This window comes from Lepidochelys olivacea (assembly GCF_965140295.1).
Source record: "Lepidochelys olivacea isolate rLepOli2 genome assembly, chromosome: 4".
Classification (NCBI taxonomy): domain Eukaryota; kingdom Metazoa; phylum Chordata; order Testudines; family Cheloniidae; genus Lepidochelys; species Lepidochelys olivacea.
In genome coordinates this window covers 86677119-86965476 of record NC_140414.1, presented here as the reverse complement: position 1 = coordinate 86965476, position 288358 = coordinate 86677119, and the positions used below count along the sequence as shown (strand labels likewise).

At 43.1% G+C, this 288358-nt stretch overlaps 4 protein-coding genes across 13 annotated transcripts; 3 read left to right on the top strand and 1 right to left on the bottom strand.

The window, feature by feature from the left end:
• The first annotated feature begins 103942 nt into the window (after positions 1 to 103942).
• On the top strand, positions 103943 to 169306 carry ACSL1 (acyl-CoA synthetase long chain family member 1). 3 transcript variants are annotated; one of them, XM_084626852.1, is made up of 21 exons: positions 103943 to 104083; positions 119415 to 119643; positions 128332 to 128446; positions 128894 to 128958; positions 130689 to 130790; positions 135177 to 135276; positions 135434 to 135612; positions 140101 to 140133; positions 140320 to 140371; positions 141098 to 141171; positions 144676 to 144753; positions 148824 to 148958; positions 149723 to 149857; positions 152917 to 153012; positions 160957 to 161029; positions 162060 to 162148; positions 162669 to 162785; positions 165638 to 165781; positions 167209 to 167310; positions 167406 to 167477; positions 167729 to 169306. In XM_084626852.1, the coding sequence occupies exons 2-21, from the start codon at positions 119449 to 119451 to the stop codon at positions 167867 to 167869; spliced, it is 2097 nt and encodes a 698-aa protein (XP_084482978.1). In that variant the 5' UTR covers positions 103943 to 104083; positions 119415 to 119448; the 3' UTR covers positions 167870 to 169306. The 3 variants fall into 3 exon arrangements, with proteins under 3 accessions (XP_084482978.1, XP_084482979.1, XP_084482980.1); XM_084626853.1 differs by lacking the exon at positions 144676 to 144753 and adding an exon at positions 144538 to 144615; XM_084626854.1 differs by lacking the exon at positions 103943 to 104083 and adding an exon at positions 115209 to 115360.
• A 6142-nt stretch (positions 169307 to 175448) lies between these two features.
• CENPU (centromere protein U) lies at positions 175449 to 200099 on the top strand. 5 transcript variants are annotated; one of them, XM_084626135.1, is made up of 15 exons: positions 175949 to 176156; positions 180086 to 180220; positions 180309 to 180390; positions 182228 to 182270; positions 184122 to 184275; positions 185030 to 185153; positions 186207 to 186303; positions 187352 to 187483; positions 191054 to 191126; positions 192123 to 192243; positions 193488 to 193566; positions 194600 to 194647; positions 197831 to 197892; positions 198911 to 199067; positions 199757 to 200099. In XM_084626135.1, exons 3-15 carry the CDS (start codon positions 180344 to 180346, stop codon positions 199892 to 199894), a joined length of 1275 nt encoding a protein of 424 aa, XP_084482261.1. In that variant the 5' UTR covers positions 175949 to 176156; positions 180086 to 180220; positions 180309 to 180343; the 3' UTR covers positions 199895 to 200099. The 5 variants fall into 5 exon arrangements, with proteins under 5 accessions (XP_084482263.1, XP_084482261.1, XP_084482262.1 ...); XM_084626136.1 differs by lacking the exon at positions 180086 to 180220 and adding an exon at positions 177035 to 177085; XM_084626137.1 differs by lacking the exons at positions 175949 to 176156; positions 180086 to 180220 and adding an exon at positions 175449 to 175569.
• Positions 200100 to 200293: 194 nt separating this feature from the next.
• Positions 200294 to 234945, bottom strand: PRIMPOL (primase and DNA directed polymerase). 4 transcript variants are annotated; one of them, XM_084626130.1, is made up of 14 exons: positions 234863 to 234945; positions 225218 to 225309; positions 224286 to 224470; positions 216252 to 216343; positions 215311 to 215452; positions 213513 to 213660; positions 209443 to 209736; positions 207109 to 207271; positions 205573 to 205670; positions 204645 to 204731; positions 204440 to 204548; positions 203279 to 203361; positions 203146 to 203192; positions 200294 to 201702 (listed from the first exon to the last, which is right to left on the bottom strand). In XM_084626130.1, the coding sequence occupies exons 2-14, from the start codon at positions 225234 to 225236 to the stop codon at positions 201388 to 201390; spliced, it is 1782 nt and encodes a 593-aa protein (XP_084482256.1). In that variant the 5' UTR covers positions 225237 to 225309; positions 234863 to 234945; the 3' UTR covers positions 200294 to 201387. The 4 variants fall into 4 exon arrangements, with proteins under 4 accessions (XP_084482256.1, XP_084482257.1, XP_084482258.1 ...); XM_084626131.1 differs by having other exon boundaries at positions 204645 to 204668; XM_084626132.1 differs by lacking the exon at positions 216252 to 216343 and having other exon boundaries at positions 200986 to 201702; positions 224286 to 224379.
• CASP3 (caspase 3) lies at positions 234939 to 255760 on the top strand. Its single transcript, XM_084626140.1, has 7 exons — positions 234939 to 235078; positions 246398 to 246490; positions 248152 to 248276; positions 248820 to 248948; positions 252292 to 252467; positions 252989 to 253106; positions 254148 to 255760. Exons 2-7 carry the CDS (start codon positions 246417 to 246419, stop codon positions 254372 to 254374), a joined length of 849 nt encoding a protein of 282 aa, XP_084482266.1. The 5' UTR covers positions 234939 to 235078; positions 246398 to 246416; the 3' UTR covers positions 254375 to 255760.
• The last annotated feature ends 32598 nt before the right edge of the window (positions 255761 to 288358 follow it).

Sequence of the window (288358 nt, the reverse complement as noted above, 5' to 3'; positions counted from 1 at the left end):
GAATGTTTTCAAATGTTGTCCTCCTTTCCCATAGCAAGCAATGCTGGTTGTGTTTGTCATTTAAAAGGATGGGCTGCGGTTTTCGGGTAGATGTGCAGCACACACCTCCCTCCACCCTTCCGCGTGGCTATTTGGGATGATCCCTTCACCCCTCCCCCCGCCGCATGGCTATGGGATGATCCCTTTTAGCCGAGCACAAACAGCCCAGCATGAACGGGGTCCTTTTACTGTTCCCTTACAAAAATTCCCCTATTTCAACCAGGTGACCATAAATGATATCACTCTCCTGAGGCTAACACAGAAAGATAAAGATCGAATGTTGCTTGAATGTGATCAAAACCCAGGACAATTCACTGCCATGCTTTGTGCTGCAATGATTCCAGACTACTTGCTACTGGCTTGGCGTAGTAAAGTGTCCTACCGTGGAGGACGAAATAAGGCAGCCCTCCCCAGAAACCTTCTGCAAAGGCTTTCAGAGTACCTCCAGGAGAGCTTCATGGAGATGTCCCTGGAGGATTCCTGCTTCATCCCCAGACTCGTTAACAGACTTTTCCAATAGCTATACTGGCCGCGAATGCATCCCAAGTCTTCAGGGCAAACCAAACATTAAACACTGCTGCTTTTAAACCCTGTACTGTAGTTACAAATGTGCACTCACCAGAGGTGCCTTCTCTGCCTTAAGGGTTGGGGATCCCACCTTGGGAGGGTATTGGCTCCAGGGTGACGAAAAGATCCTGGCTGCTGGGGAGAACGGATTCACCACTTGCCTGCTGCACATTCTCTTCCTCCTCCTCCTCCTCTTCCTCATCCACAAAATCCTCCTCCATGTTGTGTGAGGCTTCCCCCTTTCAGGTGTTTATGGACAGTGGTGGGGTAGTGATAGGGTCCCCCCTTAGAATGTCATGCAGCTGATCATAGAAGCTGCATGTATGGGGCTCTGACCCAGAGCAACCATTTGCCTCCTTTGTCTTTTGATAGGCTTGCCTGAGCTCCTTGACTTTCACGTGACACTACTGTGTGTTCCTGTTGTAGCCTCTCTCCACCATGCCCTGTGCAATTTTGGCATATATATTAGCATTTCTTCTTTTTGATGGGAGTTCTGCCTGCACAGATTCTTCTCTCCATACAGCAATCAGATCCAGTGTCTCCCTTTCGCTCCATGCTGGAGCTTGTTTGTGATGCTGGGGGGACTGCGTGGTCACCTGTGCTACTGAGCTCGCCACGCTGACAAAACAGGAAAATGAAATTCAAAAGTTCCCAGGGCTTTTCCTGTGTACCTGGCTAGTGCATTGGAGTTGAAAGTGCTGTCCAGAGCGGTCACATTGGAGCACTCTGAGATAAATCTGGAGGCCAATAACATCGATTTGCATCCGCACTACCCCAAATTCGACCCAGCAAGGTTGATTTTAGCACTACTCCCCTTGCCGGGGAGGAGTACAGAAGTCAATTTTAAGAGTCCTTTAAGTCAACGGAACGGGGTTGCTTGTGTAGACGCATTCATTATAAAATCGACTTAACGTGGCTAAATTCAACCTAACCCTGTAGTGTATACCAGGGCCCAGTTGCATAATTATTTCTCTAATACTTTTCTATATAAGCAATTGCCATAGGGATGTTAAGGAAGAAAGCCATCAGACTTTCTCTACTAAACTGGGGTCCTCTTTGCTCTATGGAGAATTCTGAGACTCCTGAACCCAGGTACAGGCACAGCTGTGCAACTCCACTTTTCTCAGAGACCTCTCTGTAAGTTAAGGGACACACCCAATGTCACTATAAATGTTTAGTCTTTCTGCTTTACACAAGGCCACAAGCTCAGGAAAATGCATTTTTATGACCTTTATCCTTGTTCAGAAAATCTATGTTTTCACTTAATATTGCCCTAACTAATCATCATTGTAGTTCATAAATTCCTTGCTTCACTAAATGTGCATTTTCATACATTGTCATTGTGTTATCAAACAGCTAAGGAAGAGAAATTAAGCATGGCCCAAGGCAGCATACCTAGGAGGAGAAATGGGGAAAACAAGAAATTTAGCCAGAATAGCACAACAATTCTCTTGATCTATTGGACTAGGAAGTAATCTGCCAAGGGACATGGAAGCACCATTTCCTGAATGATTTAAAAATTAGTTGGATAGGGCACTGCAAAGCAGGCTACAAAAGACCATCAGAAACGGGTGAAAGGGGGAACTAAATGATGACTTAGGCCTATTCCAGCTGTAATTTTTTATTAATGGTTCTGAATTGGCAGCAATAGCTGTAATAGCAGAGGTCATACTTTATTTTAGGACAGACAGGTCTTTTTTCATTGTACTTAATAATTCGATGCTATTTTGGGTCCCGATGCTTTGTTAGCGATGTAGATTTTAGACTCCAGACACACACAGGTGAATTCTGTAACTAGCAATTTATCTTTAAACAAGCTTATGTTGCATATCCCCAAGGAGAGCTCCCAGAATATGTAGAATTTGGGGAAATACGAAGTCAATGGGAATGAAGTACCTGCTTAAATACTTCAGCACATGCTTAAGGGGGGAGATGCTCAATGTGATTTGTGATCCTAAATCTTATGTGCTCTTAGAGAATCTCAGAAATGTAGGGATGGAAGGTAACTCAAAAGGTCATAGAGTCCAGCCCCCAGCACTGAGGCAGGACCAAGTAAATCTAGACTATATCTGACAGGTTTGTTTTTTGTCCAACTTGTTCTTATCTTCCAATGACAGATTCAATAACCGTCCTTGGAAGCCTATTCCAGATCTTAACTATCTTGAAAGTTGGAAAGTTTTTCCTAGTACCTAACCTAAATTTCCTTTGCTGCAGATTAAGCCCATTACTACTTGTCCTACCTTCAGTGGACATGGAGAACAATTGATCACTGTCCTCTTTATAACATCCCTTGACATATTTTTAAGACTGTTTTCAGGTCCCTTTCAGTTGTCTTTTCTCAGATTAAACATACCCAGTTTTTAAACTTTTCCTCATAGGTCAGGTTTTTATAAACCTGTTATTGGTTGCTCTCTTCTGGACTCTCTCGCCAATTTGTCCACATCTTTCCTAAAGTGTGGTGCCCAGAACTGAGGCCTCACCAGTGTAGTGGAGCAGGACAATTACCTCTGGTGTCTGTCTTACAACACTCCTGTTAATACAACCCAGAATATTAGACTTTTTTGCAACTGCATCACATTGCTGATTTGTATTCAGTTTTGTGATGCCTATAACCCCAACCCTTTTCAGCAGTCCTACCACCTAGCTAGTTATTCCCCACTTTGCATTTGACTTTCCTAAGTAAAAAGTACTTTGCACTTGTCTTTACTGAATTTCATCTTGTTGGGGTTTTTTTTTTTTTTTTGACCAATACTTTAATTTGTCAAGGTTGTTTTGAAGTCTCATCCTGTCCTCCAAAGCACTAGCAACCCCTGGCAGTAGGGTGTCATTGACAAATTTTATAAGCATACTCTCCACTCCATTATCCAAGTCATTAATAAAAATAGTGAATAGTATCAGACCCTGGGCTGACTCCTGGGGGACCCTGCTAGATATGTCTCCTGCATTTGACAATGAACCATTGATAGTTACTCTTTGAGTACAGTCTTTCAACCATTTGTGCACTGCCTTGCAGTTATTTCATCTAATCACATTTCCCTAGTTTGCTTATGGGAATGTCATGTGAGACTGTCTCAAAACCCTTCCTAAAATAGATATTTCTCATCTACTGTTTTCCCTCGTCTACTAGGCTAGTAACACTGTCAAAGAAGGAAATTAGGTTTGCTTTGGTATGATTTGTTCTTGACAAATTCATGCTGGCTATTTCTTATAATCCTATTATCTTCTAGGTGCTTACAAATTGATTGTTTAATAATTTGTTCCACTATTGTTCCCAGTATGGAATCTAGGCTGACTGGTCTATAATTTCCCAGGTTCTCTTTGTTCCCCTTTCTGAAGATAGGTACTATGTTTGCCCTTCTCCAGACCTCTGGGACCTCACCTGTCTTTTATGACTTCTTGAAAATAATTCTCAGTGGGTCCAAGATTGCTTCAGCTAGTTTAAGTGCCCTTGGATTAATTTGATCACATTCTGCTGCCTTGAACACATCTAATTTATCTAAATGTTCTTTAATCTGTTTGTGACAGGTTGGATCACAGAAACCCCCTTGGGGGTGCAAACAGATGCGCCAAGACTATTTCTGTCCCTGATTTGCCTGCCAGCTTGGGACTCCAGCACCCTGTCTTGTTGAGCCAGACATGCCAGTCTGCACCAACACAGACCCAGGGTTTGAACCATGTACCCCAAAGCTGCAGACTTAACTGAAAGCATCTTAAGAAATGTTCCTGTCTTTAACACTCAGATGTCCAATTCCCAATGGGGTCCAAACCCCAAATAAATCTGTAAACTCATAAATTGTTCACCCTCTATAACACTGATCGAGAGATATGCACAGCTGTCCACCCCCCCCTCCCCCGCCAGGTATTAATACATACTCTGGATTAATTAGTAAGAAAAAAGTGATTTTATTAAATACAGAAAGTAGGATTTAAGTGGTTCCAGATAGTAACAGACAGAATAAAGTGAATTACCAAGCAAAATAAAATAGAACATGCAAGTCTAAATCTAGTACAGTAATAAAACTGAATACAGATAAAATCTCACCCTCAGAGATGTTTCAATAAGTTTTTTTCACAGACTGGACGCCTTCCTAGTCTGGGCACAATCCTTTCCCCTGGTACAGCCCTTGTTCTAGCTCAGGTGGTAGCTAGGCGATTTCTCATGATGGCCGCCTTTGTTCTGTTCCATCCACTTATATATCTTTTGCATAAGGCGGGAATCCTTTGTCCTTCTCTGGGTTCCCACTCCTCCTTCTCAATGGAAAAACACCAGGTTAAAGATGGATTCCAGTTCAGGTGACATGATCACATGTCACTGTAAGATTTCATTACCCACGTGCCAGCACACATGTATACAGGAAGACTTACAAATAAAACAGAGCCATCTACAGTCAATTGTCCTGGTTAATGGGAGCCATGAAGATTCCAAACCACCATTAATGGCCCACACTTTGCATAATTACAATAGGCCCTCAGAGTTATATTTCCTATTTCTAGTTTCAGATACAAGAATGATACATTTATACAAATAGGATGAACACATTCAGTAGATTATAAGCTTTGTAATGATACCTTACAAGAGATCTTTTGCATGAAGCCTACCCCAGTTACATTATATACACACTCATTAGGATATTTATATAATATCATATAGAGTGCAATGTCACACTGTTCTTTCCCTATTTTGGCTTGCATTCCTTCCCCCTTGTTTATATTAATCATGTTGAGTATCTGGTCACCATTAACCTTTTTTAGTGAAGACTGAAGTAAAATCGGCATTACACATCTCAGCCTTCTTGATGTCATTTGCTAGCTTTCCTTCCCTGTGTGAAAGTAGAATAAATTATATTGAAATTATAATTCATTAAAGAAATGCTGCTTGAAGGGTTTGTTGAAATATAGTTGTCAGGAAGAGAAACATTAAGGAGTGTGAGACAATGGGTCCTCAAACTAATTAACTTGGAGCTCCTACTGAGTTGGAGATTGGTAAATGTTAGTATGCGAATAAGATATGTATGTATATTTGTCAGTTTCTGCCTCCTTTTGTCTCTTATGTTAAATTGGCTTTCCCTTATCTGTTTAAATAAGTTAGCTTGAGCTTTTGCAGAAGGCTCACAATCACATGGGTGCATTGGCATACCGCTTTGCTAATAAACAGAGTGGTCTGACAAATTCAGTGAGTCTTGAATCTGACTTTGACACCTGCTAACTAGAGGACCTACTTTTATTTATTTTTCTTGCTCCTAATATATTTCAAGAACCTGTTCTTACTGCCTTTTTATGTCCCTTAGTAGATGTGACTCATTTTACGCTTTAGCCTTTCTGACTGTCCCTACATGCTTCTGCTATTCTTTTCGACTCCTCCTTAGCAATTCATCCATGTTTCCACTTTTTGTAGGATTCCTTTTTGATTTTAAGTCATCAAAGAGCGACTGATGGAGCCATACTGGCATCTTACTATTCTTCCTATCTTTCCTTTGCATCAGGCTAGTTTGCAGTTGTGACTCTAATACTACTTCATTGAGAAACTGGCAGCTCTCCAGGATAACTTCTTTATCCTTTAGAACAGTAGTTCCCAAACTTGCCCCGCCACTTGTGCAGGGAAAGCCCCTGCCAGGCTGGGCCGGTTTGTTTACCTGCCGCATCCGCAGGTTCGGCAGATTGCGAACGTCTTTTCGTTATGTGGTGTGTGGTTGCTAGTGAGTATTTGCTTCAGGTTGGGGGGCTGTCTGTAAGCAAGGACTGGCCTGTCTCCCAAGATCTGTGAGAGTCATGGGTCGTCCTTCAGGAAAGGTTGAAGATCCTTGATGACGCATTGGAGAGGTTTTAGTTGGGGGCTGAAGGTGATGGCTAGTGGCGTTCTGTTATTTTCTTTGTTGGGCCTGTCCTGTAGTAGGTAACTTCTGGGTTCTCTTCTGGCTCTGTCAATCTGTGTCTTCACTTCAGTAGGTGGGTATTGTACTTGTAAGAACACTTGATAGAGATCTTGTAGGTGTTTGTCTGAGGGGTTGGAACAAACATGGTTGTATTCTAGAGCTTGGCTGTAAATGATGGATCATATGGTGTGGTCTGGATGAAACTACTAACCCAGGAACCTAACCTTGCAACAAAGCCCGTTGCCAACTGTGTCCACATATCTGTTCAGGGGACACCATCATAGGGCCTAATCACATCAGCCACACTATCAGAGGCTCGTTCACCTGCGCATCTACCAATGTGATATATGCCATCGTGTGCCAGCAATGCCCCTCTGCCATGTACATTGACCAAACTGGACAGTCTCTACATAAAAGAATAAATGGACAGAAATCAGACGTCAAGAATTATAACATTCAAAAACCAGTCGGAGAACACTTCAATCTCTTTGGTCACTCAATTACAGACCTAAAAGTGGCAATTCTTCAACAAAAAAAAACTTCAAAAACAGACTCCAACAAGAGACTGCTGAATTGGAATTAATTTGCAAACTGGATACAATTAACTTAGGCTTGAATAGAGACTGGGAGTGGATGTGTCATTACACAAAGTAAAACTATTTCCTCATGTTTATTTCCCCTCTACTGTTCCCCACAGGTTCTTGTCAACTGTTGGAAATGGCCCACCTTGATTATCACTACCAAAGGTTCCTCCCCCCACCGCCTCCTGGCTCTCCTGCTGGTAATAGCTCACCTTAGCTGATCACTCTTGTTACAGTGTGTATGGTTACACCCATTGTTTCATGTTCTCTTTGCTTATAAATCTCCCCACTGTATTTTCCACTGCATGCCTCCGATGAAATGAGCTGTAGCTCACAAAAGCTTATGCTCAAAAAAATGTGTTAGTCTCTAAGGTGCCACAAGTCCTCCTTTTCTTTTTTCTAAAATGGTTGTTTGCCTGGTTTATTTCTTTCACTTTCTGAAACAAAAAGTTGTCTCCAATACATTTGAATAATTATTAGAAACTTTGTTTTTGCTGTATTACTTTTCAAGCAGAAGTCTAGAATCTCTCATTATTGCCAGGCCTTGTGTTTTGGATATTTATTTGTTCTAGAAATGCCTCACATGTCTCCTCTTTCTGATTTGTTGGTCTATAGTAGACCCCTACCATGAAGTCACCCCTATTACTGCTCCTCACCTCCTCATAGACCTCAGAATAAGTGTACACATTCTTGATGTATACTGCAATACCCAGGGGTGAAAGTAACTTAAAGGACTTACCGGTACTCAGGAATCCTGAGCCGGGAGGCCTGGCCTCAACTGGAAGAGGCAGAGCCTTTAAATACCCAGTTCCTTTAAATCAAGATTTAAAGGCCCCGGGGCTCCAGCTGTGGCTGGGAGCCCCAGTGCCTTTAAATCAGCCCCGGAGCTACCAGCTGCAGAGGTGGCTGGGAGCCCCGGGGCTCAGGGGCGATTTAAAGGGCCCGGGGCACCGGCTGCCACTACCGCAGCGGAGCTCCGGGCTCGTTAAATCACCACCAGAGCCCTGCCACCGCTACCCCAGGGCTCCAGCAGCCGGGCTTGGGGGCAATTTAAAGGGCCCGGAGCTCTGGCTGCTGCAGGGAGACCCGGGTCCTTTAAATCGCCAGCCTGGGGAAGCCGGTCCTGTCCGGCACGGCGTACTGGCTCTTGCCGGTATGCCATACTGGACCGGACCGGCTTACTTTCACCTCTGGCAATACCTCCTCCCTTATACCTCTCTCAAACAATATTCCAGTCATGACTTATTCCAGCTTATGTACTAATACTTCCATTCCTTAATGTTTGTTTCCCAACTCCTTGCATTTGTGTATAGACATGTAAGATGTTGAGAAGATTCCCCCACTGACTTCCTTCTTGTTGCTTCTATCAACTTACGTTGAAAATATCTACCTGAACTGCGTTATTTTTTTTTCCTCCTTTGATAAATTCTTGAAAAAGAATGTGTGCAAAAGGTCACACAACAGGCTCTGCAAACATAATGCTTGCATTTATTTGTCTTTTGGCAGACACTAAAAGATTTTAACCCCCTCTGCCCAAGAATTAGAAAGGACCTTGACATAACCATAACTTTGTCACAGTGCTGATAGTAGGGTCGGAATAAACAGTGACTTTTGAATTTTTTGGCCATTAGCCTTAGTTCTTGCAGTTGCCTTAGCAGACATCAGAATATCAGTCTGAGTTCTTGGAGCCTGATCCTGAACCCCCTGAAGTCAGTGACAAAGCTCCTTCTGACTTTAGTGGCACAGAATCAGTTAGCGTCAGATGCACAAAGGGGATTTCCAGTATGTCTACACTTGGAGCTGGAAGGCTTAATTTCCAGCTTGAGCAGACATACCCATGCTAGCTCTATCTGAGCTAGTTTGTTAAAAACTGCAGTGTAGCTGCAGCAGTGGAAAGGGCTAGCTGCCCAGAGCACTGTCTGTTCAAGACACTAGGTGTACATAGTTGGGTGTCTAGCCCTTCCCCGCCACTTTGGTCACTCTCTCTATTTTAGCACACTAGCTCTGAGTTAGTGCAGGTGTCTCCCCTCAAGCTGGAAACTATACCTTCAGCTCAGTGTTGACATACCCTTATGGGAAGTTGCCTAAACTAGGCATAAGGAAATTTTTAGGACTTAGGTGCCTATCTCCACTTGGGATTGATAGTTGTGAACTAACTCCTGACATTAAGGACCTAAACTTGGTCAGTCCTTTCTTGTGCCAAAACAAATCTGGAGACAGTCTAGCCCACTGGTTAGAGCACACTCTCCCAGAATGTGGGAGACCTGGGTACATTTCCCCACTCTGATTCAGAGCAGGGACTTGAATTCACAATCAAGGAAGAAGGCCATATTGGCTTAAATTACCTGGTTTAGAAGGGAAATGAGGGCAGCTATAAAAAATGGAAGAAAGGGGAAGTCCACAGTAAAGAATATAAATCAGAAGCTAGGAATTATAGAAAATTGATAAGAGAAGCAAACAGACACAACAAGAAATTCAGGATAATAAGAGGTGTTTAAAGTGTCATAAGAACAAAAAGAATCGTAACGGTGGTATTGGTTAACTACTGGATGGAAACGGCAGAATTATCAAAAATGCAGAAAAGGCAGAAGTGTTAAGTAAATTATCTATCTGAGGGGAAAAAGTCATCTGTTTTTGTGACTGTCATGTGATAACACTTTCAGTTCCACTAGTATCTCAGGAAGATGTTAAACAGCAGCTACTAAAGTAAGATTTTTAAATCAGAAGGTCCAGATAACTTGCACAAGGTGGTAGTGGTTTTATTTTTATTTTTTAAAGCTGGCTGAGTAGCTTGCTGGACTGTTATGAAAGATCAACATTAAGTATTGGAACACTGGGGAAGTTCCAGAAGAAAGCTAATGTTGTACCAATCTTAGAGAGTAAATGGATGACCTGGGTAATTAGAGGCCTGTCAGTCTGACATCAATCCTAGGCAAGATAATGGAGCAGCCGATACAGGACTCTACTTCTTAATCAACATGAGTTTCTAATCAACTTGAGTTTGTTAAATGGAGAGTTGAGAGAGAGAGTGAGATTTTTTACAAGCGTGGCTGACAAAGGTAATGTTGATGTAATAAACTTAGACTTCTGTAAGACTCTTGACTTGGTATCATGTGATATTTTGATTTAAACCTAAAATAATATAAAATGGCACAAGTTAAATGGATTAAAAACTGGCTAACTCATTGTAAACAGGGACTATTACATTGAGACCTATTAAGCTGGGTGTATTTCTAGAGTGGTCCCACAGGGTTTGGTTCTTGGCCCTATGCTAACCATTTTTATCAGTGATCTGGAAGAAAACATAAAATCTTCACTGAAATTTTGCAGATGACCCAAAAATTGGGGGAGTGGTAATGAGGACAGTTCATTGACAGCGATCTGGATCACTCGGTCCACTGGGTGAAAGCAAACAATGTTTTAGTATGACTAAATGTAAATACGTTTAGTAACAAAGAATGTAAGCCATACTTACAGGATAGGAGACTCTATCCTGGAAATCAGTGACTCTGAAAAAGATTTGGGGGCCATGGTGGATAATCAGCTGAACATCAGCTCCCAGAGCCATGCCATGGCCAAAAGGCTAATGCAATCCTTGGATGATAATCAGGGGGATCTTGAGTAAGAGTCAAGAGGTTATTTAACCTCTGTATTTGGCACTGGTGTGACTGCTGCTGGAACATTTTGTCCAGTTCTGCTGCCCACAATTCAAGAAGGATGTTGATAAATTGGAGAGGGTTCAGAGAAAAGCCACAGGAACAATTAAAGGATTAGAAAACATCTTATAGTGGTAGGCTGAGCTTCTTGAATCTATTTAGTTTAACAAAGAGTGTTAAGAGGTGACTTGATTAGTCTAGAATTACCTACATGAGGAACAAATATTTAATAATGGACTCTTCAATCTAGCAGAGAAAGGTATAACATGATCCAATAGTTGGAAATTGAAGCTAGAAAAATTCCTACTGGAAATTAGGTGTACATTTTTAAGTGAGGGTAACTAATAATTGAACCAATTTACCAAGGGTCATAGTGGATTCTTCATCACTGGCTGCTTTTAAATCAAGATTAATCTTTTTCTAAAAGAGATATGCTCAAGGAATTACTTTGGAGAAATTCTGTTTGTACAGGAGGTCAGACTAGATGATTGCAATGGTCCCTTCTGACCTTGGAATCTATGAACCCAGATCTCCTACCTCCCAGATGAACACCCTAACCACTGGGTAGCCGGTATTCAGGGGCCGGCCTCTCAGTCTCCACCATTGAAGCTGTTCCACTTTGTATAAAAGACTTAAGTAGTCATTGGAGCAGGGACTTGACCCTGGATTTCCCAGGTGAGTGGCCTAAACACTGAGCTATAGTCACTTTCTCTGGTCCAATGTATATTTAAATATTTCTCTCTCCTTGCCTTGATGGCGTTCTGTAGTCACACTTGCTAATAGAGCCTGTTTTGCAGGGGGAGTACAGCACTTTTGGTGGAGAGCCCAGAAGCTGCAGAACTTGCAGCTGTTCAGTGGACAGAGGTCCAGTAGCCAGGGCACTAGTCTAAGGTTTGGAGGCCCAGGTTTGATTCCCTACTCTGTTACAGACTTCTTGTGTGACTATAGGGTAAGTCACTTAGCCTTTCTCATGAGCCTTTCTCGTGTGAAATGGGGATAATAGCACTTCCCTATCTCTCGGATGTAGTGAGGCACTCTATTATGATAATAGGGAGCTGTATAAATACTTTATGGAGCATAGCAGAGGCATCACTCTATGCAGATGTTCCCTAATGTACGGGTAGGGTCATCTTGATACCATTTGGAGTCTGAAAGAGGAATAAATAGGGGATAGTACTCCATCAGTCTGGGGCATTCCTTGGACATCAATCTTTACATAAAAAGCATCCTGCTGCTACAGTCTTGAGTGACTTAATGCATATAACAATGACCCTGAACTGGCAAGGTTTCCTGGAGGCTCATTGGAGCCCGTAATTAACATAGCTGAAGCAAAGTCTGGACTTTTTGTTTTTTAAAAAAAGTCTAACCTTTTCCTTGTGATGAGACTTGGAAATTCGAACCAATTGCTGGTAGAGCAGCTGGTCTCTACTTCTGCAAGCGAAGGCTGGAGGGTCCTTCAGATCCCTCGTTTACAGCTATAGATGTTCATTTAGTCAGTTTATTCTTTGGGATATACCTCAAATTTACCTTGCTAACCCTCCAAGCCCTTAGGCAGGTACAGAGCAATGTGATAATGAACAGGAATTGGCTTCATTTAGAGGTGTTCTTCAGGTCTGTCCAAAAATGCTAACGCTAGCTCTGCTTATTAACGTTTAACTCATTTTAACAGAAGGAGCAGCTGCAGTGCTGTCTCATCAGCTCATATGGCCTCGATTGCTAGAACAGCTGAGCATTTCTCAGTTTTTAAGAACAAATGCACTAGTAATAATTTCTTTGTCTTTCCCAGCCTGTAGATGAGAGAGTTTGATTATTGTGTCTTGTGCTTCAGATTGAATCCAAATCTCCTGAATCACAATTTCCAGCTCTGTGACAACATTCTATACGACTTGGGCAAGACTCTTGTGCTCAGCATCTCAGTTCCCTATAGTACTTCCTCTGTCTTGCCTGCCTATTTAGATTGTAAGTGTAATCCCGACGGACCCCTGTCATCAGCAGGCGGGATTGAACCTGGGACCTCTGGAGCTTAGTATATGAGCCTCTAGTGCATGAGCTAGTCTCATGAGCTAAAAGCCAACTGGCCCTTAGTTAAGGCTATAGAGCACACTCATTAATCTCTAAGTGGTCTTGGTGCCACTAGAGGGGACAGAACACCATACTCAGGAGGTGTGTGGGTTACATAAGCTCTTTGGGGCAGCAACTGTCTCATACTCATTTGTACAACACCTAGCACAATGGGGCCCTGACATAAGCTGGGGCCCTCTAAATACAACTAGAATAAGCATGTGTGTCTGAAATACTGTAGGAAAGGAAAGTCAAAGATGAGACTCATTTACTTCTAAACATGGTACCACACAAATTGTAGTCTGACTTGCTGGCTCCAGTGCTGACTGTGGCAGCTGCAAAACAACCAGCTGCTGCTATTAGGAGCAGCCTCTATAAGCTGGTAGGGTAGGAGAAAGGGAGGGAAGCATGATGGATCAAGAGGCACAGAGACCTGGGAAGAGTAGATGGACTGATGGATTTAGGTTGTTAAGAAGGGTCAGTCCTTCAGCCCAAGTTGTGGGAAAGAGTATGGAATTGATGGCTTTCATATCTTACATGGGTAATTTCACCTTTGTGGAACTAAGGTGGGATATCTTTGAGAGAATCCCTTAACTTTGGCATCACATGACTTCAAAATGTTAATCTCTTATGATACTTTCTCATTCCGTTTCTTTCATACTTATAGTTGTTCCTTTTGCTTTTTGGACATGACAACAAAAGTGGTATCCCAAAATGTGAGAGCCTCCTCACAGCTGGTAAAAGGAGTATTTCATGGATTATGTAAAGTGGACAGGTTTCAGAGTAACAGCCGTGTTAGTCTGTATTCGCAAAAAGAAAAGGAGTACTTGTGGCACCTTAGAGACTAACCAATTTATTAGAGCATAAGCTTATGCTCTAATAAATTGGTTAGTCTCTAAGGTGCCACAAGTACTCCTTTTCTTTTTATGTAAAGTGGAATACCTCATGCAGAACTAATGCCATTTTGGAGTTCTTTTCGGTGTGTTTCTCTGTGCATTGTAACTTGGTGTTTCTTAATTAGAGGTGTGGTGACTAAACGATTCTTGGTTTGGTTTCTCTGTTTTGCCATGACCTAATTTTTTAGACCATGCCCAACCCTCCAGTTCTCCTAATTGGGAAAAATCTCTCAGTGAAGTCAGGAGTTCAAGCTGGATAAAGATTGCTAGGACTGATTTTTGTTACTGTCCAGGCCACTGTACCTCAAGCTTCATCTCCTTTATTTAAGGAAGAAAACAAAAGGCATTTTTAAGTTCTAGACTTTCTGGCAAAGACTAAACTCTTTAAACCAATTATTTAAAATTGGCTTGCAATGGTGGTGTTGCACCTTGGATAACACTGAGAGCCCTTGTTCAGATTCCTGTTGCAACAGCACAAACCTACTTTTTTCATATAGTGCTAAAATAGCATCTTCTACAGCCTTCACAGATAATGAGCCATTAACATTTGTTTTAACTTGCATAAATCCTGGACAATGCGCTTGACTTTCCTCAGTGATATGTTTAGAATACTGTGGCTTGCAGTAAAGCTTGTTAAAGAGAAGTCTGGGGGAATCAATCAGTGGCTGTATTTGCCAAACAGTTGCATATGACATTTTAAAAGCATTACACTGATTCTGCAAACCCATACTCACGTATACAAAGCTTTTATTTCAGTTGGATTACTCAGATGAGTAAATGTTTGCAGGATCAGGCCCTGCTGCCACACAGTCTGGGAAAGGTCACATTTAGAAATGTAGCCTTCCCTCTGTGGTTTAGTTATACAAATAAGGGAGATGAATATTAATATGCAGTGAAGCTAAAGTCCTTGGGTGTATTCTATGAAATGCTGTCTGTGGTGTCCCCCAAAAACCTTGATGTACTGCTTTTTTAAATACATTGCTTTTAGAGCCAACTCACAGCAACCCAGTGAACTGTTGTACAATGATTATGAAAACTGGAGAGGCAACTTTGTAATCTAAAACGTTTCTTTATTAGGTTATCTTTCTCCTGGTATTCTAACCTCTAATTATCTCCACCAATCAGAATGGAGCAAATTCTGTTTTACCCCCTCAAGGCACATCAGCATTTGTGACTGGTTAACTTTGATCCCAGGTAACTATTAACATTCTTTCAGGAAACCCAAGCACATGACATTATTTTAACCTTTCACCTAGTTACTGTAGCTGTTGTTGAAAAAGTTATTATTAAACCCTGTCACACATTCTACACTCCACACACTGAAGAGGAGTACTCTGACCTTTAAGATCGAAGGGCACATGACTTGCAAAAGATTTTCCTCATAATGTTGTAGCTGTTTGAGGTCTGCAAATATAAGCACTTAGAATCATTTTTCATCTTGTCTGAGTTTTCATTACACCACAATGTACTGTCAGAATATTAGCAAAGAAGTAAACACTGAAACTACACATAGATCAAGAGGGCTCAGTTCCCCAAAACAAGGTGACAACGCTGTTGAATGATGAAGTCTGTAAGTCAGACTTGGGAGTTATTCTCTGCCACCATGCTGAGAGTGTAAAGAGGATGCAACTGGAGCCAATGAAATTTGATCTGGTGGAGCATCTAGAAGTATGAATGTTACCGAAACTTCTCCGAAGCATGAAGGGCAGATTGTGCCACTCTTTCTTATGTGGAGTAGCACCTTACTCTGCACCCACAGGGTGACGTATTACTCAGTATGAGTGACACAATCTGGCCCTAAGGGTTTAAGATGATTTGAGAAGTCTAGACATCTCAGATAAGGTTTTTCTGAATAGTACACAAACACGACAATGAGGGTTATGCAGGGAGAGGGCATCGTTCAATGACAAAGGTCCATTTCAGTTTTCAAATGCTGTGGTTCCGACATTGCCTAATGGCAGCTCAGCTATGTGATCTGAGTTTTCAAGAACTTCTTACACACAGCTGAAGACAATTGTTTTATCCATTTAGAGAACTCCAGCTTCATATATTCATGTCCCTTCCATAAGTTTGGTGTTTTCAAGCTTTCATAGCGCATGTTACAGGAGTGCTTGATAAGAGATGTCTGTACGTAGCTACATAGCTAGTTAATAGATAAAATGCCAGTAGATGGCATTCAAGAACATGCCATGTAGTTACTGGGTATAGTAGAACTACTCCAAGGTCTTGTGCACTGCAAATGGCTTCCTTTTGTACTGCTGTTCATGTCAACTTTTAATAGTGTGGACCACAAGTTAGTTGAGAGAGTCTCATGTACTCCTCCAATTCAGTTAGATGAGCCATTGTTCCCCATTTGTGATCCTATAACACCCCCATGGCAAACTGACCAATGGTACACATAGAAAATTAACTTTAAGATAGTGTTTATGTATATCTCCCTTCAGTGTGTTGTTTTTAAATGCAGCAAAGGTGAGCTAGCACAATGTGACTGATGATCCAGAGGTCATGGTTTGGAAATCTGGGTCAGTGAACCAGAAGTTTAAGCACCATTTTTTTTTTCATTTCACCATAGAAGCGACTGTTGCCTTCTTGGAATGCTTTTTTCTAAGTTAAATATTTCTCAACTCTGCTTACACAACAGATGACTTCTCTACTTTTTCCCTTGAAGTTAATGGAAGAGAATAATATAAACTGATCAGTCCTTCCACTTTACCCAGAGAGCCAAAGGGACATTTGATTAAAGGGTCACTAATTTAGAGCAAATAGAAAAGGAAATACTCCCTTATATAGCATAGTCAATGTCTAAAATTTATTACCACAGGTGACTGAGCCACACTGGCTCGATTTTTAAAGTGTTGGGTAGCATTATGGCTATTAGCATCCATAACTATACAAGTAAAGACAATGGTAAGAAATGGCTAATCAAATCTTGCATTTTAAGGCATAAATTGAGATTTGATTACCTGTCCCTTTCCTTAGCTCTAAGTCCAGACATAATATTTAAGTTATAACATTTGGTGGTGGTTTTCATTTTGGCAGTACCTCAGACACTGTGGGATGTTTTTTGAAATACTAGTTAAAACTGCAAATCAAACTACATCTGGTTTTATACTTGAAGTTATGATCTATAGCAGGGGTGGGCAAACTTTTTGGCCCGAGGGCCACATCTGGGTTTGGAAATTGTATGGTGGGCCATGAATGCTCACAAAATTGGGGGTGGGGGAGTGAGGGCTCCGCCTGGGGCTGGGGATAAGGGGTTGGGGGTGCAGGAGGGTGCTCAGGTCTGGGACCGAGGGGTTGGGAGGGAGGGAGGGGGATTGGAGCTGGGACAAGGAGTTGGGGTGCAGGATGGGAGCAGGCTCTGGATGCTTACCTCAAGCAGCTCCCAGAAGCAGCAGCATGTCCCCCCTCCAGCTTCTACACAGAGGCATGGCCAGGCGGCTCTGCGCTCTGTCCTGTCCGCAGGTGCTGCCCCTGCAGATCCCATGGGTCACGGTTCCCGGCCAATGGGAGCTGTGGGGGCAGTGTTCGAAGCCCCTTGGCTGTCCCTATGCGTAGGAGCCAGAGGGGGACATGCCACTGCTTCTGGAGCTCTGCAGAGTGGGGCAAGCCCTGGACCCCACTCCCCAGTTGGAGCTCGAAGGCCGGATTAAAACATGTGGAGGGCAGGATGCGGCCCCCCAGGCTGTAGTTTGCCCACCCCGGATCTATAGGAATATGGAGAATGTTACACCAAGCTTCTCCTACCCACTTGTGATTGAATTACTTTTCTCCTTTTTAAACCATTCTTTCACTGCTTCTTGGACTATGAAACATGCAAAATCCAGGTTTTAAGAATGCAGTTATACCAGTAACACTTGAAGTAAACTTGGTGTTGCAGACATATATGGACATAATACATCCCTCCCTTCAGTAACTCAATTATACATATAAAAGTGTGTAGTAAATCAAATCAAATTTGCAGGAATACATATATGAGCATGCCATAAACAAAGCCTCAACCTTACAAAGGTAGGTATCTGCAGCGATAACCCAGCCCCATCCACCCCTTCTCAAAGCTGACTTCCCCCTGCCTATCCCTGCAGCCTCTTCCCTCTTCTTTATTTAGCCTTTGCTGTCTTTGGGAAGCGATCTTGGCTGCCCTTATCTACTCTCCTCTCAGATTCTTCAGAGGGTGGCATAGGAGTTCTTACTGTTAGCTTTGTCTTTCCTATTATCCTCCTCCTCTCATTATTACTCATGATTTATTTCAAATTAGCTTGTAAGATCTTTAGGATAAGGAACATGACATCCTGTGTTTGTACAGCCCTTAGAACAGGCCTGTGTTTATTATAAGAGGGTGTGGAAGAAGATCAGATTTCAGGAGAGGCCTACTTTGGTGAGGTCTCAAGAGTTTAGGAATGCAATTTAATGGCCAGGCTGCTACAGGACAAAACACTGACCTCTTTGCTTAATAAAGATGGTTTTCCTACAGTTCTGCCTCTACCTGTGGCATCTCTTACTGCTAACAAAACAGGGCCTTGATCTTGACTGGAACATCTGCCATTACCACAATACAAATGCTATTTTTAATTATTTCCTGATTTGTAACCCCAGAATGAAGGGGAGAAGCAGCCAATAACAGAAGATAAGAAGGCAAGGAAGAAGAGAAGAGCAACTAGTTCTACAAGAAGCAGGGAAGAGACAATGGAGGTAGCCAGAGATTAAAGCCCCAGGGGGGTAGATGATTTGCAGAAGATTACAAGTGAAAACGGAAGACAAGACTTGCAGACAGAAAGAATAGAAGGAGGAAGGCCTGAGATTTGCATCAACACCATGAAGAGGCAGTTCTACATAATTCGGGAAGTCCTACTAAGATGATCAGCCAGGTCTGTCACTGGAGCTGATCCAGAGAATAGAAGTGTGCTGTCTTCCTGGAGCTAAGATGCAGGATGTGAACTTGAGTCTGAAGAAGATCCTAATAGAAGCAGGAAAGAATCAGATTGCTCTTCATGTGGGAACAAATGCTGCTGCTAAAGTCTCACTGGGACACATCAAGGATGACACTTAAAGAAATGGAGGCTCAAGTGATCTTCAGTGGGAGTCTGTGTCCCTGGAGGACAGTGAAAGTAAGACAAGATTATGATGGTCATCAGATGGCTCAGGCAATGGTGCTCTTAGGAGGGCTTTGGGATGTTCAACCACGAGAAGGCATTCCTTGTTCTCATGGGATGGCCTCCACCTGAGTAGGGAGGGTAATAGACTTCTGGGATGCAAGCGGAGCTGGACTTTGCAAAGGCTATCAAAATCAACAATAAAAGCCTCTTTAGCCATATAAATAGAAAACAAAGAACTAGGACTGCAAGGTGCGGAGGATGGGGTGAAGATTAGATCATCTAGATATGGCCCAATATAAAGAAACATTTTACCTTGGTTTTTAATAAGGGTAATGAGGAGCTTGTTGGTAGTGGCAGGGTGGCTACTGGGAACAAGGGTATGTGTAAGCAGTGTCAGGAGAGCTCCACCCTGACATCTGGTGGTGAGGTATGGCAAGTTGTGGAAAAGAACTTCAGGGGCAGATCTCATTTGCATAGGCACACCCACCCTGCCTAGAATGAGGCCATAGCTGCCCAAATGGTCACTTTGGCTGCTGTGGGATCCCCAGTGTCTCTGTTATTGGGGCAGGAAGAATAAACTGTTATTACCCTGTTTATGGGAACTGTGCTTGGAACTGCACTTGGCCTTTTGTTATGATGGAGGGACTCACCATCAACTAAGTAGCACTCGCTAGGCAAGGGTCATGTTATGAATCCTGGTGGTGGTGTTTCCCCAACATAATGCCACATTGTTTCTCTCTGTTATTAAAAGGCTTTCTGCTACACTCACACTATGTGCTTGCGAGAGGGGAAGTATTGCCTCTTGGAGGCGGGGGTGGTATATATTTGTCCCAGGTCACTGGGTTGGGGCTCGAGCCGGTTTGCATTGTGTTATTGGAATGGATCCCCTAGATATTGAACCCGGCCCTTGTTGCTGCCAACTCTGACGGGCAGAAGGGTTACATATGGAATTAGTAATTACTACATCTGAGGTGGAAGCCAAACTCAAACAGCTTAATGGTGCGAATAAGGGGGCCTGAATAATCTCTATCCAAGAATATTAAAGGAATGACACATGACACTGCAAGCCAATAGCAAGGATTTTTAATGACTTTGTAAACTTCAGGGTTGTACTCTGACTGGAGCATTGAAAATACAGTACCTATATCTAAGAAATGAGAAAAAAGTTATCTGGGAAATTACAGGCCCATTAGTTTGATTTCTGTTGCATGCAAGATTTTAAAACAAATTTTGAGAGAGATTAATTAAAGATATACAGGTAAATGGTAATTTGGGCTAAAATACCACGTTTTTTTTTCAAAAGGTAGGTGTCTGACCAACCTGAGTGTTTTCTTGAGGTAAGTGATTTTCTAGGTCAGAGGTTCTCAAACTGTGATCCGCAGACCAGCAGTGGTACACAAGCTCTATTCAGGTGGTCCGTGGAAAGTTCCCTCTAAGGTGCATGCCTGGGCGGCCACACACAAGAGAATGAAGGGCCACCCACCTAATTAGTGGAGCTGCGCAGGCGTGGCTCCACTAATTAGGTGCCTGGACATATAAGGTGAGGTGGTGGCTTGGAGGGGAATAGGAGGTAGGTGGGAGTGGGCAATGGGGTGAGAAGAGGGGGTGGGGGGGAATTTGGGATGTACAGGGCTGTGGCGGCCAGAGGAAGAGGTGACTTTCCCCAACTCCAGGGCTGCGGCTGCTGGGGAGAGTCAGCCCTCCTTCCCAGCCTTAGCTCTGTGGCTGCTGTGGAGGGGGAGAGACACCCCTCCCCGCCCCCACATCCCAGCGTCAGCTTGGGGACTGCCGTGGTGGGGGAGAGAGGGGCACATCCATTGCATTAGAAAGGTAAGACTACTGATATTAAAATATGAGTTGTGTACCTTTATTTGTAGAACAAAAAAAGTTTTATTATTGATTTTTTTTTAATATAGCACATTTATCCAAAGTGCTTTACAATAGTTAGCTAATGGTACAAACAACATTTGGAAAGATCATTAAGTGGTCTGCCAAGACCCTCAGCAATTTTCAAGTGGTCCACGGAAAAAAAGTTTGAGAACCACTGTTCTAGGCCAAGGAAATGCAGTAGATCTACTCTACCTGGATTTCAGAATAGCATTTGATACAGTAACACATGAGAAACGATTTGTTAAATTGCAGAAGATGAGGATTAGTATAAGAATTGAAAGGTGGGTGAAGAACTAGTTAAAGGGGAGACTAACACTGGTCATTCTGAAAGGTGAACTGGAGTGAGGTTACTAGTGGAGCTCCTCAAAGAATGGTCTTGGGGCCAATCTTATTTAACGTTTTCATTAAGGACTTTGCTCCTACTTCTTGTGCCATGCTAATAACTTATCTGCAAATTTTGGGAGGTATTGCCAGTATGGAGGAGGACCAGAATAGCCTACAAGAAGATCTGGATGACCTTAAATTCAGTAATAGAAATATGTTGAAATTTAATAGTGCACAGTGCAAGGTCATGCACTTAAGGACTAATGAGTTTAGTATAAACTGGGGACCTACCAGCTGGAAGTGACAATGGAGGAGAAAGACCTGGGTGTATTGTTTGATCACAGCATGACTATGAGCTGCCAGTGGGATGTGGCTGTGAAAAAGGCTAATTAGGTTAAGAGAGAGGGAAATGTTATCTTTGTACAAGGCACTGGTGAGACCTCATCTAGAATACTGTGTGTACTTCTCGTCTCCCATTTTTGAGAGATGAATTCAAACTGGAACAGATGCAGAGAAGGACTATTTGGATGATCAGAGGAATGGAGAAACTGACCTTGTGAGGAGGAGATATAAGGTGCTTGGCTTGTTTAGCCTAACAATGGAGGCTGAGAGGAGATATGATTGCCCTCTATAAATAAGTCAGAGGGATAAGTTGCATGGAGGGAGAAGTTTATTTAAGTTAAGCGCCAATGTTGGCACAAAACAAATGCAAGTGCCTACTTTGCATGTGTGACTCAGTGAGTGACATTGCTCTCTAGTTACTGTCCCACAGAGGATGTAGGACCTACCACTGCTGCTACATAAGCAAGTTCTCTTAGTTCAAGTGGCAGAGGCCTACGTCGTTTGAGCTGAAGAACAAGGATTTTAGCCCCATTCCCAAAGGTAGATGTGGTGTCTATACACCAGGATTCAGCCCACTATGACCACTAAACCTTAGGCCCAACAGAAATTCCTTATGTGGACACTCTTAAATCAATTTGAATGTTTAATATTAGCTTAATAAATTGAACTAAAATTAGCTTAATAAATAACTAATTTAGCTTAATAAATTGAACCAAGATATCCTGTCTCAGGCTTGAGCTGTAACCACTGGATCAATATAGCACATCAAACTCACTGACCTTCCAAAGGACTCAGCTATCTGTTTGGTTAGCAGAAACGGGCATACAAGAGTAAAGTCAAAGTTTAAATCGATTACTAATAAAACCCCTTGGACTTTCAACACTTTTAACACTACTTGCTCAGTGGTAAGAGTTAAAGTGCAAACTGAAAAGTGCAGACAGAATAGCCAACTTTGAGACAACCTCAGTGTATGTCAAGAGAAACAAAATCTTCGGAGGCTTCCGATCTGGGACTCTATTAAGTTATTCCAAATATATCACCAGGAAAAGAAAACCTTAAGAGGGAATACTTGTTTTCCAAAGATATCTTGGGTCCAAAAGTAAAGATGTAACATAAATATTTAACATTGCAGTAAGGTAATGACATTTAAGCTAGGTTCCCTGGAAACATACTCTACCTAGGCATCTCTAGAATAAAATGTGCTGCAATTATGCCCCTCCTACAACTCCCGCTTCAGCGGGGGTGGGGGGATTGGAAAAGGGCTGGGTTTGCTAGCTGAGAATTCCCCCCCATGCTCACATAAAGCAAAAGAGCAAGAATCTGGCCCAGTGCAGTGTACCTTAGCATGATGCTTGGATCAGTAGAAACAATTCCAACAGCTGAGATGTCAAAACTTTCTGCAGCCCCTGGGTTTTGCTTGGTGGTCTGGTTTAGGTATATACATCTTAACTTAAAAGACCAGTTAACGTCACTGTGGTGCTAGGGCAGCAGCATGATGCAATGTATGGCCACTGAAATCAACCAGGGTCATGTATAGTCTTAGTGCATCTGAATATGTTTATGGACTCCTAAATAGAAACAGCTGACATTAAGGAACTTATAAAAAGAGCATCGTTCACAATACCACTGAAGATGACAGAATTTTGTCCGTGCACCAAGACACACTATAGCCTTTCAGACAATAGAAGGTGAACCAGAGCAAGGAATAACATTCACGATTGTAAATCCTCAACTATAGCAACGGCTTCCACTGAGTACTTAATAAAATCTTTCCAAAAAGTTGTCCAGCTGCCAGAGTCTGAGCCTTGCCAGCCTGAGTCAACTGAGCTGGAGCAGTTGTGGGTTTTTTATTTCCATTTAGATGTAGCCAGTATCCCTGGTCTGGGGGACGCCTCCAGCAGCTAGGGACAGCCCAGGGACTTCCCAAGCTACCCCTGACTCCTTGGGAGCAGCACAGAGAATTCCCCAGGAATTGGGGGCAGCCCAGGAAGCCAGCTGCTCTGTTTCCTTGTGGAAAAAAAATGTAACGGGAACAGGATGTGTTTTTCTTGGTTGCTTTTTTCAGAATTAAAGCACTTTGTAATATCCTTTCCTGGGGGAATTTTTTTAAATGTTGGAATTTCCCACAGCACAGAAACTGAGGCTTTGACTAGCTCTGGTTAAGAGAGTCATGACATCATAGCCCCTGCTTCCCAACACAATATTAAAGTAACATAATACTTGAGTTAAAAACCTGCTTGAAAGTGGGATATGTAAACACTGGCTGATACATACAGAGGACTATAAGTTGAATGTGCATCCAAGTTCAAGTTGCACAGAGCGAGGCTCAGCTGCCTCCACAGCACCGACCCTTTCCCCATGTCAGACCCTATAGAGTGTATCATACAAGTCTGGGATCTGTGCTTGGGGAGCAGGTGAAGACTGGATGGGTCAGAGACAGGGAGCACACATCATTTCCCGCATTCAGCTCCAGGGGGCTTATCAGAAAAGAGGCTACAGCTTCAATCTGTGTTACCAGTTCCCTGGAGCCGTCCTGGAGGTTGTGAAGACAGCTGTGAGCAAGCGCAGTCTCGAACTGTGTGGAGAAACTTACGGTCCATCAGGGTCTAGAGCTGATGCAGAAGTATGTACAGCCTTTGCCTCCCACTGATTCCTGAGTATCTGCTAGGTGAGATGACCTGGTCCTTCAGAGGGGCCTAGTGACCGACCATTAGTCAACTTTCAAAATTGGGAAGGATTGCATGATTGCATCAATTTTGGACTAGTGGCTGTAAGCACTGTTGCAATAGAATTCCTCTAAGCTGTCATACAAAACCTGTAATTATGAAATTGTCAATATGGTGAAAAATCAGAGGCTAGACAAGGGACTTTAAAGAGTTTCTCAATGTATTGGTAAAGGAAGCTAATTCAATCAAATGTGAATTAATCCAGCAATAACTAAAACATCTGACCTTTGTATGCATAAAAGTTTCACACACACTCAACTTCATAACAAAAATAACTCAAAATAACCTGTTGCTACATGTTCATTTTAAATTATTCCCTTTATCACGGCACAGCCTAGAAACCATCGGAACATTATGCACTAGTCATGTAGGAGTACAGCTAGGGAGTTTCTCCGGTACAGTTATTTTCCTAATGAATAATCACTGAATAGACCAAAAAGTCTTTGTGAAAGACTATGCTATCATATCTGAACTGTAGATTAAGATCCAGTATAAATTGCCAATGATGAGGAAGGTGCTGCTGGGGATACCTAGAACTGCGAGCCACTGTTACCATTCTGTCTCAGTAAGAGGAAGTTTTGAACAAATAGATTGTCAGCTCCCTGTCACACCAGTCTGTCTTCCTCACCAGCAAACTCCTCAAGTCTCTCCAGACCCAGACCATGCCTACCAGATAACAATCAGTTAACTCCAGCCCCTGAGCTCTTCAGAAACGTTTCTCTGCAATGCACAGCCCTAACCACTGTGCATTCACAGAAGATATTAAGTTTGCTGCTTTGTTAGTCAGCATGTCACAGCTTATCAGTCTAACTGGGGTAAATATACCCTTCCCTTTCAACATAGCATGGAATTGGTTTATAGTAAAACAAGTTTAATAAAAGCATGGATTAAGTGATACCACGTAAAAGAGAGACAGGCAGAGATGGTTACAAGCAAATAAAAGTGAAAATGTGCATCTAAAAGGCTAAAATTTAGTCTAGCAAGATAGTCTTTGTTCAAGGTGGGTTCTCTCACCTCCAGTCTCCTTTCCGGATTTTTACAGGCACAGAGATTTTATTGCTTGGTTTCTTTGCCTTGGTCTCCTAAGCCCTGGTCTACGCTAGGACTTAAGGTCGAATTTAGCAGCGTTAAATCGATGTAAACCTGCACCCGTCCACACAATGAAGCCCTTTATTTCGACTTAAAGGGCTCTTAAAATCGATTTCCTTACTCCACCCCTGACAAGTGGATTAGCACTTAAATCGACGTTGCCGGCTCGAATTTGGGGTACTGTGGACACAATTAGATGGTATTGGCCTCCGGGAGCTATCCCAGAGTGCTCCATTCTGACCGCTCTGGACAGCACTCTCAACTCAGATGCACTGGCCAGGTAAACAGGAAAAGAACCGCAAACTTTTGAATCTCATTTCCTGTTTGGCCAGCGTGGCAAGCTGCAGGTGACCATGCAGAGCTCATCAGCACAGGTGACCATGATGGAGTCCCAGAATCGCAAAAGAGCTCCAGCATGGACCGAACGGGAGGTACGGGATCTGATCGCTGTTTGGGGAGAGGAATCCGTGCTATCAGAACTCCGTTCCAGTTTTCGAAATGCCAAAACCTTTGTGAAAATCTCCCAGGGCATGAAGGACAGAGGCCATAACAGGGACCCGAAGCAGTGCCGCGTGAAACTGAAGGAGCTGAGGCAAGCCTACCAGAAAACCAGAGAGGCGAACAGCCGCTCCGGGTCAGAGCCCCAAACATGCCGCTTCTATGATGAGCTGCATGCCATTTTAGGGGGTTCAGCCACCACTACCCCAGTCGTGTTGTTTGACTCCTTCAATGGAGATGGAGGCAATACGGAAGCAGGTTTTGGGGACGAAGAAGATGATGATGAGGAGGAGGTTGTAGATAGCTCACAGCAAGCAAGCGGAGAAACCGGTTTTCCCGACAGCCAGGAACTGTTTCTCACCCTAGACCTGGAGCCAGTACCCCCCGAACCCACCCAAGGCTGCCTCCTGGACCCAGCAGGCGGAGAAGGGACCTCTGGTGAGTGTACCTTTTAAAATACTATACATGGTTTAAAAGCAAGCATGTGAAAGGATTACTTTGCCCTGGCATTTGCGGTTCTCCTAGATGTAGTCCTAAAGCCTTTGCAAAAGGTTTCTGGGGAGGGCAGCCTTATTGCGTCCTTCATGGTAGGACACTTTACCACTCCAGGCCAGTAACACGTACTCGGGAATCATTGTAGAACAAAGCATTGCAGTGTATGTTTGCTGGCATTCAACCAAAATCCGTTCTTTATCTCTCTGTGTTATCCTCAGGAGAGTGAGATATAATTCATGGTCACCTGGTTGAAATAGAGTGCTTTTCTTCAGGGGACACTCAGAGGAGCCCATTCCTGCTGGGCTGTTTGCCTGTGGCTAAACAGAAATGTTCCCCGCTGTTAGCCACAGGGAGGGGGGAAGGTTGAGGGGGTAGTCACACGGTGGGAGGAGGCAAAATGCGACCTTGTAACGAAAGCACATGTGCTATGTATGTAATGTTAACAGCAAGGTTTACCCTGAAAGAGTGTAGCGACTGTTTTATAAAATGTGTCTTTTTAAATACCGCTGTCCCTTTTTTTTTCTCCACCAGCTGCATGTGTTTCAATGATCACAGGATCGTCTCCTTCCCAGAGGCTAGTGAAGCTTAGAAAGAAAAAAAACCGCACTCGCGATGAAATGTTTTCCGAGCTCATGCTGTCCTCCCACACTGACAGAGCACAGACGAATGCGTGGAGGCAAATAATGTCAGAGTGCAGGAAAGCACAAAATGACCGGGAGGAGAGGTGGCGGGCTGAAGAGAGTAAGTGGTGGGCTGAAGACAGGGCTGAAGCTCAAATGTGGCGGCAGCGTGATGAGAGGAGGCAGGATTCAATGCTGAGGCTGCTGCAGGACCAAACCAGTATGCTCCAGTGTATGGTTGAGCTGCAGCAAAGGCAGCTGGAGCACAGACTGCCACTGCAGCTCCTCTGTAACCAACCGCCCTCCTCCCCAAGTTCCATAGCCTCCACACCCAGACGCCCAAGAACGCGGTGGGGGGGCCACCGGCCAACCAGCCACTCCACCACAGAGGATTGCCCAAAAAAAAGAAGGCTGGCATTCAATAAATTTTAAAGTTGTAAACTTTTAAAGTGCTGTGCTTAAAGTGCTGTGTAGCATTTTCCTTCCCTCCTCCACCACCCCTCCTGGGCTACCTTGGTAGTCATCCCCCTATTTGTGTGATGAATGAATAAAGAATGCATGAATGTGAAGCAACAATGACTTTATTGCCTCTGCAAGCGGTGATTGAAGGGAGGAGGGACGGGTGGTTAGCTTACAGGGAAGTAGAGTGAACCAAGGGGCGGGGGGTTTCATCAAGGAGAAACAAACAGAACTTTCACACCGTAGCCTGGCCAGTCATGAAACTGGTTTTCAAAGCTTCTCTGATGCGCACCGCGCCCTCCTGTGCTCTTCTAACCGCCCTGGTGTCTGGCTGCGCGTAACCAGCAGCCAGGAGATTTGCCTCAACCTCCCACCCCGCCATAAACGTCTCCCCCTTACTCTCACAGATATTGTGGAGCACACAGCAAGAAGTAATAACAGTGGGAATATTGGTTTCGTTGAGGTCTAAGCGAGTCAGTAAACTGCGCCAGCGCGCCTTTAAACGTCCAAATGCACATTCTACCACCATTCTGCACTTGCTCAGCCTGTAGTTGAACAGCTCCTGACTACTGTCCAGGCTGCCTGTGTACGGCTTCATGAGCCATGGCATTAAGGGGTAGGCTGGGTCCCCAAGGATACATATAGGCATTTCAACATCCCCAACAGTTATTTTCTGGTCTGGGAATAAAGTCCCTTCCTGCAGCTTTTGAAACAGACCAGAGTTCCTGAAGATGCGAGCATCATGCACCTTTCCCGGCCATCCCACGTTGATGTTGGTGAAACGTCCCTTGTGATCCACCAGAGCTTGCAGCACTATCGAAAAGTACCCGTTGCGGTTTATGTACTCGGCGGCTTGGTGCTCCAGTGCCAAGATAGGGATATGGGTTCCGTCTATAGCCCCACCACAGTTAGGGAATCCCATTGCAGCAAAGCCATCCACTATGACCTGCACATTTCCCAGGGTCACTACCCTTGATATCAGCAGATCTTTGATTGCGTGGGCTACTTGCATCACAGCAGCCCCCACAGTAGGTTTGCCCACTCCAAATTGATTCCCAACTGACCGGTAGCTGTCTGGCGTTGCAAGCTTCCACAGGGCTATCGCCACTCGCTTCTCAACTGTGAGGGCTGCTCTCATCTTGGTATTCATGCGCTTTAGGGCAGGGGAAAGCAAGTCACAAAGTTCCATGAAAGTGCCCTTACGCATGCGAAAGTTTCGCAGCCACTGGGAATCGTCCCAGACCTGCAACACTATGCGGTCCCACCAGTCTGTGCTTGTTTCCCGAGCCCAGAATCGGCGTTCCACAGCATGAACCTGCCCCATTAGCACCATGATGCATGCATTGGCAGGGCCCATGCTTTCAGAGAAATCTGTGTCCATGTCCTGATCACTCACGTGACCGCGCTGACGTCGCCTCCTCGCCCGGTATCACTTTGCCAGGTTCTGGTGCTGCATATACTGCTGGATAATGCGTGTGGTGTTTAATGTGCTCCTAATTGCCAAAGTGAGCTGAGTGGCCTCCAAGCTTGCCTTGGTATAGCGTCCGCACAGAAAAAAGGCGCGGAACGATTGTCTGCCGTTGCTCTGACGGAGGGAGGGGCGACTGACGACACGGCTTACAGGGTTGGCTTCAGGGAGCTAAAATCAACAAAGGGGGTGCCTGTACATCAAGGAGTATTTCAGGCAGGACTTCACGGAGGGTTCCAATAAGAAATGGTGCACCTAAGTTATCGTTGTTATTGGAACAAGGAGGTTAGCCTGGCCTCTGATTGATACATGGCTAGATTTACCTCGCTGCACCTTCTCTGTGAGTGACTGCAGTGTGACCTAGAGGAATGAGTCCCCTAGACAGGGGAGGAGGCAAATGAGTACAAAACAAATCTGGTCTATTTCTTGTTTTGACCCACTCCATCTATCTTTTACATCTTTGGCTGGCAGCAGACGGTGCAGAAAGACTGCATGCCATCCACATCTCATGGCTGCTCGGCAGAAGATGGTACAGTACGACTGCTAGCCATCCTCATCTCTTGCCTGCCTGGCAGAAGATGGTACAATACGACTACTAACAATCCTCATCTCTTGCCTGCCTGGCAGAAGATGGTACAGTACGACTGCTAGCAGTTCGTATCGCCTGCCCGCTCACCATAAGACGGTTCAATAGGACTGCAGGACTAAAGAGAATGACCTGGTCAAGTCACTCCAAATTTAGTCCCTGCGCCCATGTCTGCCCAGGCGCTCCCAGCCGACGTGGCCAGGAGCACCTCGGACACGACGAGGACGACTACCAATCGTATTGCACCGTCTGCTGCCAGAAGGCAATGGGTTGCTGCTACTGTGCAGCAAAGCCGTACCGCGTCTGCCAGCACCCAGGAGACATAGGGTGACGGTTACCTGAGCAGGCTCCATGCTTGCCGTGGTATGGCGTTTGCACAGGTAACTCAGGAAAAAAGGCGCGAAATGATTGTCTGCCCTTGCTTTCACGGAGGGAGGGAGGGAATGGGGGCCTGACAATATGTACCCAGAACCACCCGGGACAATGTTTTAGCCCCATCAGGCATTGGGATCTCAACCCAGAATTCCAATGGGCAGTGGAGACTGCGGGAACTGTGGGATAGCTACCCACAGTGCAACGCTCCGGAAGTCGACTCTAGCCTCGGTACTGTGGAAGCGCTCCGCCGAGTTAATTCACTTAATGCACTTAGAGCATTTTCTGTGGGGACACACACACTCGAATATATAAAACCGATTTCTAAAAAACCGACTTCTATAAATTCAACCTTATTCCGTAGTGTAGACATACCCAAAGGGAAGTTGTTTCTTACAAGTCAGGAAGGCCTCTTGGGGATTCTCTGTTTCTCTGAGGTGGAGGAGCCAGGTTAATTCTCTGTCTCTCGAGTTCACCAACAGAATAGCCCTTCCAGTTTAGCTTGATGAATTTGTTTATAGCTAATATGTAAATTAAGATAAGCCCACATTCCTAGAACTAGGTCAGACCTGTTTATCACCTTTAGAGTGGACAGCCTTGCCTAGGTAAACATGTTCTAGTCAGAGGGAATTTATAACTTCACATATAAGGGTAACATGCATTTTACAATTATATTAATAACCAGCATGTTGTTATCTTTCATGTGATACCTCACAAGGTACATTTTATATAAATATTGTTGCAGTTGTGTGTAGGGTTTGAATACAGAGGTGCCTCGGGTCACAGCCACTGTATGAATCTAAATAGATCAGTCTTCTTGGTTCTGATTCAGGCTCTGATATGTTTCCCCCGAATTCCTGACCCCAAATCAGATACAGGTCTAGATATAAAAAGAACAAGGAGTACTTGTGGCACCTTAGAGACTAACAAATTTATTTGGGCATAAGCTTTTGTGGGCTAAAACCCACTTCATCAGATGCATGCAGTGGAAAATACAGTAGGAAGATCTATATACACAGAGAACATGAAAACATGGGGCCTCTACGTAGACTCTCTCCTCTCTTGGGAGACAGGCCGGTCCTTGATTACAGAAAGCCCTCCAACCTTAAGCAAATACTCACCTGCAACCATACACCATGCAACAAAAACACTAACTCAGGAACCTATCCTTACAACAAAGCCCGTTGCCAACTGTGTCCACATTTCTATTCAGGGGACACCATCATAGGGCCTAATCACATCAGCCACACTATCAGAGGCTCATTCACCTGCACATCTACCAATGTGATATATGCCATCATGTGCCAGCAATGCCCCTCTGCCATGTACATTGGCCAAACCGGACAGTCTCTACGTAAAAGAATAAATGGACACAAATCAGACGTCAAGAATTATAACATTCAAAAAGCAGTCGGAGAACACTTCAATCTCTCTGGTCACTCAATTACAGACCTAAAAGTTGCAATACTTCAAAAACAGACTCTAACGAGAAACTGCAGAATTAGAATTAATTGGCAAACTGGACACCATTAAATTAGTCTTAAATAAAGACTGGGAGTGGATGGATCATTACACAAAGTAAAAACTATTTCCCCATGCTAATTTTTCCCCTACTGTTACTCACACCTTCTTGTCAACTGTTGGAAATGGGCCATCCTGATTATCACTACAAAAGATTTTTTTTCTCCTGCTGATAATAGCCCACCATAATTGATTAGTCTCGTTATAGTTGATATGGGAACTCCCATTTTTTCATGTTCTCTGTGTATATCTATCTTCCTACTGTATTTTCCACTGCATGCATCTGATGAAGTGGGTTTTAGCCCACGAAGCTTATGCCCAAATAAATGTGTTAGTCTCTAAGGTGCCACAAGTACTTCTAGTTCTTTTTGCTGATACAGACGACCATGGCTACCACGCTGAAACCTGTCACCATGCAAGGTATAGAAATGTTTTCCATGGTCATGTCAGGAAGTGATATGTGGTATTGTCAAAATGGAAGAGTGTCTCAACAAGATTGTCCGATGATGATGATCATCAACCTTCGGGAAACATTGTAAGCAATGTTTCAGATTAAATAAAATGAGGTCAATATGCAATGGCTGCATTTTTAGATGCTGGGACTGACTATGTTGTAGCCAGTGCCTGTTGGGTATAGCAGAAAGGTAGGGCATGGCCCCCCCAAATCTGTCTGGCACTGGCCCTAGGTACAACTTAAACCAGCTGGTGGGGTTGCTGTAACATGTATCAGCTGACAATGGTCCCAAGCGAATGTTCACGGTCTACAGCTGGAGAACAGTGTGCTTTGGTCACGCCTCTTCCATGCCCCTCCGTGTCTCCTTTTGCCAGAGCATGTACATAGGGTGCTGAATGAGACAGCTGTGCTGGTTCTGTCTGTAAACCTCTGTGGACTGTTGCATACTAGGGGGCATACATGGCTAGGGAACATAGTCAATCTTTCCTTCTCTGAGCTGTCTGGATGACATAAAAGGAATAGAGTGGGACAGAATCTGCTCCCCTGAGTAGCTGTTGTGTGTACATAAGAATGGCCATACTGGGTCAGACCAAAGGTCCATCCAGCCCATATCCTGTCTACTGACAGTGGCCAATGCCAGGTGCTCCAGAGGGAGTGAACCTAACAGGTAATGACCAAGTGATCTCTCTCCTGTCATCTATCTTCACCCTCTGACAAACAGAGGCTAGGGACACCATTCTTTACCTATCCTGGCTAATAGCCATTAATGGACTTAACCTCCATGAATGTATCCAGTTCTCTTTTAAACCCTGTTATAGTCCTAGTCTTCACAACCTCCTCAGGCAAGGAGTTCCACAGGTTGACTGTGCGCTGCATGAAGAAGAACTTCCTTTTATTTGTTTTAAACCTGCTACCCATTAATTTCATTTGGTGGCCCCTCGTTCTTATATTATGGGAACAAGTAAATAATTTTTGCTTATTCACTTTCTCCACACCACTTTTATATACCTCTATTGTATCCCCCCTTAGTCTCCTCTTTTCTAAGCCGAAAAGTCCTAGCCTCATATGGGACCCGTTCCAAACCCCTAATCATTTTAGTTGCCCTTTTCTGACCTTTTCTAATGACAGTATATCTTTTTTGAGATGAGGGGACCACATCTGTACGCAGTATTCAAGATGTGGGTGTACCATAGATTTATATAAGGGCAATAAGATATTCTCCGTCTTATTCTCTATCCCTTTTTAAATGATTCCTAACATCCTGTTTGCTTTTTTGACTGCTGCTGCCCACTGCGTGGACGTCTTCAGAGAACTATCCAAGATGACTCCAATATCTTTCTCTTGATTAGGTGTAGCTAAATTAGCCCCCATCATATTGTATGTATAGTTGGACTTATTTTTTCCAATGTGCATTACTTTACATTTATCCACATTAAATTTCATTTGCCATTTTATTGTCCAATCACTTAGTTTTGTGAGATCTTTTTGAAGTTCTTCACAGTCTGTTTTGGTCTTAACTATCTTGAGCAATTTAGTATCATCTGCAAACTTTGCCACCTCACAGTTTACCCCTTTCTCCAGATCATTGTACTTTGTTTTTAAATCACCTTTAACCATTGATCTGCTTCAACTGAAATCAGGGGCCAACATTTTCCAACGGAGGCAGAATCAGGTCCTCTCTCTAGAAATAATATCAGTAGAAAAAATTCCCTGGAGAATAATAATGGCAATACATTTGTGGTGTATTTTGGCCAATGAACCTATATATAAGACTAACTTGGAGTATAAAGAATACAGCAAGTACTGTACTGAATATACACAAGACCATCTCAATGGTTAAGACCAAACTTTTGTAACCTTTCTGGCAAGTGGAGTCAGGAGCAACAAGGATCGGGTTCAATAGCGAGGGGTTTCTCTCAACAATGCAAAACAACTGATTTGAGCCCCCACTCCTGCCATACCAGGATTCAATTCAGACCAGTGTGGGGTCTCACCCCTGCCCTGCAACCTGGGGTGTCTTACAGTGCCTTGCTGAAGTAGCTCCTACCTGGCCACTTAAACAGCCTTCCAGCGTGCAAGTCACACCCTGAGTGTCTGTGTGTCTTACTGCGGCCCACCTAGTTATACCCTGACTCTCACCAGCCTTGATTATACTGCATGGTGACCCCAACAAACCCCCAATGCTGGATTTTCCATCTGAAATGTATGTCCTCTACCGCCCAGCCCTCTCCTGGACAGTACAAATACACTAAGTCCGTTATTCCTTTAAGGCAATAATATGCCAGCTAATTATCTTAAATAGTTACTTAAGGCTTGTCTACACTGCCAAGTTGTCAATAAAACTTTTGTCTTTCACTGGTACTTAAAAAAGTCCCCCCCCCCCAAAAAAAAAAAAAGATAAAAGTTTTTCCACAGCAAGTGGCAGTGTAACAAAGCAAACACTGCTCGCGGGACTGGAAGTATTTTTTCGGCAAAAGTGCCGACAAGGAGTGTTTACACACGCAGACATTTAGCGACAAGGCTGTGTCAACGCAGCCTTGTTGCTAAAAGCTGTGTGGTGTAGACAAGCCCCCAGACCCTTCCATTTAAACACACTGGATTAGATAAAACATGTTTATTAACTACTGTGGAAGTATAACATTGTATAAGGGGACATGCTGGATACATTGTATATGAGAGGGCATGCCAAAACATGTTACAAAGTATCTGAGGGAGCACACGTAGGGACAGTTAGCTTTTTGAATGGAGAAGCAATTAAGATAGAGCCAGCACGTCTAAGAAGCAGGCATCAGAATGGAAGGTGTGAAGGGCAATTAGTTAAGTTAACTGGAAGCTGTTAAAGGAGATTGTTAAGGGTGGCAGGTAATTGAAGATACGTGACTGATCTCAGGGATCTCGAAGGGTGGTGACTAAAATCTTTTTCTTCTTTTGTCTGTAACTTTTCTGTAACTTGTTCTCCAAAAAACTGTATAAATTAAAAGACACAAGCCCCACTCGGGGGGCTCACTTCTAAATGTATTAGCAGAGCAGCTTTGCTAATAAAACAGAGTGGTCTGATAAATTGTGAGTCTGAGTCAAACTTTAACACTACAAAAAGAGAGACTTAAAGTGACTACAAATAATGCAGCATAAAAGTCAGAAATAGTTACAAGAAAAATAAAGATAAGAAGCTTACTAGTGCCTAATTTAACAAACTATATTAGATTCAAGCAAAATTTCTTACCACATGCTTCCAGCAAGGTTACTGACCAAACTCTTCAGGTCAGGACCTCTCCCTCCCTCCTCCTCACCCAGTAGTCCCACGGCTGTTTTCCTTTGTTGTCTTAGGTGCAATGCCAGAGACAGACAGGAAGAAAAAGGAGGTGTGTGTGTCTTGGAGCATTTACTCCTTTTTATAGTTTCAATCCCCCTTTTGAAAAACATTTCCAGCTGGGAACTCAGAGACATAGAGTCTGTGTGGAAGGATGTTTTCTGTGTTTCTTTTTCACCTGTTTGAGCTTTGTTTGTTTTCCCTATCTAATAATGACTCTATTTGCTGCTTACATGCAAACAAAGGCAAACATACACTCCTTTGTTCAAGACAGGCCTGTTGACCAATTTGGTGCTAAGTGAGTTTTGAATGTGATTTTTTTAACATCATAGAGGGGAATCTTAAAACTTCATATTATACAATGTTGCTACACATATTTTATCAGGACAATACTGACCAGAAAATTATGAGTTTTGAAATGATACCTTAAAAGGCATAACGTGTACAAATATTATTACCATACTGTGTAGAGTCTGAACAGAGAGGTGTATTCTGCCACATCACCCAATAATCTGGGGAAATTTACCACCACCCTGGGAACCTTTAAGAGGCAATACTTACCTGTTCATAAGCACAGAGTCTGTGTATAACAAAAGACAGTTTCTATTAAAAAGAAAAGGGAAACCAAGAATTAGCTTGGGAAAATGCCAGAACCACATTCAAAAGAATGTGACCATAAGCAAACCCAACCTCTGAGTGCACTTTGCCTCAGTTTCCCACCTTGTGGTGGGAAAGTCTGACAAATGAATGTCCCTTTAACACATCACTCCCTCACCCTTCACTGCACCCCACCCCAGTTGGCTGTCCTTGGTTAGCCAAGACCCAGAGTTCAGAGGTGTGTTCACAGGGTTCATCTCCTATCCCAGGGTGGGGGGCACTGAGCAATACCTCTGCTGCTGCCTCTGCACCTGGCTCACAGCTACTGCTGCTGGCCACTGTCTGCTTCTGCTGCCACTTCTGCAATGCATTGTTCTGAGCTTCCACTGCTTCACTCAGCTCTCAGTGATTTCAGTCAGTAGTGAGGAACCTCCCAGCCAGTGCAGCCCCTGTGTTGTCTTTCACTGTCCCAGCACAAGGCCTACGGTCCTAGACCTGCTCAGCAGTGACACTGGCTCTAGGAATCATAAAGTGGAAACAAGGACTCCCAATTGAGTCTAATCAGCTCTGTCATTAAATGCTGGAGAGGAGCAGGCGAGGTAGTATCTAGGACTCTTTAGGCAATATCCACACTGCCAGCTGAAAACATCTGTCCCCACCCATTCTTATCTTCACTGAGATTTGGCATTTCTGTCCCCTGCTTCGCAAGTGAGGTTCAGTTTAGGGTGACCCCCTCAATCAGAGCATGCTAATCACAGTTCTGTTGCCCTTTACTTGTACAATAAAGATAACATTTCGTTACCCCTGTATTCAAATACTAGGGTGATTTGTAACCCAAAACCAGCCAAAAGTCATCATTTTGGTAAAGAAGCTCTGCCTGCTGCAGGGCCACGCCAGGTTGTTTGGGGAGGCACAGCCTCCCCCAGCCTATGATACCCGCCACCCATGCTGTATAGGTGGGATCTCAATCTCAGATCACCACAAGGGCCACATGAGGACTAGTACATTGGCCTGAGGGCCACATCACTGAAACCTTTCCATACAACGATACAAAAGTATAGTCAAAAATGAAAAAAATTGAAGAATAATATAGGTGCCTGCTGCACACCTAGGCAGAGTAGACGTATCTATTCAAACATGGTCTGTCCTGAAGTCTTTTTCCCCAGCTCATCACTTGATGTCAGGGGAAAGCTCATTCAGACTCTGCTTCTGAGACCCAACTGGAGTCTAAGAGATCAGTCTGGCTGGCCCCTGCTCTTACTGTATGGCATGGGCGGAGGGTGAATGAGCTGTGGGGAGGCTAGTCCCCGGCCCCTCTACCCAAGTCTCTGCCCCTCCCCATCACCTTCTCCCCCACCTCTCCACTGGAGTGCAGAGCACCCCCCCCCACAGCTGCCAGCCACCCTGCGTGCCCCCAACCTTGGGCAAGTGAGTTGGCCCCAGTACCCCCAGCTCCAGCGTGCCGGGCCGGTGGTGCGATTGGAGCACCCCAGCCCTGGGCAGGCAGGCAACATGGTTCCAGCACCCCCAACCCCAGTGCCAGGCGGGCAGCACAGTGTGGCCCCAGCCTTAGCGCCCCAGCCCCAGGCCTTGTGAGCACAGGCCCCATCTTGCCTGCCCCAGCCTCTCAGTCACAGAAGAGTGGAAAGGGGAACTAGAAGCAGGCAGGAGGGGGTCTGGCGGTGGCGCATAGGCGGTGCCACTCCAGGTTGTTTGGGGAGGCACAGCCTCCCCCAGCCTATGATACCCACCACCCGTGCTGTATAGGTGGGATCTCAAACTCAAATCACCACAAGGGACACATGAGGACTAGTACATTGGCCTGAGGGCCACATCACTGAAACCTTTCCATACAATGATACAAAAGTATAGTCAAAAATGAAAAAAAGAAGAATAATATAGTATGCTATTAAAAGTCAATGTAATAACTTTTTAAAAACTGTAATGCAAAGAGGGGTTTTAATAAAATATAAACACTCAGTAATGCACCTCACTCAAATGACAAAACATGTATTTACTTTTAGAATTACTTTGGTTAAAGCCTCCCTCCTCTGCCCCCGGCCCTGCCCCCCACTCCACCTCTTCCATGAGGCCCTGCCCCTGCCCCGTCTCTTCCCACCCCTTCCCCGCTCCCATTCCAACCCCTTCCCCAAAGTCCCCGCCCCAAATCTGCCCCTTCCCTGCCCCTATTCCAACCTCTTCCACAAATCCCCGCCCTGGCCCCCTCTCTTCTCTGCCTCCTCCCCTGAGCACTCCGCCTCCCCGCTCCTCCCTCCCCTCCCTCCTGGAAAGTCCTAAGCACCACCAAACAGCTGTTTGGCGGCGGGAAGCACTGGGAGGTAGGCGGAGGAGCAGGGACACGGCGCGCTTGGGGGCGGAGGGAGGGGAACTTTGCTCCGGTGGAGTCGGCACCTATGGTGTGCTGCAGGAAGGCCCGCGGGCCACATGTTTGAGACCCCTGCTTTATAGTCTAGTTCAGGGGTTGGCAACCTTTCAGAAGTGGTGTGCCGAGTCTTCATTTATTCAATCTAATTTAAGGTTTCGCATGCCAGTAATACATTTTAATGTTTTTAGAAGGTCTCTCTCTATAAGTCTATATTATATAACTAAACTATGGTTGTATGTAAAGTAAATAAGGTTTTTAAAATGTTTAAGAAGCTTCATTTAAAATTAAATTAAAATGCCGAGCCCCCTGGATCGGTGGCCAGGGCCCGGGCAGTGTGAGTGCCACTGAAAATCAGCTTGCGTACCGCCCTTGCCTACCCCTGATCTAGTTACTATCTGTTATGCATGTGTTATTCTTACTCTATTTGGAAGTTTCAGCATGTTCCCAGTGAGAGATGAATTTTTCATATCAGGTTTTTAAAAAGAACAGACAGACATCTATATAACTTACAAATTGTGAATGAGGCCTAGTTTAATGAACGAGCAAAGCAGGAATGTAATCCTGAATTAAACACTGAGCAGCTGAGTGGAAACAATTTCCAAAGGGATTCGGGGGGAGAGAAGGGCTTGATTTTCAAGCTTTTCATCAAGAAATCCCTTTCAGCTATTAGTCAGTCAAATGTTCCTGTTGCTTGCCTGCTCTTTTCCTGTCCAAAAAAGCAGATTTCATGGCAAAACAATTCCAAGACTTTGGATCTCGTCCAGACATACTTTGAGCTGCAGTGTCCTAGCCAATCAGCAAACTCGTTTAACATTGCCATCATGTAGCCAGTTTTAACTGCTATAGAGATTTCTGTAGGAACATCGTCCACACGTCAGCCTTACAGTCTAAAGGGAATTTTTCCTTAGGAAACAAAAAGTGCTGAGCTGTATGGAATGAGTGCTTTGGCCTTTTGGTGAATATGGAGGTTTTGTCGGCTACTTAAAGCAGTGATAGGAATTACAATATCTTAGGAACTTGTTTCATCAGACTAAGACTTTGTCTCATTTGAAGTCTTACAAATTGGTAATTAAGTTCTGCCTAAAAATGCTGACTGGCTGATTTTATGTACGTTTCTTTAGGTTTTGCATATCTAAGAGTATAGCACAGGTAAACTTCATGCTTAAGGGCCTGATCCAGCAACCCGTACTCATATGAGCTATCCCGCTGACATCAACAGAACTACCCACATTGAGACTATTTGCAAGAGTAGCAGTCGCAGATGGACCCCCAACACTGCAGAATAATATTTTTTTAAGTCCTTTTTTCTAGCAAAGTAGATCAATTTGGCTATACATTCGCAAGTGCATTTTGAAATTCATCAGATCCTTTTCAGTTTGTTTCCAAAACAAAGCAAGTAACCCCTCACTTGCAACAACGAGTGAGGTTGTGCCTGGGAGATACAACCCTTCAATACCAGATTACTTCAATGTGGCTGCACCTGTATAACAGAACAAAATTTGGCCCAGCAGTTTTCTTTTGTCACTATATTTACATGATGATGAACAGATGTTACACATGTGGAGGGAAAATTGAAAAATGTCCACTCTAGATGCTTTTGAGAACGTAAAAATACAAAAACCAAAACGCACACAACTTTAAACTATTACTAAATCATGTTTTTATCATTGTCTATTTTTATCCAGGACCACTTCTGAAGTTCTATTTTCTAGTGAATATGGATCTGTGTCTTACTTGGTGTAACTGTAACACTCAAAATCTTAGTCCTTGCTCTCTCTTTGTACCACTGGTTATTTTGCTCACCCTTAGATTATTAATGTCAACAAATGAACCATTTCCAAAAATTATTAAGAGTTTAACTTTAGCATTAACAATGCAAAACAAAGCTGTTTGTAGTTCTTCTTATCCAGAAGAAATTCTGTTGTCTATTGTGTGAGTTTGCATGAAGCTTGTGTCTTAGAAAAAACTGATTGTAGGTCAGACTACCATGTCATATGCATAAGGATTTTTACATTTTGCAGAGAGACAACGTCAAAGTGCATCTGCACCCAAAACTTCTGTACCCAAATTCAGTTACCCCACTGTAAATCTACAATTATTACACACTTTCATTTTCCAGACACAAGGCCTTATCTGCACCCAAAGGGTCTTGATTTGTGACTTTGGGAAAACTTAACCATTTAGCATGACCATAATAACTTCAGCACACTTGAAAGGATATCCCAGAATGCACAATAACCTATGTGAACTTTTTGTATTTCATTTTGACCATGACTGTCACATTGCAGATGTGTGAAAATCACAGTGAATGTCAAGCATTTGAGGAGCAGGCAGGAGCCTCCTTACTAAAGTTGTCTTATGCTAGTATTTTACCATCCTAGAGGAAGTATGGATTTTCTCCTCTATATGCGCTCTTTGTTTGTGATGATAAATCTCCCTTCTTTCTCCCCCTTAAAAAGTATGTGGTTTGTGTAAAAATTGGCATTCTAGATGAAACAAATATGACATTTGTATTCTACTACTTGAGGAAAAATCAGTTGTGGAGGCAGTGTTTCATGCGTAAATTAAATTTAAGTGTAAATGAATACTTCAGAAGGAAAAACTTGCTGTCTTAAGGCAGTATTATCTAGATGTGATTTTTTTTGTACACACTTTTTTCAAGTAAATCACAAATCTAAATACAAAATCTAGCATATTTGGCAAGTCTCATTGTTCCTGGAACAGTTGTCTCAGGTTTCTGTCTTGTGTTCAGAGTATCTCTGGACCAAGGAGAACAATGGTGTGAAGTTCCCCCTTCAAGCCACTGCTCCAGCTGAAGTTTTCCCAAGGTTTTGCTAAGGGCAGCCATCAGTCCCTCCCTTTCTTCATGAGGAGATGATCCATAAAAACAGCAGAAAAGAGAGCAGACTTACTTCCTATTCCATAAAATGTCCTGGAAGGGATAGAGGCCACTAGCCCTACTTCCAAGAGCAGCAGGATCCTGAACATGTTTAAGGATAGGATGCCTGTGTACTGAATGGCCATGCGAGTTAGTGGAGCCTCCATAGGTCCACATAAGCCTCCAATCTTTAGAATATTTATCAAAACCCTGACATTTTGTGGGTTCTCTATCACTGATTTCATATGGATTTTGCACTGCTGATGGGAGAAGTTTTATACAGTACCAGGACTCAAGCAATTTTTTTTTACTTTCATAACTAACACGACAAGCCCAGCGGCACCAGGGCTATGAACTGCTTAGCCTAGAGGCACCAGGGCTCAGCCCTGGCAAGCCTCAGCATAAACTAAGCACTGGATACTGGCTATCCAGTGATGGTGTTGGTGGCCACTATTCATTCAGCAATTAGCCTCACATCTTTAAATATTAGATTCTGTTTTACTGGAAGTGTCAATGTCAGACAAAATACAATGGTTATCACCTAACTGCTCAAAAAATGCTGTCAAGTCATGAGATTCCTCTTGAACAGATGCCATAGGGTGGGTTGTTTGGTTTTTTTGACAATTACAAGAAATAACTTTTTTTCCCTTTTAACTACCACCACCACCACCACCACCATCACCATCACCATCACCACCACCACATAGGGGTGGATGAGTAGATTTTGTTCGTTGGCTGGTAAAATTGTCATGACAATCTTGAGACGCTGCTGGAGGCACATAGATGGTTGAATGTAGTTTTAGAAGTATGTGGCACCTTTGGGCAGCACTACATTAGTAATATGCTGTAATGCATCAGCAAGGGGTATAAGTTTATGTTTTTGCTGTGGCAGTTGAACCCATGAAACACTAAACTTTACCTCGAGGCAACAATGCTACTAGCCAAGTCATGCTGACTCCTGCATCAGTGTTCTTATTAACTGAGGACATATGGTGAATCAGTGACTCCAAATCACAATAAAGAAAACTCAACCATGTGCCATTCTGCAGCCAACTGCATAGTAAAAAGGTCATAAGTGTAACTACCGTACATACAGTAATACATTTAAACGGGATGAGGAAGGCTGAGGAAGTGAGACTAGGCATGTCCATCTCTTTACAGTACACAGTAGTATTGCAGTGTTGCAGCACTTCCGTTTACCTCAGAGAGTGAAATGGAATGGGTTGAAAACTTTGAAGGGAAGTATTTAAAGTGTGTTAGATCCGGTGTGAATTTGTTTGGGAAGAAAAAGTAAATGCTTATTTTTTTAAAGGGAAACTATCATTTTATGGGAGTTTAACAATATTCAGTTAACTTTGCTGATATGTATGAAATGAAAACTGAGAAGGAAGAATGAGAGAAATTAAGTGACTGAGACAAAGAAAAAGAAAATAAGAGGAGAATGAGTCAGAGGGAGAGGATGCAAAGTTAGGATCCACTAACGGGTGAGATGTGGACCTTGCTCTAATTGTAGCTGGATAGAGAAAAGGGATATTGGTTTAAGATCACAACAGAAGGATGGCACCTTTAACAGTCTATTCCTGTAGATGCTGTTTTCCCCCCCTCCTTTTCTACAGCTGCATGAGAGCTCTTGCTCAGTGTGAAACAGCTACCATGCTTGTTGACGTGGCCACTAGACTACCTGGTTTTATCAAAATAGACATTGGTTTGCAAAGTGCTTTGAAAGGGTATGAAAAAGGCTATACAAAATTAATTAATACTATGTGAAAGTTAAAATATGTTTGCAGTTGTTGAAATCCCTCTCATCTTTTGCAACTTCCCTGAACTGTGACTCTGAGAAATCTCCACTGACAGCATGTGATTGACAGTTCTGTCTTAAGGAAGTTTCCTAATATATCAAACTCAGCTGGTCAGTGTTGATGCAGTGCAGATCATAACTTCCCCTTTCTGTCAGTAAGTCACATTTGGGAAATGATGATGATCCACTGTACAGCTTTCAGAGGAAGCTCATCATTTGTAGGTCAGGAAGGTGGACTTTCCAGTTCAAGGGCCTGTTTCTGATCTGATAAGCAAGTCCTGAGTAACTCTGCTGACTTCAAAAAAGTTATTCCAGATTTATACTAGTGTAACTGAGCAGAACTTGGCTTAATCCATCCATCCTTGAAGAAACTGCAGGACTCTATTTAGTGGGTTAGGAAGCTTGATTGACTCACTTTTAAAGGGAACAGGGTCAGATCCTGCTCCCTCCACCTCACTTCTAACTAGTTACCAATGATGCTTGAAGAGCTACATTTTATGGTACTACAATGTGATCAACATTCAGTAACCATTTTTCATCAGTTACACCTCTCCAACTTTCATTAACAGTGTTCACTGAGCTCCTCCAGTTCTATGGAATATCCCCCGCAAAAGGATGTGATAATTTTATATAATAATAAAAGACAAAAAATAACTTTTTGAATAAAAATGCTCTTTTTAAACTCCCTGTATAAACGTATATCAGTACACGACACTAATAGTGCCATCTGTCTTACGCTTTTAGTCTACAATAGCATTAGCTCAAAAACAAACACAGGCTTCTGTAACCCCTACTCATGGGAGTAATCCTTACCAGTTTGAGGAATCTAACTGAAAGCAAATAAGGATTACTCCTGTGAGTAGGGGTTGCAGCATACGGCCCATAACTTATACTTCCCTCACTGTATGACAGTGAGTTGAAGATTGTGAATGTGATTGTGAACTACAGACCTGAACTGTTCTCATGGCATGATCCAAGTGAATAGAAAGATTCTGAATTACTTTCCTGGGCCCTGGATCAGGGCTAAGAGTATTAGAAATCTTACGTGGAAGGTGTTCAGATACTATGGTCATGGCTGGCAGGATAAAACTTTTAAGATAGATTTTATTTTTTTTAAATATTGGTGCTTCAGTTATGGTTTTGGAATATTGGTAAATTATATATAGTATGAAAAATCATTGAAATATTGAACTGAATTACAAGCACAGGCAGTTTGAGATGACCTTGATAACCTACTTCTAATTCATGTGCGCGGAGACCTTCTTTGCTTAGAGGTTACTGTTCTGTAATCTTGAATTGCATTTCTGCTATGTACTTTCAGCTGATGTACATATAAACTAGAATATTTCCTACTCTGTGCAGAGGGTGGACAAACACAGCAATTGTCTGAGCATGTTTTTCATTCCGTTTAACACAACTATTATCTTACCATTGTAATATAATGCATGCACTCAACCATTTACTGACTGCAAATATTGTGCTAAAATATTCAATTTCAAATGGATGCATACCATATAAATAAATACAATGTAGTAAAAAGACTTACAAATCCTAGCTGGCAGGACTGCTTTGAAAAAGGAAATGTTTTATGACACCACTGAATTAGTATAAATGTGTGACCAGTATAATTTGTAATAAAAAAAGTGTGAGAAATGCAACACAGTTTACCTAGCAACATATTTCCCCAGCAAATGTTTCTCTATCATCTGAAGAATTGCAATAAAATCTTTACCTGAAGAATTAAAAAGCCACATAAACATACATTGGCTCGTATTCCCTGCTCCAACGATGCTGTGTTCAGTGCAAAACTGGAAGGTGCAACTCTGAAGCAAAAGATTCCCAGCCACCTTTATGGTCCCCTACTCCTAGGGCAGGCCAGGGATTGCTCAAATGGTATAAATTAAAGCAGTTCTCCCCTCCCGGTGCATTTACACACAGGTAAAAAATAATCTGGCCTTTAATTGTAGGCATCTTTGACTAGGTAACAATGTTGCCAACCCTAACCATTTAAAAATCACGAGTTAGGCCCCCTAAATTCATCAGATTGGTTTAAAAAGCATGAGATTATTTTTTTAAAAATGTTTTCTTTAAGGCTGGCTGAAGTAGAAAGAAGAATAGAAGTAAATAGAACACAAGGTTGACACAGGGTGGGGGGGAAGGGGGAAGAGGAGAGGAGGGGAGGGGAGAAAGATACCTCATAGTGCTGCAAAAATAAAATAGAAACAGATTATAGTAATTCAGAGGTTCTTGTGAAGGAAAATGTTTCCCTTAATAGGAAATTGGAACACTTTAAGAGTTATTGAAAGGGGTGGCCAATTATGATCAAGAAAAGAAACTGAAAAATTGCTTAGTAGGGCTTTGGATCTAGATTTGAAGTTACCTGCTCAAAGAGGAAAAGTTAATCCAGTTCTGTGCTAGCTAGGGGATTCCTTTAGTTTGGCCCAATCCTACCTCTGTTGAGGTCTATGGAAATTTTGACATAGATTTCAATAGGAGAAGGAATGGACCCATCAACTATTTTTTTATCCAGATCCTGAGAGGTGATGAGCACCAGCTTTTTGATTTGGTGCTATGTTATTGACAATGTTGTAAAAAGAATCTTTGGCACAATTAGATCATTAAATCTTGAATGACTCAAAAGAGTCTTAATGCTAGGGAAAAGGAATATAACAGAGACTAAAATACAGGATGCTTCAAGGTGACAAAATGTAACACTTTTCTTTGATTTTAATGGATATGTATTTGATATATATATATTATAGGTATTTGCTGTGTGATTTTATTATACAGGGTTTTTTAAAATTTCAATAAATGTTTTGGAACAAGAAAACTATAGAAGATAATAGAAAATATAAGGATACATAAAAGACCTGCCAATATTCTAAGAGTGAAATGTGCTCCTCTTTGACCAGCTAATTTGACTTTGTGCAATGAACTCAGAAGGGGTGAAGAAATGGAACTCAAACCCCTTCTTAATTTCTGGGAAAGTCATGGTGTCATAAATATAAAGGGAAGGGTAAACCCCTTTGAAATCCTTCCTGGCCAGGGGAAAGCTCCTCTCACCTGTAAAGGGTTAAGAAGCTAAAGGTAACCTCGCTGGCACCTGACCAAAATGACCAATGAGGAGACAAGATACTTTCAAAAGCTGGGAGGAGGGAGAGAAACAAAGGGTCTGTGTGTCTGTCTATATGCTGGTCTTTGTCGGGGATAGATCAGGAATGGAGTCTTAGAACTTTTAGTAAGTAATCTAGCTAGGTATGTGTTAGATTATGATTTCTTTAAATGGCTGAGAAAAGAATTGTGCTGAATAGAATAACTATTTCTGTCTGTGTATCTTTTTTGTAACTTAAGGTTTTGCCTAGAGGGGTTCTCTATGTTTTTGAATCTAATTACCCTGTAAGATATCTACCATCCTGATTTTACAGGGGGGATTTCTTCATTTCTATTTACTTCTATTTTTATTAAAAGTCTTCTTGTAAGAAACTGAATGCTTTTCATTGTTCTCAGATCCAAGGGTTTGGGTCTGTGGTCACCTATGCAAATTGGTGAGGCTTTTTATCCAACATTTCCCAGGAAAGGGGGGGGTGCAAGTGTTGGGAGGATTATTCATTGTTCTTAAGATCCAAGGGTCTGGGTCTGTAGTCACCTAGGCAAATTGGTGAGGCTTTTTACCAAACCTTGTCCAGGAAGTGGGGTGCAAGGTTTTGGGAAGTATTTTGGGGGGAAGGACGCGTCCAAACAGCTCTTCCCCAGTAACCAGTATTAGTTTGGTGGTGGTAGCGGCCAGTCCAAGGACAACGGGTGGAATATTTTGTACCTTGGGGAAGTTTTGACCTAAGCTGGTAAAGATAAGCTTAGGAGGTTTTTCATGCAGGTCCCCACATCTGTACCCTAGAGTTCAGAGTGGGGGAGGAACCTTGACACATGGGTATGTAGCTCTGCCCATGTATAGCTGCTATAGGCTGAAATAGTGGCCACGACCCCTCCACATCTCTTGCACAATGGTTTTGGAGCAGTGTAAACATTTCCAGTATCACTTCCCTGGAACCACCACACCACTCCTTTGCACTGATCTCATCAAAGCTGGAAGAAAGCCCTTCCTGCATCATATAGGGGGGTTGGAGGAGCCCCTTGCAGGGCTATTCAGCCCACCCACCTCCTTCCCACAGCGAGGGGCACCACAGAGTGTAAGCGGTGTAAAGGGCCTGCACAGGCTTTCTGCACTTTGTGAATTGAACCCTCCAAGAATTTACTCTGATCTCAGGAATCGTAATATAGCCCTAAAAATAAAGTAGCATTGAGCAACATTTCTCTTTCACCTCATTCCAAATGCATGTTATACTTCAGGAAAATATGATTTATTTGAAACATGTCCCAAGAATTATAAATACAGTGTACTATTTTCAGAGACAGAAAGAAAACAATGAAAATTTAACCTAAGAGAAATGTCTTCACGAGATTGTTATATATATAAAAATGTTGAGCTTGTTCTTTATAAAACTCTAAAATACTTAATACTGAACATATATTATACAGGTAGTTCAGTGATACTCAGATTGAGGCTTGCTAGCCACAAGTGGCTCTTTAATGTGTCTTCCGGGGCTCTTTGCCGCATATGCTATTAAAACACTGTGTGATTTAATTATTAACCAATCTAAGTTATTAACCAGTCAGGATGCTTTTATTATGTTATTAACCAATTAAGTTATCAACTTGCACAAAGTTATTAAATTATTTGCTGTGAGAATAAAATAGATAGATAGATAGATAGTACTACAGTAAATGAAACAATGAAGTCACACTACTGTGGCTCCTTTGGGCAATGTTGATTGCTAATTTGGCTCCTGAACCACTGAGGTCTGAGTATCACTGATCTAGAACATATTTCTTAAGAATTACATAATTCCACCTGCTGCAGATAAGGGTCCAATTCTGCAAGCTCTCCCCCATTACAGTTATAGAACCCCATGAAGGTCTATGGGAGTTCAGAGCATAGAGAGCTAGTAGCGTCTGTGATGTTCCCCTCTGGTGTTATCTGGACCGATGATCTGCTAGGCCACTCCAATCCTTGACTCTGGAAGCCAGCCTTACCCTGCAGTGCTGTGAGAACCCCCACTCCTGGGCTGTTCACACACAGCGTCTGGCAGGTAAGCTGCTTTCAGCTACTTGCAAGCGCATGACACTAGCCAATATCTCCAGTCCCAGACACAACCCTAGGAACCTCCATCTTGCAGTGTCCAGTTGTGCCCGCTGGACGTTGCAAGCTTATATGAGTTCATCAATTTAACAAAGAAATTGATAGGTACCAGGCTTGTTATCTCAAAGGGAGCCTCTGACACACTTCAAACCAAACACATTGCTTCAGGTAGAATAAACAAACAGATTTATTAACTATAAAGATAGATTTTAAGTGATTATAAGTCAAAGCATAACAAGTCAGAGTGGTTACCAAAATAAAATAAAATATAAGCATGCAGTCTAAACTCTCAACCCTATTAGACTGGGCAGCAACAAGATTAAGCTGTTTTTCTAACCCCACTGGATATTGCAATCCTTTATATACAGGTTTGTTCCTTAAACCTGGGCCAATCTCCTGTGTTGGAGTCTTGTCTTCTTCTCAGGGTCTTGGTTGCTTGCAGCACAGGTGGGGGCAGGAGAAGGGCCCTGTATGTGTCCACTCTGCCTGTTTTACACTCTCAGTCCATGTACTTGTAGAACACAAGTCCAGACATGTCTGTGGGGCATTGCTGAGTCTCTCCAAGCAAGGTTGAGCAATTCCCTGGTGTGTCCTCATGCAGGTGAGTCATTGCATTGTAGTTCCCTTGCTGGACAATGGCTGTTGATGGGTTGATTGACATCCCGCCCAGGTGTTGGCTACTTTCCTTGCTGTTGCCTCTGGGGAGCTAATACCTGGCTGATCCCCCAATTTACAGCATGTTTTAGTGACCCCATACAACACAATTCTCATAACTTCATATTCATTAATGATATACATATATGGATAGAGAAATGACTTTCAGCAGATCGTGACCTTTCCCCTGATACCTTACAAGGCATGCTTTATATGTAAGATCATGGTTATATGAAAATGAGGAATATGGGGGTTACAGTACGCTCCCCCAAGGTATAGAATGTCACAGCATCATTCTCAGGATCACTGTCTAAGGATGGCAATTAAAGTGCATTGTATTTATGATGTGGCACTCAACTCCGTGGTGATATAATAAAAGATCTATCAAATGTAGTAACATGGGACTATAAAAATAGATTTAATGTATATAGAAATTCAAACACTTTATTGATTTTGAAAAAACAATATAAAAACATGGGGGGAATAGAAAGGCAGCATTGTAGAACAGAAACAAGCATCGTCTTTACATTTTCTAAAGCATGACAAAATAAATGTAAAGATGACAAATTACAGTGGTCACCCAGTTTTTCTACCATTTAAAGAGACATCACTAGTTGTATTGGCATTCCCCATTTGAAGTATAGGGAATACCTCTCAAACCAGCAAAATCTTTCCAAACAGCAGAATTTTTCTAAATGCATAAGACCCAAATGTGGTATATACAAGGAGAGTGTAATTGGTGAAGATCTATGATAACACTAAAACAATCTACTACCTTTTCAGTTTTGATAATTTATGCTGAGAACTGGTGACTGCATTGATCACAAATTTCTTTGAGATGGGGTGTGAACACACTCTTCAGTAACATAACTATCAGGATGAGTTAATCAGAAGCTCCCCTTCACCTATGACAAAATGGGGTGGTGAACCTGCCCAGGAGGAAGGCTGAGTGGGCAGAGTGATTTTGGTGCATATTGTTTGGGGTGGGGGTAGAAGGGTTGATGGGAGTGGGAAGGCAAAGCACACAGAACAGAGAGAGAGGCAGAGGCAAAAAGAAAGCCAAGCAGTAGCCTTGCCTATGAGCACAGTGTGACTTTGGGAAAAGCTAGAGAGAGCTTTGGGGTCTGGGGTTGGCTAAAAGGGTTTGGGGGCTAAAAGCTAAGAAACTGCCCCTTTTGTTCTTGAGTCCTCCTCAGAGAAGCAGGACTTTGTCATTCCTTGTAAATTTTTAAGAGAGCATCAAGGAAAATACAAGACTCCAGACATTTATACTTCCAGATGGAACATCCTGAATGCCCTGCAATTTGACTAGCTGCTTGGGCTTAAAAGGGGCAACAATAACCACATTCAACCATTCTGAGATTGAGACTTGCAGATGTTATTTCCCATTGTATATAATTGCTGACATGAACCTGCTCCCATTGAAGTCAGCAGGGGTTTGCAGCTGTAATCAGTGGGAGCAGGATGAGGACCTAATTTAGGTCCCAGTTTTCAAATTTGTGAGCCTTCTATTAGGTACCTAAATAGATAAGGATTTAGGGCCATAATTTTCAAATCTGTATACCTAAAGCTCCCTTCCACTGAGATAGGAGCTGTGGGTGCTCAGCACCTCTAAAACTCAAGCCCGTTATTTAGGTTACTTTAGGCACCCAAATGTGAAAATTGGACTCTTACTTGCCAGTATTATCCATTTTCCTTCCTCATGTTCTATAGCCAAATCATCGGTAATCTACAAAGCCCTGGCTGGGATCATCTAGTTGGGGATTGGTCCTGCTTTGAGCAGGGGGTTGGACTAGATGACTTCCTGAGGTCCCTTCAAACCCTGATATTCTAGGATTCTACATCTAAAATATTATAGAGGGTGAAATGCAAAATCTGAGTGTACAGGCTGCTGGATGAGCTGTTCAATTTGATATAACAGCTGACTTATTAGATGTTCAAACCATAGATGCCGACTTCTGCTGGCGCCGGTGGGTGCTCGACACACCCTGCTCCAGCCCCGCCCTGACTCCACCCCTGCCCCGCCCTGCCCCACCCCTTCCTGCTCCTATTCCAACCCCTTCCCCAAATCCCCGCTCCAGCCCCGCCTCTTCCCCACCTCCTCCCCTGAGCGCACCACATTCCTGCTCCTCCCCCCTCCCTCCCAGAGCTTGTTATGTGGTGAAACAGCTGTTTTGTGGCAGCAAGTGCTGGGAGGAGAAGCTGGGATGCAGCATGCTCAGGGGAGGAGGCGGAGGTGGAAGTGAAGTGGGCTGGGGCGTGGGGGCGGGGCAGGGAGCTTGGCTGCCAGTGGGTGCAGAGTAGCACCCACCAATTTTTCCCCATGGGTGCTCCAGTCCCGGAGCACCCACAGAGGTGGCGCCTATGGTTCAAACTGCATTTGTATATTGTTTCTATGTCAACTTCATGAAACCAACAAACATTTGATTGCCTGACGTCAGCTCTATTCATTCTCCCTGGAGTCCAGAGTTGGGCAGTCTGTGCAGGATAAAATAAAAGGGAAATGTTAATGCAGCTGACTTTAAAACCTATTGGATTTCTCCTCTCTGTTATTATTTAACACAAATATAACCTGCCTTCCAGTTACTATTCTAATTATCTTCAGTTAAGGGACTGCAGTAATAAAAAGGATTATTGGACTTCATTACCTGTGACCCACTGGAATTTGAAATTCTTTATGAAACACAAAACAGGGGCCACACTGTGACTGTGCCATCTCAAAAGTGCAAGGAGACTTCCCCTCCCTTTGCATGGGAGCTATCCACAATCCCAATCCTGGTCCATCCTGAACCTCATCCAGCTCCCATTTGAAGTCAATACAGTCCCTATTTACGCATATTTCTACCACTCCACAGTTCACATTTCAATACACAAGTCCTTTCTGTAACTTTTTCTGCTCTCATTTACTTTTAGGAATTTCCAAATTCATACTGCATTGGGTTATATTGTTACCAGCATTGGGGAGTGATGAAAGATACTCTGCAGCATTGTCTGATATGATCAGAATTCTCTCAGTAGGGTGTGGGTGTTCCACTGAGACACGCTTAAACAGTATATTGTGCTTGGTCCCACCTCTGAGCCAGCTCAACTCTCCTAAGCAATGGAGAAGGGGTTCAAGGTCATGACCCCACCCCTGACTGGACAGCCAATGTTGCCAGGTGTGCTCAACTCTTTCAGTTTTGGTAGTGAGAAGGCCTCTTCCAACTTCTATTAGTCTCGAAAAAAAGTTGGAGAAAATACATGTTTGTGGAAATGTAAGCAGTGGGCAACCAAAGGGTGGTCGTTTTTTCCAATCTAACTGCTAGTCTTCTCAATCTATTGAGCAGTTCTGTGGTATCTCAAAGATAGAATGGCAATGTTTATTGATTTAAAGTTTTTGTGTGGGTCTGTAGCCCTACTATAATTGATCTCCCTGGCATGTTCTTTAAAGTCTTTAGGTATTTTAGAGAGCTGTATAAAATACCAGTCTTACACTTACCATGTGTGCAGTCTTCTTCTTTCATAGGGCTGGTGTAGAGCAGCAACTACAATTTCATGTGAAGTTGATAGAGCCAAATGGCTACATGAAGCGTAGCAGAATTTATTCCAGTGATGCCTCCTTCATATTTTATAAATTGGGCAGTAGGTAGTTGTCAAGGTTCCTCCCCCACTCTGAACTCTAGGGTACAGATGTGGGGACCTGCATGAAAAACCTCCTAAGCTTATCTTTACCAGCTTAGGTCAAAACTTCCCCAAGGTAACAAATATTACCCCCGTTATCCTTGGAATGGCCGCTACCACCACCAAACTAATACTGGTTACTGGGGAAGAGCTGTTTGGACGCGTCCTTCCCCCCAAAATACTTCACAAAACCTTGCACCCCACTTCCTGGACAAGGTTTGGTAAAAAGCCTCACCAATTTGCATAGGTGACCACAGACCCAGACCCTTGGATCTTAAGAACAATGAACAATCCTCCCAACACTTGCACCCCCCCCTTTCCTGGGAAATGTTGGATAAAAAGCCTCACCAATTTACATAGGTGACCACAAACCCAAACCCTTGGATCTGAGAACAATGAAAAAGCATTCAGTGTTTTACAAGAAGACTTTTAATAAAAAAATAGAAGTAAATAGAAATAAAGAAATCCCCCCTGTAAAATCAGGATGGTAGATATCTTACAGGGTAATTAGATTCAAAAACATAGAGAACCCCTCTAGGCAAAACCTTAAGTTACAAAAAAGATACACAGACAGAAATAGTTATTCTATTCAGCACAATTCTTTTCTCAGCCATTTAAAGAAATCATAATCTAACACATACCTAGCTAGATTACTTACTAAAAGTTCTAAGACTCCATTCCTGTTCTGTCCCTGGCCAAGATGACTACAGACAGACACAGAAACCCTTTGTTTCTCTCCCTCCTCCCAGCTTTTGAAAGTATCTTGTCTCCTCATTGGTCATTTTGGTCAGGTGCCAGCGAGGTTACCTTTAGCTTCTTAACCCTTTACAGGTGAGAGGAGCTTTCCCCTGGCCAGGAGGGATTTCAAAGGGGTTTACCCTTCCCTTTATATTTATGACACGCCCCCCAAATCTCAGCTAGGGTGAAACACTGGCTGGGATTTCTTCCTGGAGCTCTAGGAAAACAGAGTTAATAAGACACATGCATCTCTAAATATACTACCAAGTACATAAAGACTAACAATATTTTCCACATCTCAAGGACGATTTTAACTAGTTGATTCTGGGAAACTTTCACGGGAGAGTGCATCAGCCACTTTGTTAGAAGCTCCTGAGATGTGTTGGATGTCGAAATCAAAATCTTGGAGAGCTAAACTCCACCGAAGAAGTTTTCTGTTAGTTTCTTTGACGGTGTGAAGCCACTTTAGTGCAGCATGGTCGGTTTGCAGGTGGAAACGCCGTCCCCAAACATATGGGCGTAGCTTTTCCAGAGCGTAGACAATGGCATAACATTCTTTTTCAGTGACTGACCAGTTGCTTTCCCTCTCAGACAGTTTTTTGCTGAGAAACACTACAGGGTGGAATTCTTGATCAGGTCCTTTCTGCATTAAAACTGCTCCCACACCACGCTCGGATGCATCTGTGGTTACTAGGAACGGTTTGTCAAAGTCTGGGGCCCTTAGTACAGGGTCAGACATGAGTGTCGCTTTAAGCTTGTTAAAGGCCTTCTGACACTTTCCGGTCCACTGAACAGCATTTGGCTGTTTCTTTTTGGTTAGGTCTGTCAGTGGGGCAGCGATTTGGCTGTAGTGCGGTACAAATCGTCTGTAATAACCGGCCAAGCCTAAGAAGGATTGAACCTGTTTCTTTGACTTTGGGACAGGCCACTTTTGGATAGCATCCACTTTGGCCTGTAGGGGGCTGATAGTTCCTTGACCCACCTGGTGTCCAAGGTAAGTCACTCTGTTTAGGCCTATTTGACACTTCTTAGCCTTAACAGTTAGTCCTGCCTCCCTTATGCGCTCAAGGACTTTTTGTAGATGTTCCAGGTGGTCTGCCCAGGAATCCGAAAATATGGCCACATCGTCAAGGTAGGCGACTGCATATTCTCCTAATCCCGCTAGGAGACCATCTACAAGTCTTTGGAAAGTGGCGGGTGCATTTCGCAGCCCGAAAGGGAGTACATTAAATTCATACAGCCCGAGATGTGTGATGAAGGCTGACCTTTCCTTGGCAGATTCATCTAGCGGTACCTGCCAGTACCCCTTGGTTAAGTCCAAGGTAGAGATGAACTGGGCCCTTCCCAGTTTCTCTAATAGTTCATCTGTGCGTGGCATGGGATAGTTGTCTGGGCGAGTTACAGCATTTAGCTTACGGTAGTCCACGCAAAAACGTATTTCCCCATCTGGTTTGGGAACTAGAACCACTGGAGATGCCCATGCACTTTCAGAGGGGCGGATTACCCCCATCTGTAACATATCCTGGATCTCCCGTTCTATAGCAGTTTTAGCTTGAGGAGACACCCGGTAAGGTTGGACCCTAATTGGGTGAGCATTACCTGTGTCAATGGAGTGGTATGCCCGTTCAGTCAGTCCTGGGGTGGCTGAGAACGTTGGCGCGTAGCTAGTGCACAGCTCCTGGATCTGCTGTCGCTGCATACGCCCAAGGGTCATGGAGAGGTTCACCTCTTCCACACCACCAGCACATTTCCCTTCGTAGTAGACACCTTCAGGCCACTCAGCGTCGTCTCCTCCCTGGGCTGTAAACTGACAAACCTTTAATTCTCTGGAATAAAAGGGCTTTAGAGAATTAATATGATACACCTTAGGCTTTCGGTTGGAGGTGGGGAATGCTATGAGATAATTAACAGCTCCCAGGCGCTCCTGGACCACGAATGGCCCTTCCCACGATGCTTCCATTTTATGGGCCTGGAGCGCCTTTAAGACCATGACCTGGTCTCCTACTTTGAAGGAACGCTCTCTGGCATGTTTATCATACCAGGCTTTTTGCTCTTTTTGAGCATCCTGTAAGTTTTCTCTAGCAAGGGCTAAAGAGGTTCGGAGGGTGTTTTGTAGGTTGGTTACAAAGTCCAGAATGTTAGTTCCTGGAGAAGGTGTAAATCCCTCCCATTGCTGCTTCACCAACTGCAATGGCCTCTTAACCTCACGGCCATATACAAGTTCAAATGGGGAAAACCCTAAACTGGGATGTGGTACAGCTCTGTAGGCAAAGAGCAACTGCTGCAATACTAGGTCCCAATCATTGGAGTGCTCATTTACGAATTTACGTATCATGGCCCCCAAAGTTCCATTAAACCTCTCCACCATGCCATTTGTTTGATGATGGTAAGGAGTGGCAACCAAGTGATTTACCCCATGAGCTTCCCAAAGGTTTTTCATAGTTCCTGCCAGGAAATTAGTCCCTGCATCTGTGAGGATGTCGGAGGGCCAACCTACCCTGGCAAAAATGTCTGCTAGTGCCTGGCACACACTTTTAGCCCTGGTGTTGCTTAGAGCTACTGCTTCCGGCCATCGGGTGGCAAAATCCATGAAAGTCAGTATGTACTGCTTTCCTCTGGGTGTCTTTTTCGGAAAAGGACCCAGAATATCCACAGCTACTCGCTGAAATGGAACTTTAATGATGGGGAGTGGCTGGAGAGGAGCTTTGACCTGGTCTTGGGGTTTTCCCACTCTTTGGCACACCTCACAAGACTGGACATAGGTAGAAACATCCTTGCCCATTCCCTCCCAGTGGAATGACCCCCCCAAACGGTCTTTGGTCCTGTTCACCCCAGCATGGCCACTAGGGTGATCATGGGCTAAGCTCAAGAGCTTGGCCCGGTATTTAGTTGGAACTACCAACTGTCTCTGAGGATGCCAGTCTTCCTGGTGTCCCCCAGAAAGAGTTTCCTTGTATAAAAGTCCTCTTTCTACAACAAACCTGGATCGATTAGAAGAGCTGAGAGGCGGTGGGTTGCTCCGTGCCGCCGTCCAAGCTCTCTGGAGGCTTTCATCTGCTTCCTGTTCGGTCTGGAACTGTTCCCTTGATGCTGGAGACATCAGTTCCTCATGGGATTGTGGACCTAGGCTTGGTCCCTCTGGAAGCGATATAGGGGATGGAGCTGTTTCTGTTGACTGTGAACCGCTCTCCGCTGGTGCACTATGTTGGGATTCAGGCTCCGGCTGAGCCTCTTGTGTAGGGTTATCGGCTGCTGCCAGTTCAGGTTCGGTGGGGCCCTCTGGTGTTGAGGTTGCAAGTACTGGATTCAGTGCTGACACGGGGTCTGGTGTTGGTTGTTCGGCTGGTTCCGGTTCTGGGACTGGTTCCGTCTGGGTCTCTGGGACTGGATCCACTACTGCTGTTGCAGACATTGGCCTGGGGTCCAGGTCCATCACCTCTGACTGGGTCCTGATAGAAGTTTCCGGAACAGAGCTAGGCCTCACGGCTTGTTTAGCCTGGTTGCGGGTGACCATTCCCACCCTCTTGGCCTGCTTCACATGATTGGCCAAGTCTTCCCCCAACAGCATGGGGATGGGATAATCATCATAGACTGCAAAAGTCCACATTCCTGACCAGCCCTTGTACTGGACAGGCAACTTGGCTGTAGGCAAATTGAAAGAGTTGGACTTGAAGGGTTGAATCGTCACTTGGATCTCTGGGTTGATTAAATTGGGGTCCACTAAGGAAGCATGGATAGCTGACACTTGTGCTCCGGTGTCCCTCCACGCGGTGACCTTCTTCCCACCCACACTCACAGTTTCCCTCCGCTCCAAGGGTATCTGGGAGGTATCTGGGCCTGTGGACCTCTGGTGTGATTCCGGTGCAATGAACTGTAATCTGTTGGGGTTCTTGGGGCAGTTGGCCTTTACATGCCCCAGCTCGTTACACTTAAAACATCGTCCAGCTGACGGGTCACTGGGGCGAGGAGGGTTGCTGGAGAACGGGGTGGTGGGACGATAAGGGGTCTGGAAGGTTCTTTGGGAGGTAGGTGGGGCTTTGGGCGGCCCCCGGTAATAGGGTGTGGTCTGGGGTGGTCCCTTCTGGTCTCCGCTCCAACTGCGACCAGTTTTCTTCTTCTCTGCCACCTCCACCCATCTGGCTCCAATCTCTCCTGCCTCAATTACAGTTTTGGGTTTCCCATCTAGGATGTATCTTTCTATTTCCTCAGGAACACCCTCTAAGAATTGTTCCATTTGCATTAGGAAGGGCAAATTTACTGGAGATTCAACACTTGCTCCTGATATCCAGGCATCCCAATGTTTTACAATGTGGTAGGCATGTCGGGTAAATGACATGTCTGGTTTCCACCTTAGGGCTCTGAACCTCCGACGAGACTGCTCGGGTGTTATCCCCATTCTGACTCTCGCCTTGGATTTAAACAGTTCATACTTGTTCATGTGTTCTTTAGGCATTTCAGCTGCCACCTCAGCTAAGGGTCCACTGAGCTGCGGCCTCAGCTCTACCATGTATTGGTCAGTAGAGATGTTGTACCCAAGGCAGGCCCTTTCGAAGTTTTCTAAGAAGGCCTCAGTATCATCACCTGCCTTGTAGGTGGGGAACCTTCTGGGATGGGAAGTGGTACCTGGAGAAGGATTGCTAGGGTTTGTTGGTATATTCTGCTGGGCCTTTATCCTCTCCATCTCCTCCACATGCTTCCTCTCTTTTTCCTTCTCCTCCTCCTTCAGCCGCATGAGTTCTATCTGTCTTTCATGTTCCCTTTGTTTTTCCTCAGCCTGAAATTTGGCTAATTCCAGCTGTAGTCGAGCTGAGGATTTGGCCATTCTAACCTCTCTGTTTTTAACTAACTTTACACCCGAGGTTTAGAAATAAACAAACAAAACTTGGCTGTAAAATTTTGCTGTGCTGGAATAGAATACCTATTCTCTGATAGTGATTGTCAGCCTACAGAAAAAGACAATTCCCTTGTCTCTGCTCTGGGCCCAAATTAAAGCAAAAAACCTCCAACTACTTGGAAAACTGCTTACCCAGCCCAAAGAAAAAAAAAATTTCTTTTCAAACCTGTGCTCCTTGTAAAACAAAAAAAAATCAAAATCCTAAAAAAACCCTGCCACTTTTGTCTCCAGGCAAATGGGTAGAGCACACACCCCCTATTTACTTTTAGGAAGAAAAGAAAAAAAAACCTCTGGGTTGGAAGACTGTGAATTTCCCTGCAGGAGTTAAGTACCCAGGCAAAGAAAACCTGCAATTCACAAGATAATCCCCTTTTGTCTCTGCTTGGCCACAAAGCAGAGAGAAACCAAGCTGCTTTCAGTTTCAAAGCTGCTTCTGGACTTCCTAAAAATTCCTTTTTAAAATCTGTATTTCTAGTTCAAAAAATCTCAACTGGATCTCAAAATGATTTCAGGTTAATCCCACCGCTGCCACCATGTCAAGGTTCCTCCCCCACTCTGAACTCTAGGGTACAGATGTGGGGACCTGCATGAAAAACCTCCTAAGCTTATCTTTACCAGCTTAGGTCAAAACTTCCCCAAGGTAACAAATATTACCCCCGTTATCCTTGGAATGGCCGCTACCACCACCAAACTAATACTGGTTACTGGGGAAGAGCTGTTTGGACGCGTCCTTCCCCCCAAAATACTTCACAAAACCTTGCACCCCACTTCCTGGACAAGGTTTGGTAAAAAGCCTCACCAATTTGCATAGGTGACCACAGACCCAGACCCTTGGATCTTAAGAACAATGAACAATCCTCCCAACACTTGCACCCCCCCCTTTCCTGGGAAATGTTGGATAAAAAGCCTCACCAATTTACATAGGTGACCACAAACCCAAACCCTTGGATCTGAGAACAATGAAAAAGCATTCAGTGTTTTACAAGAAGACTTTTAATAAAAAAATAGAAGTAAATAGAAATAAAGAAATCCCCCCTGTAAAATCAGGATGGTAGATATCTTACAGGGTAATTAGATTCAAAAACATAGAGAACCCCTCTAGGCAAAACCTTAAGTTACAAAAAAGATACACAGACAGAAATAGTTATTCTATTCAGCACAATTCTTTTCTCAGCCATTTAAAGAAATCATAATCTAACACATACCTAGCTAGATTACTTACTAAAAGTTCTAAGACTCCATTCCTGTTCTGTCCCTGGCCAAGATGACTACAGACAGACACAGAAACCCTTTGTTTCTCTCCCTCCTCCCAGCTTTTGAAAGTATCTTGTCTCCTCATTGGTCATTTTGGTCAGGTGCCAGCGAGGTTACCTTTAGCTTCTTAACCCTTTACAGGTGAGAGGAGCTTTCCCCTGGCCAGGAGGGATTTCAAAGGGGTTTACCCTTCCCTTTATATTTATGACAGTAGTGATATGTTCAATGATCTGTCATGGGGAACCATGCTTGCACACCGGTGAGTCCTTGATTTTCCATTTGTGCATTAGATATCCACATCAACCATGGTTGGTTTGAATTTGGTTCAGAGTTGACCAAGATGACCGTGGAAGGTCAAACCCAGGAACTTTCTGCTTGGGATCTGGCACAAGGTGCTTATTTTTTAAGTTTTATTTAGCCTAATCTGTTTTCCAAGCCTCCTTCTCATCATAGCCTGATTGCATGAGGCTAAACGAGTGTTCCCAGAAAGGTTTGCGGGACTTAAGACATTGCAGGGGGGGCGTTATCAAGGTCTTGGTGAATAGGAAAACAACTGTTTTTCTGGATTCACTGAGCTTTGCAGAATGTTGCAGCAGTTTGGCGTATCGGCGAGGGAGCAGTGTTAGAGAGGACAGGTAGCCATGGTGTTGGAGTCAACTTAAGGATTCCCATGATGCACGGCATCACTGTATTTAGCTGGGTATCCACAACTCGTGTATGGCTGCATCTGCTCCATACTGGTGCACAATATTCAGCTACTGAATATACAAGTGCTATTGCAGTGATGCTGATGCACCCCAGGTTGTACCTGCAAGTTTCTGGATTATGTTGACTCTCGTTTTTATCTTTGCAGATACCTTCTCAAGATGATCATGGAAGGAGAGGGTGCGGTTGAGTTTCACTCTGAGATATGTTGGAGTATAATCGTGTTGCAATGTTTGCAGTGCAGATAAGTAAGATCACCTTTTTTTTATATTGAGCCTTCATCCACAATGCACCCTCTATGTTTCCTCTTTACATTCACTAGCTACACAGTTAACACACTGCTAGGTTTGCACCTGCACTGGCGCTATCCTCTGAACCCTGGAGTCTTGGTTTTAAGTTTCTGTTACACCACTGCAGTGTTCTTGAGTGAAATACTTACGTGCCTCATTATTGATGCAATTATGGTTTAAATCCTGTTTGATCAATTGGTCATTTTCTTTTGTACAATTAATAGATATATCTGAACTCAAAACTGAGGAACGATCTTTGTCTTTCAAGTTTCTCTATATTTCTTCCTTTTATTTACTGTACAGTAGACCCTCAGAGTTATGAACCCCTTGGGGATGGAGGTTGTTCATAACTCTGAAATGTTCATAACTCTGAATAAAATGTTATGGTTGTTCTTCCAAAAGTTTACAACTGAACATTGACTTCATACAGCTTAGAAACTTTATTATGCAGAAGAAAAATGCTGCTTTCCCTTTTTTTTTTTTTTTTTTTTTGGTTTCTGATGCTGCCTGATTGCATACTTCCGGTTCCAAATGAGGTATGTGGTTGACTGGTCAGTTCATAACTCTGGTGTCCGTAACTCTGAGGTTCTACTATATCTACTATATTCTGAAGAGTGATCAGATACATTTTTCAAAAGCCCCTAAGGGTATGTCTACAGTCAAAAAACCAAAAAAAAAACCAAACCAAAAAACGCACAGCAGCGAGTCTAAGAGCCCAGGTCTACAGACTCAAGCTTGTGCTATAGTGCTAAAAATAGCCGAGTAGATGTTCTGGTTCAGGTTCTGAAGCCCACTCCTTTCCCCAGGCTTAGACTTAGCCCTGGTCTACACTAGGACTTTAGGTCGAATTTAGCAACGTTAAATCGATTTAAACCTGCACCCGTCCACACAGTGAAGCCCTTTATTTCGACTTAAAGGGCTCTTAAAATCGATTTCCTTACTCCACCCCTGACAAGTGGATTAGCGCTTAAATCGACGTTCCCGGCTCGAATTTGGGGTACTGTGGACACAATTAGATGGTATTGGCCTCCGGGAGCTATCCCAGAGTGCTCCATTCTGACCGCTCTGGACAGCACTCTCAACTCAGATGCACTGGCCAGGTAGACAGGAAAAGAATCGCAAACTTTTGAATCTCATTTCCTGTTTGGCCAGCGTGGCAAGCTGCAGGTGACCATGCAGAGCTCATCAGCACAGGTGACCATGATGGAGTCCCAGAATCGCAAAAGAGCTCCAGCATGGACCGAACGGGAGGTACGGGATCTGATCGCTGTTTGGGGAGAGGAATCCGTGCTATCAGAACTCCGTTCCAGTTTTCGAAATGCCAAAACCTTTGTGAAAATCTCCCAGGGCATGAAGGACAGAGGCCATAACAGGGACCCGAAGCAGTGCCGCGTGAAACTGAAGGAGCTGAGGCAAGCCTACCAGAAAACCAGAGAGGCGAACAGCCGCTCTGGGTCAGAGCCCCAAACATGCCGCTTCTATGATGAGCTGCATGCCATTTTAGGGGGTTCAGCCACCACTACCCCAGCCGTGTTGTTTGACTCCTTCAATGGAGATGGAGGCAATACGGAAGCAGGTTTTGGGGACGAAGAAGATGATGATGAGGAGGAGGTTGTAGATAGCTCACAGCAAGTAAGCGGAGAAACCGGTTTTCCCGACAGCCAGGAACTGTTTCTCACCCTAGACCTGGAGCCAGTACCCCCCGAACCCACCCAAGGCTGCCTCCTGGACCCAGCAGGCGGAGAAGGGACCTCTGGTGAGTGTACCTTTTAAAATGCTATACATGGTTTAAAAGCAAGCATGTGAAAGGATTACTTTGCCCTGGCATTTGCAGTTCTCCTAGATGTAGTCCTAAAGCCTTTGCAAAAGGTTTCTGGGGAGGGCAGCCTTATTTCGTCCTTCATGGTAGGACACTTTACCACTCCAGGCCAGTAACACGTACTCGGGAATCACTGTAGAACAAAGCATTGCAGTGTATGTTTGCTGGCATTCAACCAAAATCCGTTCTTTATCTCTCTGTGTTATCCTCAGGAGAGTGAGATATAATTCATGGTCACCTGGTTGAAATAGAGTGCTTTTCTTCAGGGACACTCAGAGGTGCCCGTTCCTGCTGGGCTGTTTGCCTGTGGCTGAACAGAAATGTTCCCCGCTGTTAGCCACAGGGAGGGGGGAAGGTTGAGGGGGTAGTCACGCGGTGGGAGGAGGCAAAATGCGACCTTGTAACGAAAGCACATGTGCTATGTATGTAATGTTAACAGCAAGGTTTACCCTGAAAGAGTGTAGCGACTGTTTTATAAAATGTGTCTTTTTAAATACCGCTGTCCCTTTTTTTTTCTCCACCAGCTGCATGTGTTTCAATGATCACAGGATCTTCTCCTTCCCAGAGGCTAGTGAAGCTTAGAAAGAAAAAAAAACGCACTCGCGATGAAATGTTCTCCGAGCTCATGCTGTCCTCCCACACTGACAGAGCACAGACGAATGCGTGGAGGCAAATAATGTCAGAGTGCAGGAAAGCACAAAATGACCGGGAGGAGAGGTGGAGGGCTGAAGAGAGTAAGTGGCGGGCTGAAGAGAGTAAGTGGCGGGCTGAAGACAGGGCTGAAGCTCAAATGTGGCGGCAGCGTGATGAGAGGAGGCAGGATTCAATGCTGAGGCTGCTGCAGGACCAAACCAGAATGCTCCAGTGTATGGTTGAGCTGCAGCAAAGGCAGCTGGAGCACAGACTGCCACTGCTGCCCCTCTGTAACCAACCACCCTCCTCCCCAAGTTCCATAGCCTCCACACCCAGACGCCCAAGAACGCGGTGGGGGGGCCTCCGGCCAACCAGCCACTCCACCACAGAGGATTGCCCAAAAAAAAGAAGGCTGTCATTCAATAAATTTTAAAGTTGTAAACTTTTAAAGTGCTGTGCTTAAAGTGCTGTGTGGCATTTTCCTTCCCTCCTCCACCACCCCTCCTGGGATACCTTGGTAGTCATCTCCCTATTTGTGTGATGAATGAATAACGAATGCATGACTGTGAAGCAGCAATGACTTTATTGCCTCTGCAAGCGGTAATTAAAGGGAGGAGGGGAGGGTGGTTAGCTTACAGGGAAGTAGAGTGAACCAAGGGGCGGGGGGTTTCATCAAGGAGAAACAAACAGAACTTTCACACCGTAGCCTGGCCAGTCATGAAACTGGTTTTCAAAGCTTCTCTGATGCGTACCGCGCCCTCCTGTGCTCTTCTAACCGCCCTGGTGTCTGGCTGCGCGTAACCAGCAGCTAGGCGATTTGCCTCAGCCTCCCACCCCACCATAAACGTCTCCCCCTTACTCTCACAGATATTGTGGAGCACACAGCAAGCAGTAATAACAGTGGGAATATTGGTTTCGCTGAGGTCTAAGCGAGTCAGTAAACTGCGCCAGCGCGCCTTTAAACGTCCAAATGCACATTCTACCACCATTCTGCACTTGCTCAGCCTGTAGTTGAACAGCTCCTGACTACTGTCCAGGCTGCCTGTGTACGGCTTCATGAGCCATGGCATTAAGGGGTAGGCTGGGTCCCCAAGGATACATATAGGCATTTCAACATCCCCAACAGTTATTTTCTGGTCTGGGAATAAAGTCCCTTCCTGCAGCTTTTGAAACAGACCAGAGTTCCTGAAGATGCGAGCATCATGCACCTTTCCCGGCCATCCCACGTTGATGTTGGTGAAACGTCCCTTGTGATCCACCAGAGCTTGCAGCACTATCGAAAAGTACCCCTTGCGGTTTATGTACTCGGCGGCTTGGTGCTCCGGTGCCAAGATAGGGATATGGGTTCCGTCTATAGCCCCACCACAGTTAGGGAATCCCATTGCAGCAAAGCCATCCACTATGACCTGCACATTTCCCAGGGTCACTACCCTTGATATCAGCAGATCTTTGATTGCGTGAGCTACTTGCATCACAGCAGACCCCACAGTAGATTTGCCCACTCCAAATTGATTCCCAACTGACCGGTAGCTGTCTGGCGTTGCAAGCTTCCACAGGGCTATCGCCACTCGCTTCTCAACTGTGAGGGCTGCTCTCATCCTGGTATTCATGCGCTTCAGGGCAGGGGAAAGCAAGTCACAAAGTTCCATGAAAGTGCCCTTACACATGCGAAAGTTTCGCAGCCACTGGGAATCGTCCCAGACCTGCAACACTATGCGGTCCCACCAGTCTGTGCTTGTTTCCCGAGCCCAGAATCGGCGTTCCACAGCATGAACCTGCCCCATTAGCACCACGATGCATGCATTGTCAGGGCCCACGCTTTCAGAGAAATCTGTGTCCATGTCCTGATCACTCACGGGACCGCGCTGACGTCGCCTCCTCGCCCGGTATCGCGTTGCCATGTTCTGGTGCTGCATATACTGCTGGATAATGCGTGTGGTGGTTGATGTGCTCCTAATTGCCAAAATGAGCTCAGCGGCCTCCATGCTTGCCTTGGTATGGCGTCCGCACAGAAAAAAGGCGCGGAACGATTGTCTGCCATTGCTCTGACGGAGGGAGGGGCGACTGATGACACGGCTTACAGGGTTGGCTTCAGGGAGCTAAAATCAACAAAGGGTGTGCCTGTACATCAAGGAGTATTTCAGGCAGGACTGCACGGAGGGTTCCAATAAGAAATGGTGCACCTAAGTTATCGTTGTTATTGGAACAAGGAGGTTAGCCTGGCCTCTGATTGATACATGGCTAGATTTACCTCGCTGCACCTTCTCTGTGAGTGACTGCAGTGTGATCTAGACAGGGGAGGAGGAAAATGAGTACAAAACAAATCTGGTCTATTTCTTGTTCTGACCCACTCCATCTATCTTTTACATCTTTGGCTGGCAGCAGACGGTGCAGAAGGACTGCATGCCATCCACATCTCATGGCTGCTTGGCAGAAGATGGTACAGTACGACTGCTAGCCATCTTCATCTCTTGCCTGCCTGGCATAAGATGGTACAATACGACTGCTAGCAATCCTCATCTCTTGCCTGCCTGGCAGAAGATGGTACAGTACGACTGCTAGCAGTCCGTATCGCCTGCCCGCTCACCATAAGACGGTTCAATAGGACTGCAGGACTAAAGAGAATGACCTGGTCAAGTCACTCCAAATTTAGTCCCTGCGCCCATGTCTGCCCAGGCGCTCCCAGCCGACGTGGCCAGGAGCACCTCGGACACGACGAGGACGACTACCAATCGTATTGCACCGTCTGCTGCCAGAAGGCAATGGGTTGCTGCTACTGTGCAGCAAAGCCGTACCGCGTCTGCCAGCACCCAGGAGACATAGGGTGACGGTTACCTGAGCTGGCTCCATGCTTGCCGTGGTATGGTGTCTGCACAGGTAACTCATGAAAAAAGGCGCGAAATGATTGTCTGCCCTTGCTTTCACGGAGGGAGGTTGGGAACGGGGGCCTGACGACACGTACCCAGAACCACCCGCGACAATGTTTTAGCCCCATCAGAGTGCTCCATTGTGAGTGCTCTGGACAGCACTCTCAGATGCCCGATTGTTTGCCATTGCTCTGACGCTGGGAGGGGCGCTTACAGGGTTGGCTTCAGGGAGCTAAAATCAACAAAGGGGGTGGCTTTACATCAAGGAGTATTTCAGGCAGGACTTCACGGAGGGTTCCAATAAGAAATGGTGCACCTAAGTTATTGTCGTTATTGGAACAAGAAGGTTAGCCTGGCCTCTGATTGATACATGGCTAGATTTACCTCGCTGCACCTTCTCTGTAAGTGACTGCAGTGTGATCTAGAAGAATGAGTCCCCTAGACAGGGGACGGGGGGAAGCAAATCTGGTCTATTTCTTGTTTTGATCCACTCCATCTATCTTTTACATCTTTGGCTGGCAGCAGACGGTGCAGAAGGACTGCATGCCATCCACATCTCATGGCTGCTCGGCAGAAGATGGTACAGTACGACTGCTAGCAGTCCGTATCGCCTGCCCGCTCACCATAAGACGGTTCAATAGGACTGACTGCAGGACTAAAGAGAATGACCTGCTCAAGTCACTCCAAATTTAGTCCCTGCGCCCATGTCTGCCCAGGCGCTCCTGATCAACCTCACAGAGGCGACCAGGAGCACCTCAGACATGACGATGACGGCTACCAGTCGTACTGTACCGTCTGCTGCCACAAGGCAAGGGGTTGCTGCTCCTGTGTAGCAATGCCGTACCGCGTCTGCCAGCACCCAGGAGACATAGGGTGACGGTTACCTGAGCGGGCTCCATGCTTGCCGTGGTATGGCGTCTGCACAGGTAACTCAGGAAAAAAGGCGCGAAATGATTGTCTGCCCTTGCTTTCACGGGGGGAGGGCGGGAACGGGGGCCTGACGATATGTACCCAGAACCACCCACGACAATGTTTTAGCCCCATCAGGCATTGGGATATCAACCCAGAATTCCAATGGGCAGCGGAGACTGCGGGAACTGTGGGATAGCTACCCACAGTGCAACGCTCCGGAAGTCGACGCTTGCCTCGGTACTGTGGAAGCGCTCCGCCGAGTTAATGCACTTAATGCACTTAGAGCATTTTCTGTGGGGACACACACACTCGAATATATAAAAGCGATTTCTAAAAAACCGACTTCTATAAATTCGACCTAATTTCGTAGTGTAGACATACCCTTAGTGATTTAGACTCCTAAGTCACTTAGGGGCTTTTGAAAATGTTACCCATGATGTCCTGCCAATCTTGCCTGCTGATTTAGTTACAATGGTGTTGTCCTCATGTAAAGCCTACAGTACTTTCTCATTTACATTCTAATAAGAACTTCTTAATTTAGAATGGTATCACTTGGTTACATCCTTTCCCATATGTTTTCTATAAATCTCAATAATATGCTAGGCAGCATTAAGAAAAAAACTATTTTCAGTTTGAATGATTTTTTCCAATTCATTTGATAGTTCTGGAGTTTTGTATCCCAAGATTGAGACTGCTGTTTGTCTCACTAGATATATTACCCAATTTAATGCTAAGAAATCCTTTAATAATCCTACACATTCTAAATAAGTCATTCTTTAGCTCCTTCCTTTATCTCTTCCGAGAATCTGTTTTCTTTTTTATCCTGTGCAATTGTTCCTTTACAGCTAAACTAATTTAAATTTTGTAGTCTGTTCCTTGATTACAACTAGAAACAAATGTAGGGAGCAGTTATTTAAAACATAGCACCAGATTTTCTCTTCATTTTTCTTGAACTGGTTTTGAGTTGGATTTTTTTACTTCATACATTATTATGCAAAAACATTAAAATAAAGCAGGAGCATAAACATGGATGGGAATCTGGGAGGCAGTGACCATGAGTTGGTTGAGTTCAGGATCCTGACGCAGGGAAGAAAGGTAAGCAGCAGGATACGGACCCTGGACTTCAGGAAAGCAGACTTCGACTCCCTCAGGGAACGGATGGCCAGGATCCCCTGGGGGACTAACTTGAAGGGGAAAGGAGTCCAGGAGAGCTGGCTGTATTTCAAGGAATCCCTGTTGAGGTTACAGGGACAAACCATCCCGATGAGTCGAAAGAATAGTAAATATGGCAGGCGACCAGCTTGGCTTAATGGTGAAATCCTAGCGGATCTTAAACATAAAAAAGAAGCTTACAAGAAGTGGAAGGTTGGACATATGACCAGGGAAGAGTATAAAAATATTGCTCGGGCATGTAGGAATGATATCAGGAGGGCCAAATCGCACCTGGAGCTGCAGCTAGCAAGAGATGTCAAGAGTAACAAGAAGGGTTTCTTCAGGTATGTTGGCAACAAGAAGAAAGCCAAGGAAAGTGTGGGCCCCTTACTGAATGAGGGAGGCAACCTAGTGACAGAGGATGTGGAAAAAGCTAATGTACTCAATGCTTTTTTTGCCTCTGTCTTCACTAACAAGGTCAGCTCCCAGACTGCTGCGCTGGGCATCACAAAATGGGGAAGAGATGGCCAGCCCTCTGTGGAGATAGAGGTGGTTAGGGACTATTTAGAAAAGCTGGACATGCACAAGTCCATGGGGCCGGACGAGTTGCATCCGAGAGTGCTGAAGGAATTGGCGGCTGTGACTGCAGAGCCATTGGCCATTATCTTTGAAAACTCGTGGCGAACCGGGGAAGTCCCGGATGACTGGAAAAAGGCTAATGTAGTGCCAATCTTTAAAAAAGGGAAGAAGGAGGATCCTGGGAACTACAGGCCAGTCAGTCTCACCTCAGTCCCTGGAAAAATCATGGAGCAGGTCCTCAAAGAATCAATCCTGAAGCACTTGCATGAGAGGAAAGTGATCAGGAACAGCCAGCATGGATTCACCAAGGGAAGGTCATGCCTGACTAATCTAATCGCCTTTTATGATGAGATTACTGGTTCTGTGGATGAAGGGAAAGCAGTGGATGTATTGTTTCTTGACTTTAGCAAAGCTTTTGACATGGTCTCCCACAGTATTCTTGTCAGCAAGTTAAGGAAGTATGGGCTGGATGAATGCACTATAAGGTGGGTAGAAAGCTGGCTAGATTGTCGGGCTCAACGGGTAGTGATCAATGGCTCCATGTCTAGTTGGCAGCCGGTATCAAGTGGAGTGCCCCAAGGGTCAGTCCTGGGGCCGGTTTTGTTCAATATCTTCATAAATGATCTGGAGGATGGTGTGGATTGCACTCTCAGCAAATTTGCGGATGATACTAAACTGGGAGGAGTGGTAGATACGCTGGAGGGGAGGGATAGGATACAGAAGGACCTAGACAAATTGGAGGATTGGGCCAAAAGAAATCTGATGAGGTTCAATAAGGATAAGTGCAGGGTCCTGCACTTAGGATGGAAGAATCCAATGCACCGCTACAGACGAGGGACCGAATGGCTAGGCAGCAGTTCTGCGGAAAAGGACCTAGGGGTGACAGTGGACGAGAAGCTGGATATGAGTCAGCAGTGTGCCCTTGTTGCCAAGAAGGCCAATGGCATTTTGGGATGTATAAGTAGGGGCATAGCGAGCAGATCGAGGGACGTGATCGTCCCCCTCTATTCGACATTAGTGAGGCCTCATCTGGAGTACTGTGTCCAGTTTTGGGCCCCACACTACAAGAAGGATGTGGATAAATTGGAGAGAGTCCAGCGAAGGGCAACAAAAATGATTAGGGGTCTGGAACACATGAGTTATGAGGAGAGGCTGAGGGAGCTGGGATTGTTTAGCCTGCAGAAGAGAAGAATGAGGGGGGATTTGATAGCTGCTTTCAACTACCTGAAAGGGGGTTCCAAAGAGGATGGCTCTAGACTGTTCTCAATTGTAGCAAATGACAGAACGAGGAGTAATGGTCTCAAGTTGCAGTGGGGGAGGTTTAGATTGGATATTAGGAAAAACTTTTTCACTAAGAGGGTGGTGAAACACTGGAATGCGTTACCTAGGGAGGTGGTAGAATCTCCTTCCTTAGAGGTTTTTAAGGTCAGGCTTGACAAAGCCCTGGCTGGGATGATTTAACTGGGAATTGGTCCTGCTTTGAGCAGGGGGTTGGACTAGATGACCTTCTGGGGTCCCTTCCAACCCTGATATTCTATGATTCTATGTAAATAACTGCCATATAACTGGGTTTCTTTAAATTCATCAGCAGTGCTCCAAAGCTCTGGAATTTAAATATATTTTATAAGTATAGTAGACCAGAGACGAGTATTATCAATATACTTATGGCCAGATTGTTAGCTGGTATAAATTAGCATAGCTTCATTTACTTCTGGCCTGTTATATCACCAATAACAATAAAACTCTCTAATAGTTGATTTTTTTCCAAAATACATATCTGCATACTAACACCTGGACAGGATTGGCTGACATGCAATGTAAGAGTGGACTGCAGATATAGACAGAGACTGAATTCTTCTTTTCTTGACTATGATAGAAAAACAACCGTCTTAAAGTTGACTGTGCATTTTTCCTGCATTCAGCAACAAAGAAGGAGCCTCTGTTAGAACACACAGCATAGAAGCTGGTTGTTTTCTAATGCCTGCTTCAAAAACCATGGTAGTACCATGCTAGGAGCTCTCACTGCCGTTAACATGTCTATTCAGATTGAGCTGGCTCCAGAGAGCAATGCTGCTGCTAGCAGAACTGACCTACATTTTCAATTCCACCTGCTGCACACATTTTCTCTCAGGGCCCATTCTAGTGCCCAGTGAAGTCAATAGAAGCTGTTCCACTCACTTCAATTGGCATTTGAGCAGACTCAGAGGAGAGGAAGGATAATACAGAGCTGGGCATCAATATAAGCATGTAATTAGCGAGGATGGTCTTGTGGTTAAGGCATGGGACTGGGATGCAGGATCCCTCGGTTCAATTCCTGGTTCTGTCACAAACTTTCTGTATGACCTGAAATAAGTCACTTAATCTCTGTGTTGTGGTTCCTGCTCTATAAGGTGTGGATAATAATGCTTCCCTACGCCCCAGGGGTTTCTGAGGATAGGGGTTATTTAAGTCTGTGAGCAGCTCAGATACTAAAGGTACTGGAAGTTTCATTCGCAAAGAGTGAAGCTGAATGCAAGTTAAGCTGAACAAGTAGAACTTTATTAAGCCCTGTGCATTGATTTGTCCATGTGGCTGCGTTGGTTCCAGCCTAACACTCCCCCCGACCCGTTTTCCTGGGCTATGTCTACACTGGCAATTGAATGACAAAACTTTTCTTTTTCACAGGTGTTGAAACACTCCCCACCCCCTGAAAGACAAAAGTTTTGGCGACAACAAGCACCAGTTTGAACAGCGCATTGTTGGCAGGAGCACTCTGCTGCCGACAACATAAACGTCGCTGATTGGGGGTGGAAGTTTTTGTCGGCAACAGAGCTTACAAACAGCAGCTACACTGCTCGACTTTTACCGGCACAGCTGTAGCAACACAGTTACTGGTGTTAATTCCTTGATGAGAGGGTGAGGGGACTCTCTCAAGACCTCTCTATGAAAGAATAGGGAAATCTGTTTCAAAACCTGGCAAACCTAACAATGGATGCAGAAAGGTCACCACAGTTTGCAAGTGAACACCACAAGAAGCCATAGTTATGGAAAAGATCTTCACTCCATATATACCTTCTAGATGAGACAACCTAAGAAGAACACAATCTAAGGCCTTGTCTACACTGAAGGCGAAAGTCAATCTAAGCTATGCAGCCTCTCCCGTGTCAATGTGGAGCGTAGAAGTGTTTTTATTAACTTCAGCTTGGAGAAGCTGAGTTCTCCACTGGCAACTGTTACAGGAAGCATTAGAGGTATGCGCAGAGCAACAAAAGCATTTGGAAAGAGGGTGGTCATCTTATTTGTGCACGTATATTCCAGAACAGCTTTTGGAGTTGATCCTGCTGAAATGTATCTTGAAAGGGCTTTCAGTTCATTACCTAAATTGCTTGCATCAATATCGCGCATGTCATCATGTGTCAACACTGTCTCTAGTGCCCTGCATTGCTGGTGTAGGTCTTCTTCAGGCATAGTGAGAGTTTTGGAATATCATACAACATCCCAAATATACTGCTGTGTTCCTTGAGTAGCATGAAACGTTCTTCAACTTACTGTATTGCACAATCTAGCACCTGGTTAAAGAATTCAACTTTGAATTGTTGTTTGGGGTCTCTTATGGGATTATCCCATGCCTCATAATCAAAATGTCTTCTTCTGCGGTGACTCTTGTATTTTTGAATGGGTGGGGAAATAACTTCAGTATGAAGTTCCTCTGCCAACTTCTGTGCATGCTTCAGAATGTTTTGAAATCCCTCATCTGACTGGTAAGACTGTAGCTATGACTTTGCTTTGTCCAGTTGTTCCATTGTTCCAGATATATCAAGGTCAACACCTTGGAGTCTCTTGCTTACAACATTTATTTCAAACAGTATGTCTTGCCACAACACTAAGCCACACAGAAATTTGAAGTTATGTATGTTTCTGGTGATTCCATTTCCCTCTGCCACTGTTCTCCCAAGAAAGCTCATGCTCAAATAAATTGGTTAGTCTCTAAGGTGCCACAAGTACTCCTTTTCTTTTTGTCATAGCATTATACTTCATAATGGCAACTATGGCATCATCTATCTTCCCAATTTGGTGTTTGATAGGCTTTATCGCCTCCACTCAACTTTCCCATTGTGTGGCACTCAGTGGTTTCAGTGTCAGAGAGTATGTTCCCAGATGTTGCTTCAAAATTTGCCATCGATGAGTTGATGCAGAGAAAAATACATAGATGCTTTGAATTACATTAAAAAATTCAGCAGCCTCACTAGAAGCTGATGCTGCATCACTGACCACCAAGTTCAATGAATGAGAACTGCATGGGACAACAAAAACTCAAGGGTTTAACTCTCGGATCCGTGTCTGCATTCTTCTGTTCTTTCCTCTCATGTTGGCACCATTATCATAGCCCTGACCTCGCATGTCACCTATCACAATTCCTGTATCTTCCAGCTTTTTAAGAAGCACATTTGTCATACCAGCTCCTGTAGTATCATCAATGTCAATAAATTCTATAAAATGCCCTCTCCACAGTCACCATTGCAGGGACATTTTCACTAGGTTCTGTTGTTGTTACAAAATGCACCATTAAAGTCATTTGTTCCATATGGCTGATGTCAGGTGTGCAGTCCAGCATAACAGAGTAACATCTTGCTGACTTCAGATCTGCCACAATCTTCTGTTTGACTTTTGTTGCCAGTAACTGTATGATCTCATTTTCAATTGTTTTTCCAAGGTAGTGGTGTGTGTACATTTCTTGGGTGGTGACTCTTCTTAAATGCTCCTGGAGTACAGCATCAAACTCAGCCATCAGCTCCACAATTTTAAGGAAGTTTCCATTGTTTGGCGCATACAGCTGATCTGAAGTGCCAGGCAGTGCTAGGTTTTGGGTAGCAAGCATTCTCACAATGGCAACGAGCCTTTTCAGAACATTTTGCCAGTAAAGACACTCTTATGCAATCTTCTCTTGATGCTGATCATCTATGGTGGCCTTTAACCTCAGTTCCGTCTCAAGCTCTTTCCTCCTATGGAATGCTCTCTGGTGATTTGCTGCCTTCTCATGGCATGCCAGATTTCTAGACCGATTCTTCCAGTCTTTTGTTCCTGTAGAACCCAATGTGGCTGGAACATTAGACTGGAAGAGTTTGCAACAAAAACAGTAGGCAGCATTCTGGGTTTTTGAGTACATAAGCCACTGTGTCACCATTGGGGATTTCATGCCAGTAATGTGTTGGATGGAAACTTCTATTTTCATTGTCTTTGGGGAACATGAAGTTTTTCACTTGCTGCGGCCCATGCAGTACAAGGAAGTCCCTCAGGCTACTGCTCAAGTGGGTCCACAGTCCTGGATCATGTAGACTTAAGGAACTAAACTCATCAGCAGCAGTTTCTTGTGCCTCCACCACACTCTTCTCTGATCTACACTTTTCTTCAGGAATGTGCATGGTTACATCCATTTGAGATGGAGATATGGATGCTGCAGTAGCTGCCAGGTCACCTGCACTCTGACTAACTGGAAGATCAGGCATCTCCTCACCATTCACATCCTCACTGGGGCCGGATGGCTCACGGTGAACATTTGTGTCTATGTATTTCAGGAGAGCTCCTTCCTGCTTAGATAGAAAAGCTTCCTTTGCTTTCTTTCTTTTTCTGAATGCTGCCCCAGAGGGGCGTTTTCTTCTTTCACTCATGACTGCTGTTCTGTGCCAGCTATAGTGGCTCTCAACACTCAATTGAAGGGGCCAAATAAGTAGGCTGGTAGCAGGGCCTGAGTGAGGGAGATATCAGCGTCTTAAGGGCCTAACTGGCTCCTACTACTTCAGTTGACTGCCTGTTCTCCTCAAGTGGGTTCAGGGAAGCAGCAGGAAACAGGAAGCTCCCTGAAAGCTGGTGTTAATCAGCCCAGGCTCCTGGGGATGCTAGAGAGGCACATAAGAGGCTCCTCCTCCTCTCTCCCTGCAGCTCCTGCTGCTTTCTGTTATTCCCTCTCGCCTTTTCTCCTGCCTGCCTGTTATGTCGCTTGTGTCCTCCTTCCTCCAGCACAGCGATCCACCCTCTCTGTGCATCTAGAGCAGAGAGAATACATATGCACCAGCAGCAGACACAATTTTCTACACGCTGGGTCCTAGTGGCACCCCACCCCCCCACAGTCTGGCACCTGAGGCAGCCTCCTCAGTTTGCCTCATGGTAAGGCCAACCCTGGAGTACTGGAGTTGACATCCGAGCGATCGGCAGTCCATTTAGTGAGTCTTCAGTAGACCTGCTAAATCGACCCCCAGTGGATCGATCACCGCAGCGTCGATCCCAGCTGTAGTGTAGACAAACCCTTAGAGTGGAATTCAAACATACTGTCATAGCAGTGTTTGACTGTGCTGACATCAGGAAATATATGTATATATTTCACAGATGGAACAGTGAAACATACATGCTTAATGTGGAAGGAAAGTCTTGGTATTCCTATTGCACTGAAGAAAGTGTTCAGTAACAATCCATCCTTCAGAAAATATTATTACTTTAATGATGCCGTTAAAAGAGTCAATAAAGCTCTAAGGCATCTTTAGAGTATTAATGAAGTTCAGTCAAACAATTGCATTGACATTGCAACAGTTCCGTGGGAGCCATTTACAGAAATTATTAGAGGAGTTTAAAAGTTTTTTAACATGATTTCTTTTGAAAACGTGTATATAAGAGAAGTGTATAGTAGGGATATGGAAAACCTCTGCTACTGTACTAAATAGACATTACTAAATAATAATAGCTCTTCTGGAGTAAAATATGCTGTACTTATTTGTAATTTATTTATATCCCCTCCCTGATCCAACTTGTACTGAAGTCAATTGGAGTTTTTCTATTGACTTTAATGGAAGTTGGATCAGGCCTTTAGCTAACATCAATATTTTCATGCATTATTATAAACCTAAAAGAATATTAAGAATTAAGTCCTATATTCTTATTGGTTACTGCACTGATAAGAAAAGAGCATTACTGTCAACAGACAGGGAAGTGTCTTGAGCCTGTCAACTTTTAGCTTTTCAACATAAAAAGTAAATTAATTTTATTTTTCTCTTTACATTTTCTATTTCATTGTGTATACAAAATAATGACCTCTGGTCAGGTATTTCCTAGCAATTAGCAATGGGCTGGTTAATGATCCAAGACTGGGTGAACTATAGTAGCTGATGATGAATTGGATAAATTCTGCCAGCAGGTAATGACATTTTGCCTAGCTAGATTTCCCCTGAAGTTTGTATTGGATATGGTGTTCTTCACTTTGTGTCCTAAACTGTTGTTTGACATTTCTAGGTGCTATTAAATAGCTGCTGCGTTCCACCCAAGAAGTGGTTGTATTATATTGGTGGAAAAATAATCCCTCTATTTTGGCAAAATTCTGACTTCTGCTGTATCAGTGCAAAATGGGGGAATGGGGTAAGGAGCTTCTTCTCCTGGTGAAAGCAGCAAGGCAGGATCTCTCCATAGTGCTCAAGGCAGTGCTAGGGGTTTGAGCCTGGCTAGTGTTGGCCCATACATTACAGCTCCAAGGGGTATGGTCTGAGGTTTAAGTGTTTCGTCTGGACCTAGCTAGCTAGGGATACCATTCATTTTTTATAGGAAGAATAGTTATAGACCATTCAGGTGGTCTTTGGTTCTATAAGCCTCTAAATAGAAGAAGAGAATACTTAATACACTAACTGAAAATTAAATCAGTTCATCTCATATTTCAGAGTTAGAAGTTATAACTGGCAATTATTATAGGAGACCAAGGGTGTATTATATAAGATGGGCATAACAGGATTCACTTAGTATAATATTACTTTCTTCTCCACCTCTGTTCAAACAGCAAGCACAATGTTTTGGGTCTGCCTTCTTACCGTGAACAGGGATAGTGACGAGAGTCAGACGTATTAGAAAGTTATGTAACAATTGAGGGGGCAGCTTGAGAAACTAGGGCAATAGTCATGAGGGGAAAAGTTTTAAAAAATGGATAAAAGTCCATATAAAAGGAACTGAAGTCCTAGAGTTGGTTCACATCTTAATGAATGGCATGTCTGTCATACCAATTCTAGTAATTGCTATCCAGGGATTACCTCTGTATAGTGTTGCCCATCATGTTAGCATTTAGTCAAAAAGAGCAGAGTTAAGGTTGATATTCAACCTTATTCATGCCTTCAGCCTTGTGAACATTTCCCCTAGTCTAAAGGGGCATCTTGGTGAGAAAATCCATAGGAGATGAAGTAGGACATGAATCCTTTTACCAGCTCCAAGATTTTCCTAAACAGTTGGAAAGTTTTCCAGGCCAGTTTGAATCCATTCTGGAGACTAGTCAGTTCATTGTGAAGCAAGGTTAGCTACACATGCATGTGCAGCCATCATTTCTTAGGTGTGCACTTAACAATTTCAGCAAAAAATTCTGCTGTGCATGTTCAGTAGGTACTTTTCAGACACCCATAACTCAGTCAAGCCAAACCATCTTCCTCTGGAATAAGGCCTAATTTCTATGCTAAATTGTATCTTTAAAGCTTTTGCCATTTCAGCTCCAGATCTATTTAAAAACAGTCACATGATTTTTTCTAATAAGAGATAAACCTCAAAACCTGCTGAGCCATTCTTCCCCAAGCTTATCTATTTACTCAGCCTCCCTCCAGGGCTGGCTCCAGGCCCCAGCGTTCCAAGTGAGTGCTTGGGGCGGCAGTTAGAAAGGGGCGGCAGTTCCTCCGGCCGCGGCGGCAATTTGGCAGCAGGTTTTCTGTTCCACCCGCAGCGGCGGCAGCTTCTCCCCTTTGCCAGCCATGGCGGCAAATCGGCGGCAGCTTCTTCCTTTTGCTGTCCGCGGTGGCAGTTTTTTTCTCTGCTTGGGGCGGCAAAAACTGTAGAGCCAGCCCTGCTGCCCTCCCTCTCCCCCCCCCACACAGTGAAAATCACTTTTGGGCAGACACCAGGCCTGGAAACTGCCAGCTCCAAATGTGAATGTTATAAAGTTAGGACTGTCTGCAAATAGGTTTTTACTATGGGAGCCATTTTGCAGCCCTAGCTATAGCAACATTTGCTGTCAAAGAAATGAACTGGAAGTCTGAATATGATTTTTGTCCTCCCATCACCTAAATCAGTGGTTTTCAAACTGTGAGTCACGACCCAATATTGGGTCGTGGAATGTAAGGCACTGGGTCACGGCGGCTCTGGTCAGCACCACTGACTGGGCCATTAAACGTCCTGTTAGTGGTGCTGCCTGGCTAAGGCAGGCTAGTCCCTACCTGTTCTGACACTGTGTTGCGCCCCAGAAGCAGCCAGCAGCAGGTCCGGCTCCTAGGCGGGGGGTGGGGGGGGAGGGAGGGGAGGAATGTCGGGGGTTCGCACACTGCCCCTGCCCCAAGCACTGGCTCTGCACTCCCATTGTCTGGTTCCTGACCAATGTGACCTGTGGGGGCCGTTGCCTGCGACCGAGAGGCACATGGAGCTGCTTGCATGCCTTCGCCTAGGAGCTGGACCTGCTGCTGACTGCTTTCGAGGCACAGCGCGGTCCCTGCTGTGCTGCTGACCGGGAACCGCCCGAGGTAAGTCCATGCCCCAACCCTGTGCCCCAATCCCCTGCCCCAGCCCTGAGCCCCTCCCAAACCCGGAGCCCCCTCCTGCACCACAAACCCCTCATCCCCAGCCCCACCCCAGAGCCTGCATCCCAGCCCAGAGCCCTGATCCCCTCCTGCATCCCAACTCCCTACCCAGCCCAGAGCCCCCTCCCACACCTTGAACCCCTCATTCCTGCCCCCCCGCAGCCCTCCGCCCCGCACCCCAACCCTCTGCCCCATCCCTGAGCCCCTCCCATGCCCCAAACCCCTCATCCCCAACTCTGTTGGGTTGTGGGCATCAACAATCTTTTTCAACTGGGTCGCCAGAAAAAAAGTTTGAAAACCACTGACCTAAATGACCAGACAAGTAGAATATAGTGCTCTGTGACCTTGCACTAAAACCACCTCTCGTTACACTGTAAGCAACATGTGTCAGCAAGCAACAGCAAGAACTGGCAAGCTGCTTCTGCTCAGAGGAGAAGCAGACAATGCCTGGCACTGCATTTAGGTGTCCCAGCTAGAGTCACCTTTCTCCACAGGCTATTGCGCCAAACACACAAAGCTGCCTACCTGGCACTCTGCGTCCCATGGGGTTGCTTTAGGTAAGGCCATCCGATTGATACATTGGTTTGTTTAGTACACCCTGAGAAGACTATATACACACAGAATATTATCATGATCTGTTACTGGGGCAGGGAGTTGCAAATGGTACAGCCCAATGTGTTAATTTAAATGCCTAAAATTATTTTAATCGTGTTTATAGCATGAAATACTTTTGAAAGCTAACAAGTACCTTAATGGAAAACAAAAACTAACAGAAAAAGAAATATCTCAAACATGATAGATTAGCAGAAGCAAGTTAGCACAAAACCAACAGAAATACATTAAATATCATCACTTCCTTCTCACCTCTCGTTCTGCGTCACTCCCTTCTAGCATCCCCTATCCTAGCACTCAATAGTCCTCTGTCACATTATCCCTTTCTTAAGGCTGCAGGGAGCCCACATACATTCTGCTGTCCCCCACATTAGCCCCTGGGAGAAGCATGGCTTTGTAGTGCCCTTGATATCTGGTGTTCTGACAGATGCACCTTTTAGAGGTGCTGTATAGTTTTTTTTTCTGAACAAGAGCTGACAACAGGAAAACAGAATGTGTGGAGGACAATGCAAGGATATTCATTGTAGGTTGAAGATACTAGATTCTGTTAATTGGTCCCAATCCTGCTGCCATTTGTGTGGCCAGGGTTATTGTACAGAGACGGGAGCCATGATCATTACTATTAGGAAATGCCAGACCTATTAGTTAACTATAAATAAGTTGCATTGTGGAAGCATCTAGAGACCACAGTCAGGATGTCCTGAAATTCCACTGTGGTAGAAACGCCTTAAAACTCCCCGGGCATGCCTACACAGCATGCATCCCAGCCCAGAGCAGCAGTGAGCACCAAAGTTCTTACGGAGCACCAAAGTTCTGTATGTGACAGTCACTGTCCACAGAAACTTGCCACCTGGCTCACAAACAGATAGAACAGTTTGGTCACACATGATACATCAGGTGCTGGTACAAAGAAAGACAGGCAGTGAAAGAATCTGACAGTAATCATCTGGGTTGAATATCATTACTATCTCCAGTGTTGCCAGCTCTTACAATTTCATCACGAGTCTCAGGATATTTGGTGTTTTGCTTAAAGCACCAGCCTTTCGAGGCATGTGATTAGATGAGAGTCTCAGCTTTCACTTTTTAAAAAAAGTAAGTTTCTAGCAATCATGGTGGAGAAAAGCTTGAAAATGTGACCCACGTGTCCCCTAAAGGCTCAAACAGAAACCAAATATAAAGAGCCCCACATTTATTGTTTACAGAAATTTCATGCATCCGACGAAGTGGGTATTCACCCACGAAAGCTTATGCTCCAATACGTTGGTTAGTCTACAAGTTGCCACGGGACTCTTTGCCGCTTTTACAGATCCAGACTAACACGGCTACTCCTCTGATACTTGACATCATTTCTGAGTGAGCGTCATGATTTTTGAATGCTTGGGGTTGCCAGTACAACATCTGACAGCCTATTTATTATATCAGCTTACATATAATGAGCTGGAGCCTGTGATCTCATGCCAGGCTGAGAGGACATATGCCATAGTTGCAAACATTCCCAATTTTCTTGGCACAGTCCTTGGTTTCTGCCTTGTCTCCGTCTCCATGATCCCCTGTTTGGTTCATGCAATGGTAACTGGGAAACATTGGCTGAAGATCTCTCCTCCTGTTACTAGGGGTCACTGTCCCTGTCGGAGCCTCCAGAAGCTGCCTGTCCTTCTCCTTCTGCTCTCCTTTCCTGCCACCCTTCTGGTTTGCCAGGAAGGAAGGAAGGCCTGTCTAAGTGGTGGTTGTCTACTGATGCCCCTGCCTGTGCCTGGGACAGCAGTGACAGCCCCTCAGGAAGATGGAGAACCAGGACACTGGCAGGTGGGGGAAAGGAGCCAGGGGAATCCTCATGGGGGCAAGAGGAAATGCAGCCCGTGGGGGTTGGAAGCATTACGCAGGAGTGGGCAGACCACAAGGGGAGAGGAAGGGGGAACCCCATGGGGATGAGGAAAAGGAGACAACCCAGGGCAAACAGAGGCAACTAAGGGAAAGTGGAAGGGGACCCAACAAAGAGAAGCCATGGAAGCATGGTGAGAGATGGGGGGAAAGAGATAATCCATGAAGACACTGTAAGAAGGCGCATGCCTACTTTCTTCCTCTCAACCACATTGGAGTGGAGAAAGCCATCTTGTTTTCCTGTAAGGCCACCTGTGCTTGCTGGGAAACAGAACCTGTTTAGGGAAAGGGTGTCTGTGGGTGAGAGTTACAGAGCCGGGCAGGAGCCTCCCTGTAATCCAGACTTCAGGATGTTTATCCAGATTTCAGACCTGTTGGGAATTTCCTTCGGGGGGAGTGTCCATAAAGCTGATCACAATGTCCTTAGAGTTATTCACTTTTGAAATATCCTTGCCATTTTTTGGGTCAGTGTGAATGGTTTTACTACATGGATTGATTGTGAACAGTTCATTGTATTTCATGTTGGACACGCTATATTTGAAATTTGATCTGTGTTGCTCAACTGTGATTTGTTTTTGTTTTGTTCCTTGCTTGGATGAGTGCACTTCTTATAACCAGGGAGGGCCTAAAGAAGCCACTGGAAATGGGAATCTCTCAGGGAGGGAGAGAGCAATTTAGGTAATGAGAGCAAATAATCAGAGGATTTAATAAAAGAAAAGAAGTACTTGTGCACCTTAGAGACTAACAAATTTATTTGAGCATAAACTTTTGTGAGCTACAGCTCACTTCATCGGATGCATGCAGTGGAAAATACAGTGGGGAGATTTATATGCACAGAGATCATGAAACAATGGCTGTTACCATACACACTGTAACGAGAGTGACCAGGTAAGGTGAGCTACTACCAGCAGGAGAGCAGGCGGGGGGGAGGGGAGAGAACCATTTTTTGTAGTGATAATCAAGGTGGGCCATTTCCAGCAGTTGACAAGAACATGTGAGGAACAGTGGAGGGGAAGGGGGAAATAAACATGGAGAAATAGTTTTACTTTGTGTAATGACACATCCACTCCCAGTCTTTATACAAGCCTAAATTAATTGTATCCAGTTTGCAAATTAATTCCAATTCAGCAGTCTCTTGGAATCTGTTTTTGATGTTTTTTTGTTGAAGAATTGCCACTTTTAGGTCTGTAATCGAATGACCAAAGAGAATGAAGTGTTCTCCGACTGGTTTTTGAATGTTATAATTCTTGATGTCTGATTTGTGTCCATTTATTCTTTTACGTAGAGACTGTCCAGTTTGACCAATGTACATGGCAGAGGAGCATTGCTGGCACATGATGGCATATATCACATTGCTAGGCTGGCTCACCTGCACCTCTCTGATAGTGTGGCTGATGTTATTAGGCCTTATGATGGTGTCCCCGAATAGCTATCCGGGCACAGTTGGCAATGGGCTTTGTTGCAAGGATAGGTTCCTGGATTAGTGTTTTTGTTGTGTGGTGTGTGGTTGCTGGTGAGTATTTGCTTCAGGTTGGGGGGCCTGTCTGTAAGCAAGGACTGGCCTGTCTCCCAAAATCTGTGAGAGTGATGGGTCGTCCTTCAGGATAGGTTGTAGATCCTTGATGATGCATTGGAGAGGTTTTAGTTGGGGGCTGAAGGTGATGGCTAGTAGCGTTCTGTTATTTTCTTTGTTGGGCCTGTCCTATAGTAGGTAACTTCTGGGTACTCTTCTGGCTCTGTCAATCTGTTTCTTCACTTCAGCAGGTGGGTATTGTAGTTGTAAGAACGCTTGATAGAGATCTTGTAGGTGTTTGTCTCTGTCTGAGGGGTTGGAGCAAATGTGAAATAGTTATGGGTCAGGACAAAGTCACAAAGTTCAGCCACCAGGTTTGCTGTGACATTATCGGGGATACTGTTCTTGATGGCTTGTAGTCCATCTTTGTGTGGAATTTTGGTGTAGAGGGCTTCTACATCCATAGTGGCTAGGATGATGTTTTCAGGAAGATCACCGATGGATTGTAGTTTCCTCAGGAAGTCAGTGATGTCTCAAAGATAGCTGGGAGTGCTGGTAGCGTAGGGCCTGAGGAGAGAGTCTACATAGCCAGACAATCCTGCTGTCAGGGTGCCAATGCCTGAGATGATGGGGCATCCAGGATTTCCAGGTTTATGGATCTTGGGTAGCAGATAGAATACCCCTGGTTGGAGTTCCAGGGGTGTGTCTGTGTGGATTTGTTCTTGTGCTTTTTCAGGGAGTTTCTTGAGCAGATGGTGTAGTTTCTTTTGGTAACCCTCAGTGGGATCAGAGGGTAATGGCTTGTAGAAAGTGGTGTTAGAGAGCTGCCTAGCAGCCTCTTGTTCATATTCCAACCTATTCATGATGACAACAGCACCTCTTTGTCAGTCTTTTTGATTATGATGTCAGAGTTGTTTCTGAGGCTCTGGATGGCATTGTGTTCTGCATGGCTGAGGTTATGGGGCAAGTGATGCTGCTTTTCCACAATTTCAGCCCGTGCGTGTCGGTGGAAGCACTCTAGAAGTCCAGTCTGGTGTTTCGACCTTCAGGAGGAGTCCACCCAGAATCCTTCTTTTTGTAGTCTTGGTAGGAAGGTCTCTGTGGGTTAGTATGCTGTTCAGAGGTGTGTTGGAAATATTCCTTGATTCGGAGACGTTGAAACTAAGATTCTAGGTCACCACAAAACTGTATCATGTTTGTGGGGGTGGAGGAGCAGAAGGAGAGGCCCTGAGATAGCCCAGAAGAAGAATATGTCCTAAGAATATAGCTGGATAGATTTACAATATTGCTGGGTGGGTTAAGGGAACCACTGTTGTGGCCCCTTGTGGCATGTAGTAGTTTAGATAGTTTAGTGTCCTTTTTCCTTTGTAGAGAAGTAACGTGAGTGTTGTAAATGGCTTGTCTAGTTTTTGTAAAGTCCAGCCACAAGGAAGTTTGTGTGGAAGGTTGAATGGCATCTTGCTATTATCTATAATGAAGTTATAATTGGTTATGCCCCCAAGTTTTAGTGAGGTTTAACTCAGCCCATGTGACACTAGTTTATGAGGTAGATTCAAGTAAACAGCCTAACATCATCATCATTTTGCTTTTAGCATACATTTTAAAAGCACCTTTATCACTGAGTATATCCTCAACTGTTAGGTGGATTTTTCAAGTAAATACTGTCTTTTGTCAATTTCTGACCATCTGTCTATATTTACTGACCTTTTAAAAAGGGGGAATATTATGAAAGCCAAGAAACAACGAGTGTTGATTTTTCTTTTTATAAAATACTTTTTCAAACACTGGGTGCTGCCAGGAATGTCTAGTTTGCTCATAGTGTTTGATTGTTTTGCTGAGCTCAGGGTATTTCACTGACAAAACCAACTGCAAAACTTCCTTGTTATGTTCACTATTTAGTTGGTTAGTTAACTTTTGAATTTGAAAAAAGCAGAATTGAAGTATTCAGATGAAGTGAGCAGTAATCTAGTCCCCAGTAGTTGATTTCCATTTCACTTAAAGTATTTGAGAAATATCTTTATTTAGTGGGTTTATACTAAGGCTATGTTACACTACAGCATAAGTCGACAAATTATGTCGCTCAGGGGTGTGAATTAGCCACCCCTTGTGTAATATAACTTATGCTGATTTAAGCACTGGTGTGGACAGTGCTGTCGGTGGGAGAGCTGCCATCGCTCGCGGGGCCTGGAATAGTTAAGGCGTCAGAAGAGCACCACTGCAAGTTCTGTAGTTAAGCCACAGCCTAAACCTCAAAAGGAGAAAGAGGCATTTGGTAAACAGAAATAAGATACCTCAGTAGCTGCAAGTGAACTGGTTTCGGTCAATACAACTGTGAAACAAAATAGGAGGAACATACAGAGATTGCCCCAAAATGTTTTCCCTATCAAAAAGCCTCTAGTATCTTCTAAAGATCAACTCTCTTCCTGGATAGGGGTCCTGTTTTTAAAAAAATCCATGTTTCATGGCTCTCATCAAGTTTGTGACTTTTGTTTCTTTTCTTTATAAGTTTAGCTAATGAAAGTGATGAAATGATTAAATGAGCCAGGCATAGTTTGGATTGGCACCGTGCCAACCTTGGCACATAGCTCTGCCAGTACAGTTCACTTTTTCCCTCCAACCCCTGTACTGTGAAAGGCTGCCCATCATACCAAGTTGCATGTTGGTTTTGTGATATGGCCAAACAGCTGTTAGCATTTAGGAATTCCCCAAAATTCATTTTCGCTTTTACAGGTTTAAATTTTGGAATGTGCAGGGGTCTTAGTTCACCATTTCTCACCTGTTTTCCCCATTCAGCAAAATCTCGCCATGCATACAAACAGACAACACTAAGATTTCTCATATATTTTCACTTGACAAATATATTGCAAGTAGTAGAACAATTGTATCATTATTCGGACTTGTAGCCCTCTCCCAAGGTTATAAAGTAGATTTTTACAAACACAGTTTCAAATATTACTTTTACAGATGCCCATCGAGAAAGAAAAAAATCCACAACTTAAATAACCAGGCTTCATCCATGGACCAATCCATTTAAGTGGTTTTTAAGACATCAAGTAAATGTTTTAACAGCAAGCAAGTGCTTCCTTACAAAACACTCCCTTGTTTATTTTCTGTCTGTGGATTCCCTCTAAATGCAAATAGAGGCAAATACTTTGAAACAAAGGAATAGACCAACCTGCCTATCAGGATGGATCTTCAGTTGGTGAAGGAGACAAACTTTTGAGCTACACAGAGCTCTTCTTCAGATATTCTTCTTCTTCTTCTTCAATATTCTGCCAAACACCATTGCACTGGAAATCCACTTTGGGTAATCTGTTCATTGGTATCCATATTATTGCTGGATAATGTACCAGCAGGGCAGGATCTCATTTCAAATCCTCCTTTGTCTGTCCACTATAGCAGACCATGGCATCTTATAGTGAAATGGGTTTCAAGAACTGCATGCCCCCTGCATATGGGCAGCATTAGTTAGTTTCAAGTCTGGAATATGCTTATGCATGCCTTCTTAATTAAAGGTTCCCAGCTCAAGCTGGCTCACAGTGATCAAACTCCTTAGCTTCCGCTCTGTGGGAGAATACAAAGAATGCTATGATCATATGTTCTGCTTCCTGTATTTACAGCAGGAAGAATCTCCTTCCTTTCTGTTTCCACCTATTTTATCTCCACCACATTATTTTAGTACAACAAAGCCAGTTATGTTCCCCTTCTCCTAGGTACCCAATCCCCTGATCAAGGCCAACTTCAGAGAGCAAACACAATTCATGGATTTAAGTAAGGGAATATTGAGTAGAAGTAGGGTGGGATTACCACTGTTTAGTGCATTAGTGAGATGACTATTGGAATTCTGTATCCAATTCTGATGTCCATACTTCAAAAAGAGATGTTGTCAAACTGGAAGGCGTTCAGAAAAGTGATGATTGATTTGAGATTTTGAGATTTGAGATTTCAAAAACCTACTTTGTAGTGGGAGATTAAAGAAGCTTAATCTATTTGGTTTATCAAAGATAAGGTTAAGAGTTGAATTGATCATGGCCTGTAAGTACCTATATGTGGAGAAGATTTCTGATAGTAGAGGGCTCTTTAATTCAGCAGACAAAAGTATAACAAGTTCCAATGGCTGGAAGATGAAGTTAGATAAATTCAGACTAGGAATAAAGCACAAATTTATGTGATGGAGTAATTCTCTGTCACTTAAAGTCTTTAAATTGAGATTGGATGTTTTTTTCTGAAAGATAGGTTCTAGCTCATCCAGAAGTTATAGGCTTGATGCAGGAATCACTTGGTGAATTCTGTATCCTCTGTTATACAGTAGGTCACACTAGATGAACCTAATGGTCCCTTCTGGCCATAAAAATCTATAAACCACATAACATGAAAGTCAGTGAAGTGACAAGGTAACATACAGAAGAGCTATCTATTTGTTATGCTATAGAAGTAATTCCTAGGAACTATTTTTCAACTCACCACACATCCTCATATGCCCTATTATTATAAGGTACCACCTGAGCAGAATCCTCCATGAATTCATTTTCTTCATCAGCAATAGCTGAGGACCAAAACTTCATAATACAAGTTTAACCCTCAAAATAGATTGGTGGTCTCTACAAAGAGAAGTCCTTCCAGCATCTTGTAAAAGATTACAGATATGTATGTAAGGAAAACATTTAAGATGGTCCTTAACCCTAAACCAGTCACAGGTAAAAACCCTGACAATAGCCACGAAACACAAGGCATAGAAGACTAGAAAAGCCATGGCAATCTGGAATATATATATATATATATAGTATGACTTCATAAAATTTAGGCTGAAGTTTCCCAAATTCAGTGGACTGCTCAAGTATGCAGATAAAGCAAAGCAAGCTGTAACAATGATCATTAAAATAACTCTGGCTCACTCACAGTTCCTCCAGCTATCACATACTTTCCATACTGCACCAGAATGCAGACAGACCATGTAATGTTTAGCATTGGGAATGGTCATTAATTATGGTTCCTTCACAAAGTTTGACAGTAAGTAACAGACGATTCTCCTCCACAAAATTTGCATTTTCAAAGGATGATGCTAAATTATTTTATCCCCTCTCTTGTTTGTAGCAAGGTCCACAAATCTTTGACATTGGGTATCTGCTCTAGTAACCTTGGAGGCAGACCAAACCTGTCTGTCAGATACTGGCAGGAGAGGTAAGAGGTATTTCTTTGAGAAACTGCCAGTTTTTCATTTCCTCATCTTCAGGCTGGCAGACCAGTTTCTGCCTGCTGCAGAGCAAACTTAAGAAAAAAAACTGTCTTAAAATTATTAGGCTGTCAGGGTCTGTCTTTGTCAGAAGTGGGGAGAAAGGGAATCTCTTCTGTCACTGGGACTCTCTGTGCCCCCTGCTCACCCATACAGAGTGCAGTTTGGTGGAGAAGACTAAGAAGAAGGAAAGCCAGATGCTGCATTTCCTGCACCTCCCTGTGAATTGAGTGGCTGGCTCACTGGAGATCTGCACCTGTTCTTCTGGGGAGACCCAGGCCACCTCAAATGCTCGGCCGGGGCAGTGTTTCCTCCACTTCCCTTCCAGAACAAGAGAGCTCCCACGAAGCAGTTGGCAGCACCTTAGCACCCATGGGCTGGCACAAGAGGCAGTCCTGAGAGTAGTGGTTCCCCCATGCAGGGGTGTGTGGGGTGAAGCACAGTATCAAAAGGCCAGGGAAGCTTCCTGCCCAGCTGCTAATGCCTGTGCTTACAGCACCAACTGTTGACTGCAGAGCAGCTCCCCAGCCCCTCTTCTGCAGCTGCTGCAGTGATAGGGAGCTACGGACAGGGACCTAGAGTAAACTAAGGAGAGTCTGGTAAGGGACCTTTGTGCACAACCTCTCCCTCCATTCCACAGCAAATGCCCCTTCCTTCTGCCCCCCCGCAACTAGTCTTTCAGTGGCTCAGGGCTACTCCCTGAGCCAGTGAATGCTAGCACTGCCAGCTAAGTGTTGTCTCCCAGTGCAGTAAGTGGGCTAAAGACTCCTGTTGAACTTCTAGGGTTGGAGCCTTGGTGCTCCTGGGATCGGGTCAGCCGTGGAATCTTCCTTGAAGAAAGTGTGGGAGCCTGGAAAGCCCATTTCAGACCCAGTCCAACACAAGCTCCAGTATGACCCCCCCTCCCTCTTTCTCAGGGTGAGAAAGCTGCTTGAAAGAGTAACCACAAAGTTCCCTTCACCTCCCCAGAGAACTCTTCAGTCTGAAATTTCTCTTCCCATCTGAGGAGGAGAAGGAAGATGGTCAATGAAGAGTTAAGAAACGGACTTTCAGACCCCTGTGACACCCCAATAAAAAGCTCTAAGGAAACAAAAAGAGCTCTCTCTGATCCCATTCATCTTTTTGAAGAGTGATTCAGGGGCGTCCTCTAGGAGGTGCTCTCAGAGGAACAGAGGGAAGTTGTTTCCCTCAAGTCACAGAAATCTGCAGATTGCAGCTGCATGGTTCCCGATTCACCCTCATAGTGTGCACATGGGAGATAATCCTCAGTGCCAGGTTCCTTCTCATGAAGTACAACATGACAACAGCCTGGGGTACAACATGACAAATTAAGTGTTGCTCTTTGAGGAACAGGAGGAGTCTGGCCCTGCAGACAGCCACCCTAGATCTCCTGAAAATGAGAGCAATATGGAGGAAATGAGGCGGACACTCCATATTGTTCCTAGTTCCTCCTGCTCCCAGCTCCCCAAAAAAAGCCATAAGGTAGTTCTCTACTTCAAAAATCCATGAAGAAATCAAAATTCAAGACAGAGACCTTAATATCCTCATTAGCTGCCATCATCAAAGGGGACTGTATGACATCAATAGATTTGAAGGATGCCTCTTTCCATATCCTAATTTGACAGTCTCACAAATGCTTCCTGTGCTTTGTTCTTGAAACACTGCCAGTGCAGGTCCTTACCCTTTGGTTTAGTAACCGCACCACAAGTACTGATAGTAATAATAGCTGCTTTCAGACAGGAAAGAGCCACGTCTACCATTACCTGAGTAATCTCCTTATCGAGCCTCATCCAGGATCAAAATCATAGATGGTACCATTCAGGTGATAAGGATGCTGCCAAGCCATGGTTTTGTGACAGAGTCAGTTAGCAACATCTCAGCAGATTCCCCATCTCAAAGTGGAGATGGGCACTGTCCTCTACAAAGTTTTGTTTTTTTTCCCCCCCTCCAGGAAAAACAGAAGAAGCTGAGGAATCTTACTCAAACAGTCCTCCTCTCAAGGGAGGTACCCATTATTCACTTGTGTCACTTCTGGGGTCAGTGTCCTCTTGTGTGAGCCTGTGCTTGCATGAGGTTGCTACAGAGCTTCCTTGTGTCTCTCCCCAGGAGGATTCTCAAGTCATTCAGACAGTGGATGAGTCCAAGGAGATTCAAGTCAGGCTTTCCAATAGGTGAACCAGACAGGACAGTTATCACTTCAGATGCAAGCATGGAGATATGGGTGTTCATGTGGGATTGAATACTGTCCAAGGGATCTGATCCAAACAAGGTGAACAAACACAGCATAAACTGGAGAGAGGTCAGGGCAATCCAATATGGTGTCAAGGATCTTCTCCCATATCTGGACTCTTCTCATGTGCTGATCATGCCAGACAAATCCTCAGTCAGGTCATATGTGCATACACAAAGGGGGAACAAGATCTATAGTTCAAGGAGAAGCTCGCCTCCTGACGACTTGGGCAGCGGAAAATGTGCAGTTAAATTCACTCCATTCACATCCAAGGGAAAAATGAAAGTTACAGTTGACTGGCTCAGCAGGCAAAAAGTAGATCATCCAGAATGGGAATCTACACTGGGATATGTTACATCTCCTGATAAAGGAATTCAGTCTCCTAATGATAGATCTGTTTGCCTTCCACCTGAATCACAGGGTTTCAATGTTCACTTACCAGTGGGATCAGAAGTCTTAGGCAGGGCTCCTCTTCATCACTCTCCTACATCAACTAAACCAGATATGAATCCAAGCCTCTAGGCTGATCTATTTACATAGTGACATGAGCCTCCAAACCAATGCCTTGCCATATTAATCTGAAGTGCATGGTCATCACAACCATATTTAATAGTGTAGTTCAACAGCTATGTGTCATCAGTATGTTGATGCTGTATAAGTAACAGTAAATAGTATCCTTATCAGTTCCTTTCTATAACTTGTCCTGTATGATATTGTGAGGTTTACATTGTGGTGTTGTGACTTGGCATCATTATGACAGATTACAATGCTTAAAATGCCATAACTGCATACAAATGTTATCACATTATGATTCTTTATTGTGTGGCAAATTGCCGGCTCTACTTTGATGGGTCTCACGCTTTCTCTTCTTGGGGAGGGTTCAGGGCACATTTCTCACCCCTGAACTGGGGTATTAATTGCTCAACTAGTGTCCTAGAGGAGGAGAGTGGAGAGGGAGGGAGCCGGGCCCTCCCTCTACTCTGGGTCCCAGCCCAGGGCCCTAGGGATAGCGGTAAACCGCTTGAACTAGTGGTTCCTTCCCCTGGGCTACTTCTCTCTACTGTCCTTCAGCTTGTGGGGCTTCCTGCCCTCCCTCTGCACAAACCGGGTGTCCCTTTACCTAAGGTCTTGGCCTTCTTAGCCCACCGCAGCACTTCTCCAAACTCTCCTCTGCTCCCTTCTAGACTGCTCTCTGCTCCAACACCAATCCATTCCGCTTCAGCTCCTTAGAATCATAGAATCATAGAATATCAGGGTTGGAAGGGACCCCAGAAGGTCATCTAGTCCAACCCCCTGCTCAAAGCAGGACCAATTCCCAGTTAAATCATCCCAGCCAGGGCTTTGTCAAGCCTGACCTTAAAAACCTCTAAGGAAGGAGATTCTACCACCTCCCTAGGTAACGCATTCCAGTGTTTCACCACCCTCTTAGTGAAAAAGTTTTTCCTAATATCCAATCTAAACCTCCCCCACTGCAACTTGAGACCATTACTCCTCGTTCTGTCATCTGCTACCATTGAGAACAGTCTAGAGCCATCCTCTTTGGAACCCCCTTTCAGGTAGTTGAAAGCAGCTATCAAATCCCCCCTCATTCTTCTCTTCTGCAGGCTAAACAATCCCAGCTCCCTCAGCCTCTCCTCATAACTCATGTGTTCCAGTCCCCTAATCATTTTTGTTGCCCTTCGCTGGACTCTCTCCAATTTATCCACATCCTTCTTGAAGTGTGGGGCCCAAAACTGGACACAGTACTCCAGATGAGGCCTCACCAATGTCGAATAGAGGGGAACGATCACGTCCCTCGATCTGCTCGCTATGCCCCTACTTATACATCCCAAAATGCCATTGGCCTTCTTGGCAACAAGGGCACACTGCTGACTCATATCCAGCTTCTCGTCCACTGTCACCCCTAGGTCCTTTTCTGCAGAACTGCTGCCTAGCCATTCGGTCCCTAGTCTGTAGCTGTGCATTGGGTTCTTCCGTCCTAAGTGCAGGACCCTGCACTTATCCTTATTGAACCTCATCAGATTCCTTTTGGCCCAATCTTCCAATTGGTCTAGGTCCTTCTGTATCCTATCCCTCCCCTCCAGCGTATCTACCACTCCTCCCAGTTTAGTATCATCCGCAAATTTGCTGAGAGTGCAATCCACACCATCCTCCAGATCATTTATGAAGATATTGAATAAAACCGGCCCCAGGACCGACCCTTGGGGCACTCCACTTGATACCGGCTGCCAACTAGACATGGAGCCATTGATCACTACCCGTTGAGCCCGACAATTTAGCCAGCTTTCTACCCACCTTATAGTGCATTCATCCAGCCCATACTTCCTTAACTTGCTGACAAGAATACTATGGGAGACCGTGTCAAAAGCTTTGCTAAAGTCAAGAAACAATACATCCACTGCTTTCCCTTCATCCACAGAACCAGTAATCTCATCATAAAAGGCGATTAGATTAGTCAGGCATGACCTTCCCTTGGTGAATCCATGCTGGCTGTTCCTGATCACTTTCCTCTCATGCAAGTGCTTCAGGATTGATTCTTTGAGGACCTGCTCCATGATTTTACCAGGGACTGAGGTGAGGCTGACTGGCCTGTAGTTCCCAGGATCTTCCTTCTTCCCTTTTTTAAAGATTGGCACTACATTAGCCTTTTTCCAGTCATCCGGGACTTCCCCGGTTCGCCACGAGTTTTCAAAGATAATGGCCAGTGGCTCTGCAATCACAGCCGCCAATTCCTTCAGCACTCTCGGATGCAACTCGTCCGGCCCCATGGACTTGTGAACGTCCAGCTTTTCTAAATAGTCCCTAACCGCCTCTATCTCCACAGAGGGCTGGCCATCTCTTCCGCATTTTGTGATGCCCAGCGCAGCAGTCTGGGAGCTGACCTTGTTAGTGAAAACAGAGGCAAAAAAAGCATTGAGTACATTAGCTTTTTCCACATCCTCTGTCACTAGGTTGCCTCCCTCATTCAGTAAGGGGCCCACACATTCCTTGGCTTTCTTCTTGTTGCCAACATACCTGAAGAAACCCTTCTTGTTACTCTTGACATCTCTGGCTAGCTGCAGCTCCAGGTGCGATTTGGCCCTCCTGATAACATTCCTACATGCCCGAGCAATATTTTTATACTCTTCCCTGGTCATATGTCCAACCTTCCACTTCTTGTAAGCTTCTTTTTTATGTTTAAGATCCGCTAGGATTTCACCATTAAGCCAAGTTGGTCGCCTGCCATATTTACTATTCTTTCGACTCATCGGGATGGTTTGTCCCTGTAACCTCAACAGGGATTCCTTGAAATACAGCCAGCTCTCCTGGACTCCTTTCCCCTTCAAGTTAGTCCCCCAGGGGATCCTGGCCATCCGTTCCCTGAGGGAGTCGAAGTCTGCTTTCCTGAAGTCCAGGGTCCGTATCCTGCTGCTTACCTTTGTTCCCTGCGTCAGGATCCTGAACTCAACCAACTCATGGTCACTGCCTCCCAGATTCCCATCCACTTTTGCTTCCCCCACTAATTCTACCCGGTTTGTGAGCAGCAGGTCAAGAAAAGCACCCCCCCTAGTTGGCTCCTCTAGCACTTGCGCCAGGAAATTGTCCCCTACGCTTTCCAAAAACTTCCTGGATTGTCTATGCACCGCTGTATTGCTCTCCCAGCAGATATCAGGAAAATTAAAGTCACCCATGAGAATCAGGGCATGCGATCTAGTAGCTTCCGTGAGCTGCCGGAAGAAAGCCTCATCCACCTCATCCCCCTGGTCCGGTGGTCTATAGCAGACTCCCACCACTACATCACTCTTGTTGCACACACTTCTAAACTTAATCCAGAGACACTCAGGTTTTTCTGCAGTTTCGTACCGGAGCTCTGAGCAGTCATACTGCTCCCTTACATACAGTGCTACTCCCCCACCTTTTCTGCCCTGCCTGTCCTTCCTGAACAGTTTATAACCATCCATGACAGTACTCCAGTCATATGAGTTATCCCACCAAGTCTCTGTTATTCCGATCACGTCATAGTTCCTTGACATCACCAGGACCTCCAGTTCTCCCTGCTTGTTTCCAAGGCTTTGTGCATTTGTATATAAGCACTTGAGATAACCTGTTGATCGCCCCTCATTGCCAGTATGAGGCAGGAGCCCTCCCCTCACAGACATTCCTGCCTGTGCTTCCTCCCGGTATCCCGCTTTCCCACTTACCTCAGGGCTTTGGTCTCCTTCCCCCGGTGAACCTAGTTTAAAGCCCTCCTCACTAGGTTAGCCAGCCTGCTGGCAAAGATGCTCTTCCCTCTCTTCGTAAGATGGAGCCCGTCTCTACCCAGCACTCCTCCTTCATGGAACACCATCCCATGGTCAAAGAAACCAAAGCCTTCTCTCCGACACCATCTGCGTAGCCATTCGTTGACTTCCACGATTCGACGCTCCCTACCTAGGCCTTTTCCTTCCACGGGGAGGATGGACGAGAACACCACTTGCGCCTCCAACTCCTTTATTCTTCTTCCTAGAGCCACATAGTCCGCAGTGATCCGCTCAAGGTCATTCTTGGCAGTATCATTGGTGCCCACGTGGAGAAGCAGGAAGGGGTAGTGATCCGAGGGCTTGATGAATCTCGGCAGTCTCTCCGTCACATCACGAATCTTAGCCCCTGGCAAGCAGCAGACTTCTCGGTTTTCCCGGTCAGGGCGGCAGATAGATGACTCAGTCCCCCGGAGGAGAGAGTCCCCGACCACCACCACCCGCCTTCTCCTCTTGGGGGTGGTGGTCGTGGAACCCCCAACCTCAGGACAGCGCATCTCATGCCTTCCAACCAGCGGAGTCTCCTTCTGCTTTCTCGCCCCAGACATATCATCTGGTCCACTCTCCGCAACGATACCTGTGGAGAGAACATGAAAGCGGTTAGTTACCTGTGTCTGTGTTACTGGAACCCAGACATTCCGCTTACCTCTTCTGGAGGTCACATGTTGCCAAGCTTCTTCACTGGTCTCTTGGCTCCTCTGTGCAACCTGCTCTATATCTGTAGAGCTTTGTGCCCCTAGAAGCCTATCCTGAGTTTCGTCCAGGAAATCCTCAGTTTCCCGTATGCAACGCAGGGTTGTTATCTGTTGCTCCAGACCTTCAATCTTCTCTTCCAATATGGAGACCAGCTTGCACTTTGTACAGACAAAGTCGCTTCTGTCCTGTGGAAGAAAGACAAACATGGCACATCCAGTGCAGGTCACAACAGCTGAACCCCCCCCTTCCATATCACCTTCCTACTACGAGCTTCCTCAGAGCAGTTTGCAAGACGTAAGCCTCACTGGGCTCCCTCCAGGCGAACTCCCAGGCAAACTCCTGCTGTGTGCTGCTCTGCTGTCCCCGCTGCTCAGCTGGTTCTCCGCCACTCAGCTGGTTCGCGAAGCTCTGGCTATTTTTAAACAGCCAGGCTTCCCTGTCGCAAACAAACAGACACCCTACTGCCCGCCCCCTGCAGGCTAGCAGCCAATCAGACACTCACTCAGGCTCTCACACTGCCCCCCCCAGCAAACACACGCTCGGATACTTCCTCAGCAAGCAAACAAACACAGACTCGGATACTTACCAGTCCCAGGCAAACTCCTGCTGTGTGCTGCTCTGCTGTCCCCGCTGGTTCTCCGCCGCTCAGCTGGTTCGCGAAGCTCTGGCTATTTTTAAACAGCCAGGCTTCCCTGTCGCAAACAAACAGACACCCTACTGCCCGCCCCCTTTGTCTAATTGTCCTTCCTTTGTCTAATTGAAGCGGGGGGGGGGGTTTATTAGGTGACTGGCTTCAGGTGCTTTAATTAATCTATAGCAAACTTTCTACCCTCTACAGGGAAGAAGGCTCCCTTCTCACACTCTCCTGCTGCCCTCTGGCCTGGGCTTTCCTTGCTTTTTGCCCCTGCTTTAGTTCCCCCCCCCCCGCCCCCAACTGGGCCAGACGCTTTTTCTTCGTTTTTTTTTTTTTTGCTGTTTTTTTTTGCTGCTGTTCAAGTGCTGGTCGGCTACCAGCTTGCCTGTCAGCCCCCCCATGCCTGCCCTCTGACACTGCTATTGCTTCAGCTGCAACCCCCGGAGGAGGGGGGAGGACTGCCGACCCGCTCCCCGGAGGAGGGGAGTGGATGCCCCCAGACCCAACTGTTTTGCTGTTTGTTTGTGGACCCGTGATTAATCATCTTCTTATCTTTGCTTGCCATTTTTGGAATGCTCCACAAAGACCGGGAGAGAAGACAGCTGACAGAGACATTGCCCAAGGAAGCTACAAATCATCGTGGAGGGGGCCATAAGACTGAGTAACTTTTGAACTGTACTCTCGTGTGGGGGGAGTTTGACTGCATCTTAACTGCATTTGTAGGGGCACAGGGGGTGTGACACGGAGCTGCCCCCCGATCCATTGGTGCCCCCCCCAACACTTCTGCAACCTTCACGGCCCCCCCGCCATCCATCCCTGCTGGCAACCTGCTGTCTGCCTCTAGCCTCAACTGCTTGCTTTGAATTCCATCACCCGGACCAGACACAACAGCCGACCAAACGAGATTCTTTGGATAAACACGCGTGGGTCCGCGTTCCCCCCTCCACCCCCGGACTGCCCACCCCACAGTTTGCCCCTGTTACCTGACCCCAACTCCTGTTTCCTTCCCCTGTCCAGTCCAACCCATTTGGCCTCCCCCCTGCCTGCAGCCCAACAGGGAGAAGTGGTTAATCTGCTTCCCCCTCCCCCTTCTGGTGTCTCCCCATCTCTCCCTGCTCACGATGGCGGGGAATGAGAGGGGTGAGGCCCCTCTAACAACCTCAGTTGCCCCTCCCCCACCTACCCCCCTGCCCAACCCCCAAGCCTCCCCCCGCACCACTGCTGCCAAAACACCTGCCACCGCCCCCGCTGGGGCATCGGCAGCCGGAGGCACCGGGGCGACTATTACCGCTGCTACGCCCACCGCCCCCCCAGATTCTAGGAAAGCCCCCCAGGTTAGCCGGAAAGGCCAGGGTGCAAAGAAGGGGAAGGACCCCGCCACAACCACCAAGCCCTCCATGGCAGAGGCTGCCCCCAAGGCTGTTGCCTCATCATTGACCATGGCGTCCCCCCCCCGCTGTTCCCTCCACCAGCTCTGCGAGCGTCCCTCCCCTGGCCCCCAGGGCGTATGCCCGGGCGGTGGCAGCCCCCCACCCACCTCCCCATCTCGCCCACCCACCGCCTCTGCTACCATCAATAGTGGCTGAGGCCCCTTTTCCACCATGACCTGGAAGCATGGCATCTGTTGCCTCCTGGTGCCCGCCTTGCCCCACGTGGAGACATACGTGCAGGCGTTGGCGAGGGTGGTAGGACCCACGGCCATTGTGGCGGCCTCCAAAATGTACGGGAAGGTCGTCTTTTTCTTAGCATCGGAGGCTGCCACCCAGGAGGCGGTGGAGAAGGGCCTGGTGGTGGGGGGGGTGTTTGTCCCCCTGGAGCCGCTAGAAGACCTGGGCGTCTGCCTAGTCCTGACCTCCATCCCTCCTTTTCTACCCAAAGCCATCCTGTTACCCGCTCTCTCCACCCTGGGGAAACCTGTTTCTGTCATCAGCCCTCTCCCGTTGGGCTTCAAGGACCCCACCCTCTGTCACGTCCTTTCGTTCCGCCGGCAAGTGCAGCTTTTACCACCGGCGGCGGCACGTGACGGAGAGGCGCTCGACGGGTCCTTCCTAGACCCCTACCAGGGAGTATCGGGTCTACTATTCCACAGGAGAGGCCCGGTGCTACGTCTGCCGATTGGTGGGGCATGTCCGAAGAGACTGCCCCTTGGCCCAGCAGGGAGGGGCACCCAAGACCACCGAGACCTGGCAGGACATCGGCTCCGTCGTTGCCGACGCCCCTGGCCGCCCGACATTTGAAACCACCTCTCCTCCTGCTCTATCCACCGCTGCTCCTGCCCGGGCCCAGGAGACACCTCCCCTACAATGCCCAGACGAGTGAGGGAGCCCCGCCCTTGCTGTTAACAATCCAGCAAAGCCTATGGAGGAGGGTGCAGCAAAGATATTACTGGGCATAGGAGAGAGCCCGCCCCAAGGAGAACCGCCCCCCCCTCATGTTGCCTCACCGTTAGCCCCCCGAGCCCATGAACCATCGCCTCTGCCCCCCGACATGACCCCTGCTAACCAGCCCCCAGACGATGCTATGGAGGGCTGGACCCTAGTCCAGGGAAAGCGAGGCAAGCGGAAGGCTCGAGCTCCGCTGCACCCATCTGACGCGGAGGCCCCCCGGAAGACCAGGAAGGGAAGCACTGACACTGAGCCTTCCGCTATGCCCACGAGCGAGATCCATCTGCCGGTGTCAGGAGGGGAAGACAAAATAGCACTGGAAGGTAGAATCTCCCCTCCACGGGAGACCCTCCCCTCCGAGACCCCTGAGGAAGCCGCTTTTGCCTGAATATCACCCGAACCCCCCGCGAACCCCGAAGTGACCGTCGTAGCGGGCGCCAGAGGGGAGTCCCCCGGGGTGGTAGAAGACGACCTTTCCTCCATGTATGAGGAGATCGAGGCCCTAGGTTTGACCCCGGTCACCCAGGGAGAGAATGACCTACTGCCAGCTGGCCTCGATCTGGGCAACCTTACCCCAGTCCCCCTTTCCCCATGCTCCCTCCCCCTAACCGCCTTCCCGGGCAAGCACCCTGCAGACCTAAAGCCATGGCTGCCAAATCCACCACAGAGCCTGCACCTAGCATCACTGGGAGCCCCCTCCACACCCCCTTAACCCTCGAATCTGTTCGGGAGGCACTACCTCTTAGCTGCTTAGCTGCCTCCCGAAGCCCAGAGCCTCGCCTCTGCCCCCGCCCCCACCCCCACCCCGTCCCTGCCCAATCCACCTCCTCCTGCAATGCTATTGCCACCCCTGGGGTTATTTCTTTCCCGTTTTTTGCGGATCCGCCCCAAGGAGCATCTTTGCATTTTCCTGCCGCAACCCATTAGGAGCTGCAATTTTCCCTCCGCCATCCTCTTCTACCCCAAGGCTTGAGATGGACCTAATAACTTTAGCCTGTCAGATGCCCGATTGGTGGTCTGCACCCTGCCTGCCCGCCTCAGCAGACCATGAGGCTGCACCAAGAGCCCCACCAGGGAATAACCCAGAAATCGCAACCCCACCCCCCCCATGACCTGCGAAAAGCGTTGTGACAGTTTTTAGAAGACATCTGTGGCTCCCGCAACAGGGTACAGCTAGCTCTCCAGCTATGGGGGGACTTTGATCACATCCTTCAGGCCACAAGGGCCCTTATAAAGGAGGGTAAAGGGAAAGGAAGGCACGGCGCCATGGCCTATGGGCGGGCCCGCAGCTTCCGTGACGATTTACTCACGGGATGGGTCACTGATTGTTGTGCGACCCGCCGGGGGCTGCAAACACCCCCGCCAACAGGGAACCCCCACCACCCCAGCCCTCCGCATGACGCCCCTCATTATTGCAACTTTGAACACCAGGAGCTGTAGGATGGCTCTCTGCAGGTCCCAGGTGCTCTCTTACCTTTGGGAAGGGGGGTACTCTGTGGTTTTCCTGCAGGAGACCCATACGATCCGACTGCCGAGGACAGCTGGCGGCTGGAGTGGGGGGACGGGGTCTACTTCAGCCGCTTCACGATCCAACAAGCTGGAGTGGCAACCCTGTTCTCCCCCAACCTACGGCTCGAGGTGCTAGGGGTCACTGAGGCCGTGCCGGGCCACCTGCTGCATCTCCGAGTCCGTATGGAGGGGCTCGTGGTCAACCTCATTAACATCTGTGCCCCGACAACGAGCCCGAAGTGGCAGCAATTCTATCAGCAGGTGTCCGACTTCCTCAGCACCCTAGATTCTCACGAATGCTTAGTCCTGGGAGGGGACTTTAACACCACCCTCGAGGAACAGGACCGCTCAGGGGCCGAGCTGAGCCCAGCCGCTGCGAACATTCTCCTAGAAATAGTTGAACATCACTCTCTAGTAGACATCTGGCGTGACCACCACCCAGATGACACTTCCGCGTTCACCTTTGTCTGGGTGGAGGCCCACCGGTCACACCACTCTCAGTTGGACTGTATTTATTTATCCCGTTTCCATCTTTCACAGGCCCACTCCTCCAACATTCGGCCGGCCCCATTTTCCGACCATCATTTAGCTACCATAACGGCCTCCCTTTGTGCAGAGAGGCTGGGGCTGGCCTATTGGCACTTTAACAACAGCCTGTTGGAGGATGAGGGCTTCGTGACGTCCTTCCGGGAGTTTTGGCTGGCCTGGCGAGAGTAGCGGTGTGCCTTTCCCTCGGCGCGGCGATGGTGGGATCTAGGGAAGGTGCGCGCCAAGCTCTTCTGCCATGACTACACCCGGGGCACCAGCCGACGGAGAAATGCAGCGATAGAGCAGTTGGAATGGATCCGACCAATCCTGGCGCTTGCAGGGTGCTCTGGGAGGAACTCCCCACAGTCAGCGTGGGCGACCGAGACCGACTAGAGCTGCCTCTCACCCTGGCCGAGTTCTCGGAAGCCCTCCATCGCATGCCCACCAATAAATCTCCGGGCATGGACGAGCTGACCGTGGAGTTCTACCGCGCGTTCTGGGACATCCTTGGCCCAGACCTAGCCACTGTCTGGGCTGAGTCTTTGCAGGGCGGGGTCCTCCCCCTTTCGTGCAGGCGAGCAGTGCTCGCCTTGTTGCTGAAGAAGGGGGACCTCTGCGATTTACGAAACTGGCGTCCCGTCTCGCTCCTTAGCACGGACTACAAAATCGTAGCGAAAGCAATCTCGCTGCGGCTAGGGTCCATGATGGCGGACGTGATCCACCCAGACCAGACCTATACTATCCCGGGTCGCAGCATTTTTGACAACCTATTTCTAGTCCGAGATCTTTTGGAACTCAGGCGTAGAGACGGTCTGTTGTTCGCCCTCCTGTCTCTTGATCAAGAGAAGGCATTTGATAGAGTGGACCATGGGTATCTCCTGGGCACTCTGCAGGCGTTTGGACTCGGACCTCAGTTTGTGAGTTTCCTCCAGGTGCTGTATGCTTCCGCAGAGTGTCTGGTTAGGCTCAACTGGACCCTGACCGAACCGGTCAGCTTTGGGCGAGGAGTACGGCAGGGGTGCCCCCTCTTGGGCCAGCTGTACGCTCTGGTGATCGAGCCCTTCCTCTGTCTCCTCCGCAGGAGGTTGACGGGGTTGGTGCTGCGGGAGCCGGAGCTGCGGCTGGTCCTGTTGGCGTACGCCAATGACGTGCTCCTCGTGGTCCAGGACCTGGGGGACTTGGCGCGGGTGGAGGCTTGCCAGGCCATCTATTCGGCAGCTTCCTCCGCCCGAGTCAACTGGGTCAAGAGCTCTGGCTTGGCGGTGGGGGACTGGCAGCAGGTGAGCTCCCTCCCACCTGCGCTTCAGACCATCTGGTGGAGCGCGGGCCCACTGCTGTACCTAGGCGTTTACCTTTCTGCCACGCACCCTTCTCCGCCGGAGAACTGGCAAAATTTAGAAGGCGGGGTGATAGAGCGGCTCCGGAAATGGCCTGGGCTACTCTGATATCTCTCCCTCCGAGGGAGAGCACTGGTGCTTAACCAACTAGTCCTGTCCACTCTCTGGTACCGGCTCAACACACTGGTCCCGGCCCTGGGTTTCCTGACGACCTCCGGACATCGATTCTACAGTTCTTTTGGTCAGGAATGCACGGGGCCCCTGTTGGGGTTCTTCATCTACCCTTGAAGGAAGGAGGGCAGGGCCTGAAGTGTCTGCACACTCAGGTCCATGTCTTCCGCTTCCAGGCCCTGCAGAGGCTCCTTTATAGTGTGGGTAGTTCGACGTGAAGCATATTGGCACACGCCTTCCTGCGCCGCTTCCAAGGGTTCCAATACGACCGGCAGCTCTTTTATCTTTGTCCGAGAGGTTTTCTGCGAGACCTCTCTGGGCTGCCGGTCTTCTACCAGGACCTCCTCCGGACCTGGAAACTGTTTTCAACGGCCAGGTCCATGGCGGCCACTGTGGGAGCAGATCTCCTCACGGAGCCCCTGCTACACAACCCCCAGCTCCGTGTGCAGGTGGTGGAGTCCCGCTCGGTGCGCCAGAGTTTGGTCCTGGCGGAAGTCATGAGAGTCGGAGACCTCCTGGACTACGACTGGGGAGACTGGCTGGATCCCGTGACGCTCGCTCGGCGCATGGGGCTCTCCAGACCTCGTACCCCCCCCCCCGCGCGTACTTCAGGAGGTGAAGGCCGCCTTGACGCCCGCTGCTCGGGCTTATCTCAACCGAGCCCTGCGCGAGGGCGCACCCCGCCCACCCTCTACCCCAGGCCCGCCGGACCTTTCAATTGGGCCCCTACCCCGTAGATCCTCACAAACCCCTCACCCTTTCACTGCGAGCCGGCTGCATGAACTGCAGCCAGTCAGCTTCCAAATCGCGCCACGGAAATATCTATACACTCACGCTTCACACCCTTCATGCCCACACCCTGGTGTCCCGCCCTGATACAAAGTGGTGGGACTTCCTGCTACCTTTAGAGGGTGAGTAACCCTGGTGGGCCAGCCTGTATTCCACCTTGGTCCTGAGGCCCGTCGGGGACATTAGTTGGCAGTTCCTTCATGGAGCTGTGAGCATGGGCGTGTTTTTGAAACGGTTCACCCCCATCCCGGATACTTGCCCTTTTTGCAATGTGAGGGAAACCCTGGCGCACGTATATCTGGAGTGTGCCAGGCAGCAGCCCCTTTTCCGGCTCCTCACAAATATTTTATTATGCTTTTGGCTATATTTTTCCCCTCACCTTTTTATCTACACATCCGTGGCCCCACAAAATCGCGGGATCTCCTAGTTAACCTCCTCCTAGCCCTAGCTAAAACAGCCATTTATAAAACCAGAGAGAGGAGGTTGGCTAATGAAGCGTCCTGCGATTGTGGGGCCGTTTTCCGATCCTCAGTACATTCACGTATCTGGGCGGAGTTCCTCTGGGCCGCGTCCACCGACTCCCTTGACACCTTCAAGGAGCAGTGGGCGCTGTCCGAGGTTCTCTGCTCGGTGACCCCATCCGGTTCCCTCCGTCTGACCCTTTGATTGAGGGGAAGAGCAAGAGACCCGAGCCCCAGCCGTTGCCGCTGTGGATACCATCATCACTGTCACCTAGGAGGGGTCCTATCACACGTGGTGTACGTCCCTCCCACCCCCAAACTGCCCACCCCGCAGCCATGCCCATCTTGTCAGGCACTCTCAGGAGAGGGATAATCGGTGACACTGTGCGTGGCACTAGGTAACTCGAGGGGGTTAAAGACCATGAGTGTCGAGGAAGCCCCCCCGCTCTAGGACACCAGGTAACTCAGGAGGGTGGAAGACCACGAGTGTCAAGGAAGCCCCCCCGCTCTGGGCCCAGGCTAGCCTGAACACTTCTGCCTCCTGAAGGCTGCTATGTTATACCTTGTGTTTGCTTTTGTTTTGTTGCATAGTTTTGCTTTATCCTTTTTGGTGACTCTGTAAGTGTTACACAAATCAAACTTTTTTCTGCTTCAAAAAGAAAACAACAACAAAAAACAAACACTCTCCTGCTGCCCTCTGGCCGTGCTGTATCACAATTGCAAGATGATGAAGTTTTGCAGGCTGTGAAAGTAAATTTGGAATCCATGAACGTCCTGTAATCACTGGCATGTGTTTGTCCTCAGGAAGTCAGGATAATACAAGAAAATCCACCATGGATGGCAACTTTATGGACTCCTCCAGAAACAAATCTAGATGTCTGAAAACTCCTTTATATTCTTTACTTCAATTTCTTTATCTGTGAGATGCTGAGTGTTTCCTGTGTGGTTGATCTCTTTCAGCTTCCACAGAGGACACTTTGAGTACTTTGCAAAACCAGGCCCTTATTTTTCAACCACTCTGACTAAAGACGTGGATGAAACTATGGTGGATTTTTACAGCTGTCTTACAATTGCACAGCTAGGGAACAATGTATGTACTAATTACTTGATGCTTGTTTGTAAAATCTAACAATGGAGAAAAATGCATGACATTGGTCACTATGGTTTCAGTTTTTAATCCCATGTTTGACCTTCTGAATAGCCACTACCACATTTCTCTTCTTTCCATGTAAATTTGACTGGATTTTCAAAAAATCCTTTCTGCTCACTAAAGTGTGACCTGCTTCTGTATTTTTTATTTTCCTAGACATCTTCCTTTGGGGGGGGGGAAGGTTGTTATATAAATATTAGTCTGTTTACTATACTAATGTAACATAGATTATACTGACCTAAAAGTGTCTATAAAGTTACAGAGGTGAGAAGGAAAGTGAATCAATGTTTGGGGGAAGTACGGTGCTGTTAGTCGTAGAAACAAACCTCCCCAGCTATGGTCCAGTTAGGAGCTGTGAAACTGTGAACCCACATTTGTGGATATGATGTGCACTTAGGCAGAGTAGAAGAAACCTCAGAGACAGGTATAAAGAACGTGGAGTATTTGTGGCACCTTAGAGACTAACAAATGTATTTGAGCATAAGCTTTCGTGGGCTAAAGCTCACTTCAGGACTGATGACGAGGGACACTGATTTGTTCCGGTGAGATCTCTTTACCCAGTTTCCCCCTAGTTGGAACAAGAGCCTACTTTACAACTCCCTGTTTCGGAAATAGTTTTTTGTCTTGTCTTCTCCACCCTCCATTTTCAAAGCTTCAGCTGCACATATGCATTCTCTCCCTCCCCCGTACCTCTTCCATTTTCTCCCTCCCTGCCATTTAACTCTGGACCTGAGCAAACAGCTCTTGGCTCGTCTCTAACGCCGCCTGGGGTCACGTTTGATCCCGGGAAGCACTGGGAGCTGGGCTCGGTCTGTGCAGCACGCTGCTGGGCCCGCCAATGGATCTGGCTCTTTCGGCCGCCCCCAGCCCGGACCCCTCTCTCCCCGGCCCTGTCCCCCACCCGGCCGCGGCGCTCCGGCCGCGCGCCCTGCTCTCGCTGGTTACTTGTCTTCGCCCAGGCCCTGCTGCCTCGCTCCTGGCCCGCGGCGGCTCGGCTACCCCGCCGGCCCTAGCGCCCGCCGGCTCCGGGGGCAGAGAGGGGCGGGCGCGGCGCACACGCAACACGCCGCTCCGGCGGCGGCTTGTGGGGGCGGCTTAAATAGGACGGGCCGGGGGCCGGCGTTGCACTGTCAGGGCGGAGGGCGCTGGTTGACAGCCCTGTAGCTGCTACGCCGGGCGGTGAGTGAGTGAGGCAGGCGGTGCCGCCGCCCGGGCGCGTTGCTCCCAGCGGGGGGTTCGGGGAGGGGGCTCCGCTCGGTGCGAGCTGCCGCCTGGGCTCTTCCCGGGCCGCGGAGGCGCCGCGAGGCGATGCCGGCTCCTTCCCCTTCCCCTGCCGCAGCCCGCCGGCGAGAGAGCGCGAGGGGCCGGCGGAGCCCCTGGCGCTGCGGTTGTTCTGCCGCCTGCCCGGGCCTCTTGGGCGCTCCGCGGCTGATCGCTCTGGCTGACACGACGCTGTCTGTCTCCGGCGCGCCGGGAAGCTGGGGCTCTGGCAGGGGCCTCAGCCCGAAGCTGATCAGATGGCTTGAAAGCCTCCTCTCCATTTCCGTGTGTTAGGGAAGCGCCGGTGCAGCTAGTGGGCTGGCAGACCCCCCTCCCCGTCTCTGCGTGGTGACTGTGGAAACCGGCTCTGTGCTCTTGGTTTCACTGCAGGACCGTTCATGTGGTGCTATGCCGCACAAGAGCTTGCACTCCACAAGCAAAGCCTGCACTAGTGCGAACAAAAGAGCACAAGTCTTGTGGGAGGGGACTTGGTTCTAGTTTTCTAGAGCAGTGTTTCTCAACAATGGGTACTCCTTTTCTTTTTGCAAATACAGACTAACACGGCTGTTACTCTGAAACCTGTAACAATGGGTCTGTGGACCAGTGCAAGTCCCTGGGATCTCCTGGACACAGTTTAGGAAGGCAGCAAGCCAGTCCCTGGTATCAAAAAGGTTGAGAAATGGTGTTCTAGAGGGTGTACTGCTGAACTTCTAAAATAGAAGTTACAGATATAGGGCCATGTGTGGTGGTTGAGTTTCAGTGAAAACTGCCTAGTGACCCTCCTGTATTGGATCTCAGAAGTCACTCTGAAAGTGACTCTGTCCTATCTAATTAAACAACCTCTGCTTAGTGCTAAGAAATGGTAGACTTGTACAGATCAGTGCTATGCTGTATTGTGCTACTGGGGTTATAGGTATGTGAGACTTCCCTTGGTATGAGTTAGCTTTCCCTTGTTTAAAGGGACACTAGAATTAACCCTCTAAGCATTGTAACATTGTTGCTTTTTAATATGTTACTGAAATGTGCTCCTCAGGCATCTGTTCCTCTTCAGTTAAGTGAAAACTGGACTGGTCAGTGTTGTTTCTCTGGGTCTTGCATATAACAGTGATACATGATCAGAGGTCCCATGCAGGGTTTCAAATCCAATCTGAGGCTGTTCTTGTGTTAAAGCTAAGGAAAGCATTAGATCTAAACTGTGTAAACTGAAGCTAGTTTGGTGAAAAAGTGGCATTTGTTTCTGCAGGTCTAGTTCTCCCTACTTTCAATGACTGAGTAGAAACTCTACTCCAAAGGGATGCTGTCAGGTCAAACTGGCTTGAAGTTTTATATTTAAAGCCAAAAGCTCTTAGACTAATTCCTTTCTTCGTTAAATGTTGGTTGAGCAACACTGTTTAAACACACCTTTTTCTGAAGGGTCTATAGTCCAAACATTGTGGTGTTACTGTAATGTAGTGGTTCTCAACCTGCAGCCTGCATGTGGCCCAATTAACACACAGCTGTGGCCCAGCTGTGCGCTGAAGGCTGCCTGGCAGGTTTGGGGTCTGGGACTGCTGGCCACACTGAGGGTCTAGCAGTGTCCAGTGTCCCTGCTGCCCAGAGCTCCACTCCTGGCCTCACTTTGTGGAGGGGTCTATGGGCGGGAGGCACTGGACAAGGGGGGTGCTGTGGTTCTCAACCTGTGGCCCAGGTAATACATTATGGGCTGCATATACGGCCCACAGTGATAAATAGATTTATCCACTGCTGTAATGTATTAGAGCCAGAAAGTGAAAATGATACTCTACTCTAATACAGGACCTGACTCTGATTCATCTCTGAACTGATGTAACTCTCAGGACTCTGTGTGCAAGCTAAAACAACTGATACCTTTATCATGCTACTTTCTTAAATATAACTGGATGCCTTTTTAAAATGGTTTTAATAACTAGTAATACAGCTAAGAATTGAACACTTGAACCAGAGGGTCCCTTATGTGTGGTATATGAACTTGTACAGCATTCATTATAAACCGTCAAAGGTAGACAGGTTTCAGAGTGGTAGAGTCTCTTAATACAGAATAAGGAAAATTAGCTTTTTAAGGGCTTCCTATTAAGTTGAAGCCACTAGTTTTTAAACATTCTACCCTTTTCAAAAATCTCTCATTCTGGTTTATTAATTCTTTAGTGATACTAAGTTGGGTTAATGTAGAATAACTTCTTTGTAGGACTAGGACTGTGTTTTAAGGGCAAACATAGTATCTTCAGATGTCAGTGTTCAACAAGAATGTGTAATCTCAGCACTCAAAGCTGTAGTTCCTAAGTTTCAAAGGAGAACCTATGGACGATCAGGCATATTTGGAGAATTGGGTTCAAAGGGGTGTCTGCAACATAGGTGTCTGGTGTGGGGTAGAGTCCAGGATGCCCTGGTTGGATCCTATGATAGGGCTTGATAAGGCAGTTACTTTAGACATTAACCTTTCCTATCTACTTTTCCGTACCTAGTTGGGAAAACTGTTCGAAAATGGCTTTAGCAAGCTTTTCTCTGGCTTACACTGTTCAGGCAAAGCAGTCTCTAACCCTGTTCTTAACCAGTTAACTAATGTTAATATATTTGTAATCTGGCTGGGGGCATACTCTTGGAGTGGCTTGGCAAGAAATTTTGGACATTGATACGCTTAAGTTTCCACAGGAGTGCATTAAGCACACGGGCACACTTAAAGACCTCTCCTTGCAAACAATAATAGTACAGGTTGTCCAAATAGCTTATTTTAATGTTCCAATTAAGCATATGATATGGCTCTGTCTGGAGCTGTGCTGTTGGCCTTGCCAGTGTCAACTGCCAGAGTTGTCATGACTTTTCACTCTCTGAAAAGCAGCACTTCCTTATTCTCAATTAAGGAAATGTTCAGACCTTGATTGGTTGGGGAAAAATAAAGCTTACTATTTAATTCGTAACAGTACACACTCAAGAGTATGAGCAAACAACATGAGCCTTCCTTGACAACTGCAGTGAATAAACGAAATCTAAAAATGTTAAACTTGTACATTTTGGAACTTATTTTGCAACTTTAAGCAACAAATGTTAGGTTGGATTTGGGTCATCAATTTCATAAAGCAAAAAGTTTCTGGGTTTTTTCTGTCCTGGAAGCAAGGTTGATATTACTGCAAAACAAAACCACTCCTTCAAAAGGGAAGGAATGAAATGACTTTCTAGTCATCTTAGGCAAATTTTCCTGCTTTTGAATAAACTTACAAGTCTATCTGGTTGCATCACAAGATATGAATTACTAAATGTAAAAACTTTCACTTTGAAACTCTGCTCCTAGGGAATGAGTGTGCTGTTGTTGGGGGCACCTTGGTCTCCTTTGTATACTACTTCCAGCATTGGAAAACCACAAACTTTGCCATGTGGCTTTTGGTTTGGTTTTTGGGGTTGGGTTTTGTGGGAATAGACTTTTTTAATATTATAAACTATTTGGAGTGTTAATGACTAACAATCAGTGGACACCCTGATGAGATTGCTGTGGATAGTAGATAACCAATATCAAGAGAGGATGATAGTATTGGGCTAAAATCGGTGCTAGCACTTAATGGATTTTTCTATCCCTGCTCATAAGTACGCTTCAATGAAGAATGTGGTTGGCTCTACTAACTCTTCACTAGTCTGTTTCTTAAACTTTTATTTTCTCTGCCTGTGTTCTACAAGCAAGCATTCTGGCCAATAAAGCTGTATTGTTTGAGACTCTAGATCCGTGGGCCTCTGGCTGGCTGCCATGTCTGTTTTCTAAAATGTAGTCAAAACACATGAAATACTTTCTTGATATATTGCATGTAACTGACCACATAACATGCTTGTGGGAGCTATAGCAATCTCAAATGGGAGAGGAAGTGGTGGTATGCCTAGTTATGAATGGGAGAGGTGTTCCATGAGAATTTCCCTAAGACATGGCCCATACTGTGAGGAAAAACGTATGCTCTGCTGCATTGCCTTGATCACTTAAGACTACAACTCTGAGGCATGGAGGGGGAGGGGCTTGCAGTTTTCCAACCCAGCCTGACCTGTCAAAATTGGGACACTTCAAAGCACTAACTACTCTAGCCTTAGTTTCTACATTAAATTATGGGTGTCAGTTTGTCTTCAGATGACAAGCTATGGTCCATTTGAAGAAGAAAAAAAACCCCTTCAATTAAAAGCCTACTAGATATTTTTCTCGTAAGCCACCTGTACTAGAAGCTTGTCTATCGCTGGCTGAAAATAGCTTCCTTACCAGAAAGCAAAAAAATTATACTTGGAGCCAAGACACTCTTGGTGACTGATTTTTCCCAATGGTGATCACTTCTGATGGCTTAAGGCCCTGTTCTGCAAACACTTCCACGCAGTCCTGTGGAGGAGAGAGAAGGGCTTGTGGGACAAGGCATTTAGGCTCTTTCTGCATGATGTACAATCCTTAAATCCAGAATCCTTAATATAAGAATGACCATGAGGGGTCAGACCAATGGTCCATCTAGCCCACTATCTGGTGTTCTGATAGTGACCAATGCTGGGTGCTTTGGAGGAAATGAATAGAATGGGCAATTATTGAATGATCATCCCCTCTTCTCCACTCCCAGCTTCTGACAGAGGCTAGGGACACTCAGAACATTGGGTTGCATCCTTGACCATCTTAGCTAATAGTGTGGTGTGTAGTTTTTTTTGTTCCCCCTTTCTTATATCACATTGCTCCCACCAATAAGTTTTTGGCATGTTAAGTTGTAGCAATCGACTAGTGGAAAGGAATTTCTTCTCACTTAATGCAAACTACTTGCTGCAGGTGACTAAAAAGGAACTGCAGTATAGTGTATTAGGGCTTGTCTACACTGGCAGTTTACAGTGCTGCAGCTTTCTCACTTGGGGTGTGAAAAAACACCCCTTGAGCGCTGTAAGTTTCAGCTCTGTAAAGTGCCAGTGTAGACAGTGCATCAGCACTGGGAACTATTCCCCTTGTGGAGGTGGGTGGTTTTTTATAGTGCTGGGAGAGCTCTCCACGTTGGTGCCACGACTACACAGCCATGTTAAAGTGCTGACGCAGCAGAGCTTTAACATGTCTAGTGAAGACATGCCCTTAGTCCTGGGACAAGGAATCATTGAGAACTCTTTTACATAAAGGGGGAATCAGTAGACCTGATTCTTGTAATACTATTTGAGGAGTGAGTAAGGGTTGTGAACCCAATCACTTCCAGTAAGGTACTTATTGAGCTCCTTGTTCTAGTCTTGAATGCTTTAGCAGTATCTATTTATCTGTGTTGTGACTTTAGTCTAAAGGATTGGAGTTTAAATGCCTGAACACTAGTTCCTTGTGACATGATCTAAATTAAACTTGCCTGACTCTTACTTAACCTTTCTGAGATTGCAGGTGACTAAGTGTGTATAAGAAGCTAATTCTTGCACTCTGTCTCATTCATCATTCAGAAGGTATATGATGACTTTACATGTGTGCTGAGCTGTATTTTCCTGGAACTATCAGAATGAGTAAAATACAATGATTTTTGTCGGTTATGCTGCTGGTGACTCCACGAAAGTGCTTCTGTGTCTGACCAGCAATAAGCTTTTGCAGAACAATGCCCATCTTGGGTGCCTTTTGTGAATGAACCTACTGCAAACAGAGAAGCTGGGGTGTTGCTGCACACGTCAGTAGAAAGTTGTAGATGTGTTCATTCTAATTGGAATGATAGGCTTAAACATCACTTCTGAGACAGTGCAAGCACTCATAATTAGCTTCCTATTAATTATGGAGGTGAGAACAATTTTAGTGTTCAGTGGTCCAACATATCCAGAAGTGGATCAGCCTCAGTCTAAATATTAGGGCAACTGGTTATAATTTATACAATCTTAATTTGTGGTGCTACCAGCTTCACCTACAATAATCTAACTCTTAAAAGATGGTTGGGTACAGTCTTGTCATGTAGTGCTATACTGTCAGACTTGAGAACTTAATGTCCAGTTCAGCATGCCCTCAAGTTACCTTTTGGACACTATTCTGACTCTAAAATACAGCTGCTGTTCCCCTGAATATCTAAAGGAGTTAGCCATACATTTGAGGGCAGAATTGAGTGCCCACTTCAAATGTATTTCCTAGACATGCTGCTGTGTAAAGACTGCTGAGAAATGCTCTAATCCTCAGTGTGCTTGCAGTTTGCAGGGTAGAAAGAGAAAATTATCTTAAGTGCTAGATCAAATTCACACTGCTGCAAGGGCAGGTTATAGACTTTATTAGGAATACTCAGGGCTTGCCTACATGTATGGGAGGACTGATGCTGTGGCGATTGATGCATCAGCCGTTGATTTTAGTGGGTCTAGTGAAGACCCACTAAATTGACCGCCAATCACTCTCCCGTTGACTCCTGTACTCTAGCGGATCAAGAAGAGTAAGGGGAGTCTGTGGGAGGATGTCTCCTATTGACATCGCACAGTGTGGACCCTGTGGTAAGTAGATCTAAGCTACATCAATTTGAGTTACGCTTTTCACGTCACTCGAATGGCATAGCTTAGATTGACTTTTCCATTTAGTGTAGACAAGGCCTCAGAAGGCCATATGAGACTGATGGACCAGATTTTCAGGGGCAGTGTCACAACCCTATAATCACTAGAATAATCTGGCTGTAGAATCAATCTAACTAGTGTTGGGAGGTTTACACTAGCACAACAGGTTTCAATGCTTTTTCATTTGCAGACCCCTAAAAATTTTCAAATGAAGGTGCCAGACCTTTCTGGAAACTCAACCTGTGGTCCATGGACCCCGATCATAGCAGTCTTAGACTGAAAGCTGAATTCTGTTCAGTCAGTTAATGTGTTCAGCTTGGCATTTGACACAGTGAGCGAGAGGTTAGTCTGTATTCGCAAAAAGAAAAGGAGGACTTGTGGCACCTTAGACTAACCAATTTATTTGCGCATAAGCGTTCATGAGCTACAGCACTAAACTGTGGGCTTCTATGGTAACTATAACACTTCTGGGTTTTGACCTGTAGGTGGGGGTACTTGCATATTATTGCTTGATCAGAAAAACAGAATGCCCTTTTCTGGGATCTGAAACTTTATTTTCTATGCCCTGCAACTGAAAGCTCTTTCTACCTCTGTGGACCAAAAGGTGAGAGGCAGGTTGAAAACTACTGCACTAGCTCTAGTGGCATAGATCACTACAGCAGCTTCTATGCCTTCTGCTTTCCCTGTTGCTTGTGTGAGGGTGACTGGGCTTCCTTTTAGAGTAGCAGCCGTGTTAGTCTGTATTCACAAAAAGAAAAGGAGTACTTGTGGCACCTTAGAGACTAACCAATTTATTTGAGCATAAGCTTTCATGAGCTACAGATCACTTCATCAGATGTATTCAGTGGAAAATACAGTGAGGAGATTTATATACACACAGAACACGAAACAATGTGTGTTACCATACACGCTGTAAGGAGAGTGATCACTTAAGATAAGCTATTACCAGCAAGGGGGGGGGGAACCTTTTGTAGTGATGATCAAGATGGGCCATTTCCAGCAGTTAACAGGAACGTCTGAGGAACAGTGGGGGGCGGAGGGGGGAATAAACATGGGGAAATAGTTATACTTCATGTAATGACCCATCCACTCCCAGTCTCTATTCAAGCTTAAGTTAATTGTATCCAGTTTGCAAATTAATTCCAATTCAGCAGTCTCTCTTTTGGAGTCTGTTTTTTGAAGTCTTTTTGTTGTGACCTTTAGGTCCTCAATTGAGTGACCAGAGAGATTGAAGTGTTCTCCGACTGGTTTATGAATGTCAAGAATTATAACATCTGATTTCTGTCCATTTATTCTTTTACGTAGACTGTCCGGTTTGGCCAATGTACATGGCAGAGGGGCATTGCTGGCACATGATGGCATATATTACATTGGCAAATGTGCAGGTGAACGAGCCTCTGATAGTGTGGCTGATGTGATTAGGCCCTATGATGGTGTCCCCTGAATAGATATGTGGACATGGTTGGCAACGGGCTTTGTTGCAAGGATAGGTTCCTGGGTTAGTGGTTCTGTTGTGTGGTGTGTAGTTGCTGGTGAGTATTTGCTTCAGCTTGGGGGGCTGTCTGTAGGCAAGGACTGGCCCGTCTCCCAAGATTTGTGAGAGTGATGGGTCGTCCTTCAGATGATGCGTTGGAGAGGTTTTAGTTGGGGGCTGAAGGTGATGGCTAGTGGCGTTCTGTTTTCTTTGTTGGGCCTGTCTTGTAGTAGGTGACTTCTGGTTACTCTTCTGGCTCTGTCAATCTGTTTCTTCACTTCAGCAGGTGGGTATTGTAGTTGTAAGAATGCTTGATAGAGATCTTGTAGGTGTTTGTCTCTGTCTGAGGGGTTGGAGCAAATGCGGTTGTATTGTAGAGCTTGGCTGTGGACGATGGATCATGTGGTGTGGTCTGCGTGAAAGCTGGAGGCATGTAGGTAGGAATAGCGGTCAGTAGGTTTCCAGTATAGGATGGTGGTTATGTGACCATCACTTATTAGCACCGTAGTGTCCAGGTAGTAGATCTCTTGTGTGGACTGGTCCAGGCTGAGGTTGATGGTGGGATGGGAATTGTTGAAATCATGGTGGGATTCCTCAAGGGCTTCTTTTCCATGGGTCCAGATGATGATGTCATCAATGTAGCTCAAGTAGAGTAGGGGCATTAGGGGATGAGAGCTGAGGAAGCATTGTTCTAAGTCAGCCATAAAAATGTTGGCATACTGTGGGGCCATGCAGGTACCCATAGCAGTGCCACTGATTTGAAGGTATACCTTGTCCCTATATGTGAAATAGTTATGGGTGAGGACAAAGTCACATAGTTCAGCCACCAGGTTAGCCGTGACATTATCGGGGATACTGTTCCTGACAGCTTGTAGTCCATCTTCGTGTGGAATGTTGATGTAGAGGGCTTCTACATCCATAGTGGCCAGGATGGCGTTTTCAGGAAGATCACTGACTTCCTGAGGAAACTACAATCCATCGGTGGTGTCTCAAATAGCTGGGAGATAGCTGGTAGCGTAGGGCCTGAGGAGGGAGTCTACATAGCCAGACAATCCTGCTGTCAGGGTGCCAATGCCTGAGATGATGGGGCGTCCAGGACTTCCAGGTTTATGGATCTTGGGTAGCAGATAGAATACCCCAGGTTGGGGTTCCAGGGGTGTGTCTGTGCAGATTTGTTCTTGTGCTTTTTCAGGGAGTTTCTTGAGCAAATGGTGAAATTTCTTTTGATAACCCTCTGTGGGATCAGAGGGTAATGGCTTGTAGAAAGTGGTGTTGGAGAGCTGCCTAGCAGCCTCTTGTTCATATTCCAACCTATTCATGATGACGAGAGCACCTCCTTTGTCAGCCTCTTTGATTATGATGTCAGAGTTGTTTCTGAGACTGTGGATGGCATTGTGTTCTGTACAGCTGAGGTTATGGGGCAAGTGATGCTGCTTTTCCACAATTTCAGCCCGTGCACGTCGGCAGAAGCACTCTATGTAGAAGTCCAGTCTGTTTCGACCTTCTGGAGGAGTCCACCTAGAATCCTTCTTTTTGTAATGTTGGTAGGAAGGTCTCTGTGGATTAATATGTTCTGAGGCGTGTTGGAAATATTCCTTGAGTCGGAGACGTCAAAGCTCTTGTTGTGTGGTTTTTTTTTTTTTTTTTGTTTAAGCCCTTTGAGGCCACTGGCTACTAATGTAAGTTGATCAGTCTTTACTAGGGGTATGTCTAAACTATGAAGACTATACCAGCATAGCTACGTTGCAGGAGCTCTGGCTGGCAGCATCCTGTAGACACAGCCTACAGCAATGGAAGGGGTTTTCATGTTGGTGTGGGAACACTGCCTTCCCAAACAGCGGTAGGTACGTGAATGGAAGCACTCTTCCATTGGCATAGATGCATCTATACTGGGGGCTAGGTTATTATAGCTATGTCAGATGGTGTGGATTTTTTCATACACCTGACTAATGTTAGCTGGTAACTTTTCAGTATAGGCCAGACCTCTGCCTGGGTGGGAGGAGAAGTTCAGGAGAACTTGCTTTCATAAGTGCTAGATTAATTTCCTAGACTAAACTTAAGTCTGTATGCATCATATTAAAAGGACCATCTCTTGAGGTGGGTATCGGTTCCTGCAGCAGCACCCTCTCCTGTGCTGTGGTTTCATACGTGGCTGGAATGAGGTTCTAGACTGGGTCTCTTCCTCATTCAGGCTTTTAGACTTGGGTACTACAAGAACATCCCCTGCTAACTATGTACAGCAACATGCAGCAGTAAAAGGGGGAGAGGGGGAATGTAATGAATTGATGGCAATCCAGGTGCATTGCAGTACACTTAATGTAATAGCAATGGCCCACTTAGACATAAGTATAGTCTGGTAACTTTTAGAGGGACACTTTCCAAATGATGGGAGGAGGGGAAATCTTAGCAGATATCACTCAATTTGTAGGAGGCAGCAGTGGCAATCAACTAGAGCAAGTTTCCATAGTACTAGTCACTAAACCTTTCTTTAGTGCAAGACTCACAACCCCTTTGCTAGCCATTTTGCCAAATCTAAATGTTTGGCTATGTACACACTACAGCTTACATAGGTGTAAGTTATGTTGCTCAGGTGTGAATAAGCTTCACCCCCCCCAAGTGACATAAGTTACACTGACCGAAGTGCTTGAGTGTATATCGCTATGTCAGTGGGAAAGCTTCTCCCACCGACATAGCTACCCCTGCTGGTGGGGCTGGAGAACTAAGTCAACAGGAGAGCTCTCTTCCATCAGCTGAGTGTCTGCACTAACAGGACTACAGTGGTGCTGCTGTAAGCTCGCATAATGTAGCCATAGCCTTTGGGTGGAGAGAAACTATTGGTTCTTAAGTTTTCTCTCTGCAATACAGAAGCTGACTGCTACTCTCCTGTTTTCTTCCGTTGCACTGGAATGATGTCTGGTTACTGATAGACAATAGGGGAGTGCTTAGCCCTCTGTAAATAGATCATTGTACACCATGAGTGGGAGGAGCAAAGACTAGCAGTATCTTGCCAATTTTGCTTACTGCCTCAAATGATTCTGTCCTTGCTGTGAAGATCAGTCTTGGATGCTGTGCTCGTTACTTATGTGTCAGAAGGAAGCTTTCTTTGCCTGGGTGGCACAAAAGATTTTAACAGAACTGATCTGAAGAGCTCAGAAGGATTCTTTCTCAAGTGGAAAGTCGACTCTGCATGTCAGTATTTGGAAATTGATGCTGTTTCCCTAAAGGTAGGTATATTACAGAGTCTCTTTCAATAGAGTAACTTGAGAAAAGATCTAACCTATTTTCTTTCTGCCAAAACCCACTGCAAAACTAGCTGCTAATCTTGGTCATGGTACAGTAAAAGCTTCTTAATACAGTCTACTTTATATGTGAAAACTTTAAACTCTCTTGCATAATATGTCTTCAGGTGCATCTCTGTGCGTATCAGTTTGAGCATCACAAGCTTTTATGCTCCACAGAGTGAGTCTGCTTCCTTTAGGGCAGAGATTCTCAACCTTTTTCTTTCCGAGGTCCCCACAACATGCTATAAAAACTCCATGGCCCATCTGTGCCACAATAACTGATTTTCTGTATACAAAAGCTGGGGCCAGAGTTAGGGGGTATCAAGCAGGGCAATTGCCTGGGGCTGCCATGCCACAGGTGGCCCACATGAAGCTACATGGCTCAGGCTTCAGCTTCAGCCCCAGGTGGTAGGGCTCAGGGACCTGGGCTTCAGCCCCATGTGGTGGGACTTTGGCTTTCTGTCCTGGGCCCCAGTGTGTCTAATGCTGGCCCTGCTTGGACGCCCCCATGAAACCTGCTTGAGGCCCCCTATGGGGCCCTGGACCCCTGGCTGAGAACCACTGCTTTAGGGTGTACTGCTATGTCTTCCATTCTACAAGGAATGGTGCCACTTGCTACTCCTGTCATGTTTGACTAGGGTCCTGCATGTCACATTACATTCTCTGCCATTCAGATATCAGGATAACAAGCAAACAGCTTACTCAAAGGTCTCCAGCTTGCTAAAAGAGCAGTAATTAAAGATAATGTTGAAGTAAAAAGAAAACAGTACAGAGTTTAGGCATAGAAGTTTTTGGTTATCAGGGAATAAGGTACAGATTATCAAGGGGTGCAAAATTTGGTTTAGGAGCGGGTGGCGTAAGGAATACAAAACCTGCAATTTCCCCGATTGGGGGTAAAAGTTTAACAGCTCAATGTCTGTACTTTGACCCATGGGGGTATGTTGTCCATATAATGGCTATATTCAGGTGAGGAGTACAATGAGTGGATACGATGATGAGAATGGATCTACTCTCATTTGGTGGGATTTAATGTTCAATGAGTTTATGGTTCCAGTTCATATGGTCCAATGGAAAGTCTCTCAGTCCCTTTCCCATAGTTGATGCACGATGCTGTACCGGCTCTCACCTCCTGGTACTGTCGGTGGCCGGTGATGTGTTCGATGTAGATGTCCCTGGACCATCGGATGGTGTCCAAGACCATGAGGTTCCGCATGAGCCGTGCGTAGCATCGACCGATCCCACAGGTCTGCAGCACACGCTCGTTGCAGGGGTCCCAAGCGCCCAGGGCTCCAAATGAGTCACCTGCTCTTGCTGACTTTCCAGCACTATTTAACCTTGATAGCAGTGTGCTAGACCTGCCAATGACCAATAGATAGGATTGCTCATCTCTAAGAAAACAGATGAAGGATTGAGGTTGGCATGCAACAAAAGCAAGTGATCAGCCAGCTTTTGTCTTGCCTGTTTAAGGGCTGGGAAAAAATTGATTCGATTTCTTAAGGAGGCACTTGGAGATGAGGATCAAGCCTGCCCTGTAAGGGATGGGTGTGGGGTCTAGACCCATGAGTGGATTGTATGGGAGGTATCACAACAAAAGGGGGAGACCTTTCATCTTATGCAGATGCTGACTAGCTCATCTCAGATGAGCTAAGTTTGGCTGACATAGGGCCTTGAAGAAAAGGACCAGGTGCTAAAGTGTGTCTACTCTGGGTTGGGGGCAGGGAGACCTTTCAGCACCAAGTATGTGCCTAGGCCAACTAAGTTGAGCTCATGGGCCTTGCATTATGGGGCTAAAAATAGCAGTGTAGATGTTCCCCCTTGGGTGGCTCTGGGGGCTCTGAGGCCTCCCCCACACCCTCTTGCTGAGTTTCAGTGCTCAAGCTGAGTCGGTTGACCCAGGCTCTGAGACCTGTGTGCACATCCTTAATCTGCCTCTGCAGTGAAGACAAGGCAATCAGAGCTGCTGGGCATTGTCAGAGTGAAGTAGGTGAAAGGTCCTGCATCTTTGTGTTTTACTTAGTGTTTGGCATTTGTGAGTTATACACTGGTCAATCTGTTCTTCCTGTGCCTGTGTGGCCTTACCTTCATTACAAAAAGTATTCACTAGGGGCTTGTCTACACTGGCAATTAACAGTGCTGCAACTTTCTCACTCAGGGATGTGAAAAAACACCCCAGTCAGCACAGGGCACTGGAGGCACAGTGAGGAAACCAGCTAAGTGACTTCCCATAAGTCACAGTCCTTCCAGAGCCACGAATTGAACTGAGCCCTAGACTAGTGCCCTAGTTACAAGACCATCCTTCTCTGCTCTCCTACTGGTGTTGTGAAACCCTGAACTATTTCTATGACTATTTGCAGTCTCTGGCAACCTAATTCTTCTCCAAACACTTGTGTAGACCTCTTTTGAGCTAGACTGCTCTCCTATTGCCTAGTTGAGTAACTCATTGCAGTAACAGATTTTAAGATTGTAAACTGAGACCATTCTGTAGCAGTAACATTTTAAAGGGAACCATATCGTGCTAGCATACAGCTAACTAGCATCCTGAATTTAAGTGTAATTTTCATATCTATTTTTACACTAGTAAACACCTACTTTATCTGGTGTTCAGTCTTTTTACAACATACTATATTAAAGTCAAATATGTTCACATTCTTTAGTTTTGCTTTGATCTAACTTCACAATATTCAATAAGGTTTAACAGCTTAAGCATCTGAGTAAATAACTACCAGCTTCCAAAAACAGTATTTGTTCCACATAACATCAAAATATCCACTGCATTTTTTTCCCTCTAAAAGCCTATTGACTCTTCCTCTTGTGGTAGGAGGCGTGAGCTGGCAACAGACGTTTATGAATGTCACGGCCAGTTGTGAGTTTCTGAGACAAACATTGTGTTCTTGTCTGTTGCCCTTTTGTGCAGTGGTGTGACTCCAGACTCTCTTGCCATTGGCCTGCCCTCCCTCCCCTGAATAACTTGTCTGCTAGTTACCTTTAGCCTAGTGGGCAGGAGCTGTAGGGCTCAGCATGTGACTAATGGCCTGAGAGACCTTGGCTGAGAAGAAAGCACCAGCTGAGCTGACAGCAACACTCCCCTTCCCGACCGACCCTCCCCCCTTCCTCCCCCGCCCCCCCCCCCCCATGGTCTGTTCTTGCTGCTTTATGTTGTCTGTTAGTATTTGAAGGCAGAGAGAGAGAAAGAGAAGGCTCTCCTGTGCTTTCTCCTGTACATAAGCAGCAGATAAAATCTACTTCCTATGCTTATTTACATTGCCTTGCACTACTACGTAAAACCTTGAAATGTCAGTTTGTCCTGCTGGGTGAACAAAGATACACTGATGTCATGATGGGAAATGGGATGCCTCTAACATGTCTGGTGGCTCTTCACAACTGACCTATGACGACAACTCACTTCAATTAGCTATGGAAAGTTCAGCATAAAGGCTTATCTTGCTGGACTTGCAAGGTGGAAAATGCTGCTGTTGCCGTGCTACCATGGCATTAAGGTGCTCTGCCACTAACGTTCTGGCACTCCAAGGCATAATGTTCAAATGCAGGCAAAAAAACAAGAAAGCAGATGCTGCCACCTCTGATTTCTTGATATAACCCCCAGATTAGATTCCTAATGTTGTAAGACTGCTTCAGCAAAGCTGTTCTGTAGATAATTATTTTGTGTGCCAAAGGCACAGTCTACTGTAAACAACTCTCCTTTTGAGAGGTAGAGTAGCAGTTCAGTTAAAATGTGGCACATGCCAACAATTGGTTTAGAATTAGGATATTTTAAGCTCTGATCCATCCACTTTTATTTAATAAACTAGTCCTATTATTATCCAGAACTGTTATTGGATTGACTAATAGTTGCTTATCTGAAATTACTGATTTAGTGCTGAGAAAAGTATTGTTCAGTAACTGAAATTGTAAGACCATGTATATCCCTCTCCTGTTGGGGAGGGGCAAGTGGAAAGGGATTATCATATTATGTAAAAGGTATTTCTCGTATCAACAGCCGCCAGCATAAGGAACAACTGCAACCGACCACGATGCAAGCACATGAATTGTTTCGACATCTGCGAATGCCAGAACTTGATGATGTCAGACAGTATATACGCACTCTTCCAACAAACACATTGATGGGGTTTGGTGCATTTGCAGCTCTTACAACATACTGGTATGCAACCAGACCCAAAGCTCTGAAACCACCATGTGACTTAGCCATGCAGTCTGTGGAAGTAGAGGTAAGTGCATTTCTGTCTAGCCATGCCTGTAGTGGGCAGCTTTAAAACCTGGGGATACTACAGTGGGAAGGTTACACACACTAACCTCTGTGTGGAGTATCTATACCTGGAATGTGCTCTCTTCCTGCATGGGGCAGGGGAAAAACTTTTTACATGAATCAATTTCTTTAGGCTGCGGAATTCTTTCCACTCTTAGTAGAATAACTTGAGTTCCTTGATGCTAATTGATATTAGGCTTCATTCTAAATTATTTCCCTAATATTTTGGTTTAATGATTAGCACAGAAGCTTTGTCAGAATAGATAAACATGAAACCACTTTTCTTCCTTAACCACCTGGTTAAGCAGATGTCCATCTAAAGAACTATTGTTCTTGGTCAGTAGGATTCAGTTGCAATAGGTCTCTTCTCCAGGTTAGTGTTACGTAAGTATATAGACCGAACACTTGAATATTCCTGCTGTTGGAGTTAGTTTTAACAGTTAGAAAAAGATGTAAGATTTATTGGCTTTGGAAAATGGCAGACTAAAAGCGATCTGTTCTCTTCCCCCCACCCCCCTTAAGTTGATCAGTAATAAAAGATGTGTTCTGGGCTTCTTGGCAAGACTATCTGATATAGGTGTGCCCTTAAAGGTCTGAATTAAGTAACTGTCAGATGTACCTTTTATGTGCGCACAAGTCAGCAATCTGTTAAAACATTTGCCTGGATTTTGTTCTGTGGTGCTAGATAGTACTCCTGCCCCTTGCCAACAGCATGTATTAGCAAACCGTGTCATAGCTCAGTATTGCTTTCTTAGTAATGGATAAAGATACTTGTCCACAGTTCATGTGTGGACAAGAATATCACACTGGGTTAACTAGTTAAACTTCAGCATTTGGTATGCATCAACTGAGTATGTGGATAGACTTGTTTAAGCAGTAGCTTATAATTGGGGGGCTTTCAATAGCTGAGCTAAGAAGACTTTAGGACAGAGATTGGCAATTAGTATTCTGGAAGGATACTTCTGATCTCTCCTCCACAATCTTGGTTATAGTCTTCTCAGTCCCAGGATCTTCTTGGGGGGAGGTTTCTGGTGAGCTGTAGGGATACACTGGTGGTGGTTCCTCCTTCCTTGTCTCTTATAGAAAAACCTGGGATTCAACTGCCAGAATAGTGAAAAGAGTCTGAGTTTCAACTTCCCTTGATAGCCAAGACAGTCAATACTGTTGGACTGTAAAAGCACTCAAAATATGTTAACAGCAAATGTGAAGCCTCCTATTCTAACTGGACTTCTATCTGTCCATAACTAGTCATTATGTACTACTGAAGTTGATCTAGGAATACTAATGTGGAATCCTGTTAATACAAGTTACCTTTAACTTAGTAACTTGTCTTAAGCTTCATAAAACTGAAGTAAGAGCAGAACCAATAACTAAACTAACACAAACTAATGTGTAAAGTTGCTAAAACTTAAGAATTGTAAGAAAGCAGACTCCAGCCATACAATCCTCCTGAAAGATGGACATCTTGTCTGCAATATTCCTGGGTGTGATTTTTTTAAAAAAATCATACTCTTGAATTTTGTTTGCTGGCTTCTCCATTCAAAAGGAACTACAATGGCCCAGTAAAAGTAACAAAACAAGTCTTTATGTTCAAGAGAAGCTTCAATAGCATGAATTGAAAACAAGAACCATTTTCTACTGATAGGTATCTGTAATGTACCCATTGTACTGGTATGAAACTAGTAGTATGTACTCCTATACTGGGAGTAGTAGTCAAAGCAGGAGTATTAATGTACTTTTTTTCAGTGAAGTAATTACACAGTTTAACTTAGTGGTGAAACAATTTGTCACAAGCGGCAAAATCCCACCAGCTGCTTTCAGATGGCTTTCAGCACTAGTTAGTGGTATCTGTCATGATTGACAGAGCTCTAAAAGTGGAGCTGGAAGAAGTGGTGTAGAGCAGTGGCATTCAACCTTTCCAAACTACTGTACCCCTTTCAGGAGTCTGATTTGTCTTGTGTACCTCAAGTTTCACCTCACTTAAAGACCACTTACAAAATCAGACCTAAAAAGACAAAAGTGTCAGCACATATTACTGAAATTGCTTACTGTCTCACTTGTACCATATAATTAATTGGAATATAAATACTGTACTTACATTTCAGTGTATAGTATATAGAGCAGTATAAAGTCATTGTATGAAGTTTTAGTTTGTACTGACTTCACTAGTGCATTTTATGTAGCCTGTTCTAAAACTAGTATCTAGATGAGTTGAGGTACCTCCTGGAAGACCTCTGCATACCCACAGGGGTACATGTACCACTGGTGTAGAGCAGTGGCATGCAACAGGCTGTTCTGGTAGCTGAGCAAAGAGCTAATGTCTCCAAGTTACAGGACTGGCAGTGAGAGCTTATAAAACTAGAAAGCTCTCGCCCTTTAGGGATCTGAATTGTCACTGGTTCCTTGAGCTCCCGGCTGGGGAGGCTAGCCCCTGGCCCCTCCCCCACTGTCCCCCTTCCCCCACAGCCTCCGCTCGCTGTGCCACCAGTGCTCTGGGCAGCAGGGCTGTGAGCTCCTGCCCAGCAGTGTGGCAGCATGGCTGGCTCCAGCTGGGTGGCATGACTGCAAACATGCTGCTCTGGGTGGCATGGTAAGGGGGCAGGAAGTGGTGGGGGGGTTGGATAAGGGGCAGGGGTTCCTGGGGGGGCGGACAGGGGGCGGTTAGATGGGATGGAGGTTTGGGGAGGGAGCTGTCGGGGTAGGGAATGGTGGGGATGGATAGGGGTGGGAGTCCCAGTGGGCCTGTCAGGAGGCTGGGGTGTGGATAGAAGTTGGGGCAGTCAGGGGGTGGGAAGTGGGAGGGGGCAGGGGCACAGCCTTCCCTACCTGGCCCTCCATACAGTTTTGGAACCCCGATGTGGCCCTCAGGCCAAAAAGTTTGCCCATCCAGTCCTAGACCATAGACAAGTACATAAAATGCAGTCTCTGAGCAACTTATTGCTTCTCAAGCATAATCTAAATTGGCTCCCATCTCAAATGGATTCTATAGTTGGAATCATGAGTCCAAAATATTATAACCCTTTAAACAACCCCAGTATAGGAACAACTGAGATCTGTATTGTACTGCCTAATGCCAGACTTGCTGGATTACAAATAAGGTAACACTGCACTGGAATGACTCAGTAAAAATTAATCTAACAAATTACAGTAGTGGTTGAAGAAATTTCATTTTGGAGGACTCATTGGAAACCTACAGAACTTGTGAATTGCCAAGTAAACTGTACAAGTCAATATTCTTAATTTTATCCAAAAGACCTTACCACAGTACCACAAGACTAGACTGTTGTATGAAAGTAAATGACAATGATAGGGAACTATGTCTTAGAAGTCAATTCCAAGTATTCTGTAGTAAAGTTTGTGAAACTAGCATTCTAGTAATAGTAACATGAAATCTCATTACAGTATTTCTAAATCTCAGCTGAGAAAGAGACAGAGTTAACAGTTCTGTGGACCACTTGGTTTCTGGATTAGTGAGGTGAAGTTCTAGAATGCATATTTTAAAACTTGTACATTAATAGTAACCTCTACTCTAGAGTTATCAAACTTTCAGTGGTTGTTTTTTTTTAACCCAAATGATCACATACATAGCACAGTAATCGCCTTAACTTCACTTAACCTAAATCCTGACTTCTAAAAATAACCCAGACTAAACTAATCTTATCCAGTCTAGCCTGAAAATCAGGAGTTTACGTGCATTTCTTGCACAGATATTCTGCCTCTAAAGAACAGTTGGTGTATTACAGGTATTACAATAACTATTCACAAGTAGTTTGAGTGGTGAAGTTGCCAAATTCTAAGTGCTAGAGCCAACTACTCACATTGTGCTCTGCGTTTTTAAGGAAGGACGCTGACCCTCTGATGGCTGGTTTTACTTTAGAAAGATATCATTGCTATCACTCATTTCCAGCTATGCCCCCAGCAATCATATAGGCATTATTGTAAAAGCTTGTCCCTGACACTCTGATCCTATTTGCAATCCAGAAATCTTATTTAAGTCACACTTTATGTATAGCTGAACATAAAGCTTTTTGTAAAATTCCAAAGGCATGTAGCTAGAATGATACTGTGCTATCCTGGCTGTAACCTGTCTCAGGAGCATTATCCAGTGATAACCACGTCCCTAACTGCATGTATGTGCAGGCACACTTGAAACTGCCTAGTCAAACCTGTATCATTCTAGCTACATGACCTGTTACCCGTATTGAAGGATGTCTGAACAATAATAGCTGTTAGCTTGATAGCCACACGCCTTGCCCAAGTAACTGTGTAGAACTCAGAGTAACAGCCATGTTAGTCTGTATTTGCAAAAAGAAAAGGAGTACTTGTGGCACCTGAGAGACTAACCAATTTATTTGAGCATAAGCTTTCGTGAGCTACAGCTCACTTCATTCCACAGTATGCATCCGATGTATGCACAGTATGCATCCGAAAGCTTATGCTCAAATAAATTGGTTAGTCTCTAAGGTGCCACAAGTACTCCTTTTCTTTTTGTGTAGAACTCCACATTAAAATCTGAATGCACAAAAACAGGACAGGGAAGGAAAGGAATATCTTCAAAATGACAATGCACATTATGCTATTTTGTGGCTTTCTCTCCAGGCCTCAAACTGTTTGTGGTAAATTCTCAAATTGCTGCACTTCGAATGTATGTAAGTTATGTCAAGGGCCTAATTCAGAATATATGGACAGGTGCCTTCTCTAGCACTTTTTATAAATCCAGATAAACATTAGGGCATGCTAGTGACCTTTAGTGTCTCTACAGATGTCTAACTCTTCCAGTTGTTGTATGGCCCATATCATGCATGCAACATTTGAGAGCTCAGTGGGCTATATTTCTGGAAGACCCCTTCATGGTTGCTAGGTGCATTGCAAGGATTGCCACTTGCCCTAATGGTTTTTCAAGGATGTAGCTGCAGCCAAGAGGCTCTGTTGCAGGGGATGGGGGTTGTTCTTCATCAGTGAAGAGATACACAGATAGCTTATTGCCAATAAACTGCAATACTAGAGGGATTTCTGACCTGCAGGCGGTCCTATTTTTCTAGATCAGGTGGAGGATTGGGGGGGCAGAAATCAGATGAAAGGTGTCCCACCTTGAAGGACTTTAGGGCAAACATTTTTAAATGTGGATGACTAACTTTAAGGGTCTCGAAGGGTGGTGTGTGCTCAGAACTGAGCTGTTAACATGCCTATCTATGAATAGTCGTCAAGTTATACACCTAGTTTGAAATTTACTTAACAAGTACATTCTGGGCAGTTGAAATCACTACTGCTGCTGAGAATCACCTGCCAGTGTGCTTCCCTCTTAAGCAAACTGAAGGTGAACAGTTCCTTGGCTCTTGAGGATGCAGACTCAAGCATCTCTTGGTGTAGATACAATCTTGTTTCATGGTGACCACGCTAATCTTAAATACAACCCTAGTCAACAGGAAATAAACCAGTGATTTTAAGTGGGAGCATCTCTCTTGCTGTGTCAAATGACAAATCTGAGTTTTGATCCATAGATCAAAAGTATGCGTGGCTCCTGTAGGTATTCAGTAAGGGCACACATATCCAGGGGCCATGTAGTACCACTTCACCTGTGAGTCGGTATTCTAAATGCCTGTGTTTTTAAGCAGAATAGAAGCCAATGCTTTGACTTCACGACACAACATTTTCAGGCCTTAAAACTTCCACTGCATGTCACTATGGTGAGTCCTTCTCAAACACTGAGTGGAGTTGGCCATTCTGCAGGATTTTTATCTCCCCATCTTGTATTTGCTGTAAGAAATTGCTACACTTAATCTGAAGGCTTGTCTACATACAGCTAGCTCCCAGCAAGCTGGGATGTGAATCTACACCACACACTAGCCAGCTGTGGACAGCCTATGTGTACCCTGCTGACGTGTAGTTCATTGGGAGTAGCTCAAACTTTGATCTACTCTAGGCAGTCCATGGCTAAAGTTTGAGCTACTTCCAATGAACTACACGTCAGCAGGGTACACACAGGCAGTCCATGGCTGGCTAGAGTGTGAGGTAGATTCACACCCCAGCTTGCTGCAAACTGCCTGTGTAGACAAGATTTAAGACGAAATAGAGATCTGTGCCTAAATCAACTTCAGTAATATAACCTTTAGAACTCTAGCTTAGCTTCCAGTTCAACTTAGTTCAGGTCATGTTCCACAAATAACCTGTAGCAGACTGATTAGGTAACACAGGACTTTCTACTGGGTCCCATGAAAACAAATTTGGCTCTTGTGTTTCGAATAGGAGTGTGCACAAATTCATGAGTTCCATTTTCTGTGTCTGAAGCCTATTGCATAAGCTATTCAATTCCTAAAACTAGAAACTGTGAAATAGCTGAAAAGAAAAAGCTTTAAGGTTTTCAGTGAACATGAATAAGAGTCTCAAGTACACAGCACTCCATTTGAAATGGAATACAGTACAGTGAGCCGCCTTCTTATGCTTGTACAGAGGAAAGGAAATCTTAGTGATGTGTACTTTTTGTGGCATAAGTAAAGGGCTTAAGTATGCCAGTATGCTTCTGAACTTAGGTACTATAGGAATACTAAGTGTCTGGAAGGGGCAAGTCAAGTGAAGAGACTTTATTCTTCAGAAACTTGTTTTCAGTCTAACAGTGAAGGAGCGTCACTGAAACTGTACAGTAAACATACAGAGTTTGACTTAAACCAGTGTAACTTGTTCTGCCATTAACTCTCCCTGATGAATTGCTAGTATATCTAATAAATTTTATTTTCCTCTTCCTTGAACTGCCAAAGTGTACATAATTAGGTAATTGACTGTCTCCTAGTGCTCAGTTGAGAATACCATAGACCTTGAGGAAAAGCCTAGACTAATACGTGAACAATTCCATGTGTAGAAGTCCAAATGCAATGTATACCACACAGGCACTGATTCAACTAGGCCAAAATTTGGCTAGGCAATAAAGCCTAGGTGTCAGCTCTGAACACTGCTACTATTTAAGAGCTTACTTGAAATCCTGTGCTGATCTAAGTAGATCAGAGGCTTTCAGACTTTTTTTTCTGGCCACCCAGTTGAAGAAAATTGATGCCCGCAACTCAACAGAGCTGGGGATGAGGGGTTTGGGGTGTGGGAGGGGTCCAGGGCAGAGGGTTGGGCTGCAGGGGTGAGGGGTTTGGAGTGCAAGAGGGGGCTCTGGGTTTGGGGGGGGCTCAGGCTGGGGAAGGGGATTGGGGTGCAGGAGTGGGTCAGGGCTCTGGGCTGAGGGTGCAGGCTCTGGGGTGGGGCTGGGGATGAGAGGTTTGGGGTACAGGAGGGGGTCTACTATGGGGGGGCTCAGGGCTGGGGCAGAGGATTGGGGCATGGGGTTGGGGACCTGGAAGCAGCCAACAGCAGGTCTGCCTCCTAGGCAGAGGTGCGCGAGCAGCTCCACATGGCTCTCCCACAGGCACCACCCTCTCCCAGCTCTCATTGGTTGGGACCTGGCTAACGGGAGTATGGAGTCCGTGCTTGGGACAGGGGCAGCACATGGAGCCCCATGGCCCCCCACCTAGGAGCTGGACCTGGTGCTGGCCATTTCTGGGGTGCAGCAGAGTGTCAGAACAGGTAGGGACTAGTCTGCTTTAGCCGGGCAGCACCACCAAAAGGACTTTTAATGGTCTGGTAGACAGTGCTGACCAGAGCCTCCACAACCCAGTGCCTTATATTCCATGACCCAGTACTGGGTTGTGACCCGCGGTTTTAAAACACTAAAGACAGTCTAGTTCAGTGAACAACTTGGTAGTTGGGGTCTTTCAGATAGAGATGAGTTGCACTGATGGTGAGAGCAACATGCATAATTCTCATATGTAGAACTTGAATTTCTTAAATAGGCATTCTCAATCAATAAAAGTACTGTAGGATTTTTTTTAAGTGGTAGAATGAATCTAGAGAATAAGCTATGAACTTGAACTCTCAAGTTAATTGCTAGCTTCTCCTCTCAGCAGACACTAGCATATTTGAAAAAAGGAGGCTTCCTAAATTCCAAGATATGTTCTTAGTGGCCTATAAAAACTAGATCAGACAACTGGTTCTGAGTGCCTTAAAAAGGGAGTGTAAAAATCAAACTTATGGATGCTGGAATAGGGTTAAATAACTTGTACCTTGAGCTCAAAGCTTACTTCCTGTTCTGGTTAGGTGGTTCTTGTAACCTAATATGGACTTCAATGAGGTACTACTGAGGATCTCTTAAAATAAAACTTCTCTCAAGAGTTGACTTGTTAAACAGTGTTATAAAATAGATGAATGCAAGCTTGCTTACAAAAGCAAACAAGATCTCAAACTTTAAGTGCATTGACTCTTTCCTCAAGTGTGTCCAGAGGTGAGGAAGCTAGAAGGAGCTAGCTTTTCTAAATGGTGCACTTTACTTAGTGTGTGTGGGGGTTTTATTTATTTATTTTTTAAATACTGGGCTCTTAGAGAACAAGAGTGCCATGGCCAAATTCTGCCCCTTCGTGCACCTATGGTACCTCATTCTTGCTGTTACTTTTAATGATGGGACTCATGAGAAGATCTTTCTAGATTTCATAACTTGCTCATCCCTTTTGAAACATTTTCGATCTTAGACTAGCCACCAATGTCTTCATGTTGTCATTCCTGTCTTCCAATATGTCATTAATCTTCCTAGCTATAAACATATATACTTCTTTTTTAGGGTGGTGAGCATGCTCGAAGATCATCCCTGCTTAATAGTGATGAGCTGTTGACATATTACTATGATGATGTGAGAACAGTCTATGAAATCTTTCAAAGAGGTTTGGAGGTGTCAAGTAAGTTTATAAAAAGTAGTCTCTTTGCTGTCAAGAGCTAACTTGTAGGGTTTGAGACAAGTGAGGCTGCGGGATAAGATGTTATCCTGTTGTTCAGTAGACAAATAATGCTCTAGCATATTAGGAGGTCAAAGGTAGTGTTTCAGAACTTGGGAAAGTGAAACAGACTGGTGATCTGATGTGAAGCAGGGCTGTGCAAGAAAAGTCCACCCTAGAGCACGCTCTGTTCAGTCTACACTGACCAAACAGGAACAAATGTGGGTTTGGCTTCTATAGATGTCCATTGGGATCTAGACCAGAGGCCGATAGTCTCTTAAAGGCTAATCCTGACAGGCAACTAGCTGAACTGAACAGCTAAGGTATCAAATAATTGAAAGGGAGAACACAGAGTTCTAGCCTGAACAAAACTGGAATAACTGTTACATGATTTTTTTTCCTTTTCCAAAGATAACGGTCCCTGTTTGGGTGTTAGAAAACCAAATCAGCCATATGAATGGATCTCTTATAAAGAGGTAAGCAGCCATTCTAGTTCTCTATCTTAAAACAAGTTGGGTTCCCCCCTGGTATGACCATTAGTATAATACCAATGATGTAAGAAATCTTGTAACTCTGCAGCTGTTTCAAGTAGTATCTGAAATTCATGCTGCTGTGACCCCACAAAAAATATTGCGAGTAGATAATTTCTAACAATGTCATTCTAATAAGACACTGCACTCTAGGGACAAGAGCTAATATAAAAAGGGAAATGGAGTGAAAAGCATTTCACAGGAGCCTGTGCATTTTAGAACTATAAATCTGAGTATGAACAGTCCCAGATACTATTGGGGGTACCTCAAATCACTGCACAACCCTTCAGATCCGATCTTAAGTTAATCACTTCAAGACTGTTCCTGAGAGCTCTATTCCATAGCCCTGACCTATTCAAAAGGAAGCATTTTCCAGATGCTGCGTAGACACCCTTTTTACCAGTCCATCTAGCTCAGTGGTTCTCAACCGATTTACCATTGTGGGCCACATATGCAGCTCTGTGTGGATGTGGCCCACACAAAATATATATACTACCTGTATGGCCCTGAGAATGTCACATGGGCTACAGCTGTGTCTTGATTAGACTGCAAGCAGCCTGCTGGTTTAGAACTAGCAGTTGCAAACACTTGATTAACGCCACACTGGGAAAACCCTGGATTTAAACTTTAAAACTACTGTGAGACTCTCCAAAAAAACAGATGTGTAGTATTGTTGGGGGAATGTACAGAATGCAAGTAGCAGATAGGAAGAAGTGATATGCTTATTGACATAACTGCTAAAGATGTCAAAAGCTGTGGACTGGCCCTAACATTATAGTTTTAAAACTGCTGTTCTAAAAGCTTTAATATATATAGTCTAAAACTCGTTGCATCATCTTAAGGTTTAGAACTATGAGAGGTTCCTTGTCTCTCCAGTTGATGCTTTTATTGGGCTCCAAACTTGTGATAAGGCTTTCCTAGAGTGTATTGCTACACTCCCTAAAATCTTCCTAGATGCTAGAATTTTCAGTTGGAGGAAGCAGGGTCTCCTTCAGGAAAGATGAGCCCATCAAAGTCCTTCCTTTAATGGACATCTTCACATTATAGGATGGTGGCTCTTTATCACATGTGCTTTACTTAGTCACATGGTGTATACATCCTTGTGTAGCATTCTGAATCTAGATTAAAGGGCCAGGATGGTGAGTCCAACTTTAGACCAATCAGTGGAGATTTGGCTGTAGGCATGATACTAGAACAAAACTCAGAAAAACTGGTTTAAGGAACAGCTATCCGGGGGAACCCAGTTTCAAGTACTGGAGAAAGATTTGTATCATTCAGTGCTTATCTGAATAGTGAACTAGATGGATGACATGCACTCTCCATGACTGAATCAAGCAGAACTTAGATGTTGAAATCATTCCAGTATTGCATCCCTTGGGTGGACTGCAGATGTGCAGAGTCCAGCTTCAGTCATATCCACCTGAGAGCCCTCAAGAATAGTGTCCTGAAGTGATTAACTGTTAACCACTGTGCTGTGCTCTACTGTTAAACTGGAGTAGGTTGACTGATGGCTATTGTAATGCCTCTCATCTAAGTCATGGAAACAGCCAAAAATAAGGCCTACTAGACTCTCTCCTGCCTACACTTTAAATCTCGATACCCCGTGTAAGATCAACAGATTGAGATGTGGTTTGCTGAGGAGTTTTCTGTTAACCTTAGTTGGCTTTCTGTTTTAGGTCTCAGAGAGAGCAGAGTATGTGGGTTCAGCACTACTCCACAGAGGCTACAAGCCAGCTCCAGACCAGTACATAGGAATCTTTGCACAAAACAGACTAGAGGTAACTAACTGAGGAACATGCTAAGTTAAACTTAAAAGAAACTGACCCATTCACGTTCTGAAACTATTGGATAGTGTACCAGTCTCCTAGTAAGAGAAATGCATTGGGGGTAGAGGGGTGCTATCATGGAGGCCTACAATTCTACATGTGGCAGCTGTAACTAGGAAACCAAGCTTGGCATCTAGTGTATAGTAGTTATTGCTTCCTTGTGACAGACCCATTGGCACAGACTCTTACCAGAGCCACATCTAGAAGGAAGGGGTAATTACAAAAGATGTAGGGAATCCCAGCGGACCTAACTCACCTCACCCTTTTCCACTAAACACTCTGGACTTCAGAGAGGAGACTTATCCCTCATGTCCACAGTTTGCTAGTTTGTTGCCCTCTAAAACTGGGTATCTCATTTTGAGTGTGGATTAATATTTAAAATGCTTAGAAATCTGTTTAGTATGGTGTGTGTGTGTGTATATAAAACTATAAGCCATACTTGTGCTTGCTAGTGTCTTGAAACTGATTTTTAGCAATTCCCCAGAGCTGCTAACCTCTCATAGGCAAACGCTAAATGCTATGACTCATGCTGCAATACCATGGACTACAACCTTACCAAATGCCTGCCACTTCTGTGTAGAATCTGCTCCATTCTATTAAATGCAGTGTCTTGGACCTTACCTTTTAAGTGAGCTGGAAGTGAGCCCACCGTCCTTTTCCAAAGGATAGTATGTTCAACTGGCAGATATGGAATGACGGTCTCAAGACTTCTAAACATGAAACACTTCTAGTGTCTTTTGAGACCATATTTAAGGCTGTTTAAAACTTGGGGAAGGCTTTCCCCCCTCTTCTCTCTCTTCCCCTCCCCACAGTCTCCAGTACTTTCCTACAGACTTTATGGATGTCCACACAGCCACAATTTCACCCCCTAAGACTAAGGAGAAAAGAGGCTAGGACATCTCCCACCTAATAAAACAAGTTTTAATAGGAAAAATCATAAGATGTTTAAAATGATAGGTTTCCACAAACTCATTGGCTCTAGTCTTCTGGATCCTGCTAGAGTAGGCAATGGAATAGGAGAGAAGGAGCCAGAGTGATGGTCTCTTGATATAGTGCTTCTCACTAGCAGACCTTCCTTGAGTATAGGTGGTGAATGGCCAAAAACTGGAGTACCCTTGCAGCATAACTTCCTCTCCTCAAGGGGATTAGTCAATGTATGTCTACTTGAGCTACAGCTGTTTGCAGTATAGATGTACCGAAGCTAGCCTTTAGCTAGCTGGGGTATAGGAGCAGTAAATGAAGATGGCTGCACCAGCCAAAGGCTTCTGAGCCTTACCCTTGTCTTTTATGGGATATAAATTACACTTCTCTGCCTTTTAGTACCTCCCGATGTCTTTGGACAAATCAGATAAAAGGCCTACCCTGGAGCCATGTAACTTTGGTCCCTGAAGGATGGGTGTATGTGACTTGTTTTTAAATTAGGTCATCAGTTAGATGGAAAAGGTTCACTTACGCCAGCGATTTTAAATATTGGTATCTTCCATATCACACTTCTGTGAAACCTCCCCTCATCCAATTTTTAGGAAGCTGGCATGGCCTTTGAGTCAAATGTCCTCAAAACATTACCAGTTTATGGGAATACTAAATATAAAATCGCTAATAAATAACTAGAGGGAAAACCCCAGGAAAAACCCTTGCTCAAACTGAGTGTATTGCCAGTAAATGAGTTTATAGATTTCATTTCTACTGCTTCTGCTATCTCAAACAGATGGTTTTTATGCTTGCAAACTACTATAATCTCCCTATTTTGCAACTTTATATTCAGTTTTTTCTGAATATAAAATTCTCTTTATAGAAATTTAAAGCTTACCAATTTGAAATCTTTTGAAATAATAACACTTTATTTTGTCTATATGCCTGTACAAGCTATCCTCCTCCTCCTGTTCAGAGCAAAGAACTGGTGTCAGGACTCAAGGTTATAGCTGAAGATCCATCTGTAACTCCAGAGTGTGATGGGGAAACTCTCCACCATTATCTCTGTAACACAAAGGTGCTTGAATTCTTCTAGTGCAGGAGTATTTGGTGCAATAACACCTTGAAATCCACCGTAACAGGCACCTGGTAACATAGCAACTAAAATGGAGGCTACTTTCAGAAAAGTTTAAACAGTGGGTATAAAAGAAGTTGTAAGGCTCAGTCCAAAAATATTTAGGTGCTGTTATCAAGATGGCTTGATAGTGTTACAAGCCAATCTAGCAGGCAGGCCTGAACGCTGTCTCTACTGTGAGCAACTTGGGGTCAACTGTCAAGAGTCATTATACTGAACTTTACAAAAAGCACACTTCTGGAACATGAGCATGGAAAGATGATGCAATTTACTTATCAAATGCACTCCAAAAAAAAAAAATCTCATGGCTTGTGTCTGGTTCAGCCTGGAAATATGTGGTACCATTAGTATAGGAAACTTGAAGTTTTCCTGGATCAGGTGAACAAACATAAGAGGCCTGAGATTTAGCAACCTTGGTAGCATAGTTAATGCAGAACAAAATGTTAGGGGATTAACCAATTTAATGTTACACAAACTTGGTACCACTTGTTCGGTCAATGAAGTAACTGGCTAATTTCCTCTGAAAACACTGAGGTTTTTTCCAATTTTATTGCTTGAGTAAAAGTTTAGAGAGCCCTTTGGGATTAATGATCCATTTTCAGATAGATTTTAAAGATGCCTGCTGCTTTCACCACTAACTGGAATTGGTGAACATTACAGATCTTAAAAAATTCTCAGTCCTACAATATTGTAGAATTTGTGACAAACTCAAAGTAAGGAAGACTTGAGTTGTCTGTTTCTAGGCACACAGAAAAGCCAGGGAGACTTTTATCTCATGGTAGTCTCAAATCCTAGAATTTGGCATGGTTACATGGGTATTGCATATAACTGGTTCTCTTTAGTGAACAACTTTCACTGTCCTGTTTTTATAGAAATCCTCTGAATGCATGACTGCCTCATACAAGGATGCTTTAGGAACTTATCTGCCTAAATTACTTGGCATAAATTTGTAATAGCTATTGTGCTTGCTGGGATATGTAACTAATTATCCAGTAAACTCTTCCCATTTCAACAGCAACTGTCTGAGTACCAGTGGAGAGCTCCTCACCAACCAAAGGGCATATATCCAGCTCTGCATATATTCCACAATGGCTCCTTACTAACTAGGGATTTTCTGCCCATTTGGACTTGACTTATAGAAAGGGGGTGGGTGTGTGTGAGATCTCCATCTCCAAAGTAGTAGACCCCACCTTTTCAAGAGGGAAAGGTGACCATATGGCATTTGGGTTATTGGTGGTACACTTCAGACAGCTGTCTATAGACTGGCTTGCATCAATTTGACAAATGTATTCGAGGCTCCTGCACACCTGGCCACTATCCGACTGCACTGAGTGACTAGCATTGACACTTGAAGCACTTCAATGATGGCTTATACAGAGGGGTGCTGTGTCAGGGATTGAAGTTAATCTAATAAAAGCACTGAATGAGTAGAAATCTTGTGTCCACACTCCCATGGACAGGTAGAATCAAAAGGAAGAAACTGGAGGGAGACCAGAATAGAATGGGTGTATGTAGGAGAAGCTAGCTAGTAGAAAAGGACTTAGGTTTTTGTTTCTCTTTTTTGTTTCTTGGGTGGGTGTGTAGGTTTTTGTCCAGAACTAGCATCTGTTACCATATAACTGAGAACTACTGGTAGGCCAGCTTGCTTGTTGGTACCTTTGGAAAACTAACCACCTATACCGGGGTGGTTACCTGAGCCTGAGAAGGAGCCAGAATTTACCAATGTACATTGCCAAAGAGCCACAGTAATACATCAGCAGCGCCCCCTCAGTCCACTCCCAGCATCTCCCACCCACCGGCAGCCCTGCCCATCAGCGCCTCCCCTCACCTCCCGATCAGCTGTTTTGTGGCTTGCAGGAGGCTCTGGGAGGGGGGAAAGGGGGAGGAACTAGGGCACGGCAGGCTCAGGGGAGGGCGCGGGAAGGGGTGGAGCGGGGGCAGGGCCTGTGGCAGAGCCGGGGGTTGAGCAGTGAGCACCCCCCGGCACATTGGAAGGTTGGCGCCTGTAGCTTCTAGCCCCAGAGTCGGTGCCTGTACAAGGAACCGCGTATTAACCTCTGAAGATCATCTTCATGTGGCTCTAGAGCCACAGGTTGGCCACCCCCAGCCTATACTATGCCCTCCTGGGTAAACAAATGACTGTTAAAAGAACAAGTAACTCCTGTTGATCAAATCTCCAAACTGAAGATTTCTTTTTGTATGCTAACATCAGGTTCCCTCCGTTCAGGAGTCTTAGCACCCTGCTGTTTGGACTAGTAAACTCCTGTTGACTTGTGCTTTTCTTTCTACAGTGGGTTCTCATTGAGCAGGGGTGTTACACCTACTCCATGGTGGTGGTGCCACTTTATGATACGCTGGGAGCTGATGCAATCAGTTATATTGTGAACAAAGGTATGACTCTTTCAGCAGCTAAATATCAGATGACAGGCTGACTGGTAAAAATGGTTGTTGCCTTATTCAAAATAACCCTCTGATACAAACCTGTCTGGATCAGGTCTAATAATTAAATAAGTCAAACTTTACTAATAGCACTCTTCTCCTAATTCAGCTGATGTAGCACTGGTTTTCTGTGACAAATCTGACAAAGCCAAGCTTCTGCTGGATAATGTGGAAAGGGGAGAAACTCCAGTCCTCAACACCATTGTTATCATGGAATCCTTTGATAGTGATCTTGTAGAACGTGGGAAGAAGCGTGGGGTTGAAATTCTCAGCCTGAGAGAACTGGAGGTAAGCACTGAAGTCTTCCCCTATTTTACTGTTTCCACCCAGTATCTCCTCTATACCCATAGTTGTACAGTGAAGTGCCCTAGAGGGGTGGGGAGTTGGGGATTCAGCAGAGTAATTCATCCTGTTCAGATGGCTGGTTACAAAATCTTGATCTTTGACCAAGAGAGTGAAGGGTAAAGGTTTGACATCTGTTTACACAATACACCCTTTCTAAAAAGTAAACAATTCACTAGTAGTGTTTCACAATGCTTAAATGAGTCTACAAAATAACTTCCAAAGTGGATATAAAAATTAGTTAAACTGGTTCAAAGGTAACACTAAAATCTAAATCTTACCATTAATATTTACATCTAGAGGAGCTGTCTAAACAATTCTGCTATCCCTTTATCTTAGTCCTATTTCATAAAGTACCAGCTGCAATAAAACTCAAATGGTGGTGGGTTTATACACAGAATAACTACTTGTATGGATCTTGTTCAGGGCACATAGTCATGGACTAGGTGTCCCTGACAATTTGGTACTCCAACACCAACACTGTACCATCTTCTAGTTGGAACCTTAAATTAAGTCTTACCGTCTCTGCTAGTAAATGGACAAGGTTCAGCTGTCGTACACGTCTCCTGAGATCAAGAAAATCTAGTACAGCCTCATTCTGAGGAATGCTAACATGGGGAGGGAGGAGCAGGTGTCTGTAGATTCATCAGTTTAGTAGTTATGAATCTAAGGCAGTGGTGAATAAAAGCAAATTACGTACTACAGAGAATGGGAGGGAGTCCCAGTTTTTCTAAAAACTGTTTCTGGAGTTTAGCACAACTGAACTGGGCTCCGTGATCTGGAAACTTAACACGAAGTGGTCTTGGTGGATTTTTAAACCACTTATACTGGCCCCACAAAACAATGCCAATGGAACCCTGTAGTGGAACACTGGCTTTCTAGGAGTACCATCATCTGGAAGTCCCTAAAACATTCAAAAGGTATATAACTGTCCCCCTGCTTCAGGCTGCCATAATGAGCTTTGATTGAGGCAGCGAAACTTCAAAGTACAGAATTTGGGCATAGGCCTGCAGTTTGCATCCTTCAAACAAAAAATGTCAGGGCTCATAGGCACACTTGTGACACTTCATTTTACTGACTAGATGGTCTATTCAAATGAACAGTCTTCAGATGTGGAATTTGAGAGAAGTGGCACATCTTTCCATGTCAAACTATAGAATTGTAAATTTAACCAGGCTTCAACTGGAAAATTGGTGAAGACAAGACTACTGATATCTAACTCCCAAGTGACATGTTTGATCCCCTTGTTCCTCACTGACTCAGGTAAATTCCTGAATTTCACTGAACCAAAATCTTTGCTGCAGTTAGACTGCAGGGCAAATGCATCCTCCTTTTGGTGAAGGGTTACAGATAACAAAACAGTGGAGGTCATTACCAAGGAACAGCTACTTGCATATGTTTGAGGGTGGGGTAAAACTTTTTTCTTGCTTAGGTATAGTGAACTTTCATGGCATCAATAATATTGCAAAACACCTAGTGCTTTTATTAGTGGTGAAACTGGCATAATTCTTAGAATGTTTGTTTGTTTGAACTTGACTTGTCCAAAACACAAAGAATAACCTGGGATGCTAAAACCAGTCCTTTACTTAAGGACTAGTGCAATTCTAGCACTTTAAAAGCAATTTTATTTAAAGAGTGGATTGCTGGTGGCTTGTAACACTCCAAATAAGCTGCTTTTATGAAAGCTTAACTATCCTAGGGCAGTAGTTTCTAGATTGCCCTTCTGGTAACTTTTTTTTTTTTCCTCCTCCAAGTGATCATTCACTCCCATTTGTCCCCAGTGGGAGCTGCTGGGTACTGAGTGCTTATTTAATAATATAATTTTTAAAAAAGTGGCCCACAACTTGAAGTGCACAATACCTTGGAAGATAAAGTCTGAACTGCATTTGCCCAATTAATGGGGAAAATATTCAGTCCTCACATTCTAATACTCCTCTTACATGCAGTATCAACTGAGAGTTATCCCTGAAAAGTGTACAATACAATCAACATAGTCTCCTGGGTCTTACCAGGAATAAGTAATGTAGTACTAAACTTCTGTTGGCACTCTATCTCACAGCAATACCCTGATCCAATCCAGTCTTGTAAATATGGTGTAGTTGCCTGTCCATGATATCTTTTTCTTAAGATGTGCTTTAACATGGTCACAAATGATAGGCCATGGAAATGTTAAGTGCATTTTCCCAACACATTAAGTCTTTATTAAAACACACACAACCTGGACCTAAACAGCCTAAAATCTCTAATTTTTAAAAAGCAAAACAGTGCAGAGACTAAGGGTATGTAAACACTAGCCACTGGATCGGTGGGTAGTGATAGATCTATCAGGGATCGATTTATCATGTCTAGTGTAGACGCGATAAATCTATCCCCGATCGCTCTGCCGTCAACTCCTGTACTCCACTGCAGCAAGAGGCGAAAGCAAAGTCGACAGGGGAATGGCAGCAGTCGACCCTGCGCCTTGAGGACGCGAGGTAAGTCTACCTAAGATATGTCAACTTCAGCTACGAGAATAACGTAGCTGAAGTTGCTTATCTTAGGTCGATTTTCCCCCCCCCCCCCCAGTGTAGACCAGGCCTAAGGCTATGTCTACACTGCATTTTTAGCAGTAAGCACCAGTGTGGACAATGGTTTTTGTTGGGAGGAGATGCTCTCCTGCTGACAAAACTATTGCCCCTTGTTGGGGGTGGCTTTATTTTTTTTTTGGCAGGAGAGCTTTCCTGCCTACAAAGAGAGCTCCTCTGCATGCCTTACAGTGGCAAGGTTTTGGCAGCACAGCTGCACTTCTGTAAACTGTGCGGTGTAGACATAGCCTAAGCCTTTAATTCAGGGCAGGGCCAGCCACAAGGAAATGTTCAGTGCTTATTTTCTTATACCTTGAGGTAAGGACCATGATGAAACTGACCCATAGAATTATTTCAGGTTTAAGACTGTTAACGTTTCAATCTGTCAAAAGATTGACTTATATGGGTTCTTTAACTACTGTCATTCCTAATTAAGATTAAAAACACTTGATTTTGAAACCTTTAAGCTCATTAACACTGAAATTCCACTCTCAAATATGCTTGGCTTTTAGCCATTTCCTCTACTACTGTTCAGAAGGGAAAACTTCAGGCTCTACCTTTTTCTAGATATTGGAACTTTTGTCAGCCTCTTTAGCCACAGGGTCAGACAAATCTCAAATGACAAGGGGCCACAATCCAAATAGGGATGCAGAGTCTAAGCCCTACTCCGTTCCCATTGTGGTGCAAAGGAAGCAGAAATCACTGCAAGCTCCCTTCCTAAACTCTGGAGTAGGGAGCATGGGGGATGGAGAAGAGTGGCTGGAGTGTGCTCTAGTTATCCCCAGCTGGCATATGGTGTGTACTCTAGGGGACTGCTGTCACCTAGTGTAAATTGGAACAGTCCAAGCTGTTGTAACCTGGGCTATAGCTGAGAATCCACCCACCCCACCCCCTGGTTGCAATGAAGTTTCCTCTGCTTGGAGCTCCCCTAATGTGCCACTCCTATCTTGCTCTCCCTGGAGTTCCCACAGCCTGGTGAGTAATGAAGCATCTCTGCTTCATTGTTGGCAGGGAAGGAAGGAAGCTGGTAAGAGATTTTGGCACTTGTGTAGGGAAACAGTGGGAGGCAGTTGGGGAGAAGGTGCTCCCCACCTTGTAGTGACAGGCTGTCCCAAACACTTCCATTCAAAAGTCCCAGGGGAGCATCTTTCTAATTCATAAACAATAATCACTTCAACAGTAATACTTGAAGTCCACAGCATGGGCACCATCATGCTATAATAATTGATTTGTCTTCAAGGTGGTATTGGCATGATATTGGATGCTAAAGTCTTCTGTAACCTCTGACAGTAACACAATGATTAAAAAGTTAGTGCCCCATCTGCATTGATGAAGCATGTGAAATAAGGAGTCTGTTTTGAAAACAAAGTGCAGAATTAATGGTGACTTTAAAAATAGACTGTCATAATCTGGGACCAATGCTAAAAGGTACTTTCTCTTGAAAACGTCAACAATGGCTTTTGTTGCATTAAAGGTTGACCGTGCTGAATACACACATGCCATGGTCCACTAGATTAGAATAGGAGTGTGAACTGGTTGTTATAAAACTGAGAATTTAGGTGACATGCCTGTCTCCTCTGCCACGTGTAAATTGGAAACTATGCTTCATCTTATTCCACAGATCTTTGGTTTCTTAATAAATAAGATACTAAATTTACTGTTGTGTTCTTGAAGGGGCATTTTCAGGTCACTGTTTGCTTATTTGGTGCACAAGCATATGGCACTTAAAGTTCTGTTAAACTTTATTCCTTTATGGTCAAAAGTAACTAGCTTGGTGTCTAAATGACAAATGTTCTGAAATGGATAGTGATAGGGCATATTTTAAAGCAAATGTGGTTATCCTACTCATGTCTGTCTCCTAAATTTTTAGGAGGTGGGGAGAGCTCACAGACGAAAACCTGTGGTAAGTATCAAACTACCAAAAAGAGAACTGATCTGACATTATAACTCTGGCAGTCTTTAGATCAAAGTAAGGCACCAATGTGTCATCTTCTGTGGCTCAAAGTAAAATTGGTACTTTGATGGTTTTGTCCCTCAAAATCTCATTATACTGAACCAGCCAAACTTTTTTTTTTTTTTTTTTTTAAAGCCTCCGAGTCCAGAAGATCTAGCAGTCATCTGTTTCACCAGTGGAACTACAGGTACACTTATGCTGGACTTTCTATATTCTACTTTTATGGACAAAGATCATTCAGTAGGCTCCTTACCACATGCTCAGTGTTTCTCCTTCTGCTTCAGCATTTCACCTGTTACAGCAGAAAGTAGTGGATGGCAAACTTGCTTTAGAACTTTCAGGGTTAGCCAATGGGAAGTTGAAGTACTTGACAAATAATTCCTGGAGACCAAAATGCACTTTCAGAAGTGAGGTATCAGGATTTGCTTGCTGCTAACACAGAGGATGAAGAGCTCTGTGTAGCCTGAAAGCTTGTGTCCTTCAACAGAATATCTTACCCCCTCCTTTTTTCTCAAAAACAATGAGACTTGTATTAAGAGAATTTGTAGGATTGAATTTAAAAGTTAAGACTTCAGTGTTTAAACTTTTTCAAATTCTTTCCAAAATCCCTTCCTTCTGAGATCTTCAGCTACCAAACATGGAAGATATTAAAGGCCTTCGGTCTCTCTTTATTCCTCAACCATTTGAACAGAACTGGTGCTGTCTAACTTTGCAAACCTGTTAACAATTCTATCCCTTCAAGTTTTACTTCATTCATACCATTAGTCTTTGTTTTAAATGTTGTGCATCTATCCATTAAAGCTCTTTCTAGACTTCCCTAGAGGTAAGTGATAAAGTGAATATTATCTCAACTTGATATTTTAATGTGTATAAACCCTTCACTGTTGCATTTTAATATTTATTTCCTCTTTAGGAAACCCCAAAGGAGCTATGATTACTCATCAAAATATAGTGAGCAATGCTTCAGCTTTTTTGAAAGCTACAGAGGTAAACTTAAAGGCTAAGTCATTCAACGTTTTCCAGACTCTTAGGGCTTTGCCCATAAGAAGGAAAGCCTTTTCAGAAAGAAATGGCATTGAAAATATCTAACACTGTTTTGCTAAGTTCTTTAGGCTCCTAAAGTCTGGCTGATACTACTTGAACCCATCTTATCAAAACTTCACCAGTATAAGATAGCTGTTCTGAAATTGGCAACTCCACACACTGAATTCCTGAAACTCCTGCTAATTGCTCTCCCATCCCCCAAAACATTAAAATAAAATATCAAATCAGTCTCCCTTGCTTAATCCATTGGTCGGTGACTGATTTGACAGCTTGCTATTTAGTGACTTCCCAGGCAAGAGATTGGTAAAGCTGCAAGCTTTAGACTAGTCCAAAAATCTGCATACATTTTTCTCATGTAGTTCCCTCTGACAGATGGGTTCCCCACATCTACACTGATCTCTGTGTAGAAATTATTGCAGTGACTTAAATTAGTGTCAAGGTGAAGCAAAGTCCTTCTAGACATCTTGGAGCTAATTCTATTAGGTCAGGGTTATAGTGCAAGTTGAACAATTGACGTATACCCTGAAACTTCCCCATCTGAAGGCTTGTCTCCATTTGCAAAAATGACAGCATCTAGTTTAGCTCCAGCTAAACACATGCGAGCTAATTCCAGTTCAAACTCCCTCTTACCTAATGTAAAGGTGGGGGTAATGCTTTTTAGCTATTTGAGATCTAGCCTAGGCTCCTACCCTCTTTTCAATAAAGACAAATTCTGAAAAAGGGTCAGATGAGATGGTTTCCCATATTCCTTTTGTGTCTGCTGCTCTCTTGCAATACAACAGGGTGTAAAACTAATTCCATTAAATTATGTAGTATGTTTTTCCACTGGCTCTCTAGAGCAGATCATAAAATAGCTTTCTCTAATTTTCCAAGTCTAATTTGGAGACTACTGTGCCTCTGGCCCAATGAGTTAAAAACAGGATGGCTAAAGTTATTTTATGGTCCATACCTTTGGAGAAGCAAATGCATGAGCCTGCAAGAAGCATAATGGTTCATACTCGCTGTTGGGTGCAGACTGACTAAAACCTAAATTTGCTGACCAGAAAAGCAAGCAGTTTTAGGATCATGCAAATATAGATGTAATCCAACGAACACAATCTTGGAACTTAGAAATATTAACTTGGCAAAATAAAGAACCAGGATATAGGACTTTCGGGGGGAGGGAACTTGCCCTGAGACAGTTTAATTTCAGAAGTGCTCTTAATTCACTCTGATCCCATTGAAATCAGTGATTGATTTAGTTTCAACACTGAGCACTCATGGAAAAACCCATCTTGAGGTTTTGGAGATGTATAACTGTGTTGCATTTCACCTTGATGTGGATGATAACTCAGGTGTGTGGAAGCTGGCCTTCAAAGCTGTCCAGGAATGACTTTTTCCTCTGTTCTGCAGTCTGCCACTTGGAGACCAAGCCCTGGTGCAAACCTACTAAAGCTATTCATAATGCAGAAGAAAAGGGGGCTGGGGGGCTCTGAGAGGACTTGTAGAATTAGAGAAATGTAGACCTTGAGTGGTCATCTGGTCCCTCCTCCCCATGTTGAGTCAGTATACCTATATGAAACTGTTCTTAAACCACCAATGACAAGTATTCCACAACCACCCTTTGTAACTTATTCCAGTACTTTGCTATCCTTATAGCTAGGTTAGTTTTTTCCTAATGTCTAAGTCTCCCTTGTTGCAGATTAAACCTATTACTACTTGTCCTACCTTCTGTGGACATGGAGAACAATAGATGACAGTCCTCTTCATAACTTATTTGAAACTTGAGTTCCCCATTGGTGGTGGTTAAGACTAAATGTAATCCGTAACTCTACACTGAAACACCTACATTCATTAGATGAAAGTAACTAGTCAACCTGGAACAGTTACCTAGTTAATGAGGCTGCTTAAATTGCAGGTGGTTTTGTTTTGATTCTGAAATAGCAAAGTAGTGACTCTAATCAATAAGGTGGTGTTTGCCTTCGATCAAACATGCTAATGCTTTTTTAAAGTGAGAAAACATTTGGGGGATTTCTAGAAATTAACAGTCCGTTTATATATCATGGTAAATTTGTTCCATTAAGTATCCACCTCCAGGCTGCAAGTAGGAACCCTGTCTTGGGTTGACAAGAATGGACAAGTGTTATAGGCAATATTGCTGAACTGTGGTGGCTTGTGCACTACTTCTGTTTACTCAGTGGTTCTCAGCCAGGGTTAGGTGTACCCCAGGGGTATGCAATGGCCTACCGGGGGGGGAGTACTCAAATCATCTAGATCACTGTTTCTCAATCTGAGGATTGTGACCCTGGGAGGGGCAGGGTTGCAGGACAGGTTTCGGAGGCTACAAGTGCAGGGCTGGCATTAGGGGATGCAAGAATGGCAATTGCGTGGGGGGGCCCCCATGAAGCTAAAGTACATGCTTAAGCCTCTGGCTTCAGATGAGGCTTGCATGTGAAAAACAGGCTCAAGTATCACAGTAAAATTGAAATATATATTGTACTTTGATTTATTTTATAATTGTATGGTAAAAATGGGGGGGGGGGAATATTGTTACAGGACATTATCGAAACTTTTATGTATGATTTTTGTAAGCAAGTAGTTTGAGGTGAAACTTGGGTACAGTAGTCTGGAAAGTTTTGAGAACCACTATGCTTACTCAAAAAGAAAAGGAGTACTTGTGGCACCTTTAGAGACTAACCAATTTATTTGAGCATAAGCTTTTGTGAGCTACAGCTCACTTAAGCTTATGCTCAAATAAATTGGTTAGTCTCTAAGGTGCCACAAGTCCTCCTTTTCTTTTTGCGAATACAGACTAACACGGCTGCTACTCTGAAACTGTTTACTATGCTTTAGCTACCTATTAGTCTGTTAGTGTACTTACAGTAAGTTGGGCAAAAACTTCTGAGTGGGATAAACAATGTCTCTTCCTACCCAAGGCACACCGCTTCAATCTTGTTCTTTTCAACATGTACATCTTCTGAGCACTTGACTACCCTTAATTGTCCCAAAAGTGACTTCCTCTATCCTTGTAGGATAAGGAAAGGGACAATTCTGAATGGCTGCTGTACACATCCCAACACTAACATCCAAAAGACAGAACTCAAATCTAAAACTTAGGTCAAATGTCTCATCCCAAAGCTATTTGGAACTTTCTTTGGTCAAAGTATGTAAAAGCCAAGAATACCTTTTTACAAATACATTTGAAGTCTGGGGTGTGTCCTAGAGTTGAGAAGTGTTACAATAAGCCTCTGTGCTACAAATTGTCATTAATTACTGTGAAAATTTAAGTCTGTTTCTCTCTCTCTCTCCTGCTTGGCATTTCCCTCACAGAAAGCAATCATTCCTGCTACAGAAGATGTTCTGATCTCATTCTTGCCCCTGGCCCATATGTTTGAAAGAATTGTGGAGGTAGGAATCTGCATGTACTATATTACTATTCAGAAATCTCACTTTTTTTTTTTTTTACAGAGTGCATGTGTCTTGAACCCCAGTGACACACACATTTCCTTTTTGCCTCTTGCACACATGTTTGAAAGACTTGTCCAGGTAAGTGTCTGAAGGAAACAAATTGTTGTCCGGATGACGTGAGTATTGGGCATTTCACTTCCTGTTAACTACGAGCTTTAGCTTTACTGAAAAGTAGATATTTTCAGGAATAAGCTTATTAAGAACTATATAATGAAGCACTAGATCTTCTTTCAAAATACTTATACTGGCCACGATTCTTTCTCTAATGCAACTGGTACTGCATTGAAATGCCATGCTCTTCATTGGTAATTACCCTTAGCTAGCCATAATAGTCTATGAATAGCTATGTTCTCAGATCATGCAAATTTAGGTTAAATTCAATGGAAAAACATCACCAGTTCCAAGAATCCCATTTCCAAGAAGTGATGGTGGGATTTTCACTTTTGACCTCATAATGGACAAGTGCCTCCATTCTTCCAGAAAGTGAGATTTTTGGAGTTGGTGGTTTTTCATTGGATTTTTAAAATGCTAATGAAACTTGGAGCTGCTAGGCCATGCTGTCTGATAATTTGGCAAAGTCCTAGGACCCCTAATTTGGGGGATAAGGGATTTGACAGAACTCTATTTATAAAAATAGTCTGGACTGTGTAATCAAGAACTCGGTGAAGGCCATAAACACTAACATTGGGGTGCTGGAGCAATTTATATAGTGGGGGTGCTGGAGCAATTTATATAGTGGGGGTGCTGAGAACCATTGAACCAAACTGTAAACCCTGCATGGGTAACTCTTGACCCTATTTCATGAAGGGAGGCTGAAGTGGAGACTAGTCAGACCAAATAAATGATGGCCTATATCATCAGTAGGTAATGCATGCAATACAGAAGTATGGCGTTATAGTAGAGTGTGTCAGTAGTCTGCATAACAGTGACTTGGGGTACCAAGCTGCTTAAGATGGGGGTGGGCAGGTGTTATGAAGGCAGATAGCAATTTGGAATATCCAGGTCTTATTTAAGACTTCAGAGTTGGGTTACATTTGAGTCTGAATTTTTCCAGCTTTCAGGTGTCTGTTGCAGTTTAAAAACCATTAAGGCCTTTCCCTTGGTTTAGTTGCAATATTAACTCTGAAGGTCTTAATATTTAGAGTGCAAGAGGCTGGGAGTGCTGCTGGTGTGACATGAGTGCAGGTAGGGGGAAGAGTTCTCAAGGGTGGAATTGCGGGGTGGGGGCGACTGATTCAGTATGAAGAGGCTATTGCCACTGTAAAATTGAGTAGTGGTTATTGAAACTCAGTTCTACCAACACTTATTCTCATTGCTTAAAGTGTAGCAGCCAGCTTGCTAGAGCAAACTATCTGAACTGGTTGTCCCTGTAGTACACCGGCTTTTTCCTAGTTCAGCAATCTGTATTGGCTTGCAAAATCACAAGTAGTCTGAAGACTTAAGCAGCTAACCAGACAGATGGGAAGTTGTGATGTAAACAGATCTTTCACAGGATAAAAACCTGTACTTGAGTGCTATGTAGTCCAGGTATTCATAAGAAACCCAGAGTACTCTGCTTTAAAGTTATCTTGACAGACACATTGCTCATTTAAGTTCCTTCTAAATACATTCAAAGTAATGGTTTTGAGTTTCTAGCTCTTCCTTTTGTCTAAGGAAACACAATTTGGAGCCCAGAAATTTTGTAATTCAGATCTGTCCCCCAAATTTCATGGTGGTGGGAGGTAATTGGGCTTCCACTTGGACCATGCATCCAACGTTTCTAGGCTGAAATCTAGTCTACCTCCTAATTTCAGATCTAGAAAAGGTTTAACTGTGTGGAGCTGTTGGTGTACTTCAATAGTTGGAAAGCTTTTCCAGAATGAGGTCACTGTTACCACCTCCAGTTATAAAAACTACATAAACTGCCTATACAGCCATTCATCTCAACTGAATCTTGTGCTGGGGGAATGCAGACTTTCATTTGTTCCTATCAGCGTTGGAGTCAAATGTTGATTACACACGTGGCAACTCCTTGGGCTACCACTTAACTAATAGTAACCCTATTCTAGCACACCACTATGAATGATTAACGAGAACACCTTGGCCCATTCAGGCATGGGAAACCATAAGGCTTATTCTAGGCAAAACCGCTTCTCTTGGCCCAACAGTCTTCAAAATCCTTTGCTGACTTGGCTGGGGGCAGCAAGTAGGAAAAGCTATGGGGGAAAAATGGCACCTTGCCATCCATTGTAGGTATATCACCTGAAATAAGTTGAATAGTAAACAAATGACAAGACAAGTTAGCCATGCTAATTTATTCATCGTGGTATGCAGTCGTTGCAACATTTTCTTGCTTAAGGGTGGTGTAGGGAATGAGTGAAAGAATGGGTGGCCTCAAAAAGAAACCACTGTGAAGTAAGAAACATATTAGCCAGTTTATTCTAAGACTTAAGCTGGGTAAAATGTGCAGCAGCCATCACTAGAGCTACAGTCTGAATCTCAAGAGTTTCCTTCTTCCCCTGGCAGCCTGGACATTAGGTCTCTATTCCTGCTTCTCTGTCCTCTTCTTCCTTAAATCACAGGGTACCACTCTGGCTGGAAAGACCCTGACAGCCAGCTGCTGAGTATGCAGCAACTTGACTGTTAGCTATCCAGTAGGAACAACAGGTCCAGTGTGGGAAGGATTTAGTGGCAGTGGGACTCTGCATTTGGGTAGGGTACAGAGGACTTAATGAGGGAAAACAAGAGGGCTTTCAGTTGCTGGTAAGGAGAGAAGCCTTCCCTCCCCACCGTAGAGAGGAGAACTGATATTTCTGAAAAACAGGAATGCCCTGTTCTCGGCAGTGCTCAGTCTCTATTGAAAAGCTGGTCCTGAGTCTTGTAAACCCCAGCAGACTCTACCTACTGCAGACTCTGGTCACCTGAAAAAACTGTAGACCAATGAACTTGGCAGACTGAGTACACTGACACCTTATGCAGGTGGTTGGTGACTCTGCCTGAACTGATGTGCAGGGGAAGAATGCACTATATAGTAGCAGAACATGGGTGTGGGGTGCGGGATGTTGAGCCTATATTGCAGGGCTGGGGGTAGGGGGAGAGGAAAAAGACAAATCTGAGGGCAAGGAAAGAAAAGCATAGAAAACCACCCAAGAGAAGGTACAGCCAACAGCAAGAATCAGTAGGGAGACCATTTGGGGGGGGGGGAAGGGACATACAGGATAAACTATAACAAGGGGGTGGGATTAGAGAGGGAAAACAGGGGTTCATTGTAGTCCTATTTCCTTCCCTGTTTTTAGCCCAAAGGGGGGAGTGAGCTTGCTTTCCTCAAGGAGGGGGAAGGGGAAGAGTAGGCATTTCTCCTGTTGCCAGAATTGACCCAGGCCCATCTCTACCATCCACCCCCTTCAATCCATCCTCCTGCGTTTCGGTTTACCTGCCCCCGTTCCACAGAAGTATAAAACAAGTGGTGAAGACAAGCATCCATATTGTCAGTCAGACAATGTGCTACCTTAAGTGCAGACGTGGGAATTTCTTGACCTACAGTAGGGAAGCCAAGCAAATGGGAACAGACATTCTGCTTCATAGTTGGTTTCAGTATTTTAATAGGTGGGTCTAGAGTTCCTGTAGTCACAAGTATATCTTTGCCACTGCCTGCTTTTCAATCCCTGCCACTGCTTGCCTACCTGGCCAGTGCTCTCCAGCCACTGTGGTTTACTTCTGCTGTTAGGCTCCTCACATGCCTTATCCCACTGACTTAAGGTCCCTGGCCTGCCTCTGCAGCTTAGAATCCTAGGACTGGAAGGGACCTCAAGAGTTCGTCTAGTCCAGTCCCCTGCACTCATGGCAGGACTAAGTATTATCATTCTAAATCATTCCTGACAGGTGTTCGTCTAACCTGCTCTTAAAAATCTCCAGTGATGGAGATGCCTTGTCTCCCTTGGTGCTTCATCTTTCCTGTCCTACCCTGAAATGAAACACTTCTCCAGAGGCTCCCTCCCACCACCACTTCCCAATTGTTATAGTGGAGCTGAAGACTTAAGAGGACTTGGCATGGGTGGGGTGGCAGCTGCCAAGACTAGAGAAGATACTGGATCATCAGTTTAGCCTGCTCTAAATGTATCTCTTTAACTATAGCTCATGTACTAAAAGCAGTTTTACTGTCTTAACAGTGTGTGATTCTCTGCCATGGAGCTCGGATAGGATTCTTCCAGGGGGACATCAGACTACTTATGGATGACTTAAAAACACTGCAGCCAACTATATTTCCTGTAGTACCAAGATTGCTGAACAGGATGTTTGACAAAGTAAGTCCAGTAGCATTAATCTAAAACTTGACAAATTAAACTGAAAACCACTTTCCGAAAGCTGTGCCAATAGTGGGGTAGGACTTGCTAGCCATCAAAACCTGGGATGGGTCATTAATTTCTAAAACATATGCCTGCATATACAGTACTGTTTAAATCCCTAGAGAGTTAGGTTAACTGTAGTTAATGGTTGGCTGTTAGATATCCCTAGAAAGGCAGCATGTTCTGGTGGAGACCAGACTGAATCAGACCTGGGTTCTAGTCACTAGCAGAGTTGTACCTCCTGTGTGGCCTTGAGCAGATCACTTAGGGCTTCGCTTCATAAACACTTAGGTCATGGCAAGATGAGGTGTAAATCTATTCCATGCTAGCCTGATGTGTACTAAGTATTTATGTGCATGCTGCTGACATGCACTAGAAGTTCCTCAGTGTACTCTGATCTACCCTGGTTTCAAAGCAGGGTAGGTCAACGCTAATGAACTGTTGGTGCATGTCAGCAGAGTCCATGTGAATAATTAGCACAAATCAGGCTAGTGCATGATAGATTTACACCTGATCTTACTATGAATTAGTCATGTAGACAAGCATTTTGCCTCTCTGTATCTTAAGTCTCCCATCTGGGATAAAATACTTCTCAGTAAAGGCTTCTGAGAAAAATTTCTTTTTTTTTTTTTTTTTTAAAAAGACTTTGTGCTTTCCCATAAGGATAAAGGAACACTGTCTTACGAACTTTCTAATACAAGATTTAACTTCTTTCATATTAGATCTTTGGACAAGCCAATACTTCACTGAAAAGGTGGATCCTGGACTTTGCTTCCAAGAGGAAAGAAGCAGAACTTAGAAGTGGCATAATTAGAAAGAACAGCCTGTGGGATAAACTGATCTTCCGCAAAATACAGGTATGCTTGAAACTGTCTCTGCTCACACATAAAAATTCTCATGTTATAAATCTTTGGAGGATTACTCCTTATTAGTTCTAGTGCAAAGAAACATTATGAAATAGATTCTCCTGAAACAAATCTGTCTTGCTTCAGACAGGCAAACAAATAGCATAGAATATCTGAGTAATCTCTTTTCTCTACAATACATGTTGATAACTGTGTGCTGTACAAAGGTCTCAAATCTTCAGTAATCTCACTTGACTATCCTTTCTCTATTAGACTCTTTAGGCTCTCTGAAGTGCATTAAACTGTGAGACTTCCTACCAGTGTCCTAGCTGAGTGGTTAACATCTAAGATATTTGCATCTAGTGACCTTGAAATCACTGTATCCAAAGCACTTTCTAATAACTGAACTGTAGGCATCAGACTATAATCACTCAATGTGAATGAGGGAGTGATTAGCTGGGACTCCCTTCAGCCTGGGTAAAGGATGTCTTAGCCATTCAAGAACCTATGGCTATATATGAAACTCAAAGTAAGCGGTTTGTACTTTTGGTAGTGACTCGTCATTTTAATCCTAGATGACCTGCGTCACTGACTGCCCCTCCATACTGTAACACTGATGTCTAGCATGGTTAATCAGAGCAGTTTCACTCCCTCCCATCCTCCCTACAGTAGGACTGCTGCAAAGCCAAATCCCACAGAGGGGGCCATGGCTTTGGGCTCTGCAGACTCAGTTGTCTGTGTGTGCCAGAGATGCAGTAACAGCACAGTGTGGTCTTTGTGGACAGTGATTGTAGAAAATGGCTGCAAATAACTGAGTTTAGTGCATGAGCATAAAGCATGTCAAGAAAAAGGTAGTTCCTCCTTCTAGAACAGGATACCTTTCAAAACTAGACGTGAGTGCCCAGCACTCCTGTGACTCGTATTGGGCGGGGAGGAAGACTTAGAATCATAGAATATCAGGGTTGGAAGGGACCCCAGAAGGTCATCTAGTCCAACCCCCTGCTCAAAGCAGGACCAATTCCCAGTTAAATCATCCCAGCCAGGGCTTTGTCAAGCCTGACCTTAAAAACCTCTAAGGAAGGAGATTCTACCACCTCCCTAGGTAACGCATTCCAGTGTTTCACCACCCTCTTAGTGAAAAAGTTTTTCCTAATATCCAATCTAAACCTCCCCCACTGCAACTTGAGACCATTACTCCTCGTTCTGTCATCTGCTACCATTGAGAACAGTCTAGAGCCATCCTCTTTGGAACCCCCTTTCAGGTAGTTGAAAGCAGCTATCAAATCCCCCCTCATTCTTCTCTTCTGCAGGCTAAACAATCCCAGCTCCCTCAGCCTCTCCTCATAAGTCATGTGTTCCAGTCCCCTAATCATTTTTGTTGCCCTTCGCTGGACTCTCTCCAATTTATCCACATCCTTCTTGAAGTGTGGGGCCCAAAACTGGACACAGTACTCCAGATGAGGCCTCACCAATGTTGAATAGAGGGGAACGATCACGTCCCTCGATCTGCTCGCTATGCCCCTACTTATACATCCCAAAATGCCATTGGCCTCCTTGGCAACAAGGGCACACTGCTGACTCATATCCAGCTTCTCGTCCACTGTCACCCCTAGGTCCTTTTCCGCAGAACTGCTGCCTAGCCATTCGGTCCCTAGTCTGTAGCTGTGCATTGGATTCTTCCATCCTAAGTGCAGGACCCTGCACTTATCCTTATTGAACCTCATCAGATTTCTTTTGGCCCAATCCTCCAATTTGTCTAGGTCCTTCTGTATCCTATCCCTCCCCTCCAGCGTATCTACCACTCCTCCCAGTTTAGTATCATCCGCAAATTTGCTGAGAGTGCAATCCACACCATCCTCCAGATCATTTATGAAGATATTGAACAAAACCGGCCCCAGGACCGACCCTTGGGGCACTCCACTTGATACCGGCTGCCAACTAGATATGGAGCCATTGATCACTACCCGTTGAGCCCGACAATCTAGCCAGCTTTCTACCCACCTTGTAGTGCATTCATCCAGCCCATACTTCCTTAACTTGCTGACAAGAATACTGTGGGAGACCGTGTCAAAAGCTTTGCTAAAGTCAAACAATACATCCACTGCTTTCCCTTCATCCACAGAACCAGTAATCTCATCATAAAAGGCGATTAGATTAGTCAGGCATGACCTTCCCTTGGTGAATCCATGCTGGCTGTTCCTGATCACTTTCCTCTCATGCAAGTGCTTCAGGATTGATTCTTTGAGGACCTGCTCCATGATTTTTCCAGGGACTGAAGTGAGGCTGACTGGCCTGTAGTTCCCAGGATCCTCCTTCTTCCCTTTTTAAAGATTGGCACTATATTAGCCTTTTTCCAGTCATCCGGGACTTCCCCGGTTCGCCACGAGTTTTCAAAGATAATGGCCAATGGCTCTGCAATCACAGCCACCAATTCCTTCAGCACTCTCGGATGCAACTCGTCCGGCCCCATGGACTTGTGCACGTCCAGCTTTTCTAAATAGTCCCTAACCACCTCGATCTCCACAGAGGGCTGGGCATCTCTTCCCCATTTTGTGATGCCCAGCGCAGCAGTCTGGGAGCTGACCTTGTTAGTGAAAACAGAGGCAAAAAAAGCATTGAGTACATTAGCTTTTTCCACATCCTCTGTCACTAGGTTGCCTCCCTCATTCAGTAAGGGGCCCACACATTCCTTGGCTTTCTTCTTGTTGCCAACATACCTGAAGAAACCCTTCTTGTTACTCTTGACATCTCTGGCTAGCTGCAGCTCCAGGTGCGATTTGGCCCTCCTGATAACATTCCTACATGCCCGAGCAATATTTTTATACTCTTCCCTGGTCATATGTCCAACCTTCCACTTCTTGTAAGCTTCTTTTTTATGTTTAAGATCCGCTAGGATTTCACCATTAAGCCAAGCTGGTCGCCTGCCATATTTACTATTCTTTCGACTCATTGGGGTGGTTTGTCCCTGTAACCTCAACAGGGATTCCTTGACTTCTGACAATCTCTCATTAAAATGCTGTTAGTGTCCGGAATACCTTGTCTGTCTGTATGTGTGTGGTTTGTTTTTTTAGGCAAGTCTGGGAGGAAAAGTAAGGCTAATGATCACCGGAGCAGCTCCTGTGTCTGCAAGTGTACTGACCTTCCTAAGAGCAGCTCTTGGTTGTCAGGTGAGTTCAGGTTTCAGAGACCAGATTGCATGCATTCATGTCTGAGCACTGTATACAGTACTAAACGCTGGCTGGAAATATACTATTAGGAGCTTGCAACAAGAGCTTTATTAAGGCTTTTGCTGTTTTGGTCAATTTGCTCTAATGCAATACATTCTAGCAATGGTGCACTCCAGGTAGAGTGACTACATTGACTAATGACTATTGTTAGAACTGTACATGAAAGCTGAGGCAGAGACACATTTATAAACTACACATCTCCGAATTCACAGCTCACGTTTATCACTAGAGCTCTCTGATAATCCAGCTGCTTTCTCTGGTGTCTTAATATCCTTAGCAGCACCCTTAAAGTGTCTTTGTACTATGAAAAGACATGCCAATGGTGGCATGAGATTCCATGGGTTTTTTCTTTCCTTTCCCACTCCATATCAAATGTGACCTGTTTCCAAGTCACTCTTCTAAATGACAGTCTTTGGATCTAAAATTCTGGCTGGGTTTCCTTCTAACTGGTGTATACTCCAACTAAACCTCAAACACTTGAGTTGGATCTGGGTAACTAGTGTCAATGTGAGGCTGAAATATCCCCATTTAACTCTGGGAGCATTTAAAAGGCTGGCAGTTTAAAACACACAAACACCACGAAGAATCATGAGTAGGAATAGAGGTGTTTTTTACCTCTATATTTGGCACTGGAAATTAATAATAGGCTCTTCAGCCTAGCAGAAAAAGGTATAACACAATCCAGTGGCTAGAAGTTGAAGTTAAACCAATTTCAGGCTGGAAATAAGACTTATTTTTTTAAGTGAGGAATTAACAATTGGAACAGTTTACCAAGGGTTGTGGAGGATTCTCACTGACAACTTTTTAAATCAAGACTGGATATTTTTCTAGAAGGTATGCTCTAGGAGAGTTGTGGAAGTTCTTTGGTCTGTGCTATACAAGAGGTCAGACTAGATAACCACAATGATCCCTTCTGGCCTTTGAATCTATGAAGGGAATTGGCTGTCGGCAAAAATGTTCTTAACCAGGCCACGTTAACAGTTGGGCTCAGTGTTTTGCCGTTCTGCTACAGAACTGTAGCTCGTCTGCAGCAGGCAGATGTGGGGGCAGGACATGCAAGGGAGGATGCAGAATTCCTGTGGCTCTGACTTGATGGGATCCTGACTTCTCTTCTAAGAATGAAGATTTAATGCACAAAAAATAGAGGTGGTCATGACAGCACCCTCCAGGGCCTCTTAAATTAGTAAAGCTGTAGCACTAGTACTCTGTGCCATCTAGAAATTTTACTAGCTGGGGGAAATCAAACACCTATTTTACTCCTACGAAATAGGTTCTGTTGGAGTAAGCGCTTTTCAGGGAAAAACTCCCTCTGAATCCAAACTTTGCCAAATCCAGTTTGTTCAAGTGGTAGTCCTTATGCTTATTTCACACCTGGTACACATTGAGCCCCATTGCACCTCAGACCAGAGATTTGAGGCAAGTAGTGGCCATTGGTCCAGGAAGGACTGAAAACTTTGAAAATATCTTCTGAGGTAATCTGTCCTATCCTCAATCCCCCTCTTTATCAGGCATGGTCCTCCTTAGACACGTCAACACCAGAACACCAGAAATCACTTTGAGGAGAAGAGGATCCTACCCTTCTGTCTGCAAATCAGAGCATGTTTCCAATTGTGGAACAAGACCAATCCAATTTTCTAGCCAAGCCTTCCCCTAGAGGGAATCAAGCCCAGACAGAACCCATAGGAGGTCTTGGAGCATCCTCCTTCTCGTTATGACTACCCAGGGGACCATAGGTACCCTATGGCTTGGGGGTGGAGGTGGCTGGTTGAGCCTTCATTTTAGCCTTACTGGGCTCCTTGGGATTCATGTAAAAGATGACCTGGATCTGTGCAAGAATCTCACTGATCCTTCTCTCCCAGCCAATATCAATCTGCTCTGTCAGTTTCCAGAGGAAGAAGTCAAACTGGATCCACCAGTCCTGATGGATGTCATCCTCCTCACCTGATGAGGCAGTTGCTCAATCATTCCCACCCCTGCCTGATGACCACACCCAGTATCAAGAACTGTTAAAGGGTGGTAGTCAAACTCCAGATACCACTTGAGGAGGTCTAGGACACACAACATGGTCTACTGGACATTCTACAACACTCTGGCCCCAGTAGAATCTCCCAGTCAGAGGCCATTTTGGAATCCATGGGTCTCTGCCATATCCCTGCCTCCTATACCCCTATCTTGGAAAGGCCTAAGAAGTGTTTTCCATGCCAGCTAAAGGGGTGGAATTCTTATTTACCCGCTCGGTCTTCAACTCGTAATTGGTGCAGGCAGCTACAGAGAGGTCCATGATACAGCACCAAGTCTGCTCCACCTGGCAAAGGCACTAAATGCCTTGACCTCATGGGGAGGAGGGTATTCATCAGCTAGTTTCCAATTGAGTTGCTAACTACCAAATATTATTAGCAAAATATGATTTTTCTGGAATTCAGAGACAAACTTCCCCAGGAAGACAAGGCTCAGTTCCAAGCTCTCATGGGTTGGTGTCTGAGAGAACTTCAAGCAGCAGTGGACACAACTGACTTTGCATCTAGAGTCATCACCACAGCTGTAGTCATGAGGCATGACTCGTGGCTTCACTCTTTGGGGTTCCCCAAGGAGCTCCAGAATATCAGAGAAGCCTGGCACTTTGATTAATCTGAACTCTTCAATTAGACTGACAAGTCCTCCCTCTCGCTCTGGTCCCCAGCCTTGTTGACAACACACAAACAAACCTACAGACCCAGACATCTTCCTTCCTTTCACCCCTTGCTCCTCCCCACCCCAGCACTTTATCACCAAAGCCCTTATACATCACCACACAAACTGTGATGGGTTGGATTACAGAAACCCCTTTGGGACTGCCACCTGATATGCAGAGACTACCTCTGCCCCCCTTTTTCCCTGCCAGCTAGGGACCTCAGTGCCCTGCCTGGTTGTGCCGGACATGCTAGCCTGCTACAAACAGACCCAGGTCTGAACCATGTCCCCCAAAAGCTGCAGGCTTAAGTTAAAACAGCTTAAGAAGTGCTCCTGTTGCCAGCACTCAGATGCTCAACTCCCAATGGGGTCCAAACCTGAAATAAATCAGTTTTACCCTGTATAACCTTTATACAGGGTAAACTCATAAATTGTTCACCCTCTATAACACAGAGAGATGCACAGCTGTTTGCCCCCCTGGCATACTTTGGGTTAATAAGTAAAAAGTGACTTTATTAAATACAAAAAGTAGGATGTAAGTGGTTCCAAGTAATAACAGACAGAACAAAGTGAATTACCAAGCAAAATAAAATAAAACATGCAAGTCTAAGCCTAATACAGTAAGAAAACTAAATACAGATGTTTCAATAAGCTTCTGTCACAGACTGGACACCTTCCTACTCTGGGCACAAACCTTTCCCCTGGTACAGCCCTTGTTCCAGCTCAGGTGGTAGCTAGGGGATTTCTCATGACTGCAGTCCCCTTATATAGCTTTTGCATAAGGTGGGACTCCTTTGTCCCTCTCTGGGTTCCTACCCCTTCTTGTAAATAAGTACCAGGTTAAAGATGGATTCCAGTTCAGGTGACATGATCACATGTCACTGTAAGACTTCATTTAACCACTTGCCAGCATACAGGAAGACTCACCAGTAAACAGAGCCATCTACAGTCAATTGTCCTAGTTGATGGGAGCCATTAAGATTCCAAGCCACCATTAATGGCCCACACTTTACATATTTACAATAGGACCTCAGTTATATTTCATATTTCCAGTTTCAGATACAAGTGATACATTTATACAAATAGGATGAGCACACTCAGTAGATCATGATTTTACAAAAATATCTGAGTGTGAATATAATAACTGGAATATGTGTCATGCAAAAGGTCTGTTCTAAGGTATCATTACAAAGCTTATAAGTGCAATGTCACACAAACAACCAAGGTTTCAAAGACCCAGGTACATAGCTTCCTCCACCTCTACAACCACTGCCCAGCCCCACCTGTCATCCAAGGGTTTCTTTTGATGGGATGCCTAAGGACCATGTGTCATATTGATGCCAGTCACATTGCCCCCAAACCTTTGGTAGCTGCCTTACTTCACACAATTTGGAGGCGGTAACAGACAAGTGGGTACTAGAAATCCATCCAGTTGGGCTATACACTTGAGTTCTCATCTCTGTCCCTTACCATTCGCTTCTTTGGGACCACTCGCATGGGGACATCCTTTGTAGGAAGGTGAGTGGCCCAGAGAGGGGGGGCCATAGAGCAAGTGCCATCCTGATTCCAATGGAAGGGCTCGTACTCCCCATAGATCCCAAGAAAAACAGACTAGGTTGAGAATTGGTCTCCATTTCAATGAAATACCTTTAGTCGCAAATCAAAATTTTTGTAATTCCCTCCCTGGAGGAGAACACGTTGGTTTGCAGCCCTTGACATGAAAAAGGCTTGCTTTCATGAGGATGTTCACCATTTCCCCCAGAACATTTCTCAGATTCATGGTATAACAAGAGCGCTGCAAGTTCAGAATACTCCCATTTAGGTTAATGACAGAACCCATAGTTGTCATGAAAGTCTGCTCTGTGGTAGCAGCCCAGAGGAGATGCAACATCTACTCCGTCTTCCCATATCTGTATGACTGGCTCCTAACAAGCAGATCGAGCTAAGAGGTCCATTCTTCCTCTAACTTCTGATATCATTGGAGTTCTACATAAACAAATGCAAGTCCACTTTGACTTCCGCTAGGAGTGACCCTAGACTTATCCTCAGGAAAGGCTTACCACCCCATAGACAGACTTCAGTCTGTGGGCAGCCTGATAAATCAAGTCCCCCTCAGACCTCGCACCCCAATCAGGGTCTGTCTTTCCCTGCTTGGCCATATTTATATACATAACATCACTTGCCAGCCTCCACCTCTGTTGCCTAAGGGCTTGGCTTTGGTCTGCTTTATTCACTGGACAAAGACAACCTGTATTTCAGGGTAGCAGTCAGTCTTGTAAAAGGTCAATCTATCATATAACAGACAAAATGGTAATAGGTGCAGGTAGGAGGTCCATCTCTCCCACCCATAAGATGGGGAATCCATATGGACAGTCACAGTGGACACGGCACATGCATTCCATGGGAGGCCAGAATGCATGTCTGCTGAAGGTGACGGCAGCCTGCAGTGCATTCATCCCCCTCGTATGGTAACATCACATCCAGATAGTCATGTTGTCTGATGCTGGCTCTTATAAAAACAGGGCAATGAGATTTCTGTATACATAGAGGAAGGAATTTATGGAACTGGTGCATCCAGAACCACATCACTCATCAACATACCTACCAGGTATGCAGAATACTCTAGGAGACAATCTCAGCAGGCGCTCCTCTGCAGACCACAAATGGGAAACTTATAATTGTCATGACCAAAATCTTCACCCAGTGGAGGTACACCATCTTGGTCTGTTTGCGCCAAACAAATGCAATTTCTACTGCTCCAGAGCAGCATGAGGCAGAGACTCCAGGGGTGATGCCTTTTTGTTATCCTGGATGGACCATCTGAAGTATGCCTTTCCTCCCCATCCCTTTGCTACCCAGGTTCTCTGGGAAAGCTTGCCACAACGGCACCAGGGGATCCTCATCGCACCCAATTAGCCCAGACAATTTTGGTTTGTGGACCTTTATGAATGTTGTCCGTCCTCCCATCTATATTCAACTCTTTCCAGATATGTTGACTCAGAAGGGCAGGATCAAACATTCCAATCCAGACTCTCCATTTCACAGGCTGATACTTGCATGGATCCTAGACCTAGAATGTTAATGTTCAGAAGCTACTGAGCTATCCTCAGTTGCCACATTTTTTTGTGAAGATTTTTCTGCTATGTAGCAAAATGGAGGTATCACCAGAATTGGCAGGGGGGAGTGGGGTTTGTTCCTTAGTCTGGTGTTTTTTATAATCTCCTGCCCCTCAGTGTTAGGGCTTTCTGTTAGCTTGTCCAACTGGCAGAAATAAGCTCCCTCCATCCTCCAGTGGAGGGCTGCTCTCTCTACTCACCCTACCACAACTTGATTCCTGAAAGACCTAATTAGCACCTTCCCATCAGTGATAAAGTGAACGCACAATGGGACCTAAACCTGGTACTCTGAGCTCTTACCAGACCACCCTTTAAACTGAGGGCTATATGTTCCATGTCTCACCTTTCCATGAAGGTTGCTGTCTTAGTTGCTATCTCCTTAGCCAGACGGGTAAGCAGATTGGGAACACTCGTGGCTGACCTGGTATACACCATATTTCATAGAGTTAAAGTCCTCCATCTCCAACATGAAACTCATCCTAACCTAAGAGTTTCACATGAACCGGCATATTCACTTAACACAGTGGTTCTTAACTTTTACTGCAGCCTGCACCCCTTTGGTTCTCAAAATATGTATCTCGCATCCCTTATTGTAGGTCAGTTCTTTAAACCTAGATATATTTTTGTTTGTATATTACAGTAATCGTTAAATGTATAATGTTCATAAATACATAGGTTTGTTGGAACAAAATAGTTGTACTTGCGTGCCTGTACTTAATTTGTGTTTTCGACTTACCTTCTAAAAAAAAACTGGTGCGTCTTGCACACCCAGAAAGGGCATCTCACACCCCAGGTTAAAAACCGCTGTTAAGACTTAACAGTATTCTTTCCACAAACCTCTTGCTTCCAGCAAAAAAAAGACTGCACTCCCTCAACATGAGACTGGCCTTTGATCTTTATCTGCAAAGAACAAAACTAACTGGACAATACAGACTACTTTTTACTATAGCAGCACGGTTGCATTATTAGTCCAGAGATACTCAGTGGATCTCTGGATACATTATTTAGTGTCTTCAGTTGGCAGGTATTCCTCCCCAAGATGGGGTGAGGGCCCATTTTTCAAGAGCACAAGTAACCTCAACAGCATCTTTGAGATTACAATACCAGACCTTCGTAAGACAGCTACTTGGAGCACCATCCGCACATTTACAAAGCATTATGTCTTAGTTCAGGCTTCTTTGGCAGATGCAGCTCTGATATTGACAGTGTTAGACATCCATACCAACTGACTTCTTGCACCCTCCTCCTGTTTGAATACTGCTTACCAATCACTGACTTGTGGAATATACACAGGAACCAGCACTCGAGGAAATGGAGGCTACTTACCTATAATTTGGAGGTTCTTCAAGATGTATAGTCCCTATCTATATTCCGCTGCCCACCGTCCTTCCCCTGATTTTTTTCTTTTCAGTAAGAGAAAACTGGAGAGGTGTTGGTTCCATGCTGCACCTTATGCTCTCTGTTCAGAGCACAAGGAGAGCAGTTGCAAATGCATGGATCAGTGGACACGATTTGTTATAAATTTCCAGTCTCTGGCATACCCGTCCCTCAGGTGGAATACGGATAGGGACCACACATCTCAAAGAACCTCCAGTTACAGGTAAGTAATCTCCATTTCCTCCATGGTTAGTCCATTTTTGAGAATTGGTTTTGGCTGGAACTTAGCCATCTTGTGTAGGCTTTATAACACTGGTCAATAATGCTTTTCTTCCATCTTTAAAGTTGTTGCCTGCCTGCCTGCCTGCCTCTTGGTGGTATAAGACTTAATTTACCAATGCTATAATGCACCTACATCTTCCGAAGAGCTCCACACAAGTGGAAAGTATGGTATGCTGTGCTCTAGTTGAGTGACATGTGTAAGTAATATATATGTACTTCAAACTAGAGTTTTAAAACACTATAGTGGATAGTTTTTTAGGTAATATTTTAACTTGGCAGCTTCCTTCTTGTAGCATACTTAGATTACAAGTTACACAACTCAAAGTTGAATTGTACTGAGCTAAAGGACAAATGTCTCCATTCTACTTTAAAATTGAAACTATAAAGTGACAGGTATCAAGGTCCCTTGTTCAAGTTTATTTTTGTTTCAATTGAATAGTTCTATGAAGGCTATGGACAAACTGAATGCACAGCTGGATGCTCCCTGACATTACCTGGTGACTGGACAGCTGGTATGGTTTCTCTGATCTTCTCCTGAGTGAACTAATTTAGTCATCTATTCCAGATGTTGGTGTGGACATCACTTATACTGTTCTTAAAGCTGTCCCTAAAGTACTGTAATGGATTACTTGAGTTTTTTCTAGTGCAGTGATAAAGGGTTGTTTGAAGACTTCACTTGAAGCAAGCCACCACCTATAACTAGATGTGAACATAATGTTACAAGGCTGAACCATAAGACTACCTCTCTATAGGGCTTTAAGGGAAATTGAAACATGAGTCATAATATCCTGTAGTTTCTGTATATTAACGTTATAGGAACTAGATGTCCAGAGAACTTGGATCAGTTGTCTGCAAACAGCCATTTGAAACACTGGTACAGTACCCGTTTCTCTCAAAGCAGAGAAGCATTTCTCCTGTTAGCTAGATGTTGTAATTACTTCAGAGATCTGGTAAACTAAACCAAATTGAAATTATAGCAACTTAAATGTCAAGTGTCCTGCTTCTGAATGAAACATTCTGTACATCCTGAGGGAAAACTCTGGATATGTTAATATGATGTAAAAGTTTGTCCCAATAGGACATAATTCTGCAGTATCTTAATCTGTTCTATAGTCAGAAGTCTCAATTGGTTTTCACTGTGAAATCATGCAGTGTTAAACAATTCTTTGAAAAACAAAACCCCAAATTACTGCCTTGTGGTAATGATGCTTCTGCGCATACCCAGTAACGAAGTATGCACTTTTCTTGTAATACCTTCATCCCCATCTCAGCCCCTGCCCTTAAATTTGATTCCTCCAAGCTAGTACACAAGTATTGTTAGCTAGCTGTGTGGAAAGGAAGGATGGCCTTGACTTGTCCAGCATCGCATTGTCTGTCGGAACTAAGAGATTTACTGACTCCTGTAGTACAGTGTGTGAGCCAATGGATGGAATGCCAGCTTTTGATTTGTTTTTAGACTTAATCCTAAAACTGTAAGCTTCAAAGGTCTGGTAAGCAACCTGAACACAAATACATTTAAGGTTAATGTCTGTTCTATTAAAGGTCATGTTGGACCACCAATGCCTTGCAGTCTCTTAAAGCTTGTTGATGTAGAAGAAATGAATTACTTTGCTGTCAAAGGAGAGGGTGAGGTGAGTAACATTTTAAGGGTCTATAAGATTTTTGAAGAGATTTGTAGAGGGTTCTTGTGCAACCTCTAGCCATCTGGTGAGCTAAAATCAAATTAACCTTATATTTGAAGCTAGGGAGGTTTAGTAGGTGCTTGACAAAAGTAGCTCTCCTAGTCTACTTCTGACTGGAGGAGTTTGACTATTAACTGCATAAACACAACAGACCTCTACTAGGGGATATTAAGTCATTCTGCCTCAATGACACTGGAGCAGGTTAACGGTCAATAGTTGTACACTTAAGCAATTGAGTATAAACAGTTATTTGCTGTTTAACTATATTATATTACAGTCCTGCATAATGAAGAGAACTCTACTAAGCTGAGATTTTGTGGCTATAATTTAGAAAATTACTCTATTTTGGTGCTTCTAGAGACAAATGGGGAAACAAGAACTTCCTCTGAGAACTAAGTTTTTATCCACAAATCACTTATTGATTACTAACTTTCTTGCCCATCAGTCTTGATTAACAAACTCATTTCAGGTATGTGTGAAAGGGCCAAATGTATTTCAAGGCTACTTAAAGGATCCAGAAAAAACAGCAGAAGCTCTAGACAAAGATGGCTGGCTCCACACAGGAGATATTGGAAAATGGCTACCAGTAAGTCAGCTTGTATTGCTTAAACATGCTTTCGTAAAACTAACTGCATCTGTTATGTTGTCAATGGCTGAGTTCCCCAAGGGGCCTTCCATAAGGCTTGAGGCTCAGTTCCTTTTGCAAAGGTGCTTTGAGATACTCTGTTGCAAAGTACTATAAGTAAGGCTACATTTGTCAGGGTGGTCATGGAAGTCATGGAATCTGACTTCCAGAGACCTCCATGACATTCTCTGTTTCAGCCCCAGGGGCTGCAGGACTCTTGAGCTGGCAGCCAGCAGGGCCTTGGCAGGGTTCCAGCAACAGGCAATGAGGCCCCCTGCAAGATTCCAGGACAGGTGAGGGACTTCTCAGGGGGCCCTCCTCAAGGTTCCAATGGCGGGAAACGGCCTTGCGTGGCGGAGGGGGGACATCTTGGACAACTGGCTGGGAGCGTCCCGTTTTCTCTTTGGGAAAAGTGGTCACACTGCAGCTCCCAGCCGCTGTGGGCAGAGGGGGGGAACCCCACAGTTCCTAGCCACCATGGTGGCAGGGGAAACCATGGAGCAGCAAAAGTCAGACAGGTCTTGGCTTCTGTGAATTTTTGTTTATTGCCTGTGACATGTCCACTTTTTTTAACTAAAAATAACAGTCAAAATCGTAGCCTTAACTATAAGTGAAGTTTGAAATGGGAACAAAGCACTAGCCATTTTTATACTATCAGAAGATAAATAGCAGTACCTCAGTCTGATACAGCAGTGCCACTGTGTGGTGCTGTTCAAGAGGCTTTAGCAAAATTCCAAAATGCCTTGAGGAATATCTTCAATACAAGTCTCTCAAATTTGGAATAAATGAAGACTGATACTTTCAATTATTGGAGTTATTCTATTGGGTACCATAGGTCCAAATGTCCTATATACATTTCCCTCCAGCACAGGGGTGGGTGACCTTTTTTGGCCTGCGGACCACATCAAGGTTGTGAAACTATATGGAGGGCCAGGTTGGAGAGGCACAGCCTTCCCTGACTGCCCCCCCAAGACCCCGCCCCCCAGGACTCCCACACGTATCTGCCGCCGCCGTCTGCCCCATCCAACTGCTCCCTCTCCCCTAACTGCCCCCTGGGACCCCTTGCTCCTTATCCAACCTCCCCGCCCCCTTACCATGCCACTGAGAGCTGAAGCTGTGGGGGATGGGGGACCAGCAGGGGAGAGGCCAGGCAGGAACGTCCCGCAGGCCAGATATGGCCCGCAGGCTGTAGTTTGCCCACCTCTGCTCTAATGTTATGTATGTTCAATGCTGTGTCTAACTAATTCAAAAACACACTCTGCCCTTATTTAAGAAACCTCTTGCAACTCATGATGGGTTTGGGTCCGTTTTCTTGGATGAAAACGTGGACCATCAAACATAAGAGGGTGAGGGGAAACAAATCCTAGCATGAACATAGTGCTTATAACTGGTACTGAATCTGTCCTATATACTAAGGAAAGGATCAGTGGTTGGAGCCAGAAAATGGATTATTGGCAGTGTCAGCACTGAAGCAATCCTAGGCTATGCATAAATGTGAAGGGACAAATCACTTTCCACTCCTTTCTCCTCCTCCCTCTAGCCTCAAATAAGGCTTCAGTGAGCAAAAGACTCTAGATCATGGGTGGGCAAACTCTTTGGCCTGAAGGCCACATCTGGGTATGGGTGGTGGGGTTTGGGTTTGGGTTTAGGTTTAGGCTTTGGCCCCGGCAAGTCTAATGCCAGCCTTGGTGACCCCATTAAAATGGGGTCGCAACTCATTTGGGGTCCCAACCCACAGTTTGAGAACCGCTGATCTAGAGCAGGGGTGGGCAAACTTTTTGGCCTGAGGGCCATATCTGGGAATAGAAATTGTATGGTGGTCATGAATGCTCACAAAATTGGGGGTTGGGGTGCTGGAGGGGGTGAGGGCTCCAGCTGGGGGTGTGGGCTTTAGGGTGGGGCCAGGAATGAAGAGTTCAGGGTGTGGGAGGGTGCTCCAGGCTAGGACTAAGGAGTTCAGCGGGCAGGAAGGGGATCAGGGCTGGGGCAGAGGGGGTTGGGGCGTGGGGGCGTCAGTGGTGCAGGCTCTTACCTCCGGGCGGTCCTTACCTCAAGCAGCTCCCAGAAGAAACCGCATGTCCCCACTCCGGCTCCTACGCTGAGACATGGCCAGGCGGCTCTGCGCGTTGCCCTGTCCGCAGGCACCACCCCTGCAGCTCCTATTGGCCATGGTTCCTAGCCAATGGGAGCTGCAGGGACAGCGCTTGGGACAGGCAGCGTGCGGAGCCCCCTGGCTGTCCCTACATGTAGGAGCCAGAGTGGGGACATGCTGCTGCTGCTGCTGCTTCCAGGAGCCACGCAGAGTGGTGCAAGCCTCTGACCCCCACTCCCCAGCTGCAGTGCCGGAGCAGGGCAAGCGCTGGAGCGGGGATGCCCCGGACCCTGCTCCCTGGCAGGAGCTCCAGGACTGGATTAAAACATCTGGAGGGCCGGATGTGGCCCCCGGGCCATAGTTTGCCCACCCCTGCTCTAGATCCATTATCTAGCCTAATAATTTGAATGGCTTGTCTGCCTGCCTTTCCCTCTTGCTTTCAGTTTTTCCTTAGTAGTATTAAATCATGTGACCTCTGTTTAAATAGACAGCAAAAATCAGAACAGTCTGTAAATCGAGTACATTCAGGCAAAAGTTATTCCTGTTACAGGCTTGGAGTGAACTAATATTGATAGGATTACTGGTTGGTTCTTGGGCTACTCTAAGTATTTACCTTCCTGGTATTTAATCTGCCAGTGTGTGTTTGTAAAGCTTTGCAGCATGGCTCATAAAATGCCTGCCTTCTGTAAAGAGAAATAAATTAAATTCTCTTATCCCACAGAATGGTACCTTAAAGATCATCGACCGGAAAAAGCATATATTCAAACTTGCACAGGGAGAGTACATAGCACCAGAGAAAATAGAAAATGTATATATGAGAAGTGAACCTGTTGCTCAGGTGTTTGTCTATGGAGAAAGCTTGCAGGTAGGTATCCTTCAATGAGATGCAAATGATAGGTATGGTTATTAATGCAATCTCCCTTTTTAAAAACTGACACTCAGTTAAATCTTATAACCATTTCTCCTTGTTGCTACATCTGTCTGAAAATTCTGTTTTAATGCCCTAATTGCATCACTTACGTAACTTATTCCAGATCTAAGAGACAAGGTGGGTGAGGTAATATCTTTTTATTGGAACAGCTTCTGTTGGTGAGACTTTCAAGCTTACACAGAGCTCTTCAGGTCTGGGAAACTTATTTAGCTGTGGCACTGAGTACAAGGTGGAACAGATAGTTTAGCATAAATAGCTAACACGTTTCCAGGGACCATTTGCAGTGAAGTGGCCAATTAACAGTCCTCCTGTCATGGGCTGGGTTGGGGAGTGAGTTATACATTGTTGTAATAAGCCATAAATACAGTGCTTCTATTCAGTCCATGATTTTTAGTGTCTAGCCAACTTATGAATTTAAGCTCTCGGGCTCATCTTTTGAAGATGTTGTGCAGATTTCCTTTGAGGATGAGAACTGAGAGGTCAGATATAGTGATCATTTTGTGAAAAAATGTTCACCTTCAGTTGACTTGTCTTCCATAATTTTTCTGAGAGCTCATTTGGGAGCAAAGTGATTGTCTTGTTTTTTACCCATATATTGTTGGGGCATTTCGTGAACAATCCAGGGACCTTGAAAGTGTTTGGAGGGGGTGAGCAGAGGAGGTTTTGATCATTAAAGCAGTGGAGATATGTCTACAGGTTTTGCATCTGTCCTGGCAGGGTCTGGTGCCGCTTTGAATTGGTTGTTCCTTGGTCTTTGGGGAACTTGCTTCTAGTGAGCTTGGAGAGGTTGGGGTTAGTATGAAATCCAGAAGAAGGGGTTCAGGAAGTGGTCCCCACAAGTATGGGTTGTAGTTGTTTGATACCTTTGTATGAGTTCCAGTGTGGAACAACTAGGGGACAACTAGGGCTGTGAAGCTGGATGGAGTTTAATATCTTTATTGAAGTAGGTTCTCTTGGGGTATTAGGGATCCAAGCCAGGCTAGACAGTGGAACCAAAGTTTCTGGTTTTGGGTACTAATGAAATGCTGCTTACATTGGAAACCATTCTGAAGGGGAAATGGACTATTTTTTAAACTAATATTCAAGTATTAATGCACTTTTTGTCATCTTTCAACTTAAAATGTGGTCTTTAAAAATTTAGAGTAACTGCCTCCAGCTTCTAAATGTAGAAAGTTGCATATGAAAGTTAGTCAACATTTTGTTGCTTATATGTTGCAAAAAACTCTGAAGCAAAAGTTGTAACTAATTATGAAAATGTTGATCTGCATGTAGACTAACAGTGGAGCGCTGGGAGCTTCTAGGAAATTCAGTTAAATGTTTGTTCAGCAAATATGTGCTTTTTTTTTTTGAATTATTTTTAGGCCTTCTTAATAGCTATTGTAGTACCAGATGCAGAGACTTTGTCTAACTGGGCCAAGAAAAAGGGATTTGAAGGTTCATATGAAGAACTATGCAAAAACAAGGTAGGTGCTCTAAAATGTAGAGTCCAATCATTGGTCTTTTCAATTCTTTAACATGTAGAATGCAATATATAGTATAATTTTTTTAATCTTGGTAGGACCTCAAAAAACATATTCTGGAAGATATGTTGAAGGTTGGGAAAGAATCTGGCTTGAAGTCATTTGAGCAGGTGAGAAACTGTCATAGCAATTGTGCAATTGGAATTGAACTCAACTTTCACTCATTACCTGGCTCTCCAAACATGTCAATACCTACATAATCTGACTGTGCAGAAACTGCTTTGAACTAATCTTCTTCCCTAAGTGATCTGCTAAATAATATACAATACCTGTACACTACATTTTGTAAGCCCTTTTTACTATGGGATGCACTCAGCAAAGTAGAAGTAAATCTAGGCTAATTGTTGTTCGTTTTTTCCAGGTCAAAGGCATTGCCCTGAGCATGGAGATGTTTTCTGTTGAAAATGGCTTGTTGACACCAACACTGAAGGCAAAGAGACGAGAACTACAAAAATTCTTCAAGTCACAGATAGATGAACTCTCTGCTAATATCAGGATGTAACTGAGGGAACAGTGGGTTGAAGAGAATGGCAAACATCCAGTCTACTGTTGGCCTTCATATTTGTAATTTGACTACAGCAAACATAGGGAAGGAAACTGTGCAATCATTAACTTGTACACAAATGGGTACCTGCCATAGGAATACTGAAGAAAATGGAACATTGCCTTACTGTCCAGTTATGTTGCAGACCATTTTTATGGTGAACTACAATTTCCAAAATTAGCCTTAAACTGTAAATGTAACTATGATTAAGTTATTTAAACTTCCTCAACCAAAAATGTGACTTTTTTTTGTTAACCAGGGAGTTGGTTTCCTTGTTGCCAGCATGTTCCTGTCTGCAGGATACTTTGCAACTGTCCACCCCAAAGGATTTAGCATACTGGAGAGGTCTCTCTATTCTACTGCAGGGGAAAACAGTTAATCATCAAATAAAAAGCGATAGCTGTTAACAGTGCTTCTTGCATTAGCCCTAAAATTTGGTAAGACCGTGCCCCATTGAAGAGAACTTCCTTCAGCATGCCCCATTGAAGAGATCTCAGAAGCTTACTCTTGTGTAAGCTAGAAGTTGAATACCTATCAAATACCCCTGTGCAGGTGGTGAATGATGCAATACTGGCTCTCTAAATTAGTCTGTTTAATTCTTCTGCCTTAGGAGGGCGTATGCAACTAATTCATCAACATAGCAAAAACTATTTAACACAAGCTTCAGACATAGTTGTGTAAATGGATCCAAACTCTGGAACAAGACTGGAATTTAAAGAAGGAAACCATTCAAGAGCTTGACTGTGCTAATGGCCAGGTAAATGTACACCTTGCACTAGCCAAGTGACTCCTGCAATGGGCCCCTCCTGTATTTAATCTGCTTTGTTCCATTAACATGCGAAGTGCTCTAAACACAGAATAGCTTCTGTCACACTCCCTCAGCTGTCTGATTTAATGTATGAGCAATTGAGTACAATGGGTGAGAGCAGAAAGCAGGAATGTTTTTCTATCCGACACACTTCGAAGCATTCAGACAAGGTGGCAGAGGAGAGAGAGAACGCACGCTAGACTTTCCCCTGAACAAATTCCCACATAGTATAAGAATACATAAATAAAATCGTAGTCCAAAGTTCAGTTGGAAAATTGGCAGAATTAAGCCTTGTTACAAATAAAGATTTACCACTAGCATTCATTACTGTTTGGAAACATGGATATATGTAAAATACAAGCACAAGGTTTGCACTAAGATTTGTGTGATTGTAATGCATTATTTAGTATAACTTCATACATGTGTACCCTAATTGCACACATCCAAATCAATGCTCTTAGAATATCAAGTAACTTGTTACATGGGAGTTCAGATGTTTGCTTAGTGTTGGCTATTTCTATGTTTTATAAACCAAAACAATTTCCAAAACCAATGAAGGAAACCAAAATAAATATTTCTGCATTTCATGTGAGTGGAGCACTTATTTTTCAAGGTAAGAAGATAATAGCTAATGTACTGACAGAATATGAAATAAGACTATACATCAGACAACTGCTCTAACTAAACATTTGGGTGACTTACTAAGCAATGAATCTTCATTCTTCCAGTATTTGTCATACAGAAGTGGTAGTTCTGGTTGTTTAAACTTGTCTCTACAAAACTGGGACACCCAAGGATAACTTCTTATCATGGCCTACTGCTACTTATCTGCAGACTCTTGGTTAATATGCCTATAACATTAAGACAAAGCATACGTTGTAACTTGCTTGATCAGCATAAATAAACTGATCCTATTCTCAAAGGAAGCACAAAATATCTTCAAATACCTCCTTGCAAGTAGCTGGGTGTTGTAATCAGTATGCTGGAGGCATGAATAAAGGTTACATTCTTAAATATAAACCTTTGGCAATTGTGATTGTCAAAACCACGTGGGACGGAAGCTTGATATACAAGTTGTTATTGCTAAGGTAAATCTTGTTCTCTTGTGACATACTTCACAACACCTTAAATTCAGCCTAGAACTTTAAGAGGAGTTGGTGGGCTTGCAACTTTCTTAGATCTAGTTGACTCATCTCCTTGACCATTGTCAGTCTGGTTTCTTACCTAGGTGTGTACTGGAGACCACACTTGATGCTCTGGTGGGTGATCTAAGGATGGGGGATCAGGTGTCGCTGCTTTAATGACAGCTATAGCTGTCCTTGGTACCTTATCAGTGTGGTGTCTGCTTATCTGCAGATAAGTTGGGGGATGGGGTTAATAGGGCTACTGTAAAGAGGCTTTGTACTTCCCTTGCAGCGGTCTGTTAACAAGATGGTAAAACTGCTACCATCTGGGAGTGTCTTGGGAGACTCTTACAGCGCTCCTGTCACTCTGGTGCAGTATGTACATGATGCTGCTGGGAGGATAGTGAGGGGCTTAACTGGTATCCCTGCACCTTTCTCCAATCTGGCCCAAATGGTTGAGTGACACTTAATGCCTGGGTGACATCAGGGCCTGCATGACAACCTGAACCTCAGTCCAGAAGAGAGATTGGGATGCAAATAGCAAGAATATCAGCCTTTCTACTAGGTGTCTTTCACTTGTTCGGGTTTGCAAACTATAGATCTGTTTTCAAGTCCAAGTACTACTAAATATCAGGTAGCCGTAATAAGACAACTGCCTCACTTAAATGTGTCTAGGAGGCTGCAACTATTCATCTTAAAGGTGAACCTTTGCAATGGTCACCTTCTAATGGTCAGGCTAGACTGACATGAACTCTGAAGGAGCTGTAACTTGACAATATAGAAACTGAAGCTGGCACAGAATGCAGTGGTCAGCAGGGTAAGTGAAGTGTCATGCCATGAACAATAAGATCTCTGTGCTCCAGGACCCACCCTGGCTGTCAGAGTTGATGGGTGGAGTTCAAGATGCACAGGGACTTTTTTTGACCTATAAAACCCTACTAACAGAGGACCTACCCGCCCAAGACCATCTCAAGCCCCATGGCATTCTCCACTCTAGTAGCCTGCCATGTTGAGTGCCTTGGCTTCAGTGGCATAAAGAATAGGCTGGTGGCAGAGCATTTTATGAGGCAGTCACAGCCTCAGAATGCAAGTTCCTTTCCTGGTCCAAAATATCCTAAAATGTTCCACAATGGAAAGCGCATGATTTGAAAACTGGAAGAATGGTGAGGAATTGTTGGAGAAGGTGCTGCTGGTCTGTTGCTTTTTAAGTCCTTTATACTGTCTTGCTGGTGAGATTATATTCTACTCCATTTTAATTATGCGGAATATTATTCATAATTGCTGAGAGCATATAGATATGTACCCTTCTTGGCACTTATGTGATATATATTAAAATGTTCAACCCTACTTGGTTCTGGACACTGATTTAAACCAAGTGATGACTCCTTTGTATCAAGTTTGCCTAACAATGGTAGTCTTCAAGACTAACTTTTTAAGGGTATGGCCTAGAGTGTAATTAGACAACCACAGCTGACTCAGCAGTAGAAACATGGCAACTCTACCAGCTACTGACTCAAATTCAACCTCAGGATGCCCATTAAATTTGAACTTGAGCTGCTATCAGGAAGTGTGGGGTTGAAGATGAACTGAAAGCACTACAATCTTAATTCATGTTCGCTAACGTGAGTTAACACTTTGTGTGTGCAGTGTAGCTATATCCTAAATCTCAGTCCTGTTGTGGTAGTGGCATACTGCACTTCTGTAATAGAAACAGCCTAATAACTAAGTGCCTTTGAGAGGTGGGGAGTCCTGCTTAGCCACAGGGACAAATGTTTCAAGTGTAGTCTGCGTTCACTTTACGTTTATTTTAGGGCTGTTGATTGCAGCTAACTCATGATTGATCTCAGTTTTAATCACATTATTTAAACAATAGAATACCAATTGAAATTTATTAAATATTTTTGGAAGTCTTTCTACATTTTCAAATACTTATTTCAATTGCAACACAGACTACAAAGTGTACAATGCTCACTTTGTACTTTTAATCACAAATATTTGCACTGTAAAAATGATAAACAAAAACAGTGTTTCTCAGTTCACCTCATACAAGTACTGTAGTGCAATCTTTATTGTGAAAGTGCAACTTTAAAATGTAGGCTTTTTGTTACATCACTGCACTCCAAAAAAACAATGCAAAACTTTAGAGCCTACAAGTCCACTCAGTCCTAATTCTTGTTCAGCCAATCACTAAGACAAACAAGTTTTGTTTACATTTATAGAAAATAATGCTGCCCACTTATTTATAATGTCACCAGAAAGTGAGAACAGGCATTCACATGGGACTTTTGTAGCCAGCATTGCAAGGTATTTACGTGCCAGATATGCTAAACATTCATATGCCCCTTCATGCCTCAGCCACCATTCCAGAGGACATGCTTTCATGCGGAGGATGCTTTTTTTTTTTTTTAATGTTTAAATTGTAACTGAGCTCTTTGAGGGAGAATTGTATGTCTGTCTCCATTTTACAAACATTCTGCCATATATTTTATCGTATTCTCGGCTGATTACTCAGCACATCTTCATTTTAAGAACACTTTTGCTGCGGATGTGACTAAACACAAAGGTACCAATGTGAGATTTATAAAGATAGCTACAGCACTTGACCCAAGGTTTAAGAATCTGAAGTGCCTTCCAAAATCTGAGAGGGATGAGGGGTGGAGTATGCTTTCAGAAGTCTTAAGAGCAACACACCAAGGTGGAGACTACAGAACCAGTCACCAAAAAAGAAAATCCAGCCTTCTGCTGGTGCCCTCTGACTCATGATGATGAAAATGAACATGTCAATCCACACTGCTTTGGATTGTTATCGAACAGAGCCTGTTATCAGCATAGACACATGTCCTCTGGAATGGTGGTTGAAGCATGAAGGAACATGAGAGAAACCTGTCCATCATGAAGTAGAGGTCTGCTATAGCCCCATCACGACTAGCTGTCTGACATTTCTGCATGTCAGAATGTTCATCTCAGGAAAAATGTAATAGGGTGATGTATACAGTCTATTGCACCCCCACTCACCTAGCAGTGATGTATTATCCCTACCTCCTGAATACCAGATCAGTGTAAATTAGAATACAGCTCTTGTATCCAAACCTTTAAGGTATCTGCATTTAGTTGTTTAATTTGCAATGGAACTAGAGCTTGAGAATCCGTATAGTCCAATTACTATAGGACGGTGAAGAAATTTGGCAGCATGTGACCTCCAGAAGAAAGGGGAGCGTCTGTGTACCAGCAACGCAGATACACATAAGCAACTGTTTTCATGTTCTCTCCACAGGTACTAATGTGGAGAGTGGACTAGATGATACATCCTGAGAGAAGGGAACAGAAGGAGACTCCGCCGATTGGAAAGGCATGAGATGCACTGTCCTAGGGATGCAGGTTCCATGACCACCACTCCCAAGAGAAGGAGACGGGTGGTGGTGGTCGGGGACTCTCTCCTCAGGGGGACAGAGTCATCTATCTGCCGCCCAGACCAGGAAAACTGAGAAGTCTGCTGCTTACCAGGAGCTAGGATTCACAATGTGACGGAGAGATTGCCGAGACTCATCCAGCCTTTGGATCACTACCCCTTCCTGCTTCTCCACGTGGGCACCGATGATTCTGCCAAGAATGACCTTGAGCAGATCACTGCAGACTATGTGGCTCTGGGAAGAAGGATAAAAGAGTTGGTCTCACCCATCCTCCCGGTGGAAGGAAAAGGCCTGGGTAGAGACCGTCAAATCGTGGAAGTAAACGAATGCCTATGCAGGTGGTGTCAGAGAGAAGGCTTTGAATCTTTGACCATGGGATGGTGCTCCAAGAAGGAGGAGTGGTAGGCAGAGAGAGGCTCCACCTACTGAAGAGAGGGAAGAGCATCTTTGCAAGCAGGCTGGCTAACCTAGTAAGGAGGGCTTTAAACTAGGTTACCTCAGGGCTTTGCTCTCCTTCCCTCGGTGAAGTGGGGATGTGGGATACGGGGAGGAAGCACGAAGCAAATTAGAGGATTGGGCCAAAAGAAATCTGATGAGGTTCAACAAGGACAAGTACAGAGTCCTGCACTTAGGACGGAAGAATCCCGTGCAATGCTACAGACTAAGGACCGAATGGCTAGGCAGCTGTTCTGCAGAAAAGGACCTAGGGGTTACAGTGGACGAGAAGCTCGATATGAGTCAACAGTGGGCTGTTGCCAAGAAGGCCAATGGCATTTTGGGATGTATAAGTAGGGGCATTGCCAGCACATCGAGGGACGTGATCGTTCCCCTCTATTCGACATTGAGGCCTCATCTGGAGTACTATGTCCAGTTTTGGGCCCCACACTACAAGAAGGATGTGGAAAAATTGGAAAGAGTCCAGCGGAGGGCAAGAAAAATGATTAGGGGACTGGACCACATGACTTATGAGGAGAGGCTGAGGGAACTGGGATTGTTTAGTCTGCAGAAAAGAAGAATGAGGGGGGATTTGATAGCTGCTTTCAACTACCTGAAGGGGGGTTCTGAAAATGATGGATCTAGACTGTTCAGTGGTGGTAGATGATAGAATGAGGAGTAATGGTCTCAAGTTGCAGTGGGGGAGGTTTAGGTTGGATATTAGGAAAAACTTTTTTCCTAGGAGGGTGGTGGAACATTGAAATGCCTCACCTACGGAGGTGGTGGAATCTTCTTCTCTAGAAGTTCCTAAGGTCAGGCTTGACAAAGCCCTGGCTGGGATGATTTAGTTGGGGATTGGTTCTGCTTGAGCAGGGGGTTGAACTAGATGACCTCCTGAGGTCCCTTCCAACCCTGCTATTCTATGATTCTAAGTCCTTTTACTGGCTGAAGCACACATTCTGAAAAATCTGTTAAAATGGAAGCATTCAGCGTCTATCACAGGCATCAGTAACCTTTCAGAAGTGGTGTACCGAGTCTTCATCTATTCACTCTAATTTAAGGTTTTGTGAGCCAGTAGTACATTTTTAGAAAGTCTTTCTGTAAGGCTATAATATATTACTAAACTATTGTTGTCTGTAAAGTAAATAAAGTTTTTTTTAAAAAAATGTTTAAGAAGCTTCATTTAAAATTAAATTAAAATGCAGAGCCGCCAGGACCTGGGCTCCATGTTACTGACAATCAGCTCCTCTGCTGCCTTTGGCACCCCTCCCATAGGTTGCCCACCCCAGCTCTATCATGTGGCTGCAAGATTTGTATAGATCTTCACTTACTTATTCAAGACTAAGCTTGAATTATGGCAGAATGGAGATGAAGTTGCTTCCCCCTATTTTTTTGTTTACACCTTGTCCTTTTGAAAAAGGCACCCTGGTGTATTTTGCTACACTAGGTACAGGCAGTAGTCTAATATTGTTCGAATTGACTGGGAAGTCTTAATCCCAGTGAAAAGAAAAGGAGTCCTTGTGGCACCTTAGAGACGAACAAATTTATCTGAGCATAACCTTTTGTGAGCTATAGCTTACTTCATTGGATGCATCTGATGAAGTGAGCTGTAGCTCAGGACAACTTATGCTCAAATAAATTTCGCTCCAGCATCTCTCCTCCCCCCGCACAAGCCCTACGCCTTGGAGGAGGGGAGCATACAGCGCTCCACCGTGGGGGAGGGGAGCAGGGTTTCTCGGCTGGCAGGTGGGGCCCAGCCCGGCACTGATCAGCAGCTCCCACCGCTGGGCTGGGCTCAGTATTGCTTCAAAAGGAGCTCAGCTGCCAGGCCGGTGGCAGGCGCCAGTGCCCAGCCCCGGCTCGGCGGGGCAGCACTGACTGGTCAGTCCAACGGAGCCGGTCACGCGTGCTCTAGCGCCGGCCTCAGGGCAACGGGGTAGCTGAGGGGCCTGGAGACAAGCGGCCCGGCTCCGGGGCCGTCCCTCCAGCGGGTGCCTGGAGCCAGCCACCACAGACCGTGAGCGGCTCGTGCCCGCGCCTCTGGCCCACGCGCCGGCAAGAGCGGCGCTTCCCCCTTCTGTTCCAGGAGGGCGCTAGTTCCTGGCGCGCCCCCGTGCGGATCAGACCATTTACGCTGCGGAGGGAGGGGGGCATTTCACTCGAACGGCTACTACTGGACGTTCTAGCCTGCGGGGGCTCTGTAGGGGTTAACGGGTCCTCCTCTGCGGGGCGGTGAGCAGCGCCAGTGCGGGGAGTGCGTCACCCCCGCCCAGGGCGGTTAGAATTGCCGCGGGAAGATGCTCTCTGGGCCGGGAGCGGGTGCCGCAGCGTCAGTTACTAAGCGCGCGCGTCCCGCCCCCCGGCGCGCCTGCTGAGCCGAGCCCGGGCGCGGGCGCCGCCGCGCTACTCCCGCCGCTGCCCACCTACAGAGCGCGGACAGGGGCTAGGGGAGGCCGTTCTACTCCTCGGTTGGTCATTTGCCCTCCCCCTCTCCCCCCCCACTAACCGCCTGGTCTCGAGGGGGCTGGGAGGGTAGTGGGGGTGCCGGGGTGGGGCTGGCTCCTTGGAGGGGGCCAGAGCAATGGTGGTGGTGGTTGAGGGGGTGGGGAGTTGGGCGCTGGAGGCGGCTGGGGGGGGGGAGGGGCAGATGAGGTTATGTCTGGGTCGTTATCCCAGCTTCTTGTTCCAAAACCCCAGCCAGGCCCTGGCCTGTCACATATTTGGCTACATCAGGCGGATGCAAGTGTTTGCCCAGGCTCTTGCCATTCGCATTTGGGGTCTACCCTCAGCTTCCACTTCCACGTTGCAGCCAGCCTTTGCCACCCCCGCTCTCACGCCAGTGTTTGTGTCCGAGGTCGGTGCCTCCCTGGGGGAGTTGTTCCGAAGGAACCCAGGTTCTCCAGGATCATCGGCTGTCCTGCCTTGTTGTTGGTCTGTAGCCTTCCAAAGTGTTTTTTTAGGGTGAGGGACTTTCAGAGGCAAAGCTCTTTTTGGACTTACACGTATTGGATGGTGGACTGTGTCCACGTATGTCTTGGATCATGCACCTGTTTTTTGTTTCTTTCTACTGAGGGAATCCTGCCTAATGGTAGTGTAGTCCCTGTGAAGTGGCATAGGGACAGGTGGGAAGTCAGTTTCAAGGAATCTGTGATGAACCTACTGATTGATTAAGTTTGCTGTTAGTTTTGTTTGCATGGCTCAAATGTGAGCATACGGGGGCACAGTACTCCGCAGTTGAGAAACACAGGGTGAGATTGGTTGCTTGGAGTCATTGAAGTTAGTTTCCCATATTATGTTGTCCGGTTTCTGGAGTACATAATTAATGGAATTCACTTTTGTTTTTCAGCTTCCTTATGTGCTCTTTGAATGTCAGCATTTGGTCTAATGTGACCCCAAGGTACACCGGATGTTTATAATGCTCAAGGATTGTAGTATCCTACATTATCTGGAGTTTTTACTTAGACCGATGGTGTTTCAGCTGGAAGGCACTTACTTATGTCTTACTCGGGTTGGCATTCAGGAGCCATGTATGATGGTCTTCTCCAGGTACACTCAGGGAACCAGTTAGAATGCATTCAGTGTCCTCAGATCTTTCTGATTGGGTAGCAGCAATGCAAGGACTATCTGCATAAATGAATCTCTGCAAATCAAGGAATTCTGGTTGGTCATTTGTGAAGACATTAAAAAAGCAAGGGTGACCATACTGAACCTTGGGGCAGTCCATTCCGTTGACTACTCCACTGATGTTTCTGACTATCCATCTTGACAAAGAATGCTGATTCTCAAGCAGGGAAGAGACGACCTGGACCATCTTGCTATTTCTCAAAATTCTTCCCATGTTCAGTGTCTTAAGCCAGTGGTCTCCAAACTGGGGTGCACGAAATGATCCCGGGGGTGTGCGGCAGCAGGAGCGCCACCAGATGGCACTCTGCCGTTTTTGTTCTTCAGCAGCAGCTCTGCACGTCCACGGCTGGTGTTCCTAGGGTGACCAGACGACTGTCCCGATTTTTAGTTCTTTGTCCTGTGTCCCGACTGATGCATGGTTGGGATGCCATTTGTCCCAATATTGCGGCTTTGGCTGCTCCGGCGTTTTTTTTTTTTTTTTTTTTTTTTGCTTTGGCAACTCAGCTCTGGCCACTTTTTTTTTTTTTTTCTTCCCCCTTCTTCTGGTCTTCTTCTGTCGGCAGCGCGTCTGCAGCAGGTCTTCTGGTCTTCGCCCTGGGGGTGCATAAGCCAAAAAGTTTGGAGACCACTGTCTTAAGCTACCGACAGATGAACAAACATGGTCTCTGTAATTTTGTGGGTTTCAAAGCCATCTTGGGTTTATTGGGGTAAGTTTGCAACTTGACCACAGTATTGACGTCCTGGATGGAAATCAGCTTTGTCATCAGGCAGTTGCCCTTCTGCTATTGGCGCTATTCCACGAGTTATGTGCTCATATAGCTTGTAAGCTGAGCAGAGTAGGGATAGTTGTTCGTAGCTCTTTGCAATTAGGGTCTTCATGTTGTTTGAGTAGCACAACCACTTTAGCTTATCTCCACAGCCTGTGTATCTGCGTTGTCTCCATTCAAGAATTAAAGACATCAAGTAGCCACTTCTGTACTCTTGTCCAAAAGTGTAGTAACAGTTCATGAGATGTCCAGCTGCCTTTCAACACTTCAGAGTTTTTGAGACTGTTGTCCACTCCGTGATGTTAGACTGCTCATTGCGGATTTTTCTGATCCTGAGGAGCAAACAAAGTACCTGCTTGACTTGTTTCATTGTATGCTTTGCTTTTTGGGCTGGTTTACCATTTAGGATGAGTTGTTGTGCCAGCTGGTTGAGAGAGACTTCGGTAATCCACTTTGATTGTTGTCCCCTAGGGTTCAGCTAACAAATGATGGCCTATGGTTTTTTTGTTGTTATGACACACGTTTGTTGTTTCAATCAGTTTGCTCCAGCTGTTGCACTGCTTCTTTCTCTTTTTTTTCTGAGCCCAGTAGTTCACTGATCTGGGTCAAATAGTCCTAAATATCTTTTATATTGTTTGAATGTTTGTTCTGAAAGACCAGGTACATATAATGTCTGACATACCTTGGGGATGTGTTTTTGGGCAGTCTTCCACATTAGAGAGACACATTCTCTGTAGTGCTTTTGTGTTGGAGTAATAATATAGATGGATCTATCCAATTTGGAGGTAAAGTTTCTCCAGTCAGACTTTCTGATATTGAATTTCAGCAGGTACTATGTTTTCCTGCATAAATGTTATATGTGGTCTGTGTTGTGATCATGGGATTGCTGCCATGACCTCCTTTCTGAAGTAGCATGTATTTTCAGAGGTGATAAAGGGTAGGCTGGGATTGTATTCCTTGTTCCATCATTTGTTTTGGAAGGCACATTTAGCCTTGAAGTCATAGAGCAAGGTCAGGTTGTTTGTTGACTTCCACTTCTTAACTTTTTCCACATTGTTATCATTGCTGGAGTATCCCCAGATTGTGTTGTGACTGTTGAATTCACCTGTGACAAAGCTTGTTTTTTTTCTGGCAGGAGAAAGTCAGTAGACCATACCAGCTGTTCACTTGGTGGCTTGTAAACAGAAACTACTGCTATTTGGTTGAATTCATCCTTAAGTTCTCTTATACCATGGTGTTTCACAGCAGTGTTTTTTACCAGTCTTTTGTCACATACAAGTACTGTGTTACCAGGGGCTGCTTTCAACCTTTGCAGCAATGCGCATGACAGGAATGTTTAGTGCTATTGTCTTTCCCTGTCAAAGATGTGAGTTTAAGCCAGAAGGGACCTCAGGATCATTTAGTCTGATGGCCTGTATATTACAGACCATCAGTGCCACCTCCATGAAACACAACAACTGAAATGAGGTATTACAGCCCACAGGAAGGACTAAAGCATACCAATGCCCGAAGCCCCCTCAGTGGCAGGGACATGATTAAGTGAGATGCTTCAGAGGAAGGAGATCCAAACTCCCACACCCAGAATATGGGCGGGGGGGCGGGAAATCCCTTCCTGACCCCCCTGCGAGTGTCTCTTGCAGGCACGTGATATCTGCTTTATTCCAGACAGGAATGTCAGCCTTCTCTGCACAGAATCCTTACACATTGAAAGTGACTATTTCCTTTGGCTGATGCTTTCAAAGGGGCTGTTTATGTCAAGGACTATATATGGGGGTGGAAGCGGTTGGCTGCTGGGTGTTGGAGGCAGGGCTGGTATGTGTGTCAGATATGTTCACAACAGGACCTTGCTAATCTCCCATTGCAACTAACTATGTGAGAAACCAATCTCCCAATATGCACTGAGACCAGAATAGAAGGGGGTTGAGTGATGGGGAAAGGGCTGGGGAGCGGAGGAGAAGGGAGGGGGGAGAGGGGACTAACTGTTTTCTTGCCTGGCTAAATTTGAGGTACTAGCTGTCTGTGGCAAAATCGCCCTGCCATCCTGGCCCCTGCAGCAGCAGCTTGGATGAGCTCCCCCCACACCTCCCCTCACTCCCCTGGGCCCCACCTTGATTCTGTGGTGTGCTGGTATTGATGTACAGGTAACTTTATAGACACACATTGCATTCCATGTACTCTTTTTGTGAAGGACAGGTCCCACATTAAATGGAGACTAACATGTCATTTCAGAAAAGGCATTTGAATACAAAACTTCTGTAAGTGACATGGATAAGAAAAGGAAGATGCATAGTAAAAGCCACATGCCTGCTCTGTAAGTAAATAATGCTGTGAATTTTCCTTTACCAATGAACTCCAATGTCTTTAAAGTGAACTGAAACACTTCACCTGCCTACACCTAAACTGAGACCACTGAGGCTAAGATTGTTTTTTTTTTTATGGGTGCCTAAAGTCAATTGGTGCTGCTAAGTGCTCAGCACTTTTGAAAATCAGGCAATTTATTTCGGAGCCTTATGGCCTGATCCAGTGGCTTTTTCGTTATAGGCATGGGGCAGCCCACGTACATTCAGTTGCTGAGTCAGGGCATAAATAAGGTATTAAGATCCCTGTCTTGCAATAGGCTGTGCTTGGGTGAACTGCTGTATGCATGCATAGCCTTACTGACTTCTGTGGGGCTCTCCTACAGTGAAATGTAGGATCAGAACCTAACTTTAGTACCCATTTTAAAAAATCTTGACCTTTGTTGCTTTTTCAGTAGTTGACAACTTAATTACTACCTCTCACAGATATCCGTGCTATCACCAGGTTTTAGATAAAACACACTACTCTGAATTCAAACTTTGGAAGACAAATAAAAAAAGACTTTCAGCAATTTTACTTAAGTATAAATTTGAAGACTATATGTTATGTTAATGATTTGCAACTGAAAGCATTTATTAATGTAAATATTTTAACACTGTGTGTTAACAGTTCTCTTTTGCAAATGGAGAAACTATTAAATGCTGTGTGTATATGTATATACAGTAGTGTGAAAATATAGGTTTTGTACATTAATTTTTAAGCACGAAACGGAACTTTTTCAGACAACATATTTCTCTTAAACTAGCTAATTTTTAAAATTGAAATTGCCTGGCAGATATTAAGTGCGCTCATCTTAGGAAACAAACTAACAGAAAACCCTGCTCAAACAATATTGTCATTAACTAGTGGAGGTAATGGACCATTTGTAGGAAAGAGGTATATTACAAGTGCCCCAATTAGCACGACATTCAGGTCATCAGTCAAATTGAAAATTCTATTACAAATCCACAGATAATAATTTTCAGTGACATGCCAACTATGAATAGTCTTATAAGGGTTGACTGTTCAGGAGTTCTGAATTAGCATAGTGTATTAAGATATTTTTGATTATTATGGCTTGTGTTCAAATTTAATTTGTTTTAACAAAAAAGCGCTAGCTTGTTTTTTCCCTTTCATGTATGAAATTCACTCTGAAACGCTATTTAATCATCATCTGTAACAGCAGTAGAGTTTTCTTTTCGGGGGGTAGTAGAAGTGATCCTAAATTTAATGCAAAATATCCAGTTGCTTAATTTTGGGCTAAATTGTGATTTGGATGAGACACTCAACACTATGCAGGCTACCTGGGCCTTCGGTTTGGTCAGGTAGAAGTAAGCAGGGTTACTCTCTCACTTGCTTTTTTTCTGTAGGATGTGGGTAGGGAATAGGAGGAGAGATATGGCTCTAATCCCCACTAATAACTGGCCAGACTAGTTGAACCAGGAAAAGAGCAGTTAACTCCTTCCTGACAAAGGCCCTCTGTAAACTGTTTACCCTTTGGAGAAACAGTAACGCTTGGGTTTATGTCATTCATGCCCCTCCTCTTATTAAGTATTGCCTAAATAGAAGTCTGTTGAGGAGTGAAAAGTAAATATATAATATTAAATTTATATTTGAGCATTTCCTTTGTCATTTGGGTTAAGCTCTGCTACTGATAAGAAGCTAGACACAGGTAATGTAATAATGTAATGTAGCCCTGATTCTGATACAGGAATGAAGAGAAGAAGAGAGTAGGTTTATAGTGGAGTTATTTTTAAATAACTTCAGTATATTCAACTGTACATTTAATTTCTTTTATACATATTTAATAGTGAGAAGACCTCAAAGAAAAAATTGGAAAGAAATAAACTGGATGTAAGTTACCTTAATTTTGCAGTAAATTAAAAAGAATAAGGTATAAATGTGCCATGCTGTTGAAGGTCTAGATCAGGGGTGGGCAAACTACAGCCTGCGGGCCGGATCTGGCCTGCAGCTGTTTTTAAGCCGGCCCTCAAACTCCCGCTGAGGAGTGGGTTCTGGGGCTTGCCCCACTCTGGTGCTCTAGCAGGGTCAGGGGCCGCTCCTTGTGGCTCCTGGAAGCAGCAGCATGGCCCCCATCCGGCTCCTATGTGCTCCAATGGCCCCCTCTGGCGCCCCAATGGGAGCTTCAGGGGCAGTGCCTGTGGACGGGACATCGTGCAGAGGTGCCTGGCCGCGCCTCCGTGTAGGAGCCGGAGAAGGGACACGCTGCTGCTTCCAGGAGCCGCTTGAGGTAAGTGCCTCCCAGAGCCTGCACTCGTGAGCCTCACCCCAAAACCCTGCCCCAGCCCAGAGCCCCCTCCCACCCTCCGAACCTGTTGATCCCAGCCCGGAGCACCCTCTTGCACCGCAGCCCCACCCCAGAACCTGCACCCCTAGCTGGAGCCTGTACCCCTTCCTGCACCTGAACCCCCTGTCCCAGCCCTGATCTGCCCTCCAAACCCCTCTGTCCCAGCCCAGAGCACCCTCCTACATCCCAAACTCCTCAAGTCAGTGCTTCCAGCCTGGACCCCCCTCCCTGCACCTATAACTCCTCATTTCTGGCCTCACCCTGGAGCCTGCACCCCCAACCAGAGCCCTCCCCCCTCCCCCACACCCGAACCCTGATTTTGTGGGCATTCATGGCCCACCATACAATTTCTATTTCCAGATGTGGCCCTCTGGCCAAAAAGTTTGCCCACCTGGGTCTAGATCCTGAAAGCTAACCCTTCTATGTGGGCATAGGGGTCTGGATGTATGGATGAGCTTTCATCCTCTGGGAACCGCGTTTTGTAATCTCACGGCTTTGCAGCTTTTGTGAGAGTGATGTGCCTTGTGGTAAAGTGGACAGTTTGCTTGAAAATGTGATGCTAGTTTTCAAATCCTGGCAAAGATTTGATAAGTGTCTCATGATAAAAATAGAGACCATCCAAAACAGGAATATTTAATGCATTTATTTTCATTGCCATAATGAAAACCTTAAAGTTTAACTTGGGGAATATAGTTTAACTATATTATGCTTACAGAATAGAAATGCAGGTGATTGATTGTCCCTTCATTCCCTGATCTTCATTTGCACTTGCACAACTCTCACTGAAATCAATGGGAGTTACAAACATAAAACTGGCAGGCTGGTTGGGCCTCCAAATTCAGCCTACAAGTGACTTTTAAACATGCCTTTTCCTCTGTTCTCCTAATATAGAGCAACTTGTGCTGAATGATCTACTTACATTTGTTGTTTGGAACTGTCAGCAAATTAAAATTATTTAATTTTTTAACGTGCAAGTTTTGCGGCATTTGGAAATCCATGACTAGAGCACACAATAGTAATATGAATAACAAGGGGGGTGGCTGAAAATGTCCCCCCCCTCCTTGTCTGAAGGAAGGGGGAAAAAAAAGGCAGATTTTTTAAAAGAGACTAGTTCTTAGAATGTGCTGATCTTTTATGTGTCTAAAGTAACACTTTTACAAGTTTTATAATGTACAACTAAAACTAATGTTATAGCATAATACAAAATAGTAATATGTATCACTTCACTTTACCTACATTTTCTCACAAAAAATAAGTGTAAAGAAGAAAATGCATGCATGTCACCTTTCAAATGTTTTGCACCATAGCTCAATGTCATGGATTCTATTTTAAATTTGAATTCTAAATACTATTTTAAATTTGTTGTCATTATATTGAATTTGTTTAACACTGGAAAGTTGGATGTAGAAGACATTGCTTTAATACCCACCCAGGAATACAAAACCAAGTCCCATCCTCGCAGTAAATTACTTCCATGTGAGGAACCAGATGTCTCAAGGATATTGAAGATAACTGAGACTGGGCAAGTTGAGGAGCCCGATGATTCATTTGGTTAGTATTTAACTTTTTAAAATTGTTTAATACATTATTTTTATAAGTTATCTTGCACATATGTTATTTTAAAAACCATAAACAAAAGCCTCAGTGTCACTCCTTGCCTATGGGAATGAAAAGGGAAAATTACCTCTTTGTTTTGGGCTTTTGCACTCTTTAATTTTGAGTAGTGCTTATATATCACAGTGAAAGGTGCTATATAAAAGTTTAAGTTTGGTAAATTCCAGATAGTAACCCTGGAAGTACATAGTAGAACATCTCTTGTGTTATATAAAACAACAGTGTTTTCATGGTTCTTGGGTGTTTGTCATCTTCCTCCATTCTTGTGCTGTAGGTGGTGAGAACTGTGAAATGAAACTGTTCTGCAATCCTAAGAATATATGTGGAGATATTTTTAAACATTTGCAAGGAGAAGAGGCATTGTCCTGTCACTTTCAAATATCCTTAAAAGGAAAGATCTCATTCTCAACCATATATACATTATTTTCTGGTGAAATATTAAAACCACTTTTCATGCTTCATATGGGGCCCATTGATAGATACCCCTTGCTCGCCCCAAGTTTCTTCTTCTCAAAAAAAATTAGTGTATTTTTAAATACGGCTTAATTTGAAAAAGACACATAGTAGACATAAAAATCATAACAATGCCCAATTATATGAAATCTAGCAAAACGATGCTAGTGCAGTCAACTGCTTTGCCTAAGCAGACAAAGTTGCAAACTTCCATGGTTTTTTTTTCTGTTATATATAGATCACCCTTTACACAGCACTGCTGTAGACGCTGGTGGGAATGTGGAATTGCAGGAAGAGGAACACGACATGTCAGCTAGTCATTCATCTGATTCATCTCCACAAGGGAAAAATGCAGAAACAAGGTACAGTGAAAATAAAATATTTTCCAGTCCTGGAAAACTATTAGACAATGTTTGGAAAACTTAAGCTTGCCTTTGTAGGTTGGTATGATCTCTGGATCATCCCATTATTTCAAGCAAGACTTTAAATGGTGAAAAATGTCTTCATTGTATCTCAATTGCTGTCTTTTAAAATGACCCTGCTTAAAACTGTCCAGGTAAGAAGCCAAAGCCCAAATCAGTCACTAGGTCGGAGGAAAAGGAATTCTGGCTTGTAAATTATAAGCAGTACATGGTTGGCATAATGCATCTGTGTATGTTAAGACTTTCTTACTGTAATGTGGGTGTCAGGATTGTGCTGGAGGAAGTGAAAGGCTTTTAAAAAAATTTGTGATCCATTAGTGAAACTTCTATTTGCAAATGACTACTATTCAGCAAAAAGGGCAAAGAAAATATTAGAATAAACAATTGAAAGGGAATCTAATTTGCTTTGATTCTGATATAGTTTCTTTGACCTGAGAAAATTCCTCTTCATTTCAAATTATTGTAAAACAATTTTTGTGTATACACTTCTGCTTTGTTAAAACAGATTTGATATAAATATGAAGTAATGCTTGCTTGAGTGAACTTATCAAGACCAAAAAAATAGTGGGTTTGATCTTTCAGGGAACCTTTTGCATCCCTGTTGAACTCCTGACAATCATTTTCCCCCAGCCCCTCCATCTTTATGGCTGCTCAGCACCAGGCTGAACTCTTTCAGAGCCTTTTAACTCTATTTCTTAAACTGACAGTGGGGGTTGCTGTTGAGGGATATGTGGCTGTTGCAGCACTTCTTGAAGCTGATGACCTGGGAATTGAAAACTGAGAAGAAATTAAACCTGGGATTCCTGCAAGGTCGTACAGAACCACCTCCATTAGGTCACCAATGAACCCTTGGTTTTGTTGTTTAAATAAAGCATGTTGAGGACAAATGTACAACCCATTGGTTAGCATGTAATGGGTTACACATGGATACAGATTTTTTTTTTTTTTAAAATTATGTGTCAGGAAAGTTCTTATTGCTCATCTTTATTCTAGAAAAAATCACTGTAGCTTGAAAATGACTGAAGATAACAAATCAGAGACAGAGGATTCTGAAGATGAATCCCTGAAGGAGAGTAAGGTACAGAACAAGGTTTGTAAGAATATATCAATAACTTTTATTTAGAACATATTCTATGCCATATTCAGATTAGACAGAGGAAGGGGTTTGACACTCCCTAGTACTTGTATAGGAATTTTAATCTGAAGAGCATCATGGATAATTAATCTTCAGAACACTCCTGTGAGATGGGCAAGTATTAAGTGTAATGCCCAAGGACACCGATGAAGTGTCAGAGCAAGGATTAGAACTCAGGAGTTTCTGGATTCTACCAGCCCATTAGTCCATGTCTTCCTTACTTGATGTGCAGCAGGTTTTTTCCTTAACGAAAAGATAGTCTGTTTACTTATGAAATATATTGTCATTCTTAAAGAAATATAGATAAGGAATAATTCTTTACTACTTATCCAGTATTAAATTTACAGCAGACTTGTGAGAGAAGAAGTTTGAGTTAATTACTAAAACTATTTTTTAAAATGTATATTGGTGCTAAACAACTTGAAATGCTTGTGAGTAGCTTTCCTTCAAAGCGCTTACTCATTGCATTTCTACCACACTTAGTCTCTTGATAGAAGTTCTCTTGTCACATTTTCTAATCTTATCTTCTGTCAGTGTGGAAGCTCTTTATTAAAGTGGCAGATTTCTGCCAGTCAGTTTTTAATGTGAGAAGCTATGCAGTAGTGCACCATACAAGTCTTACATATTGACCTGACTGGTGTGTTAAATTCACTATGCTCACACAATCCTGGTGTCTTTCATTCCGAGAACTTCCTGTGTGGAGCCCTACTGTGTAGTTATTGCTGGCCTGCCGGAAAAGAGAGTCAAAACTACATACTTCTGAACACTAAAAGTTAACATTAGTGTGAATAACTTTTTTTAAGACCTTCAAATGTAATTTTGAACCATCACCGGATACGGTAGTAGTTTTGATTGCTCATGACATCTCAAACTTTCTTTAAAAGTTCTTTCTATAGTTTTAAAGCAGTAGAGTTGAGATGTTTCAGACTGTTACTGTTCATGCCTTTTTTTCTTTTGCATTTTTAAAAATCTGAAGATTTACTTTAAATTATTCTTTATATAGATATTAGGAAACTCCAAGTCCAGTGTGGAGAAATCGAAGTTACCATCTGCATTAGCACTGAGGAATAGCTCTTCAGAAAGCAGCATATCAAATAAGGTTACAGATTTAGTGAAGAAGTTGAATGCACAAAAGGTAAACGTCCCAACTACAGATTCCCCAAATCTATCAAAAATACCTCTAAAATCTTGTTTCTCCTTAGAATTAAGCACTAAAGCACATAATGATGCCTCTCATCTGTTAAAAAGTGGGGGGAATGTTTGTATTCAGGAAAGAATAATAGTTTTGGATGTGAGGGGGTAGGACAGAAGTAAGACTGAACACAGAGGTCTTGTCTACTCTAGTATTTCTCTTCAAAATACTCTCACCTTGTGCTTCATGTGTGATACCTGTCAAAGCCCTGGTCTACACTAGGACTTTAGGTCGAATTTAGCAGCGTTAAATCGATGTAAACCTGCACCCGTCCACACGATGAAGCCCTTTATTTCGACTTAAAAGGCTCTTAAAATTGATTTCATTACTCCACCCCTGACAAGTGGATTAGCGCTTAAATCGGCCTTGCCGGGTCGAATTTGGGGTCCTGTGGACACAATTCAACGGTATTGGCCTCCGGGAGCTATCCCAGAGTGCTCCATTGTGACTGCTCTGGACAGCACTCTCAACTCAGATGCACGATTGTTTGCCATTGCTCTGACGCAGGGAGGGGCGACTGATGACACGGCTTACAGGGTTGGCTTACAGGGGTTAAAATCAACAAAGGGGGTGGCTTTACATCAAGGAGTATTTCAGGCAGAACTTCACGGAGGGTTCCAATAAGAAATGGTGCACCTAAGTTATTGTTCTTATTGGAACAAGGAGGTTAGTCTGGCCTCTGATTGATACATGGCTAGATTTACCTCGCTGCACCTTCTCTGTGAGTGACTGCAGTGTGACCTAGAGGAATGAGTCCCCTAGACGGGGGGGCTAGGGGTGTTTGCAAATGAGTACAAAAGAAATCTGGTCTATTTCTTGTTTTGATCCACTCCATCTATCTTTTACATCTTTGGCTGGCAGCAGATGGTGCAGAAGGACTGCATGCCATCCACATCTCATGGCTGCTCGGCAGAAGATGGTAAAATAGGACTGCTAGCCATCCTCATCTCTTGCCTGGCCGGCAGAAGATGATGCAATAGGACTGCTAGCAATCCGTATAACTGCCTGCTCACCATAAGATGGTTCAATAGGACTGACTGCAGGACTAAAGAGAATGACCTGATCAAGTCACTCCAAATTTAGTCCCTGCGCCCATGTCTGCCCAGGCGCTCCTGATCGACCTCACAGAGGCGACCAGGAGCACCTCGGACATGACGACGATGGCTACCAGTCCTATTGCACCGTCTGCTGCCACAAGGCAATGGGCTGCTGCTGCTGTGTAGCAATGCAGTACCGCGTCTGCCAGCACCCAGGAGACATAGGGTGACGGTTACCTGAGCGGGCTCCATGCTTGCCGTGGTATGGCATCTGCACAGGTAACTCAGGAAAAAAGGCACGAAACGATTGTCTGCCCTTGCTTTCACGGAGGGAGGGAGGGAACAGGGGCCTGACGATATGTACCCAGAACCACCCGCTACAATGTTTTAGCCCCATCAGGCATTGGGATCTCAACCTAGAATTCCAATGGGCAGCGGAGACTGCAGGAACTGTGGGATAGCTACCCACAGTGCAACACTCCGGAAATCGACGCTAGCCTCAGTACTGTGGAAGCACTCCACCGAGTTAATGCACTTAATGCACTTAGAGCATTTTCTGTGGGGACACACACACTCAAATATATAAAACAGATTTCTAAAAAATTTTCTATAAATTCGACCTAATTTCATAGTGTAGACATACCCATAGTTCAAGGCAACTGCACCTGTGATCCCTCAAGGCCTCAGTGCTAAGCTTCTGGCTTCTCAGCTGTCCCCTCTCTTGGGCAGAGATCCACACCTCTCTCCCTCCTGACTGAGGTTTTTCCAGATGTCACAGTTCCTTGCCTACACTGTGATATCCCCAGCAAGCCAAACTGCTTAAATGGCCAGTGTCTGCGCTTTGCTTTCTCTCCAGAGGTTATGCCCAGTGTATTGCTTGCAGTCATAAGTTACCGCACAATTCTTTATAAGAAGTACATTTATTCTCAAGGGGAAAGCATTACAGAAAAAACATTAAAAACCATAAAAGAACCTACACACATGCTGAAAAGCTTACCAGAGGTCACCCCAACTCCAACCTTAGGCTCAGTTGGTATTAGTCTTTCAAAATCCACAAGTGGGTCATCCCTGTGGCTACAAGTTCGTAACTGTCTCAGATTCAGAACCAGAACCACCATGAATAGGTGGGCCTTCAATTGGGCCTTTGATCTTGGTCTCATGCAACAGGTGATCAGCAGACAATGGCCCACTCCTCAGGACCCAGCTTCAAAAGGCTGGGTTTTTGCATAACCAGATGTCCCTAGAGCAGTGGTTATCAAACTTTTTTTCCGGCGACCCAGTTGAAGAACACTAATGTCCATGACCTAATGGAGCTGGGGCAGAGGGATTTGGGGTGTGGAAGGGCTTAAGGTTGGGGTGAGGACTGCGGGGTGGGGCTGGGAATGAGGGGTTCAGAGTGTGGGAGGGGGCCCTGGACTGGGGGGTCACGGCTCTTGGCTGAGGGTGCAGACTCTGGGCTGGGGCCAGGGGTGAGGGGTTTGGGGTGTAAGAGGAGACTCCGAGTTTGGGAATGGGGGTCAGGGCAAGGGATTGTGGTGCGGGCTTACTTTAGGTGGGTCCCGGTCAGCGGCACAGTTGGGATGCAGAAGCAGGCTTCTTGCCTGTCCTGGAAGCGGCCAGCAGCAAGTCCGGCTCCACATGGCTCTCGCACACAGGCACTGCCCCACCCCTGCAACTCCCATTGACTGGTAACCAACCAATGGGAGTGCGGAGCTGGTGCTCGGGATGGGGGCAGCAAGTGGAGCCCCATGGCCCCCCCCCCACCTAGGAGCTGGACCTGCTGCTGGCTGCTTCCAGGGCACAGAGTGGTGTAGGACCTGGTAGGGACTAGCCTGCCTTAGCCAGGTAGCACTGCCAACAGGACTTTTAACAGCCCGGTCGCAGGTGCTGACCAGAGCTGGCGAGACCCAGTGCCTTACATTCCGCCACCCAATTCTGGGTCGTGACCCACGTTTTGAAAACCACTGCCCTAGAGAATCCCCAGGAAAACCACTTAACACTTTTTGTTCTGAAAGTCTCTTCTTATCTGATGCTTTGTTCAGTATAGTCCTCTGAACCCCCAGGTGCCACATCTTGACTCCTCAAGATGTTACATACACTCCTGGACCACAATAATAAATAAACCATTCATTTAATACAGTGGACCCAAAAAATACGTTAACTTCAATAAGGTCTCCCAATAATATTGCCAACAGCATTTCTCTTCAAAATATTCCCACTGATGTAACTTTACCAGTGATATCAACAGTGGGAATGCTAATGCAGTCTGGCATCTCTTGTTCATTGGCAGCATTATCAATGTTGTCAAAACTCTGCACAGAGATCTAGACTACGCAGTTGTTAAAATGCCAGTGGTTGTTCTACACTAGTGTTACTACCAAGTGCTATCATAAGAAATAGTTAATTATAATTATGGGTTTAAAATAGTTGAACGTAATTGTTCTTGAAAGTTAATCTGCTGCATTTTCTATTGTAGAAGCCCAAGAACGGTGCTAAATCCCATGTGAAACCAAAGAAGTTTTTGCAAAAGACTGCATTACATCCTTCTGGTAAAAGGAATTTGATACTTTATCTCTTCATAATTTTAAACTTCCTTTAACTTTTCCTCATTAGCCATTAATGAGTTTTCCTAAAAATAGTTTTGATATCTGGTATTTTGCAGCCCAGTTACGCTAGAAATGGGAGCCTTATATAATTGGAATAGGAGATTCTTGTATAGTTGGACTCAGCACTCACTCACTAGCACTGTAACATCATGAGATACTGGGTTTCAAGATTGTGACCATTTTAGGTATAGACAAACTATTTGATGGTTTTTAAATGTTTTTCTGACTTCCTCTGGATCCTGCCCGGTTGGAGTTATGCATTTAGCTTTATATATGGAGATAAATAAAATATGTTCCCAGTTCAGTTCTTAAGAACCCTCTAAAACATTCATAAAGTAGTTTCCCCTTAACAAATGCAATATATACATGGTATGACATAAAGACTTCATCAGCATGGGTTTGGGAGGGCTGTATTACTCATAGTGGCCGGGAGTGGTTTATCCCAAATAAGTGTCTATATACCCTTCGTACAGCAACACTGTGTATGTTTCAGAAAAACTATAAACTTTAAGCTTTATATAAAATGTCTTGAGTGTAATAATGCAGACTTTCTTGCAAAGTAAAATATGTGCATCACACCTTGTATATTTCAGAATTTTGTATTTCACTACTGAGCAGAGTTGGTGACATTCAGAATGTTTCATGTAAAAGTAAAATTTATTTTTAAGTCACCAATGTACCTTAGTTATTTATGCTCAACCCACCTTAAGATTTATGTTACTTTTTCACACATTGTTTTAATTTAAAAATTGCATAATCAATTTACCTATTTACAAAATACCTGGCATATATCTTAGACAAGTGAAATAATTCCCATTTTAGAAAATTCTCATTTGTTAAAAGATTAATACACAAGTTAGTTTGTGTAGCATTTAATTCTTTTAAAACAAAAATTTTAATTTTCATATTTATTTTAACTAGCCATTTATTGTGTTTCAGCTGATAATAGCCCATGTTCTATACAGATTTGGTGCCCAAAAGGGCTGAAAAGATTTTCCCAAGATATTACAGAATTGGATGTTGTTCTGGCTGAGTTTGAGAAGACAACTGCAGACTACAAGTAAATATCTTGCTTTCCTTGAACTGAGAACTCCAAATTGACACAAAATATTTAGTTTGCTTGAAACCAGAAAGCTTGGAGCACTAGGTAATGCAATACAATGTAGGGGCAATCCTAATAGATTATTGGGGGATATATTCGATGACTGCCTATAGGTTTCTGTGATACAAATGGCAGTTTCTTTAAGATGTGATCCTAGGTAGGTTGGCCTCAGAGATTTAGTGTAGCCCAAATATAAATAATATTGCCATTATGGATAGCTATTGTGATTGGGGAGCTATTTCTGAACACGAAATATCTCAGTATCTGCTTGAAGATGCACATTTATCTATCAAGACCTAGGAGAGGCTGGAAATATCCTACATTTGTTAAGCAGGTTTCATGGGCTCTGTTTGTTAGATTTCCATTGAAGCATTCAGCTTTGAGGCTCACTTAATATGCAATTTTTGCCTTATCAGGGTTTTTATGTTCTCAATCTGCTGTTTAGGTCTCTTAATCAGAATTGAAGAGTTTATTCAATATAAAATACTATCCTGTAGTTTAATTAATAACTGTATAACTTCTTAATCCCTAGCACTTTTGAAAAAACACTAGTAGTGGTTCCACAAGTTAGTTAAATTCTAGATATTAGACTTGCAAGCTTGGGTGGATTTGCCCTTAAAAAGAAGAGTCCTTCATGATGCACCATTTCACTAGGCAAGTTAGAAAAAGTGCAGAAGGGAAGCCCTATATGTAGTTTATTATTGGCATTGCCTCCTGATGCCCAGAAAGTCTCATTACTCTTAAAATCCCAGTGTTAATTTCTGTGGACCTTGCCTCGCTGAAGAATAGGAAACTTTCCTTTCTTCAAGTAGCAATGTCCAAAGAGCTAACCAATCCCAGGTGAACTTGGGAAGAACCAAAAAAACCCAACCTTTTGATTTAAAACCCAACCTAATGTTTTATTTCTTTAGCTCTGCAGTAGGCATATGCTAATCATAAGAAAAGGGGGCGAGGGGAAAGCTGAGTGGACTAAAATTCTTGGCTGCAGAAGTCATCACAACTGGTAAACTCTTCAAGGGGAAGAGTTAGGCTGTTGCCAGTAACTGACAGGTCTGTCTCTGCCTGCTATACTCAAAGTCCAATGTTAGTATCTGTAGATCTTGCTACCTGAAGAAAGGAAATACTCAGATAAGCACAGATACCTTTTTCCTATACTAACCCAACTGTGGTTTTATTTTACCCTCTTCCTCCCCAACTTCCAGACAAAGGGTGGAGTCTAGGATTTGCAGGGAAGCTATTGCGGGCTTCTATTCTGGCTTCAAGGACCAACTCACTAATACTGTAAGTATAGTAGTAAATATAAAAACATTGGTGTAGAGATAGTTGTAAAATTTAGTCAGAATGCTTGTACATCTACTACTTTTTACATAGTCTTTTACTGATGCACCTCAGGGCATTTTAAAATTAATCCACACCTTGTGAGTTATGAATGAATGAAGACATAAAACTTTTAAGCACCATTACTCCAACTTGCTGCACATGGACAGACTACTGCACCTTTGCAAGAACTCCACTGGGGTTCCATCTGGGCACAGCAGTTTGCTCACAGGCAGTAAATTAAAGGATTGGATTAGATTGTCAACTTTTGGGAGACAAGGACCTTCTCTTGTGCAGTTACCAATGAGCAAGGAGTTCTGTAAAGTGGATGCAAGTCGAAAGGTTGGGACTTATAGAGCTAAAAGTCTGCCAAGATACAAGCAGTATGTCTTGTATATCTGCCTCAGAAGCCTTGTATTTATGAAATACCTTTCTTGGTGCCTGCAAGAAGACCATTTTCAGGGCTTTAAAAAAAACCAAAAACTAATTTTAAGGGGCCTCTGACGTACAGTGCATGGAGAATAGACTTCCTCAATATCATTTTTCAGACCTACTAACTGACTGTAGAGAATGATTTAAAATATATAATATAGTGAAATAAATTGAGAATGTTGGTCTTTACTTATCACCAATGCCACAATTAATATTAAAATTATAGTTGAACATTCACGTGATTTATTAACATGAACAAGTTTAAACAACAAAACTTCACGCGTTTCTATAACAAGATGGTAAAGAACCTGGAATTTTTAGATAGGAGAGAATGTCAGCCTTGTCTCCTGGTGGTGGAGAGAGTAGCATTTTATAACAGTCCTTGTTCTGGGCTGGGGAAAGGACATGCCAAACAGAATTACCAGTGACTAATTTATTTAAACCAAAGTGTTTCAAAAGTAAGTCTTATAGCAGTGATTTATAGAGAGAAAAAGGATACAAGGGTGGGGAAGAAACTATCAGATAGGGTTTGCTGTCAATACACAATGTTTTCCTTTACCTGTAGATAACAGAAGTCCAGGAACTGAAGGATTTGAAAAGAAAAAATGCTAAGGTAGAGTAATGATCTCTTTAAATGATGCTATGTTCTGTTTAAACACTATAGAGATAGAAATGTATAGAGCCAATGTTCAACTGCAAAACCAAACTTGGATGTTTGCTTTTAAAATTTATTAGAATACAAATATACCTAGGAAAAGTTTGTGAAACACATTTTATCTGGGAATAACACTGTTTGCAATATACTTCTAAAATCAGACAGAACAAAAATCCAGTTTGAAACTGCTTATTGCCAGACTTGCAAGACTGTTAAACAGTTGTGCTAGTTCAGTAACCAGTGAGCAAACTGTATAAACCAAGAATTACTAGAAGTCGTAAAATATGCTAAACGCCAGATTCTGATCTCTGCTAACAGTCTTTGGTATGGTGTTACTGAAAGATAAATAGTAATGTTTGCCTGTGTGGAAGTGTCTCAATAATTCAACACTTTAAAAATACCTTCAGTAAACAAATTGACACACACTATTCCGTCTTTATTTCAGAGCAATGGTGTCAGAGTATCATTTAAAAGGAAAGTCAAAATGTCTGCTTAAACTCCATTCAGTTTATTTTAATGAGCACCATATGACTGTAGTGGGGCTGCCATTGATTTGATACTGATGCATGCTGTGACTACAACTAAATGAAAAAAAAATAAGCAATGAGTACTCTGATTATAGTTAAGGCTGTGAGTTTGTCACAGAGGTCACAACTTCTGCAGCTGCCGGTGCACCTAGCGCAGGGGCAGCTCAAGTGCACTGGCTGCTGCTGGGGCAGTCTAAGCCCTGACCCCCCCAGGAGCAGCAGAATTTGGATGTGGGAGGGGGCAGGAGCCGCGGATGGGGTGAGATGGACTCTGGGTGGTGCTTACCTGGGGGGTTTGCAGGAAGCAGACACATCCCTCTTGCTTAGCTGCTAGGCAGAGGCATGGCCAGGCAGCTCTGTGCATTGCCTCCACCCAGAGTGCTGGCTTTGCAGCTCCTATTGGCCAGAACCTGTCCATGAGTTTTTCTAAAAATACCTGTGACTAAAATGTAGCCTTAATTATGGCACTCTGTTTTGCCTTGTGCTTCGTTTATATGAAGGTGTAAGCACTAATGAATAGTTATTGGGACAGAGTGAGAATGATTTTATAGCTGTGATACTCAGACTGAGACTCGAGCTGCTTTAATGTGTCTCCTGATATTATACACTCTGATTTTAATTATTAACCAATCAGAATGCTTTTACTATTTTATAACCAATTGTAGTTGATAAAATACTACTTGGTCAATCATTTTGCCATGAGAATAATATATATTTCCCCTGTTGTACTGTTTAAATAGGAATATATAGTATTATAGTAAATGAAATAATGAAAAAAGAAAAGGAGTACTTGTGGCACCTTAGAGACTGACCAATTTATTTGAGCATGAGCTTTTGTGAGCTAGCTGTAGCTCACGAAAGCTCATGCTCAAATAAATTGGTTAGTCTCTAAGGTGCCACAAGTACTCCTTTTCTTTTTTCAAATACAGACTAACACGGCTGTTACTCTGAAACCTGAAATAATGAATTCACACTACTGTGGCTCTTTTGGGTAATGTTGATCGCTAATTTGACTCCTGAAACACTGAGATCTGAGCATCATTACTTTGTTGCTTGTGGTTTAGGGCACTCATTTAGGAGATGGGAGACTCACATTCCAGTTCCTGTGGCTATTTAATTATTTATACAAAGTGGAACAATTTCAGTAGGAGAGACCTGTCCTAGAATATCCCATTGGCCAGTGGAATGGGCATTTTTCTTAATGTGGGAGACCTAATTTCAAATATCCCCCATCAGACAGAGGGTGAAATTGATCCTGGGTCTCCCATGTCCTGAGTGAGTGCTCTAACCACTGGGCCAAAGTTTATAAGGGGGGCCTTCCTCTCTTGGCATTTAAGTTCCGAAAAATCTTCTGGGCAGAAACTATTTGATGAATTCACACCAAATTCACAAATAGTTTTGGGTTGATCAAAATGGCACTTGTTGTTGAATAAACTATTTGTCAAAAAACTTTGTCCACGTCTAATTCACAAGCATATTTTTGTCCAGCCCTGAAAACAGCAGATCCGCTTCACCCAGCAATTCTAGTATATTTGAATCATTGTCTTTGCCTTTGTGGTCTCCCATCAAGTGGAGTCAACGGCTGATGTTTTTTGTCTCCCATCGTTTTTGTAAAGTTCATCTTCCTGACACTGATGGCAACCTTCTGTGTGTCCTCAGTCAGTGTCTCAACCCCCCTTTTTCTAGGTCTTCCTCCTGGTCTTTGAATGTAAATTCAGTATTTCTTGGAGAAGGAGATTTGAGAGGGGAAAACAGGAAGGGATTCCTGGTAAAATTACATTTAATGATTTGATGGCTTGACAATCACTATTTTAAAAACATGTTTTTAGTCTAAGTCACACGTATGCAAGCTCTCGCATTTAAACTTCTGATTTAGAACTTGACTTTATAAAGACAGAACTTTTCTATGAAGTCATCCAAAACTTAGGCTCCAAGGCTACAAGCTGTTCTGTGCAGAGTGCTATCTGTGCAGAGCAACTTGCAGAATTAGGGTGTACTTTTAAGTGTTTGAATTAAAGAATATAGAAAAATCTTAAATGTACAGAGCACCTTTCATTCTGAAGAATTCTAAAGTACTACACAAACAACCTCATGCTATTCTTACATGTAAAAAAAAAAATGTAATCTACTGTGACCTAAAGATTTTGTAGATGAGAATGTGGGGTGCCTGTGTTATGATTGGCTTTGCAACTCCTGAGTTAGAGATCCTCCCGAATAAGTATTAATAAAAAACAAATTTCTACACCAGCGTCTTATGCCAAATGTTACTGAAAAGTTACTTTTGAAATGCTTGACGTTTTTTTTAAATGTTGAGATTTACTTACCTGGATGAACAAGGATCCCTTACTACAGTTAGTTCAATAGTACAAGTTATGGAGAGAGAAGGAAAATGCTAACAAATTTTAGAGACCCTTTTGAAAAAATACCTAAAATAGCACTTCCATAGATTACATTGTCATGAATTGTAAGACTTGGTATCTCAAGATTTTCCATGTCTAGAACCCCCAGAGCATTGTCAATTCAGAATGCAGAATTGGGGGTAGGGAAGATATCTACCTTGTCATTTAACTGTCTTAGTCTTGAAAGACTGCTATTTCACTTAATTATATAATAGGTGATCACAGACATCAATAAAAAAAGAAGGCGTTTGCTGGAAGTTAGAGGAGAACTAATTCGGTAAGTTTCCATTTGCTGAAATGTATAGTGATTATATTGATTGAAAGCATACAATAATAGCTTATCAGTGGAAATTGAGGAGTCCTGTTACTGTCCAGAAAATCTAAGGTAACCCTTGCTTTTGTTGTTAACTGACAGTTTTGTGTAAATAGCAGATGAAACATTTATGGCCTGCATCAGCTGAACATGTGTATTCCTTCCTTTTTGCAAAAGCTAAAATTAACCACTCCATAGGAGTTGTGGAACTGCCTAATAGTCATTTTCACAATCTGTCTCCAGCTACTCTAAATTCTTGGGATAATGTCTGCCAGTTGGGCTACACATTCTGTAAGAAATACACCAGCTGCATGACTGGAGGTGAGAATACTTAAAATTAACAAATACTGAGCGTGAAACAGTGTGGGGTGTTGTTCCCACCCCCAATATAGCTCACTTCAATCTTGCTGGGTAAACTTCCTGATTCCCTTAATAGAATTCAGCCTTGAACACATGCAATACATTCTGATTTTAACTGCCCCTACAGGGGTGGGATATTTCCCAAGATAGTACATGCAGCATCTGGTATGGTGGAGTCACAGAATGCCTACTGCCATATTCCATTACTATAGGATATCTCTCAAAATAGAGGGGGTATATTGTTGGCTGTATTTTAACCTTAAATGTTATGCGTGAGTCTATTTTAAATTGTACTCCTTGGCAAAAGCCATCTCCTAGAATCCCCTTGATCATAAATGTGATCGCTGGATTCCTATCAGAAGAATTATTGTATTATTGACAAGATTAAAGATCTGGGTCCTTATTAGATAAAAACTCAAACAGTATGCCCACTTTAAAGGGCCATATTCCTATCCAATTAGTTACCCTCATTGAGAAAAATACCAGGCTGTCTGTACTTTACACTTTTATGACCCCATTAAGTCATGTTCAATAGAAACAGTACATTCAAAGTAACTCCTGAAAGAAGAAAATTCACAACACAATCCTTAAGTATTGATTTTTTTTTATTTTTTTTTTTAAGGACTGGACCACAACTGAAGCAACTACAAAGAGAATATGCTGAGCTACAAGAGACAGAATCTTCTATCAGGAATGCAACCCAGTTCCTAACTGATTTAAAGGAGGTGCAGCAACAGTATTTAAATTACAGAGAAGACAACCCACAAGAAAAAGTAGTCGTAAGTACATATTGATTCTATGATGTTGCACTAGCTAATTCAAGTTTTGTCTCTTTAGGAGAAGAAACTAAATGGTGATTCAGGGCAGACAGCAATATCATCATGTTGATGTCTGTCAAGACCTTGTACAGCATGGCAAAAACTTCAGTGTTATTGTATCCAGGACACACATGTAGCATACTATTTTTAAAAAGTTCAGTGAGAAAGTAAATTAATTTTCTTATTTAATATAGATATAGGTCAAACCCTGGTGCCCAGGAGCTTCCCTAAATACAAGATGGTAGTGTTTGCTAACTTTCCAACTTCACAGTGAATTTTGTAACCCTCTTTAATGCTCAAACGTCTGTTCAGCAGCACAGCACTGACAGTGAGCTTCTCAAATATGTAGTTTAAGTAGCGTAGGAAACCTGTACAGGAATTGTGCTCATGGCCTGGAATACAGTCTCCTCTCTTCTAGGGCACTGCTGACCTCCCAGTCTAAGGAAGTCATCCACTTTAGGGCATATTATCTGCTTATGCTTAGTATAGCCAAACTTTAACTTGACTTAAACATGCAGAATAGAACATTTGAAGAGAGTGACATCAAATTATAATCCACTCTTTCAAATATGTCAAGTATGAGAGACAAATGGAGTATTTGGACATTGTTTTCAAAGGGTTAATGCCTTGTAATTTTTTCCCTCCAACAGTATGGAACTTCCAGCATTCCTGCTCTTCTGGTGGAATCCCAACGAATTTTAAGAGCTGAAAGTCATTTTCAAAATATCAACACAAGATTACAAGAGGTTCTGAATTTGCAGAAAAAGGAGCAGCCAGAGAAATTTTAAATACTTTATGCCTTCTATTTGCAACTAAGCATAGTTAGCATCAGTTAAGTGTATTCATATACCTAAACAAGAAGCAAGCTAAGTATACATGGTTATGATATTGCTACTCATGTAGATTTTAGTAGTTTGTGTTTGCACTCTAACTTTTGATATATTATTTAAATACTCCCATAAGCATTTAATAAAACAAAGCAATGTGTTTAAATTGCTTCTGATTTCAAATCTTTCACCTCTATAAATAAGTGGTGTGAGCCTCTTGTCAGAAAAGTTGATATGTTTCTAAAGATTTACTAACAATGGTGAAGGGAACGTGTGGTTTTTCACTTTGATGTATAATAAGTTTGTGTGCAGCAGCCTGGAGTAGAGGTAGTATGACAAACCATTAATGATCTCAATGAATCAGTGAAATCTAGTGCTTTAAAATTAATAGGATTTTATTATTGGATTACCAGAGTAATCATTTGGAAATACTAATGTGACAAGAGCAGACATTTTCTTTAGTGGACATTACAACTTATATATACTGAAAAACCTGTTGTTGCTCATCCTAAAGTAGCATAAAGATAATTTGTAAGTTGCCTGTTACAAGCCTGAGACATGTCTAAATTGTTCCACCATTATATGCATAATGGATAAAATATTTCTAAAACTAGTATGTGGATTTTTAAAAACAGCTTAGTTATAACAAGTCGTACAGAAGGTGGTAAGCATAATGAAAGGTAGACAAATCCTCAAAAGTTTTTATCTAAAGTATGGATTTACCTTTTGGCAGGCCCACATACAGGTAAGAAATCCTGCTTGCCCTTTGTAAAGTAACGAAGTACAGTACAGGCTGTAGGCAACATCCTAAACATTTGGACATATGGGAAGAAACATGTTCTAACCACATTCCATCCCTTGGTAAGTGAATTTTACCTGAATCATTGTCCATAAAGCTTTTTGAGTGTGGTGACACTGTCTATTTAGCATTTTTTTTACATTTTGAATTTAGTGCTCCTGAGAAGTACCAGATTGATCGCCTGTGTCTAGCTTTAGAACATGCACAACACAGGTACCACTAGGGTAAGCTGATCTACCTGGGTCTTCCATGGTGCTTCTTTCCTGTCCAGGAGCAGCTACTTCTAGGCGTGAGAGGATAGTTCAGTTTCTGCAGCTATTCAGTCCTTGGCCTCTGTAAAGAGAGAGGGTGGCTTTTGTGCCATATGCACTGCTGCAGGTGGCAGAACCACCACTGACTAAGCTGGAACTTAAACCAGAAATTAAAGGCTGTATCCTATTAAACCATATAAAATGTCATTAACACATAAACCCAATGTACAAAAACATAGCTAATGGCAAGTTTACTATGCACTTTCTTATAAAGAGAGGATACTGGCATGGTTTTATCAGTTTCTTTTGGCAGTGTAAAAGGAACTTCTGAAACTTTTGGCTTTAGATACATTAAGATATAGTTGAGTTAGCACATTTTATAAACAGCTACCCTGAGTTGATAGCTAGTTGTATGTCTTGTTACCACAAACTTCCTGTTTTCTTAAAACCTCTATGAGAAGCTCATCAGGTATTTCTTCCAGGTCACAGTTCCACGTGGTCAGACTGTTGTCTGCAACTTCTGCAAGTTCAGCATCTTCGATAGCTTCCAGAAAATACACATCATCAGTCACATTTTCCCATTCTGTATTTGAACAGAGCTTGTCAGGAGACTTCTTATTTTCTTGATGTATCCTTAATGATGTGCTTTCTGAGAAGTCTGTAAGGTTAGGTTTTTCTTCTATGTTCCCACTCTCATCCATAAAAAGTACATATTCTTCCTTTAAAAAAACAAATATTACTTATTCAACATGTAAGTGTTCATTACTTCTGGGGGCTAGATCTCCTTGTTGGCTTCATAATGGGAGCAGAGTTAGGCTAAGGCTGAGCACTTCTGAAAATGTCACCTCTAATGAACAGTGTAGGTCAGCTGACCAGGCAAGTTTCTCATGTGTTTTTGGATTGTGGGCATTTACCATACAGCCAGACCCTAATCTTATGAAAGTCAGTTTTCAGTAGGACCAAAATTTAGTCCTTAAAAGCAGTGCCTTGTAACTGGCAAGCTTTTGAAAATCATGCTGTAAGAGCACTACTGAGTTTGCTCTAGCTGCATCTGTAGGGAGATAACACATTTTATGGATATGTGCTGTTTCAAAAAGAAATGATTATTGAAGGGATGCAACCAATCTAAAGAAGTTACATGCCCAACTGTAATATTTTCCAAGCAGAACTAGGGGAGACACACACACAACTTGTATGGCCCTGCGGATGTCACATGAGCCGTAGCTGTGTGCTGATTGGGCCAAGAACCACTGCTTTAAATAGTGATGATTCACTTACTAAGAATTTTTTCCTAAATAGGTGTAACTTACCAACAATCAGTTCTGCTTCAGATAGGACTTCATAAACTTGCAGTACACCGATCAATAAACCATGAAAAGTTTGGTTGAAAGGTAATGCCAGCTACTGAAAAGCTGTTATTTATAAAGCTCAAGGTAGGGGTTGCTTGGCCAATAGTCTTCTCTACAAAGGTTGAATATTTACATTATTGCTTTACTACACTACATGAAAGGATTTTCTAAATGAAGATTAACTTCACTCTTCAAAGTCCATGACTATCATTTAAATTCCGTGTGAATAAATTTAAAAGTGTGAATCAGTTGTTTCAGCATATTAAACCACTAATGCTATGTATTAACTATGCTACCATCATTTTGTGTGTTGCAAACACTGGTTGAAGTCTGACTTGTATTTGCCTAAGCATCAGAAAAATAGAAAACGGAATGTATTCTTTGAATCCTCCATGAAGTTTAAAGGTGACACTCATGTATTGATCAGTTAGATGGTGTAGATATAGTCAGAGATTAAAAGATCTTGTGCACAAGGAAGATTTGCCTTAGTCTAGGTGAGATATTGGTAACCTTGCCTACGGCCAGTCTATATTAGCACTTCCCTTGGTGGTAGGAGTACTAGCAGGAGAATTCTGAAATATTTAGGGTCCAATTATGCAGTCACTACAGTTGGAGTCCCATTGCCATCCATTGAACAACTCACAAGTGAGTAAAGATTGCACAATCATTCAGTCCCTTAGTGTAGGCAAGATTTTTAAAGGGCTACCAGAGATGACAATGGTAACTCAAGTGTGTTCCAAACTAAGTCTTTTCGCAGTTTTTGTTTTTTTCTTGTGGGGATGGGGAAGAGGGAAAGGAACAAAAAATACATACCTCTTTGAAAAGAAAAGGGAGGCATATCTCAGGGGGTAATGGAATACCTAAATCAAATACAGTGTGTTTATATTTTGTTCAAAGTTAATGTTTCTGAAATGGTTTTGTGTAATTTTATTGAAAACATACTTACTTTCTGATTTGAAGTTTTTAGCTCTGCAGACAGGGTCATAACATTTTTGATAGTAAACTTCTTTTTTTAGATCTACCAGGATCCTTAAAATACAGATGCAAGTGTTGGCTAGCACTTAAACAGCATTAGCTACATTATACACATCAGGCCAGGATTTCATGCCCTTCCTCTGTTTCTAAAATAGTCTTTGTACATGCACTCTGGCCCATTTACAACTGAAATTACATAAAATATGCAATGTTAAACAAAATGGAAATTACATTAAGAGTGTGCATCTTAAATGTACAGGTTTTTGGTATGTTTTAAAGCCACGGTGTTGAAAGTGAGGTACAATTATCTTCAGCCTACATTAAGTCTGAACAAAGATGGAAAATAAGACTCTTAAAAGACGTTGATTTGTATAAGATAGTTATAAAATGAGTTAAAACCCTCACTTTTGCAGTGAGTTTAACTAAAGCACTTGTACAAACTCTGGTACTTAACAAAATTGCATAACCTGGATTTGCAGTATGGGACAAATCTTACCACATAATTTGGTAATACTATACCATTTTAGCTGTGGTTGAATAGAATATTGTACATCTCTTGCTGTTAAAAACAATCTAATATTCATTCTTTTGAAAAACATTTAGAAATAGGATACAATTGGATAGAGTCCTTTAAAAAAAAAGCAGCATGCATTTGGTTATTCTCACACTCAAGAGGAGACTGGCTGTTAATTTCTCTTCAGGGTAAAATTGACAATCAGATGACAAGTTACATTTACAATTTGTAACCTAAAAAATTAAATTAGTCTCTCTCATCAATATTCAGTTTACTAAGTAAGATTAACTAAACATTTTGAGTGAAATTCTGACCCCACTGAGGTCAGTACCTCCCATTATCCTCTGCCATTGGAATTAACTCCATAAATAGGTATAAATGTATGTTCAGCTAAAGAGTAAACTCAAAAAATTCCTTCCATTTCCAGTGAATAGCAGGATAGGGTTGGGATCTTGTTGTATTAGGTGCTGTAAAAACACTCTCCCTTCCATGAACAGTTTCTGTTCAAGCATTCCTGGATATTCTAGTTGCATAATGAAAAATTCCTTATTAAAAGGTTAATTTGAAGCCTTTCAAAGTAAAAGTGCCTATTAAATAAAACACACTTAAAGAACATACATTATGTTATTACTTTTGTGGGCTCTTCCAATATTTTTACACCAGCGATATCTGGATATGTCATAAACAAGGAGTTCTTCCAAGGAAAAATAATTCCATCGTCGTATCCCTGGAAAATTAAGTACCCTTTTTAAAAATAATTCATAACATCTTGAGAATATATGTCTGACTCTCTTTAAAAAATAAAAAAAGTTATGGTCCTTACCTCCATGAGCGTCATCTTTATTAACTAAAGAAAGGACAAAACAATCAATTTCTGGATAAGGTGAATATTGATATCCTTCTATGGGATCTGTTTAAAAACAAGTTACCGTTACAGATTATACAAACTCAGAAAAAAAAAGTGTACTTGAATCTCACTAACCATTAAGGACCTACTCCTAGTCCCATTACCATCAATAAAGCAGGACTGGGCTCAGTGTCTAAGTGGTATACATCTTGGAAAGCATTTTTCATTATAGAAGAAGTTGCCCTTGCTCAGGAAGTCTGGAGCCAGATCCCTACTTTTGGGAAAGGCAGGTTACAATTAACAATTAGCACATGCTCCTGGAGATTGGTCAATGCTTATTATTCCTGGGGACAAGAAAACTCTACACTGTGGACTAGATTCTGACTTATATTGAATACTAGTTTCCACTACAAATAGCCCTATTGATTTCAATGGGGCTTTCGTGGAGTAAGGTATTATGCAGGATCAATTAGGTTGGCACACACTGATCCTTTATTAATTTCAAGCTTTACTCTACATCCTGAATATAAAACACCCAAGTTGCTGCTCATGTAACTTACTCTGGAAAGGTCTATAGAACAGGGAAAGAGAGACACTCCTGCATGCTCCCAATTTACTAGTGCATGAGTAACTAGTTAGGCAGTCTCCCTGGGAAATGAAGGGCATACCCTCTGCAGGACTCAGCTAAAGGATATTGCCTAAATAAGCTGCAGCAGAAAGTTTCCACTGATGTATAAGAACAACAGCCCAACGAGGATGCAATTTATCAGATGTACAATTTGAGATATATTCCATAATTAGATCAGGTGCACTGTAATACATATAGCAAATTAATGATGCAAACACTTAAGATAAATTTTTCTATTCAATAAAATCACATATTCAAAAGATTGTTATGAAGTACCTGAAGTGCTATTGAAAACTCTCCTGTCTGTTTGTTTAAACATTTTTTTCTTCCCTTCTGGGATGTCACAAGTTAGGGCTCTTTCAATTTCTGAGAACCTGATGGAGAGAGACAGTGGGAGAAGTCAGTCATAACTCAGATTTCTGGACATACCATACTTCCTTTTCCGATTCCTATGGCCCCTTTATTTCTTGTTCAGACATAAAAGATTCATTTTAACTTAGTTTCCTCTGACATATTCCAGCAGAGGGCAGAGTTTCCTTCTTCCACAGCAGAGACAGAAAGATCTACCCTCACCCAACCCAGGATCCTCTGCACTACTTCTAGCCCTATTTGCTATTTATGTAGTCCTTGAAAAGTATTGTTTACTTTTGGATGGCTTTTAGTAGTCTTGCACTTTACCCTTTTAGACTAATAATTTGCAAAGAACTATGTTTTTTCTTTGCTGTGTTTCTGGCATGAAAACAAACCATCATATGGGGCAAATTCTACAACAGATGATTTCTTGTCCTTACTCAGGAATGACTCCACTGAAGTCTGGTTTGGTTTTTTTTTTTTAATTATACTATAGGATATAGGCCTCAATTGTGCAAGGTATTTAGGCACATGCTTAGAATCTCAGAACTGGAAGGGACCTCGAGAGGTCTTCTAGTCCAGTCCCCTGCACTCAAGGCAGGACTAAGTATTATCCATTCTAGACCATCCCTGACAGGTGCTTAATTGAGGCCCATCACAACCAAAGATTTACAGGAATGTTGAATGTAATATGCATCTTTAAAAAGATATTTACAATCAAAACTCCATAATAAATGCAGCTCAACTGTGGCTCAATCCTGTGAGGTGCTGAGTACTGAAGTCATTAGCAATTTTGGTTGCCTCATCTCCCAAAAAAACACTCAGTACATTTCAGGATTAGGTCCTTAGATTGCAGCCTCTTTTGATAATAAATTGTGTTGCATATATTTGTGCAGCACTAAGGAAAACTGCTGTTGCTCACTAAAGTTTACACACAAAATAATGCTTTTCATTTTCTTCTGTGTCTAGACTGGAGTTATTCTCTCTTAAATGGTTCAGTGAGGGCAGTTTTGGATTTTGGTCCATTTCAGAGTCCTACCTAATTTACAATGATAGAAATGTAGCACTTGTCAGCTGAATAACCTTGAACAAGTCAAATTCTTCATCTCAAACAAAAATTAAAAACAAACAAACAAACCCCAAAACACAACCTCCCTCCCCATACACACACACAGAGTGCAGTTCAGAAACCATCACAAATGGCACAAGTTCTCTGAATTTATTGCATATTTGAAGGTAGGTGCAGCAGATTGGATTTCTGACAAACCTTTGCTTCAAGGAATAACCATCAGAAAAATTTACCTGCTGAAACCAATGGCTGAACTTTCCTAGAATAGAATGCATCAGTCTCAGTGGAATGTCAGCCCCCGCAACAGTAGTGGTTGCTGCTACAGCAATTATAAATATTACTGAAGTCTACATTTTAAAGTACTTTACATAGCACTGTAATTAAATTGTTACCTAACATTGCAAACCAAAGAGGAAAGGAAATATTGCTCCTCAACAGAAATATTCTTTTTGGGTTTAGGAACAAACTTGTTATCTTCAGCTATTTTCAAAGTCGTATGCTTTCCTGCTTTTGATGACTTATACAGCCGGAAATTTCTATTCTTTGTATAAACTCCTGCAGAGAGAGAGAGAGGTTTCATAATGTATTTACAGTTGGCTAGGTTCTCTCATATGTATTGTTTATACACTATATTTGGGTGTCTGAGAAAAAAGCATTTAAAGGCGTAAACACAAACTTATATTTATCCCAGTTCATTTCTCACAGTAGGAGTTATATAGCAGGGTAAGAATGAATCAAACAGCCATATATTTATCCATAATATTCAACTATAAGGACAATCACTCAAAACTGCTGTACAGACATTTTAAGTAAATACTAGTTATTTGGTACTATTTCAAAATCTCTGCAAATCATTCTCCAGTCTAATTGTTCTTTTTCCTAGCATGAAAAATCATGTAACTATTTTACATTGTAAACATGGTTTGGCAATTTATCAGTTTCCTATTCTCTGTGTGTCAGTGTGACTATATCATAGTTGCACTTCAACAACAAGAGTGGTAGTCAGAAAAATGCAGTTCACCTCACAATCTCAAAACAAATATGGGTTGGCAAGTATGAACAATTCTGCTCGAGACTTTGCGTGTATGTGGGGGGGGGGTGGGGAATTGTTTAATTCTGAAGCTGTATTTAGTTCTCATGAAAGTTTAAGGACTATGAGCATTGGCATGACTGATCTATTGCATCCCAATTTTGTCTTGCAGTATCCTGCTCCAATTTGTTCTTGGTCTCTGTCTACCAATCATTTTGTAATTTAGGGTGGTAAGCCCACCATGTTCTAGCTCACTGTGAACTAAAACCAAAAACGGAAGTAACAAACCCACATATTATCAGCTTAGTGTGCCGCATAACTGCACCCTCCCACCTTATTTTTTATTCACTAGTCTCTGCAGGAGTTACTGTTTTAGTTACAGTCACAGTTCTTCTGTTGCAGAGCACTTTGTTACTCTCTTTTTAGGGAACCAACATAACAGTGCAAGCTAAGTCTTGGAAGTTAGGTACCTGCTATTCAAGGAAGAACACTGCTGAGAGTAGTTACAAAATAACTTTTCTGTGGCAAATACAAAAATAGATGTGTCCAGAACACTGTATTATTGTGTCACAGTACTCAGCTGAGCCACCTACTAATATGTAAAAATACCCCAAGATTGTTACCAATAAGCCAGTCTTCCAAAACTTCATAGGTGAAAGATAACATAGTAAAGCAATTCAGAAGCCAAAACGAAAACTGTGGTAAAAGAAGTCATTGTAGACCTGTCCGTGCTTTCCAATTATTTTGAATTTGTATTTTTTAAGAGAAAAAATTCTGCTCAGTATACAGGAATTACACACAGATCTTCACTTTTTTGGGGGTAGGGCAATTAACAAGCTACATGTATGCAACTGACTGTGAATATATTTGAACAACGCATTTCTTGTTGATCATTATTTGATTTTATTCACATGAATTTTCTAGACCATTCAAAATGCAGCACCTTGTTTGCTTCCTAAAATTACCTGGATTATGGATTCTGCAGTTTCTATTCAATAGGTTCAAATGGATTAGGCCTTAACTTTAAATTATCTCTAGAAGATGTTCGGAATCATACATTCCTTATACACACCATTAAAAAGGAGTACCCATCCCTTGCTTTAGGTAGTCTGTGACAAATCTTAAATACACAACTATCAAACAGACTGCCTCTCTAGTCCCCATCTTTGTAATCAAGCCACTTGCCATTTAACTGAACCAATGACCCCATGCAACTATTGTCCCCCTTATCATCAAGGGGTGATAGATCCTAATGATAAACTGAAGTCTCCAAAGGACAGAGTTTTTATTTACTGTGGAACAACATTATGGAACCTCAGCTAATATTAAAAGTTCCACAAGCATGTCAATATTTAAGGCCAAATTTAAAATACAACTTAAGATAATTTGTTTGATTTTTATTGAATTGCATCCTGCATTTTGTTGTATGTTCAGTACTTAATTATATTACTGTACATTAAGCAAAACACTGTGCAAACAGTGCTGGGACCAAAGCATAAATCATCTCTGGTTACTTAACCTTTGTTGCATTCCAGTACACAACCTTAACAGGAATAAAATACACATAATATGGAGCTGAATTCTTACTTAATTTGTGCATGCAAATGCCTCCTTCCCGCAGGCTGCATTTTCTGTGCATGCATCTAATGGCAGAATTTGGCTCAGAATTCTGTCAGTAACTAATTTTTATATTTACCCAGATCGACGACAAGTTGCTTGCCTCCCTCCTTATCATTCACAACAAGAAAGGAAAGATCAGGATTTTCGTTCTGTTGCCGTGCTCCATTTTCCAGCGTTTTGTGCATATTAGATTGCCATTTCCCAGGAGGCTCCTTCACTGCACTGAGGTTTACAACAGTACCATCTATTTCAGCTGTTGCTTTGGAAGACTGGGAAACAACACTGTCCGCCCCTTCTTCTAGAATCAGAGCATCAGCTTTATTTTCAGTTAAAACAAGAGCAGGTTGCAAAACTGTTTTCACAAAATTACCTTAAAATAATAAGAAAAGAAATGGATCAGGGTCTGTTTAGTCACAAGTTAAAAATGCATTCAATATGTTTTGTGCAAAGACTTTCAAATAAAAAACCAGGATAGAGTTTCTCTCTCTTCTAAGTCTGGTGCACAACCAATGCTTTAAACTGCTAAATGGGAGGCCCAAGTTTTGGCATGAACTTTAGTTGAAACTGAAGTTTGTGCTGCTGTTTTTTAAGACACCTCACCATGTTAAAACAGGTATGTAAGAACTGTCCATATTTTGGTTGTATCATTCTCTCACACCCTTCACCATCTTAATGGCTGTGAGCTCCTCAGGGAAGGAGCCATGTGTTTCTATATATTTGTACAGAACCAAACAAGTGGGCCCTGGTCCTAGAAACAAAATAATAATAAAAACTGAAATGTTGTGAATGGCAAATGTGTAGTAATGTCACTACAGCTTCTCTAACCAAAGTTTCACATTGAGGAAAAAATCTTGGATACCTGTTCAAAGTCCTAGTAAACCAGCCTTGTGCAGGGTTTCAAAGGAGGACCATACTCTTCTCTACCAACCTGACAGCAGGGCACAGGACACCCATGCTATTGCCCAAAGAGTGTTACTACTGGTGATAAGAGTCATGGTCTGGTACTTCATCCATGATCAGAGCACACAGGGTGCTGGTTTTGGTAATGAATGACTTTGCCAATGATCAGCATGAGCCAGAATTTTGGATTTGACATTGACTATGGACTTGGATCTCCCATTAGACTGCCAGATTCCCAGTGAGCAAAAGAGATGCTCCATTCTCTTAGCCAATTGGAGCCTCATTCTGTGAACACTTATACACACCACTTACAGTAATGTGAATGGGACTACTCACATGCGTAAGTGCAGGACTGGACAACAGGTCAGTACTGTGGCATATGAGGGAGCATCAGCCACTACAGCTTGCAGCTTGAACAACAGGTTTTTTATTTGCATGAATGAGTGCAAGTCCACTGAAATCAATGGAGCTGAACTTGCTTAAACCGGCTGTGAATTTAATCCCTTTGTTTTAAAGCCTTCTTAGAGGTTGGTAGAAGAGTAACACACTTAATATTTTAGGATATTACTTATTTTGCAGAATGTTTGACAGAAAAATTCTAATAAAATACTCAGTTTTATTAGGATAAGACTGCAGTTTCATTTTCTAGTTTGTCCCAGAGAACACACAGGTTGTGATGATTTATAATGGAAACATCATAGATTAAATAATCTATTATTCATTAACTGGTATTCCACAATAAAGACTTGATTTAAAAAAAGAGAGAGAAAATTGCTTATAGCTTTAATATCATTGGACAGTTTATTTAAACTGTTGACCTTCCTCTCTCTTCATATACAAAAAATCCTGATTGATATTTAGATGCTTGGATATCACTGTATCAAGCAAACTGAATTTATAGACATTTTCTATGTAAAAATCAGTAGATAATTAGGCCCAACATTTAAAAACTGAATTACTCAAACTATAAAGCTGCTAATCTTCAAGAGACAATCAACCATTTTTGACATGTAGATGATTAAGAGATTAACTAAATCTGAGTTTCATATTTAATGTGTGTTAAAGAGTAACATTGTTTACTAAACTGACACTTTGTATCGCAAGCAAATTTAGTTTCCTATTACTGCTAGGAAGGCAAAATAACAATAAATAAACCATTTACTGCTTACTCTGCCTACTGTCCCTATAAATCTATTATAACCATGACTGATTTTAAACACAAACATTTAATGTCCAGCCGCGTTAATAATTTAGTTCACAATGGTGATAGAAAAAGCCTAACCAATGGGCTGGAAGTAATAGCTCAAGTGCTCTTATTGAAAGGGAACAGCTGATGTAATAAACTGAAAGAGTATGGGTTTATTCTACACTTAGCTATCTAGATCACAAGGCTAAAATTAGTTTTAAATAAAATACTTTTGATCCACACATTCTTTAATAACTTTATAAGAAAGAGGTTACAGAATCAAACTTTTAGACTGATGAAGAGTTAATGATCACATTTAATCATTTTGTTTTTGTGGCTGCAATAGAAGAGTCATGGGGGGGAGGTGGGGGAGAACAGGGAGAAGAAATGGTTTTATTTGTTTCTATTAGTCTTAATGAAAATAATGAGCAATATACTGCTTATGCTATATGCCGGGCGAGGCTAGTAGCACTGCCTAACATTAAGGTTGCCCAACACTTCCCATTGTAGGAATCTGTTTGCAGTTGCTTATAACTTTGCCAGCCTTTTATCTGTTTGGTTTGAAATTTTCCATATGAGGTGTCTCCCTCAAGCTGGTTTCTTGGTTTTTCTTTCTTTCTTTTTTGGGGCGGGGGAAAAGGTTTCAGCCAAAATGATTTAACTGCTTATGAAACTGAGGTTAGAGGAAAATACGTTGTTTTGCAATATTAAAAATAATTCTGTTGTCCTTTTCTTTGAGAAGCTACAGCAACCCCATGTTTGGACCAGGGACTTGAAATTTGGCAGGGTGTGACCTTTGGGCCGGGGTAGTATGTACCTTTTGCTGTTACTGTGAAAATTTGGCCAAGTTATCAACCTCTGAAAAAAATCTCAGTTCACACATGCCCAGTACACACTTCTTACAGTTTTATTGCTAAATTTGCCAAAGATTCTGCCTTCACTGAGCATGCTCCATCCCCTCACAGCTCCCAGTGCTGACCAGACTGTATGTACTATCCTAAAAGAGTGACAGCACATGCTCCAGCCCAGGGCTGCAGGAGCAAAGTCAGACTTTCTCTGTAACTGTTGCTCTAGGCTGGGGTGGGGCGAAGCACTTGACCCTGAGAGCAAGGAGCCTGTCTCTCTTGTGCTCTCAAATCACTCCCAGGCAACTTTTCTTACTCTTACTAAATGAAGGATTTTATTGTAATCCCACTGGTGTCAATAGCAAAACTCCCAGTGAGTTCAATGGGAGCAAGATAAGGACCAACAGGGGCATTTAGGGCCAGATTCTTGGTTCCAGTCTGGCTTCTTTGTATCGTTCCAGGGCACTTACCAGCCAGAAAGCTGCCCTGAAGGACAGCTGAATGTTCCCCTTGCATAGCAAACTCTCTGTCTAGCCCAGAGCTAGGTATGGAGGGACTACACTACTTCCTCCAAGCCCCACAAGAGTAAGTAGCATGAGAGTATGGGACTGGAATCCACTGTGCTTTGGCAATCCTGGGTTGGCAAAATGGTCCATGAGGGGCTGTTGTAGCCTAGAAGACATTCCAACTTATGTCAAGAACCAAAGAGCTTCCCACTGTTCCCTAGATCAGGCTAATGCAAAGGCAGCTTTAAGGTATGCCTTTGCCCTTTCACTAAGGTCTTGGGCTAGCATAGCTCAGCTGGATTCAAGAATCTGGCCAATAAAGTTTAACTTCAGCCAATTAAAAAAAAAAACACACACCTTAATCTACAAAATAAGTAAGCAACTGTAAAACTATCATCAAGCCTTTTACCAGCTTTTGTGATGTCTTTGTTCTGTAAATACAGTATAGACACACACACAGAGAGTAGCTGTTTCCTTGAAGTAGAAGGCTGATGAGAAATTGCGCTACTAGTCACAGAAAACAAAAGAAAATACATGAGCAGGAAATCAGTTGAAGCACAATAACACACAAATATGTAACTGGAAATACATATTTGTTTCCACCTATGGTCCCCATTATCATAATATCTGAGTGCTTGATTGTACTAGTAAGATATTAAAATTCCACACATTTCCTTTTTATGTACTAGAAATAAGAAAATATGCTTACCAACATTAATATTATCCTTAAATGCTGTCTTGTGAAGCAGAAATATTAAGTGATGGCTAAATTTTTCATCAGTGCTGGAATCTAAGTTCAAGACATCTTCAGCTGAACATTTAACTCCATAAAGTTCTTCCAGCTTTTTACTAAAAAGCTGAAAAATAAAAAAAGTAGGCTATTTTTTGTTTTTTTAATAACTAAAAGGTACCCATAGATTGTGACAGGTCAGATTTTATGTCTTCATTCATTTCAAAGATATTTTTGGTTTTGAACATACTGTTTTTTTAGACTATGAAGTTTCATGATTTATTAAAGTCTCACCAAAATACAAACACATATTTTACCTTATAAATTGAATACGTGTATGATTATGGTACCAGTAGCAGACTGTTGCAAATTTCCAGTTTCTCACCCAAAAGCCTAATATACCATCTCATCTATACATTTTTCTGTTACACTGCTTCCCAAGTACAGTTTACAGCTCCAGTGACAACCAGCGTTGAAGACTCTACAATCCACACCTACGACAACTTAGGGCTAGTCTACGCTGGCAACGCTAAAGCGCTGCAATGTCAGCACTTTAACGTGCCTTGTGTGGTCGTGGCGCAGCGCTGGGAAAGAGCTCTCCCAGCACTCTCAAAAACCCACCTCCCCGAGGGGCGTAGCTATCAGGGCTGGGAGCGCGGCTCCCAGAGCTGGGGCCCTGTTTACACTGGCACTTTACAGTGCTGCAACTTGCTGCGCTCAGGGGGGTGTTTTTTCACACCCCTGAGCGAGAAATTTACAGCTCTGTTAATTGCCAGGGTAGACAAGCCCTTAGTCACATTATATCTAGGGCCAGAGTTATGACCTTAGATCCAACGAGTCCAAAAGCTTCAGATCTTGGTATCTCAGATCCCTCCTTTTGGATCCAACAATCTTCTTTGATTTTGAGGATCCCTTAGATTTCACAACTGACTCTCATGCTCTCAAAAGAGGTGGATCCCCTGAAGACTGCTCCAAGAGAAAAGCCCTCATTCAGTCTGTGGCTTCTTTCCTTCGCAGCGAGAGGCATGCACAAGGCTCTTAGGATGAATGTTCTTAAACCTTCGTACTTATCTGAGACAGGATATTTTACTAGAGAAGGAGATGTATTTCTGAAAGCTCGTTTTATTCTTTTTGTCCACCACATTGGAGATATGGTGGGCCGGGACATTAAGCCCAACCAAATCCATATGAAAACAACATTTGTGCTAATTAGTAAAACCAGTAACTAATAAGGAGTGACTCTATATAAGAATCAGAAAAGGCCTACGCTTAATAAAAACCACACTGGGGAAAAAAGGGACTTGAAACAACCGGGAAAAGAAGAACTGAGGGAAAAATAGAGGGTGAAGTCTTTTGTTAGAGCTCAGGGGCATGCCTATATGCTCCCTAACAATTTTACTGCTTTCTTTGGTTCTGTGGCTCTTGTATCGGGGCACATAATCCACCAGTAAGACTCTACAGAGGCAATATAATGAAAGATAAATTACAAAATGTCCCAGGCCTCTGGTGAACATGCTGTCATACCAACCACTATTTGTCTCTTGTTCCTCTAAAGCAGGAAAACCAGAAAAACTTTGCTTTAACTAGCAATATCTAAACACGCTTTTTTAATTTTCTCTAAAAACGTGTAATCAATTTTCATTTTTTTGTGATAACTTCAGCTATAGAATAACTATAAGGAAAATTTGTTCACTTTATTCTCTTTGATACACATTAAGGCCAATAACAAGACAGACAGACCTACAATATGTTATATTCTAATTATTGTTCGTTTTACCTCAATTAACTTTGCAATCATCTGCTTGCCATCAGCTCCAGGATTCACTGGTTTATAGAACTCCAAATCAAAATACAGTTTGCAAACAGCTTTTTCAGGAATAACTTCATAGCAATGCATGAGACTTGTTTTTTGTTCTTTGCTAAACAGAAAGTAGTCAAGAATCATCACCCATGTTTATGAACAATAATTTTAAAAAATAAAGATTTTTATTCCTCTTTAGTGAAACACTTGTTGAAATGTTTTAAAGACTAGCTCTACTATGTTCTGAACAACTTAAAGTATGAATTTTGTGACTAACTAAAGAAACACCATAAATATACATGTGGCCTAAAATTTAGATTTTGTAAAAAAATAAATTCTTACAAACACCTAAGATCAACAAATATGTTTTCACGAATAAAAATAACTAATGGAAACAGTCATTTTAAACAATAAATCCACTAGTGCTGAGAACCTTAAAGTAAAACTACACACAAAAGTGGAACCAACTTCTTTGAATTTTGACATCCAAACTGAGAGAAGTGCAAAATATAAAGAGCTTAAATACAAAAATTGGATTTTTAGAATTCTGTCACTTAATCAGATGCACTATGGCTAAAACATTTTAGAATTTTTTTTTAAGTTGACTGTAGACCTTTACTAGACATTTCAGTATCAGAACTCGACCATGTGATATGTTTCTGTTAAATGACTGTTAAGAATTATATATAAAATGGTTCATGAAGATGTAATTATTTTATCTGCTGATGCACCAGAATGATGATGATTGTTCACTATGGATACCAATTCTCTTCAGTGGTCAAGCACTGTAGCACATTTGAGGGGATCAATGTCAGGGAGCCAGTTATGGTACCCTGCTTTCTGAGAGCTGGTCTATACCAGCCCCAGCCCTGACGAAGTTTAAAGCAGCTAAGAGGTACTTTTTTCAAAATACTCACTTGTAATAAAACCAAAGCTCTGTATATGTTGTCACAAGATAATACCTTTGTCCATCTTCTGCGTTCGTTTCCAAAGCAAATACATGAACATCCTTTTTAAATTAAAAGAAAGAGTTAACTGTTCCTTTTTCACATCACTAGTCAAAATCTTTTGCTTGAAATTAATTTCTCAGATCAAAGGTTAGTAATTATTTTCTAATTAGTAACAATCTATCAAAGGATGGTTTAGGTTTTTTAAAAAAAAAAGCCTAAGTACCTTTTATTGCTAATTAAGAGCCAGCTTCTTATTTAAATTACACCAGCGTAACTCTTAGCAGCTCACTGAAGTCAATAAAGCTACTATGGATTTGCATTGATGTAACTGAGATCTGAATCAAACCCTCAAGTGGTATTTGCCTAGTAAAATCTTATTTTGATCAGCAGCATGGTAACATCAATGGGAAGAGAAACAGTGTACAGAGAAGGGGATTCCCACTGAAGAGAGAAGCAACATATGGCCTAAATCAAGCAAAACGATGTTCAAACCATCCTTTTAATTATATACTATATGTAAAACCAGAGGTGACCCTACAGAGAAAAATGCTCCCAAACTGGAACATAATTAGGAAACAGCTTTGGCAGTCATAACTTCTTTAATGAAATTCATGACATTTGAAGAGTTGGTAACACCTGTCTCAAAATATTTTACTTTGCACGCTGTCATATGCACTGTTCCCCTGTATAGTGAGTCAGATCCTGATCCTGCAGTGAGCTCTGCACAGGCAGACCCCTGCACCAAGCTCCATTTAAGTCAGTGGGGCTTCTCAGAGAATCAGTCTGCATGGAAGTAACCATAGGATAGGGTTGTTAGTCAGTTCTCCCTGCTGTCTGTGTGGGTTTGATATGCGGTAAGAGTGGAGAGGAAAAATGTCTTAAAATAAGAAAATATGATTGTAAAGGCAACAAAAACTGGGGGATTGAGGAAGAGATGTAATGCCAGAAACTACTTGTGGCAAACTTGCCATGCCAATTGTGACATTGCAGAAGCTGTGCCTCAGTTTCCTCTCCCCTACACATACACACTGTCCTGTGGCCTCCTCTAACCATCAGAGTGTTTTGGCCCTGCAGTCAGGTCAATTTAGTGTTCAGCTCTTTGTAGGGTCAGCAAGTCCTTTACCAAAGAACAACAACAAAATGTATTGAAAGCAAACCTTCAGCCCGGCTGGGCTCAGCAGAGGTACAACTGTGCTGAGGACTGCCGCCGTTCGCTCAATCCCCCAGTCCTAGGCTGGAACACTTCTCCCTAACTAATGGTTTCTGGCAGGCTCCAGCTCACCAGGAACCCCATCTCAGCCAGGCTTTCAGCTTGCCTCTGGAGAACCCTGTCTGGTCCTCCCCTACCCCATCCACCTTCTTTTCAGCTGCTTCCCAGGGAGAGGGCACTTCCCACCTGGTCTCTCCTGGCACTTTATGGATATAAACCCTGCTCTCCTCCAACTGAACTTTATTTTTAGGCTGTGTCTACACTGCCACTTTCAGCGCTAAAGCTTTTGTTGTTCAGGGGTGTGAAAAAACACCCCCCTGAGCGACAAAAGTTTTAAGCACTGAAAAGCGCCAGTATAGACAGCGCTTTAAAGCTACCGCCGCTCGTTCGGGGTGGGGTTGGTTTTTTTTAATTGCTGGGAGAGCTCTTTTTTGGCTATAAAGCGTGTCCACACTGCCCATGTCACAGCGCTGCCGCGGCCGTGCTGTAACATGGGTAGTGTAGACATACCCTTAGTTAGTCCTGAACCATGGCCCTGGTGCACCCCATCACACTGTCTCCCCCTCAAGATTACATCCTGCCTGGTGCCAGAAGGACTGCCAACTGGCTGTCAAATGAGCTCTTCTCGATGACCTGTGCCTGCTGAGAGGCGGGGTGGCAGAGTGAGGGCAGCCTTCCTCAACTGCTTCAGTTACTGAGCATGCTCAGTATAAGCCAAGCATCAAATCTCAGCAGGGGAGGGAGGGACATCACCTTGCACGCCCCCCCACGTGTAGTCTCTGCTTATCATCTTCCAGGAGCTCTATCTGGAATTCCCACTCCCTTTTCGCCTTCTCTAGATTTGCCTTTTCCTCTTCCACGGTCTGCTCTGCTGCCATCAGCTTTTCCTGAAGCCTTGCTGTATCAGTCACCACTTCCTCCATTTCTGTTCCCTTCAGTATACCTGTTGCCAGGGCCTCTGGCCTTTTCAGCTGACTTCTCACCCTACCCCCGGTCAGCTGGTTGGCATCTGAACTTCCTCAGTCTGCTGCCACGCCGCTATCTTCAAAACCCCTTTGATTCTACCAGGGGGTTGGTTTGTGACCCCAGAGTACATTGTTCCGGCACAACTTTAGGCCCTTTATTTGTGTAATTCCTTGCCACCAGACATGTAGCTAGCTTCGGCCTGAACTCTTGGCTCTGTTGCTTTTGTGCTCCAATTCTGCCTTGGTCCAGACCAAGTCCTGCTCTAACTTTGCCGCCTTCATTATAATTCAATGCTGGGAGGCATTTACTTCTGCCAAGTCCTGTTTATCTTCCTGTAATTGTTTCTCTAGACTATAAGGATGTCTCAGAATTTCCTCTCTAGTTCTCTCAGCAGTCTCCAGGCGATCATCAGTGTGCTCAGAAGAGCTGAGCACCCCTGATCATTGGTCTGGGTAAGTGTCTCCTTAACTGGCTTGGGTTTTGCCACATCAAGGCCAGGAAACCTGGTCAGTGTCTGGTCAGTTCCTCATCACTCCGACTCTCACTTGGCCACCCTGACCTCCAACTCCACTACCATCACTGGGTATATTCGGGTCTCTCTGTGTATACAAGATATGTATCTGCCAGTCCATCTTACCAGATGTAAGTCCACTTCTGCAATAAAAGTCTGCCTGCAGCCTGAGACAACCAGACCTTTTGTCACTTGTTTCTGCAGCTTGACAGACACCACATATGGTAGGGTTCAACCCTGCCTTGAAGAGCCTCCCAAACCACAAACCAGGTTATAATGCCCCACTCCAACATGGGACACTCTTTTCTCACATGCCCTGGTCAGCCACATCTGAAACATATGACCAGGTTTCCGCAGCTACCTCCTGGAGTGCTTCCACTGGGCTAGGGAAGTGACTGTGGAGTTGATACCTCATTTTGGCCCTGAAACTTAGAACCACCCAGGACTCTTCCTCCCCATGTTTCCCCCCAACTCTTTGGAGTCTGGGGTTTTACCTCTTCCAGCCTTCCTCAGGATGATGATCTTTGCTTTGGCCCACTACTCAGCTTGCTTGGTATCATTCACCTCTGTTCTTTCCACTGCAGTACCAGTGTAAACTGGCCAAAACTGCCAGACCTAACTTTGGGCCCCTGCTTGCAGAATCTGCAGCAATTATTCTAAGACAATGTGATTCATAATTCTCTCTACAGAACTAGCTTCTGGACAGTCAGTGCCATGCCACGTCTTGGAGCTGCTGAGCAATCACCCTAGGCCATGCTTCTTGAGGAAATGGTTCCATTCTAATGCAGTGACGATAGGCTTCAGGTATCATTCAGCTTCTCCACAGGATATGATTTTGACTGCTCTTTGGCGGGGGCCCTGTATGCTACATGAGCTTCCCTGAACTGAAACAGGGCCATCTGGGCCACGCAGGATGATTCTGCCTATCCTGATGTCCTAGCCACCTATTCAAAAGTACACAAAAAAGCTTCTGGGTCATTGTCTGACCCCAGCTTTGCCAATCCTAGGACTGGATTGCTGGGGTCTTCTCACCTAGAAGCCGATCAACTGCTGAGGTCCATTTTTCCAGGCACTGCAGGACACACTTCTACTGCAGCTGCCGGATGTCCTTGCAGGAGGACAACCTGAGTATGATCCTGCTGCGCTGCTAATAGGCTGACTACTTCCTCCATTTTGTAGCTTCTCTTTTATTCCTCCTTTTTCAGAGGGGTATTCTGCAGATCCTAAACAAGCCCCTACATGTGGCAACCTTGCCAAACCTAACATGCCCCCTTGTGGCCAGACATAGAATTGTGGCCTTCTGGCCAGACCACTTTACTTTATCAAAAGTCCAACAAGTAAATGTATTCAAAGAAAATCTTCAGCCCAGCTGGGCTCAGCAGGCAGGCGTGCCTCTGTTGTTGCTGCTGCTCCTCCTCCTTTCCTCCTCCCTGGTTCAATCAATCCTCCAATCTAGGGGCTGCACATTCCTCCCCTTATTCAGGGTTTCTAGTGGGCTTCAGCCCATCAGGGCCTTTGTTCAGGAGGCCTCCTAGAGAAGCCTTTCTCCTGTCTCGACCTTCTTTTCAGGTTTCTTCCCAGAGAGATGACACTTCCCACTTTCTCTCCTCCCCAACTGACTTCACACAGCTCTTTATAGAGACAAACTCTCCTCTCCCGCCCCCTCGGGCTTTATTTCTAATTAGTCTTGACTCGCCCTCCAGGTGCACCCAAGCTGGTTAACCTGTGTGGGGTAAACATGCCATCACACCACTCCTACTTTTTTTTAATTGAGTAGCCATCAAGTTGATGCTGTCCCTTTAATGACAGTTTATATGTTTGACAAGTTTACTGACTCAAACTGATGTTAATACAATTGTTTAGGTACAGTAATATGTTTCAATACCAGAAAAAGGTTAGTTTCATTAAAGGAGTACATTTATGAAATGTTTGAATAAAACAAACCAGTGACTAAGGGTATGTCTACACTGGCAAGTTTTTGCGCCACAAGTTATGCCACTTTTATTAAAACGCTGGAATTAAACTGCTGTTGCGTGTCCACACTGTGCTCATTGAGACGCTGGAGCGCATCTACATTAGCAGCTCTGGCAACGGCAAAGACAGCAGTGCATTGTGGTAGTTATCCCACTGTACAACTGGCTGCAGGGTGCTTTGGGATGATACCCCATGGGGTAGGCACAGCATCACATGATGCAGGTTTCCCAATCCCATTGTTCCATGGGCATCCTACGACATTGCAAGCTGCTTTTCAACTGAAGGGGGGCGGGGAGAAGTGTGTGTGAATGGAGAGGGGGAGAGAGTGTGTTTTGTGGGACGGAGAGTTTGTCAGCATGCTGTCTTACAAGTTCAGACTGTGGCAGGAAGCAACAGGCACTGAGGCGGGGAAAGGGGAAACCCTGACATCAGCCCTCGCCTCCCTCCCTAGGCTCTCTGCACAGCAATCTCTCTCTCTCACACACACACACACACCCCTGCCTTTGTGTTTAACAGCAGGAGCATTCCACATTAATGATTTGCCTTGTGTCCTGGAGCAGATCAGCACAACCTGCAAGGGCTGTCAGAAACGGTGCTTTGAAAGGGGAGGGGCGCATGTCTCCAGGGCAGCCGAGTTCAAAACAATGAGCAGAATGGTCACTTGAGGCATTATGGGACAGTTCTGGAGGCCAATTACAGCAAAGAAAGCAATCAACCGTCTACACTGGCAATAGAGCGCTGGAGCCTCTGCACAAATAGCCTTATGACTCTCGTCAACGTGGGTTTTTTGCAGCGCTGTAACTGAGGAGTTTCAGCGCAAAGTGGCTTGGCAGTGTGTACACGTCTGCAGTTTGAGCACAAAAAGCTGCTTTACTGCGCAGAAACTTGCCAGTGTAGACAAGCCCTAACTGAAATAGGTAAATTTATGATCTCTCTCATAAAACAGTAATTTATTTTTAAGACACTTAGAAGAACTGTGATGGAGCAGTGCACCACTTAAGACTGGAGAGTGACCCTCACTGAAACCATCTATAAAGCCGCCAGGGGAAAGAGAGACAAGAAAAACCCAGTTGTGGGATGCGTAACACAGAGCTGGCTCTTTCCTTCCAGGCACGCAGGAGACCAAGCACCCTGACTTCAGAGCAGTAATTTTTTATGTATTTGTTATTGAACACACCATTCTGGGTTTCCTCTGGACCCAGAAGAAGCCAACAGTACTTCCTGGTAGACATCATTTTGGATCATGTGAGGGCTGCTATTTATATCACCGCAGACTATCATATGACTGGGTCATCATTGTAGCTTCCCAGTTAAATGAATGGGAAACTCCCAAATATTAGTTTGTTGGTTTAGTATTTTTTGTTCCAATTTGTTGCCTGTGTTTTCCTGGACACTCAGGATTAGTGTGGCCCCTTACTTACTCCTCTGTAGGGAAAACTGAAGTGGAAAATTGTTTTTCATAATTGACACTTTTTAAAAGGAAAAAGTATTAGAAAAAAATACAGCATGTAAAGGTGAAGAGGACTGACTGGCTGAAATCATGGGTGTGGTGGATCATGGGTGTGGTGGAGCCAGGGGCCTACATTAGACCTTGTCTAGATGAGAAAATTGGAACAGTTTAACTAAATCAGTGTGAAGCTAATTAAATCGCTTTAGCTAAACAGTTTAATCAGTTTCTAAACTGATTTGGCTACAATTTTCTCATCTAGACAAGGTCTTAGGGCTTGTCTACACTGGCACTTTACAGAGCTGCAACTTCCTCACTCAGGGGTGTGAAAAAACACCCCCCTCCGCAAGCACTGCAAGTTTCAGCGCTGTAAAGTGCTAGCGTTGACAGTGCACCAGCGCTGGAAGCTACTGACCTTGTGGTGGTGGTTTTTTTATAGCACTGGGAGAGTTCCCTCCCAGCGCTCTGCCACGACTACACGAGCCACGTTAAAGTGCTGCCACGGCAGCGCTGTAACATTGCTCGTGAAGACGTGCCCCCAGACTTCAGATCAAGCCAGGACTTCTCATGCTATAAAACTGGGTGGGTGAAGATTTTCATATAACTGCCATTTGTGTTTTTGACACTCTCTCCCTTGGTCTTTAGAAGGACAGATATAAATATTACCTGAATTTTGTTACCTTGACTTTCTAAGTCAAAGTAATTCACCTAATATGATACTTCAATATAAAATCCCTATTTTTAAATATAATGAACTTTGGTTTCTTTCTGCCTTTCTTCCCCTAGCTGATTTTAAACAAGTTAATGATCTACAGTTTCTTACTTACAACCGCCATGTGGCAAGGATACCTGTTTGAATCACAACATTCCTTATCCCCTCTTCCCCAGACCTGTTAGGGCTCCTCAAGAGCCTACATGTGCCCTCATGCCTCCTACCACAACATGGCATCATTTCTTTGTCTAAGGTGAGGAAATGACTGTGTTGCTCTATGGAGCAACAAGAATTGGGCACAGAGCGTTGCAAATTCTTTCAACACCACTGGGTTCTTTTACTGGGTATTGTTGACAGGCATTAAACGTTAGTGTAATATACAGAACTAGGTCAGACCTGCAGAGTTATTGGGATAGCTGAAATGGCAGAAGGAAATTGCACATTCCACAATATGAAATGTAGGTAATTACAAATAAATAACTAGCTCGTCCATTCAAAAACAGTTATACCTTAGGCTCAGGGTTCATTTCAGGTGATCTGGTTCTTCTCTTTCACTTCTTGGTGCCTGAGCGGTTGCCTGTCTCTTGTGGGATATATTTTTGCTTTTCTTTTCATTCATCTCTACCTCTTTTAGATCTTAACTTCTCTGTTTTTCCCTCTTCCTTCGTCATTCTCTGTCCTCTTCTCTCCTTCCTTCCTACTAGATTTTTAGCCCTTTCCCATTCTTCTGCTACCTCTTACCATTGAATGCATCCAATGAAGTGAGCTGTAGCTCACGAAAGCTTATGCTCAAATAAATTGGTTAGTCTCCAAGGTGCCACTAGTACTCCTTTTCTTTTTGCTCTTACCATTTTGGCTCTTTCCCTCATCTACATCATTTGCCAGACCTCCCTTGTCACATCCCACCACTTTGGTCTTTCTTCCCCACAAGCACTTCTACTATTACATTAACAACACATCTAGAGTATTGTGTTAGAACTAGCCCTAATTACATCTAATAACACAGTCTAATGTTGGAACTACTGAGTATTACAACTTATGCATCATGTTGACTTGAAAGGAAAAAAAATTGCCTGATGTATCAACAAAAGAAGCCTGAAGTGAACGCTGTAGGTTAACAGAACTTTACAAATGACGTTTCTAAATAGTGAAGACACCCTTCTAACAATTTAATATCTTACCTCCTTACAGGTTTTTGCATAGTTAAAAGCTTGAGATTGTCGATGAAACAGACTCCAAACAGAGCACGGTTGCCATGGTTTGGACAGCTGTGGCCTGTAAACAGGGCAAAGTGGCTTTCTTTTATATCGAGATGCTAGTTCATCAACATTCTTCAATCTTTCTTCCCATTTTCTCTTCATTTGTCCTAAAGTAGTCAGGAAATGAACCCTTAGTACTACGTTAAAAATAACTAAATCAAAAGCATTTTGCATGTGCTTCAATTTCTCATATACCTGTGGGGTGAGTTGCGTATTTGAGCATACTCTCTGTTTCATGACTAAGGGCAGCCTGTACTCCAAATCAACACGCAACTTAGCTGTGAAACTCCCGTTAATACTAAGTTCCCTGTGCTGGTTTGAGAATATATGAGAACGTCAATTGTATCAAGAATCAAGTTATAAATGGACAGGCCTATTTTATTATCCACACAACAGAAACAATTTAGAATACGGGAAAATCTCAGGGTAACAAATGATATTTTGTTTATAGAATAGTATTTAATAATGCTTATATTTTCAAAATAATGTACAAATTTATATTAATTCATTCTCACACCATCCTGTGGAGGTAGATAAATATCATACCTATTTTATAGATGAGGAAATCAACCAAGAGAAGTTAAATGACTTGTCTTATCACAGCAAGTCAGTACCTGAGTGAGGATTAGATCTCAGTGGCTTCTAGCTCCCAGCCCTATGCCCACAAGGCCCCATTGCCACTCAAATAGATAAAGCAAGACAATTCAAAACCAAGGGGCATCCTCAGCCTATGACCCATATCAGCAATGCTTTCAACTGCTTAATAATCTCAGTGCATGTTACTCTAATTTACTTATTCAATTATCTATGTTTTCACTGTCAGAATTTTCAGGACTTTGAAATAGTTAACTTACCAGTACTCAGAAAAGACATTTTGCCCAGCAGTGTTCACTATCACGCAACCTTCGGACTTCTAATCACATAAAGTATGCACATGGTAGGAACTCTGAAAATCAATGCACAGTCAAAAAACTACATTAAATTTAACATTAGCATCACTACAGACAAGTTCCAATTTAATAATTTTATTCAGGGAAATTCCTTCCCCCTCAAAATTCTTACAGATGGATAAGAGTTAAGATTCTTGGAAAGCAGAGAGAATGGGAGGAAGGGAATTGGGGAAGATGTTATTACAGAGGTTGTTCTATTTAATCTACAAGACAAATCACCAGTACCACTATTCTGTTCCCCACCCTTTCTTGGATTATCCCTCACTGACCCCACTCCCACCTTTGTCTGACTCACAGCAATTTCTCAATGGCAACAGCTGTAGAATGAAACTGACTACTCATAGTAGAGAGACAAGGTGGGTGAAACAATATCTTTTATTGGATCAACTTCTGTTGGTGAGAGAGACAAGTTTTTGAGCCAAACAGATCTCTTCTTCAGGTCTGGGAAAGGAACTCTAGGCATCACAGCAAAATACAAGGTGCAACAGATTGTTTAGCATGAATAGTTAGCACATATTGTAAAGGAACATTCAAGATAAGGTGGCTTGTTAACACCTCTGTTAAAAAGAAAGGGTTAGTGGGTTACAGACTATTGTGCAGGTTTCCCTTTCCTATCATCCTCAAAGAAAACCTGCAGGACAGGTTTTACTCCTTCTCATAACACAAGAACTAGAGGTCACTAAATGAAATAGTCAGCAGGTTTAAAACAAACAAAAGGAAGTATTTCTTCACACAATGCACAGTCAACCTGAGGAACTCTTTGCCAGAGAACGTTGTAAAGGTCAAGACTATAACAGGGTTCAAAAAAGAACTAGATAAGTTCATGGAGGATAGGCCCATTAATGGCTATTAGCCAGGGTGGGCAGGAATGGTGTCCCTAGCCTCTGTTTGCCAGAAGCTGAGAATGGGCGACAGGGGATGGATCACTTGATGATTATCTGTTCTGTTCATTCCCTCTGAAGCATCTGGCATTGGCCACTGTTGGAAGACAGGATACTGGGATACATGGACCTTTGGTCTGACCCAGTATGGCCATTCTTATGTAACACTTTCAAAATGTGAGCCTGGAAACGTAAATTCATTACTCTGCTAGACACCAAAAATCATGGACTGAACAGAGACACTGGATTTATGGCTTATTACAACAATCTGTAACCCACTAACCCCCTCTTTGTCTTATGACTGCAGTGGTGTTAACGGGCTACTCTACCTTGAATATCCCTTACAATATGTACTAATTATTTATGCTAAACAAACTGTTCCACCCCCTTGTATTTTGCTGTAATTCTTGGAGTTTCTTTCCTAGACCTGAAGAAGACCTCTGTTTGGCTCAAAAGCTTGTCTCTCTCACCAACAGAAGTTGGTCTAATAAAAGATATTATCTCACCCACCTCGTCTCTCTAATATCCTGAGACCGACATGGTTACAACTACACTGCATATACTTATAGTACTATAATCAATCATGTTAATTCTATTCATCCAGCAGGCATCACTAGAGAGAGTCACACAGTATACCTCATCCATCCAGTGGCCAAGCATGTTGCTTCCATAATGCTTCCCAGACAATGTTTGCCTGCTGAGTGAGGTAATTATCAAGATCCCAAATTAATAGGTACTGCCAATAGACCACCAGGGCAGCCCACTTCTTTCAACAAGTTATCAGTTTCCTCCTGCTCCCACAAGCCTCCTCAAGAAAGTACTTCCTCCACTTAACCCTTGTTCAGCAACACTAGCAAGAAATGCAGCTAACAAGTAAAACTATTTCCCCATGCTTATTTTCCCCCCATATTGTTACTCACACCTTGTAAACTGTTGGAAATGGGCCATCCTGATTATCAGTACAAAAGGTTTTTTTCTCCTGCTGATAATAGCTCACCTTAATTAATCACTCTCGTTATAGTGTGTATGACAACACCCATTTTTTCATGTTCTCTGTATATATCTTCCTACTGTATTTTCCACTGCATGCATCCGATGAAGTGGGTTTTAGCCCACAAAAGCTTATGCTCAAATAAATTTGTTAGTCTCTAAGATGTCACAAGTACTCCTAATCAGTTTCATTTTGATGTTGCTGGCACTGCTGTGGATGCACTGCATGCAGGAGTACAATTAGGATTCTCCTTGTTGGCATTCTCCCACGAGAAAGTGTTTTAAGAAGGGAAGGGAAGGGAAGGAGACTATGTGGAATTCCAACAATCACACGCTCAATTTAACTTCCTGGTTAGCTCAGAAAATGACTTTTCAAAAACACGCACACCGTAGATTTCTGAATATGCATAGAAACAGTTGCTTCTCAATTTCATCTGAAATCTCTCTCTTTTCTCCTGACCAGCTGCTCTTTCAAGAAGATCTCCAAGACTGCGAGAATCCTAAATCTTTTGCCACCCAAATAAATGGCTACAGTCTCCTCTTGGTGCATGATAATTTATTTTTTAGAGTCTGCAGATTTACATGCTTCCTGTTAAACTTTTTGCTTTTACTGGGAAACTCCCACTCCATTTTTATCACATCTTCCAATGCAGAAATGGGGGGGGGACTTTATTTCCTTCTTGGATAAGGATTAGAAATATTTCTCAGACATGATTTTAATTTCTTATTGTTTCGATTCATCTTTTAAGTATGCTCTTACTCATAACATGAAGATATTCAGTTGGAAGAAGTATCTCCTGGGAATTCATGTCACTTTCCTCTGACAAGGAGTCAGAAAATGAATCTAAGCACAGTGGAGACTTGATATTTTTGCATAGTATCGTCTTAAATTTTTTTTATTTTAGAATTAATGGAACCAAATGGACTAAAGCACTTAGAAATGGAGATTACTGCCATAGAACAAGAGAAGACAGTAAACTCTGTTTGTATCATTATCGCATATGGAATTAGATCTTTGTAACTGGTTCAAATAGTTACTTGAGAGTTTTTCATGATTCCCAAATAAAAGTACATCTGAACTCTTTTTAAACAGTTTTTTTAAAACCAGTTCAGGCTAATATGCTTAAACAACAACTTCCCTGGCCTGTGTGGACCAGGAATAATAGTTTGATGGTAGAAAACATGGGTTGAAAAATGGTCATGCATGGTCCACAGTGACCAAGCAACCCATGTTTGAAACGGATTCAAATGTTTTTTCCTCCCCTTAATAGAATGCTCTATATTTGCTTCCTCCTCCAGTGCTAAATTTCATAACCTGATAGAAAGGAAAGAAAGGAAGTATTTTTTAAAAAACACATTGTAAATTACTGGAAATATTCTCACTTACCCCAGGCAATCCCTCTGAGCAACACAGCCTACAACCCCTATAGGAACAACATATTCTATGGAAAATCCTAGTTTCCAAAAGGAAACCTAAGGTCCTATTCAACATCCACTGACAACTGAGCCTTTTCTAGACAGGGGAGTTCCACCTAGTTCAGAAAACTCAAATACATGCAAATTATCTACTACTTACAGTTGCACTGGCTATGACAATGATAATTGGGTTTTTGGCTTTTTCCCTTACTAACATTAATAAACCTGATGGAGAAGAAAAACTCTGTGCTGTGGCGCATTTTAAATTATACCAGAAAAACCCATGAATTATACAAGTCATTAAAAAGAAAAGGAGTACTTGTGGCACCTTAGAGACTAACCAATTTATTAGAGCATAAGCTTTCGTGAGCTACAGCTCACTTCCTCAGATGCATATCGTGGAAACTGCAGCAGGCTTTATATATACACAGAGAATATGAAACAATACCTACTCCCACCCCACTGTCCTGCTGGTAATAGCTTATCTAAAGTGATCATCAGGTGGGCCATTTCCAGCACAAATCCAGGTTTTCTCACTCTCCACCCCCCCACACAAATTCACTCTCCTGCTGGTGATAGCCCATCCAAAGTGACAACTCTTTACACAATGTGCATGACAATCAAGTTGGGCTATTTCCTGCACAAATCCAGGTTTTCTCACATCCCCCCCACCCCCATACACACACAAATTCACTCTCCTGCTGGTAATAGCTCATCCAAACTGACCACTCTTCAAGTTTAAATCCAAGTTAAACCAGAACATCTGGGGGGGGGGGGGGTAGGAAAAAACAAGAGGAAACAGGCTACCTTGCATAATGACTTAGCCACTCCCAGTCTCTATTTAAGCCTAAATTAATAGTATCCAATTTGCAAATGAATTCCAATTCAGCAGTTTCTCGCTGGAGTCTGGATTTGAAGTTTTTTTTTTGTTTTAAGATAGCGACCTTCATGTCTGTGATTGCGTGACCAGAGAGATTGAAGTGTTCTCCGACTGGTTTATGAATGTTATAATTCTTGACATCTGATTTGTGTCCATTTATTCTTTTACGTAGAGACTGTCCAGTTTGACCAATGTATATGGCAGAGGGGCATTGCTGGCACATGATGGCATATATCACATTGGTGGATGTGCAGGTGAACGAGCCTCTGATAGTATGGCTGATGTTATTAGGCCCTGTGATGGTGTCCCCTGAATAGATATGTGGGCACAATTGGCAACGGGCTTTGTTGCAAGGATAAGTTCCTGGGTTAGTGGTTCTGTTGTGTGGTATGTGGTTGTTGGTGAGTATTTGCTTCAGGTTGCGGGGCTGTCTGTAGGCAAGGACTGGCCTGTCTCCCAAGATTTGTGAGAGTGTTGGGTCATCCTTTAGGATAGGTTGTAGATCCTTAATAATGCGTTGGAGGGGTTTTAGTTGGGGGCTGAAGGTGACGGCTAGCGGCGTTCTGTTATTTTCTTTGTTAGGCCTGTCCTGTAGTAGGTAACTTCTGGGAACTCTTCTGGCTCTATCAATCTGTTTCTTTACTTCTGCAGGTGGGTATTGTAGTTGTAAGAAAGCTTGACAGAGATCTTGTAGGTGTTTGTCTCTGTCTGAGGGGTTGGAGCAAATGCGGTTGTATCGCAGAGCTTGGCTGTAGACGATGGACCGTGTGGTGTGGTCAGTCTCCTAAAGCCCCTACTCTACTTGCACTATATTGATGACATCTTCATTATCTGGACCCATGGAAAAAAAGCCCTTGAGGAATTCCACCATGATTTCAACAATTTCCATCCCACCACCAACCTCAGCCTGGTCCAGTCCACACAAGAGATCCACTTCCTGGACACTACAGTGCTAATAAACAATGGTCACATAAACACCACCCTATACCGGAAACCTACTGACCGCTATTCCTACCTGCATGCCTCCAGCTTTCACCCTGACCACACCACACGATCCATCGTCTACAGCCAAGCTCTGCGATACAACCGCATTTGCTCCAACCCCTCAGACAGAGACAAACAGATGTTCTGGTTCAACTTGGATTTAAACTTGAAGAGTGGTCAGTTTGGATGAGCTATTACCAGCAGGAGAGTGAATTTGTGTGTGTATGGGGGTGGGGGAGATGTGAGAAAACCTGGATTTGTGCAGGAAATAGCCCAACTTGATTGTCATGCACATTGTGTAAAGAGTTGTCACTTTGGATGGGCTATCACCAGCAGGAGAGTGAATTTGTGTGGGGGGGTGGAGAGTGAGAAAACCTGGATTTGTGCTGGAAATGGCCCACCTGATGATCACTTTAGATAAGCTATTACCAGCAAGACAGTGGGGTGGGAGTAGGTATTGTTTCATATTCTCTGTGTATATATAAAGCCTGCTGCAGTTTCCACGATATGCATCTGAGGAAGTGAGCTGTAGCTCACGAAAGCTTATGCTCTAATAAATTGGTTAGTCTCTAAGGTGCCACAAATACTCCTTTTCTTTTTGCGAATACAGACTAACACGGCTGTTACTCTGAAACAAGTCATTAAACTTCTCTGGCTGAGGCATATTGGAATGACATCCCTGGCTTGCAACAAAGCCAGGATATACTGTAGAAACAAGAGTAAGCTCTTCATAATGGAGGGCCTGATTCTGAAAATCCTCACACATGAAGGTAGTCCTACTGAAGTCAAGATGTTTACATTCATGAGTAAGTTTTACTCACGTGGGCAATGATTTACCCACGTGGATTGTTTTGCCAACTCTTGTGATACTTCAAGTTTTTCTTAAAACTTCAGCTCCTGGAGTCACGAGAATCTCGGCTTTCATTTTTTTAAAATAGATGTTTAGACCTCATAGTTGCAGAGAAAGGCTGGAAAACATTAACCCTAATAGCTCAAAAACCAGAAGGCAAATAAAACTCTCTTTTTTATTTCATGATTTTAAAGCCAATCCTTATGATTTTGGGGGGCCTGCCTCAAGATTTTTGAACACTTTTTAGGGTTGGCAATACTGATTTAGCAGGAAATCAGATTGTAAACACCTATGGATAGGAACTCAGTCTTCCCATTTATCTGCTATGCACACCTTTGGAATGATGAAAAATATAATTATTCCTGATTTGTTCCATTGACATCTCTAGATCTGCTTCCAGTTCACAACCCAATTGTGGAGATTAGTAGATGATTGCTAGAGAAAACCAATTGCCTGCCCTTCTAGCCAAATGAAGAGTGGCAAATGTTTGCCTTGTGCTCATATACAACAGAGAAATTTGGGACAGAACAGTTTCCAGAAGGAAGGAAGGAAAGATTCTAGGAATTTAGATGCAGTAGTAGAGAACTCATATCTTAAAGCCACAAAATACAAAGTAGTTTGATAATTTGATCTATTATGAAAGCTCAGAACTTTTTTTTTTTTTTAAAAATCAGACCACTTAACTTGATCAATTAATGGAAAGTTGGGGGAAACCACAGCTAAGGGCTTGTCTACACTTAAGATGCTGCAACAGGGCAGGTGCAACACCGTAAGGCTTCAGGAGGACGCTACCTACTAGACATATGTACTCCACCTCCCCAAGAGGCAGTAGCTAAATTGATGGGAGAATTCTCTCATCCACCTAGCACTGTCTATACCCAGGGTTAGGTAAGTTTAACTGCATTGCCCATGGGGTGTGGATTTTTCACACCCCAGAGCAACATAGTGATACATTGGTGAGGCCTCATCTGGAGTATTGGTGAGGCCTCATCTGGAGTACTGTGTCCAGTTTTGGGCCCCACACTTCAAGAAGGATGTGGATAAATTGGAGAGAGTCCAGCGAAGGGCAACAAAAATGATTAGGGGTCTAGAACTCATGAGTTATGAGGAGAGGCTGAGGGAGCTGGGATTGTTTAGCCTGCAGAAGAGAAGAATGAGGGGGGATTTGATAGCTGCTTTCAACTACCTGAAAGGGGGTTCCAAAGAGGATGGCTCTAGACTGTTCTCAATGGTAGCAGATGACAGAACGAGGAGTAATGGTCTCAAGTTGCAGTGGGGAAGGTTTAGATTGGATATTAGGAAAAACTTTTTCACTAAGAGGGTGGTGAAACACTGGAATGCGTTACCTAGGGAGGTGGTAGAATCTCCTTCCTTAGAGGTTTTTAAGGTCAGGCTTGACAAAGCCCTGGCTGGGATGATTTAACTGGGAATTGGTCCTGCTTTGAGCAGGGGGTTGGACTAGATGACCTTCTGGGGTCCCTTCCAACCCTGATATTCTATGATTCTATGATTCCTAGTGTAGACCATGCCTAATTAACTGAGTTTGGAATTCACCATAAACTCTAAACTAGTTGTTACTTTGAAGTAGGCACTTGATAAAGATGATGTGTAGATAATGTGGTTTCCAGTAGACAGAAGGGACTAAATTTAATCTCTCACACTTGTTGCTGAGTCATGCTATGAAGTATAAGTTTTCAGCTGGAAACAACCTGTCAGTTTTCAGGCTCAGTACATCTAAGCAGTGGGAGATAAAACACATCATGAAGTGAAAACCCCATACTACTATATTTGGACATATACATATTTACTTAAATTTACAGAAACCAGCCAAGGTGCTCATCTTGCACTCCAGATACCCCTAACGATTATTTAAGATCATAATCAATACAAACAGAGAGGAAAGTAGCAATCCCACAAAATATAACAATAACTAAACAAACCGAAAATAAAGAAGTACCCCAGCCTCTTAAAACATCACTTCTCAAGCAGCACACAATATAAAAAAAAAATTATCTCACAGTGCTGAACACAATTTGACCTAGTCTACATTTGTGGCTAAATTTTATCTTAATTGATTAGGTCCTGTCTGAACTAAATAAATTACCACTTTCAGTTTAGAGAGACAAGGTGGATGAGGTAATCTTTTATTGGATCAACTTCTGGTGGTGAGAGAGACAAGCTCTTCGCATAAGCATTTAACATGTTTCAAGGGACCATTCAATATGAAGTGGCCCATTATCACCTGTCCAGTCACAGGGAGAAAAGGAAGGGTGAGGGAAAGAGAGAGAGAGAGAGAGTGTGGGTGAGTTACAGATTGTTGTAATAAGCCATAAATCCAGTGTCTCTAGTCCATGCTTTTTCCTGTCTTGAATGGCCCCTTGAAATGTGTTAACTATTTATCCCAAGTTTCAGAGTAGCAGCCATGTTAGTCTGTATTCGCAAAAAGGAAAGGAGTACTTGTGGCAACTTAGAGACAAACAAATTTATTTGAGCATAAGCTTTCGTGAGCTACAGGTATAGCGAACAGTGAGAACAGTGGCTTCCAGGACTTTGTGAGGGGTAAGTGAAGGCCATGTCTCACAAGGAACCCTCGGGGAAGGAAGAAGGGGTAGTGACATTTTGCAAATCAGGGGTGGTTTGTATGGAGTAGGCTTAGTTTTTGAGTGTAAGCCAGCTGTAGGTAGCTTCTGTTTGCTACATACAGCTGACTTAAATCCGAATTTCACTGGAGCAAAAATAAATGGAGTGAAACTACATTTAAAGTGGATTACAGGAAACAAAGTATTACAGAGGCAATCAACGCACCAGCTAAAAGAAATTTGTGAGCTGCTATAAAGTTCTATGTGAAATATGAAGCAGACGTTACCCCTACATAAATTGATAAGGAATTCTTTTAGCACCGAAAACAGGTATGATGCGTGTGAAGAGTTTTCGGACGGTGGGTGTGAAATAGTTCACTGAATCAAGTCTCCTCTACAGCTCGAGACAGCAATTCAGCTTAAAAAACAACCAGCCAACCAACTGCTGAGCCTGGGGCTACCTGTACCTTCAAGAACCCCGCTGGCGGGAGGCGTTGCGGAGAGGTTCCAGCCTGCGAGCCCCTCACACCCTGTTTTGGCCACCACGACAGCCCGCTCGCTCAGCTTGGGGTCACTTTTAGAGCCTCTGCTCCTTCCCGGCCCAGTCTGGCCGCACGTCTCCCCCTTTCTTAGCCCCACCTCCTGCCCCTAGGCTCGGGTTTTGGCGGCCTTCCTGTCTCCTTCCTCTCCCTATCGCCCCCGCCGGATATGCTAGCCCCCTGCGCAAACGCTGCCCGTCCCTCTCCTCGTTCACAGCGCGGACACAGCCCTGCTGCCTTAGGGGGGCGCCCCCAGCCCGCCTGCGGGGGCCGCGCTGCTAGGCCCGCTCCCGGCGGGACAGCTCGGGAGGGGCCGGCGGGACATAGCGTTACCGAACGGGACCCACCCCGCCAGGAGCAGGCCGAGGGGACGGCGGTAACGCCGGCCTGTGTGTCCGGAGTTGCCCCTCCCTACCGGGCGCACACTCACCTGGGGGGGAGACAAACAGGCCCGCCCGCGCTCAGAGCCCGCCTGGCCGCGTTTGAACCGGCCACCGCCCTGCGCCCGCCCCCTCTCCCTCCCCCTGCAGGGCGGGACTGGGGCGGAGCGAGCAGCCGCGCGTTTGCAGTCTACTGTAGTCCGGGGCGGAGGGGCCATCGGGAGGCCGGCGGCACGGAGCGGCGCGGCGCGGCGCGGCGGAGGCAGGTCAGTGGCCGCGCTGGACCAGGGCCGGGGAGCAGCGGTGGAGGCTGGGGGTCCCCGCGCGCGGGGCGCTGTGCCAGAGCCTGGCTGCTCGCACGGTGGCGCCGCCCCCGCTGAGCCCGGGCAGCACCTAGCCCCGCCGCCTTCGGGTGAACAAAGAGCCCGGGCGGCTCCGGCTGCTCCGCTCCCAGGGCCGGGCTCTGAGCAGAGCCGCGGGGCTCGCTCCGAGCCCGGGGCGCCGCGGGACGCTCAGGAAAGGGGGCTTGGCTCGTTCTCGCTGCCTCGCCTCCCTTGCGGGGACGCAACAGACGATCCGGGGTTACTGCCCCAGGCACCTTCCTGCCTCGCCCTTCGCGAGCCGATGGGCTCTGCGAGCCTGGCACCCGCCGCTGAAATGCAGCCACTTCTGGGGTGCGAGGTGGCGTCTGTGCAGGGCGGCAGGATGAGGTTAACAGGGTTCGGAGGCTGCGCTTGGCAAGTCCCCGATGGCTCTTCCGGAATGATTGTGTGTTATCGACAGTTATTTCTGTATAAGGCGCTCTTATTGCAGCCCCAGCCCCTGAGAGCCTTTGTCCGGTTTAGCTTCATTCGTGTAGATTAGTTCTTTCGGAATAACAATTCCAGGAAATTTCCAAGTGTAGATAAGCCCCTACCCATAATGCCGTACAATGTCAAAATATGAAAGTAAAGTACTATTAAAAGTTAAAATATGGATGCAGTATGAATTCATGAATATGATTTTTTTCCCCTCTAATGCATTGCAAGATGCTTTACTTTTTCTCCTCCATGCACAGCTAGAATAGACTAACCACTTTCAGTTTTCTAGAGTTTGTTTCTGGCTCTCATGTTCTTACACAGTGCTGAGGGAGAATGCTGAAATCTAATTTAATTGACTTTAAGGTTCTGTTTGGAAATTGTAATAATTAATTAAAATCCAGGTCTAATCTTTCAGGTCTGTCACTGTCAGCATATAGTAATACTAAATTGGAGTGTATACTCCTGAGGGTATTCTGCGCCAAAAAAATTAAAATTCTGTGCTCAATATTTTAAAATTCTGCAAATTTTATTTGTCAAATAAATGTGGAGGCTCCTGCATGGCACTGGGGAGCACAGGCTGCACCCGACCTTGATACAGCACTAGGACGTGGGCTGCCCCAGAAACACCCCAGGGCCCTGCCCCTCTGTGTGGGTAGGCAGGCTCAGTAAGGCAACATCCAGGTGTGAATGGGGTTTAATGTGGGTGGATCCAGGTGTGGGTTGAGAGGGATATGGATGCACAGGGGCTTGTTGAGGGGTTCTGGGTGCAACGGTAATGGGACTCTGCAAGGGGGTCCAAGTGAAGGTGGTTGGGCTCAGTGGCAGGTTGTGTGTGTGTTGGGGGATAGAGTTCAGCACGGCTTTCTGGGTGTGGGGGGCTCAGTGGGAGGGTTCAGGTGCTAGGGGTGTGGAGCTCAGTGGGGTTGGGATCCAGGTGCAGCTGGTTCTGGCTCAGTGGGGTGGGGATCCGGGTGCAGGTGGCTCGTCGGGGTGGGCCAGGTACCTGGGGAGTGGGACTCATCGCAAGGGGAAGGTCTGAGTGCAGGGGAGTGGGTGAGGCTCAGCAGGAGGGTCTGAGTATGAGAAGGTCTGGATGCATGGGGGTTGGGCGTCTGGGGGAGCAGCTCCCTGTACAGGAATCCCTCCCCCTGCAGCTGAGGAGCAATGGGTGCAGGAAGTGTATGTGGGGGCTGGGGTTTGCAGAGCTTCCTGCAGCTGGGAGAGAAAACTGAGGGTGGATCTAACCAGGCCCTAGGTGCCTGCAGGGGAAGAGGAAGTCCCGTCCTGCCCAGCTGGGACTAGCAGCTGAGCCTGGTGCAGGGTAGGAGCCACCAGCTGGGTTTTACAAGTTCTGCCTCTTGCCCCCCAGTGATTTACCTCTCTGCCAGCTGCTCTGGGCACCCAAAACATACTGCTGGGGAAGGTTGCATGACCACTCTTGTGGCTTCCCTTTACTTCCCTTTCAGAAGGTCATTTTTCTGCAGGGAAGCAAAGCAATTCGCGGAGGACATAAATTCTGCGCATGTGCAGTGGCACAGAATTCCCCGAGGAGTAAGTGTATGACAGAAAATTAGCAGTGGCATTTACCCAGGTTGTCTACTAGAGAATCTTCAATGACTTCTGCTGGTCAGCTCCGGACATCAGTTTTAAATCTCACCTGAAAAATGGTACCTCCTCAACTCGTTTCTCCAGAGCACAGTGCTGGGGCATTGGAGGTGTATTGTCTAAGACCCATTCTACAATCAGATCCACACAGGCAGCCATGTGGATCCCTGTTGAAATCAGTCTGTGTAGATAGGTCTGCCCACATGTATCTGAGTGCAGGATTAGCACTTTAGAAGGAAAAGGGTTAGCGTCTGCTCTGTCACTGACACTTTGTGACTGATTGGTGAAATTATAACCTTACAGTATATAACTGGACCCAAGTGCCAATATTCCATTGGCTTCAGTAAGCCTCTGAACAGGCACAAGGATCCATCTACACAACACAAAACTCTACCTATCTATCACTACATATCACCATAAACTACCACCAATAGAGTCCAGTGGTTGGACGAGATCAGCTTATGGATGAAGAACATCTGATAAAAACTGAATCTGAGCAAAGAAGAGCGTATGCTGCTGGGCAAAGAAAGGAATTTTGAAAATTGTGCAACCATGGTGCCATCTCCTTTGATTGAAGATACACATCCACAATTGGTCAGTTCCATCTGTAGTTTAGGAGTGCTCCTGGATTCCTTGCTGATGCTAAATTCTCACATAGCAGTATCCATCAGTGACTTTTTACCATCTCTGGTTGGTTAGGAGACTGCCAACAATGAGTTAAATACAGCTATACAGGTCTTAGTCTCACAGTGTCTGAAGAGGTGACATTCTACCATAAAGTTAAAGCACTTCTGTGCAGGACATAGGACTTTGTGCAACAAACTCCCACTGGAGCTAAGGACCATCACAAACCTCACCACCTTCTTCTGCTCCAACTGCAAGGCACATTTCTTCAACTCTGACTTCACTAATATAAATGCATAGCAACGTGTGCCTTTAAAACAAACCAAAAGCCTAACAAAATAAAATACTACAGAGTACACATAATTCTCCCTCTGGGGAGAAGATGAAAGAGAGAATAAACCATACATTGCTTAATGCACTACTGGAGTGGGCTTAGAAACTACATTGAGTTCAGTATAAAAACCTGTACACAGGGAATTCTGGGACTTATGACACAATTTGTTCCTTAGAATTGTGTTGTAAGTTGAAACGTTGTAAACTGAAACCGCTTTTCCCATAGGAATCAATGGTTTGAAAGGGGATTGGTTCCTGAACCAAGGCTTGATACACTATTTTCACCACAGTAACCGAGTTTTTTGTATTAAATGAATTATAGATGACTAATGTGCAATATCAATGTATTTACTATATACTGTATTTTGTAAACAGCATTCAAATAAACACATACACCAGGGGTTGGCAACTTTTCAGAAGTGGTGTGCTGAGTCTTCATTTATTCACTCTAATTTAAGGTTTCGTGTGCCAGTAATTGTAATGTTTTTAGAAGGTCTCTTTCTATAAATCTTTAATATATAACTGAACTATTGTATGTAAAGTAAATAAGGTTTTTAAAATGTTTAAGAAGCTTCATTTAAAATTAAATTAAAATGCAGAACCCCCCCGGACCGGTGGCCAGGACCCGGGCAGTGTGAGTGCCACTGAAAATCAGCTCACGTGCTGCCTTTGGCACGCGTGCCATAGGATGCCTACCCCTGATATACACTCACATGTGCTGCTCAGAATGCCAGCAACACGGGCTCTGAAAGCCAGGGAGAATGGCACACATGCTGAGCCATTGTTCAAGCTTTGTGATTGGCTGAGCCCAGGGTCAGGAGCCAGTTAAAAACAATCGGCAACCCTACCCAGCAACAAGCTACCCTGCTACCTCAAAGCCAATCAGAAGCAACTCCTTCCAGCTCCATACCAGTATAACGCAACCAGGAAGTATTTCAAGCAGACTTTATGCAACTCAAGCGTAGTAAGGGAAAAACAAGCATCGTAGGGGCAAAATGGGCAGTCAATTGAAAAGCGTTGTGAGTGGCATCCGACATAAGTTGGGCATTGTAAATCCGAGGACTCTTTGTAGAATAGAAATAAGCCTTGATCTATCTTACTGTATAGAACTTACAGAGGAGATTCTATGGCAGGAGCGGTCAACGATTTTTTGTCAAGGTCTAAATTTCTTGGTCAAGGTATAGTCAAGATCCAGACCAGCGAAAATAACAACAATAATGATAATAAGTAAATAAAAATATTTTTGGGTCCATTCAAAAGTGTCTGGCAGTCTGGATTTGGCCCATAGTCTACCTGTTTACTACCCCTGCTCTATGAAGTAGTCTAACACCCAAATGTCCCCTACCTTAATATTGTAATCTGAATAAATAGTTTTAAAAAATTAACATTGAGTTACTGAGAAATTAATATAATGTAGCCACTGTGTTAAATGTTCTGTGCGCCCTAAACAGCAGCAAAAAATATATATGATATGGTGATGACATCAGTAAGATACTATATAGTTGATGTTTTTTAAACAGAATCAGATCTGTTCAAGCTAGGGGTCATATTGGTGTTGGGGGAAAGTTGGTGGTACTCTAAGCTTCATCCACAGCCCCATTGTAGCAGGGTGTTTCTGCTAAAATGGTCAGGAGTGAAATAGTTGGGCCATGTCTACACTGAGAATTTATCCTGTTTCCAGCAACTGATTGCCAGCCGCCAAAATAGCCGCACCAATGCAAACAAGGAAAGCTGTAATTTGCATTTGTGGAGTTTACCCCCATATGAATCGGGTGGGATGGAGTATTGGGTGTGTCTTTCCCCTTTTTCTGGACAGTAGGGAAAGGTACCATTATGGTAATCTAGTCTTAACTTTCTGCAGACATTGAATTTAACCCCAAAATCTCTGCTTTGAGCCTGAGAACTCATGGTTGAGCTAAAGCACATCTTTTAGAATGATATCCAGTCTAGATTTAAAGATGTTTTTAAGTGATAGCAAATCTGCCATTTCCCTAAATTAAGATGTTCCAGTGATTACCTATCTTCACTGTTAAAAATTGCACCTAATTTCCAGTTTGAATTTTTCTAGCTTCATCTTCCAGCCATTGAACATTGTTATGCCACTGTCTGCTAGGCTGAAGAGCCCTCCAGTATTGGATATCCTCTTCTTGTGTACATCATCAAGTTGCCCCTACCCACTCCCTAATAAGGATCTGAAACTATTTAGCTTAAGTCTCTCATCATAAAGCATGTTTTCCAGCCTCAAATCATTCTTTGTAGTTCTTCTCTGAACTCTCTCTAATGCTTCAACATTTATGTAGTATTGTGTCCACACTTCAAAAACAATGGTCTCACCATTTACCATGACCCCTAAGTTCTTTTCAGAATCACTGCTTTCTAGGACCTAGTCCTCTTTACTTTCTTTGTTCCTAGATATGTGACCTTGTATTGCCTATATTTTGTCTGAGCACATTTTCTGAGTATTAATTTACAAATAAAAGTTATCTTGGATTAGTTTTATTGGAAGAAATTTCCTGGCAGGCTGTTTTACTACTTCCATCTTAAATCTCTCTTCTTGTAGACTAGCCTGTTGTTTAGTAGCAAGTTGCTATTATTCCAAAAAACCTTTGTACTTCAAAGCATTCTGAAAATGGAGCCCCTGTGCAGCAAATACAAATATATCCACCTCATACTTCAGCTGCTCCTGGAAAATATATCTTCTGCAGAATTCTGCAAATTGTGTGTTTTCCTCTAAATTATTGGGTTCCGGATTTTTTTAGGGGACAGAGGAAGGAAATTTGAGAGGAAGAAAATTTGTTACTGTACTGATCATTTCAATAAGTTTAATATGCAGTACTGAAGAGAATAGCTGAATTTTGAAATTGAAATATTATATAATATGTATTGTTTTTATTGACCATATTGCATCATTTTGCTTTTTATTTAACTGACAGTCCAACGCAACTATTCACCGACTGTGTTCTTTGGATACCAATGGTCTGTGAAGCCTTTCCTTGATCATTCATACACTGAGATACTTTAAAAATTCTGCTTTAGGGGATTGGGAGGTCAGAAAAGATTCTTATTTCCAGGTGGGGAAATGCATTATTAATATTGACTGTCAAGGCCAGTGTCATTTATTGTTGTCTTTCCATCCATAGACAACTGGATTAGAATCTCATTAGAACTCTTCACACTGCTCCATAATTGTCTGGAAGTGGCTGTTGCAAAGCACTTTCTTTTTCACTTCTTGTCCCACAACAGTGGGCCAATACTCCTGTCTTTCAACATTATTTGAGTAGCTTTTTTTTTAGTAACCGTTTTACAGTATTTGTACATGTTGTAATGTTAATTTTTTCATTTTGAAGTTGTCCTTCATACTTATGGATGCTATGCTAGAAAATGGCTTGTATGACATTTTTCTGATCATGTGCTTAGTGGCTTGTGGTCTCTTTTTAGGTGAGCAGCTCACCTAGCCAGTAGTAACCACAAACCAAGGTTGCATAATGATTACGAAAAAGTGCAATATTTGGTATTAGTATAATTTCATATACAGAATTAAATCTGTAGTTTAAACATTTGTAATTTGAGGTTTTAAGAGACAAATATTCTGGTTTTGGTTTGGTTTGAGTTTTTTGCCCTCATATACTAGCTATTCATTTTAGAGAGCTGTGTTGATCATTCCAGTATTTCATGCATGCATTTATTCTATTTGTGCGTATAGTTGACTATTTCCATTATAATCATGTAAAGTGGGAAATTGTAAACTGCGGGGGGGAAATCGGAGTAATTATAAAAAGACATTGAGACATTTGTTTCAAGACACTTATTTTGGTCTGAGCACTGCTTCATAACATAGCTGGCATATATTGAACATGTGCTGTCTTTGTTCATTATGGTTTGCATATTTCAAGGGGTGTGGAGTAACCAAAGATCATTCAGTTATTTGCTTCCAAGTCAAAGAAACTTTAACATTATTTACACTCTGATTCTGTATCATTAATTTCCGTTAGTGAATGTTTCACAATTCAGACACATAGTACTAAAAAAAAATTTGATTATTGTATTGACTTAAAACATGAATGTCATACAATGAAGCATCGTCTGACTGAGTTTAATCTCAGTAGGTCCAGATGGAGTTAGGGGTTGCAGTTGCTCTAAGTCATTTGACTATGGTCAAGAAATTATTTTAGTAGTTGGTCATTGTCCCAACAAAAGGAATAACTTAGAACAGCTCTGCTCATTTAAAAAAAATTCTTATTTGAATAGTATATTGTACAGGGAGTCTGTTACTGCAGTAATTTGTTGTAGTTTGCTAGCAACTCTAATGTTGGATCCTGTTTCAACTGATTCTCTCTTTGCCCTAGAGAGAGAGAGCTCTAGAGAAAGTATCTTTCTTTACATCTTCTGTCTTTTTTGTAGCTTTTTATCCATTTGATAACTGAATTTTTTAAATAAAACAAATCAAATGATCCTAAATGGTAAATAAAATGTCCCAAAAGCTAAGGAAAAAGGATCAATATTCTGCTAGTAATCACATCAAGTTTTTTTAAAAGGTTCCTTTGCTGTTTAAAGTTCTTATCTGACTGCGTGCACATAGCTGATATTTTAAGACTCAGGAAAAAAAATTCAAAGAGCAGAACAATTATAATTAATTCTAAACATGTTTGCTCAAAGGTACTTTTTTGTCCCCCATAGCATGAGATCATCCTCCCTGGATAAATGTGCATTTTCCGTGACAGAAAATGACATCATTGCATTAGCTAACTAAGGTGAGGTAATTCTTAGTACTCCAAGTCAGCGAGAACGAGCATTGACCTCCCAAGAGCATTGCTATTACTTGGTGTTGGCATCAGTGCTATGGAATAGAGAAAAATTATTGCTGACAGCGTGTGTCTGAGTGCACAGCAACAAAACAGATGTCTGCTGATGGGTCTCTGTTTTGTTTTTAAATAAGTGTAGCTAACTTGCTTCATTAAGAGACTCAAAAATTCCATAAACATTAAAGGTGAACTACAAGTCTCATTTTGAAAATGATATAAATGAATCTGTAGTTGCTTAATGCTCAAATAGCAAAGGTAAATAGGTCATTCAGCACATAACTGATCTTAGCCTAACTTTCCTTCCTGGCACTTCAGCTTCCAAAAGGTGCAGGCCATCTCCACTCAGATGCCATAGAATGCATCAGTCTGGAAATTGCAGCTACCACTTGAACCATGTTGAGCCGTGGAATTGGCCAAACGGGGTGTAGTAAGTGGCATTTTTGTATTTTGTAACATGTTTTTTCAAAGTGTTTTTATATTGTATAAAATATTTTTATAAGCACTGAATCGTGTTATAATTCAAAAGTACCACTTACTAGAGGCCCTATTGACCAAGTCAAGTGGCTGTAGTAGTAACTGTGATGTCACAAAAACCATAATTTAGAGTCATCGGAGCAGACCAAACATATCTGACTTCAGTCACCACAAAGCTGTGGGGAGGAAGGAATTAATTTGTCATTATGTGCTGAAGGCCCCACTTATTCTTCCTATCTGGAGCAGTCATTGTTACTCTATTAATTATATTATATTAGTACGTACGCAGCGATCAGCTCTTCCTTACCACTTCCTTACTGCACTGTGGGATACATACCCATAGTGCATTGCTCACCCTGTCGATGATGGTGCTCCCTCTGTTGACAGATCGTGTCCACATTGGGTACAAGTGTGGACACCCTTTGGCAGTTTTTCTTTTGTCGACTTTCGGGTGTCAACATAAGTTTTGTCAACAAAACTTGGTAGTGTAGACAAGCCCTGAGAGAGTTTCTGATCCCTGCAAGCTTCCTAAGTCTGGAATTTACATCAGATGTAAACTCCAGACTTACAAAGCTTGCAGAGATCAGAAATACCTAATTCAGTAGGTGCCTAGATATTATAGTGATGAGCGCAATAGAAATGCCAATAACTAATACACCTCATTTTAAAATATGTCTGCAGTTTCATCTTTTAAGGACTCCTAATCTGTAGCCAAACTGAGACTTATGAAATGGAAAAATGTGCACAATGGTGAAAGATTTATATTCTTTTTTTGTTTCTTCTAGGGACCTTCCCTCATTCTACAAACAATTTCTTTCTGCCATTTTCTGTGTCTTTTCTACCCCTTTCTTGTTGTTGTGCATCTTTTTCTTCCTCTTTCCTTGAATCTACTCCTTTTTGTATATGCTCTTGTTCTTTCTGGAGGTTCTGCAATCCCCTAATTCCCCGCCCTCCACTCAAAAAAGGCACTGCATAAAGGTAAACCCTACTTTTGGCTGAGGAAGCTTCTGTAACCTTTTAATGCAGCCTTATCGGTTGGGCAGAGAGGTTGCTAAGGGCTTCTTCCTGGGGCTTAGTACATTGTTTACACAGTTACTCTGCCCATGTTGTCTTAACATAAAGAACTAAATATGGTTTTATGTGAACATGTGCTGCCACTAGACCACTTCCTCTCTATCTGTATCTGTCTCTTTCCATAATATTTCTTTTGTCCTACCACCATCTTCTTTTCTTTTTTTCCTCTATATTCTTCTCTTTGGGATTTTAAAAAAAAAAAGGACTGAAGCAATTTAACTGATTCTCCTTGCCCAATGCTACAGTATGTGTTCATAATGCTGAGCAGGCAAGTTTAGCAGCGCAGACACATTTCCTCCTACATTTGATTGTGCTGAAGGCAACTGCTGAAGTTTAGGGTAGGATTATGCCATATTTGGTCTCCTTGCAGGTTCATATCCAGGGAATCTAATCTTCTGCTGATTCCCAGGGTCCTAGCTTTCAGGTCTGTAAAAATAGTCTGGAAATGTTTAGTGGTCAAGGAGTTGTCTTAATTACATTGGAGCCCCAAGTGATATAGAAAATGTACCCAGAGTATACATGGGACATGAAGCCACTGAAAAATAACAAACCTGTCTTTGAAAAATAGAGGTGCATGAAATGGGGTTAACACTTTTGATGCATTAGTAATTGCATCCACAGAAGATGGACTTGCATGGTTCTGAGGATATTCACAGTATATTAAGACAACATAGTGGCTAGAGCAAGGGGGAAAATCAGTAAACAGGGTGGCTGTGAAAGGATCAAACCTACGTTGCCAGCTCCACACTTAACCAAAGCAGAGAATACTATTTTTCTTCATCTTGTCTGATCAGCAACAGTTGCAACTTGCTCTCTTTGGTTATTTAAAATTTTATGTAGATCCATTCTGTCATATACTTCAGAAGGTGGTGCAACAATCCTTGCAATGGACAAATACGGAATAATTAGCCCATCGAGGAAGTTTCTTTCAAACTATTGTCATTTCATAGCTGGCTTAGTCTGTGAAGCATGAGGGTTTATAGCTCTCACTTTTTGGTCGTTTCTAATGTGTAACGATAAATGTTCTTGCTCTCTGTATAAATGTCTAACCCTTTTTGGAATGTTGTTAAATCTTGGACTTGATAACTTGTGGCAATTGTTCCACAAGAACAATTGCATTGTGTGTTTTAAAAATATATCTATATATATTGAATTGGTTTTAAACTTGTTGCCTCTCAATTTCATTGTAAGTTCTTTTTCCTGTGTTATGATGGAAGATAAATAGGAACACCCAATATATGCTCTCTATACTATTTTGTTATTTAATCTTTGAAAAAATTATTTGTGTTACAGTAGCATCCATATGCTCACTAGGATGAGGCCCAGTTATGCTAAGTGCTGAACCCATATGAACCCATAGGAAAACATGGTCCTTCCCTCAAAGAGTTTACAATCTAATATCTGTCCTCCTATGGAGTCTCAAATCATTTTTATTGCCTGTCTTTGGACCTCTTCTATTTCTCTTGTGTCTTTTTTGAGATGAGGTCATCGGAACTGAACACTGTATTCAAGGAGCAGTAGTACCATGAATTTATATAACATCATTATAATATTTTCAGAATTATTTTTCTATCCATCTGTTTCTAGAGCCTAATATTTTAATTGCTTTTTTGAGTTGGTGTTTTCATTAAACCATCCACAATGAGTGGGCACAGTTAATAGTGGGTACAGTTTATATAGAATCCAGATTCCTTCCACCCAAGTTCCTTCTTTTGAATTTGTAAATTCTGAATTTTATCTATCATGGTACCCAATTGCCTAATTTTGTTAGGCCCCTCTGGAGTTCCTCAGAATAGCATAGCAACAGGAAACGGTTGTAGTTGTGAATAAAAGGAATTTATGTCTTACATTTCTATTTTCTTATGTTTTCAAGTTAATAAATAAGAACAGCAATGGCAGATATAAAAGATGGACTGCAATCAGGTCATGATGAGACAGATGCAAAATCTCTCTTTGGTCCCCAAGGGTGAGTGTGGTGGTTCTAGTTTTCTTTAATAAGTTTTATATTTAATGTCCTGAGATATAGCCCTCGAATGAAATTGTATGGTGAAACTGCAAATAACACAAACTGAATAAATATCACAAAGATTAGTTCATCAATATTGCAATGTTAGTAAACAACTCTCTTTTTTAAAAAATCAGATTCACACCCAATATAACTTAGTCTACTGCAAAACTGAATATATAATATAATTTATAATATGCAAGGAATTAAAGAAGAAAAAACATAGACTGCCCAGTCCGTATACCCCTAAGAACTGACCAATAGTTCCTTTTAGTGTTCCAGTTAACATTGGTTTGGATTTGGCAGCCTTACAAGCTTTTGAAAATCAGATTCTGCATATACAGAGTACAGTTAAAGTGCAATGGCACTAAGGTTGTAATATGTACAATGAAGGTGAGGCTACGTTAATTGAAACGTTTAGTGGAGGGAGACAATGAGTAAAGGAAGGGATTCTCAGCAAGCATAAAGTTCTGTGTGTGAAGCTGTATGGGCTTGGTGCTTTGACAACTTTATCCAGAAGGTGTATAACAGTTTCACCATTGAGAATGACTTTGCACAGGACTCACGTCAGTTTTTGTGAACACTTTTGTGTAGCTTGTAAAGAGTGCAGATACTCGATAAATGTTCCGCATTAGTCTTTGCTTCGGGCACTGGATTTCGTATGTTCACAGGGCATTAATATAAACTACTTTCATGGTCTTTATCTGGTATACATATGCTACACAGAACCGCAAGCTGCTACACATACGTACCTATTGTTATTGGGCTTAAAAAACCTGTTTGTTATATTATTTGGAGAATAGAATGTGATGTGATCATATAGACTCCAATCTTGCAATCGCTTACATATGTGCTAACTTCAAGCATGTGATTAGTGACATCACTGTGAGTACTGTATTTGTATGCGTAAAATTTAAGCAGGATCAGAGTAATGGTCTGTATTGTAATTAATGTACACATGGGAACAGAATTAAGGTTGCACATGAAGTTTAAACATTGTCATTTCCTAGATCTGTTTAACTTTCTGTTAATGTAGCTTTCTGATGGAATTGAATTTTAAGTTTAAACTTTTAGCACCAATTCTGCCCTCGGATACACACACAACTGTTGTCTATTGATGTAAGTAGGAGTTGTGTATATATTCCCTTTTGCAGGGGTACTGTCAACTTAGACACACTTCTGTCTAAATATTTTTACCTAAGAGTGTTACAAGTTGCATATTAGATTACTGCAAATGAGAGATTAAAAATTGATATTTTTTTTCATTTGTGTAACTCTATGTTTGACAGAACTGTATGCAGTCAGTTTCACAGTTTGGAGCCTGGCTATGTAAGACAATCGTGCTAGCTGTTTCATGCATATGACTCCAGCACCCATGTGGAGCCCCAGTGACTTAAAAATCAAGGGGTTGATTTGATCTCATAGAGGTACTTACAGTATTTAATGAGCAAGTAGTGAAAATTATCATCACTTTCACTAGTTGCAAAAGAACCTTACCAAAAAATACGGAGAAAAATTAGAAAAAGACTAAGCTTATAAATCAGTTTTGGAAGTTTCCTCTTGTTAAGAATGGTTGTTGGTTTTTGTAAACTCATCTGTTATATTATCTGGTTTCCATACAGAAAGAGCCTGCCTGTTAGCAAATCCATGGACTCTGGAATACAGCCAGATGAGAGTTACAAAATGGATTATCCAGAAATTGGGATATGTATAATAATAAATAATAAGAACTTCCTGCCAGCAACTGGTAACTGTTCATATTTCTATTTTGTTTTTAAAGCTCTTCTTAATTCAGAGAAATTGATAAAATGTAGTGTTCTTCAAACTTAAATAAGCAACCAGATGACTGATTTTTTAATGTAAAAATGTAATGGTTTAAATGTGTGTAAATTCTCATGGTAGATACTTCCAAATATCTGTTTGTAGGAGGGGGACTACAAGTGTAGGAAATTCTACTTATCAAGCTGATTTTAACAGCCAGTATCTTACCTTTGAAGTTTTAGAGGTATTAATGTGATTGCTTAGGCCCATAGGCTGTTGTTGGGGTTTGTTTGTTTGTTGCAAAAAGTTTCATTTTGGAATGAAAAATCTTTTTGCTTTATTTGTGATAAATGCATACAGTCAAATTCTGTTCAACTTACACTGGTGTAAATCTGGAGTATTTGCTTCAGTGGAGTTGGTCTAGACTTATCCTGGTGTAACTGAGCAGAATTTGGCTCCGACACCCCAAATCAGCTATACTGTGTCTTTTACATGAAATTTAAAGTGAATCTTCTTTTCAAATCCAAAGGAATGTCATTCCGATCTGGTACTGATGCAGATGCTGCACGCATCAGAGATACTTTTATGACTTTGGGATATAAAGTCAACCTTCACAATGATCGTACAGGGAAGCAAATGTTTGACATCTTGCAAAATGGTAAGTAATAATGGTCTGGGTCTGTATTATTAAAATGTATCTATAGTCTAAAATTATATACTTTAAAATTTTAGATAAAAGAATAAGTGGTCAGTACTTCTTATAAGTGGAAAATTGTGGATGCTAAAAGAAAAAAAACAGGTTCTTTGAGCTTGATCCTGCAAGCTGCTGAGCCCTCTGGGATGATCGAGCAAAGCACATGATTCACTTTAAGCATGTGAGTAGTTCATTGACGATGTACAGCTACTCACATGCTTCAGTGCTTTGTGGGATTAGCTTCATGTTCAACACCTTGCAGGACTGAGAGCTATGTGCAATTTTTGCTGCTGTCCTCAGAATCTGAACTCTTTAACCTGCAGGTAGGTGTTCAGAACCTAACTGAGATCATTTACATGTTACTTTTCTGTCACAATTCCTAGTTTGGAAAGAGAATGAAGGATTTAAAAAAAAAATCTGTTTTAGAATATAAAGTGTCTTTATATAGGGGTCTGCTTTACTGTCTATTTCTAAACTAGCCACGCAACTTAAATGCCACTGTTTTTAACTAAACTTTTTCTATTCAAGTTTCCTAATACCTCCTTCCTGTTGCAGTCATAGTGAAAGAAAGGCACATGTTTGAAATTTTTTATATATTCTTTTATTGCTGCGACAAGGCTGCTACCCTCATCTGCATTTACTTCTGTGCATATCACCTATCAGAGGTGATTGTGGCATCTTAGCAAGGTCTGCCCTTGTCCCTAACACATGAGTATTGCAAACGTATTTGCTCGGTCTCTGGGAGAACTGTAGCAGGAAAAACTAAGTCCAGACCTGAGAATACAGTCTCTCTCATTTTGTCATATTTTGATTACAGTACATGGCCCCCCAAACCATGCTAGAGAGAGAAAAATCTACATAATGGGGCAGTAAAAGTGAGATACCAGCTCCCCCACCTAATCGGAAAATCCTGGGGAGGAGAACAATAGAGTGAAGCTGGGAAGGTATACCAAGTGGGGTCCCACAGGGGTCGGTCCTGGGTCTGGTTCTGTTCAACATCTTCATCAATGATTTAGATAATGGCATAAAGAGTACACTTATAAAGTTTGCAGATGATACTAAGCTGGGAGGGGTTGCAAATGCTTCGGAGGAGAAGATTAAAATTCAAAATGATACGGACAAATTGGAGAAATGGTCTGAAGTAAATAGGATGACATTGTAAGGACAAATGCAAAGTTCTCTACTCAGGAAGGAACAATCAGTTGCACACATACAAGATGGGAAATGACTGCCTAGGAAGGAGTACTACGGAAAGGGATCTGGGGGTCATAGTGGATCACAAGCTAAATACGAGTCAAAAGTGTAACACTGTTGCAAAAAAACAAACATCATTTTGGGATGTATTAGCAGGAGTGTTGTAAGCAAGACACAAAAAGTAATTCTTCTACTCTACTCCATGCTGATAAGACCTCAACTGGAGTATTGTGTCCAGTTCTGGGTGCCGCATTTCAGGAAAGATGTGGACAAATTGGAGAAAGTCCAGAGGAGAGCAACAAAAACGATTAAAGGTCTAGAAAACATGACCTATGAGGAAAGATTGGAAAAAACTGGTTTGTTTAGTCTGGAGAAGAGAAGACTGGGGGAGAACCTAAGTTCAAGTACATAAAAGGGTGTTATAAGGAGGAGGGTGAAAAATTGTTCTTGTTAACCTCTAAAGATAGGGCAAGACGCAATGGGCTTAAATTGCAGCAAAGGAGGTTTAGGTTGGACTTTAGGAAAAACTTCCTAATTGTCAGGGTAGTTAAGCACTGGAACAGTTTGCCTAGGGAGGTTGTGGAATCTCTGTCGTTGGAGGCTTTTAAGGACAGGTTAGACAAACACATGTCAAGAATGGTCTGGTTATTATGTAGTCCTGCCTTGAGTGCAGGGAACTGGAGTAGGTGACTTATCAAGGTTCCTTTCAGTCCTATACTTCTATGATTCTATGAATAACTTCATAGAAGCAGAGTGAGATGAGGAATAGGCAAATGCAAGGTTAGAGGAAGGGTAGAACAGTTTATGAATAATTTTGGAAACCAGGAATGATGTTTTGAATTGGATTCAGAGGTAGAAAGCCTGTAACATGGTTCCTCTTTCTGAAGGAGAAGAATATTCTGGAGGGAACATTCTGGATCTCTTGATGTTACAGATTAGGATGATTAGAAAAAATATAAAAGGAATTAAGTGCAATAGATGGGACCCAGTGATCAAATAATTAACTAAAGGAGATGTGGAGTTGGATGTAATTAACACAGAAATATAGGTAGGGTTCTATAAGTAAAAGCTTAGATAGAAGTTAGGTCTTAAGTATGAGCTAGAATTGATGTGTTCTCAATGGTAAAAAGGGCCAAGAACTGAGCCTTAAAACACTCATATTAGTAAAAGATGGGAAAATATAAAGCCACAAACACAGATGAAATAGGAGTTGTTGAAACTAAGATATAGTGTTGGAGAATGCTGACTTGTTTAAGAATATAAATTTCAATAATATCAAATATCACTAAGATAAAATTGGATGAGAAGATAGGGATCTATAATAAAAGTTAAGTAGTAGATCATTAACCATTGCGGGAGATTGGTAATATGATAGATGCCCTCTTATTACATGGTTCCTGGTTCAAATATAGCCTACGTTGGTAGTGATCCAACATTACCATGTAGAAAGTTTGTTTTTTGTTTAGATCTAATTGAATATATTGTTTATATCACAAAAACCATCATCACCATAGCTGTCACCAATTTTCAACCTTGTTGACTCCTCTCAATGGAGGACTAAATGGACATAGAGATTCACCTAGCCTTTTATCCAGGTTATTATAGAGTTAGCACTAAAGACTTCGGCACTCCGTTCCACAAGTATGCAGCAGTGTAGAGGACGTGAAGGATACCATTAAAGGGGCAAACACCCACTCTCCTGAAGTTCTCCCAGCTGGTGCAGGTGGAGGCGACTGGGTTGGGATGCGTTGTTGTTTGTTTAGCTGCTTCTTGCCCCAGATATGACTGCTGCTCCGAACAATGCATGAGACTTAAAAGGGGCAGATCCTCAGAACCTGTCTTGGCTCCTGGGAGTGTAGGGAGCAGCCATGCAAGAGCCACTCCTAAAAATTAGATGCCCAAGGCAGCCAACTATGTAGTCTACTCCTAATGTTTGCCATGGGTGGTTTCTCATTGTCACAGGTGAGGTACAATGGCTGGCCTGTACATGTATGTGTAAGTGATTGTTGAACCCAATATTGCCAAATAAGGTCCTTGTTAACATCATAATAAACATACTTTTCTATTGCATGGGAAGTTTCAAACACCAATTATTTCTCTCATCTTTTTCTAGTTGCTAAAGATGATCACAGCAATCGAAGCAGTTTTGTTTGTGTGTTGTTAAGTCATGGTGAAGATGGATTAATCTATGGTACAGATGGTCCTCTTGAATTGAAAATATTAACAGGCCTGTTCAGAGGAGACAGATGTAAGAGTCTTGTGGGAAAGCCAAAACTTTTCTTCTTTCAGGTAAAGCACAGCTGAGCTGCTACGTACTTGAATAATGCAAGTTTTCCATTAGATGATGAGGCAAAGCTCAGACTTTTTTACTGCTTATATTGATTTCAAAAGGACTACTTGCAGAGTAAGATACTATTCTCCTTGAGTAAAGGTGGCACTGTCTGGCTTTATGTAAGTAGGCGGAAGTTGTAATAGGTCAAGTTATGAGTTCCATCGGGGCTATCCAGAAATCTTTGAAACATCAGTCAGAATTTCAATATATTCTTATATGAAAAACCAAAACTTGGAATGAATAAACCCATAATTTAGTCAAACTGATGCAATCAATGACATAAACTCCGATTGCCGTACTTGGCATTCAAACAGTACTAAAACATGTTAAGTATAGGAATCTCATTCTTTTTATAGTTCATTTAATTGTTTTTCACATCAGTGAGATGTCAAAGTTTGAATTAACAGTGGACACCTTGGGGATGTTTACTGCTGACCTTTACTGTTTCTTCAATTTGTTTCCCCTACCTTCTCTCCAGGCTTGTAGAGGGACAGAATTAGATTCTGGCGTTGAGACAGACAGTAGCTCAGAGGAAAATACCTGTCAGAAAATGCCTGTAGAAGCAGACTTCCTATATGCATATTCTACTGTTCCAGGTAAGAGAGGCTCATGTCAAAATTCTTCAGTGCTAAAATACATAGATGTTTGTTTGTATTAATGTTACACTTGATTTGAAGGTGGTTGAATACTTTTTTTTTTTATTCTTTCATAAAACGATTCCCATTGCCTTTCTTTTTTCACTTTCTTGTGCTTATGCACAAAGTGAGGTAGAGCTTGAAATGCCTACAATAAATTGAATGTTAGGGTATTTTTTCACTGTCAAACCCTCCAGACTCAAACATTCATTTGCGGTAGTACTGGGTGCCCAGTTAATCAGATCTATGCAAATAAATTATGGCAAGAAACAAAAAGTATATTACTATTTGGGATGACTTTGGGAGTACCTGACAATCAAATTTTCTTCTGATGTATAGATTCCACCCTCACTTGTAGTTCCTGCACAACCCAGAAATAGTGATTAATACAAACATAATGTGAGGAGGTAATCTAATTCTTCATATTGTCCATATGAGACATTATATTAGAACTCCTCTGATTCCATCCACAATTTCAATGGCAGGGAATAGATTAGTAGCTTTATTCCTGCATATAGGAGAAGGGCAAGGACAGTGATGCTGAGGTCTGAGCGACTGGGTCCTGAATCTGACTATATTGTCCTCTCTCCCTGTTGTATATGTGTCTTTTAATGGTGTAATTAAATAGAAACTGCTGCTGCACTTAGAACACTGTGTGGTGAAAGATGGATTGCCCAGTTTTGACTCTTCCTTTGCCTAGGGTTTGTCTAGATTAGTAAAGGAGGTCAGGATTAGGCAATCTGAACTAACTCTTTGTGTTGTGTTTTGGAGATGGAGTGGTCATGTCTATTGAAAGTATGTTTTGATTATTTAAGTAACAAGCTAGAGTCATTTATTTTAAAACCTTTATTTAATTATTTTAACTCTTGATTACTCTTGATTGATTGTTCCCAAGAAAATTACTCTTGTAAACTAACTATTTTTTCCTGATCGTTACTCGGTCACAGGACACTACACTGGACCAATTAAGTGTATTTCACTTAACAATTTATTCTTCTGTAGGCTATTACTCGTGGAGAAACTCATCAGAAGGCTCCTGGTTTATTCAGTCGCTATGTTTGATGCTGAAACAACATGCAAAGAAACTTGAGCTTATGCAGATACTAACACGTGTAAATCGCAAGGTGGCAGAATTTCGTTCGTATTCAAATCAACCAGGTTTTCATGGAAAGAAGCAGATTCCATGTATTGTGTCCATGCTCACCAAAGAACTGTACTTCACTCACTAAAGAACTTCACCTTGTAACTTTTATATTTTTCTCACTAAATAATTTCACAAATTTGTATTTGTAATGTATGCACAAACTGTGAGAAAACAAAACTAGCATTGAATACCACTTACAAATCTGAATTAGTGTTCACTACTCTATGTAGGGAATATAGATGAGACTTTAAGACTCTACTCAGAGCTAAACTTGTTTGTGTTGCTCTCTCAGAAACTCGGGTTCGGGTAACTAAATACGGACAAACTTGAAAGTAATTTCAGAGCGTTACTACTAATCTATATTAGCTACTTTTTGGAAAAATGGAAGGAAGAGGCAGGTTGAATCGCTTATTGGTTCTAGTATGACATTACGTTTCATTCTGGCTGGAGGAAGAGAGAGAAAAAATTAGTGTATTCTAAACAGTTTCTCTTTCCATTTTTGACATAATTAGGGAACAGATTCAGAATATGGCATATACCGGTGCCATTTTATTATTTTTGGTAATACTGTATTAGTGTCACTACAAATGAGTGGATTTTAAAAGTACTGCAGAGAAATGTGTAAACTGTAGAAGCAGGTTATTACATTATACAATGGTGTAGCTTATTCAGAGTTTAAAACAATTTTTTGTCCTACACTCTGGCTTCTATAACTTTCCATCAAATATGAAAAGTTATAAGAGACTTAGCTTGTCAGTGCTTACCACCCACTTAAAAATACAATTCGTACAATTGATTTTGGGAGCTGAGGAACTAAGGGACCTGTCTTGCAAAATGCTCTTTGCATTCCACCCTCAACTCTCTGGGATATGAGGGTTTTCGACATCTCTCACAGCCACTTTGGTCTTGATCCTGTAAGCAGCAAATGGAACTTCATTTCTGAATGGTAATTTTTCCTTTTTTGCCATATTTGCTAGGATTTTTTGTTTTGCCTTGCATATATATACACCACATTTCATCTGTCTCATAAAGTAGATTTGTAATGTTGGAGAAAAGACAGTGGTTTTTGTCTAGTATCAAATTAGATAATTAACTTTAAAGGTCATATTGACTAAAATATGACACAGTAAATTACTTCTTTTGATTTTGCATTTTATGACCAGAAACTACACTAATATCGGAGTACAGGCAATTTAAAAAAAACAAGTGAAGCAGGTGTTTTGTTATATAGTTAATCATAAAATAATAATTTTTTATCTTCATTGATTCAGACTGTGACAATCTACACCTTTTGATTAATGAAAAAGAAAACTCAGAATTGTAGTGGCTGCATCGAACACTTGCAGATAAGACTTTTAAAACTTTTTAAAAAATAAGTAGCATAACTGATGGTAGCAACTAGACCTTGTCATTTCAATAAGGAATCTTTGGATCTTTTTTACTTATTAAATTAAATATTGCCTAAGTTAAATACAGTGCTTTTCTGTCTTTATTCTACCATTCATTTTAAATATGCAGAAATCATCAAGTTCTAACTTTTAATTTGTTTAATTGCTTTTTCCCCCATTTGTGTTGTGGAGCATCTTCCTCCTCCCTGTCTTCACACCAGAAATTGAGAGGTAACTTTAAATACTATGCTTTGAAACCCAATTTTCAGGGCATCTGGCATTATCCATGCAAAGTTATAATCCTCCTGGGAAATATATTTGATTATTGGAACAACTGAGTTATTAGTGCAACTGATTTTCAGTCAGTTATTTTTCTGAAATTATATCCTCAGATGTGCATGTAACTTCCTTTAATTGAATTGGTGTTGTGCAGATATATTTAAGGGCAGAATTTGGCCCTATGTTTGTATGTGTTCTACACCTTTAAAATAATTTTCTAATCTTTGAGTTAGATATTGACCTTAGCCAAGTGCAAAATTCTCATTTGTTGCCAGTAGGATTTATGTGCATGGATTGAAAGCAGCAAATACTTCTTTTCTCATTCAACAAGGTACTTTTTCTTTGTTAATTCATAGTAGTGCTTCTAGTTTAATTTTGTTGTAAGGGAGTGGCTATCTTTAGTAAGGTAGTTGAACAAATATTAAAAGAAAAATCATTATAACTCCCCTCTCCCTCCCTCTCACTGAAGTCAGTGGCAAAATTCCCATGTCACACTTAGGGTATATCTATGCTGCAAGTGGGGGTATGATTGACAGCTCATTTACTCATACCCATGCTAACTTTAATCTAGCTAGCTCATTAAAAATACCTATGCATAGCAGCATAGGCTTCAGCACTGGTTTCACAAGCGAGTACGTATCCAGGGAAATCAGACTGGCTTATTCAGCCAGCACTGCCGTATCCTCATTAGTACAGCTAGTGCAGGTAAGTCTACATGAGCTGCAAATAACACTCCCCCCACTGCAGCTGCAGTGTAGATTAACCCTGAGGACAAAATAGAATCATAATGGTGAGTTTGAAAAGAATAAACCAGACCAACTTGGTTGTATGTTTTGATAAAATTTCAGAATTAGAGCAAGGGCTCACAGTACATATTATCCAGGAAGGATGCACTGCATCCGAGGGTGCTAAAGGAATTGGCGGATGTGATTGCAGAGCCATTGGCCGTTATCTTTGAAAACTCATGGCAATCAGGGGAAGTCCTGGAAAAAGGCTAATGTAGTGCACATCTTTAAAAAAGGGAAGGAGGAGGATCCGGGGAACTACAGGCCAGTCAGCCTCACCTCAGTCCCTGGAAAAATCATGGAGCAGGTCCTCAAGGAATCAATTCTGAAGCACTTAAAGGAAAGAAAGGTGATCAGGAACAGTCAGCATGGATTCACCAAGGGCAAGTCATGCCTGAATAACCTAATTGCCTTCTATGACGAGATAACTGGCTCTGTGGATGAGGGGAAAGCAGTTGGAGGTGTTATTCCTTGACTGTAGCAAAGCTTTTGATACGGTCTCCCACAGTATTCTTGCCAATAAGTTAAAGAAGTATGGGCTGGATGAATGGACTATAAGGTGGATAGAAAGCTGGCTAGATCATCGGGCTCAACAGATAGTGATCAATGGCTTCATATCTAGTTGGCAGCCAGTATCAAGCGGAGTGACCCAAGGGTCAGTCCTGGGGCCAGTTTTGTTCAATATCTTCATTAATGATCTGGAGGATGGCGTGGACTGCACCCTCAGCAAGTTTGCAGATGACACTAAACTGGGAGGCATGGTAGATACGCTGGAGGGTAGGGATAGGATACAGAGGGACCTAGACAAATTAGAAGATTGGGCCAAAAGAAATCTGATGAGGTTCAACAAGGACAAGTGCAGAGTCCTGCACTTAGAATGGAAGAATCCCATGCACTGCTACAGACTAGGGACCGAATGGGTAGGCAGCAGTTCTGCAGAAAAGGACCTAGCGGTTACAGTGGACAAGAAGCTGGATATAAGTCGATAGTGTGCCCTTGTGGCCAAGAAAGCTAATGGCATTTTGGGATGTATAAGTAGGGGCATTGCCAGCGGATCGAGGAACGTGATCATTTTCCTCTATTTGACATTGGTGAGGCCTCATCTGGAGTACTGTGTCCAGTTTTGGGCCCCACACTACAAGAAGGATGTGGAAAAATTGGAAAGAGTCCAGCGGAGGGCAACAGACATGATTAGGGGGCTGGAGCACATGACTTATGAGGAGAGGCTGAGGGAACTGGGATTGTTTAGTCTGCAGAAGAGAAGAATGAGGGGGGATTTGATAGCTGCTTTCAACTACTTGAAAGGGGGTTCCAAAGAGGATGGATCTAGACTGTTCTCAGTGGTAGCAGATGACAGAACAAGGAGTAATGGTCTCAAGTTGCAATGGGGGAGGTTTAGGTTGGATATTAGGAAAAACTTTTTCACTAGGAGGATGGTAAAGCACTGGAATGGGTTACCTAGGGAAGTGGTGGAATCTCCTTCCTTAGAGGTTTTTAAGATCAGGCTTGGCAAAGCCCTGGCTGGGATGATTTAGTTGGGGATCGGCCCTGCTTTGAGCAGGGGTTTGGACTAGATGTCCTCCTGAGGTCCCTTCCAACCCTGATAGTCTATGATCCTAAGGAGGGATCTGATGGCTTCTGGCTCACACTAATGCTTCCAAAATTCTTCCACATTTACCTACTGGCCCCTGGGCAAGATATATGTCCTAGTTTTTCATTTGTTAATTGAGTGTAAACTAGCTAATAATTATTTTGTAATAAAATGATGGTTGGCATACTTTCCTTTCGCATGGCATTAATAATTCATCTATCTAGGTAAAGGAGTAAGGCCTTCACTAATGGGATGGAATTATCTCAAGAACTCTTGAAAGCAATTGGATAGTGGAAAAATAAAGATCATGTGCCACACAGACATAAAAATCACAGAACAATGCTTTTACCTTGGAACAGTCTGTTCTTAGATGTATTTTGGAAGATTTACTGATTTCTGTTGAGATAGGGCTTACTGTTTTAATTGAGTCTGAGTGGGTAGCTCTGTTTTGGTTTTTTTTTTTAGTGTATGTGAGTAACTCACTTTAATACTAATAAGGATGAAGCACATGGAGCCCTCCAGAGAAATGGAGATTAGTGCCCTGATCTGTCTTACTCCTCAGAATTTAATATGGAATATTTGGTAAAGTTTGTGTCAATGAAAGTTTTAGGTAGGAAGGGCTAGTTTCACAAAGGGGATTTAGGGGTTGCAATGCCATCACTCCGTGGAATTCACAGCCCCCAAGTTAGGTGCCTAAGAAAGGGAGTCACAGAAGCCAACAAGCTGAGTGGGCGGCCACCTGAGCAGTGGGAGAGCTGGTTCAAGTCCCTGTTCCAAATCAGGTATGTGAGGACTCAAACTTGGGTATCCTACATAGTAGGCAGGTGCCCTAACCCCTGAGCTATTGGCTATAATAGGATGGGCAGCCAGCACCAAAAATTCTCAGCACCAGCTGTCCTATGTGATTTAGGCAGGCCCAGAACACGTAAACCAGATTGGGTCTCACCCATGAGACTAGTGGGTTTTGAGAATCCTGTAGGAACTAAGGCATGCGTTAGGCTGCTTGGCAGTATCTGCACTAAGGCAGTTTTGCACATGCCCACTGGTAGAAACTCAGGACCCTATTGAGGGTTAGGTGGCAGCTGAGCAGGGTTTTATGAATGCCGGTGGTGTCTAAATGTTGGAATTAGGTACCTACCTGCCTTCTTAGGTGCCTAAGTCCCTTTGTGATGTGATCTAATGCAAAGTAACTTGGAATGCTCCTTAGACTTCATGTAACTAGCAGGATAATGGTTCTGGTGTGTAAGTTCTTTCTCCGAGTATACCTTCCTCTCTTGGGGACAGAAACTCTGGCTCTGATCCTGCAATGGGCTCTTAGCTCCTATTCTGTGCCTGTGTTAGGAGCTGTTTCACATCTTGTATTGGGCCCTCTGTGAGATTCCCATCATGGTTTCCCTAGTGGAAAGGGACAGGGAGTTTAGATCCTGGGATCAGGTTCCCAGTTTGCTCAAGCAGTTAAATAACTAAATTACTTCTTACTCAAATAACTTCTTGTTACTGATGAGACAAGGTGTGTGTGGTAATGGGCTTGGCTGCACTTGAAAGTTAGAGTGCATTAAATCATCCCCGGGCACCCTAACTCCTGAGGTGTCCACACTGGCAACGGACTTAAAGCGCCTGGACTCTGAAGCTGGAGCGCTCCTGGTGATCCACCTCCATGAGAAGCATAAAGCTTGCTGCTCTCTGGCTGAAACACCCAGGTGTCAGTGTGGACAACGTGTTGCATTACTGCGCTGTGATTGGCCTCCGAAAACATCCCATAATCCCCTGAAGTCAAGTGGCCACTCTGGTCATTGTTTTGAACTCAGCTGCAGGCATGCGGATATCCCCTTTCAAAGCTCCTTCTGTCAGCCAGCTGCGTATCTGCTCTGGGACACAAAACAAACCGTCACTGTGGAATGCTGCTGTTGTGGAGGCAAGCATTTGTGTGTGTGCGCGCGTGTGTGTGTGGGGGGGGGGGGCTGATGTCAGGGTTTACCCCTGCTGCTGTCTGAATTTACAAGACAGCATGCTGACACGCTCTCTGCCCTCCAAAACACACTGTCTCTCCCCCCACATACACACAACACACTCCCTGTCACACTCCACTCCACCCCACCCCCCATTTGAAAAGCACGCTGCAGTCACTTGCACACTGGGATAGCTACCACAATGCACTGCTCTCTGTGGTGTTGCAAGAGCTGCTAATGTGGCCACGCCACTGCGCTTGCAACTGACAGTGTGAACACACAACAGCGCTTTCCCTGCTGCTGTCTCCAAAGGCTGGTTTAACTCCCAGCGTTCTACATCTGCAAGTGTGGCCAAGCCCAATATCTTTTACTGGACCAGCTTGTGTTGTGAAAGAGACAAGTTTTCCAGCTACAAAGCGTTCTTCAGGTCTGGGAAAGGTACTCAGAGTGTCACAACTAAATACAGGGTGGAATAGATTGTTTAGCGTAAGTAGTTAGCACATATTCTAAGAGACCATTCAAGGTAAAGTGGCCCATTAACACCCCCTCAGTCATAAGACTAAAAGGGGAGATGCATTACAGATTGCTTTAATAAGCCATAAATCCAGTGTCTTTATTAAGACCATGATTTTTAGTGTCTAGCACAGTTATGAATTTAAGCTCTCAGGTTTGTCTTGTGAAGGTGTTGCAAGGTTTCCTTTGAAGATGAGAGGTCAGATGTAGGATGAGCGTTTTGTGAAAAGTATTCACCTGATGTTTTTATGATGTTTTATCATTTTCCTATGTGAGTTCATTTGAGAGACAGGGACAGGGTCTCTTTTCACTTAAATAGTTGTTATTGCGGCATTTAGTGCACTGAGGTACACATGTTGTGACAGACATGTTTAGGGCCCATAGATCTTGAAAGGTTTGTTGTATGGGGTTTTGATAGTCAGCCGTGGAGACATGTCTGTTGTTGTGGCAAGGTCTAGTGCTACTTCGAATTGGTGTGTCCTGGTCTGTGGGGAGCTTGCTTCTGGATGATAAGCTTGGAGAGCTTAAGGGGTTGTTTGAAAGCTAGCAGAGCGGGTTCGGGAAAGATTTCTTTCAGGCTGTGGTCTTTACTGAGTAGGAGTTGTAATTGTTTAACAGGGTAGATTTTGATTTAAATCAAATTGATTTAAATCACTAGTCAGGAAGACTCTATTTAATCATGGATTTCTACTTGCATTCTTGTTGGTTGTTATAACCTTAATACATACTCTTCACAACTCAGAGATAGATGTAGGTTTCATTTTTAGAAGGTACACACTATACATTTTTAAAGTGATTTACTTTGAAAGCTTTTCAGATTAGTTTTACAGCTATATCAGAAAATGAATGATTGTTTGGTTATTTCTTTTACCAAAGGTAATTGAAGCAGATATTTATGAAGTCATTGGGAGGTGAACTAACCTCCAGTTGAACAGGTTAATCATTAATATTTAGAGAATTTTCTTGCCATGCTGTATTAGGAGAACATCACCAGACAGACATTTAAATTTTTATTTAACTAAAACGACGACGTTAGGTATTCTGGATTTTTTCTTCAACAGCAAACATAATTAACAAAACAAGCATATGAATTTTTGAATTTAAACATTCAAGTTTTTTTAAAATCAGGTTTGTTTTTGTTAAAATTGTTTTTAACTAAAATAGTTAAATGGTCAACATGAGAAACTTAAAATATTGGCTTCTGCAGCTAACTCAGTCGTCTTCACCTTCATTTTCCTGTTTGTTCATAATCTGGAAAAGAAAAACAAGCTTTCCTGCTTTTTCAGGTCCCGAACGATTTCTCAATTTGGAATGAATTAGTCCAAAGGAAGAAAATATTCTTTCTACACCAGCAGAAAGAAGCTACTGCTGTTAAAATGAAATTCTCACTTCAACAGTCTCTGAATCCAAGTGCTTAAGTGACTTCCACCAGTTCACTGGTGTGACTTTCTTTAAAACATCGTCAGCAAACATATATTTCTTGAATGGTTCACCCTTAGCTCTGAAGTTTATTATAGTTGACATTCTGGAGGGATGATTGCTGGATGTCCATGTCATAGCCAACTCCTCTTTTGCAGCAGTTAAGGTTTGACCCTGGTACTGAGTATTGAGAATATTTGCAAGAAAATGAGCTGGAGATAGTGCTGGTCCCATTCGGTTTTTTAATACTTGTAATTTAACTCTGTCATTGCACATTTCTCTTTTTAAGATCTCACTCAGTTCCTTCCAATTTCAACAGTGTCAGCAATAAAACGCTATTTCCCTGCATTTTGTTCAAGGCTACAGAAATAGGCTTCAGGGTACTCAGCATGTGTTCAACATTTCTCTTAAGCCCAATGTTAAGAACTTTGGCTGTGACAGTGCCATCTTTTTGTTCACAAACTGTCATCAGATTAGGCCAGTTCTTGATCTAGTGCTCAAAACAGTCCACTACTGAGTTCCATCGCATGTCTTGTGTGAGAGTTAGCTTGCTTCCTCCCACGTTTTTCAGATCAGCTGCTGCAAATTGGTTGTTACGGAAGTATTTTGCAATTTCAACAACATTAGCTTTTATTTATGGAACACTGAAGTCTTTGGCTAGGAGTGCATCAAATGATCACTGAACTATATGTTATTAGCTTGGAACTCTCTTCTAAATAATTTCTTCTCAGCTTGGATACATTTGCAGCATTGTCTGTGACCAAGCTGCGTACTAGACATTTGAATTTTTTTTCACAGTTTGTTATAGCTTTTACTGCTACTTCTTCTAAGTATTTTGCAGTGTGTGCGTTTCCTGATGTATCAGTTGTTTCTGTAAGGAAGACATTCCCTTCTTCGGTTGTCACACAAGCACATACAACAGGATCATTGTGGACATTGCTCCACCCATCCAGACTCAGGTTAACAATTTCACCCTCTAGACCTTTTGCACACTGCTCACTTTCTCTTTCATACACTTTATCCAGAAATTTGCCTGCGACATCTGCTATGTTGGGTGGACTGTATCCTGGTCTTAATGACTGAACCATGTTAATGAAGCGTGGGTTCTCAATCATATGGAAAGGAGAGTTTGTTGCATAAACAAACCGGGCAGTTTTTTCATCCATTACCTCTTTTTGTAATCTGCTGGTTCTTATCACAAACTTTATCTATGGTTGTTTCTGGATGCTGGAGATTTTATTTTTCTTTTTGCTACTGATGATATACTGTGGCTGTGTGACATACATGATGTGACTGAAACCCTGTCATTGGCAGATAACTCCAAAACTGTAGAAAATTATGGTGCTCTTGAAGGTGGATAGTCTTCAGAATCCTGTATGTTGACGATGGATTCTCCTAAACAAAATAAGTCCGTGCAGTTGTTTGTTTATTATTACCATACTGCTCATTTAGTATTGCTCATTGCATTCACTGACACTCAGTACTACTTTAAAGGGGAAATCCTAAAAGGAAGATCTGCCTATTTCAGCTATTTATTTTTTTTATCAGAACTGCATCTAAAATGATAGTACCATAGAGGAACAACTCTATTTTTTTGCTCAAGCATGAGAATTCAAGAATAGTCCAGAAGGAAGACCGGCAGTCCTTAAGAAAGAAGTACGAAATAAAAAAGTTTACCAACCTGAAGATCCTGCATGTTCAGACACGTTCCTTTCATCATCTTCAACGCAGCGTCCTCCTGAGGAGGAACACTTCTCGTGATGTTGTTTCTTTCGGGCAACCAGGCCTTGCATTTTTTTGTTGCGCTGTTTGCATTTTGCACACATGCCTGTCATACCCACAGGTAGAAGAACTTCATTAAAATATTCCCAAACTGCATCTCTTTTATGGCCTACTAGCATTATAGGTTTTCCCTTCTAGTGAGAGAATGGTATGGCAGATCTCAAATCAATGAAGGCTACACTCAGAAAGACCTTAAGACTTCTGGAATATGCTGCTCAAACAGTTTCACTTTTGTTTCTACTGCCTGTCCCTCCCTTCTCACATTTATCTCCGGACTTCTTCTCCTTGTCCAGATCTATTCCGCCCCCAACAATCTTCTATTCATTGAACTTTTTGAAACTTTGCACTTTTAGAAAGAGAAAAAGGATTGACTCTGTATACACAAATTTGCAGAGGGACAATAGGGTTGAGGTCTGTTATTTCTCACCTATGTATGTATGTTTGTTTTAGTTAAAAACATTTTTGCTGTTTACAAGCATGTTATCTCTGGAGACGCAAATCGACAGTTTGAGAACTGCAAAACTAAGCACCTCTGATGGTATCTTCTAGATTGAGCACTGAGTCCCATCAGGTAGATAGAAAGATTAAATAATCTATACAGAAGCCCCTGGAATCCCATAAAATTGGGTCCCTAATCCATGAACTATTGGAACTCACTTACAAAACTTTTCTTAAACATTACATGAATATATTGTCTCATACTATAGAATTAGAATTCATAATCCCTATTCCATGATGAGATATCTTTGAGCTATAATGTATCTTTATTAAAACCATCTTTAGATAGCTTTTTTCCTCAAAAAGCATTTTAAATAAAAAATGCAATTTTTTTTTAAATTTAATTGATTTTTATCCACCCTATTGTTTAATAATACTCTGTTCTCCACATATGGGCTCCAGTGTGGGGTGGTTGATGACAACTTCGGGTGTGCAGTCAAAGGGTTGTTTTTGTCTGTATTGAAGCAGGTTCTCTCGGAGGTATTTGGGTGGTCCATTCCATGATGCTATCTATTTCTGTGATGGCGTGTCCCTGTTTGATGAAGGTGGTTTTAAGTGTGTTAAGCTGTTTATCACAGATTTTCTTCTCAAAGCATATGCTTTTGTTTCTGAGTGCCTGGATGTAGATAACTTATTTCTTGGTGCGTTTGGATTGGTTTACTGGATTTGTGAAGGTAAGTGTGGTGATCGATGGGCTTCTTGTACATAGTTGTCTGTAAAGGTCCGTTGTTGACACTGATTTTGGTGTCCAGGAAGTTGATGCTGGTGCAGGAGTGTTCTAGAGAGAGTTTAATGGGTAGATGGTTGAAGTCATAGTGTAAATCTGTGAGGGAGTTTAGGTCATCTGTCCAGAGGATGAAAATATCATCGATTTATCTGAGACATATCATTGTCCAGAAATTCTTCCTCCAGGTGGCCCATGAAGAGGTTGGCATATTGGGAACCAACCTACTGCCATGGTTGTTCCCATATTTGGACGAAGTGTTTGTTGTTGAATGTAAAATTGTTATGAGTGAGGATGCAATGGATGAGTTTAGCAATGTGTTTGGGGTAGATATCTGAGTGTTGTCCATTGTCTTGTAGGTATTTGAGGCAGACAGCGATGCCATCATTGTGATGGATGTTGGTATTTAGAGAGGTGACATTCATGGTGGGACAGATGCTGTTCCAAGGGAGGTTGTTAATATTGCAGAGTTTCTGGAGGAAGAGCACTGGTTCATGACACACTATGTTAGCACACAAGCAGCAGCTATAGATGCTATGGGGGGCCAGGCCATACTGCAGACCTCACTTCCATTGGCATCCTCGCATTCATTTCCATGCTGATCACTGCTTGCAAGTCACCCACGTGCGGAATACAAAAAGGGACCAACACTCGAAGAGGAGGAGGAGGTTACTTACTTACCTGTAACTGGAGATTCTTCAAGGTGTGTGGTCCCTATTGGTATTTTGCTTCCCACTCTTCACCCCCTCTGCTTCAGACTGGATTCCATTATGGTAAGAGGGAGACTGGAGACGTGTGATCCGCACCTCCTCTTATACCCTTGGCTGCGAGCACAAGGAGACTCACTATGCATGTACGGATCAACGGACACTGCTAAAAAAATACTTCCCAGACTCAGGCATTTGGCCGCATGTGCACCCACATCTGGAATACAGATAGGGAGCCCACATCTCAAAGACCCTCCAGTTAAAGGTAAGTAACCTTCTGTTATGACTGTCGGTGCGGATGTGGTAGTTGTGGGTGGTGGTATAACTTTTGTGAAAGAATTCTTTAAGGCTGAGTTGGTGAAATAATTCTAGTTCTCCACATATTAGTGTGGTGTCAAGTTCTGTGGTGGAGCAGAACGTCAGTCCCTTAGAGAGTACAGATAATTCAGCTCTTGCTACTGGTGTCATCATCAAACCTTTTAAAGAAAAGGGAGGAGAACAAGTAAAATATGCCTTCGGCTAATGTGATACCGAGTGATGTTCCAATCTTGAAAGCATCTTTTATTTTTTAAACCATAGCATAACCTATTAAAGCATAAATCCAAACTGAAGCAGAAGCCTAACTGTACTGCAGGTATATTCGTCTTTAACGTATCTAGCAAGCATAGCCCTTGTTAAATGTATCATCTGGTTTACATAGTGGAAAAGGAGAGGTGGGTCCCAGGAGAGGCAGGTAAGTGTTGAACCACAGGCAGCATGGGATTCACTTTCTTCATACAGAGCACTAAAATACAAATGACATGATCTGTAATAGTTATGTGCTTTAGACACCGAGGAAGGGGAAAAAAACCGGTTTCAGAATTACTTCAGTATTCTATAACGTATTTCTTAAATTCAGAAGTACAAAAAGATGGTTCTTATTGTACAGGACCCACAATTTTTATAATCAAGAAGACCCTCATCTTATGGACCCAATTCTGATCTTGTACTGGTGTAAATGAGAATCAGGACCTACTTTGCAACATTCCAGAGTGAGGAGGAGTGACTGTACAGTTATACTCCTGGATTTATAAAAGTATATTTCCTGTATCGTACTTCTAAAAACTTCCTGAGCTGTTTTTAGCAGCAGTGAGAATCTAGAAGTGTCAAAGATGGAAAAAAATAGAAATGGCAGCCTTATAAATCTGCTTTATTAGCCAATAAACAGCAATAAGACTTAGCACTTATAATGCTTTACATTTTCAAAGTGCTGTATAAAATAAGGGCCATATTCAGCTGTGGTAGGTCCTGACCCAGCAGAACCAGTGAAGTTCCAATGATGAAAAGTAGTGGAGGAGGGACTGAGAGAGGACCCCAGTGGATCTGCAGTTACATGGACAGCAATTTTTCATGCACTCTGACTGCAGGAGAATTGCGCCATCCAGTTACAGTGGTCACAAAATGGCTTCCTGTGGTGGAGGGAGGATTCCTTCCTTTTCAGCCCTGCACACATTACCAGTGCACATAGCCCAGCCACTTGGGCTTGACACTGGGATCAAAGGTTTGGGTTTAAAGGCTAAAGCGGGGAGTCGGGAAGTCTGAGCTCTGTTCCTGCCACTAACGTGGTGTGATCCAGGGCAAGTCACGTTACTGCTTTGTGCCTCAGTTTCATCATCTGTAAAACGGCAGGATAATGCTCTTTATGGTACAGTGCTTTAATATTTTGGATGAAAAGCACTTTGTAAATATTAATTATATTTATTAGTGTTGTTACAGTAGCATCCTGCAATCTTCACTTACAGGAGTTGTCACACTGGAGTCCTAACTACAGATAAATAATGAAATTGGATTATTCTTCTTCTAAAAGAATGGGGAGAAGGAAAATGACTCCATGCCCCTTTCAAATCTTATGAAATAAACCCCAAAAAAATCAAAGTAAAGGTAGACCTCCTCATGAGATTTAGAATGGTGAAAGAAAGTTATATTTGCTCTATGGGGGGAAGGTACAGCAAATGTTTAAAAAATGGAAAGCTACCAAGATTATTCTATAATATTATCATGGTTTAACTGTGTTCAGTGACAGTCCAGGGCCCTAAACATACTGTCTGTTTCAAGGTTCATTCTCAGCTACCAAGATAATTTAGGTTAATCTTTAAATGAAGGGCAACATTCTGCTCTGTCATATCTGCCCAACACCATTCAAGTCAATTGTATCATACAGATGTAACTGAGAAGAGAATTGGCCCAATGATCCCAGCTTTAGCCTTATGTGCTTATATAAGCTCTCATAAACCATATATTTCTTTCTTATATATGATGGTTACAGTTATAGCCAGATCCCTTGGTAATACCATATGTTAGTAATTCACACTTTGTACAGGTCCAATTTTCCAAGCCCCATAGATTTCATGACATTTTCCCTGGCCATTAACATTCCATTCCCCTGTGAATGTTCCTTTGTGCCATTGCCTTCACATTTTAATGGTTTTCTTTTCTCTTAAACTACCCCTTTACCTCCCAAATAAGAAAATAAAAATTGCAGGCACACTTTTAAACGCCACTTTTGAAAACTTGCTCTGTTATGTTACCTGATGTTCCCACAGCCATCCTTTCCCCTTCTCTTATTAATGTATTGTGACTATTTTAAAAATTAGGTAATTTAGACAAAACATGCTATAAATAAAAAGTCCAACCATAAAGTTATATATTTAGCTGCTCAGCACACAGGCTGATGGGTAGGTTTGCTCCTTTGCACTGTCAGCTCTTCATTTTCAAACTCTTGATTTTGTGTTTGGTACAATGCTGAGCACATTGTCCAGGTTTAACAAATCATCATAATTTTAACAGAAATTATTCAAAAATCAGTGAAACACAAACAATAAGGAGTTTTTCCTTTTAATCACACCATATGTTTTGTTCCATCATATCATTCGTTTGGAAACATGGTATTTCACACAGTAACAATCATTTTCAGTTCTATATATTTTTTTGCTACCTAATAATTATAGGTCGTACAATTGTCTGGTCAGATTACCCAGTCTGTCTTTCAGATCACAGAGACAAGGTGGGTGAGGCAATATCTGTTTCTGGACCAACTTCTCTTGGCAAAAGAGACAAACTTTAAAGCTACAGAGAGAGAGAGAGCTCTTCTGCAGATCACAGGGCAGCATGTGAACTGTTACTTCATTACCACTGGGTGTCACTGTAGATAATAGAATAACCCACACAGGCTAACATTAGCACATTAATGTTTTGTGATTTCAGCCAGCCTGTGAGTGCATTGCCTTTTGTGGGCCTGCATCTAAAAGTGCTTAATAATATCAGACTGTTAGATTTTGAAATGGTTTTTATGTGAATTTTTTTTTTCTTCTCACTACATAGCATGGCAAAAATGAATCAATGAGTTCCAAGAGAGAAATGGTTTTCTCTAGTAACCAGGTCCAGTTCAGACAGGCCTGATGAGCAATTGTCTGAATTCAAAGTCTAAGTTCCCCTGAGCCAACACTACCAAATTTGCAGGCTCCTACATTGTTGAGTCCCATCTTACCAGTGACAGGTTGAAAGGCTAGTGTGATTGTTCCAGCACCTATGCTGTATGGTATGAAGTACAAGCATGTCCATGCTGGTTGAGAGCTCTGAGATTATAACAACTTGGGCCTCATGAATTAAGATATGTCCACCCTTTATTGTGGCCCTTGTTGGAGAATGTCACAGGTTTTCCCAACCCTACTCACCAAGAACCATCATCTAATGTTCACCTGACTTGCTCCCGTGGGATTCATCCCCTCAAGCTGACATAAGAACAGCCATACTTGGTCAGACCAATGGTCCATCTAGCCCAGTATCCTGGCGTCTGACAGTGGACAGTGCCAGATGCTTCAGAGGAGATGGACAGAGCAGGGCAATTTGGAGTGATTCCTCCCTTGTCATCCAATCCCAGTCAGAGGTTTAGGAACACCCAGAGCATGGGCTTGTCCCTGACAATCTTGGCTAATAGCCATTGATGGACACATCCTCCATGAATTTATCTAATTCTTTTTCAAGCCCGGTTATACTTTTGGCTTTCACAACATCCCCTGGCAACGAGTTTCACATGTGCATTGTGAGAAAAAGTACTTCCTTTTATTTGTTTTAAACCTGCGGCCTATTACTTTTGTCTGGTAACTGCTGGTTCTTTTGTTAACATGAAGGGGTAAATAACACTTCCCTATTCACTTTCTCCACACCATTCTTGATTTTATAGACTTCTATCATATCTGCTATTAGTCATCTCTTTTCTACACTGAACAGTCCCAGTCTTTTTCATCTCTCCTCCTATGGAAGCTGTTCCATACCCCAATCAGTTTTGTTGCCCTCCTCTATACTTTTTCCAATTCTAATATATCTTTTTTTGAGATGGGGCAACCAGAATTGCATGCAGTATTCAAGGTGTGGGGGTACCATGCATTTATATAGGAGCATTATAATTTCTGTCTTATTAACTCTTCCTTTCCTAATGGTTCCGAACATTGTTAGCTTTTTTGACTGCTGCTGCACATTGAGAAGCTCTACAGGAGTTTCAGAAGGAGAAGAAAGACTGCACACTGGCTCCTGGGCCTTGCACCTGGGGATCCCAATCAACAATCTTCACAGGGTGGTCCAAATTTGCTTGTGCCAGCCCTCCTGGCAACCACACCCCTATTGTGTATTGTGGGGCCTATTTATTTATTGTTGATGTAGGGTTGCAGATTAAAGTAAGCATCACCTTAGAGTGTCTTATTAGCATTACAATATGGGATATTTAAAGTGAAAGAATGTAATTTTTACAGATGCCAACACATCTCAACAGATGCTGAATAAGTCATGCTGCTCTTTCGCCTTTGTCATACTGAACACTTGTTTTGTTGTACAGAAAAGATACTCTTGTGGTTGAGGTGTGGGACTGGGTTTAAGGACATCTGGATTTAGTTCCCAGCTCTGTCAGAGACTATGACCCCGAGCCAGTCATTTACTCTTTCTGTGCCTTAGTTCCCCATTTTTAAAATGAAGATAAGACTTTCTTTGTCTGCTTTGCCTGTTTAGATTGTAAGAGCTCCGGGGCAGCATCTGTCTCTTACTAAGTGTTTGGACAGTACCTGGCACAATGGTGCCCTGTTCTTGGTGCTACTGTTCTAATAAATGATATTGAATTATCCAGCTATTATAGAAATGTTGTGCTAAAAATCCTTTGCGGTGTCTGTCGTAGTGCTATTTTAGAGAGGAACACAGTACGGCAAGCGGCTTTGCAAGCAGAATAAATATTATTAAAAACATGTAGTATAGAGCAGAGAGAAGAATTTTGCCTCACATGTTCCAAATTTTGATCTTTATGCCTGTCAGGCCCTACAAAGGTAACTCTGGAGCTAAAGCATCAAGCTGCGATTGTCGTGGATATTAATAAAAAAAAGATAGACTCAAAAAAATCAGAATTCAGGGGGCAGTTCTGTTGATGGTGCCTGCAACACTCTGCAATAAAAACAGTAGTACCAATGTCTCAGGAGGTCTTTTTCCAACCACAGTCATACTTGTTGTTAAAGTTTGTGTCAATGTACAGTGCTCTAACCACTGTTTTAACCCTGGCCATAAGGGATGATCTCCTCTAGGAGTTCCAGCTTCATGCCTCGTCAATCCTTGTTTCTCTGTTGTGACCACCAGCTGAAGTGGTGGCTTTTTTAGGGTGGAGACACTTGTCCTCTGGGAGCCGGACTAGGGTTCATAATCACACCTTATCAATCATAATTAGGAATGAAGCCCTATCTCAGCATTCATGTTGGGATTTTAACCTCCCCATATTTCAAGGATTTGGAGAGTTGGAGATTTGGCTCCAACCACTCCAAAGGGAGGGGGCCACGTGCAAAATTCAGAATCCAGTTCAGATTTCAGTACCTCTAACCCAAACTTAGAAGCACTGGTATGGAGCCAGACACATGTTGGTGACTAACAATAAATAAACCCAAACCATGCAGTGGAGGCCATTCTGAAGTGTCCTGTTACCTTTAAAGACAGACAGACAAGTTTTCCAGTATTGTGGCATGAATTAAGATCTGTTAACATATACTATCTTGTTTGAGATATGTGGATGAAAATCACAGTATAAGCACTTGATATTAATTAAACATTATCAGTGCTACTTATTTAACCATGACACCTTTAATGAGAGTGGTGGAAACTGTTAACACTCAGCACCTTATAATCTTCCTTAAGAAGATATAATTAATGCTACTCTTTGAAATCTACCTTGGAGTTTCTTTTTGAGATGTTCTCAAAGTAAAAGTCAAAGTTTCCTCTTTTTCTCCCCGTCATTGCTTCAAGTTTTGGTCTTAAAATAAGAACACAGGTTCCGCTTTATCCAGTTCAGCTGGAAATAGCTATCTCAACCCCCCTCCCTGCACCCCTTCCACACCTACCCTGCACAACCTAATGCAGAAAGGCCAACAAATGAAAGATGCATCCTTGGCCTGTTAGTGATTCACATTCACTTGTCTTATTTTTGTAAAAAGACACCCCTTCATAAAGGCTCTGAACTGTGTAGCCCTAGGCCACCCTTTTTGCCTCCGCCCCCCTCATTTGTTTTCAACACTCACCTGTCCTGTTGTCCCTACCGAGACAGTAGATTCTCTGAGGCAATTGTTTTTCTTGTTCTGTCTGTACAGTTCCCAGCCCAATGGGGTCCTGATCCTGACTGGGTGGTATAATAATAATAAAATAACCTCTGATGTATATTTTTAATTTTAAAATGGGAGGCATGGGGATGAGAAGAGAATTCAGAAACTTCGTAGAACATCTAGTCGCAAGAAACAATAGGCCATACATGAACAGCCAGTACAGTGTCAGCTCTAAGTGTAAAGGGGGTTGATATGATGACTACTGAACTAAATTAGAGAAAAGCATCCAGCTATAACACAAAAACCAGGAACAACTGCTCCTTTCACTAGTTCATTTATTTTATGTTTGTTGTTATGGTCTGTAACCCACAAACTAACCTCTAAAATGGTATGCTATATATGCTGCAACATACATCATTTTGGTATCATGCTACACATGAACATAATGGCTAGAGCTCGGTGAAATTTTTCAGCCCCCAAAAATGCAATGCCAAAATGTTTCATGAATTCACATTGGTTTTGCCAAATTGTTCATGTTGGGGAAAAAAATCTGACATTTTCAGTTCAAAACAACTTATTTAGAATTTTTTTTCCCCAAAATGTTAAAAATTGCTCAAAATTGAAATGAAATGTGGTTCAATTGGAAAGGCTTGTTTTCTTTTCTACTGCTGGATGTGTCAAAAATTTTAAAAAATTTTGTTTTCAGTTTGACCCAAATGATTTCTTTTAAAAAATTTCACAATTGCCAGAGAACTAAAAAAATCCATTATTTGCGCAGCTCCAGTTATGGCCTAGTTTAGTGAAGGTATTTAGGCATTGTTCTGCTCAGCATTGCACAGCCTAAGTGACTTAGATGTCTAAGTCCCATTTTCAAAGGTGAAGTAGGCACTGAGACCAAGATCCTCAAAGCTATATAAATGCCTAACTCCCATTGATTTCACTGGGAGGTAGGCATCATGGTACCTTTAGGTGCTGGGCCCTCAGAGCTGCCTGAGTCACTTCTGAGCACAGCAATGCCTAAATACCCTTAACATTTGGGTCTATATCTGTGGGCTGCTGAGGATTCACCAATGTGAACATGACCCTGTTCTATAGGTTCTGAAATAAATCATTAAAATGACACAGCAGGGCCCTGTTTATCTGGTCTAATTGGGACCAGTGCCAGATCGGATAATAATAAATTCAGATAATCTGGAGAATGGGAAAATGTGAGGGTTCAGCAGCCACAGGAGAAATCGCCTGCTTCAGGACCTGTATACACTGGTGGTTCGGATAACAGAGGGTTTGGATAAATGGGGTTCTGTTGACTTGCCCTAGAAATGAACACCTATGAGGGGAGAAGTAGCAGTGACACCTTACTAGTGCATGGCAGGATGGCAGCCCCCAGAGAACCTACAGAATATGCTGCTGCAAAGACTCCTCTCAGGAGCAGTTGTGCTTCCTAACATCTGCCAGCTCGCAGTACACAGCTTGCCAGGCAGGTGGATGGACCTGCTTGTGCAGGCCATTCCCCTTTGGTTTGGGGATGGAATGCATGCCTGTCCCAATAGGTGTACATTCCTTCCAGCACACTCCTGTGTGCTGTGGAGGGGCACTGTTCTCTTTGTTGTAGGTCTCTTTACAATAGTTATTTCCAGTGGACTTATCTCTGTAGTGTGTAGGAGCCAAACAGGAGTTAATTTAGCTTCTCAGCCCTCCTTTGAGGTAGGTAAATACTGTTATCACCATTTCACAGATATGGAAACAAAGGCACAAGAGGTTAAGACCAAAATGTTCAAATCTGCATGCCTGTAGCTAGGCACCTTATCCATATGTAGGCTCCTAAATAAGTGGCTCAGTTTTAAAATGTATTGAGCACCCACCTCTCCCGCTGACTTACATACACTTAGGAGAGACGCTGTATGAATGTACTGGATAGTTACTAATATTTACTAGATTGTTAGCAATGAAGTTATTAAGTAGTCACTTTTATGTGCACCCAGGACAGCTCCCTTTGAGAGCTAGGGGCTGTACAGGGGAATAATACAGTACCTCCACTACTTTTACACTGTCTTTTAACTTGGACATTGACCTTAGGAATGTAATCAGAGAGCTGATTATAAATAGTTTGTGCAGTTGCTGATGGGATTAAAATGTGCGATAGCAGCCAGTTAAACAAGAAGACTATCCCAGTATAGAGGAGTGTGCCTCAGATACTGTATGCTCGTCAATGGACAGCTGTGTGACTGGCCTAAAATGAGGAGTGACTGAAAAAAATGCTCAACAGACCCAAGCAGTGAAGGAGGAGGGAGCAGCCGTAGAATTCAGAGGGGTGAGGGAGGATATGGATTTGCAGGAGGCTGAGGATAGGGAGGAGCAGGGAAGCAGTGGGAGAGAGGAGCCAGGGGAAGGAAGACAGGGCAGCAGGACCCCAGCCTAATTTAATGTACAGGATACATGGTATTTTGGGAATGATCAGGTTAAGATACAGGCAGGCCATTCGTCTGGTTTTAAACCAGACAGTCCCCTTTTGGGATGATTTGTCCACTGCTTGGTACTGAGACAAAACTGGACATGGTTTTGTCCAGTATCACATGGAGGATTCCATTTTGAAGAACACACCGCTTGTCCCAGCCTGCAGTGCATGAGAGGTCACACTGGTGGGGGTGGGCCCATGCCATTGCTGGAAGTACTGAAATGTCTGGTATTCTGGGAATGTCTTGAGTGGCCACCATAGTTATGTAGTGAATTAGGCTGTTGTCTATAGGACTTCTGTTTCATTTGTTGCAGAAGTCTGTGTGGTGTTAGGGGCTGTACCTTTAAGGGCCAAGCTTCTCAGACAGTGTCTGTGTGGGGTACTGTGAAGCTCTATGCATAGCCAGTTAGTACCAGACATAGAAAGAAGTAGAGCCCTTCCAACACTTTAAAGACTAAGTAATCACTGAACACTCCAATGTGCAGTGATTGAGGCAGGAGCTTTCAGGAAGAGAAAGGATGGTCTCATGGTTAAGGCAATTGAGTCCCACCCTGGAGAATTGAATTATATCCTTGTCTCTGCCACAGAGGTCCAATGTGATGCCAGACAAGTCACTTAAAACAAACTTTTAAGAGCCGATCACTAATTGTATGTTCCTCATTTTCTGGGGCCAAACATGAGATACCCTGGGTAAGATTTGCAGCAGTACTCAGCAGGGCCACCCTTACCCATATATATATATATATGCATAGGGCACCAGGAAATTTGGGGCGGCACCAGGAAATTTGGGGCACCACCCCTGAGGACTGCAGCAGGGCTGGGCCTGCACTCACTGGTGGCGGGAAGTGCAGCAACCCAGCCGCATCGCTGGTGAGTGCTGGGGGGTGGTTCCCCCCGTCCTCTCCCAAGCCAGCCAGCCTCCCCCCGGAGGCCTGAGGCTCCCCAGAGCCCCCACCCCATGGGGGGGTGGGGGAGCTGCATAGGGCCCCAGAATAGCTAGGGACGGCCCTGGTACTGAGTGCTTGCAATAGCAACTGAAGGTGATTGGCACTAAGCTTTGAGCATATAAAGTAATATAAAAATGCTATGTACTTTGGAAAATCACACCATAGGTGTCTCAAATTGGGCACCTAAAATTGGTGGATATGTTGACAATTTTGGCCTTAATTTCTGTGCTCAGTCCCTAGCTGTCAAATTGGGATGATAACAGCTAGTCTCGCAGGGGTTTTGTGAAGACAAATTCATTAATGTTTGTGAAGCACCATAGAAATGCCCCAGAGGAAATTAAGAAGTCTGTACTCAGTGCAAACTTTGGATGTGGTTAACAAGGCCTGGAGCCTCATATTGAATAAGGAGAATTAAAAAAAATGAAATATTAATTCAATGAATGAGGCAGGGATACAATGGTAAAATAGTAAGTGATCATCTGATTAATGATTATATCATAATGTATATGCACAAGGGAGCTGAATTAATGTTGCACAGGTAATCTCTGGCATATCCTAATTTCTTGAGTGCTTGACTTCGTGAGTTTACCTTTCTCTGAGCATAGGATTTTTGAATGTTTACACACACACACACACTGTTCCAAATAAATGCTACTTGCTCAATGTGCATGAAATGTCTGTAGGGAACAACAAAGTAAATACAGGGATTTAATATTAAAGCTCTTTAGATTAGGAAAAATATTTCTCTGTGCTTCTGTCCGTACTGTAGTTCCTGAGAAAAAAAGGGAAAATGCACTTTCTTAGCTTGCTTGTTTTAAAACAGAAAACTCTTTCCTGGTGAGTTGGCTGGAACTCACAGAGTATGTGTTGAATAGGTATTGAGAAATTACTGCTGAAAGTTTAAGGCCTGAGGGTGATCTCTCCCTAATATTCTATGGGAATGTCCGATCGTGATGAAACTTTGGAAACTAGTGGGATATTGTAGAATTAGCATGACCATGAAAGTGGCAGGACCAGCTAACCCTAGCTTATGCTCCCCAGATCACAAGGGCTGCGTGACTCACCAGAGAGGTGCCTGTAATGGGCCTGTTTGCTGGATAAGAATACAAGCAGTCCTCGGACTTTGACACAATTGGTTCCTGAAAATTCCATCGTAAGTCAAAACATTGTAACTCGGAGCTGCAATACACTCCATTGCGGACCAAGCATTGTAAAGTAGAAACCAATGGTCATAAGTCGAATCAGGGTGTAGATTCAGAAACGTCATAAGTGCCATTCGTCTTCAGCTGAACGTCGTAAAGTCAAGGACTGCCTGTATATTCCTGCAGTGATGGGAGTCTCCAGTGATATGGCAGCACAAGTGAAGAACTGGTGTGATCTGGCATCTAGGAGGAGAGCAGGCTATAGAAGATTACAGGAGCTACAGAATTTAGAAATTATTTGGGCTTTATTTTTTGATTTTCTGAGTTATAATAAAAAAGCCAGTAGTGCCTTGTGTCATTCTCATATGCTCCTTGAGCATGAACCACTGTGAACAATTTAATGTTTTGCATTATCTTCATGTGATCCTCCTGGCCAGCTTTTATTTCCTCTCTGGTTATTCTTTTCTTTAGCTCTTCTCTTTCCTCAGGTAGCTATTCTTTGCTTTCTTATCTTTTTCTAGATTCTTTTTTTCTCTTGTATCTTTCCCAGGATTTTTCTTAGCTCCTTTTATTTGAAATATTATTCTGTAATGAAAAGAAATTTAAGAAAAAGAAAGAAAGAAGCTTGTTGTCTGGAATGTGAGAACATTATTTTTATGTATAACTGCAAACAAAGGCCCAATCATGCAAATTGCAGAGTACCCTAAATTCCTGTTGAAGGCTCTCTTTGTGCCAAATGGTATTCACCTATTCTGAAGTGTCATAGGAATTGTTTTTGTTTTTAAAATCATTGTGCTCTTCACCTGGACTGTAGGGGATATAGTGGGATCTTAGTTATCTGTATTATAGTATTGATGTTGTGATACTTTGTTCACAGATGATCCAGATTGCCATATTGTTTTATAGATGATTTAGTTGAATTTGCAACAGATACAGAAAACTTCATAGCTGCCAGGTTGTACAAAACTCTAGATCAATAATAATGTTTCCATAGAGTTACTCTTGAGAAATTAAATGTAACTGGTTGTTGTTGTTTGTATATTTTCATTCCCATGCAGTAGTATTCGCAACTTGAACGTTGTCAAACTATGCTAGTCTGTCGGAACCAGAAAGTGAGCCAGAATAGAAACCAAAGAGAGGAGGTGGATGAGGTAATATCTTTTATTGGACCAACTTCTGTTGGTGAGAGAGAGAGAGAAGCCTTCGAGCCACACAGAGTCTTCAGGTCTGGGAAAGGAACTCCCAGCATCACAGCAAAATGCAAGGTGCGGACCTCTGGGGATGATGTTTTGTTTCTTGCATTTGCTCAGGATGTCTGTCATGTTGTGCAGTTGCCATTTCAGAGAGCTAAATTCGATAACTAAACTGCATAGAAAACAAAGCAACTGTTATCAAGCTCCATGCAGTGCAAAAAGGAATGCAATCAGCTTTAATGGGAAAAGTAAAATCAGATTGCTAGGATTTATTCTGTTTTAACAAACTAAGCTGCTGTTGATGCCTCAGGTAAAGATATATATTTTAAAACTACATTAATCATAAGGCCCCCAAATAAACCTATTTTTCTTTTCTATGCTTGGCAAGTATTATATAATTATTTTATGTGCAGTAAAAGGGAAAATTAATTCTGAGGAGTCAGAATGTGATCTCAGTCAGTTAAGTGGAGTCACTCTGAGTAACTGAGATCAGAATATGGCTCTGGATCAGTTGTTTTAATTACACTTGCAATGGAATCATATTTGCACAGAAACAACATTTTGGAACTGAAATAAGTCTCTGTCATGAAACACATATTTTTAGATGATATTATAAGACACCATGGATTTATTTGGGAGATATTAGCATTGGACAACAGCTTGCTACAAAACAAGGAGACTGCAAGAGATGTGGTACAAAACTCATCAGGTTATGTCAGAAATACCAACTCTAAGCCTGTGATTTGAAAAGGTGTGAAAATAAAGAGGCAGGACTGGTAAATTTTTTCTGTTACGAATTTCTCCTTCTGACTCATGTCCTCATTGCTGAATAACTGGAAGAGATAACATATCTGCAGTATGGCTCACCATTTACCTACTTTCTAAGACACAGGATTATTTGTTTCACCAGGTTACAAAATACTGCAAAAGGATTAAAATGCCAGTTGCAGAGATAAGTTCGCTTTATCACAGATGAGGCCAATATAGCCTATAACAAACAGGCCCCTTTTACTTTAATGCTTGATTACTCATGGCTCTTATAAATGATAGCACTTTGGTAACACAGATATTTGTTGCACACCTATCAGCATTTGTCAACACTCAGCAGTGGATTTAACAGGGAAATAGACACTTTGATTCAAATCTGGTTACCTTAAAGTGTGATTGGGCTAGAGAAGTATCTATGTTAAAATTACATGAGCCAGATCCTGCTTACCTTATTCGTGCAATTAGTTCCATTGACTTCTGCAGGGTGGCTCATATGGCTAAGGCAAGCAGGATTTGTCTCTGGGTGTTATTCACCATAGTACTCATGAGTGAAATAGACCTAAGGACAGAGGGCAGTCCATAAGCCTTGATCGGGGTGAATTTCAACCAATGGGCCTGATCTACAGCAGATATAAGTTGGTTTAGATGCACTGAAGTCAATGGAACTATCCCAATTTACACCAGTTGAGGATCTGGCCCTTTGTGTCCTTGAGTCACACCTGCTAACTGTGTTGACAAGGGGCCTGATCCTACAGTGCTCATTCAGTACCTGCTGAGACAAAACTCATATTAAAATCAGAAGGATTTTGGCCAAGGATGTGCCTCAAACTAACTCTGTACCCTGGTTAGCAAGGCTGAGCTATTAAAGAGCAAAATAGATTCTGCCCCATAGTGCATATCATTAGGGCTGCATGTTTGTCAGGGCTGGGACAGCAGTCATGGTCTTTGTGGGTTTTTTTTTTGTTTTGTTTTGTTTTTAGATATTCTTGACTTTTAGTCAAGAATATCTAAAAGTGTAGAAGATCTTTTTATACACACAAAGCATGAAAAAATACCTCCCCCCACCCCACTCTCCTGCTGGTAATAGCTTATCTAAAGTGATCACTCTCCTTACAATGAGTATGATAATCAAGTTGGGCCATTTCCAGCACAAATCCAGGTTTTCTCCCCCCCCCCACCCCACAAACCCACTCTCCTGTTGGTAATAGCTTATCTAAAGTGACCACTCTCCTTACAATGTATATGATAATCAAGGTGGGCCATTTCCAGCACAAACCCAGTGTTTAACAAGAACCTCTGAGGAGGGGGGGTAGGAAAAAACAAGGGGAAATAGGTTACCTTGCATAATGACTTAGCCACTCCCAGTCTCTATTCAAGCCTAAGTTAATTGTATCCAATTTGCAAATGAATTCCAATTCAGCAGTCTCTCGCTGGAGTCTGGATTTGAAGTTTTTTTGTTGTAATGTCGCAACTTTCATGTCTGTAATCGCGTGACCAGAGAGATTGAAGTGTTCTCCAGCTGGTTTATGAATGTTATAATTCTTGACATCTGATTTGTGTCCATTTATTCTTTTACGTAGAGACTGTCCAGTTTGACCAATGTACATGTGTCACGGTTCCTCCCCCACTCTGAACTCTAGGGTACAGATGTGGGGACCTGCATGAAAAACCTCCTAAGCTTATCTTTACCAGCTTAGGTCAAAACTTCCCCAAGGTACAAAATATTACCCCCGTTATCCTTGGACTGGCCGCTACCACCACCAAACTAATACTGGTTACTGGGGAAGAGCTGTTTGGACGCGTCCTTCCCCCCAAAATACTTCCCAAAACCTTGCACCCCACTTCCTGGACAAGGTTTGGTAAAAAGCCTCACCAATTTGCCTACGTGACTACAGACCCAGACCCTTGGATCTTAAGAACAATGAACAATCCTCCCAACACTTGCACCCCACCTTTCCTGGGAAATGTTGGATAAAAAGCCTCACCAATTTGCATAGGTGACCACAGACCCAAACCCTTGGATCTGAGAACAATGAAAAAGCATTCAGTGTTTTACAAGAAGACTTTTAATAAAAAATAGAAGTAAATAGAAATAAAGAAATCCCCCCTGTAAAATCAGGATGGTAGATATCTTACAGGGTAATTAGATTCAAAAACATAGAGAACCCCTCTAGGCAAAACCTTAAGTTACAAAAAAGATACACAGACAGAAATAGTTATTCTATTCAGCACAATTCTTTTCTCAGCCATTTAAAGAAATCATAATCTAACACATACCTAGCTAGATTACTTACTAAAAGTTCTAAGACTCCATTCCTGTTCTGTCCCCGGCCAAGACGACTACAGACAGACACAGACCCTTTGTTTCTCTCCCTCCTCCCAGCTTTTGAAAGTATCTTGTCTCCTCATTGGTCATTTTGGTCAGGTGCCAGCGAGGTTACCTTTAGCTTCTTAACCCTTTACAGGTGAGAGGAGCTTTCCCCTGGCCAGGAGGGATTTCAAAGGGGTTTACCCTTCCCTTTATATTTATGACAACATGGCAGAGGGGCATTGCTGGCACATGATGGCATATATCACATTGGTGGATGTGCAGGTGAACGAACCTCTGATAGTGTGGCTGATGTTATTAGGCCCTGTGATGGTGTCCCCTGAATAGATATGTGGGCACAGTTGGCAACGGGCTTTGTTGCAAGGATAGGTTCCTGGGTTAGTGGTTCTGCTGTGTGGTATGTGGTGTGTGGAGACTGGGAGTGGCTAAGTGGCTAACAAGGTAACCTATTTCCTCTTGTTTTTTCCTACCCCACCCCCCCCCAGAGGTTCTTGTTCCAGCACAAATCCAGGGTTTAAATGGCCCACCTTGATTATCATATACATTGTAAGGAGAGTGGTCACTTTAGATAAGCTATTACCAGCAAGAGAGTGGGTTTGGGGGGTGGGGGGAAAAAAAACCTAGATTTGTGCTGGAAATGGCCCAACTTGATTATCATACTCATTGTAAGGAGAGTGATCACTTTAGATAAGCTATTACCAGCAGGAGAGTGGGGTGGGGGGAGGTATTTTTTCATGCTTTGTGTGTATAAAACGATCTTCTACACTTTCCACAGTATGCATCCGATGAAGTGAGCTGTAGCTCACGAAAGCTTATGCTCAAATAAATTGGTTAGTCTCTAAGGTGCCACAAGTACTCCTTTTCTTTTTGCGAATACAGACTAACACGCCTGTTACTCTGAAACCTGGCTAGAGTAGGGAACTTTCAGAGAGGTGTTCCCTTCCCCAAGGTAACAAAACAAAAATATATGAACAAATACCCTGTAGAGATTTCCATTAGGGTTCCAAAGGTTGGCTCTGGTACAGTGAGGATTCTACCGATATCTCTCTAGTGTTATCTCAGCTCGAGGGGTTATTTGCACTAATATGGGGAAATAAAGGCTATCTGAGGTTCAAAACAATGTCCCAGTAATGGACATTTCAAAAAAATTCCATAGCTTTTGTCCTTTTCACCATGACCCTTGTGACTTTTCCTCAAACAGCAGCCCTACACAAGAACACGAACATGGTCTGTGTTCTTTATTACTGGTGGGGAAGTAAGAGATAACAACAACACAGCTTGATTTTTTTTCCTGTTAATATTGTACTCTTTTTTTTTTATCTGTGCTATCAAGTGCAGAAACAGAAGAGACACTGTGAAACTAAAGTCTTCTACCATAAGTGCATAGATAGAATTAATTTAACAGCAAAATTTGACTAAATATAGTAAATGAGTATGAATAGGAATAGTTTGCAAAATAGGCCATTAGAAAAATTGTCCTTTGACAATTGACCTGTAAACTGAATGAATTCACTATGGAAGTCCTTGAAAGGGAATAAATATACATCCCCACAATGCTAATTATAGTCACCTCTCAAAGTATAATCACACTGTAAAGGCCAAGTTCAATTCTGCTCTAAGTAGACACAATCCTTTAGAAGTCAGTGAGTCTCCACAGAGTCTGAACTATCTATAGTTGGATCAAGTCTCATCAACATCTGTTGAGCAGTATATGGAATCTAAGTCAATGGAGATGTGTTCACTTGCACCCGTGCTGAATTTGGTCCTAAGAATTGTTTCCTACTGCCAGGGATTAAACTTTACATTCACTAACAAGGACTGTTTTAAAATCAGTCCTTGTGGCAGGCAGAAGTTTTGTTAAAAGGTGTAACTTCTTGTACATCCACACTGCTGGATAATTCACTGCTCAATGTCCAGTCATGTTCCTGGGAGCTTCTATGATAGTTACTGAATGCTGGTGAGAGTCTATTATGTGATCCAAGCCTGGACAGTCATATTCAGGTTTTCTGGATACCCATGCCACAGTTTTTGGACTCTGTGCCATCTCCACTGAATGCATTGTTGGGATGTTTACAATAGCTGACCTAGCTTCAATTTAATGATAGGAAGAATATGTGAATAAAATCAATGGCCGCACAATCTAACCTCTTGCAGACTAGCTGCTCTAGAAACAATGTCAGAAAATGACTAGGGCCCTGATCTAGATCTAGCTAAGCACTTGGAACACCTGCTTACCTTTTAATTGACGTAAATGGCTCTGCTCACCTCACAAACCTGAAGTTCATCTTATGCCTAAATGCTATGCTGGATCAGGGATTACACAAGAAGTTGTGAGTTTACGTTTTTGTTTTGGTTTGGGGGTTGTTTGGTTTTGTTTATGGGGGCTTTGGGAGGGGGCATTGCTAAAAGAATTATTTATAAAGAAGGGGGAATTCATGGTTCACAGCCTATGATAACATACAGCTTTTTGGAAAGTGGGGGGTTATTTTGGAAGGGGATGTTGCTTTCCATTTAAAGTAAATTCATTGCTCTTGAAAGGTGCTGGATTGGCAGCACTTGAGACTGAAGTTCTCTTTTTATCCGCAGTCCAGCACCATTTGTGGAAGTGAAAGGGCCCCATATTGTCCTGCGAATGTGCCTGAAATCTCTTCTAAGGGTAAGAGGTAGTTTTAGTCTCCAGCTTCATTCAGACCTTGGCATCACTGGTGAAAACTGCCAGTCTGACAGCAGGGAAATCTTCTGTGCAACAGAGGCAGGGACACCCTGGTATCTCGGCTGAGAGTGACAGGAAAAATGCCATTTAGTTCCAGTTTTATAGTGTTTTTTATGATGTGGACTCATCTATTTCAGATAGTCCTAAATCCAAATCCCTCCAAACCTTGGGGGAAGTTCAGCTCCAGATCCAAACTTGGTGGCTCTTTTGTCTTCTACGAACAAATCATGTAGGCCACCAAATAGCCATCACCAAACAGTGACAACCAAATAGTGATAACTTTCCATCAATATTGAACACCTCCATTTCCTGAGAAACATCATTTTTAAGGTAACTAGTTCTGAGGGTTAACAAAATGGACAGTGTCTTTTTCAAACAAAATCAGAGAAGGACATAGCTTCTTTCTAGATTACCAAATGTAGAGGTGCACAAACAGCTCTTTTTAGCAGATGGCTCTTATAATGGGAACTTCACTGGTAGAAAATAAATATTTCAATCCAACACAAACTCGTACAATTTTCTAAAATGGACAGGATCCGTGTAGCTTTCTTTTGTTTTGTTTGTTTCATATTGCCTGGTGTAATTTGTCATAGCGATGCTTAGTTTTTGTAAGCACTTTTGCTATGCATCACTTTGTATAATTAATATTTCATTAAATACTATTTTCCTAATAATTTAATGGAGAAATGAACCCTGTGTTTTATGCTAAACAAGTTGTCATCATAAATAGCGTTGTTACATTAAGTCTTTGTCATGCATTTAGTTATAAATCAAAAAAATACTTTTATGACACAATCCAAAATTAATATACAGAGGCCTGATCTTGCTTTCATTGAAATCAATGGCAAAACACCACAGACTTTCCTGAGAGGAGGATTAAGATCCTAGTATTTAAATCAATGTATATGATCTTGCTTTGATTTATTTGATATGTTTGCCCCATATTTCAGACATAAATCATAAGGAGAATCGCTTTGCACAAATTCCTTACTCTAGTCTTTTTTTCCCTATGGTAATCAATAAACCATTACTGCCCTGAGTCAGCATAGCACTGAAGTACATGTTTAACTCCCAATGAAGTCAATGATATTAAGGACATTGCTGAATTGGGACCTATAAAAGAACTTTGCTGGATTCTTTTTTTAATGGGCCAAATTTTCTTCAGGTGCAAATGGGCTCCAACCCATTGACTGCAGTAGAATTCCCCCAATATAGAGCAGCAGAGAATGGTGTCCATTGATTTTTGTGACCAATGCTTGCTGAACCAACAAGTTCACCTTCATGCACACTCCATTTGTGAGAGAATGAAAGCGCATTTTTGCTTAGATGTGGAATAGTAAAAAGACGTCCTAGCATATAATTCATGATATAAAAGAATCCCAGCAGCATTAAAGTAGTATTTTTACCAGGCGAACTCCCTGTAAACTTGCCCCATGACTAATTCAGAGTTCAATAAACATGGCAAGTTTTGGGAACGGATGAATTAAAATTAATTTTGGCATTTATACTGCTCAATGAAGATATAGTTGTCCAAGCCCTTGCCACAGATTGACTATACTTTTCTAGTATCCTGTGTTTGAAATATATCTTGCCTTTGTTATATCGGTTTAGCAGATCTGAAAATGGGCAACAGTCAGAATGACAGAAATGACTTGTCATAAAGAGAAGTGCAGAGAGATGGGCTAAGAGAAGGATGAGTCATCAGTGGTTTGTATTCCAGAAACAGCTCACCCTGGCCAGCTGTTTTACGTCGCTATATTGTATCATTTCAGAAAATGAGTGTACTGTACTTCCTGTGCAAAGTATTGCCCTGGAGCACATGGGCACAAGATGCACTTAAATGACTGCAGTTACGACATTGACTTCAGTGGGAGGAGCTGTCCCTGCTTTTGTCAGGGCTGAATTTGGTCCCCTTCATATGGAAAGGTGGGTCACTGAAAGATGGGCAGTTTTGTATGCAAGGAGCTACAAATCCATTCCCTAGCTCCTTTCCTACGGTCTCTATCTCTCACAAATAGACAGACTCACGGACACATTTGGCAGATCAGTGTGCTCTGTAAAAATACACAGGGGCAATCAACAGAAATAACTCATGATTTAAAGATTTTTCTTCTTTTAATTATTAAGTGCTGACTATGATGCTTAAAGCAGCTGAAATTGTAAAGGTGCTTGCACATGGATTGGTAATATTTAATACCTATTTTAACATAAGGCAGAAGAGCTTTTTTAAAAAACCTTTCTATTTAGAGAACTTTAAGTGACAAACTACCTAGTAGTCCAGCTCTGTTGCAGTCAGGGAGATGGATCTCCCAAAAGAAAGAGCAACACCTAAGTAACCCCTTAGAAATTTAGGACCCATTTCTACCATTTTTGCTCACATTGTACAGACTCTGCATTACAAAATGGCCCCTTCATGCCACCAGAGTGTTATAAAAGGTCTGTAAAGGATGCTTAAATTGCCCTCACAGAACACCTTCATTGTAGGTGATGACATAGAGTTGGCATAATGGCTTTGTGCTGCCCCCTCTCAGCCCCCAACATAGGGGGGCATGTCAGGGGTAGGTCGAAGGAGGCAGAGGTGATTGGCGGCATGGTCAGAAAGCACTGAACTCTGGCTGTTCTAGGTCAACATAATAGTCTATAGATAAGGCTATGTTTTAGTCATGGGTATTTTTAGTAAAAGTCATGGACAGGTCACAGGCAGTAAACAAAAATTCATGGCCCGTGACCTGTCCATGACTTGTACTATATACTCCTAACTTAATCTTGGGTGCTCTGGGGCAGGGGCAACCCTGGAGTGCAGTGGGTGCTCGGGGGGGGACCCCTGCTGGTGTGGGAGGAGGAGTGGGGGCTGGCGGGACTGGCAGGCTCCCTAGCTGGCTCCACGTGGCTCCCTGAAAGCGGCCACATGTCCCTCGGATCCTAGGTGGAGGCGTGGCCGGGGGGCTCCGGACGCTGCCCCAGCCCCGAGCACCAGCTCCACAGCTCCCATTGGCTGGAAACTTGTTCATACTGCTCTATATATTATACACTGAAATTTAAGTACAATATCTATATTCCAACTGATTTATTTTATAATTCTATGGTATAAATGAGAACATAAGCAATTTTTCAGTAATAGTGTGCTGTGACACTTTTTTATGTCTGATTTTGTAAGCAAGTACTTTTTAAGTCAGGTGAAACTTGGGGGTACGCAAGACAAATCAGGTTTCAGAGTAGCAGCCATGTTAGTCTGTATTCACAAAAAGAAAAGGAGGACTTGTGCCACTAGTACTCCTTTTCTTCTTAGGCCAAATCAGACTCTTTAAAGGGGTACACTTGTCTGGAAAGGTTGAGAACCACTGCTATAGCGGGTCATTACAAAATGGCACAATTTAGAGCATCCCTTGGCACACTCTATAGGTATGTTTACATGGCAATTAGATACCTGCAGCTGGCCCATGCCAGACACAGGGTCTCAGAGCCTGGGCTCCAGCCTGAACTCAAGTGTCTAAACCGCAATTAAAGAGCCAGCTGGCACGGTCCAGCCGCAGATGTCATATTGCAGTGTATGCAGTGTAGTTGTAGCTGTGTTGGTCCCAAGATATAAGAAAGACAAGCTGGGTGAGGTATATCTTTTATTGGACTTAGAGGCATGCACAAGAGGGGCTAAGCAGGGGCACCAGCCCCCCTCCAGTAATCATCAGGGGCACAGAACTTCTCTGGCCCCAGAGCCACAGAGGCGGGGAAGACTGAGCTCCTGCTGGGGCTGGGCAGGGCGGAGGGAGGGAAGATTGAGCTCCTCCGGGGACCCCAAACGGGGGTCAAATTTAAATTCTTGCACACACCCCTGACTGGACCAACCTCTGTTGGTGATAGAAACAAGCTATGGAGCTAAGGGCTTGGCTACACTTACATTTTATAGTGCTCTAACTTGCTGGCTCAGGGGGGTGAAAAATCACCCCCCTGAGCGCAGTAAGTCAGAGCACTTTAAAGCGCTAGTGTAAACCGGCTCCAAGCGCTGGGAGCTAATCTCCTTGTGGTGTTTCCAGTGTAGCCATGCCCTGCAGAGCTCTTCTTCAGGTCTGGGAAAGGAACTCCCAGGATCACAGCAAAACGCAAGGGTGGAACAGACTGTTTAGTGTAAGTAGTTAGCACATATTGTAAGGGACATTCAAGGTAGAGTGGCCCATTAACAGTTCCGCAGTCATAGGACAAAAAGGGGGAGAGGGAGTTAGTGGGTAACAGATTGTTATAATAAGCCTTATAATATAAGACATCCAGTATGTCTGTTCAGTCCATGAGT

Coding starts and splice junctions, on each gene's coding strand:
- CENPU (XM_084626137.1), top strand. CDS start 180,344: ATGGATAAGAAAAGGAAGATGCATAGTAAAAGCCACATGCCTGCTCT. Junction 185,154..186,206: donor GGGAAAAATGCAGAAACAAG/GTACAGTGAAAA, acceptor TCTTTATTCTAG/AAAAAATCACTGTAGCTTGA. Junction 199,068..199,756: donor ACCCACAAGAAAAAGTAGTC/GTAAGTACATAT, acceptor TCCCTCCAACAG/TATGGAACTTCCAGCATTCC.
- PRIMPOL (XM_084626130.1), bottom strand. Junction 205,671..207,108: donor TCTTTGGTTTGCAATGTTAG/GTAACAATTTAA, acceptor TCTCTCCATCAG/GTTCTCAGAAATTGAAAGAG. Junction 204,732..205,572: donor AGTTTTCAATAGCACTTCAG/GTACTTCATAAC, acceptor GTTTTTAAACAG/ATCCCATAGAAGGATATCAA.
- ACSL1 (XM_084626852.1), top strand. CDS start 119,449: ATGCAAGCACATGAATTGTTTCGACATCTGCGAATGCCAGAACTTGAT. Junction 135,613..140,100: donor TCAGCCTGAGAGAACTGGAG/GTAAGCACTGAA, acceptor CTAAATTTTTAG/GAGGTGGGGAGAGCTCACAG. Junction 167,478..167,728: donor GCTTGAAGTCATTTGAGCAG/GTGAGAAACTGT, acceptor CGTTTTTTCCAG/GTCAAAGGCATTGCCCTGAG.
- CASP3 (XM_084626140.1), top strand. CDS start 246,417: ATGGCAGATATAAAAGATGGACTGCAATCAGGTCATGATGAGACAGAT. Junction 246,491..248,151: donor TCTCTCTTTGGTCCCCAAGG/GTGAGTGTGGTG, acceptor GTTTCCATACAG/AAAGAGCCTGCCTGTTAGCA. Junction 248,277..248,819: donor GAACTTCCTGCCAGCAACTG/GTAACTGTTCAT, acceptor TCAAATCCAAAG/GAATGTCATTCCGATCTGGT.